Raw genomic sequence first — 288,358 nt, 5'->3', positions numbered from 1 at the left:
ATGATGTGAGCATGAGTCCAGAGGTCCTGGTTCTCCTCCTCCAGAAACTCGGGACTAACCCACAATAGATAAAATCACATGCCAATAAGGATCACTTCCTTTGTTCATCTCCTTTATGACAATCAAGGGAGGGCAGCTACTTCTTATGATCATTACTGACCTATGAATGTCACACAGTAACAGGAAACAGATTTTTCAAGAGCAAAAGAAAGGAAACAGTTAACCAAGATCACAGTAACTCAGAGTGGGGAAATTTTGCACTGGGGATATATATTTTGAACACTAGGATATTACACTTTATCCTTATATCTAAGACCATATTTCTATCACAGTTTACAAAGCAGAAAACATAAATCACTAGCAGAGATATAACTTTCTGAGGTGCACTTAGGGGTTTTTTTTCCTCCCTATACCACAGGATTTAGCTTCAGAATTTACACTTCCCTAACGTTTAGAGAATAAGTTTTAGAAAAGACAGGGGTCAAGATGTTTGGTTTTTTGGAGCTAATCTTATTATTACTTCAATGGAGCATCCAAGCAAAGAAAAAAGCAACCAGACCAGATTGCCTGTGGCTAAACACTGTAACACAAATGGACATCATAGCCCAAAGAATCTTGCTGCTAGAAACAAAGAGGCAGGAAAGAATCTTAACTTCCTCTTCTCATGCAAACCTCAGGGGAGTAACACAGGAAAATAAAATTCTCCTTGGTGATGTAGAATGCTTTATTATGATGACCCAGTCTCCAGGGCTATTTAAAATTCTGAACTCAGATTCCCTGAGTTCTGATTCCCTTCTCATCAAAATCACTATCCCAATCTTAACTGCACTTCCCCGAGGGCAGAAAACATCAACTCACCATATTTATAGCTGGTGCATAATTACTATATGCAATATTTATCCGGCTATTCATCTGTTTGCATGTCTTCTGTCTAGCTGGTGAAACTGTCAATAGACAAGTTTCTCAGCATCTTGTACAGGAGTACATCTTTCAAAGGGTATTTTACCCACTTGGTCCACTTGGCCTGTTCCTTAGGTTTCTTAAAAAGGTGATTCACCTTTACTAGCCCTTTTTTTTGAAGTTTCTCTTGCTCCTTAGTGAGGTTTAGACTCCCCATTAGATCTTTATTTCTAATTATCATCATCATTAATGTACACCATGGCCCCAAGTATCTTTTCAATTTTTCTGTTACGTCACTTACTCAGAGCCCCTCACCGCATATAATCACAGTGCAATTTCAAGATATTGGAACTGATCAATGGGACGAGTATCTTTTAAAACACACCACTAAATCGTATCTATTTTGGCACTCTAAACTGTAAGAGTGCCATCTCTATACTTCCTAGAGATTCTCATGTATGTGTATATGGAGAGGAACCAGACAAGAATTTTCTAGATTCCACCCCTCTTCCACGCTGAGCTAACTAGAACATCTAGTTCATGAGAACAACTTTAAGTAGTCCTGCATGGCAATCAGCCTCTTCTTAGCTCCTCGTTTCTACCGCTTCTTGCTATTGATAAGTAAGATCCCAACTAAGCATTACAGCAAATATTTGGCCCAAAACTGGGAAACTGGTATGACTGCTAAAGTTCACATGCTGACCTCATTACCATAGAAGAGTACCACAACTCTTATTTTCCGAAGTATTTGATCACAGAACAGTTGACATCCTTGATTGATACTGGTTCAGAACTAATCTACAGCAACAAGAGAGCCTGTAATTCCAGGGCTGTTTGGCCTTGTCCAAAGTTAAGACTTTCCATCTACCATTATTCCAGCTTTAATTCTTTCTTCTTCAATAGAAAAGACCTATGGGATTAGAGAAACAAACTTTGTTTTGACATTCAAATTTTCCTTCATCTATTGTCAATTTTCCAAGGAAGAAATTTTGACTTTCCTTTTTTTTTTTCCCCCCACTGTGCCTAACAGAATGCTGGAAAAGTGGTAGATGAATAATTCCTGATTTTTTTGTTAGTCAATCTTAAAATATTTACCACTAGAATTTATCGATCTATTTCTCTCCTTCAACATAGTCTTGAATTTATCCCTCTATCTCTATGCCCCTCTCTATATCTCTATTCTTATAGTTTATGCACCATTATTTCTTTTCCTCTTTTATTTCTTAAGAATATCAGGCTTCTTTACATTCTTCCACCTAAATTAAGCTTGAGCAACAGGGAATGGCATCTAAGCATCATGGTTACGGAAGGTAGGGAGTGGAAATGGAGTAAGAGGTACACTTATCTGAATGGAAGAAATCCTCTACTTTTGGGCCAGTGACCCCTTTGGGGCCCAGCTTTCCTTCTCTGCCCCCTCTGTTTTGGATGCTATGGCAACGACGACCCCCTGCAATGCAGAGATTGCCTCCAACTCTTGGCATCCATTTATTGAAGCTCTCAGCAACCACCTCTTCCCTGCTCCATCTACCTCTTTTATTTCCAGTAAAAAGGACAAACCCCCAGCTCTTTCTTCCTTGCTGTTTGCAACCAGTTTAGGAGCCACTGTTGTCCTACTTCTCCTGAGACGAATAAGTACTAAGAGCTGGGAGTGGGCCAGATGCCAACTAATGACCTATAGGTTCTTTTGAAAATGCCTACTTCTCTTTAGACTGGCCACAACTTCCATTACAATGTACAAAAAAGATAAGGGATTGGTAAGCTTCCACCTCTCTCCTATCATTCACATCCGGGGGGGGAAAGTCTACTGTTCTTTAAATTATGATTGTAATAAGTAAGTAAATAAATAAATAAATAAATAAATAAATAAATAAATAAATAAATAATGATTGTAAACTTGATTTGCTAAGTAGTAAGTAGACAGGTGGAAGATGGCAGTCCAGAGTACTCTTGCTATTTATAGCCCATGTCAGGGCTTTATTTATTACTACTGCCTCCTCTCAGAGCCACTTAAATAACCTATAAATTGCCAATGGTGTCCGTGGAAACAAATTGGCAAAATGGACAGTGCATTTGAAAAGAAAAAGAGAGAGAGAGAGAGAGAAAGAGAGCGAGAACACAAAGGACCTTGTCAAAAAATAAAACCAGCTTCCTTTATAAAATCACACACATGTCACTTGTCGATTCACTTATGATTTCAAAAGACAGAGATCAGGACCAATTTTCCCTCCAGTACACACATGACACTTTCTTCAAGCAAGTTGGGCAAGGCTGGCCAAGAGGAAGTAAGGCAAGATCTGCAGGCAAACCCACAAGATTGGGACCTTTTTCCTGAGTGTCCCCTCTTTCCATCTTCTGTGTCCTTCCACCACCACCACCAACTCTGTCTCACCCACTCTGGCATTCAGTGTTCACATTCTCCCCAAAGAGAAGTTTCTTGATTACCTACTTTTAAGTAAAGCTTAAATGACTGACCGTTGTTCAGGGATGTTGAAAAGGAATGCCCTAACAAGGAATGAAATTTCACTCTTTGAGCTTGAAGTTTTATTCTGGCAACCTTTGATTCTGTTAGCAACCACACTAATGCATAAAGGATTTAATGTACCTTCTCTCCTAATATTCCTGTAATTTTAGAAATCTTTAGAGGCCAATACTTTTAAAAAATCATTCAAACAGCACTATGCCATGAGTGCTTTATGTCCAAATGTATGCTAAGCCCAAAGGAGATACCAAGAAAAAAGCCTTGCTGTAAAACCAGCTGAGGAGAGGGGAGGGAAATTCATTCATTCATCCCTTATAATATGCCTTTACTGAGCTCCTCCATGTCATGCAAGGGCAAGTGGCTGGGTGATAGAAGAGTAGCAGTATATAAAAAATAAATATAAATAAGAGCTATTCTTATCATCATAGGGGAAAAAACATATATAATTATAGCAAGAATAGCTAAAATTTATCGAGCATATTTCACGTGCCGGACGCTGCTCTAAGTGCTTTTTAGTATAAACTCATTTCATACCCACAACAACCTGTGCCTCTTCTCAGATCCACTTAAACAAGCTGCAAATTTTCAGCGGTTTCTATGGGAACAAATTGGCAAAGTGGACAGTACGCTTAAAAAAAAATAAAGAGACGCAGAGAACAAAAAAGATCTTGTCAAAAATAAAACCAGTTTCATTTCTAGAATCACATACAATTCATAGTCAATGCAGTTATGTTTGCAAAGATAGAAGCCAGGACCATTTTCCCCTCCAACATGTATATATTCATCTCTTCTCTGGGGAAAGTGGACAAAGCTGGTCAAGGGGAAGCAGGGAAGAACTGCAGGGCAGACCACAAACTGAAAATTTCATCTTGGATGTCCCTTGCTGCTACATCCCCTGCACCTTCCCCCTTTTTTGTAAGCTCTCTCTCACTTGCACTCTAGCAGATTAGTTTTATTACTCCCATTCTAGAAAGGAGAAAACTGGGACGTATATAGATTAAGGAACTGGCCCAAGGTGACACAGCTGGGAAATGGCAAAGCTACAATTTGACTCAGGCTGCCTGGCACCAGAGCCCATACCTGCAACCATTCAAGGTAACTCCCTCCTTTAAAAAATCACTATCACCTCATGCCACAGGGCCATAGACACCAGAGCGACTTCTTTTGCCTGTACAGTTAAAAGGGTAGTAAAAAATATAAGTGGCTTTTAAGCTGAGTCTTTAAAGGCGGGCAGAAATTCACCATAAAGGAGAGGACACTTCACAGAGCGTCAACACCTTGTACATCATAGAGCAGCGTGACATGTTAGACAAACGCCAGGTATTCCAATGTGAGTGCATCTTCACCCATGCATGTTTGGAAGCAGGGATACTGTGACAAGCGGTAAAGCTAAGGAATTTAGCAATGGTGAATTTACAAAAAGCTTTTACTATATTATCCCTCTCGCATTTGTTTAGATTTAAATAAACCCATTAAGATTCAGCTTAAGTATAATTTCCTTGAGAAAGTCTACAGTTTCCAAGAGTCACTTAGGAGTTCTGTAGTGAAGTATTCCATGCATTCCTATATATTAGCAGCATACTGTGCTGCAATTGTCAGTTTACTAATCTCTCTCCTCTGGCTCTGTGCTGCCCTTGAAGGCAAAACATGAATTTTTATGCTGAACACCTATAGTTCCTTGAGCAATGCCTGCCACATAATGGATGCTCAATAAAACCCATAAACTCTTTCTGCTCAAGGACCTCATCCTTGCAAATATTCCATCTTTCTTCTGCATTATCATTTTCCTTTCATTGAATTATTCTTATCAACCTAGAAATGGGCCCTTGTTTCTTACTCATAAAAAAAAAAAAAAAGTTTCTGACCACTTGTCTCTGCCTAGCTACTACACTATTTTATCTCGTTTATTTTCACACAAAATGTCTTAAGAGTTTTCAGTTCTTGCCCTCTTAACTTCCTCATTTTCACCGTCTCTTTACTCATTTCAAACACACTTACAGCCCTACCACCCTCTCCATCAAAACTGTTCTTGCAACAATTACTAATAATCTTCACCTTGCTTAATTCAAAAGTCATTTCTCTGTCATCACCTTGTTTGACTAATTTCTCCTTCTTGAAACACTCTTTTCTCTTTCCTTCCATGACACCACAATCTCCAGAGCGCCCTGAGATTTGGCCCTGGTCTCCACTGCCTTATCTCTGTATAAACTCCAAAAATAAATTAATAGTTTCTTCCTTCAAAACTGTTCCTTCCATGTCCTTTTCCATCATAGTGCCCCCATCAGTTGTCTAGTCTAAAAACCAGGTTTTTAGTCTAAAAACTGCCTCGTCTAAAAACTCAGTCTAAAAACCAAGATGCCATTCTTCACACCTTCTTTTTGGAGAGAGTAAGATTTAGTCTTAACATATACATTCCATTATGAGTCTCATCAACTCTACCTCCAAATTATAACTGGAATGCATCCACTTAGCTCTATTTCCCTGGCCATCATTCACACCACCACTTTCTGTCACTCAGACTCTGGTAAATTCCTCCTATCTCCCTGTTTCCATTCTGAATTATTCAAGTCCATTTGCCAGAGAGCAATCAGAGTGATTATTTCTTTCTCATTTTTAAAAAAATAATTTTGGTCTTGAAATAAAACACAAATACAGCAAGTACATAAAATGTAAATGTTCACCTCAGTGAATTGTAAGGCAAATATCCATGGACCCACTCTCAGGTCAAGGTCTAGGCTCTTACCAGCACACAAATGTTGAATAAGCTCCTTTCAAACCCTAACCATCACCTTCCCTCCTACAAATACATGTACGGTAATAAATTACTTTTACTTACACTGATGCCACTTAATTAGGCACCTGTCAACTAGGGCAGAATTATACAGTATGCCTTCTTTTTAATTCTGGCTTCTTTCATTCAATATTATATTTGTGAGAATCATGAATATTATTGTCTATAGTTGTAATTAATTTACTTCCATTGCTGTATAGTATTCTACTGTGTGTTTATGTCATAAATTATCCACTCTGTTGTTAATAGAAATTTAAGTGTTTCCAATTTTGGATCATTGCAAACAATAATACTCTGAACATTCTTGTACATGGCTATTAGTAGACATGCACACATATTTTTTCCTGAAGACACATCTAGCAGTGGGATTATTATGATATAGTTTACGTGTATTTTCAAACCTAAGAGAATTGTTCTCCAAACTGATTATTTTAAATTGCAAGAATAGCACAATAAACACTTGTCTCTTCACCTAGATTCACTAATTATAAATATCTTACTTTGCATTCTCCCTCACAGTAATAATATACATTTATATATTATTGTTACTGTGTATGTTTACTTATCATGGGCCATTTTAATGAAGCACTTCAAATTAATTACAAACATCGTGACCCTAAATACTTAACCCTAAGTACTTCAGCATGTATCTTAGGAGAACAATGACAGGGATCCCTGGGTGGCGCAGCGGTTTGGCGCCTGCCTTTGGCCCAGGGTGCGATCCTGGAGACCCAGGATCGAATCCCACATCAGGCTCCCAGTGCATGGTGCCTGCTTCTCCCTCTGCCTATGTCTCTGCCTCTTCTCTCTCTCTCTCTCTCTCTCTCTCTCTCTGTGACTATCATAAATAAATAAAAATTAAAAAAAAACTTTAAAAAAAAAAGGAGAACAATGACATTTTCAGAAATATATTTTTTATAAAATTATCAAATTCAGGAAATGTAACAAATAAGATACAATTAACTAACACAGTGCTTCTCAAACTTTAGTGTGCATACAAATCATGTGGCTATCTTGTTAAAATGTGAATCTAATCCATTAGGTCTGGGATGGTGCCTATGATTATGCATTTTTTATTATGCATTTTTAATAAGCTCACAGATGAGGCTAATGCAGCTGATCCACAGATCATATTTTGTGAACTATGTACTTTACACATCAAATATTTCTGATGGTGTCAATAATATTCTTCAGAGCATTATTTTTTCTAATGCAGAAACAATCCAAGATCAAATGTTGCATTTAGTTGTCAAGATCACCTTCATTTTTGAAGGACACTTCACTGGGCTAAAATTTAAGGTTGCCAATTATTTTCTTTCATCACACTGAATGTACTGTTTCATTGCCTTTTTCTATTTTTTTTTAAGTAGGCTCTATGCCAAACGCGGAGTCTAATGCAGAGCCCAACGTGGAACCTGAACTCACAACCCTGAGATTGAGATCTGAGGTGAGATCAAGATTCAGATGCTCAACCAACTGCTCCCTTCAGACACTCTTGCCCCTTTTTAACTTTTAAAAGCCTTTGAGAGATCAGCTTTTAATTTCAATATACTCTTTTCCTATCTTCTACTTATTTTTAAACTGACTGTTTTGTTCTCTGTGATTTTGTCTAGGTATCGATTAGTTTTAGCTTATTTTGCTATACTTTTATTGGCTTTCTTGAATCTATGATTCATCAGTTTTAAAAAGTTCTTAGTCATTAAGACTTCAAATGTGACGGCCCCATTCTATTCTTTCTATCATAAGAATAGATTAGATTTTGCTTTGTCATCTTTCTTTTGCCTCCTCCTTTACATCTCCCATTTTTTTGTTTCTCTATGCTTTTTTATAGATGTATAATTTTCTCATCTATGTTTAACATGCTATTTAACAAAATCAGTGAGTTTGTAATTCTGTTTATGCATCTGTAGTCTGAAAACTTACATTGGTTCCTTTCAATTTATTGTATCACTTTTTAGAATGTCATGTTTTCTGCCAACATTTTGTATCTTGTCTGTCTCTTTGAAGAAAATAAGTAAAATTCTAAGTTTTAATTTACAGTATCTAGAGTCTTTGGGAGCCTGTTTTCTATTTTTGATATTTCTACTATTTCCCTCTTTTTTTTTATCTGCATACATCTGGTTCTTTGCTCTTGTGCCAGATATTGTATTTAAAAAAATATTTATGGGATTAACTGGGATTTAGAATGATGTTAATTTCCTTGACAGGGGACTTCACTTGGTTTCACCCAGGTGCCTATGAGCTGTATACAATCAGGAATTATGTTAATAAAATTATAGGACCTGAGAATTCCCAAGTCACTGAGAGGACTCAAAGTTCTGCAGTGATCCCAATAGCTAGTTTGCAAGTTGGTCCTTTCACCAAGGGTACAGTTCTTAAGGAATTTTCAGGGAAACACCTCTGCTTCAGATCTATTCTGTTAGGCCTTCTAAGGTATCAAAAGGGCGGCTCCTCTTCTGAGATGTCTCTTGTGATCAGCATATACCTCTTGGGCAAAAGTAGACTCCAAATGCTAGCATCTCTATGATGCTATTGTAATAATTCCTCACTGATTTATTAGTTCTCCAAGGCCTTCCAGGAGATTAAAATACAAAAATTGATTTATGTTTTGTCCTCAATGGTATAGTCTCAACTACATAGTCTACTAGTTCCAAAAGTTGGATTCTAGAAAATATTTTTCAAATACATTTAATGGAATTTAAAATAGAAACATCCAACAATAGATATTAAATTAAAAAGTAAGACAAAAAGAGGCAGATTTTTCAAAGTAGTTTTCAGAGAGCCAGTTGGACAACTGGCCTACAAGGAAGACAAAAATGTGTTGACAGGAATGAAACAGAAGCGTGGATTTTCTCAAGTCCAGAGAAAGGATTCATGACACTAGTCTGAGAGTTTGAGAAACATTCTCTGGAGTTGGAAAAAATGGAAGAACAATGCTGACTTCATCTAGAAGAATCCAAAGATGAGAGGCCAGCTAAAGCATCTTATAGTAGCAGAATAAAATGCTTTATCTGGGGAGTAACTACTCTCAGTGATGATCAAAGATGCATGAATGCTGAGGACCAGATATGGGATCTATGGTAAAAATATGAGCTTAGGATCATGTTTAAAATGACCTTGCATCAAAAGGGTTGCTTTCAGGGCTAATGTAATATCAATAAAGGGTCTATGTGAAGTGGACAGCCAGAAAACCCAAAGTTGAGAGGCTTAAGAAACAGCAAGTAAAAGAAGAGGTAATTCCCAAATGAAAGGAGCCAGGAGTCTCTAAAGTACCCAGAAAAGCCATAGAAGATTCACTCTATGTATCTTTCAAGCATTAGGAAGGCAAAACTGTCTTCTAAGAATATTAGCTAAATAAGAACTCTCTGTCCCACTACCCCTCTTCTTATACATGCTATAACCCTGGAAAAGTCGATAAGAGCATCTAGCAAGTAGGAGAACAGGTGAGTAAGCCAGAAGGATGAATCTGATTGCATTCTGCTCCCTGAAGATAGGAAGAGCTTTTCCATCCAATGAAGGTTAAAATCTTGCTTAATATATTGGAATGGGCATCCAGCTTTCTTTATTGAGTTTGTATTTGTGACTTACGGAAACCACAGGGCTTTCTGTTATCTATGACTCACTGGAAAATTCACAAGCCAGAGGGAGAAAAACGTTCAGGGAATTAATTTTAAGGAGTCAATGGGATAGATCCCTGGGTGGCGTAGCGGTTTAGCGCCTGCCTTTGGCCCAGGGCACGATCTTGGAGACCCTGGATCGAGTCCCACGTCAGGCTCCCGGTGCATGGAGCCTGCTTCTCCCTCTGCCTGTGTCTCTGCCTCTCTCTCTCTCTCTCTGTGACTATCATAAATAAATAAATAAATAAAAATTTTAAAAAAGGAGTCAATGGGATAAAAATAAGTTGAGTTTTTAATGAGATCCCACTTTTCTAAGGAAAAAAATGATAGCAGAGCTTTAGTAAGCTGATTGCAGAAGGGGAAAGTATAGTATAGAAAAGATGGAGAAGAGGTTGAAGTCAAGAAGGCCAGCAAAGCCCCTATTATACTAATCGTACATGAGATAGTGAGAGAATGGGAAGCCTTTCAGGATCTGGGGCACCTGGAGGTAAGGGGTATTTCTGTCACCCCCAAAACTATGGGGATATAAAAAGAGAAAAAAATGAGTCAAATCCTCTATTTCACCTCTGTAATTTATTTTAGTTTTGCCTTCAACTAACTGTTAACTTTGCTAATTCCCACTTACCTCATCTATAAAATGGGAAAAATAATACTTGAAAGACATAGTAAAAATATGGTAAACTGTGATAAAATATATAATGATATATGAACTCACCATAAGTTAAGGAATAAAATTGAGTTATCTAAAAGAATGAATTAATGCATGCCCAGCTCTGCTGTTAGAGCAGAAGAGAAGACAGACATAAGCTCTGCATCTCAAAAACACAAACCAGATGCTACATTAGAGCTAAATTTCCCCATGTAAACATTTCTTTGTGTGTGTTTTCTTTTAATAATCAAAGTCATGTTTAAATATTAAGTAGATGGTTTTACTGCCTCAAGGACCAGTCTGGAGAATCTACCTAGATTGGCACAAACCAGTTGGGGTAAATGATCCTACTTGCTATTCAGTTTAGTGTTTACCAGCAAGCATGCAGTCAGAGCCCTGTGCTAACGGCTGCTGGCAAATCTTCCCATGATGGCTGAGTTGAAATGAATACCAAGGCAGTGTCAGCTGCTGGCTTTCATTAGATTCTCTTTGAGTCAAATATTAAAACAAGGCCACCTGATAGAGTCATCCTGGATTCCTGCAGGAAGGGACTAGAGGTGCTGGAAGCCAAATGAGGTGCAGGTGGGATAGCATAATAAGTTCTGCAATTTACAAGTGTTAATATGAAAAATCAGAATGTGAATCTCATTGGAAAGGATCTATAGGCTATTTATCTACTCAAAGTGACCTTGTAATCTATCAGTCATTAAAGTGATAGCAAAGAACATGAATGCCACCCTGTGGCTACCAGCAGAAATTAGACTTAATATAACATAATTTTACATAATTAGAGGGTAATGGGAATGTGATTAAAAGAAAGCATGCAGATGCCAGGAGAAAAGAGGAATAGCCAGGATAAATAGTTATCACTACTAATACATGACTCAAGGAACCATTACCCAAAATATTAAGGAAAAACTTCCCTAGTCTCTCTAAATAATGTAAGCACAAATTCATTCATTCATTCATTCATTCATTCTTTATTTAATTCTGATTATAGATTCAGAAAGCAGTAGACAAAGACACAAATAAATAACTAGTAATAGAGAAGAGAATGGGGAAGAAAAAGCATGTCTTCTGGTATCCTTATTACTCAAGCATACTGAGATTATGTGAGGTCCCCACATATACACAAAGATGATTACTCCTTCATGTCCACATGCATCTTCCTATATACAAATGTGCACATTCCAATTCATAGACACATACACATATCCTTTTTTTTCTTCTATGAGTTTTTCCTACACTTGACTACTGCAAAGACAATTGCTGATTTCCTTCATTTTTTTCATCAGATTTTTTTTAATATTATACTTATTCATGAGAAACAAACAGAGAGAGGTAGAGACATAGACAGAGGGAGAAGCAGGCTCCCCATAGGGAGCCTGATGTGGGACTTGATTCCAGGACCCTGGTATCATGACCTGAGCCAAAGGCAGACACTCAACCACTGAGCCACCCAGGTGCCCCTATTCATCAGATTTTCACAGAGCCAGGTATTGTCCTAAGTTCTGGAGCTACAACAGTACAGGTTCCTGCCCTCACTGAGCTTATATTCTATGTGGATCAAGTGACAAAAAACAAATAAGTAAACACATGTCAGGTGGTAAATAGTTCCATGGACAAAAAGAAAACAATGTAAATAGAATAGTGAGTGCAAGAGGATAGAGGAAGGGAGAAATCTTCAAGACATTTGAAAGCCTGAAGGATGTAATAAGGGAGGAAGTCATGTATATGAGGCAAGGAAACTTTCCAGCAAAGGAGAGAGCAGTGCAAAGGCTCAAGTTTGCTTGGGGTATTTGTCGAACAATGAGGAAGTCATGTGTATAGAGCAAGTAAAGGAGGAGTGTTTGGGGATGAGGAAGGAGAGATTATAGCAATGAGAAGGCAGCTGGGCACACCAGGGCTTTTTTGGACAACTTTGAGCACTTTGGCTTTTGTACAAAATTAAAGATTTCTGACGTGCTATTACTTTTATTTTTAAAGAATCCATCTGACTTCAGTGTGGAAAGGGAACTATAAGAGTAAAAGCAAGGTAACTATTTCAATAGTCCAGCAGATGATGGTTGTGACTTGGTCCAAGATAGTAACAATGGATATGGTAATGGTAGTCAGATTTGGGACAGATAATAATTATATAGAAGCAAAATCATTTATAACTGGATTCAATACACATATGCAGAAAAGAGAAGAGTTGAAGGTTTTGGCCTAAATCATAATCATCAGAAGTAGTTTTTCACTGAACTGAAAAAGACTGAGGGGAGCATGTTTAGGTGAGGAAATTTGGGAGTTTTGCTTGGGACATGATAAGCCTGGGGCATTTTTTTTTTTTAGCTATCTAAATACAGGTGTTGGATTGAAGAGTAGGGTTACCAGATTTAGAAACACAGTATCCAGTAAGTAAAACACAGACACCCAGTTAAATCTGAATTAAAAAAAAAAAAAAACCTTTTAATACAATATGTCTCAGATATTGTATTTACTTATGCTAAAAGGTTTATTGTGTATCTGAAATTCAAATTTAACTGGGTGTCCTGCATGTTATCAGGCTATGCTGGTCAAGAAGGCATTTGAGTTTCAAGTCTGGAGTTTAGGGAAGAATTCTTGATGGGGATATAAATTTAGAAATCATCATTATAGAGATGGTATTTAAAACCTGAGACTAAATGACATTACCTAGGAATGAGCATGCTTAGAAGAGAGATGAAACTTAAGAATATCCTTTGGGCCACATTCATAAATAAATAGCACAGTGTGGTTATCAGGCTTCAAACCATCTAAGACTTCATTAGGCTTTGAACATAAGCCACAGAATTATCCACATCTGAACCTCTTAAAAGCAGACAGAGGCCAGTGACAAAGCTGCATTTCTTTCAATGTGTCTCTAATAACACTTCTTCCCATACATTATCCCTTCTATCACATCATGAGCTTCTGTAAAAGACAGTGACAAATAGGCAGACTTCTCAGTGTCAAGATATGAAGGAAAGAATCTAACACACTCCATCCTAGGTCACCATAGTAACAAAGGTTCTGAAATTATTTAATCTACTTTCAAATTCCATCTCCAAGGTGAACAAAACCAATGTAAGAGAAGAAATATTAGGTCAGTGAAGGCCAGGGGAATATTTAAGTTTTAATGCTAGTGTTTTGAACTTTAAGACAAAGAGCATGAAGGTTTGTGTAGATCTCCATTTTATTTCACTTAGAAATACTTCGGGTTTCTAAATGGAAGAACAGAGGGTCACCTGGAATTTAATGGGCAGTCAATTTGGAATAAATGAAGCAGATTAGCTGATAATATACGGCTATAGCAATGTGGAGCTTTATTCCTGTATACAGATGGCAAGGGTGCCTGGCTGTTTCACCAGTCTTACACACACTTCATATCATTCCTCCTGCAGAAGTCACTTCAGTGTCCAGCTTGATGCTTCCTCTTTTTCTTACATAAGCTTATGGGAGTTCATAGAAGAACACAGAGTTCAAAGAAGAACCTGCCTTTGCTGTTGGATACATCATGGTTTATGTTTTCGTTCTGCTCTTCATAATTGTATAATCCAAGGTTTGTTAATCAACCTCTTAAACTTTAGATTTCTCCCTCTGCAAAGTGAGGCTACTGATAATACCCGGCATACAAGAATTTTGTATGGATTAAATGAGATTAGCATGTTAATCTCTCAGCAGAGAACCTACCACATAAAGAATGCTCAATAAATGTTTGTATCATTTTTATAATCATTAATGCCATCCAGGCAGTAAACACTCCTATCTATGAGTGAAAAACAGCACAATAATACGGAAAGCATAACAAAATGGAAAGAAAATACAATAAGAAAGTATCACCCAACTATATGGAATTGCTGGCATTTGACTATTTTTCCCTACAAATAAAGCAGTCTCACACAGCTCAACCTAATAGACTCATTACATTATTTTACAAAGTGCATTTTGTCTCCAGAGGAAAGAAAGTGCTGGAACACTAAACTAGTATTTGCCATCACAAAAAGGCACTGGAGGCAATCAGTATAATTCAGAGGAGCCTCAAAGTTCTCCAAACACCTTCTCCATATTCAGAATGAAGGGACCTGAGTAAACGCCATATACCCATTTTGCAGGTGTGAAGTTTAAAGGACCACTATTAATGAATTGACCAAGAATAGTGTAAGTCGATGGCCAATATGTTCCTCATCATTTAGTTCCAACTCTTGGCACACACACACAAAAATATATTTAGAAAATAAGAAAAAAAGGAGGGGCCCTGTTGCAGAGAAAGAAAAGTTGTGGAAGAAAAGCTAAGGTACTTAAGTTCTCTGAGGACAGAAGAAGGGGTGTTGACTCACTAAACACGCACGCAGAAGTCAGTAATTGCAATCACTGGCTCAAAGAAATGGTTCACTCTAAGTTTAGAAATCAGCCAATTCATCTTAGTTCACTCACCAGATTCAAAATATGTGTTCTTAAAGCACCACTTCTGTATCACTGTCACTTTCTCTCCCTTCAAAAACTTCTTGGGGAGTAGATCTCAGCCCTGTTATATAAGAAAAAACTTACAACAACTACTTTGAGGCAGGAAGAAGAGAAAATCAATGAGTCATCATGAAACAGAAAACCAGGAAACCCAATTCAAAGAGACATTTTAAGGGTCCTTTTCTTACTCATGAGGACGGCCAAGATGCTTATGTACATGTGTGGGCCAATCATTAGATTATTTACATTCATTCAGAATCTCGAGCTTCAATCAATATATTTCTACAAAATATTTTCAGGTTTTAAAACATAGTCCCAACCATTATCATATCACCCCATGAGAGAGATAGGAAAAGTAATGTTACCCCTATGAATAGGTAAGAAAGGCAGAATTTTTTTGCTAATAAGGGCATTGAGGCTCATGTATTTACCCAAGACCCCACAAGCATTGCAAGAACCATGACCAGAATCTTGGCCTTCTGACTCTGCCGTTTCAGAAATAACATGCTTTGGATCTAGAGACTGTATCACTGGTATCTGAGTGCCAGCTCTACAACTGGTTTCTCTGCAATCATCTGAGTCTCTGTTCTGTTGGCTGTAAAATGTCAACAACTGAGTCTGTTTCATGGGGTCACAGCCTGTGCTTAATTACTGTTGGTTCTGTTTTCCCTGCTTCCCAAAGAGGGAGGATGTTGTGATAGGCAAGTAAAGTGAAGCAGTGAAGAAAAGAGTTTTATGGGTAGAAGTTTGAAACTACAAGAATGTCTTTTGAAGCTTTGGGGCCTCCTACACAGTGTTGTTACCCAAATAACTTAGAACAGTAGTTTCAATCTGAAGCTGGCATCCTTAAGGTTGTTGGTTTTCTCCATTAATCATGAATAATATGCTTTAACCTGGGGATTAAATATATTTTAAAACCTAATTAAAAATGAAGATTACAATCTACTTGCCTTATCCAAAGAAAACAAAATACAAAAGAAGTTGCCCTATAGGTTAATAAAAAAAAGAACTTGTTATCTTGATTCTTTTACCTTTCTAAAACATTTCATTTCAAACCTAAATTGAAAACTGGATTAGCTTTAATCAAGGATGGTAATTTCTTGAAAAATACAATGTGGCCATCTCTGAATTACCCTTATTTACAGAGGAAACCAAAGAAATAAAAACCCTGAAACAGCAGATTACCTCAAAGTATTTTCTTGCCATAAAGATTAGAATATGGGTGAAGTCATATGATTTTAGAAAATACAAACTATTTCTTCTTGAATATATTTACCTTTGAGGATGATAAACCCAATAAGGTATCAATTTGGTACAAATTAATTCATGAGCTAATTGTCATTCTAAGCAGGACATTAAGAGAATGGGATGTGGAAGTAATAATCCTAATAATAATAATAAGTAACAATTTTTATGTGAAAACACTGAATTCAAAGTAGACTCATTTCTCAGTCCTCCTGGGCAGCATGAAATCCCAAGGGAGAGGAAGAGAGATCACTAACACCAACATATCCCCATTACCTTTTGCATGGATATGACACTGTATTAAAATGTATAAGATGTTAACTGCTATTTTTAAAATTTTCTAAAATATATTTATTCATTTTTTTCATTCAATATTTTGAGCACCAACTATTTGCCATGCACAATGCAAAGGCTTAGGGGAGAAAATAATCTAATTCATAGCTACCATTCTCAAGCACTTGAAAATATAGTGATATATAAACTTGTTTCAAAATAAGTTTACATTCCCTGAACTACAGATAGTAGAAGAGGCATTAGGGAGTCATCAACTGAGCATTAAAAATTAATTGTAAGCACCTCAAACTATTAGGCATTAGTTGAATGGAATGTAGTATATGTTGTGATAGAATATGATGAAATAATTTAAAAAGAGTGTTCTTGAGTTTTAAGAATATAAGAAATCATTCACAATATATTAAATGGAAAATCAGGTTTAAAGTCCTGTATTGATTAGACTCCAACACTTAGTGACTTAAAATAATAATATGATATATTTCATAATCATTTGGTTGGCTAAGGGAGGCCTTCTGTTATAAACTTCTCAGCTACAGGCTCACCTATAACCTGGTTTATATGCGACATCTGGTTGACCAGCCTTTCATATAAATGATCCTACACCCTCACAAAGGCTAGACCAGGTGGCTATATCAAGTCTTTGCCTTGCATGTTTCTTGATGTTCCACTGGCTGATAAAAGTCACAGGGCTAATCCCAAAGTCAATGTGGGAGTGATATGCATATTTGGAAGGATGACTCATCAGCAGCCATATACAATCCAGCACAAATTACATCCCATTATGACCACATTTTAAAACACACATTCACACACATATTTTCATACACACAGTCTGAAGGAAATACATCAAAATATTAATTTACCTTTGGGAGGCTGGATGATAAGTTTATAAGCATTTTTTTCTTTTTTTAATGTGTAATTAAAAATATTTTTACAATTAGCACATGTAGATGCATTATTTCTATTAAAGATTCAAAATCAGTTCAAAGAAAATTTTCTGTGGATATTTCCCATTTAACAACATAGAATTGGTTCAACCATTGAAATATCTGAGTAATGCACATTTCATAGCAAAAATACCACTTAGAGACAATAGGGCCCTTCTCTCCCTCATTCCTTTAAAGGAAATTTGCAACATTCTCATGGCAATTTTTTTCACAATTTTGCTAAACATCACCCATCCATTTAGTTTTGAAGGTTTGAAAATTATATGAGTCATGTGTTATTCATAAAAAATTACAGTAATATTAGCACGCTTTCAGGCAGTGATTTAAATATACACACATACTTGTTGCCAAATCAAGTTATACTTATGAGGGTCACCTTGTTCTTCAGTAACACTCTCACCTCTAAAGTTGGTGTGCTTTCTGTCTTCTGATTGTCCTCACCCTTTTTGTGGGTCAATCATTTCCTCAAAGTCCCCCTTTGTTCCAAAGCCTTACCTAATTAGCTCAGCCCATGCTGATATCTTTTTTGCAGCTTGTTTGATCACCTGCTTTGTATTGTCATTCAGTGGCTTACCTTGTGTATGTGCAGGCCCTCCATGAGCACTGTGGTTACTCGAGTATTTGAAACCTCTCAGAAGCTCTGAGCTTTGTGTGTAGCACTTGAACATAAGCTTTGATTATCTAAGAGCCTTAAAATTTCAATTAGTTGAGCCTTTAGATTTTCAGAGGTAAGAAGCAATCCCAGTTTCCATTTTTCCCTTGTAGCAGAAGAGACAAGTATATATAGATCTCCTGCTTATGAGTGCTCATCATGTTTTCTGAGTGGTGACACCATTTTTTGGTAAGGGAAGTTCCTTATAAGTTTGAGCAGGTGTGCCCTCATTCTGGAAGTTTGTGAAGGGTATTTGGCAAGAAGGGATTTTAGAAAATGAAGAAACATCTATCCCTGCAATGGCAGCTTTTACTCATCATAAATTGAACAAACTCATTTTGAAGACCCCTTATCCCTCCCTTCTATCCTCTTCCTGAGTGTCCCTCCTATAATCTGGAGATGAGAGAGGATAGCTTTGGCAGAGAGAGGACTCACATAGTAATATTTCCTGAAGCCAGAGTGGAGGCAGGCAGCTCTGGGTACATTATGGAGATGAAAAGAAATGGAGTTGTTTCAAAAGCAGTAAATGTTTCCTTCATATAATCTCCTCTTTTTTTACACTAGTTGTTTAAATCTGAGTATTTCCTAGCTTTTTGCAGATGATAAAATGGGTGGAAAAAAAGTTTATCTAATAAAGTGCATGCTTTAAACAAGCAATTTTGTTTTGATAAAAGGTGCATCATCACTTTCTTCCACCAGCATCCAAAGTAGGATTGAGAAGCCTTTTCTTTTCTCATTCTTTCTTATTTGCCTTTTTTTCATCTCTGATACCCCTTCAGGGTTCAATATCCATGTTTGTGCCCCAACACTGCCAAAGAAACATAGTGGTGATCTCATCATCATTGTGGTGATCCTCAGTGGTTTCTCCTTCTTTACTGTGATCCTCTTTCTGTGGGACTTGAATAAAAAAAAAAAAAGGCTGCTTGCATTCAAAGCCTGGTTCTACCACTTCTTACCTGAGCAAACTTGGGCAAGTTATTTTACTTTTATGGGCTTAGGTTTGTTTTAATCTATGATCAATTCTACTTTGCATGTTACAATATTATATGAGTTAACACATGAAAGGCACTTTGAACACTGTTTATCACATTACAAGCACTCAACGAATGTCATCATTATATTTGTATTAATTTCTTAAACTACTTGAGAGTGGCATCCATGTCTAACGTCTCCCCTAAGGTATCTGACTGAGAGGAGCTTACTCCCTCCATGACTAAGGATGCTTGGACCAGCCTAAGAAATAAGAATAGATCATTGAAAGGAAATGAAGATGATTTAAGAACTTAGTGCACCAAAATTTTATAGACTCATGGAAGCTAAAAGAGAATCAGAAATGATCCAACCAAATGTTTATCGAAGTTGGAAATATCAATCAGAATAACATGGGAAGATTAAATTTGCATTCTATCATCCCTAACACACATACAGACACCCTCAACTCTCCCACCTCCCCCTATCTGGCATCTACCAAACCTCAACCCCAGATTCTGTTATGATTCATTGAAAGTCCCAAGTATATGGATTTTGAAAAAGGCAATGAGATGGTCTGAGATATCTCTACCCATTCGTTGCCCACTGGAGTCTACATACCCTACATATGTTTCAGTTTATGGAGGAGATAAACAATATCAGAAGAGGAGTAATGACTCTGCCTAAAACATGCTGCGAATTATTGTGGACCAGTGCTTCCCTAGCTCTTGTCCCTCCCTGCTAGTTCAGGGTCTCCAGCTCTTGTGAACTATGCTTGCCCTCAAATAAAATAGTCACTGGCAGTCCTTAGGAGGTATCTCGTGTATGCTCAAAATCAATTGTCTTAACAGTCACTGCATGACTACTCTGTTCCTCTTCTTCCTCTCTTCATCAGCTCTCTGAATTACTAACTCATGTTCCAGGTAACACTGGGTCCATGGCACTTGCAAGTCCTATGGCATCTTTTAGTTCCCACTGCTGCTTCTGCTGGGCATGCATGCTGCCACTCCTATCAGTATTGCTATCTTCTATTTGGCACCACTGCCTCCCACTGGGCACTGTACCCCCACCAATGCCTGGAACCTATAAGGTATCAAAAATATGTGCTGTGTAGTATGTCTTGTCACACAGAAGACCAAAGTCATGCAACTTGTATTGCAGTCTGCCCCCAGATTGCAGAATAACTCTTTCTTTCAAGTTCTTGCTTATGGCTCCTGTTTTCCACACTTGTGTCTCTTGCTCAACTAGTGTACAAAAATGAACAGATAAAAAACACACTAATGAATACAGACAATTAAGAATCAGAGGTCCTAACTACTCTGCTTTACTGCCTACAGCTAGATGGTTTGCAAGCTGACTAAAATTATATGTAAAAATGTTGCAGGTATGTAAATATTTCTTTCTGGTAAGGAATATGGGATACTCAAAGGGCCAAAGAAGGTCATAGCTTTATGTTAAGGTCTCCTATACAAAGCTCTATAATCTCTTATGAAAACAGACACTTGCTACATCTACCCCACTAGGTCTCCAAACTTGCCAAGACATGTCTGAACCTCAGTAGTGGATGCAGCTCAGGCTCCATGCTACTAGCTATAAGTAGCATAACCAGAACCATGTGTTTAGCTATGTTGAGCTGATTTAAGCACCAAAATCATGTTCTTCTCATTTTCCTAACTACAGTCTTCCTAGGTGACTGAAGACCCTATGAAATTGGGGGTGCTGGCAATACGTAACCTGAAAGAATCCAAACCATGGAATGGCAAGAAGACTATAAGCCCAGTTGGTGGAAGCCACCTTTCAAGGGGCTGATAACAAGTGCATCCCTCCCCACCTGCGTCTGCTCAGGCAGCCCCATGGGGTGGTTTAGCATGCTGCAGCTGTGCAGATTTCCATCTCTGATAAAACTTTGCCTGAGAGCTATTTGCTGATGATTGTCAACAATCAAATGAATTATAGATTATGTTGGTAAACAAAATGCTGCCTTGATGAATGATGAGTTGGCTCTATTCTGACATGACTGCTAAGTCATTCAAAGCGCTGATTAAACCCATTACTGTAAAATAATCACCATCCATTACCTTTAATGTCGTGAACTGACAACCTAGTTAAGGCAGCTGATGGTGTCAGCAAAGTGATTTGTTGTACTGCATGTCCATCGACAATAAATCACTCCGATAAATCAATGAACAGTAGCAATAAAACAATATATTTTCATATTTCTTGACATTCAATTACAGAGTGTGTATACTGACTTATTCTTAAACACAAACACCGATATGGAAGGATTCAGCATTCACCAGCAATGAACACAGGATTAATTCTATTTTAGCCTAGACTGGAGGAGGCTTGTATAATTGTATGTGTGTGTGCATGTGTGTGTGCCTTCTTCAGCTACTTACAATAGTTGCTGCTGCCAAGATAACACATTACAGAAGCATAGTGATGATACTAAAGATGTATCTGGTCCTTAACTTCGATAAGGAAAGGCAAGAACTAGAATAATGACCAATGAACAAAGAATTAAGAGGCCCAAGAACCCGTTTTAAACCAGCTGTTTGACCTTGTGCAAGTCGTTTAAATTTCCTCAGGTTTAGTTTCTTCATTTTCAAAGTAGGGATAACTCTTGCCTGTTTCACAGAGTGATTAGATCAACCAAATGATAAAGTAACATACGTGAGAATCCTTTACAAAAATGGAACACCTTCTTCAAAATTTAGTTTTCATTTTCCTTATTCTGAAGCCAATGGTTAGCTTTAAAATTCTGTCAACTTATGTGTTGAGGGCTCTTTCCAGGTCTAGAGGTCTTGTATGCAACTAAATCTTTGCTAACTCAATTTTTAATACAGTAATATTTTAGGGACTTTATTTATTCACTGACATTATCCAGCACTTAATTTTTTGCCAAGCAATGCCCTAGGTCTTAAGAGGACAACAATGAAAAAAAAGTTCACCATTTAATAACGGAAATAGAAAAGAAAGAGGAAAATAGCAGAACTTATGTAAAAAATAATTATGTAAAAGTCAATTCCCCAAAGACTGAAATCCTATTTTATTTTAACCATCATGGCAGAAATTTTGAAAATGATACTGCATACTTCTGAGTCTTCAACTCAGTTTCACAAATATTTTTCAGACAACTATTAGATACAAGGGGGTGCACAGTTGAGACATATATATGATTTAGACTTTCACAGGGCCTCCTTTCTAGTTGAGAGGAAAAATAAGTATGCCATTAACTATAATAGAAGACACAATTTGTGGAGAACAGTCAAAACAGTAACCATTAAGCTCCTTTATGATTGGAGGAGAAATTACATCTGATTGGGCATAAAGAGAAGCACTAAGGCAGGATTGGCATTTAAGATAGTTCTAGAAGAAGGAGTAAAACTTAAATAAGTAGAGCGATATAATGAGGGCTGGAGGAATGGGTCATTCAAAAAAAAGAAATTCTCAATAGAGAGATATACAAAGGCAACTGTAAAGATGTGGGAAAACACAAAGCAATATGCAAGTTGGTGAGTTCCCCTTTGTTACTCATCAGTTTAGAGAGGCTAGGCTAACAAAACTGCAGAATCCCCAGTAGCTCAAGAACACACCAAAAAATGAAAGATTTATTCTTGCTCACAACACACATCTATCAGAGATCAGTGAGGATTCAGAATCCACCATTTTGCAGCTGCATGATCTGAAATGTACAGCTTTCCTTATTGATTCAGGAGAATAAAGAAGCATGGAGAATTCACACCTGTTCCTCTGCTCTGGCACAGAAGAGACACATGTCTTTTCTGCTAACAGCCAATTAACCAGAACTAGCCATATGTCCTACTTAATTGCAAGAGCTGAGAAGTGTAGAGAAAGTTAGGTTCTTTGGTGAGCATTACTATCTGTGTCATGGCTGGACTATAAAACATGCACAAATGAAAGTAAAAAATGAGAAAAGTCAGTCACTTCTAGCCAGGAATGACAGGATAAATAATTTGCACTTACCTTAAATAGGAATTGGAGTGTCCACTGAAAGGGGTTGATCAGAGGAATGAGCTGACTGGGTTTGATTAAATCCAGCTACAATCCTGAAGGTGGTCTCCTGGAGAGAGAGAGAGAGAGAGAGAGAATTAAAGCTTAAATCTGGAGCCATAGCCATGACACCAAAGAAGAGGACATCCGCAAGGAAATTATGAAGGTAAAACCTATTAGCTTTGGCCATTAATTGAATGTAGGACCTGAGAAGTACAGAGAGAGAGAGAGAAAAGGAAAGATCCAGGGGCTTGAATAATGGTGATACCATTGTATAGGTGGTCTGGAGGAGAACTCACTTTAGAGATGCCATGTCTGGGAACTAAAGGTTACCATTATGAGAACCAGTGTTGAACTGAACACAATCACTACAGCAGAAGCCAGAGAAATGAGTCCGGTCTAGTGAGCCTTCACATCCATTCAAAAATTGTCTAAGATTTCTAACAGGCTGCTCTTTTATTTCTTTACCAACATTATGGTCACACAAATCATCACTGAAAGACACTAATGCATCTCAAACATCAGGAAACACAGTGCTTTTTTGTAAAATTAACATGTCTCACTACCCATAATTACTATTAATAATGGTAAATACAACTCTGAAGTTTTTGTTTAGAGCATAATGAAATCAGGGTGCTTCTGTTCTGCATCTTCTGGTAACTAGGTATCCGGTCTCAAGGGCATTACTTCATGACTCTGTATTTCAATTTCCTCATGGGATATGCACTGTTTGCTAAAAAGTCCTCTTCTCTGTGAGGTCTTTTCTGGTCATCCCACTTAAATTTCAATTGTCACCCTCCTACCAACATTGCATATGCTTTATTTTTTTTTTCTCTTTCCACTCTAATATACTCTATGTTTTTCTTTTCATTCTTGTTAATAGTCTCTCTCCCCCACTAGAATGCAAGTATCATGAAAATGGAAATATTTTTCTATTTTGGTCATAAGTACTCAGCACATAGAGGGATCTCTTTAAGGGTAATAAGAAGAGTATCATTACCATAAAAGGGCATGTAATAGAACTTGACGGCAAAGTGAACATAACCTGTTTTATTAGGCCTTTTGAACTCAAATAAAGCATATTTCCCTGACCCTAAATAGATTTATGCATGTTCATTTTTAATATATGCTTAATATTTCTGTATAGATGTCCCTTAAATTTACTTTGTTACTTCCTGTGTCTTTGATATTTGAGTTGTCATCTTACTGCAAGCCGTACTGTAACAAATACCATCAAGCATATAATTTTGCACCCTTCTCACATCATTGATTGTAGTCCTAAAAGAGGAATGCTTAGGTAAAAGCACAAAAACATTTTGCAATTAAAGTGTTTTTTGTCAAACTATCTGCCAGAGAGGTATTATTAATTTATATTCTCCTTAAATAGAGACAGGCTCATAATGATGAATAACACTATGGCCTCTTTGGTAGATGCTGGGTTTAAATCTTAATGACCCCTGTTTGAAGGTGCTGGGCAACTTACTGAACCCCTGTAAGTCTCAGTTTCCACATCTGAAAAATAGGTAACATAATGAAACTTATTTCATAGAGTTATTCTGAAGATTAAATGTGAAAATAAACATAGAAATGTAAAATGGGGTCTGACACATATAGAATGTATTAAATAAAATTTAACCATTGTTATTTTAGTGTATAAGATTGTCTCTTTCCCATACCCTTATCAACTCTGGGTATTTCTCTTTTATAATCTCAAAGCTGAAATATCTTTTTTTATTGTTCATCAGATTAGAATTTATCTCATCACTAGTGATGATGAACATGCTTTTAGATGGTTATTTCATTTCTCTTTTGGAGTTGGCATCTCTTACCTGCAAACTTTCTTTCTGTATTAAGAAAGTTAAACCTTTATCTGTAAAATGTATTGTAAATTCTTTTCCAAATTGTGATTTGTCATTTAGTTGGATCTGTGGGTTTAATTGCCTTACAAAATCTAACATTTTTTGTTATCAGATCTATCAATATTTTCCCTTTTGAGCTTTGTGCTGGGGCTATGCCTAGGCAGTTCTCCTTTACCAAGTGTAATTATTCACTATTTCTTCAAGTCCTCTCAAGCTTCTGTTATTTATATTTAAAATTTCAGTCCATCTGGAATTTATTTTGGTCTAAGGCATGCGGTAAGCATCTAGATTTTTTTCACATACTAATTCAATTTGCTCTGTTGTCTGCTCATAATTTCTTTTTTTTTTTTTCTAGCAAACTAAGACAGAACCAGAAGTACCAAAACTAAAGGGTTAATGAGATTAATTAATCCATATCATTTTTTTATGCAACAGTCTAATTCATAGACTCTGACCTGACTTCTCTAAACTTGTTAATAAAGTTCTTTAAGGTGATGGCCTTTGTAACAACTAGTTTCCTGCTTGTTTTCCCCTTTTTGCTTCTGTCAAAACTGGTCTTCAGGCTGAGGTTGTTATAAGAATACCACAGACACTACAACCATTACCTTTGCAATGATATCCCATGTGGGAATGTTGGTCTCTTTGGAGAAAGTTGCAAAGAGAATTCCTAAATCTGTAAGAGACCACCCTGTAGATACTTGTTCTAGGGGATTTGCTTTAAAAAGTCAATTTTACCTAAGTTTTTCCCATTATCTCAAATACTTTACTATTTCATCCTTTACAATGAACATTCTCTATGTAACTATTGGAAGTCAGAATCTGACATTTCAAACATCAAATTGATTTTAATGATTTTTTTTTTCTTCCCGCCTACGGAGTCATTTTTCCCAGAGTCCTCCAAATTTATTAGTATTGGCAATTTATCTCAAATAAAACAAGTAGGCTTACTTATGACCTATTTCAGGTTCTGTGGTTTTTTGGGCATAAGATTTTCTTCCTTTGACTAGGATCTTAGGGGAACAAGATTGCAATACAGAATTACTGAGAGTTATTATCGATCTAATGGCCTCCCATCCATTCCCCCATCCCAGGCTCCTTTAAGTCAGACTCGAAAGTCTTCTACTGGCTCATAGAAACAAATGTTCATGACTAGCTGGCCTTGGAGACTAAGGTCAGGGCCCTCTTAACCCTCTCTCTCTAGAGATTCTGCTCTTGTTTGGCCTCATCTCCTTGATTTCAAACTCTGGATTCTCTATTTTGACTTTGACACCAGATTCCAGCCCTTATTAAATTTGGTCCTTTTATTTTCGTGTGTTCTTCTACATTTGTTCTCATCATTTTCAGTTTAGCTTTGTTTATCTACAGCCCCTGCTGTCTTTTAGAAAGAATCAGACATTTCCGAGTTATATGAGTTACTGTTTGGTGTGGGTTTTAAAAGCATGATGCCTTTTTGGTGAGTAACATATCTGCTTACACCAGAGCTGTGACAAGGTTTATGAATCACATTTTACTTAACATAGCCACCTGTCTTTTCATCATTCTTATTCCCTCCTCTTTACTTTAATTGGTTATGTTCCCCTCTCCTGAAACATCTAACTTTTTCCCTATTTCTAACCTACCTCATAGGCCCTATTCAAATCCAGAAACCTCTTCAAACTGTTATTTTCTTTTTCTTTTCTTCCTCTTAGGACTTCATATTGCCTTTAAAATATGTATTCAAAGAGGGAGAGGCAAGCTGGGGGAAGAGTAGGGTCTCCAAATCACCTGTCTCCACCAAATTACCTAGAAAACCTTCAAATTATCCTGAAAATCTATGAATTCGGCCTGAGATTTAAAGAGAGACCAGCTGGAATGCTACAGTGAGAAGAGTTCGCGCTTCTATCAAGGTAGGAAGACGGGAAAAAAGAAATAAAGAAACAAAGGCCTCCAAGGGGGAGGGACCCCGCGAGGAGCCGGGCTGAGGCCGGGGCGAGTGTCCCCAGGACAGGAGAGCCCCGTCCCGGAGACGCAGGAGCTGCACCGACCTTCCCGGGGGAAAGGGGCTCGCAGGGAGTGGAGCAGGACCCAGGAGGGCGGGGATGCCCTCGGGCTCCCGGGGACAGTAACAGACACCTGCGCCCCGGGAGAGTGCGCCGAGCTCCCTAAGGGCTGCAGCGCGCACGGCGGGACCGGGAGCAGCTTGGGGGGGGGGGGTGCTCGGGGGCGGCTCCGCGGAGGGGGCTGCGGGGCGGGAGCGCGAATCCAACAGCGCAGGCCCCGGAGCACAGGGCGCCGGGACACGGCCCAGGATCCGGCCTCCCCCGGGACAGGCAGAGGCCGGGAGGGCCCAGGACCGCAAGGACGCTCCTGCCCCAGCTGAGCAGATCAGCGGCCCCGCCCCGGAGCCTCCAGGCCCTGCGGACAGAGAGCTGCGGAGGTACTGCGGGGCTGAATCCAGGGCTCCAGAGCTGGCCGCTGCCCCTGATGCTGTTGCTCCAGGGGCCTCACGGGGTAAACAACCCCCACTGAGCCCTGCACCAGGCAGGGGGCAGAGCAGCTCCCCCAACTGCTGACACCTGAAAATCAGCACAACAGGCCCCTTCCCCAGAAGACCAGCTAGACGGACAAGTCCCAGGGGAAGCCAAGGGACTTAAAGTACACAGAATCAGAAGATACTCCCCCGTGGTTCTTATTGTTTTGTTTTGTTTTGTTTTGCTTTTTGATTTGTTTCCTTCCCCCACCCCCATTTTTTTCGTTTTTTCTTTTTCTTTATCTTCTTTTTTTCGTTTTTTCTTCCTTTTTTTTCCTCTTTCTCTTTCTTTCCTTCTTTCTCTCCTCTCTTTTTCTCCTTTTCCCAATACAACTTGCTTTTGGCCACTCTGCACTGAGCAAAATGACTAGAAGGAAAACCTCACCTCAAAAGAAAGAATCAGAAACAGTCCTCTCTCCCACAGAGTTACAAAATCTGGATTACAATTCAATGTCAGAAAGCCAGTATAGAAGCACTATTATACAGCTACTGGTGGCTCTAGAAAAAAGCATAAAGGACTCAAGAGACTTCATGACTGCAGAATTTAGAGCTAATCAGGCAGAAATTAAAAATCAATTGAATGAGATGCAATCCAAACTAGAAGTCCTAACGACGAGGGTTACCGAGATGGAAGAACGAGTGAGTGACATAGAAGACAAGTTGATAGCAAAGAGGGAAGCTGAGGAAAAAAGAGACAAACAAAAGACCATGAAGATAGATTAAGGGAAATAAACGACAGCCTGAGGAAGAAAAACTTACATTTTATTGGTGTTCCCGAGGGCGCCGAAAGGGACAGAGGGCCAGAATATGTATTTGAACAAATACTAGCTGAAAACTTTCCTAATCTGGGAAGGGAAACAGGCATTCAGATCCAGGAAATAGAGAGATCCCCCCCTAAAATCAATAAAACCCGTTCAACACCTCGACATTTAATAGTGAAGCTTGCAAATTCCAAAGATAAAGAGAAGATCCTTAAAGCAGCAAGAGACAAGAAATCCCTGACTTTTATGGGGAGGAGTATTAGGGTAACAGCGGACCTCTCCACAGAGACCTGGCAGGCCAGAAAGGGCTGGCAGGATATATTCAGGGTCCTAAATGAGAAGAACATGCAACCAAGAATACTTTATCCAGCAAGGCTCTCATTCAAAATGGAAGGAGAGATAAAGAGCTTCCAAGACAGGCAGCAACTGAAAGAATATGTGACTTCCAAACCAGCTCTGCAAGAAATTTTAAGGGGGACTCTTAAAATTCCCCTTTAAGAAGTTCAGTGGAAGTTCTTTATAGATCTTGGAAACTAGCCCTTTATCTGATATGTCATTTGCAAATATCTTCTCCCATTCTGTAGGTTGTCTTTGAGTTTTGTTGACTGTATCCTTTGCTGTGCAAAAGCTTCTTATCTTGATGAAGTCCCAATAGTTCATTTTTGCTTTTGTTTCTTTTGCCTTCGTGGATGTATCTTGCAAGAAGTTACTATGGCCGAGTTCAAAAAAGATCTATAAAGAACTTCTTAAACTCAACACCAAAGAAACAAACAATCCAATCATGAAATGGGCAAAAGACATGAACAGAAATCTCACAGAGGAAGACATAGACATGGCCAACATGCATATGAGAAAATGCTCTGCATCACTTGCCATCAGGGAAATACAAATCAAAACTACAATGAGATACCACCTCACACCAGTGAGAATGGGGGAAATTAACAAGGCAGGAAACAACAAATGTTGGAGAGGATGCGGAGAAAAGGGAACCCTCTTACACTGTTGGTGGGAATGTGAACTGGTGCAGCCACTCTGGAAAACTGTGTGGAGGTTCCTCAAACAGTTAAAAATATACCTGCCCTACGACCCAGCTATTGCACTGTTGGGGATTTACCCCAAAGATACAAATGCAATGAAACGCCGGGACACCTGCACCCCGATGTTTCTAGCAGCAATGGCCACGATAGCCAAACTGTGGAAGGAGCCTCGGTGTCCAACGAAAGATGAATGGATAAAGAAGATGTGGTTTATGTATACAATGGAATATTACTCAGCTATTAGAAATGACAAATACCCACCATTTGCTTCAACGTGGATGGAACTGGAGGGTATTATGCTGAGTGAAGTAAGTCAGTCGGAGAAGGACAAACATTATATGTTCTCATTCATTTGGGGAATATAAATAATAGTGAAAGGGAAAATAAGGGAAGGGAGAAGAAATGTGTGGGAAATATCAGAAAGGGAGACAGAACGTAAAGACTGCTAACTCTGGGAAACGAACTAGGGGTGGTAGAAGGGGAGGAGGGCGGGGGGTGGGAGTGAATGGGTGACGGGCACTGGGTGTTATTCTGTATGTTAGTAAATTGAACACCAATAAAAAAATAAAAAAAAATAATAAAAAAAAAAAAAGAAGTTCAGTGGAACAATCCACAAAAACAAGGACTGAATAGATATCATGGTGACACTAAACTCATATCTATCAATGGTAACTCTGACGTGAACGGGCTTAATGACCCCATCAAAAGGCACAGGGTTTCAGATCGGATAAAAAAAGCAGGACCCATCTATTTGCTGTCTATAAGAGACTCATTTTAGACAGAAGGACACCTACAGCCTGAAAATAAAAGGTTGGAGAAACATTTACCATTCGAATGGTCCTCAAAAGAAAGCAGGGGTAGCCATCCTTATATCAGATAAACTAAAATTTACCCCGAAGACTGTAGTGAGAGATGAAGAGGGACACTATATCATACTTAAAGGATCTATTCAACAAGAGGACTTAACAATCCTCAATATATATGCCCCAAATGTGGGAGTGGCAAATATATCAATCAATTAATAAAGTGAAGAAATACTTAGATAATAATACACTTATACTTGGTGACTTCAATCTAGCTCTTTCTACCCTCGATAGGTCTTCTAAGCACAACATCTCCAAAGAAACGAGAGTTTAAATGATACACTGGACCAGATGGATTTCACAGATATCTACAGAACTTTACATCCAAACTCAACTGAATACACATTCTTCTCAAGTGCACATGGAACTTTCTCCAGAATAGACCACATACTGGGTCACAAATTGGGTCTGAACCGATACCAAAAGATTGGGATCGTCCCCTGCATATTCTCATACGATGATGACTTGAAATTAGAACTAAATCACAACAAGAAATTTGGAAGGACCTCAAACACGTGGAGGTTAAGGAACATCCTGCTAAAAGATAAAAGGGTCAACCAGGAAATTAAGGAAGAATTAAAAAGATTCATGGAAACTAATGAGAATGAAGATACAACCGTTCAAAATCTTTGGGATGCAGCAAAAGCAGTCCTAAGGGGGAAATACATCGCAATACAAGCATCCATTCAAAAACTGGAAAGAACTCAAATACAAAAGCTAACCTTACACATAAAGGAGCTAGAGAAAAAACAGCAAATAGATCCTACACCCAAGAGAAGAAGGGAGTTAATAAAGATTCGAGCAGAACTCAACGAAATCGAGACCAGAAGAACTGTGGAACAGATCAACAGAACCAAGAGTTGGTTCTTTGAAAGAATTAATAAGATAGATAAACCATTAGCCAGCCTTATTAAAAAGAAGAGAGAGAAGTCTCAAATTAATAAAATCATGAATGAGAAAGGAGAGATCACTACCAACACCAAGGAAATACAAACGATTTTAAAAACATATTATGAACAGCTATACGCCAATAAATTAGGCAATCTAGAAGAAATGGACACATTCCTGGAAAGCCACAAACTACCAAAACTGGAACAGGAAGAAATAGAAAACCGAACAGGCCAATAACCAGGGAGGAAATTGAAGTAGTCATCAAAAACCTCCCAAGACACAAAAGTCCAGGGCCAGATGGCTTCCCAGGGGAATTCTATCAAACGTTTAAAGAAGAAACCATACCTATTCTCCTAAAGCTGTTTGGAAAGATAGAAAGAGATGGAGTACTTCCAAATTCGTTCTATGAGGCCAGCATCACCTTAATTCCAAAACCAGACAAAGACCCCACCAAAAAGGAGAATTACAGACCAATATCCCTGATGAACATGGATGCAAAAATTCTCAACAAGATACTGGCCAATAGGATCCAACAGTACATTAAGAAAATTATTCACCATGACCAAGTAGGATTTATCCCCGGGACACAAGGCTGGTTCAACACTCGCAAAAACAATCAATGTGATTCATCATATCAGCAAGAGAAAAACCAAGAACCATATGATCCTCTCATTAGATGCAGAGCAAGCATTTGACAAATACAGCATCCATTTCTGATCAAAACTCTTCAGAGTGTAGGGATAGAGGGAACATTCCTCAACATCTTAAAAGCCATCTATGAAAAGCCCACAGCAAATATCATTCTCAATGGGGAAGCACTGGAAGCCTTTCCCCTAAGATCAGGAACAAGACAGGGATGTCCACTCTCACCACTGCTATTCAACATAGTACTGGAAGTCCTAGCCTCAGCAATCAGACAACAAAAAGACATTAAAGGCATTCAAATTGGCAAAGAAGAAGTCAAACTCTCCCTCTTCGCCGATGACATGATACTCTACATAGAAAACCCAAAAGTCTCCACCCCAAGATTGCTAGAACTCATACAGCAATTCGGTAGCGTGGCAGGATACAAAATCAATGCCCAGAAATCAGTGGCATTTCTATACACTAACAATGAGACTGAAGAAAGAGAAATTAAGGAGTCAATCCCATTTACAATTGGACCCAAAAGCATAAGATACCTAGGAATAAACCTAACCAAAGATGTAAAGGATCTATACCCTAAAAACTATAGAACACTTCTGAAAGAAATTAAGGAAGACACAAAGAGATGGAAAAATATTCCATGCTCATGGATTGGCAGAATTAATATTGTGAAAATGTCAATGTTACCCAGGGCAATATACACGTTTAATGCAATCCCTATCAAAATACCATGGACTTTCTTCAGAGAGTTAGAACAAATTATTTTAAGATTTGTGTGGAATCAGAAAAGACCCCGAATAGCCAGGGGAATTTTAAAAAAGAACACCATAGCTGGGGACATCACAATGCCAGATTTCAGGTTGTACTACAAAGCTGTGGTCATCAAGACAATGTGGTCCTGGCACAAAAACAGACACATAGATCAATGGAACAGAATAGAGAACCCAGAAGTGGATCCTGAACTTTATGGTCAACTAATATTCGATAAAGGAGGAAAGACTATCCATTGGAAGAAAGACAGTCTCTTCAATAAATGGTGCTGGGAAAATTGGACATCCACATGCAGAAGAATGAAACTAGACCACTCTCTTGCACCAGCCACAAAGATAAACTCAAAATGGATGAAAGATCTAAATGTGAGACAAGATTCCATCAAAATCCTAGAGGAGAACACAGGCAACACCCTTTTTGAACTCGGCCACAGTAACTTCTTACAAGATATTTCCATGAAGGCAAAAGAAACAAAAGCAAAAATGAACTATTGGGACTTCATCAAGATAAGAAGCTTTTGCACAGCAAAGGATACAGTCAACAAAACTAAAAGACAACCTACAGAATGGGAGAAGATATTTGCAAATGACGTAACAGATAAAGGGCTAGTTTCCAAGATCTATAAAGGACTTATTAAACTCAACACCAAAGAAACAAACAATCCAATCATGAAATGGGCAAAAGACATGAACAGAAATCTCACAGAGGAAGACATAGACATGGCCAACACGCACATGAGAAAATGCTCTGCATCACTTGCCATCAGGGAAATACAAATCAAAACCACAATGAGGGGCAGCCTGGGTGGGTCAGCGGTTTAGCCCTGCCATCAGCCCAGGGCGTGATCCTGGAGACCCGGGATCGAGTCCCTCGTCAGGCTCCCTGCATGGAGCCTGCTTCTCCCTCTGACTGTGTCTCTGCCTCTCTCTCTCTGTGTGTGTCTCTCATGAATAAGTAAATAAAATCTTAAAAAAAAACAACAACAACAAAAAAAAAAACACCACAATGAGATACCACCTCACACCAGTGAGAATGGGGAAAATTAACAAGGCAGGAAACAACAAATGTTGAATAGGATGCGGAGAAAAGGAACCCTCTTACACTGTTGGTGGGAATGTGAACTGGTGCAGCCACTCTGGAAAACTGTGTGGAGGTTCCTCAAACAGTTAAAAATAGACCTGCCCTACGACCCAGCAATTGCACTGTTGGGGATTTACCCCAAAGATACAGATGCAATGAAACACCGGGACACCTGCACCCCGATGTTTATAGCAGCAATGGCCATGATAGCCAAACTGTGGAAGGAGCCTCGGTGTCCAACGAAAGATGAATGGATAAAGAAGATATGGTCTATGTATACAATGGAATATTACTCAGCTATTAGAAATGACAAATACCCACCATTTGCTTCAACGTGGATGGAACTGGAGGGTATTGTGCTGAGTGAAGGAAGTCAGTTGGAGAAGGACAAACATTATATGTTCTCATTCATTTGGGGAATATAAATAAAAGTGAAAGGGAATATAAGGGAAGGGAGAAGAAATGTGTGGGAAATATCAGAAAGGGAGACATAACGTAAAGACTCCTAACTCTGGGAAACGAACTAGGGGTGATAGAAGGGGAGGAGGGCGGGGGGTGGGAGTGATTGGGTGACAGGCACTGGGTTTATTCTGTATGTTGGTAAATTGAACACCAATAAAAAATAAAATAAAATAAAATAAAATAAAATAAAATAAAATAAAATAAAATAAAATAAAATAAAAAAATAAAATAAGTATTCAACACCTTGTATGTATATATTTTCTTGTCCAATTCCCATGATATTTGGGTCTCGCTTCTTCATCTGGGTTGTGGTCTCCTTAAGGACCGAGACTAGAACGTTGTATAATTCCCACAATGGCTAGCTTAGCATCAAGCACACTGTAAGAGCTCAATAGATGTCAGTTGGTATATGAGCAACTCCCTTCCCACTGCACTGTAGCCTAAGGGAAATATGGGGTTGCCTATTCTAATTAGAATTAGCTCAAGGAGGTCAAATGTCCAATGTATTCTTTTTGTTTATAATGTTGACATTCACAAAACTCATGCTTTTTGTCACCTTCCTCCAGCCTTCCTCACAACTTTACAGATGGCTGTGGTTGCTAAATATCCATTTATTTTACTAGAACTACTTACTGGAAAGAGTCACTAGTTACATTTTAATATAAGGCTTTAAATCAAAAAAAGAAAGAAAGAAAGAAAGAAAGAAAGAAAGAAAGAAAGAAAGAAAGAAAGAAAGAAAGAAAGAAAGGGAAATATTTTCTTATCCTTGATATGTTGATGAGAAAATGGAGATACAGCAATTTCAAGTGGCTTCTTCAAGTGCATGCATTTAGTAACTAGCACAGGTGAGATCCAAACCATTCATCTGGCCTACAGCCAGTAGTCTCCAGAATGAAACCAGTGCTTATTCCACTAAGCCTCATTGCCCCTCAATTACTTTAAGGCCAAATTCCAATTAAAATCCAGTTCACTTGAAAATATATATCAACAATAAATAGTAGCAATGTCTCAAATCTTATCATTTGAGACATTATTAATGTCTCAAATCTTAACCATTTCCTCTATGTTGCTTTCATAAAAAAATAGAATTCTAGACTTCAAGGCTATGATTTGTCCACCTATTTTAACCTCCAAACCAGCTATTCCCTTAATTGAGCCAATCTTTGTAACACTTCCATTTTTCTGTCAGAGGTATTGCAGTTCCTTTTTACTGAATTGAATATGAGGATTGTGACTGAAATTAGTTAGGGAGATATAGTGGCAAGTGCACTACGGCTACTTGCAAAATGCAATTAAGTCCTGGGATGGTGGCCAAGAGCCCTGGCAGGCAGAGACTTGAAACCAGGGAAAGGATTATATTGCAGCCGTATTAGTACCATCTAAATGCTGTTTCAACTTTCTCCTTTCAGCCATACTGGTTGTGCTGGCAGGGACTTGATGCTTCCAACACAAGAGCAAGAGCCAAGCGAATTTATCATCAGATTGAATTTGTTTGTGTTTGAATTAGTCTCAGATCTGGCCATGAAAAATTATTGCCTTTACACCTCTGCTGTTGTTCCAGATGTTCCAGGGCTTGTAGGGTGTTATGCTGCTGATTCAGCCCTGGCCCTAACACTGGGAAATGATGGCCAACCAACCTTTGGAAGTCCATCCCCAAGTCAACTGTTAATAGGTTTGTATGTGTTCCAGACATTGGGACTTTAGAAAAAAATACGTAGACATTACACTGAGAGAGAAATGAGCGGCATTTAAATTCCTTTTCATGGTAAGGGGAATTGGGATACCAGACTATAAAATGTGGTTTAAAAAAATGTGGTGGTTATTTGTAGGAGGAAATCCCTTTTTTCCAAATATGTTCTCTATTTTTGCCTGCAATTCTGTATTAGTTACAGTAGAAAGTATCATTTACTTCAGACTCTTTTTAAAAGCAAATTCTCTTGAAATGGGGGGTTACGTTGGCACTAACACATCAGTGTGGATGTCAGCTTGGATAAGGTAAATATGCAAAGGAGAGGTTATGCAGGCTGAGGCAGATCTAATGCTGAAAGAGTAGCTTCAATTTTTTTCCCCAGAGCGTAAAGTGTTAACACGTAACATGTTGAAACTTAAATACATCTTGTTAAGCCAACATTCCTCAAGAATTGGTGTTTTAACCAGTTCACTAAATGTGAATATAAAGATATATATATACACACAAGATATAAACTGCAATTAACCAGATAACTCACAAAATACCTTATAGTTGGATTAACTATTTAAAAATTCTCTCACTAAAGATATTTACTTCCTTCAGGTTACTCTGCAAATGCCCACTATTCACTTTCTTTACTTTAACAGAAATTTGCATTTCTATTTGCAAGATGCTAGAGTTACATCTATATCTTTGCTCTGAGTGCTAGATCTAGCAGCCTTAAGAAATCCAGCATTTAGTTATATGAGATAAATAAGTTTTGGATATCTACTACACAGTATAATGCCCAGAGCTAACAATACTGTATTATATACTTAAAATTTGCTAAGAAGGTATTATTATTATTTGCTAAGAAGATATTATGTTACGTGTTCTACTACTACTACTACTACTACTACTAGGAAAAGAAGGAAACTTTGGGAGGTGATAAATATATTTGCAGCTTTGGTAGGGATGATGGTTTCGTGAGTGTATACTTATCCCAAAACTCATGAAATTATACTCATTAAATGTGTACAACTCAATAGGTAAGTAATTTCCTATTATAATAACACAAACGCCAACATAAAAAAAAATTCCCACAGAAATTTCTCAGTAATTCCCCACTTGGGATAAAATAAGGTAATCAAACCACTTTTTATATGTCAACCATACATCAGTAAGATTTAAAAAAAAAAAAAATTCAATGTTCTGCAGTCCGTCTGTGCTGTGGAATCTTGCCTGTACTGCAGAACTGGGAGCGGAAGAGCAAAACGAAGTTTAGAGCCCAGCTCTCAACGGTATTGTTCATGTGAAAATACAGATGCCACGTATTGTTCATGTGAAAATACAGATGCCATAGTACATCCAGGATAACAATCTGATTTGTAGCAACTGTGTTTCCACTTTAACCATTTGACTTCTAAGTCATGTGATCAATACACATTGCCAATCCTTCTCCATCTCTCACCTTTCCTGTCCCAAGCACCTGTACCATGGGCCACCACCACAGATTATGACATTAAAGAGGAAAAAGGGACAAAGAGAAGATCATGGAAGTGGTGCCTCTTTAAAGGTGAAAAAAATCCCATGCTCCATTGACTCCCCTACTCAGAACTATTGGTCTTTCTGCAGCCTTTTCTCTTCTTTCCTAGAGGACATCCCTTTTCCCTGCATTGTCTTCAGAAATGTTCCCCCAGGGGCACCTGGGTGGCTCAGTCAGTTAAATTTCTGCCTTCAACTCAGGTCATGATCTCAGGGTCCTGGGATGCAGCATTGCATTGCCCTGGGCTCCCTGCTGAGTAGGGAGCTTCCCCCTCTGCCCCATCCCTCCACCCCACTGTACCCCACCCATGCTCTCTGTCTCACTTTAATAAGTAAATAAATCTTAAAAAAATAAAAGAAACATTTCTCCATTTCAATGAATCATATGGAATGGAGCAATGGAATGATATTCAACCAAATACAAACTTAGTTTCAGTCCTTTAACCCATTTGCAGTGAAAACCCAGATAATCAAGTCAGGTACCTGGATGCCATCTCTATACCACCTAGAAAAGAGGTGTGCTCATTTCAGCTGAAGGAACTCTAGGCCTATCCTGCCCTGCTATCTGACCATGTCTCCACTCATAACACTTCAATGGGATTGAAGAGATTCACAAAGAGGATATTTGATTACCACACTTATCCTTAGTAAGAAATTGCTGAGAAATTTCTGTGTAATTTTCTAGGCTGATGTTTTGTGTTAGTACAATGGGAAATTATTTACCTATTAAATTTTTTTAAATGCTGCAGGTGCCTGAAATCTCACCATCAGACATTTTTCCTTTGGATTAAACATTACTCTCTGCCTTTCCTTAAAATAAAAATACCAATAGTATGGGTCCAAAAAAATCAGTCCTTATCCCCCTCTCGCCAGCTCCTGAGAGCCAAAGGTCCTGCATACCACCACCACTGTGGTAAACTGAATAATGCCCCCCAAAAATGTCCATGACCTAATTATCTGATCTGTCAAAAGGGACTTTTGATTAAATGGAAGATCTTGACACGTGGAAATTATCTTGAATTAACCAGAGAGGCCCAATAAAATCACAAGAGTCCTTATAAGAGAGAGTTTTAAGAGTCAGAGATAAAGACTGGAAGATGCTACAATCCTGATTTTGAAGATGGAAGAAGGGCCTATAAGCCAATGAATGCAGACAGCATGCAAAAACTGGAAAAGACAAGAAAACAGATTCCCTCCCGGAGACTCGAGAAGCAACGCAGCTCTGCTGAAACCATGATTTTAGGACTTCTGACCTCCAGAGTTGTAGGATTATAAAATTGTGTTGTGTTAAGCCACTAAATTTGTGGTAATTAGTTGCAGCAGGCATAGGAGACTAATACAGCTGCAGAGTTTATACTCCTTTATGTGGGTCAGCGTTGTTTATGTTGGTTGCGCTTTGTCATTATTTTTAATCAGCATAACTTCATTCAAATTATTCACTTTAATACATTATCCCATAACTAGAAGGTGATACTTCTAAAGCTGGAGATTATGACAAGCAGGTTAAAACTTTGGCTCTAGAGCCATACATATAGGGGTTTGAATCCCTTCTTTGAAATATTATAGATCTGTGACCTCGAACAAGATACTCTATCAGATTCCAGCTTCTCATCTACAATAATGTTATACTAATTTCATAAGGTCAATGAGAGATTAAATAAAATAATTTGTATGTGAGAACTTAACAGAAGTTACCATATAGTAGGCACTCAACAAACAGTAGCTATTTTTGATGTTAAAAGGAATGATTCAATCAACTGAAGAGATAAAGAGGAAGTACAACCCAAGTTAAGCTTGAAAATTTAGGTAAATTTGGGAGAGCCTTTCAGAAGTGAAGGTATCACGTTGGGAATTATGGGCTTTGGGATAGGGACTTGAGTTTGCCACTTATTGGGTCATTTTAGGCAAGTTATTTTACTTCTCTGACCCCCAATTTCTTCAGCTATAATTTGTAAAATAATACCTACCTCTTAGGATCCTTTAAAGAATTAAATAGGAATATATATATATATATATATATATATATATATATATATATATATAGCCTTGGGAAAAGCTCAGCACAGAATGCAATCAATGAGGCTAGGAAGGTAACAGAGGCCAAGATACAGGGCAGGTTTTTGAAACAAACTGGTAAACAGTCTGTGGAGCCAAGAGACTGAAGGAGAATAGGTGACAAAACCAGAGGGTAGATTGTGACCAGATTATAAGGAGTCCCAGGTTCCTAGCTAGGATTTCTGGGCCCAAAGCATTGAAAATTATTTTTGTAATAAAAGCTATCAAATATAAGCCACAGAAGGTTTTATGTAACACTATAAATTTCTGTCAGTTTGCCCATAATGCAAATGATAGATAGAGGACTTTATAGAGAGGCACTCAGGTAACTCTATAGGTCAATGTTTTCGAAGTTTCTTAGCATGCATTACATGTATTCTCTTAGCATGTATTACACGCATTACAATACATTCCATTGTAAAAAGTTAAATATTGCAGAATCTCAACGTGTAAATCACAAAATGCTTAAATATAAATTTATACCATATTTCAAAGTTAAACATATTCATTAAGTCGATATGTGTTGGCTACCTATCATTTATTTTTTTAAAATATTTTTATTTATTTATTCATGAGAGACACAGAGAGAGAGAGAGAGAGAGGCAGAGACACAGGCAGAGGGAGAAGCAGGCTCCACGCAGGAAACCCATCCTGGGACTCGATCCCAGGTCTCCAGGATCACACCCTGGGCTGAAGGTGGCGCTAAACCGCTGAGCCACCTGGGCTGCCCAGCTACCTATCATTTAAACAGAGATAAAATAATGAGCAAAGGACTGAGTCCCTGTGTTTATGGAGCCTGGTCTCATAGAAGAGACATACACAAAATTTATATATATATATATACACACACACACTTTATATCATATAATATATAATCACATGATATGTATGCATATTTTATACATCCTATGAAAGGGAAGCATAAAAGGTTGTGATAACATATTCCAGGAAGACTTGATACAATCTGTTATAAACTTGCATCCCCTAAAATTTATATATTGCAAATCTAACACCCAATGTGATGATATTTGGAGGTGGGGCCGATAGGAGGTAATTAGCTTTAGATGAGGTCATGCGGGGGTGGCCCTCATGATGGAGTTAGAACTGGAATAAGAAGAAATACCAGAGAGCTTGCTCTCTTGCTCTCTCTCTTTCTTCTATGTGTGGACGCAATGAAAAGATGGTCATCTGCAAAGCTAGGTAGAGAGGTCTCATTAGAAACTGACCATGGTGACATCCTGATCTTGGACTTTTTTGGAAATTCCACAACTGTAAGAAAATGTCTTTTTTAAGCCACTCGTTTATGGCGTTTTGTCATGACAGTCAAATAGATCTATACAGCCTAGGGAGTCTGTATCCTTGACATCTATTCCTCTCTCTACTCTGAAGGAAGGGCAGGACTCACTCTGCCTATAGGCTGTGAAATGGGCCCCTGAGCATGGTAAGCCAATTCAAGGCAAACTTTCCTCCAACCTGGAACAACTGCCTCCTTCTCTGACCTGGCATATTACCTCCTCAACATCAGTTGAACTCACATGCCCTTGGCAATCATAATTCTCACACTTAGCAGTCTCCTTATGTTATATTAATGTTATATTATGTTATATTAATGTTATATATATTGTTAAATGGTGAGCATGATATAATCTCCTTTATCATAGGAGAACCATTTCTTCTACTCTCTACATAGTACATACTGTGGACAATGTAAATTTTGACTTAACAAGATTAAGTATATGAAAAGCTTCCTTGAGCTGGAAAATGGGAGAGTAGTTGTGGCATGAAATAACAAAGATTGCCTAGAGGAATCAAGGAAGGCTAGGAAAGGATAGCAACAATAGCAGTAGCAACAATAACAAAAAGAAGGAAAAGAAGAGACCACTCAACAGTTAGGAAAAAAAAGACCCCACTTTGAGTTAAACTGGATACCGGCTTCAACAGTCAACTGAGTCAGAGTGGTCCTTAGATAAAGGTTATCAGTTGATGAGTTGATGCAGTGTCTCTAAACCAAAAGAGGAGTAAGTGTTTCAGGCAAAAAAAAGCAAGTTAGTGCTACTGACTCCAGGTACATGATCTGCTACTTTGGCCAAGCGCAAAGCCTGTGAATGGTCTATCCCTAAAGCCTCCTCATAGTTTCTCACCCTCTTCTCCAAGCCATTCTCCACAAAGCAGCCAAAATGACATTTATAAACATAAGTTGAATCACCCCCTGCTTAAAATCAATTCGTGCTTCCTTTGGGTTTAGAATAAAACTCAAGCTCTTCGCTGTGGCTTACAAGGCACTGGACGAGCTAAATCCTGCCCACGTCTCCCACCCCACATGCTTGCCATCCTCCCTCACAATGCTTCTGTCATGCCAGCCTTGTTTCCATTATTAAACATGCCATCTCATCCTCACCTTTGGCCCCTGTGAAGGCTGAATGCTGAGCTAGCAATGTTCCTCTTTCACATCTTCAGTTGCCTTTCTCTTTCTCATATGTCTGGTTTCAAGCATGAATGTCATCTCCAAGAGAGGTCTTTCAATATGTATGCTATCATATAATGCTTTATTTTCCTCTTTAGCAACATGTAAACCAACATTGCAACATGTACATTTTCCCATGAGGGTCAGGGTCTGCTCTTTTGTTCATCATTGTATTAACAAGACCCAAGCCATTGTCCTGCATATAGCAGGACCTTAAGCATTTGTTGGATGGATGGATGGATGGATGGATGGATGGATGGATGGATGGATTGTAGATATCAGGCTGGTATCCTTAGGGAGAAAGACATGTAATCCAGACAACAATTTTAATTTTTTAAAATTAAAGTTTAAACCCTTCTGGAAATTAAAATCTGCCTTTATTTGGCCAAGTGCAGAGTTCCCAAAAGCTTCTTTTCCATGTTTTCCCTTCTCCCTGGAATCCTATAGTACTAGAAGTATGTAAATTATCTTATCTTTTTTTTTCAAGTCTTATTAATCTGTATGATTTTGCTCAGTGCTTTATATGTAGCCTCTAGACTTCTACCCAACATCCAGTAGGTCCTTAATAAATATGTTGAATAAATAAGAGTAGAAATCCTTGAGGATGAGAATCACTCCAAACACCACTTAGTCATTTTTAAAAATTAAGCAACATGTCAAGGAATGAATTGACACTAATGGATTTAGACACCAAAACTTAGAAAAAATAAACACATTAAAAATGTCTATGAAAAATAGGATGCATATTTTTGTCTCCTTATATATAGAGAGAGAGACACTGAACACAATTTGACATTTTCTTGATGTTTTAGGGTTACTAATATGAACATCAATTATTGTTTGCTTCTGCCTCTGAGAATGTAGTTTGGTCTGACATTTGCAGGAAGAGAAGGAATCATATAAGCAAATGCAGTCCCTCACAGCTCCCTTCAGCCATCTATGCCAAATGGCCTGAAGCATGCAAGACAAAAATTCTAAGATAACCAAACAAACATCTTCCATGGGAACGAGAAATGGATCCAAATGTGATCTCTTTCAACACAGTAACAGGCATCTCATTCCCACTGTAGGATGGCTCTCTCTTTCACCATACATACACTTAAGAAAATAAGTTGCCAATTCTATCTTTGGGGCTTCCCACTTTAAATTTTGGAGTTATTCTGAGAAAGTGTGATTAAAAGGGTACTGTATTTAGAGTCAGAGCTGAGGCTGAATCCCAGCTCTGCCACTTCTAACCATGCAAGGGAGGTGTGGGGATCAGATTATACAAGGTATATGTCATACTTCACACAGTATCTGACACACAAATAAATATTTGATTCATAGGGTTTTCTTATCCCCCTCCAGTGTGCCATCTGCTCCCAATGACTTAACTGCCTTGTGATGCTCACTCTCCATCCACTTGCCTGAGGAAGGTACTGAGATTCCTTCCCCCTACCTTCTGCCATCCATCAAGCACAGTCCTATGAAAAGAAATTAATTAGTTTATCCAAAGGTACTGAGTTCTGAAAATTAATTACATGTTTTTCTTTACAGAGGCATTTGCATTTGGAAAGGGAACAATGAGTTGATCCATAGCAGTGGCTCTTAAATAACAGAATACCAGGTATCAGAGTCAAAGTGGATTTAGAGTCTGTCTAGGGTATATTGGTTTTCCTATTGCTCTTCAAATCTCACCACCTGGGTAATCTATCTCTGCTTTCATGCAGGGCAAAGTCTTGCACCAAATGTTTTAATGCGTGTATTTAAAATCTGTGTGCTGATATGCTTGATATTTCAGATTTATATAAAACTTTCTTCTTCAAATGTAGTGTGGTACAGCATAGCCAATACATTCCCTACCTGGAAAATAATGTAACTTCCGTGTCTTTATATAGCTGCATCTCATTCTGACTTATTGAAGGATTTTGACTTTTCATAGAGAGGGTTTTAACGAAGCCTCTTTAAGCCTTTTTTAGATTTGAAATGATAAAAGCATTGGCAGGACTTGTAAGAGATAGCACAGGGTCGCTGTACAGATGTCTTTAACAGCGGAAACTTGCCCCTATCCAAAGAGAGCACTTCGCTATTTATCAAGATTTAGGGGAGAAACTGAAGTGCAAGCATGATGCAATTTTGAAAGATCCCATCAAAAGCAGACATTTCCACACCCCCTGGAAATGGGGATTATTTTATCTCAAAGTCTGCAGGTGGAGTGTTTTCCATTTCTGTGGCCATTAGGGCATGATTCCAGAGTGGAGGCTGACTTGAAGATCCTAAAATTCTCTTTATAACTAAAGAAAAAAAAACCTCTCAGATAAGCTAGTAACAGCTAAGATGATTCATTTATGTGGTGATTTCATATAATATATAATTAGTAACCAATGTGTTAATTACAATCTCAAGAAATAAATACATATTCCAGAATGAAAAGGCAGGTGGGTTAATTTGTTTGGCTGCCTGTTACTACTGCTTGTAAGTTTATATGCATAGTCACTGAAACTAAATAATTCTGCTGTCTCTATACTATATACAAGCCCAACTATCATCAATATTTTCCTAAGCACTGAAGCAAAAATCAAGGAATATACTGTTTCTTTAGAATAGTGATGTGCCTGGCATCTTCTGAAATGGATCCAAATGATCCTCAGCTTCTTGTATTCATGTGCTTGTGTAGTTCCTCTCTCTTTGTGTGTGGGCTGGATGTAGTGACCTGCTTCTACCAAACAGAATATGGAAAAAGTGATGGGATTTTACTGCTGAATGAGATTATAAAGACTATGACCCTCTCTCTCTTTCAATCCCCCTTCCTCTCTCTCTCTCTTTCTCTATCTCCTCTCCCCTTTCCTCTTCTCTTCTTCCCTCCTGTTTTCTAAGATAAGGCCAGGCACCATACCATGTTGTGAGCTCCCCTATTGACAAATACATGTGATGAGGAAGGAGTACTCAGCTTCTGAATAACAACTAGTGAGGAATTTAGACTTTAGTCCAACAGCCCATGAGGAACTGAATCCTATCGAAAACCATATGTTGAAAGCAGGTCCTCTGCTTGCTAAGCTCTCAAATGAGACCATGCACCAGCCAACACTTTGACTGCAGTCTTGATAGAGACCTTGAGACAAACGACTCAGCTAAGCCACACCAGATTCCTGATCCACAGAAACAGAGATAAAATGTTTTCCTAAGCCACTAGGTTTTGGGTGAACATGCTACAATAGATAACTAAATCAAGAACATTTAAATATATAATATATATTTTTATATATATTTATATTAAATATATAATATATATTTATATATATTATAAATATAATATATATTTATACATTTTAAATATATAATATATATAACACATACCCACATACCATTTAAATATATAATATTATATACTAATAATAGAAAGGTAGATATATAAAGTGTGGTATATTCATATAAGGTTGAAGACTATTTGATTATATGGAAATAATATCTATATAGTTATAGAAATTACCTCCAAATAAGACTAAACCAATTTCCCCAGAAAACTAAGAGGTAGAGAAACCAGAGCATAAGGCCAACATCTAGAAATCATGGAACACTTTATCAAAAGGCACAGGAAAATTCCAATTTTAGTTTTAAGGAATTCTGTTCTTTATTAGTCAGTGCCCAAGGAGGTAAACAGAAACCTGTCTACATAGCCATGGAGAAAGAGATTTAATGCAAGATATTAGTTAGAAAAGTACTAGAAGTTCTCAGGAAGCAAAAAAGGGAGGGTAACACTGACTACACAGATCAAGAAGCTGCTAATGCCTTTGTAGGAACCCAAGGGACTACACTTGTTGCTGATGCCAATGAAGGTACTAAACAAGAACCGTGACCCTACTGCTACTTCTGTGGCTTCTACTGCCCTCTTGCCTTCTAATACTCCATGAAGGTCTCCTATTGACAGAACCTCCCTTGAGATCAATGGAAAAGAGGGTCTGGGAAATGTACCACCAGTAGAAAGGTGAGTTTGTGGCTAAGTCAACTGTACCTGCCACACATATTGAAACAGTTTAAATATTTCCCTTTGAATGACAGCATTTATTTTTCAAGACTAAACTTATCAGGAAAGGATACATGGTACAAAATTCCTTGAGTGTTTTACATTAATTTTGTAAATTGATCCCCAGATTACTACTGTATTCACATGATGACAAGATAACTGGGTGAATACATCCATTTCATCATATATGAAACTAAGGCATTCCCGATTTAATGTGTCACCCAAACCTGTTATAGAAGTGGGTTTTTGACTGAACAATTTAGCTACTCTAGTCAAAACAGTTTATTCAGAATTACCTTATATACAATACTTGCAAGCCAAAGTTTATATCCTTATTGCCCAAGTTTATATCCTTATTGCACAGAGAAACAAAAGAGAAAATATCCAACTTACACATGAGGGCCTTAAGATCCAGACTTTTTTCTTGTTTATTTACAGAATTATTTAGGATGCCGAATATGCAGTCCTGATATGTCCAGCCATACCAAACAGCATTCAATGCCTTGAATATTTTTCACAACATTTTCCGAGGCGATTATTTACTTTCCCCTTAAATTGGTCAAATTTTTCAGGCATGCATAGGAGGGAAGTCAGGTTAACAATTAATTTTCACCTGATTAGTACTCTAGGTTTCTGACCTACCTGAAGCTTCTTCTGTGTGCTCTCACAAAATGCCTTTGCCTTGCTGTTTAGTGAACAGACTATTTGAAAGCAATGCCTACATTTTCACTTTAACAAATATTTATCGAGGTCAATAGTTCGAAGAAATGCCAAGCACTTTGGTAGTTACTACCCCACATGTCTTTTGAGTTCCAACATCATGAGCCTCATACTCTGGCCTAAAGCTAGTGCTTCATGAGTAGTTATCAAATAACTGGTCAGTTCAAGGAAAAGCACAATTCAAGAGAACTAAGAGTTTTCAAATTAAAGCACAGTCTGCCACCTATTACTGTAACATTTGTTTCCCATCTGCCTTTAGAAATCCCTGGTAACTTGTCAATGGCACCGTTACTGCAGAGAAGATAAAAACCTAGGTATGTTCCTTTAATGCTTGGATTTGTGCAGGTAATTGGATTTCTTCTTTCTTGAGGGGACACAATTAGAAAGACATGTCTCTGGTCCTTTCCCTTGAAGAGTCTAGAGGGCACTCAACCACAATTTACACACTTCTTGTAGGAGCCTTCGCTGAGCTAAGCTAAGTGGCAGCATTAGAACTGCTTCTAAAGGCTACTGTTGGGGAAAGAAGAGCAGGTGTTGATATTTGCATCTGAAAAATCTATACCCAACACCAGTGTACTCCATGAGACCCTGGAGTAAGTCAGGCCCTTGTGTATTGCTCTTACCCTTGATTCTTATTTGCTCATCTGAATGAACAATTCAAACTGCCAATGTCAACTGAATAGGCCCTGAAAGGACAACACACCCAAATCAATAACGCAATTGGCACAGACTCCAGTGAGAGATGGTGGATGGCAGGGTACGCACAAGTGTTTACCTCTGTTCCCTTTTACAATGTACTGAGATGATAGAAAAACAATTTTTTTAAAGTATAATCTCATAATTACAAGGAGGGAAGGCAATAGCTACAACATTATAGAAGTTGGAAGGCAGATGCTCAAGGGTAAACCCCAAATGCTGAATCCTAAATTAAGTAGAGAACGCAAGTGAGCAGCAATTTGATTTATACTGCAGAACCCTACAAAAATCTTAGCAAGGGCATCCTGTCACCTCTGAGGGTGGATGTAAAGATGTGGCTCCAAACGAGACAAACAGATCAAAGTCTGCTTACACAGGACTTAAATCCCAAGGTCATCTCTCAGATTCAGTGAACATGTATACTCCATCAGAAGATTAGAGACTTATTCCCTGGAGAAGAAAACAGAGGGTCTCTACTCTAGAGGACAGAAAGCAGTGGTAAAAATAGGAATGTGATACGAAGAAAAGTGAGAAAATGCGAAAGTCTACATTTATAATCTTGAAATACCTACCACTACCACCACTTGAAGTTCTCTTTCCTTACCAAGTCCTCAGAATGCTATTAGTCTTAGAAATCTGGCCAGCCCTAGAGAAAATGTCTAAGCTACAAAACTGATGATTCCCCATTATGACACCATCCAAGGAAGTCCACAAGTAACCAGTCCTGCCAACAGAGCTTCCATTATCTTAAATATGAGCAGAGGGCCAAAAATAGGCAGAAAGCTAATAAAAAACAACTTGAAAAGCAGAAGTCAAAACAGAGAAAACTTGGGGGAAAAAACAAAAAAAATATACATATGTAAATATATCATTAATATCTTCATAGAATTGACAATATGCAAAAGTAACATTCGGATGAAACAAGCAAAACCTGGAAATTAAAACTGATAGTGTGCAAATAAAAATTCAATTGAGAGGATAGAAGAGAAGAAACAGTGAGAAAAAAATGCCCCAAAAGATGTCCAAAATGACAAGATGGAAAAAAATGGGATTTGTTTTAAGAAGGAGGCAAGGCAATGAGAGACTTAAATCCTCATCTTCCAAAGGCAAGTACTAAAACTGAAAAATCAAGAAATAGTAGTATACACATGTTATATAAAGTTATGAAGGGAGGCAAATAAAACAACTGGAAGCAATTCTTTGGGAGGTGAAAATGGGAGTGATAGGGGCAGAAGATTGCTGTTTTTGGTAAGAAGCCTTATAAACTCTCACAATATTTTCATGCATAAACCTCAATAAGCACTTTTTTTTCCTGTCTTTCACAGCCTTTGCATCTGATTTTTTAAAAATCTTAGCTTTGCCACTTAGAAGCCTTGGGCTTATCACTGAACTTCTTTAATGTCTCTTTAGCTGTATAATATCGGACAGAACATCTATGTCACGAAATTGTTGTGAATGTCAAATAGGACCGTGTATGTGAAGAGTTAAACAGCCTCGTAAATACAAATGACATGTTAGTTACTATTATATCTAAGTTAGCTAGAAGTCAATTTTTCATTTGCTCATTCCATCCTTGTGATAGCAGAAAAGGAAAAAACTTGGGAAAAAAGCTCTATTTCTAGGGTTGCTTCTAGCCTTTGAGATGAACATTGACCAACCAGAAGCTTCTATAAACTAACCCTTGGTACCTATTGTCATGCCTGCTCATTACCTCTTCTACATCAGAGACAGAAGTCTGAAATAGAGAGTTTATGGAGGTGATAAAGGCAGTAATGTGGAGATCTTTATTCCACAATAAATAAAACAGTTATTTTCATGTTATTGTTTAATTACTTCTGTTAACCTAATAAATTTTCCAACCACCAAGAAATAAAATAGTAATATTTGTAAGCAGAATGGCACTCCAAAGGTGTCCATGCCTTGATCCCTGGACTCTGTGTTGTACTACACAGAAAGAGGAACTTTGCAAATGTAATCAAGGTTATTAACAGTAAAATAGGGAGGTTTTTCTCAATTATCTAGGTGGCCAAATCTAATCACATGAGCCCTCACAAGGAGAGAGCAGTCTCTGCCTGGAGGCAAAGAGAGAAGTAGTGAGAAGTAGGAAAAAGGCTCAACCTGCCATGTGTGGGGCCATTCGGAAAGCATGGGCTTCTGGAAGCAAATACCGGTCCTTGACTCACAACCAGCAAGGAAAAAGAAATCTCTGTTCTACAAGTGCAAGGAACTGAATTCAGCCAAAAATCTGAATGAACTTGGAAACAGTTTCCTCCCCTGATCCACCAGTTAGGGATATAGCCTTGCTCATACCTTGAGTTTGGACTTGGTGGATCTCAGCAGAGGATCCAGTAACACCCTGACTTCTCACCAAATAAGTACTAATTTGGTGGTAAATTCTTATGGTAGCATGGATAACTAATGCTATATTAAGACATTTTAAAGTTTCATCTGATTCAGAATGGGTAATATGATCCACTAGATCCAGTATTTTTTTGGGGGGTGCCATCTTCCTTTTTTTTTTAAATAAATTTATTTTTTATTGGTGTTCAATTTACCAACATACAGAATAACACCCAGTGCTCATCCCGTCAAGGGCCCCCCTCAGTGCCCATCACCCATTCACCCCCACCCCCCGCCCTCCTCCCCTTCCACCACCCCTAGTTCATTTCCCAGAGTTAGGAGTCTTTATGTTCTGTCTCCCTTTCTGATATTTCCCACACATTTCTTCTCCCTTCCCTTATATTCCCTTTCACTTTTATTTATATTCCCCAAATGAATGAGAACATATAATGTTTGTCCTTCTCCAATTGACTTACTTCACTCAGCACAATACCCTCCAGTTCCATCCACGTTGAAGCAAATGGTGGGTATTTGTCGTTTCTAATGGCTGAGTAATATTCATTGTATACATAAACCACATCTTCTTTATCCATTCATCTTTCGATGGACACCGAGGTTCCTTCCAACAGTTTGGCTATTGTGGACATTGCTGCTAGAAACATCAGGGTGCAGGTGTCCCGGTGTTTCACTGCATCTGTATCTTTGGGGTAAATCCCCAACAGTGCAATTGCTGGGTCGTAGGGCAGGTCTATTGTTAACTCTTTGAGGAACCTCCACACAGTTTTCCAGAGTGGCTGCACCAGTTCACATTCCCACCAACAGTGTAAGAGGGTTCCCTTTTCTCTGCATCCTCTCCAACATTTGTTGTTTCCTGCCTTGCTAATTTGCCCCATTCTCACTGGTGTGAGGTGGTATCTCATTGTGGTTTGGATTTGTATTTCCCTGATGGCAAATGATGCAGAGCATTTTCTCGTGTGCGTGTTGGCCATGTCTGTGTCTTCCTCTGTGGGATTTCTGTTCATGTCTTTTGCCCATTTCATGATTGGATTGTTTGTTTCTTTGGTGTTGAGTTTAATAAGTTCTTTATAGATCTTGGAAACTAGCCCTTTATCTGATACGTCATTTGCAAATATCTTCTCCCATTCTGTAGGTTGTCTTTTAGTTTTGTTGACTGTATCCTTTGCTGTGCAAAAGCTTCTTATCTTGATGAAGTCCCAATAGTTCATTTTTGCTTTTGTTTCTTTTGCCTTCGTAGATGTATCTTGCAAGAAGTTACTGTGGCTGAGTTCAAAAAGGGTGTTGCCTGTGTTCTCCTCTAGGATTTTGATGGAATCTTGTCTCACATTTAGATCTTTCATCCATTTTGAGTTTATCTTGTGTATGGTGAAAGAGAGTGGTCTAGTTTCATTCTTCTGCATGTGGATGTCCAATTTTCCCAGCACCATTTATTGAAGAGACTGTCTTTCTTCCAATGGATAGTCTTTCCTCCTTTATCAAATATTAGTTGACCATAAAGTTGAGGGTCCACTTCTGGGTTCTCTATTCTGTTCCATTGATCTATGTGTCTGTTTTTGTGCCAGGACCACACTGTCTTGATGACCACAGCTTTGTAGTACAACCTGAAATCTGGCATTGTGATGCCCCCAGCTATGGTGTTCTTTTTTAAAATTCCCCTGGCTATTCGGGGTCTTTTCTGATTCCACACAAATCTTAAAATAATTTGTTCTAACTCTCTGAAGAAAGTCCATGGTATTTTGATAGGGATTGCATTAAACGTGTAAATTGCCCTGGGTAACATTGACATTTTCACAATATTCTGCCAATCCATGAACATGGAATATTTTTCCATCTCTTTGTGTCTTCCTTAATTTCTTTCAGAAGTGTTCTATAGTTTTTAGGGTATAGGTCCTTTACCTCTTTGGCTAGGTTTATACCTAGGTATCTTATGCTTTTGGGTGCAATTGTAAATGGGATTGACTCCTTAATTTCTCTTTCTTCAGTCTCATTGTTAGTGTATAGAAATGCCACTGATTTCTGGGCATTGATTTTGAATCCTGCCATGCTACCAAATTGTTGTGTGAGTTCTAGCAATCTTGGGGTGGAGACTTTTGGGTTTTCTATGTAGAGTATCATGTCATCGGCAAAGAGGGAGAGTTTGACTTCTTCTTTGCCAATTTGAATGCCTTTAATGTCTTTGTTGTCTGATTGCTGAGGCTAGGACTTCCAGTACTATGTTGAATAGCAGTGGTGAGAGTGGACATCCCTGTCTTGTTCCTGATCTTAGGGTAAAGGCTCCCAGTGCTTCCCCATTGAGAATGATATTTGCTGTGGGCTTTTCATAGATGGCTTTTAAGATGTCGAGGAATGTTCCCTCTATCCCTACACTCTGAAGAGTTTTGATCAGAAATGGATGCTGTATTTTGTCAAATGCTTTCTCTGCATCTAATGAGAGGATCATATGGTTCTTGGTTTTTCTCTTGCTGATATGATGAATCACACTGATTGTTTTACGAGTATTGAACCAGCCTTGTGTCCCGGGGATAAATCCTACTTGGTCATAGTGAATAATTTTCTTAATGTATTGTTGGATCCTATTGGCTAGTATCTTGTTGAGAATTTTTGCATCCACGTTCATCAGGGATATTGGTCTGTAATTCTCCTTTTTGGTGGGATCTTTGTCTGGTTTTGGAATTAAGGTGATGCTGGCCTCATAGAACGAATTTGGAAGTATTCCAGCTCTTTCTATCTTTCCAAACAGCTTTAGTAGAATAGGTATGGTTTCTTCTTTAAACGTTTGATAGAATTCCCCTGGGAAGCCATCTGGCCCTGGACTCTTGTGTCTTGGGAGGTTTTTGATGACTGCTTCAATTTCCTCCCTGGTTATTGGCCTGTTCAGGTTTTCTATTTCTTCCTGTTCCAGTTTTGGTAGTTTGTGGCTTTCCAGGAATGTGTCCATTTCTTCTAGATTGCCTAATTTATTGGCGTATAGCTGTTCATAATATGTTTTTAAAATCGTTTGTATTTCCTTGGTGTTGGTAGTGATCTCTCCTTTCTCATTCATGATTTTATTAATTTGAGTCTCCTCTCTCTTCTTTTTAATAGGGTTGGCTAATGGTTTATCTATCTTATTAATTCTTTCAAAGAACCAACTCCTGGTTCTGTTGATCTGTTCCACAGTTCTTCTGGTCTCAATTTCGTTGAGTTCTGCTCGAATCTTTATTAACTCTCTTCTTCTGCTGGGTGAAGGATCTAGTTGCTGTTTTTTCTCTAGCTCCTTTATGTGTAAGGTTAGCTTTTGTATTTGAGTTCTTTCCAGTTTTTGAATGGATGCTTGTATTGCGATGTATTTCCCCCCTAGGACTGCTTTTGCTGCATCCCAAAGATTTTGAACGGTTGTATCTTCATTCTCATTAGTTTCCATGAATCTTTTTAATTCTTCCTTAATTTCCTTTCATCTTTTAGCAGGATGGTCCTTAACCTCCACGTGTTTGAGGTCCTTCCAAACTTCTTGTTGTGATTTAGTTCTAATTTCAAAGCATTATGGTCTGAGAATATGCAGGGGACGATCCCAATCTTTTGGTATCGGTTCAGACCCGATTTGTGACCCAGTATGTGGTCTATTCTGGAGAAAGTTCCATGTGCACTTGAGAAGAATGTGTATTCAGTTGAGTTTGGATGTAAAGTTCTGTAGATAACTGTGAAATCCACCTGGTCCAGTGTATCATTTAAAGCTCTCGTTTCTTTGGAGATGTTGTGCTTAGAAGACCTATCGAGGGTAGAAAGAGCTAGATTGGAGTCACCAAGTGTAAGGGTATTATTATCTAAGTATTTCTTCACTTTGGTTATTAATTGATTGATATATTTGGCAGCTCCCACATTCGGGTCATATATATTGAGGATTGTTAAGTCCTCTTGTTGGATAGATCCTTTAAGTATGATATAGTGTCCCTCTTATTCTCTCACTACAGTCTTTGGGGTAAATTTTAGTTTATCTGATATAAGGATGGCTACCCCTGCTTTCTTTTGAGGACCATTCGAATGGTAAATGGTTCTCCAACCTTTTATTTTCAGGCTGTAGGTGTCCTTCTGTCTAAAATGAGTCTCTTGTAGACAGCAAATAGATGGGTCCTGCTTTTTTATCCGATCTGAAACCCTGTGCCTTTTGATGGGGTCATTAAGCCCGTTCACGTCAGAGTTACCATTGATAGATATGAGTTTAGTGTCACCATGATATCTATTCAGTCCTTGTTTTTGTGGATTGTTCCACTGAACTTCTTCTTAAAGGGGAATTTTAAGAGTCCCCCTTAAAATTTCTTGCAGAGCTGGTTTGGAGGTCACATATTCTTTCAGTTGCTGCCTGTCTTGGAATCTCTTTATCTCTCTTTCCATTTTGAATGAGAGCCTTGCTGGATAAAGTATTCTTGGTTGCATGTTCTTCTCATTTAGGACCCTGAATATATCCTGCCAGCCCTTTCTGGCCTGCCATGTCTCTGTGGAGAGGTCCGCTGTTACCCTAATACTCCTCCCCATAAAAGTCAGGGATTTCTTGTCTCTTGCTGCTTTAAGGATCTTCTCTTTATCTTTGGAATTTGCAAGCTTCACTATTAAATGTCGTGTTGAACGGTTTTTATTGATTTTAGTGGGGGGATCTCTCTATTTCCTGGATCTGAATGCCTGTTTCCCTTCCCAGATTAGGAAAGTTTTCAGCTAGTATTTGTTCAAATACGTATTCTGGCCCTCTGGCCCTTTCGGCGCCCTCGGGAACACCAATTAAACGTAAGTTTTTCTTCCTCAGTCTGTCGTTTATTTCCCTTAGTCTATCTTCATGGTGTTTTGTTTGTCTCTTTTTTCCTCAGTTTCCCTCTTTGCTATCAACTTGTCTTCTATGTCACTCACTTGTTCTTCCATCTCGGTAACCCTCGTCGTTAGGACTTCTAGTTTGGATTGCATCTCATTCAATTGATTTTTAATTTCTGCCTGATTAGCTCTAAATTCTGCAGTCATTAAGTCTCTTGAGTCCTTTATGCTTTTTTCTAGAGCCACCAGTACCTGTATAATAGTGCTTCTGAATAGGCTTTCTGACATTGAATTGTAATCCAGATTTTGTAACTCTGTGGGAGAGAGGACTGTTTCTGATTCTTTCTTTCGAGGTGAGGTTTTCCTTCTAGTCATTTTGCTCAGTGCAGAGTGGCCAAAAGCAAGTTGTATTGGGAAAAGGAGAAAAAGAGAGGAGAGAAAGAAGGACAGAAAAGAGAAAGAGAAAAAGGAAGAAAAAAAGAGAAGAAAAAGAGAAAAAAAAAGAAAGAAAGGAAAAAAAAGGTGGGGGAAGGAAACAAATCAAAAAGAAAAAAAAAAAAACCACGGGGGAGTATCCTCTGATTCTGTGTACTTTAAGTCCCTTGGCTTCCCCTGGCACTTGTCCCTCTAGCTGGTCTTCTGGGGGAGGGGCCTGTTGTCCTGATTTTCAGGTGTTAGCACTTGGGGGAGCTGCTCTGCCCCCTGCCTGGTGCAGGGCTCAGTGGGGGTTGTTTACCCCGTGAGGCCCCAGGAGGAACAGCCCCAGTGGCGGGGCCAGCTCTGGAGCCCGCAGTAACTCCGCAGCTCTCCGTCTGCAGGGCCTGGAGGCTCCGGGGCGGGGCCGCTGATCTGCTCAGCTGGGGCAGGAGCGTCCTTGCTGTCCTGGGCCCTCCCGGCCTCTGCCTGTCCCGGGGGAGGCGGGATCCTGGGCTGTGTCCCGGCGCCCTGTGCTCGGGGCCTGCGCTGTTGGATTCGCTCCCGCCCCGCAGCCCCCTCCGCGGAGCCGCCGCCCGAGCCCCCCGAGCTGCTCCTGGTACCGCGCAGCCCCCTCCGCACAGAGCCTCTTCCTCTGACCGAGCCCCCCTGAGCTGCTCCCGCCCCGCAGCCCCCTCCGCGGAGCCTCTTCCTCGCCCGAGCCCCTCCGAGCTGCTCCGGGTCCCGCCGTGCGCGCTGCAGCCCTTAGGGAGCTCGGCGCACTCTCCCGGGGCGCAGGTGTCTGTTACTGTCCCCGGGAGCCCGAGGGCATCCCCGCCCTCCTGGGTCCTGCTCCACCTGCCTGCGAGCCCCTTTCCGCCCGGGAAGGTCGGTGCAGCTCCTGCTCCTCCGGGACGGGGCTCTCCTGTCCTGGGGACACTCGCCCCGGCCTCAGCCCTGCTCCTCGCGGGGCCCCTCCCCCTCGGATGCCTTTTGTTTCTTTATTTCTTTTTCCCCGTCTTCCTACCTTGATAGAAGCACGAACTCTTCTCACTGTAGCATTCCAACTGTTCTCTCTTTAAATCTCAGGCCGAATTCATAGGTTTTCAGGATTATTTGAAGGTTATCTAGGTAATTTGGTGGGGACAGGTGATTTGGAGACCCTACTCCTCTGCCAGCTTGCCCCTCCTCCGATCCAGCATATTTTCTCGAGATTTGACAACATAAAAACATTGTATTGTAACACATTGTACTTAAAAAGGGTACCTTTATGATATAAATATTAAGTACTATCATCTTTAAGACATCATGAGGCTGGACAGAATCTACATGTTTCTACATTTAAAATGGGTTTCAATGGCTGGATAATAACCCAGAAACCCATGTATTTCACAGTATCAACCACTTTGCAAAGGTGATTTGGTCGTTCATTAGCTTTACAAAGAGCTAAAGACACTAATGTACACCATAGAGTATAACTTGGCATTGGTTTTCTGTCATTAGACTACTTTTTAGCCTGTATTGAAAGGTAGTAAAATACACTATAAGAGACCACCTAATTCATTTCTAAAAGAAAAGGTTTAAGTACAAAATGAATATTAACATAAGGTGTTGAAATTTGTGAATTAAGATCTTATTATGATATACTATATCACATTATAAGGTTCCCCCCTTAAAAAGCAAGTTACCACACAAACAGCATAAAATATCAGCCCTTCACTGTTCTTGATAATTTGGGAGATAATATTGAATGTTCACAGGGGCATAACTTTCTGGAAAATGAAGTACAAATGCTCCATGGGCTGGTTTCAAGGATATGAAAAAATTCCCTAAGATCCAGTATTGAATACTCTTACTCAAGGACAGTCAAATGTTTAAAAAAAACTCACAGAAAGAGAAGTATGAAAGAATGTAACATGTACATAAACAGGTGAATAGTCAGTTGCAGCAGAAGCAAAGGGCTGGAGAGAAGATAAAGGGGTGGAGGTAATGAGGCATCAGGGAGACAAAGAAGGATCAGACTGTAGGCCATGGTTTGGCTTGTGGACCAAATCCTGCCAACCATTTGTTTTGTACAGCTCATAAACTAAGAATAGCTTTTACATTTTTAGCTTGTTAAAAAAAAATCAAAAGAAGGATATTGTTTCATTTATCTTTCTTATGAAGGATACTATTATATGTAAATTCTATGAAATTAAACTATCAGTGTCCATAAATAAGCTTTTCTTGGTATCCAGCAATGCCCAATTGTTTGTTTGTGTATCATCTGTGGCTGCTTTTGCACTATAATGGCAAAGGTGAGTAGTTGTGACAATGACTATAGTGCCCACAAAGCCTAAAATATTTACTTACTTTCTATAGAAAAAAGAATGCTTCTATAGTTGAACATTTTTCCTATGAACAATTAAAGAAATAAAAGTCAAATAAAATCAGAATTGTAACTCTGATAGCAGTGTAGAGTATGAATTAGATGAAGAAGCAGCTACATCCAGATCAATCACGTAGAAATTATTGCGAGAACCCAAATTACTAATGAAAAGAGATGCACTTGAGGAAGAGGGTAGGGGCAGTGAAGAGAAGGAAAGGCATATTTTGTGAGATGTTTCATATAGAATTGACAAATCTGGCTGGGAGAGTGGAGGCAAAAGAGGTAAATAAAAGATTGATATTTTAGTTTTACTGGCTAAAATGACATTACTTGGAGATGAAAAGGGGAGCAAAATTGAGGATGGGAAAGAAAAAATAAGAGCAACTCTGGTATACTTGTGGAACAGTTACATAATCCTTGCCTCTAAACATTTATAGTATACTCGTGTCATTTTTTGCATATGACATTGTGTAATGTTTTGTATAAAACTAATCTTACTGTATTGTGATCACCCAACGACACTACTTAATGCCCTGACACAATGTGTTGTACATTAGAGGTATATCATACATAATCTTGAATGGATGGCTTGATTGTAAACTCTTTAAGGGCAAGAATAGGTCTTAAATTACTCCAGAGTCCCTCAGCAGCCAAGACATTGCAGAGAACACCAGGAGACATGAATAAGTGGTTTGTGACAGACATCAACTGAACAAACCCTCCAACCTACAGGACGAAAATGCATTGGAATTGGCCATCAGACTGCCCCTCCTGCCCTTGCTGTAATTAGTCAGGGTTCTGTAACACCATTTTAGAAATAGATGTGGTCTGGTCAAGAACTCTTCTCTCAGTAGCTGCACACTATAGAAACAGAAAGCCTATTTTTTTTTTCTTTTTTTTTTTTTTTTTTTTAGCATTTCTATCCTCAGGGGACACAGAAAGACAATGGCTGCTATTTTAAAAGACAGATTATTGGGAAAGTTGATGGTTCAGATGAATGGGAGAACACTTTGGCAGTGAAAAGAATACACATGGGAGCATTAGGAGAGCCAGCAGGAGATGCTATCCCCAGAGGCCATATAAACCTATCTGCCAATGACATTCTTCAGAACCACAGTCCAAACTGCAATTGTTTGGCAAATAGACTCTCACATCATTAGATGAAAAGGATAGGTAGTGACAGGTAAAATTGGATGAAGGCTACCCTCTTATGTACAGTGTATGCCTGAGGGTCATCTTTGTGTAGATTACCATTTGAGATTAAATCACTCAAAGTAGTTGCCAGAATAAGAATGAAAGAAAATACAGGAATGCTTGAAATGTATTCAAGGTGAATACAATACGGGGCTGCTGCTGAATCAACAGGAGTGATACAGAAGTAAACAAATGGCAAAGGCACAAAAGTACCCACAGCCACAAAGAGTAATGTCTGTAGTGGGACTTTATATAGGAGAGAGGGCCGTAATGCAAAATGACTTTGGTCTTAACATGAACCTCCTTAACTTAGAAATTTTCTCCTTATCTCTTCAGCTCACAGCCCTTCTACCTCTTACAAATTAGGGTACATTTTCAATACATGGCATTCAATTGCTACTACCGTAGACCTAAAAGGAATTAAAAAAATACACTCCCTCCTTTCCCCACTTCATATGTATGGATACTCAGCCAACAACAACTTTTCCACCAGCCTTCCATACCACTAGGAATCCTAAATTATATTCATTCTTTAGGCCTGAAAGCATTATGTATCTACTAGTTCTCTTAAAGAACAGATTTACCCTAGAAGTGTAGCATTAATACATTTTTAGGGCTGCCTCAGCATAAGGTGGCATCTCATGAAGCCAGCTGAGTAAGCCCAAAGAAAAAATGTATAGGCTCAATAAGAGAATACTCTGAGAGACAGAAAGAGAATGGACATTGGAAATATGAGAACTTCTTTAGTTGACCAAAGCCCACTGTACCCAGAACACTGCTATCTATGTGTTGTCCAGGAGAGTTCCTGTCAGCATCTACTATCTGGTGATATGGCAAGAAGCAACTCTTCACATCAGTTTGGGTTGTGACAGCCTCAGATTTCATTTTTGTTCTTGGCAATCATCATGCAGAATTCACCCATTAAAAAATAAGCTGAATTGTCTTATATATTTCAAGAGTTAACTTTCAGCTGAAGACTTCAAAATTCTCAGCCAAATTCTCACATCTTTCTTTAGAAAGCCATTGCATATGAAGCTCTTTTTAACCGATGATTTATTTCAATGATTGTGGATCATTAGAAAATAGTTTGTGGGATGGATCATCCTTGGAAATTACCCATTGAAAAAGACAAAGTTCAGAGAGACTTCCCATGGGGGACTTAGCCATCAACGAAGCAGAACATCATGACTGATCATACACTGTGGCCAAAGACAGAATAAGTGTTGAGGAATCAAAAGAGAAAAGAACCCATCTCTGCCTGAAAGAGTAAGAAGGAAGGAGAAAACATAGGGCACCTGCATGGCTTGCTCGGTTGAGTGTCTGACTCTTGATCTCCACTCGGGTCTTGATTTCGCGGTTTTGAGTTTGAGCTCTGTGTTGGGCTCTGCACAGGGCATGGAGCTTACCTAAAAATGGAGAAAAGAGAAAACACACAGGCTTTTGAGTTGGGCAGATCTACATTTGCATATTGCTTCTATTGTTTTCTGTACGTTCTTAGGCAAATGTTTTAACCTCTCTGAGGCCTAGTGTCCTCATTTGTAAAAATGAGCGTGATATATTATCTCACAGAGTATTTATAACAAATGTGCCTGGAACATTGTGGGTGCCACATGATGGTTCCATCTAAATTTTGATTTCCCAACTCACACTGGGCAGATAGCAATTTAGTAGAGGCTGCTTGAAATAATGGATAAAGCAGGAAGGAGTCAGAGGATTTGACTCCCAGATATAACTTTGCCACTACAAGAATAATACTTGCTATTTTTGTACTAATTTTTAGCTTATAAACGTTAACATATATTCCCAATGTCAGTAACATCATATCGCTGTAACTTCAGTTGCATCATCTGAAAAATCAAATGGAGCTGGTCAGATATACTCTATAAGAGTTCTTCCATCTCTCCAAGTCTAATTACTAAGCTGCATAAAGTAAACTAACACTTGAAAAGGGAATACAATGAATACAGGTAGATCCTGGTGAATTTGGGACCCTGAAAAAGTTTCATACACCTTCAGACCCTGTATCTTCTCGTGAATCATGGGTAGGATGCAAATAGACAAAGGAATGATAACAGGATGTCTCTAAGTGATGGTGAAACCCTGAGCAAAGGCAAGGAATCAGAATTAAGGAAGATGTACAAGATCAAGGGAGGAAAATAACCTAAATGGGGCAAACAAGAGTGCTGGAATATTATAAGAAGAAAGGCCAGGAAGGAGATGGCCAGAGTTCAGATACATTGCAAAGCCAAACAAAAATGAAATTACCTATGGCAAGAAACAGTTACTATTAAAGTTTTTGTGCGATTTAGCCTCTCTCCTGTTGTAATATGGGTTTTCCACCATAGTAAACAACCAACATAGCAAAGGACTAACATCTCTATAAAATTTCCTATCTTTTATCTTCCCAAGTAGATTCCTCCAGGGCTCAAACAACAAATCCTACTTGTCTCATAGAAGGTAGAGAATAGACACTCAACAATACACATGGATTGGCCAAGTGGTTGAACCAAATATAGTGCTTATAACACTGTGGATTCATATGGTTTGATACCAAAATGGAATTGTAGTCAAAGAACATGGACCACGCAACCAAAATTTAAAAAAAAATAATAATTCAGGTACAATTCTTATTTTTCCCTAACACTTACTACCACGAAAATAACTTGAGTGAACTTCAATGCTTCCTAAAATCTCTCTCCTTCTCCATGGCATGAATTGCATGCATTGTACCTGCTATCAGATCTCTTCTCAACACCACCTGAAGGTACCCCTCAAAATCTAATTATCACCTTCTGTTCCTCCTCACTCCACTCCCAATTCCTTATCCTCTAAGTCTTAGAGTAAATCTGGGGAAGAAAGAGAAATACTGAATATGCTTGACTAGAATTTTTTAAAATTATCTATTTATTATAGAGAAAGAAAGAGCACAGGGAGGGGGGAAGAGGACCAGAGGGAAAAGAAGAAAGAATCTTAAGCAGATTCCCTGCTGAGCACTGAGTCAGATGTGCAGCTTGATCTCATGACCCTGAGATCATGACCTGAACGATAATCAAGAGTTGGATGCTTAACTGACTCAGCCACGTAGGCACTCCTAAACTTAACTAGAATTCTTGATAGTCAGCAGGAGGAGGAGATGCAAAGGTAGCTCTTTACATATTCCTCATTTTCACATACATTCCCAATATCTACTTTATGTTTTATCAAATGTGATCGAGTGGGATCCCTGGGTGGCGCAGTGGTTTGGTGCCTGCCTCTGGCTCAGGGCGTGATCCTGGAGACCCGGGATTGAATCCCACGTCGGGCTCCCGGTGCATGGAGCCTGCTTCTCCCTCTGCCTGTGTCTCTGCCTCTCTCTCTCTCTCTGTGTGTGTGACTATCATAAATAAATAAAGAAAAAAAATATTAAAAAATATATATATATAAAAAACAAATGTGATCGAGTGTGTTGAATATGATGTCTCATCTAGATTAATACCAGAGATGGGCTTCAAAGAGCCTAAATGCACAATGAGAGAGGAGAGGCAGCAACCACATTTTGTGCCGTGACGTCTCCTGGGTGGGCAGGGTCAGCACACTTACTATGTCTAGACTGGCCCCGAGAGGCACTTGGTGGCTTAGTCGGTTAAAGCATCTGACTCTTCAGCCCAGGTCTTGATCTCAGGGTTATGAGTTCATACCCTGATTTGGGCTCCCTGCTGGGCACGGAGCCTACTAAAAAACGTTAGATACTAGACTGGCCCTAAGCCAGAAAAAAAAAAAAAAAATGGCTGAGAGCAAGGATTTGAACAGAAGAAAGGCATTTGGGCAGCCCAGACTATCAATATAAAGCACAAACTCCAAAGTTTCTTAGTGAAATTCTGAGTTTCTGGTTTGGCTCATCTCAAGGGAACTGTCTTCACTGAACTCATAAAGTTAACTTCCCCCAGTTGCAAGCCGCTACTCCTGAAATCCCTTTATCAAGGGTCAAAATACCACTTCCCTCTTTTGTTCCTGCTGAAAATGAGAGTAACTATAATACCAAGGAGCTAAAGGAACCTACCTGTGGTGTCTTAGGGCAAAATTCCTGCAACTCAGAATAGCCCTGGGGAAACCAAGAACAAAGCTTCTCTCTTCAGGGGATGCAAGTATATTCATTCTAGTATCTAGTATCGCTTTCCCTTTCTCCCCACTTGGCTCACAAGTCCCTTCTTATTAATTGAGGGCAGGCTGAATCGAATTTACATATTCCCACATTAACAAATCCTCATCCAGTTTTCATGAGGATCCTATGCCCGCCTACAAACCTCTTCCAAAGTATATAATGAAAAATCTAATTCTTGGGAGCTATGTTTCTGCAAGTCAGAAAGATGCCCTACATATTTTTTTAACTGATCAGTCTAAAAACAGCTTCAGCCAATTTAAACCACTTTTTATAAAATAGCATTTGCATCAGGTTTGACAGCCTGCCTGCCATTTTTCCACCCCATTATGATATAAAACAGCTGAGCTACCAACTCTGGGAAAAACTAACTTTCTATAGGAAACTACAACTAGACGGTAGTGGTCATTGGCCTAGAAGCTAGCCTTAGCCCATGTTACAGAGCTCAGCCTGGGAAATTTAGGAGAAATCAAATCAATCTGAAAAAGGCAAAGAAAGAACTAATTTTCCTGTGTTACATGAGTCAGGAAAGACATGCAGGCTCTCTATGCTCTGTGGTGCCTCAGGTAATTGCACCAACACTCCTTAGGGCCTTGTTATGGGCTCTGTGGGGACAGGGTCTCCTTCACCAAGTAACACTGCAACCGGTGGCCCAACAAGTAGTTGCCCTGTGGAATGTGCTCCCCCGCCCTGGGAAGCAGTGGCTGCTAGAAAACACAGTTAAAAAGTTCCCTGTAATTAAAGAATTGCCTGCCTCGATCTATACTTTGCTTTGCTCAGCTATGTAAACCACACAACTACACATCCCAACTCTGAAAGTCACATCGGTCTGTCTAATTCAGACAACTACACCAAGGCACGTGAAATATACTCTCTGCCTCTCCCCAAGTGAGTTTATAAAATGCTTCATTCAAAAACTGGAACTTGGGGATCCCTGGGTGGCTCAGCGGTTTAGCGCCTGCCTTCCGCCCAGGGCATGATCCTGGAGTCCCGGGATCGAATCCCACGTCGGGCTCCCTGCATGGAGCCTCCTTCTCCTTCTGTCTGTGTCTCTGCCTCTCTCTGTGTCTCTCATGAATAAATAAAATATTTTTTAAAAAAAAATGGAACTAAAATTTGAGGGCAGAAATCCATAATTCTAACTGTTCTGGGATTAAGGGTGTCATGTACTTGGGCACATCCCTCCCTAGCAGGAACAAGGGGACTTTATTTACATTCAGGCAACTATTCAAAGGAAGTAAGACCATGGTAAGGAACAGTCCTAAACTTTTGGAAAAGGTTAAAGGCTCTGAGAGCTGCTCCAGACCCTCCTCATTCACCTCAAGTTCTGCACTTTAGCTGCTCTTTCTCTCCTGGGTGCTTTTAACTGGTGAGATATCTCCCTCACCTTCTCCCTCACCTCTTGAGAACCCTCTGTTGCTCTGACTTCAGTTTTACCCCTGATCCCTACTAAACAGGCTGGGATTCGGATTAGTCTCCCACATCGTAGTCACTATTTAGGGTTTATAATCTCTTCTCACTACTGTCAACACATTCCAACTCTACTTCACTTCATGACCAATATGTAAAACAGCATTCATTCATTCATTCATTTATTCATTCGTTCAACAATGCTTATCAAGCCCTCTCTGTGCTAAGCACTGTTCTAGAGCTTGGAAACCAGCCCTGAACAAAACAAAATGCTCTTGCTTCATGAAGCTGATGTTCCAACAAGTAGGAGTTAGACACTGATTTAGAATCTTTTAAAAAGTCACTTAAAATATTCTCCTTCATCTCCTGCGCTAGCCAGCAACCATCTCTATTATTTCTGTTCCCCCAGATATAAAAAGAAAATTTGTATTTTACACAAGTACAGTACTCCATATTTTTAGGTTATTTTCAATTATTGCAGTTCTTTAAACAATTTTGTGAGGTACAGTTTTTAATTTTTTTATTTTGACATAATTATATATTTTACAGAAAAGTTGCAAAAATAGCTCCAACAATTCATAGAGATCCTTTACCCTTTCTCCCAATGTTAACATTTTACCAAGGTACACTTGTCAAAACTAAGAAATTATTTTTTGTGCAATACTCTCAACTATAAACTCTATTCAGATTTCACAAAACTTTCTATTACAGAATACTTTTTTTTGTTCCAATATCCACCCCCAACATCCCATAAAGCATTTACTCTCCTTAAACTTTTCCAGTCTATGGTTGTTTCTCAGTTTTTCTTTATTCTTCATGACTGTGATACATTTGAAGAATACTGGCCAGGTATTTATAGAGTACCCCCTTCTCCCCCTCCCAATTTGGTCTATTTTCTCATGCTTAGATTGGGGTTATGGGTTTGGGGATGGGGGATACCACAGAAATAAGGTGCCCTTTTCACTGCATCATATGAGGTAAATGATATCAATATAACTTGTTACTGCTGATGTTAACCTTGATCTAGGGGTTAAGGTCAGATATGCCAGGTTTCTCCAATGCAAAGTGGTATTTTTCCCTTTCCATATTCTTTGGTAAAGTGAGTCTGAGTCCAGCCAACATTCAAGCAAAGGGGAATTATCCTCCTGGAAGGAGGAATGGAAAAATAATATGTATAGGTGTTAGAACCACCACAGCATTTAATAAGTATCTGAAAGAGATACTTTGAGGCTATGCAAATATTGTTTCTCCTTAAAGTTTTGCTCACTGTTTTTAACATTCACCCGTGGATCTTAACTGCAGCAATTACCTAATGGTGATCTTATTTCCCTAATTTCTTCTACATGTATTTTCAGAATACTTCTCTTTACTCCTTTTTCCTCATTTACTTATCTGATCTTTTATTTATATAACTATGGACTCATAGGTATTTATTTCATTTATGTTCCTGGATCATCTTGTAATCCCCATTCTACAAATACAGAAGTTGAGATGTAGAGTATTTTCATGACTCACCAAAGATCATACAATCACTCAGTGCCAAACAGTATCTACAATTTAAGTTTACTCACTCTCAGCTCTACCCTGCCTCTGATTTCACCTGGTACACAGCTTGCTACATACCATGAGTTTATGAATGAATGAAAGAAATCATAAACTTATAAATTCATCTAATGATTATAGTTGACTCTCAGTAATTGTATTCTAAGAGCACAGAGAAGTAAGGGATGTAATGTGAATACACCAACCTCCACAGAGGAATTTCACTCAACAGTAAAAAGGTTTCATCCCATTCACAAGGTGATTTTGTAGCTTTGGTACTTGTCCAAATGTTCAGAATATATCACAGTTTCCTCTGGCCTGATCTGGTTTCAAGAAAGAATGAAAATATAATCCCTATAAAGGGAACCCAGCTGCTGGTTTTCCTGATAATCCACCATGATCCCACTGTGTTGACTTAACAATCCTCCCAGGAATCTATGAACTGCTCAAAGGCAGAAATCATATCAAATTTGCATAGCATGCACTCAATTAATGTTGATGAATGTGTATCTTGCTCTTTGTGGTTCCTCTCACGGGAAAATCACGTGACCTTGATGAGCTGCCATAGGTTTAGGTTATGACTTATAGTTTTATTTTTTTAGTTGTTTTTAAATGACAACTTTAATAAATAAAGTACGTTATTAGCAAATCATGTCCTAGCAACAGTAGGGTCAGTAGAACCATCTGGCACCTTGCCCAATTTCTGGCACGCAGTAAATGCTAAATAAATATTTGAATGATTACATGAAGAAATGAATCACTGGGCTAGAGTAGTTGGGAAAGGCTGTGCAGGAGGTGGAGCTTGAAGAGGACCAAGAAAGATTCTGATGGCAGGTAGGAAGGCTCATTGGAACATTATTGAACACTGTTCCTTTTATGTTTTGAGTCATGTCAGCTGGTCCTAAGACTTTTTATGAGAGCCCTTGATAACCATAAGAGTGGTTATTCCTCCTTCTATCCCTATATTCATCTTCCAAGTCCTTACAGATCCTGTCCTGATATGTACAATTGGTCTATGACCCTAAAAGGTGGCAGAAAATCATTCAACCATCTGCTGTGAGATTACATAACAGTAATTCCAATTTCCCAGCCTAGGTAATAACCATCCTAAAAAGATACTCTTCCTAAAATCAACCAGTTCAGAATTCTGGGGCTGGATATTTGTAATGCTTCACCTCTAATGACTAATTTCTGGTTTTTTAGGAATCTGTACATAAATAACAGAAACTGAACACAAACTAGCTTACACTAAAAGGAGCTTATTGCCCTGTTTAACTGAATAGGCTCACAGAAACAAGAGTACAGCTAAAGGAATAAGAGCAGCTCTGGGACATGGAGAACTAAAATAAGAAGTTAACATTGGAATAATCATCTCCTTGTACATCAATCTCTCAATTCTGATTGTCTCTGATTTCACTCTTCCCTGCTATAGGCAATGGTTCCCCCTAAGGCAGGAGAGTTGGACCTCAGCTCATACTTTTTCTAGTCCAGGAACTTAGAGGCAGGGTTCCGCTCTCCAGTTCAACCAGGCACTATGGATACTATAAGGCAATATACAGAGATTGCTGATCTTGGTCACATGTTCGTTCTAATGGCCAGCAAGGCTAGGTGCTAGGATGGGAAGTTCTACTGGGATCACAGACTATAGTGGTAGGAACGGTTTCCTCAGAAAAGATAGCATCAGTACAGCCAACCCCCCCACCCCGAAAGACCCAGGAGTCTATGCTAACCTGGACAGAGCAGGCAGGAACAGACTTATATAGCTCATGTCCACAACCTTAACACCTGAGGTGTTTAACCTTATGGAACTCCCAGTGTCCTCCTTATCTGATCCTGCAGCTCTCACCCCAAATTCCTTACTGATGAAATAGAGAAGAAAAAGTAATGAAAGTGTACTTTAAAATTATCTTTTAGGGGCTAGCAAATAAAGAAGAGAAGCTGTGAGGAGCAATGGCCTTTTCTTACTAAGACCAACTTCCTGCCCGTATTCTACTTGGATGAACAAAATAGGGCAAACTAACAGCAGATACATAATCTGCATCTTTGAATTGGGGGATAAGAACTAGAGATTGACACTTCTGAATAATCTTCATGGACCACATGGTCCCCACTGTGTGTAAGGCAAGCAATAGAGTTAATCCTAGTTAAAAAGTGGCCATGACCTACTTCTCTAACCTCTGAGGCTGTATTTCAGAAAGTCAGCAGGAGACTATGTTGGGCATAATGTGTGGTCAATGCATTTGGTTAAGTCTACAGTGGAACTGGAGAAATAAGACACCACAGCTTTAAAGGCCACTAAACACATGTGGTGTGTACCTATACATGGGGAATTAGGAAGCAGGGGCAAAAGAGGCACAATAGTGAGTAGACCACCCTGGTGAATGCGCAAAGTTTATCTTTAGGAAAAACAGAGAACCTACTAAAGAAATATGTTCTCTGTGTGTACACAATGAGATACATTAGAGAAGTACTTTGAAGGTGAAGTGTCAAAATTGGGGAGGAAGGGAGGGATTATGCTGGCATCTCAGACGTTGATCTGGTACAGAGGCAGCCCAGCTAGCAGAGTGACCCCTCTAGGTAAATAATGTCAAAGGTCATGTTGCCAGCAGGGGGTTAATACAGCACCAGGAGCAGGAGGCAAAACTCCAAGTCAAAGAGGTACAAATGATTGGTCTATCAACATAGGACCTTAGCTGAGAAAAAAGAAAAATTCAGAGAACTGTAAGCTGCACTGCAGAGTCCAGGGTAACCAGCATGATGTTCAGACAAAGGCTCAATATCCAGCAAAAAGTAGAGCAATAAACAGGGAAGCTAAGGTAGAAGTTCAGTGATTCCCAATGAGCCAACTTGTTGGCAATTTGGAGTTTCATGGGAGATACTGACAGCTCCTTATTATATAAGTAAACCCTATAAAGTAGGTTTGGAAGTCACAAAGTGCAGCCCTCTTCTCTAGTACTCTTTAGAGTTTATGAAGTCACTTGTTCACCTCCTTCCCAACCTCAGGCATAACTCTGAAGATAGAGAATCTGTCTTGATCATCTCATTTATGGCATCAGCAAGTGGCCTAGGGATAGAGGGCAGTGAGTAGGCAGGCAGGTGATCATAAGTGTGGAGGCAAGATGATGAATGGGGCTCATCAGCTACTGCAACATTCTGACACTGGAGGCAGAAGGCATCAGTGATGCCAGCTAAGAGGGCATGAAGAAGTGTGGACACATAGAAGAATCAAGGCTGAGGTGATCTAGGGGTAGAGTGCCTTCCTTCCTCCCTAAATTTAACCTGTGCTTTTCCATACCCATTGAAGAGTTCCCCACTGAAGAGAGTATCTCCATTCCATTCCTCAGTGGTGCTGAAAGGAATGGGTTTTCTTCACCTGATCTGTTCTGCAGGCACCTTCAGGTGGTGCTTGCTTTGTGGGCAGAGAGTGGCTGGCACACATGTCCTTCTGTCTGCCCTGTGCTCAGCCAAAGTCCTCGGGACCCAGTCTATGCTTATGCTCAGAGACTGCTCGCACCTATTGCAGCTCTCTCTAAATGCTTTGGCTTAAAGGGGAACTTGAACAACGGAATTTTCTTTCAGTAATAACGCAAATTCAGGGCATGTGCCCAAAGATCTTGGGAAGCAGAGAACCCACGTAAAGAGATACAAAGGCACTTGTGTTCATTCTATCAGTCTCCCAAACAATTACTAACTCTCTAGGAGATCAAAGCACCTCCCTTGACCTCTACTGGCCTGAAGTTTTATATGTTAAATGGGAACACTGGCTTTAGTAGCTTCTAACTCGGTATCCTCCAAGTACACTACCAGCAGTCTATTCCAGAAAACATAGAACATAAAGACTCAGAGACCAAACTGAATCATACAATGATAAACAATGAGAAAGAGATGAGAGTAATTTAATACACCTAGGACAGGGTACAAACAGGTGGAAGCTCCACACTTCCTCAATCCTGAGTTACACAATGATCAAATGCCCTATCTTTCCTCATCTTCCTTTTGCTTTCCCCTTTCCCTTCTCCCCTTTCTCCACCACCCCGCTTTCTGGTCAACACTAAGTTTATGGGAACTAGAGTGGAGGGTGAACAAGGAAGATATACAGACAGAGCTGCTTCTATTGTAAAGACACAGGGGCAACTACTCCTGACTGTAACAGTAAACAGCCAATAACATTCTAACCAGGAAAACTGTATGCCTTGGAAAAAGGACACACAAGCTGGCACAGATGTATGTAACCAGTTCAGACATGATATAGCTATCAATCCAGAGGTCATGTGACCTGTGATTTGGGATATTTAACATTTACCTAGCCTTCCATTATCTTCTATCAATAAATTACCCTCTTGTTTGTTCCATCCTTTTGACGTATGTTCAACACACAGATGTTTCATTTATTCTAGCTAGGTCTACTGTGTCTGACAGGTTACTGACAAATAATCCATGAGTTTCCTCTATGACTCACAAGCTACTTGCTTACTTAGTATCTATAATTAGTCTTGCCTCTATCTTATGTATTCTTCTGTGTACCAGAATTAAAACTTCTTATACAAAAGATAAAAAATTAAACATGATAGCCTTTGAGATCTCTTCCTGCTAAAATACTGTGGCACTGGATGATTGAGGAAGTAGAAGCACAGCACACATGAAAGCAAAGCATGGAAGCCAGTGAAAGAGAATGCTTTCTCTTCTGTTCTCCTATCCCCACATACCATGATACCCACCACCAAAATATTCATCTGAATGTTGAGATATTTTTGTGACTCAATGAACATCTGACAATCAACACTTAGATAAGTTATGGGTATTTACCTCCCTTGAGCTTAAAAGCAGCTCTGCAGGTGGAAAGAATCCCTAAGTTATAAAGCTGGCTGGTGGGTACCTACACAACCTCAGCTATTTCCTTGTCCCACACCACATCTGGGAAAAAATTCTCACATGAGCTCAATTGTCATTGAGGATTGGGCAGCAGCAATAACTTCTGAGGAAGCAACATCAATGGACGCAGCCATTTCTGCAACAGGGTGTGACCATGCAGCTTATTCAAACACAGCCTCGTCTGTTTGCCTTGGACAGCTGCAACTCTGACCACTGCAAATATAACCCACTAAGACAGATCTGAGAGTCAGGCTGAAAAGCAGAGAGTGGAAGAGTAAAAGAAGAAGATGTGTTCCAAAAACATAAGCACACCTTAACTATGCAAACATTTTTAACCCCTCGACCTGCCCTTTTAGGATGGGCTACTAGAAAAAGCGAATGCACCCCTCCATCTACCTTTCAGGAACAAATAAGTGGACACACATTGTTAGCCAAGGGAATGGAAGAAGACAGGGAGAGACTTTTACTATATAATTTGAATATGCCAGGATTTCTTGCCAAAGCCAACTGAAAGGAACTGGGTGGTTGTCTGACAGCTGGGTCAAATTGAGGCTTTGTGAACAATGCCTAGGATCTGTGCAACCAGAAATACAGTCAGCAATGCTGCTATAGCAGGCATTTTGATTGGGCATCTCCTGCAGGCAATGTCAAAGTGCCAGCACATCATCAGAGATGTGTTGTCTCCTGCTGGTTTCCCATTTTGTTTGTGACTCCCACAGCACTCGGTCCAGCTTCTTCTCTCTCCTTCCACACAGACAAGTTCCTGTCTCACTTCAGCAGGGGCATCCTAAAGAACTCAGCAGGGAAGGCCAGGGTATTAGCATAAAATTTGTCTTGACCAATAACGCTTCTCAAGTGACAGACACAGACAAATTAAAAACTACCCCATAGGGATACATCCTCAATTCAAGTCACACAGGATTTCTACAGATAAACACCATCCAAAATGAGCTCAAATCCCAATTACGGAATAAATGAGTTGACAGTCTATCATAAATGAGTCAGCAAAATCAGATCCTCCTCAAAACTTCAATTGGAATATCAAATACATACCCAAAGTGAGTATTTTCAAATCATTGAAATAAAAATATTCAAAAACATGTAAAGAGAATAATACAGATTTGAAAAGAACCAAATAAAATGTAAAATACAGTGATAGAAATTGAAATTGCTCAAGCAAAAGGAATTTTATGGTTTTTCTATGTTTATCTAAGTTCAATGTCTCATTACATGATTATCTGCCTTATCTTCCATCTTCCATCTTCCTCTATGATCTTCACAGTTGTAAACTTTTTTTTACTATCCTCGATCAGAGAAACGAACTGATCTTTTGAGGAGCTCAGTAAATAAAGCACAATTGATTTTTCCAATACAGAATTAATACCTGGACTAAGCTAAGAGTTCTTAGTTTGCTTTATTTTACATGTGTTTTTCTAAAGATTCTGACTTTATCTTGAATACCTGCTTTTAAACACAAGTCTCAGACATCACAGATAAAGGACTATGGCTTCTCTGGCACTTCTCTACTGGCTATGTTCTTGTATTGAATGGTCAGCTCAGCCACCATGGCCTTCTGATCAGTTTGGCCTCATTCTAAAACCTCACCAGGCTGGGCTCTAGAGAAAGGATATGATGTCCAGTAGTTGCCAGGGGCAGTGCTTACCTAAAACATTACTAAAACCCCACATTTAACTGAAAACTTTTTCTAATGTTAAGATAGAGGAAGAAGACAATAAAGATAAACTTTAGGATAGCCATTTGTGAAGCAATAAAATATGAATTTCACACAATTTGATGCTCATAGTATACTCTCTGGTGGGCTATAATCTCTTCAGATGAATGGGAAAACAAAAACAAAAACAAAAACAAAAAAAACATAGCTCTGGAACTGGAAAGAAGAAATAACCACCTCTTCAGGGATCCTAGAGTACTGGCTGCTTTAAAATGTAATAAGCCTTCTTTGTTTTTTTGAAGATTTATTTATTTGAGAGAGAGAGAGAGTGGGAGGAGGAAGAAAAGGAAAGAGACAAGCAGAATCTGTGCTGAGTGCAGAGCCCGATGCGAGGCTAAACCCCAGGACCCTGAGATCATGACTTGAGCCAAAATCAAAAGTCATTGCTTAACCAACTGGGTCACCCAGGCACCTCATATAGTAAGCTTTTTAATCAATAGGAATTATCAAGATCATTGCTTAACTCTAGATACCACATAATATCTCATGTGGAGCCACAGAGGAGTGCATTACGTAGAAGAGCGATTGAAGGTACAAAAGATTCCAAGTCACAGGACTGAGGGAAGACACCAAACAATCTGGTCTGGTCTCCATGATCTCATGGTCACAGAGCATATAGACAGGACTAATTATCTTACTCTCCTCCTGTCCTGGTAGATGACAATATGTCTCCAGGAAAGCCTATCAAGAAAGACCGTTCCACAATTTGATTTCCACCAATATAACAGATTGGAAATCCTACAATATGCTGGTTACAAAAATGTCAAAATGTTAGACAAAATATCATTTAAGGGCCTTTATAATTTAATGAATAAACCTAGAATAAAGTAAATGAAGCTCAGAAAAAAATGGGAATGTGAGTCTGGGAAGATTAGTCAGCACTGTAGCTGTAGCATACCCATGACACATCTAGAGATCCGTTTGGGTTGGAGCATCTGCAGATGAGGGGAAGGTAAATGAAGTTTGTGCATGTGCAGAACAGGGCACTGGACCTTAGATCACTCCACACAAAGCAAGCGCTCAGGAAGGGGTATATGTAGTGAATCAGAAGAAAACCCACCCAGTAGAGGCTAAAAAACAAGGATGTGCCATGTCCTTTGCTGTGAATCCTGAGATCCACATGAGTTTGAGTTTGAATTTGTACTTTTTTTTTCAGCTAAAGAAACCACAACCTGGAAACTTTAAAGTAAACCTGGTTCTGTAGTAGCATGCCTAGATGCCTTAAGACTCAAAGGCACATCTCTCAGGAGGAAAACACTTCAGCATGGGATCCTTACATTTTTACAAATAATGAAAGCCAGTATAAGTACAAATAAAGAAAATCGGAGGCACAGACTTTACATTTAAAAAATAAAAGCAGACACAAAAATAATAAATATCAGGAGATTATCAAAAATCAACTAAATATTTTGATAAAGATTCAGATACATCTCTTAGAATTGAAAGATATGATGATCACTGAAATAAAAATGCAACTGTAGGGCTAAACACTAGAATAGACATCTTTGTAAAGAAGCTGACTGGAAGGCAGATATAATGAAACTGAACAGAATGAAACAGAGATTGAAAATAGAAAAGAGAGGTTAAGAACATGTGCAGTAGACGAACACTTATCTAAGTGCTGTGGCAGAAGGAAGTAAGAAAGAACATGAGGAATGGATAATATTCAAAGAAATAATGTCTGAGTCTCCCAGAATCTATGATAGACATGAACTCTCAGATTTGGGAAGTCATTAAACCCCAAAAAGAGTAAAAAAATCCATTTTTAGTTACAATGCAATCAAATTACAGCAAAGATAAAGAGAGGGTGTCAAGTGCAACCACAGAGAAAAGTCAGGCTAGGTACAAGGAACAACATTTAGATTGACATCTAACTTTTTGATGGGAACAGTCAGAAAGTTGAGGAAGAGTATCTTCAAATACTTTTAAACTGTGTGAGAACTGTCAATCTACATTTGTATCCTATTAAAAAGTATCTTTTAAGACAGAAATAAAATAAAAATATATTGACATAAAACAAAACAAAACAAAAAATGAGTATGCCACCTACAGACCTACACTTAACAAAAATTGCTATTCAAAATCAAAGAGAAATTATCCTAAGGATGAATAGTGGCTAAAGTAAAATACTGAGCATGTGGATTTAAGTAAACAGTTATTGTACAAAATAAGCAAAATAATAATAAACATTACTTTTAAAATAGTAAGATAATTAGTGAGTGTAAAAACAAATAAGAGTATTAAAAAGCAAAGCAGCAATGTGATGTAAGTTTGGAGTGTGTGTTTGCCATTCAAGCATTCATCCATTTAACAATATTTGGTGAGCACCTATTGAAGCAGTTGCTATTTGATCCAGGGAACACAAAGAGTAAAAAATGCTTATACCTGTGAAATTTGCATGTTAGTATAGAAAAAGCAGGCCATAAATAAATGAATAAAATCAGATGATTATAAATTCTATAGAGAAAAATACAGGAAAGAGTGAGTGAGTATACAAGCTGAGGAGCTTTCTTACCCCTTCATATCTATCATACAGTCCATGTATTATTTCTACAAATTTATCTTATAATGCATGGAAAATTATTCTAAGGCTTTTATATTTTTGAAGGAGAGGAAAGCTCAATTACATTTAGGTTTACGTATATTAAATATGGATTGTTACAAAGAAGTACACTCTTTGAAATGTTAAAATTTCAAAAATGAAAAATAGAAGTAGATCAAATAGGCGTATGAGGAGGGATGGATAATGGCGGCTAATGGAGTAGTTGGGGGGCAGGGCTCAATCAATTCAAAAGGAACCAAGAAAGGAGTTCCACTCTCTTTAGCAAAGAGAGTGGAACAAATAGAATGTTGAAAATGAGATAGTAAAAATAAATCAAAATAACTTCAGATATTATAATAAATGAGAATGGACTGAGATCTGTGGGTAAATGGCATCAACTGTCAGACTTGATTACAAAAAAATCAAGCAATATATGCCTTTTAGATGAAACAAGACTCACACATAAAGACAGAGAAATACTGAGGATAAAAAGAAGAAATAAATACACTAGGCAAATATTAGCCAGAGATATCTGGTACATCTAAATCATACCAGTCAAAATAGGCCTTAGCACAAATATATTTATAATCATATATCTCTCTATTTCTCTATGTCTGAAACTGGAATTAAAGAAGATCATACCATAATGGAAAAAAAAGTTTAAGTTTCCTGGAGAATGTAATAATTCTAGATTTTTATTGCTCTAAAATAAACCAAAACATGTAAAACTAAAACTGAAAGGACTGTGAGGAAAAACTGACAAATCTATCAATCTGTGTCAGGTATTAAATAGTCTCTGAGTGATTTACTGATCAAGCAGGCCAAAAATCAGTACCCATAAAAAAAGATTTAAATACCACTATGAACAAGCTTCAATAGTAAATAATATGAAAAATGTTGCACTAACACTTTATTTTCAAGGTTACATGGAATACTTATGTTAACAGAGATGTTATAGAGCTTATATTCTCCTAGAAGAAGACATTACCTAAGTAAATAAAGTCAATAGTATATTAGATAATGATAAATAATAAGGAGGAAAACAATAAAACTGGAAATAAAGCAAGGAAATTAGAGCAGATAGAGTATCCATTTCAGACAGATAGGCCAGAGCAAACCTCCCTGAGAAAGAACACTTGAGTAAAGACCAGAAGGAAGTGATGGAGGGAGTAGTGTGGTTCTTGGAGGGAAAGCATTCTAGGCAGATGAAACAGAAAATTAAGAAAGTCTGAGGTCAATTTATGCCTATATTGTTCCAATAAGGTAGACCATTTGTCTGTAGTCCCAGCAGAATACCCTTGAGGGAGAGAATGGTGGGAGTAGTAGGAGATGAGCCAAATCTAAGAAATTTTGCCTTTTACTGTGAATGAGAAAGGATAATATTGCAAGAGGATTTTATCTGATTTGCATTTTAATAATATTACTCTGTTATATTATGAATAGATGGAACAGGCAAACAGATACAAGAGGACAAGTCAGGAGGCCACTGCAATAACTCAGTGAGATCACAGTGGTTTGGAATTCAGTGGTAGTAGCCAAAATGGTAAGAAATAAATGGCCATATTCTGGTTTTTATTTTGAGGTAGAACCAAGGGCATGTGTAACAAGTTGGATGCAGGGTATTAGAGTCAAGCAAGCCTCCAAAGTTTTTCAGTCTGAACAACTGGAAGGATGAAATCAAAAGTGGAGAGCTGTGGGAGGCATAGAAGCTCAGTTTCAGATGTATCAACCTCTGGATGTCAGTTAGACATTTAGAAGAGAGATCATATAAGCACCTGGGTATATGAGTCCGGAGTTCAGAGGAGAGGTACAGGCAAAAGGTGTACATTTGACAGCCATCAGGATATAAATGGTTTTTAAAGCTGTAAGACTAGATGAGATCACCAAGGGAATGAGTAGATAGAAAAGGGAAGAGTCCAAGGATTGAGTTTGGGAGGTGGGGGGGTCAACCCACAATGAGAGTCAGAAAGCTAAGGAGGAACCAGCATTGCTGACAGAAGAGTGATCACACATGCAGAAGAAAATCAGAATGGAAAAAAAAAAAAAGAAAAGAAAAGAAAAGAAAATCAGAATGGCCAAATGCATCAAATGCAGTTTACACATTAGGCAAAATAAGGACTGGACATAGATGCAAAAAATCTTAAACAGAGTAATAGCAAATAATTTTCAAGGGTGTTTAAAAATGAAATCTTGTAACAATCAAATTGCATTTAACACAGGGATGCAAAACTAATATGACTTTAGAAAATCTATTACAGTATTTACGTATTTACTATATTAACATTAAGAGAGGAAAATCAAACAATTATATTAAAAATGCAGAAAACCATTTAATAAAAATTCAACATCCGTTGCTAAATAAAGTTTCCAGGAAAATGGCAAAAAACCTTAGTGTCCTTTAGCCTCATTAAGGGTGTCCACCAAAGACCTACAAAATATCCACTGGATATTTAAACAGTGGAACTATCTTTTAAAAATCAGAAAGAAGGTAGGGATGCTCACTGTTAAACATATTATTTCTATTTAAAGATTTTATTAACATTATATGGTCTCATTCATTTGGGGAATATAAAAAATAGTGAAAAGGAATAAAGGGGAAAGGAGAAAAAATGAGTGGGAAATATCAGAAAGGGAGACAGAACATGAAAGACTCCTAATTCTGGGAAATGAACTAGGGGTGGTGGAAGGGGAGGTGGGTGGAGAGGTGGGGGGGTGACTGGGTGACAGGCACTGAGGTAGGCACTTAACGGGATGAGCACTGGGTGTTATTTTATATGTTGGCAAATTGAACACCAATAAAAAATAAATTTATAAAAAAAAGATTTTATTTATTTATTCATGAGAAACACAGAGAGAGAGGCAGAGATATAGGCAGAGGGAGAAGCAGGCTCCCCGCAGAGAACTCCATGTCGGACTTGATCCCGGAACGGGGATCATGCCCGGAGCCAAGGGTAGACACTCAACCACCGAGCCACCCAGGCATCCCTAAACATATTCTATTAAGCATTATATTGAAGGTCTTAATGATTTTAGTAAGAATAAAAAGTAAGATATGGAAGGACTGGCTGGAAGACACAAAATCTCATTATTCAAGAATTGTATAATTACCTACAATGAAAATCAGAAAAGAATCTATAGTCAAAATGTTAGCTTTTATAAGGGTTTTGAAATATAATTAAAGAGTGGTATAAAATTAACTGAATTTTTCTATACCAAAAGCAGTTGAAAATGTAGTTCTTAAAAGACATTCTGAATATTAACAGTAATGTAAGCATATGTATTTTACCTAAGAATACAACTAACAAATGCATTGAATAATTAAATAAATGAGTAATTAAATAAATAATGAGGTTAGTGATACACAATTATTTTGGATTGGAACACTAAATATCACGAACACATGCAAATTATACCTAAGGAGACCTATAGTTTGCAGTTTCATCAAAATCCCAAGAAATTTTTAAAAGAAATTCAACACGCTAATTCTAAAATGTCTATGTTAGACCAAAAGCCAAGAAGAGCCAATACTCAAAGAAGGGAAGTCCTGAAATATCAGAGAAAAAGATTTATCATAAAGCTATAATAAATAAAATAATGAGAATTAGTGTGAAGATAGGCAAATATAATAGAACAGAAAAGAGAACTCAGAAAACAGTCTTACATAGATAGATCTAATTTGCCATATTGATGGATGTAGCATTACAAGTAGGGAAATGAAGAACTGTTTAATAAATGATGCTAGAAAAAAATGGTTAGCCATACAGAAAAATTGAAATTCTATCTCTAAGGTCACAAAACACACAAATCAATTCATAATGGATTGAAGACTTACATGTAAGAGGGAAAACATCAAAATTTATTTCTATGACTTCAAGGTAGTGAAGCAAGGGCTGACCATAAAAAGAAAATATTTTACTAGACCTAACTAACTTTAATAACTGCATTAAGAACTTTTATTCATCAAAAGATTCCAGGAAGAAAATGAAAATAGAAGCCATAACCTGTGAAAAAAATCAGAACAAAAGTTTTTAAAAATAGCTTCAAAAAATCAATAAGGAAAAGGCATACAACCACAAATAAAAATCTTCACAAGATATTAACAAGCATTTCTCAGAAGAAAAGCCAATGACTAATAAATAGGTCAGAAAATATTCATCCTAAATAGTAATCAGAGAACTGCAAAATTAAGGAAATATGATTCACAATCACTAATATAACAAAAATTCAAAAATCTGACCATACCAATTATGACAAAAATGTGGAGCAATGAAGATTATACGGCAATAATGGAAATTCAGATTTTTTTCACACTTCTCTTGCACCTTTCTAGGTGTTACTATGATGGATAACCAGCTATTACCTATTAAAATTAGCTATCAGTCTTGTTGTTTAATAACAGCACAATGACTTCAGTACAACCAATTCAAAGTACAAATGATATCTTGTAAAGTTGATGAACACAACCCTATGACTCAGAAGTCCCACTTCGAAGAATATCCTAATTATACCCTAAAGTAATGCTGTCCAATAGAAATTAAATGCTAGCTACATATGTAAATTTTTCCTATAGCCATGTTATAGTTTTTTTTAACAAGGTGAACCTATTCTTTTTTTTTTAAGATTTTTTTTTTATTTATCTGAGAGAGACAGTGCAGAGTGCAAGACAGCCCTAGAGCACAAGTGAGGGCGAGGTGGGCAAAAGGGAGCAAAAGGACAGAGAGAAGCAGGCTCCTGTCTGAGCAGGGAGCCTGATGAGGAGCTCAATCCCAGGACTGGGAGATCATGAGAGGAGCCAAAGGCAGAGGCTTAATTAACCAACTGAGCCTCCCAGGTGTCCCAAGGTGAAATTATTCTTAATAAGATATTCAATATATTTTATTTAAAACAACATATCCAAAATCTTGGTTCAACCTGAAATCAATATAAAAAATGTTAACTTGATATTTTACATTATTTGTATTAAATCTTTAAAATCTGGCGTGTATTTTATACTTACATTTTAATCCATTTTTATACTTGTACTTTTACTACTTATATTTTATACTTATATACATATCAATTCAGACAGGCCACATTTCAAGTTCTCAGTAGCCAGAAGTGACTAGTGGCTACCGTACTAGACCGTATAATTAGGGAATCATAGCAAATACATATGGCAAGGTTTACTTTCATGGCAACTCTGTTCCTAACAGAAAAAAATCTGGAAACAACTCAAATATCCACTGATAAGTGAAAGATTAACTTAGTTGTACACTGTTCTGCACTTTAAATTTTTTTAAGATTTTATTTATTTATTTATTCATGAGAGACACACACACAGAGGCAGAGACAGAGAGAAGCAGGCTCCCTGCAAGGAGCCCGATGTGGGAGTCGATACCGGATCCTAGGATCAAGGCCTGAGTCAAGGCAGACACTCAACCAATGTGTTGAGTGGCATCCCTCTGCACTTTAATTTAATGGAAAACTACGAAATAATAATAATAATAATAATAATAATAATAATAATAATAAACAACCTAGCAGCTCCACACAACAAGAATGAATTTTAAAAACAAATGCTGAATGAGGGACTCTGGAATGGCTCACTGAGTTAAGTATTCCACTCTTGATTTTAGCTCAGGTCATGATCTCAGGGTCATGGGATCAGCCCTTCCTGAGGCTCCGTGCTCATCCGGGAATCTGCTTGAGATTCTCTTTCTCTCCCTCTGCCCCTTCCCTGGCTCCCTAGCTCTTTTTAAAATAAATAAGTAAATCTTTTTTTAAAAAATGCTTAATGAGAAAAGCAAATTTGATAGTAATTGAGAGAATATGCTATCATTTTCATAAAGCCCAAAATGAAGCAAAACTAAACAATACATTAAGAATGCATACATAATAAAAAAAAAGAATGCATACATAAGAATGCATACATACATATTCCTACTTTCATAACAGTAGGAAGGAAAGACAATAAAAATGAAGACAGAGATTACCTCTGAGGGAAGGCAAGGAATCAGAATCAGGAAAATTCATAGAAGTTTCAAGGGTTTAGGTAACTTTTTATTCCTCATGGTATTTTCCCTGGTGATTTTTTTAGTATTCTGATTCATACTTCATAGATGTTACATTTTTATTTTGTATATATTAAACTCTTCATAATAAAACGAGGAAAAAAATAAATTGTTCTGGAAAACACCAGATCACTTTGCCTGTGGCCATTTCTCTCTTCCCTCAACATTTATTTCAACCTTTTTTCTAAGTAGTGGTGAAAATAAAAAATGGCCAGACAATGCATATGAGTTGCAATATAAAAATGTATAATATAAAATGCAATTTTAAGTTGTAATTTTAAAACGTATTATGTCAAGCCCTGGACTAAATGCTTTATATCCAATATCTCATTCAATCATCCCCCCCAAAAAAACTGAGCTGGCACTTCTGTGGTCCCCATTTCACATATATGGAAATAAGCTTAGAGAGGTGAAGTGATTCACAGGTAAAATTAATTGCCCAAAGTCACAGGGCCAAGTGTCCAAGGTAGGATTTGAACTCAAATCTGACAAATATCAGAGCCCGAGTTCCTAACAACTGATGTATGGCATAGCTGCAACTGCTGGAGCAGGGGTTAAGAGGTCATTTACCTAGACCATAGATCATAAGTAAACAACTGCCATTGATTAAATAAATTATTTACACCACTTATTAAGAACTTTATGCTTAAATGCTAGGTATGCATGAAGTCTCTAACTTCCACCATACTGCTGGGTAGGTATCCTGTTTCAGATGAGGAACCTGAGGCTCAGGAAGTTACACTAGTAGTGGAAAGTCATTCACTTAGTTAAGGGTAGTGCTGGAATGCAGACCTCAGCTATGGGTGCTTCCTAAATCTTAATAAACGCTGAAGGCACGAGGATTGGTGGTCAATACCTCTGTCAGTTGAATTTGCAGCTGAGCAGACACTGTGTGAGAAAGTTAGGACATCTTTCCAGCTGTGATCTTTCCTTTACTTTAAAATGTAAAGGATGAGATTTATTAACATGGAACAGGACTATATGCGTAAGCTATAGCCTTGGACAGGTCATACCTGAGATAGGACAGAATGAGGTCCTGTTACCTTATTGAGGTCAGGTGAGTTGGGAAGAAAACCCACATGAGCAGCGAGCTAGCCAGGAAGGAAGGTGAGTAATGATTCTAAATATGCTGTCCAGCTAATGAGCATGAAGGTAGAGGCAACGCATTGGGTGGCTTAGGCAGTTTTACTTTTTTAAAAAGTACACTTTGAAGCCTGATGCTATATATAGTGAATAATTCATGCTCTCTGGGATCACAGAAAGGCTTTGAGATGCACTAGGAAAAAAGAAGTGGGGAAAGCTGTCCAGAGGGGTTTGTAGATTTGGGAAGAGAGGGATATGTATACTACATACTAATGCAACTCAAACCAGGTATCCAGATCAGCAAAGCTTGCTGCAGATCACGATAAGGAATTAGATTGGTTTTCTATGGAAGTTCAGCCAGCTTTGCAAATGGTTTTTTAAAAAATTCATCATGCAGCAGACATTCTGTGAGGTCCCAAAGCTGAAACAGCCTGCCTTCTTTCTTCTCTTCCATTATCCTTACAGGCTTCTGCCTCCTTTCTCTCCAAGTCAGATTTACCCACTGGTGTCCGCTGCCCATCCCTGAAGTCAGTAGCTCTCAGATGCCTGAACCAAACCAGATAAACCTGTGATCCAACAACTGCAGGGGGGAACCTAGAGTTGAGGGAACCCCATTGGATGACCCAAAATCAGGACTTCTGTTAGTTCTTTAACTCAGATATATTTCCACAAACCTCCAAACACTAAAGAAGGAGAACAATAGAATAGAATTTATACTATGAAATGCTCCCACCTGCCATCTCATTTCCATAGAAAGTCTCTGGTTTCTCTTATTTGGATCTGGGGGAACCCACAAGGAATGACAGCCATAGGAGTCCCAGACAACCTAATAATACATGAGGCTGAATGTCCCTTCAATGGCCACAACAGACATAATCTGAGCAAAATCAGAGAACCCACACCAGCAAAACTATATGAAGGGTCAGGTGCAAGGGGTAACTATGAGAACACAGGGCAGGCAGCCATGCTGAGCACATCAAGGGAGTTCTGGAAGCAATAGTCAAAGAGACAACAGAGACTGAACCATGGCTTTCTTTCTCAAAGGTGATTCATGCTCTAAGATTGTTACAGAGGGGTGATACCTCCAGGTAATGAACTCTTACCAGACTGACAACTTCACCTGCTTCTGGAGACCTGGCTGCTACTTTGGTGAAAGCTACTCCCTAGGGGAGTTACTGAGGCTGTTCCAGCCCAGCAATCCTTAAGAGACTTACTAGCCTTAATAGTAATGGCTCCCAGCAGCTTTTCCTCCAGCATCTCATCTTCTTGACTGGTTTAGCCATCTCTTGGGTCCCTTAAAGTTTAAAAATGAATGATTTTGATGATTATAATGATGATCATAATGGTGATAATGGCTAACATACTATGTCCCAGAGATCATAATCTTAAAAACCATTTTTTTATTGCTCACACTAACCCCATGATGAAGGTATTATTGTTGTTGTTATTATTATTAATATTATATTATAACCCTATTAACAAGTCAGGAAAATGAAGTACAACTCAGATAAATTACACACATATGTTTAAAGTGCCAAAGCTCATATTTGAACCCTGGTCTGATTTCAAACTCTATGCACTTAACCCCTATAACAATGTCTCTCAAATTTGAATGAGGCGCAGACTCCTTTAAGACAAAAAAATATCCTGTGTACCTCTGGTACTGACTTGTTTGCTTTTATCACAATTTTATTAAAATGTGAATATAAAACTAGATATAACTCCCTTCTAAAATCATGAAATCAAAACCAACCATATATATTAAAAACATTTAATAACTAATGTGATGAAGGGTGTTGTTCCGCTGAAACTAGACCATCAATGTGGGTTTTAATAGGAGAAAGAGGAACCTCAGGTCAGGTTTTGCATTTAATAATTTTTTATCACGTGTATTCTGGCTTCAGTAATTCAGATAATGCCTGTTAGCATGAGTATGTTATTAATTATTTCAAGGCCTTGCTCGCTGGTTCACAATAAATAGACTTCACATGTTTCCAAAATGCTGCCAACAAAGTGTCAATTTTAATTAAGTGTCATTTGATAACTCTGTAATGCTGTCTTATTTGCTTGAAAAGGTGGTTATGATTGTAACATTATTGAAATTTTCATTAAATAAACCCTGATTGCCAGAAGCAGGTCTCGTTTCATGTGTCTAGCTATGCTCACAGTGAATGAGCAGTGACAGTTTGGCTTATTCAAAGATGGATTCTGTAGTGGGTATCTGTGCAGTCTGAGATTGCCCGCGCCAGAGCTTATGGTTTTAAGTGTGATATGCATATAGCCCTTGGGCCCTCTGATGGTTCAGCTCTCCCATCACATTTCTTCCTGTGAAATCCTTATTAGTGCATCACTCTCTGATGTCATTTGACCTTCCTCTGGTAAAAAAAAAAAAAAAAAAATTATAAAAACAAATGCAAACGTCCACATAGAAATTATGTGGTGATTCTTGGAATGTTATGATCTTAAAATGATTCAGAATGTCTGTTAATTTATCAGAATATCACTGAGATGCAACACAAACTTTAAAAAATTCTCTTATGAGACATCTGTCCATGGGTTCTAGCTTGAAAAACATGGATGATGGCTCCTAATTTCCCAACATCCAGTGCATAGAGAGTGGTTGAGCTCCTTGAAGGATTCTCCACTACTGAAAATCCTAAGTACTAAAGTCATCTCTCGAATACACCCAGAAACTCCATCCTCAGCACTTCGGACCCTCAACACATCCCCAATTTCTGTTTAAGTCACATCAACATTCATGCTCTTGTTCCCAGTGCCCAGGTCTCCCCATGAAAGATCTATCAGTAAGGAAAACAACAGACCTGAGCCCTACATTAGCTTGTTAGATCTGACCTTGTAGTGAGACAAGCCTCATCACCCTCTGAATAGATAAAGAAATTGTAGCATAATGAATTGACTTGCCGGACCTCACTGAAAGAAATTATAGATCCAGAATGCAAACCCATGATTCCTGGGCTACTGGTTCATGCTGTTCTCATTAAAACACACTACCTTATCCAAGCAACACACAAACCCACTTTGTAGCAGCAGGAGATTCCCACATTATTATAACTATAGAAAAAAGAGAATGCACAAGAACAAAGGAAGAATCAAGAGGCACTTTGCATTTCTATTAAAATATAATGCTGGAACATCTTACAAATAGTAACAACAACATTACTGCTGATGATGCAGAATTTTAGATTAACTTCTCTATTGCCATTTGCTCTATTTGCCATTGGTTTAAAATGCAAACATAAAAGGTATTTTTTTTAATCAAAGGACCCTAAATTCCATTTACTAACAAATACTTATATAATTTGGTACCAATAAAGACAAACTTTAAATATTTTCATTTTATTTTAATGGGAAAACTTCTATTTAGAAATTGTTAATATCTTTTGAAGCCAGCTTCCTTGGTTTGGGAGAAACCAGGAGGGCAGACCTTTCCATTACACAAAGAAAATGTAAATACTAACGCCAAGAATTGTTCTCAGAGAAAACTGATCTTCCCACAAATGTGAATGCAGATCACGTAGGCCCAAGTTTGCATATTTTTGGTTGGGTAACTTGGTTGCATTTATCGTAAGCCAGACTGGGACCTGAAATATTCAGATAATTGTTCTAAAGTAGAATTGATAATTAATGCTCCTTAAATGGCTTGATTTAAAGTTGAGTATCTCAGACTTGGGGAAATATATTGCTGACTATTTAAACTGCCTTTCCTAAAGTTCCCTGAAACGAATGTGTATTTATTTGTATTAGAGAGGGAAATAAAACCCTCTACAGGCTCAGGGATGTGTGCCAGGGGTCCCAGAAGTAGCCAATGGTTGTAACGGTGCATACTAAATTTGGAGCTGTCCTTCCACTGTTCCACCAACAATCTTTAGATGAGCCTGGTCTTAGCTGTGCTTTTGAATACCTAATGGAAGAGACAGTGCCCATCCTTAATGAAGAGCTCTAGAAATCTGCAGAAATGAACTATGAGGTAACATTATAAGGTAACATGATAATGTGGCATTTGGGAGCACAATGGTTTCGGGCTGACGTGGTGGACAAAGTAACAAGTGACTTTGCAGAACATGTAAGCATTCATTGGGGTCCCACCTGGTAGAGAAACTTGGGAGAAATATCGACTCCTAAAATTTAGAACAAGAAACATGACTAGTTTGCACTCATTTCAGGAGCAAAATAAATGGGACTTTCCAGCTACATTTATTATTTATATATGCCAGACGCAATGCTGGAATTGGAGATCCAGGTAAACAAAGCATAGTCTCTGTCTTCAAAGCTCTTAAAATCTAGTAGGTAGTCATTTGTACATGTCTATTGGGAGGGTGAAGGGATGGTAGGCAGATTAAGAGGGCTGTCTTTTACCAGTAGGAGGTAAAAATATAAATATTAATTTCCAGGTGTGTATTCTATCTGTGTAAGAGGAAGGAATTTGGTGCCTCCATTGTTCCACCTGTGTAGCAGCCACTGGCTAACCTAGAGCAATGGGCAATGACATAGCAGAAACCATGCCTTTGTCACAGCCTCTATGAGACATGGGTAACTTCATGCCAACTGTGGTTTATCCCACTCTTTATTAAGTAAATGAAGAAATCTAACAAAAGCAAACAAGTTAACATTTGTTAAGACATTAGGAAAATGCAAATGAAAACATGAATCTCTGTGAGCTGAATGTCAAAAAGGAGCAAAGACAGTATTATATAATACTTTCATCTACTAGTAAGGAAGAGGATGATTATATTCTGGGTTTCAGCCTCTGTGATCTTTCCCATCAACATGGCCAAGTGGCTTGAACTTCTTCTTTGGGTCACCTGGGCCAATGGCAGCAGCCAGAATTTCTACAGCAGACACTGAGGAAGAATCACCCCCCATTATGTCTCATGAAGAAAGATGATGGCTCACTCAGAGAAACTGGAAAACATGATTTTTGATCGAAGAGGCAAAAATAAAGCAAGCATCAGATTTAGGAAAAGCCATTTCTCTTCCCACCTCTCTCTCATCATTATTCAAGTTATTGACAAGTTACTGATAGGTTTTAAATGGCTTACCACTTTTAAGAGTCCGAATTGACTTTTCTTGAGGGGTAACAGGGGAGGTGGAGCCTGAGACCTTAATCAGTGCATTTTCTCCTATGTTTGGATGTAAACTCTGTGCATGAGGGAAATTGGGTGATCACTGGGGCTAAGAACGCTTTGTTCCCTTTACAGAAGTTCACTACACATGCAATAGAATTTTCTCAGCGTCCATGAGGCTAGTAATAAAACAAGCATAACTAGGACTCCTTCGCCTATGGTTACCAATGATATCTATGTGATTTTAAAAAATGGGTTATTTTCTATTCTTCAGATTTCATTACACTCTTGACCACTTTGCTCTCTTCATGTCCTCCTCTCCCCTTTGCACTCACTCATTTCTAATTCCCCCTTAACTTCTCTGACTCTTCCTTCTCAGCTTTTCACAAACCTCTTCCTTCAGCCCATTATAGAGTGATGCTCCCTCTTTCTCTCAAATTGCTCTTCCCCTGCACTAATGAGCCCAGATTGTTTTGTTTGTATTTTAACTTGAACTGATGCAAAAGCCTCCTTCTGGGTCCTCTCACTTCTAGTCTTGATTCTTTCCCAACAGCTTTTACATAACTGCCAGAGAATTTTTACAAAATAAATCTCATTGATCCTTTCCTTGCTTAAAAGTACTCCAGAGTTCCATATTATCCATAGGACAGACCCCTTGGCCAGGCATAAAAGGATTTTATGATCTGGCTCCTGTCTCCTCCCTCCAACCTTTCCTCCCACTATACCTTACAACATGTAACTTATGATCTAATTATACAGAATTACTTGCAGCCCCAAAATGTTGTATGCCATCTCTATGGAATACCTCACCCTACTTTCCCAGGCCAGCCCACTCAGGTAGCCTTCTGGACTATGCCTGAGGTACCACCCAATTTGGGTGAGACACCATTCCTTTCTCATCTTCCTTTGTGCCTACTACTTGCCCTCATTACAACATCCTCTTGCAGTGGTTTAAACAGGATTCACACAGGAAAGCAGATCCACTCCAGTACCATGGGGAAAAAAGGGTTTATTATATGAATTAGGCTACACAAATAGGCAAGGAGCTTGGAAAGAGATGATCTGGAAGGGGAACGTGAACAGTTACAACGATAGTCACTAGTCAAACAGTCAAAGTATGAGAGGATCAATAGGAGCCTAAAGAAAAATCCAAGTCACCAAAGTGGGACCACAAAGGGAGAACTCGTGGAGAAGCCTCTGGAAACTGTCCCCCTCTGAGGAAGAAGTTGCTTCTGCAAAGCTGCAGACTTGATGGGTCCCCAGCCAAGCACCTGGTAGTGGGCCAACAGCCACTGTTTGAAGACGAGGTGGCTGTGGAGGAATGGAGAGAACAAACTGGAACCTACCAGATACCTCTATATCTGTCCATTGCCACAGTTGACAACAAAATCTTCTAAAAGCAAAAGAGTCTGCTGCATTTCTGTTAACCAAATTGCATGCAAGCTTTTTGTATTTTGTTTTGGGGTTTATTTGTTTGTTTGAAAGAGCAGCCAGGCAAAGTTACCTGGGGAAATTAACTGTAGTTCTCAGATTTGGCCAAGTTAACCTAACACAGTCCAGCACCCCTTAACTTTTTCTACTCCAAACTATGGTATTAGAAGAAACGGAGTGTGTCTCATTCATTTTCAATTATTGAGCAGCAAGCCCAGGGCCTAAAACATAGGAGAGACTCAGTACAGTGGGTAGTGAATAAAGTGCATTCATATAGCTGATATGACATTGGAGTTTTCAATCATCCTCAGAGCAGACAGTGGGAATGGTATGATGCATTCTTAGGACCAAAATCTTTCCTGTGACAAGACTAAATTCCAGTTGACTAAATAAGTGCAGAAGGATTCCACTGTGAAAAATAAATTTGAATATCTACATCAACACATTTATTTAAAATGCAAAATAAATAGAGAAATGTTTTTCTAAAATCAATTTTTTTTCGTTTAACGTGATCAACATTTTCAGCTTTACTGTGTTTTATTTTGGTTTTAGGGATGTCATTCATGTTTTGTTGTTGTTTTCTATTTGTTGTTATTGATTTTAGGATGCTGACAGTAAGGTATAGGAAAGTCCTATATTATGTTTATTAATTTGACAGGTTCATCTTGAGGGTAACTGTTTTTATCATGAAGTCAAAACTGTTTGAAAGTATATTGGTTTTTTAAGTCTGCTTCAAGTATACCAAAATTCATACCCATTTCTCTCTACTTCAAAGAAGGAAAAACACATCTCCATCAAGAAAAAGAGAAAGGCAAATTTCAAGTCACGTAAAATACCACACTTTTACTTTAGCCTTACTGTATCCTGAAATCCCAAATTTTAAACCACCCTTCTGATAAAAGCCAATGAACATGTAGGGGAGATGGAGCCATGTGGAAGAAAAGAGCTACTTCAGATTATACTGGGTCAGTATGATTGCAGTAGGATAATTCTCTATTTGTTGCCTCTTGGCACATCCATTCTGTGTGCAGTAACACTGTCAGAGTAACTTCTTTATCTCATACTCTATTTCTGGTCTTCTGAAGTGTTTGGAGGGGAAAAAAAGTTTTGAAATAAAGTCCAGGTTTTTATTTGACTTTTACAATCAAAATTCGAGACATATGACTCCAAAAATAATGAATTCCTCCCTGCTGTCAGCTGCTGTTGGTAGTTTTCTATTCTCTCGCTCTCAAAATGGAGGATGTGGTGTGATGCCAGAGGTCATGCAATAGAGCCAAATAAAAATGGCATGTGGTCTTTGCCTGTGGCCCTTATTAAAAATATTTTAGAAAATTTGATAGTAAAGCCACGAAAACATGGATATTGTAAACCAATATAAAATTTACATGGATTTAAAACATAAAATAAGAGGCTCTAAAGAAATGTTGACTTTATCAGGGATATCTCTAGAAACCCTCCTCCCCTGCACTAAGGATAGTTAGATATTGAGGAGCCTGGTCTCAGAACAAGTATTATTTTTGGCATTAGTAATAAAAAACACTCAGGTTTTAGACAAAGGAAATTTTCTGTCAATCCCAGAAAGATTTTGGATGGGAAGCTACTTTCTAAACTGATACTGTCAAGTTAATCCAAGAAACATTTTTATGTTTCTTTATTACCAGGCATAACACAAGACAACATGTCATTTGATCAATGATACTGTCACAAATCAACACTCATTTGTCAGTCCAAAGAGAACAAATGACAAGAAGGTCAGGGATTGAAAGGAGGAGGGGTCTAGGTTACAAATCCATGGTCACACTGGAAGATATTCCTGGATTTTGTTGGCTTAAAGCCACCTGGACTCTCCTCCCTCTCTTCCTCCTTTTCTTACTTCCTTTCTCCCTCCCCATTCCTCAGCCCTCTTCTTTAGAGCCCCAGACCAGCAATATATGTTATTTTCCAGATTTATGTAATGTCTTCAGTTACATTACCTGTTAAGAGAAACTCCATCATCTCTGGTTACAGTCCAGTTTATAAATTTTAAGCAAAAATATTCAAAGGCCTTCAAGAATAAGTTCTTTAATTGTTGTAAGTTAGAACAGCCCAAATTCACTAACTTCAGCAGTAAGCAAGAGGTTTCCACATAACAATGTCACTCTGACATGGTAAATCAGAGCTGCGTTGGCTTAGTAGGAGTAAGTGAAGATTGACAGACATAGTTCACATTCAGCCTGGAGATAACCATTGCTATGGTAGAGGAAATTCACCTCTGTATGGCTGTTCCCTGTTTTGACGATGTTCATGTCTGAGTAATGCAGATCTTATTTCCATGTTAATTATACACCTCAATCCCATATTGGTAGGGTGATCATAAACTATGAATGCCCAGGATAGTCCTGGCATAAATATAACAGAGTTTCCTTTTACTCTCAAATTTGTCCTAGTTTACATGATGAATTAAATGTCTTAAAAAAAAAACTCACTGTAAAAACTGGCATTAAAACGAAGCTATTTCCAGCTGTATCAGAGCCACAGAAATAAAAATGTAGCATTAGTGCAGATAATTTGGCCACAAGGAAGTTGACATGATTAAGCAAGACCATATGGCAGAAACAAGTGAGGGACCATGGCCTTCCAGGGTCACCAAAGCAACAGAGGGAGGAGCCCCTCTTGCCTGGAAGGACAGTTGAGCACAGTCCAGCAGAGATCACACTGTCAGCTGGCCAGTCAACCAGCCTCAGCCTGACGCTTCTGGTTCCATCCTGGGCTATCTACCCCCTTTCCAGAGCAGTGCTGCTCCTAAGCAGAGGATCACTGGCTTTGGAGCTACTGCACTTGCACTTCAGGTCTGGACTTAACCATTATCAGCTGTATGACCTCGGGCAGATTCACTTAGCTTCTCTAAGTCTTAGTTTTTCCATCCATAAAATGACAATAATCAGAGCTGCCTTACTGGGTTGGTATAAGGATCAGAAATTATATAAATATTTAGCCTGGGATCTAGTGAAAAGTTAGCACAAAATAAGCAGAAACTTCTTATAGCCTATATCTGAATTCTGAACAATTTAGTAGATGACACTCTATGTCTTATAAATGGGTGTCTATTTTTATATGCCCTACTCTTATCAATCCTATGAGTCAGCAAATCCCTTGAGGACAGTCTCCACTTTATACCTCAGTTTTCCCCATAGCACTCAGCATTCCATGGTGCAAGGCACAAAGCAGACCCTCAAGACATTCCTGATCAAGTAATCAGTTGCCTCCCAAGCCCAGTAAACACTGATGACCAGGTCCTGCCTGCTGGCTCTTTCCATTGCCCTAGAAAGCATCAAAATATCACACCACTGGGGTTGCCCGAGGTATCTGCAGGGAAGGGGATATCGCTGTGAGGCTAAGGCATGCGGCCCTACGTGGAGTCAAAATAAATTATTTTTTGAAGGCAGTGAAATTTCACTGCTTCTCTTTTCTTTAACCATGTTCATAAATAATGGAATGTCAGTATTATTTTTCTTCATTCCAAAGAATGAAAATAGAAAATAGGCCTTGGGTATCCAGCTTTCAATGCTGTATTGCTGGCAACTGGCACTCATGCTTTCCTAAACAGCAGCCCTACCCTAAAATGCTGTTATGTTTCAGGGGTGTGTATAAACTGCATATACCTAAATACAGATATTTAAAATATTTTGTTTAATTAGGGTTTGACTGAGATGTATAAGTGGGTGCAAGAACCAGGTAACTCAGAAAATTGCCTAATCTGCAGCTATGCAGACTCATCTTAAAATCATTGTTTCCTCAAGCACTAAAACATACATAATTTGAAACTGAGTATTAACGCTATCTTTTAATTCTTGATTACATTCCTGTGAAGTGAAGAACAATTAATATTGCTGAAATGTCCATACTACCGAAATAATCCATGTATTCAATGTAATCCCTATCAACTTATCAATAGCATTTTCCAATACTAGAATAATGCTAAAATTTGTATGAAACCAAAAAGACACTGAATAGCCAAAGTGATCCTGAGAAAAAGAAAGCTGAAGGTGTCAACATTCCAGATTTTAAGACATAATCCAAAGCCGTAGGAATTAAAACAGGATGGCACTGGCACACAGAACAATAAAACAGAGATCCCATAAATAAACACACACTTATATGATCAATTATCTATGACAAAGGAAGCAAAAATACACAGTGGGAAAAAGAGAGTCTCTTTGATACTTTGTAATGGGAAAATTGGACAGCCACAGGTAAAAAAAATGAAACTGGACCACTTTCTAACACCATACACAAAAATAAACTCAAAATGGATCAAAGACCTAAATGTGAAACCTGAAGCCATTAAAATCCTAGAAGACAGCAAAGGCAGTAACTTCTCTAACATGAGCCACAGCAACATTTTCTAGATATGCCTTCTCAGGCAAGGAAAACAAAAGCAAAAATAAACTATTGGGTCTACATCAAAATAAAAAGGTTTTGCAATAGCAAAGGAAACCATCAACAAAACAAAAAGGCAACCTGTTGAATGTGAGGAGACATTTGCAAATGATATATCCACTAGGGGGTTAAAATCCAAAAAATGTATACAGTTTAACATCAAAGAAATAAACCACCTGTTTTAAAAATGGGCAGAGTACCTCAACAGACATTTTTCCAAGCACATGCAATTGGCCAACACATGAAAAGATACTCACCCCCACTAATCATTAGGGAAATGCAAATCAAAATCACAATGTGATATTCAGAATGGCTAAAATCAAAAACAAGAGATAAAAACCACAAATGTTGATGAGGTTGTAGAGAGAAAGAAACCTCATACACTGTTAGTGGAAATGTAAATTGAAGCAACCAATGTGGAAAACACCAAGGAAAAATGTTCCTCAAAAAATTTTAAAATAGGGCAACCCTGGTGGCTCAGCAGTTTAACCTCTGCCTTCAGCCCAGGGCCTGATCCTGGGGACCCGGGATCGAGTCCCGTGTCGGGCTCCCTACAGGGAGCCTGCTTCTCCCTCGGCCCGTGTCTCTGCCTCTCTCTCTCTCTCTCTCTGTGTCTCTCATGCATAAATAAATAAAATCTTTAAAAAAATTTTTTCATAGAAATATCATATGATCCAATATTTCCATTATTGGGTATTTACCCAAAGAAATGAAAGCATTAATTTGAAAATATATATGTTGGCTTATGTTTATTTTAGCACTATTTACAATAACCAACTTGTGTAAGCAACTTAAGTGTCCACTGAGAGACGACTGGATAAAGAAGATGTAGTATATCACACAATGGAATATTAGGTCCTTTAAAAAAGGATGAGATTGTGCAATGTGCAACAATTTGGATGGACCTAGAGGATATTACACTAAAGTCAGACTGAATAAAGCAAATACCATATAACCTCATTCATACGTGGAATCTAAAAAACAAATTAATAAAAACAAAAGCAGAATTAAAACTATAAATCAGAGAACTGGTGGTTTCCAGAGGAAGGGGGCTATGCGGATGGGAAAAATGAGTGAAGGAGAATAGGAGATATAGGCTTCCGGTTATGGAATCCATAAATCATGGGGAAGAGATGTACACCATAGGGAATATAGTCAGGGGTATCACATTAACATTGTGAGGTGACAGATGGCTACGCTTGTGGTGAGGATAGCATTACAGATAAATGTGTCAAATTACTATGTTGTACACCTAAACCTAATGTAATGTATGTCAACTATATTCAAATTTTAAAAATTTTTTGAAGAATGTTATATTCACATTACTGTAATTAAATGTTTTACCTCCTCAAGTGAAGGGGCAGTGTCTTTGGTATACACCAACTCCTAGGGCTTATGTTGGTAGATAACAGGTGTATATTTATATTCTTACTGGTTTTACTACCAGCATTCCTGAGAACATTCATTTACCTTAACTTTCTCACAAAACTTCCTGTGATCCTACCAGGGACTCCATACCGCCACCATCACCCTGTGTCCTGAGCCTCTGTCTGGTATGAACACAGGAAGCCTGGGCTCTAGATTCACATGCCCTTTTTCCTAAGCATGCTCCCTTTCAGTGTCTGCCTTTACTGTAAAACCTAGAAATGTTAGCCGTCAAAACAATGACACAAAGATCATTTGCAGTAACTAAAATGGGATTTGGATTTTCTCCATTTAAAAAAAAAAAAAAGATTTTATTTATTTATTCATGGGAGACACAGAGAGAGAGAGAGGCAGAGAGAGAAGCAGGCCCCGTGCAGGGAGCCCGACATGGGAGTCGATCCCAGGCCTCCAGGATCACACCCTGGGCTGAAGGCAGGTGCTGAACCGCTGAGCCACCTGGGCTGCCCGGATTTTCTCCATTTTGTTTTTAAAAGAGATGAAGCTTTTTTATTTGTCTCTATGAGAAACTAAATAATATAGGATTTTAAAATCTACTGTGTTCACTCAAAAGCAGCACCAACTTGCCCATCAAGTTACAAAAATGCCTCTCCATCTATCATAGTAACATTTTTGTTGATATAAATTTGACTGTACACTTCATTTGTTATCCGAAGCAGTCAAGGATAAGTCAGGGAGGGTACATCATCTCTCTGCCCACACTCAGCCTTGAACTCCCCAAGTCCTGACTGCGAGAACGAGTCTAAAAGGGGAAACCAGGGTCAGTGAAGCCTCCTGTTGCCAATGGCATAATTGTGGTGACTGGCTCAGGCAGGGTTTAAGGAGGAGGCATGCATGTTTAAACAATCTTGTGACCAAAGCTGTCCACAAGCCACTTCACCACATAAACAAACTGGAAATTTGTCATTAAAAAGATTTGCTCTTCTAGTGATACGCAGTTTACTTTTCTCCCCTTTCACCACAATAGCTATGAAGAGAACATCACACATTCCCCCCCACTCATGTCCAGTGCTTGCACATGTGTATCTCCTTCTGTCCTCACAAGAGCTCCATAAGTTGCATGTTCACATTCACATTTTAGAGAAGAAATTGACTTCCAAATGACTGAAAATCTCCCGAGATCCCACAGTAGTGACAAAGCTGTGACCAGAGCCCAGGCCTCCCAACCGCAGTCTACTGCTCCTTTCTTTGCTGGCCTTAATTATAGGAAATACAGACAGTTGGTTGCATGGAATCCTAAAGGATGCTCTTTTGCATCACCTCCCCTTTCTCTGAGTGCTCTGTCAAGTGTCTCTTCTCAGTTTCTGCCAGTTTCCAAGAAGCTTATCCTCACCAGGTCAAACACTCCTCACTGGCACTCACTCAGAGTCCCCAGTACAGGGCTACCAGGTGCAGTTGTGCAAGTTGTGCACTGCTCAATCCAAGAGGGTTCATTAATATTGTGGCCTAAATGTCCTGTCTCCATATGCAAAATGGGTGCGATGGCCCAGCAGGTCATGTATGACTGGTTGCAGAACAGGTATCCTAGGCCCATATGTAATGCTGTACTTTGCTTAAATAATCCCATACAATTCTCACTACAAATTATATTACAGAACAGTAAAATATCAAAAACACAAAGCCTAATGTATAAAAAATAAGTATAACAGAAACTATAATTAACATTGTAATATTGACAAAGTGGACTCAAGGATGTTGCTAAGCAAGATTTAGTATTCAAAGATTACCATGTTTTAGTGAAAATTCACCAGCTATACATTCATGTTCTTTTCCTATCACATAGAATTTGTATTCCTGCCATGAATCTCATGGCATACTTCACTAAGGCCTGTAATATTATAGCAAGACTACACTGGAGTCACATCAACAACTGAAATCACAGCACAATGATGTATAAAAGGAGAAAAGTAATTTGTTTTTTAAAAAACAAACAACTACCAAATATGATTTCTGAAGAGGGAATATCTTTGGTCATTTTATAACATCATAGTTTTAAAAAGGCCAGCCAACACTATTTTCTCTCTTGGGATAACAGCATGCTTAAAACTTGAACAAACTACTAAAAGCTGAAAATTGAATCTGCAATGTTATCATTGCCAGTATCCCTATTAGTTGACCTAATCTGTACTTTGGAAAACAATAAGGAAAAAAAATTACCTAGCATAGGCAATAATGTCCTCTCTAAATGTTTAGGTGCCTGCGGTAAATGTTGGCAAAAGTGGCTGCAATTATTTCCACTCCTGTGTGCACACCACTTTGTGTTCCTGTCATTAAGAGGACAAGTCTGTTTCTCCAGCCCTTGAAGCTGATCTGGCCCTGTGAATTGGCATGACCAACAGATTGCAATAGAGGTTATGGTGTGCCAGTTCTGAACTTCTTGAACTGTCACCACGTGAATACCAGCAAGCTATCCTTCTGGGGAACGAGTGATTATGTGCACCAGAGCTAAGAGACCCCACCTGAAGCCATCTTGGGCCATTGCGGCCCCACTTGTCCCTATAGCTAACTACAGATATATGAATGAACTGGGGCAAACCCAGAACTACTCAACAGGACCCAGACCAAAGGGTTCATTCCCAGAACCATGAATAGAATAAATGGTTGTTTTAAGACATGATGATTTGGGGTTGGTAATTAAGCATCAAAATCTAACTGCATACATAAAAGAGGAAACAATATCATCTTATGTTTATATCTAGTTCTCTTTTAGCAGAAGATTCTCTAGTACAAATATTTCTACCTCACCTCACTTTATAATTTTGCTTATAGGACTTCATTATTTATGTGGCTACTTTCTCCATCATTAGGACATCTTTCTAACATATTCTCCCACTGACCCCAGAGACTCTATCTTCACATGAATGCTTCGAAAAGAAAATTGGCTTGGCAATTAGCTCTTCCAATTTATCTGTCATTTCAAATTTCTAACCTGTGACAAAACCTTCCTCAGCAAAGAATTGTACATCATTGTGGGAGACCATAGTGTAAATCTGCTTGAAGAAACTGTACTTAGTCCTCCAGTCTAATGGTGCAAAGGCAGGCTACTAACTCATCTTTGAGATTTGAGGTCTTTGAGATTTGAGAAACTTTAACTTATTAAATCAGGAAGCTAAAAGGGACCTTGAGTTCCTAAGAAATTCCTAAAAGAATTTCTGAGTCCACCCCTGAGACAAGTTATAATCATAATTATCATCACCTGATTTTTACATAATTCTTAATCTCTAGAAAATCTACAGGGAAATCTGAACAACCCAAAGGCAGTGTCAAATACAAAGTCCTCTGATAAAGGGAAGAACCGGCAAATGACCTCAAAAGACAGCTCTTCATGAAACAGAATACATGAAAGAAAAAATGAGGGAAGCTAGTGACGTGATTAAAAGGATGACAAAGGTCAAGTAGGAGATTTACTGTAGTAGGAAAAGATCTGTATTCCACACCATTTTCAGGACTGAACACCCAGTAATAAGTCATTTAATTCAGGTTTATCACCACTAATCTCCTGGTAAGCTGTTAAAGTCTCATTTTCCACATCTAACTCCATTTTGTATTAGAGGAGGACTTTCCCTTCTGTCTCCAATACCACTGCCAAACATTGCTGCCACAACTGTTATGCTCACTCCTCTGATTAAGATATAAGTAGCCATCTCTCTTCACTTTAGAAGAGTACAAACCAGAGAGTTGCTTCTGAGACCATGCCATATATATTCACACCCTAAAACATTTCCTTTCTGCCCAGATATTCATAGAGCTCAAAGAACTCATGATGGTGCTAAACAACCCAGAACAGCACTTTAGGCTTCAGCCACTGAGGTAAAGCAGCCCATGCTAGAGATTTTTCTAAAGTGAAGATCTGGATAAACTGCAGCACATGCAAAGCTATGCCGAATAAGGAAGGCTGTAAGAACTGGGGATTATCCTGACAAGAAGACGATTCAAGAGGTACAAAATAGCCAAGGATGTGCTAGGACCATCTCTTACCAGCTCATAAAAGCAGGTGAATAGGGCAGCCCGGGGGGCTCAGTGGTTTAGCGCTACCTTCAGCCCAGGGTATAATCCTGAAAGACCCGGGATTGAGTCCCACGTCGGGCTCCCTGCAGGGAGCCTGCTTCCTTCTGCTTGTCTCTCTCTCTCTCTCTCTCTCTCTCTGCCGCTCATGAATAAATAACTAAATCTTTAAAAAAAAAAGAGCAGGTGAATAGATGTTCAGGTATTTTACAGGTATTTACTGACTGCTATCACTCTGGTAGCTTGATATAATCTATAGTAAGAGAATTTATACCACAGAATTAACAAATACAACAAATAAGGATTTTTTATTTCTAGAAAGTTGATTGTGAAACATTTGCCAGCTTATCACTGAAAATAGCCGTCTTCAACTATTTTAAGGCTTATATTTCAAAAGAGATTATATTTGGTCATAAGCAATGCTTCTCAACGCTTTCTAACACAGTATCCACAAAGGCAAGTGAGAATAAAACAGACTCCCTTGGAGCTCCAATGACATGGTCCAAAGTGGCAGAGAATCTAAGCAAGTACTAAATTCATTAGATAATAAGGATAGATAATAATGATAGAACTAAAATATTGGGCAAAAATAATTACATTTTATCTAGCCCATGAGTAGGCTTAAACATTTAAAATCCCTGCATTTTTCAGGAGGGCATTAGGGATATTGATAAAATTAAACTTTTTAAGTAAAACTATAGGCATAAGGTAAAAATTTGGAAGTATTAAAACTTGTAAGGAGAATATGTAATATCCAAATATATATGGAACAGAATATAATAAGACAATGAAATAAAACAACAGTAATAAAGAAAGCAAACACACAAATTTCAACAAAAGACGAGAGAAAATGGAAGATATAAAATTAGAACAAAAGAAAAAGTTACATGGTAGGAAAAAATCCATATAGGTTGATCACTAAAATAAATATTAAATTATTAAGGTTATCTCTTGAGATTTTAAGAATGGATTAAAACACAAAATCCAGTTGATAAGTAGTTATAACAGATATGCCTAAAACATAATGACATAAAGGTTGAAAGCACAAAGGTAGAAAAAATATACTAAAAAATATTTGTCAAGTGAGAAACTGGTATATTTATATTAATATCAGATAAAACTGGCCTTAACAGAAAATATTATGAATATAGTAAGATGCTATAAAGTGATAGAAGTTTCAACTCAACAGGTATACCACTCAGGACGCCCGGGTGGCTCAGCAGTTGAGCGCCTGCCTTTGGCCCAGGGTGTGATCCTAGGGTCCCGGGATCGAGTCCCACATTGGGCTCCCTGCATGAAGCCTGCTTCTCTCTTTGTCTATGTCTCTGCCTTTCTCTCTCTCTCTCTGTCTCTCATCAATAAAGAAATAGAATCTTAAAAAAAAAAAAAAAAGAAAGAAAGAGAAAGAAAGAAGAAAGAAAGAAAGAAAAGAAAGAAAGAAAGAAAGAAAGAAAGAAAGAAAGAAAGAAAAAGAAAGAAAGAAAGAAAAATGGGTATACCACTCTTAACTTACAAGCCCCAAACAGCATTTAAATACATGAAGAGGGAGCCTGGGTGGCTCAGTGATTGAGGGTCTGCATTTGGCTCAGGGCGTGATCCTGGGGTCCCTGGATGGAGTCCCGCATGGGGTTTCCTGCCTGGACCCTGCTGCTTCTTCCTCTGCCTGTGTCTCTGCCTCTCTTTCTCTCTGTGTCTCTCGTGAATAAATAAAATCTTAAAAAAAAAATGCATGAAGAAAAATTGATAGGATACAGGGACAAGTTTTGCCATCCCATGAAATATCAACTGAAATTCCTCAACTAGATAAATTAAAACTTAAAATGTTAGTAAATATATAGAATATTTTGGACTTATGGGACAAATACAGAACTTGTCAATAAGTAAATAGAGAATATTGCTTCTTCTCACGTTCACACTGAATATTTACAAAAATCACCTATTCTAAGTCATAAAACAAGTACCAACACATTTGAGGGAAAAAACCAACATAGACCACATTCTCTATTATACAATTACATTAGAGGTCAATAACAAAGAGATAAAATTAAATCTTTCTAGTAGTTCATAAATTTTAAAAGAATGCATCTCATTTACTTATGTGCCAAAGTAGAAATCAAATTGAAAATTGAAAAATATTTAGAACTAAGCTATAAGGAAAAATTTACCTAATAGTATTTGTAGAATAGAGCTAAGACAAGGATTACAGAGAAATTTACAGCCCAAGTGTATATATTAGAAGAAGACTGGAAAACTAATGAACTGACATCAAATAGGAGGTAAAAAAAAAAAAAAAAAAACAGAGCAAACCAAAAATGGAGGGAAATAAGAACAAAAATTGTAGAAAGAAAATAAGGACATCAGCAAAAGCAGGCACTAAACCACTGAGCCACCCAGGGATCCCCGCAAAAGTAAGTCTTTTGAAAGGATTAATAAAATAGAGAAAATTCTGGCTGTGTTGGTCAATATAAAAAAATGGACAGAAATACACAGTACAAGATATTTTTTTAAAGATTTTTAATAGGTATGATATTTTTTTAAAATACTTTTAAAGAGGGACACCTGGGTGGCTCAGTGGTTGAGCATCTGCCTTTGGCTCAGGGCATGATCCCAGATTCCCAGGATCAAGTCCCACATTGGGCTCCCCTCAGGGAGCCTGATTCTCTCTCTGCTTATGTCTCTGTCTCTGTCTCTGTCTCTCTCTCTCTCTCTCTCTCTGTGTCTCTCATGAATAAATAAATAAATAAAATCTTTAAAAAATAAAATAAAATAATTTTAAGGAGAATACTAAAATATTGATAACATTAATACCAAAATCAGACAAAGACACTACCAGAAGAGAAAACTACAGTCCAATATCTATGATGAACACAGATGCAAAATCCTCAACAAAATGTTAGCAAACCACATTCAACAATACATTAAAAGGATCATTTACTATGATCAAATGAGATTTATTACAGGGATTCAAGGATGGTTCAATATTCACACATCAATGGGATGCACCACATTAACAAAATGAAGGATAAAATAATATAATCATCTCAATAGGCCCAGAGAAAGTATTTGACAAATTTTAACACCCATTCATGATAAAAATTCTCAACAAAGTGGGTTTAGAGGGAACATAACTCAGCATCATAAAAGTCACATATGAAAAACCCATACTTACCATCATTCTCAATGGTGAAAAGCTGAGAGCTTTTCTTTTATCAGGAAAAAGACAAGGATGTCCATTCTCACCACTTTAATTCAAGATAGAACCAGAAATCTTAGTCACAGAAATCAGACCAAAGAAAGAGAAAAGAGAGAGAAAGAAAGAGAGAGAGAGAGGAGGGGGAGAAAGCATCCAAATTGGTAAGGTAAAACTGGTCACTATCTGAAGATGACATGATAATATATATAGAAAAATCCTAAAAGCTCAAAAACTATTAAAACTAATAAATGAATTCGATAAATTTGGAGGACAAAATTAATATACAGAAATATGTTGTGTTTCTATACACTACTAATGAAGTAACAGAAAAAGAAGGTAAGAAAACAATTCTATTCACAGTTGCACCAAAAAGAATAAAGAGGTGAAAGATCAGTACACTGGAAAGTATAAAACACTAATGAAAGAAACTGAAGATGACACAAATGAAATATATACTATGATCATAGATTAGAAGAATTAATGTTGCTAAAATATCCACACTACCCAAAGCAATCTATGGATTCAGTGCAGTCCCTATCAAATTATCAGTAACATTTTTCACAGAACTAGAAGGAATAGTCTTAAAAGTATAGGAAACACGGCAAAAGACCCCAAATAGTCAAAACAATCTTGAGAAAAAAGAACATAGCTGGACGTATCACAATTCCAGGTTTCAAGCTATACTACAAAGCTATAATAATCAAAACAGTATGATCCTGGCTCGCAATAAACACATAAAACAATGGAACAGAATAGAGATCCCAGAAATAAACTCACACTTCTATGGTCAATTCATCTATGATAAAAGAGGATATGTTATGGAGGAAAAGTATATTCAATAAATGGTATTGGGAAAATTGGACACCTACATGTAAAAGAATGAAGCTGGACTACTTTCTAACACCGTACACAAAAATAAACTCAAAACATATTAAAGACCTAAATATGAGACCCCAAACCATAAAACTCCTGGATGAAACCATAGGCAGTAATCTATCTGTTTGACATCAGCCTTAGCAACATTTTTCTAGGTAACTCTTCTCAGATAAGGGAAACAAAGGCAAAAATACAATATTGGGACTATGTCAAAATAAAAAACTTTTGTGCAGCAAAGAAAGCCATAAAAAATGAAAAGGCAACTGTACTGAATGGGAGAATGCATTTGTAAGTGATATATTCAATTAAGAGGATAATATCCAAAATATATTTTTTAAAAACATAAAACCCAACACCAAAGAAACAATCCAATTAAAAAAATGGGTGAGGAATTGACTAGATCTTTTCCCAAAGAAGACATACATACACAATAAATACATGAAAATATGCTCAGCATTACTAATAATCATTCAAATCAAAACCACCATGAGATATCACCTTATACCTATCAGAATGGCTGGTATCAAAAAGACAAAAGCTAACAAGTGTTGTCAAGGATAGCAGCTACAACTATGGTAAGCGTAGTATGACATACAGAGTTGTTGAATCATGTCATACACCTGAAACTAATGTAACACTGTGTGTCAATTGCACTTCAATAAAAAGGGACAGATATAAAATTGTCTTAAAAATATTTCAAAGAAAATACTAAAAGCAGAGGGAAAGAGAGAGAGAAAGAAGAACATGGAGGGAGGAAGGAAGAAATTAAAGAAGAAATAGACTCATATATACATATTACATATATAATACACCTATTATATATATGATTGTTTAGATGTGACTGATATTCCATATAGAAATGTAGCAAAGTAATTAGGTATAAAATAAATATTCCAAAGTCAATTGCATTTTCACAATGTGATAACCAACATTAAGTGTTATTTTAAATATTGGTATTATTTACAATAGCAAAAGACATGTAAATGTTACCTAGAAATAACTAAGATATTAAGACCTTTATAGAGAAAGTATAAAACTTTATTGAAAGACACCAATGAAGGCCCCAGAAAAATGGTAATAAACCACAATTAGGGATAGGAAGACTTAATATCTTCAAGGTGACAATTTTTCTCAAAATTAATCTATACAGTCAACATAATTCCAAAGAAAACTCTATCAGAGTTTTTTCAAGAAATTCAATAAGCTGATTCTAAAACTCATATGGAATAAGCAAGGTCCAAAATAGGCAAGATACTACTATAAGAAATAAGAGAAAGGTATTTTCTTACAATATATATCAAAACATATCAAAACTTACATTTCAAGTAATTAAGTATAGCACAGGTGGTAGATAAAAAGGCCAATGGACTATAAAAGAGCTTAAACGCAAAATAGTTACTGAGATATAAGAAAAATAGTTTTTACAGATAAGAGGGGAAAGGGGCCTATTCAATAAATGCTTCTGGGATAATTGTTTACTCATGTGAATAAAAACCCTGTGTCATTGGATAACACTTAAACTCAGTTCCTGATTCATATACTACACACGATTATCACTATCAAACACATTTAAGACTTAAATGTGCAGGGCAAAACTATAAAATTTTTAGAAAAAACAAAACAATATTTTTCTGACCATGGGATAGAGAGAGATCATATAAAAATGAAGACATAAATTGTAGCAAATTTGTACAGTGGAATATTATAGGTAATGAAAAATACTTAACTACAGCTACATATAACACAGTAAATGGGTGGTTCTTTTTTAATAGTTGTATTATTTTTTAAGATTTTATTTATTTATTTATTCATGAGAGACACAGAGAGTGGGCAGGAGTGTGCAGAGACACAGGCAGAGGGAGGAACAGGCTCCATGCAGGGAGCCTGACCTGGGACTCCATCCTGGGTCTCCAGGATCACTCTCTGGACTGAAGGCGGCGTTCAACCGCTGAGCCACGGGGGCTACCCTAAATGAGTGGTTCTTAAAAAAGTAGTTAGAACAAAACAGAGGATCACAGGTGAAGGGAGGGAAAAATAAAACGAGACAAAATCAGAAAGGGAGACAAACCATAAGAGACTCTTAACCATAGGAAACAAACTGAGGGTTGCCAGAGGGGAAGGAGAAGATGGGGTAACTGGGTGATGGACATTAAGGAGGGCATGTGATGTAATGAACACTGGGTATTATATAAGACTGATGAGTCACTGACCTCTACCTCTGAAACTAATAATAAGTTATATGTTAATTAATTGAATTTAAACTTAAAAATATGAAAAGAAAAAATGTCAAATTAGTTTAAAACGGCAAGTGACAAAACACTACTTAAAGGCTGATATGATTTGTATAAAATTAGAAAACAAGCAAAATCACATAATACATTGTTTACGGATGCATACTTTGGTGATAAAATTTTTAAAAATATTAAATACAAAATTCACATTAGTGGTCACTTCCAGGCATAGAAACATCAGAGAAAATTGAAAGGAGCAAGTAAATAGATGCAGTGGCATGGTTCTATTCTATTATTTTGCTTAATAAGTTATATTTATTTATAGTTATATTTCTAGGAGTTGTGAATATAACATAGTTTTAAAATCAAAATCGCAATTTTAAAAAGATTTGTGGTCGTTATAGAAGGTCTAATTTAATTACAATTGGAGTTCTACAAATCTAAGTGGAGATTTGTCAGGCAGGGGTATGGGTGGGAGTTTCAAATGGTAATGAGTTTTTGGGTTTTTTTTGTCACTGGAGTTAGTCAAGCATAGGTAGGTAAATCCCTTTAAATTACTGTGAATATTTTAGAGTAAACTTAAGCATTAGTTGGGTGATTGCATTTAAGCCCTTCCATACCTGAAAGACTATTATTCTGTGGATCGATATTGTTGAGTATAATAATTTAACTATTCGTGTTAGGCAAAATAGATCCATAGAAAGTCCACATAAATACTACCCTGATCTTCCAGTACTGGAATTAAAATGAAGCAGTTGCTCCCAGAAAAAGCTAGGGGACAATTTTACCCTAAAAGTCACTTGCTCCTGTTTTTTCCCTTAAAGATAATTTAATCCTTTCATTGTAAGTCATTATTCTTCAATGAGGTAGGGGAGAGGGAGGGAGGAGAAGGAAAAATATATACATGTTTAGTATTTTCACCTAACTCAATCTTATGCAACTAATTACTTAAAGATAGTGTTGAAACTAATAATAAATTGTACACAGGATCTTAGAGAATATTCTGCCTTTAAGTCATCATAGAGGGAACACCTGGGTGGCTCAGCGGTTGAGTACCTGCCTTTGGCTCAGGGCATGTTTCTGGAGACCCGGGATCGAGTCCCACATCAGGCTCCCTGCATGGAGCCTGCTTCTCCCTCTGCCTATGTCTCTGCCTTTGTCTCTCATGAATAAAATCTTTAAAAAATATAAATAAATAAATAATCATCATCATAGATTCTGGAGTTGGAAGTAGAAGGCCACTTTACTGAAAACGTCACCAAACATTTCCAGATCCTGTACCGTCCAGCCAACTGAGAATGCCAAAGTGCCGGGACTCTCACCTACAGGGGCCATTTAAAATGTACTTAAAAGCACAGGTTAGATAAATTCATTTGTGCCAATGTCCCAAAGGCAGAGGCAATCTTCTGAGCCTGAAAATGAGAGAAGACTGAAAGGATCCACAACAGAGGGTGCACTGCTAATGTCCCCTAAATTCAACTGAAAAGACAGCCCGTTCCTCAAATCACTCAGAGAAGTCAATTGTCTCTGTGGATGCCCCTTCAGAGGTGCCTGCTACCTGGGGATATCTGCCCAGGGCTCACTAGCCCACCCACCTGTCTTCTAAGCAACACCATTTTTAGTTATTAGTTAGGGCAAGAAAGAGGACTTGTGACTACGACCCAGACGTTTCAGTTTTATGGGAGGGAGAAAGATGTGGATGCCAAGACTGGAAATGGGTCCCCACCCCTCACTAAGTGACATTCTTACTGGTATTTCGCATCATATGTGAGTCATGTCTTTTCTGGAGAAAGTCAATCATGTCGCTTTCTTGAAAAGAGAATAGTGATCAGCAGGGACACGTCTACAGTATAATTAATGTAAATAGTTCCAGACACACATCAAAGTTCTATTTGCTGGCTTCCTTGGGTCAGGGTGGAAGAAATCCAATAGAGAAGGATAAGGGCGTAGCTTATCTTGCCCCGGAAGTCACTACTGGCACACAAGAATTTTGCTATTTGTCTGAAAGTGGCCACACACACACACACACACACACACATATCCCCTGGTGGGTCATGTGACCCCGGTAGATCTCTTCTCATAAGGGCGCTGTGTGGAGCTTCTGAAATCTGGGGAGATTTTTCTCTGCAGATGCAGGAAGAAAGCAGGTGGATGGATGAATAAGTATGGCCTTGCTCCTGGTCTTCTCGCTGGCATTCCTGAGCTTAGGCTCAGGATGTCATCATCGGATCTGTCACTGCTCTCACAGGGTTTTCCTCTGCCAAGAGAGCAAGGTGACAGAAATTCCCTCTGACCTCCCCAGGAATGCCGTTGAACTGTGAGTATCAGAGGCAGCGGGAACAATGGTGGGGCTGGCATTTGTGAGTTGTGTGCTATTACTATTTTCACATTTAGACTGATAAGCCTTTGGTTAGGGCAGAAATAGTTAAGTAAAACAAACTCCCCAGCCTAACACCCTGCTTGCAGCTCTCCCAAGATCTTAGTGAGAGTTTGTCTCAGCAGCCGCCAGGAAAGGGCAGTGGGGAAAGCAAAGAGAAAAAGAAGGTATTTGAGTCTTTTCAACACATTTGCTCTTGGCTTCCATACGGTCTTTGGTGAAACCAGAAAAGTAAAACTAAGAAAAACTGGAAACTTTGAAGACCTGGAACTGGAGGCAGAAAGACAGTTGTGATTTAAGAGGCATATACAGCACGTCTCCTAAGGACAATGAATTTCAAGAAGGCACGAATCACTGTTGCTTTGGAGGCATCAGGAAATAATACCCGAACTGAGGTTCTGTTTCCTGGGGAAATGGGGCTGGAGGAGAGAGGACAAAGTGTGGAAAATGGAAGAAAGAAAGGGAGAGACAGAGTGAGCAGGAAAATATATAGCATACTCTTTCATATAGCTGGGAAATACAATTCACAATGTTAGAATTTCACTGGTTATTTTAATAGGAAGTTTATAGACTGAGCGTTGGACAAGATTTTAGACATCATTTCACTCTATTTCTTCATTTTGCAAATGAGGAATCTGGGGTCTGGAGAGTCAAGAGATTTGCCCAAACTCTTACAGAGTCAAGGAACAGCCACAACTAGAAATCAAGCCTTTTGACTCATAGCCTACGTTCTTTCCCCCAAACCCTAATTCTGATTGTCCAATTACTACTTCCCCCTAAGAACTAGCAAGTTGTTAGGCTCAGAAGTTGCAGATATAGTCACTGTATTTATTACAAGGATTTTATATAGAAGCCACTATTCTGGAGGTCTGTTTCACTCTTGGTCTCATAAAGCCAAGGACGACTCTTATTTGACTACAGAGTATGGTCATCTTTTTAGTTCACAATTACCAGAGCTACACTCAAACATGGTTACACACTGGTTAGTTGTGCTTGATCCTTTTCCCCTGGACATCTCAAGTCCTGTCTATCCAGAGGTGGCTGCAGTGGCAGGGAAAATAACCAGTCAGCTCTGCATTTTGTCTACACTGTTTCCAATGAGACAACTATTCCTGATTACGGGGAAGAATGTGCCTATGCACAGTCTGGTCTATTAAGTCACTACAAAAACAGGAGAAGGTCAATGCACCTGAAATCTTGTAAGAAGTCACTTGCTCCTAAGCAACTTTGAATAATTGCTTAACCCCTCTGAACCTCAGGTTCCTCACTTCTAAAGGGCTTTAATACAGCTTTTTTGGTTGGGTTGTTGTTCATACTAAAAGATAGAGCTCCCTCACAAACATAACCATTTCCACCTCTCTACTTCTTCTGATGTTTTCCGATGAGCCAAGCAGTGCCAACTAACTGCTGGAGCAGACAACCCCTAACAAGATTTAATTTTAGAGTGATATTCATCCATCCCAAACCCCCTTCTGCACTAGGCCATCTATTTTCTGACATGTCTTTATGAGATGAGATTTTTTTTCTAGTCTCTGAGAAAACATGAAGAAAGAAAGAAAAGGAGGGAAGTAGGGGGGGAAGGAAAAGAAGAAAATCCATTCTCAAACCCCAAACCTCGGGGAGTAGGTGTGTATAGTGTGGGAGGGGAGTATGATTTTTTAAAAATAATTCATCCTAATATCAATGACTAAAACATGTCTCTGCTCAACAGCACTTTGCAACCTAGAAGGAGATTACAGGAGAAAGTGTGCTTGTCACGCTTGACAGAGGGTAGCTCTGGGTGAACCCTTAGCTTAAGTGTATATACACAGAGGACAAAGGTGCATAAAACTAAGAAGAGGAGGGACACCTGGGTGACTTGGTCAGTTAAGCTTCTGCCTTTGGCTCGGTCATGGTTACGGGGTCCTGGGTCAAGCCCCGCATTGGGCTCCCTGCTTGGTGGGGATCCTGCCTCTCCTTCTCCCTCTGCCACTCCCCTGCTTAAGCTCTCTCACTCTCTCTCTCAAATAAATGGATAAAATCTTTTTAAAAAGAAGGAGGAGACACGCAGGGATGGCGGGGGAGGGCAAGGAGCCCGCGCTGGCGCCCGGCCTCGGGAACGGCGGGGGGAGCAGGGGCCGGGCCGCCCGGGGCCCCCCTCAGCTGGCTGCGTTCACAGACTTGCTGGGTTTTCAGTAGGTCCCTTGGACAGAGCCCAGGATCAGGCTTGGCCTCCAGTCTGCCCGCCCCTGCTGGCTGGGCGCGGGGGTGGGGGGCCGGCGGGGCCCGGGGGTCAGGGTACCCGCCCTCCATACACTCCCTTCCTCCCCGCCCCCGCCCCTGTCCTGGGGCCCCCCAGCCGCTTCCAAGACTGGGGGAGGGCGGACAGCGAGAACTGGGGGGGGGGGGGGGCTCCAGCTCTGCAGCAGAGCGGGACCTAAGGGGCCCATCAGAGGCACTGGGGCTCCCCACCCCACCTGTTCTCTCCAGCCCCGCCTCCTCCTGCTTGCGGGGTGCGGGGTGCGGCGGGGGCAGCACGCTTCTCTCTTGGCAAAGGGACCCAGGACGCTCACGGGGGGACCCCAGCAGGCAGGGTGGGGGGCAGCTGCGCCAGTCTACCTCACGGGCCCCCCTCTGCCGGCCACGCCAGGGATCGTGGGAGGGGAGGCCGCTCCGTGGTCGCCCGGGGGTCCGGGGAGAGCAGGGTGGGGACGAGGGACTGGCCCCTGCGCCGGGAAGGAACCAGCGCCGGCTCCGATCCCCGGGACGCGTCCAAGAGGTGCTTTAAGTGGTTTGCGCGGACCGGGCGGTGGGGACCGGGGGCCTCGCTCGGCCCCTTCGCGCCATCCTTCCCCGAGTGACAGGTGCCGCCTCGTCAGCAGCGATGGGACGTGAGCAAGCATGGGGACCCCAGCCCTCCCTGTGCCCCTCCCCAGACGGGCTGCGCCACCAGCCCGGTCCCACGCAGCCCCCAGTGTGCTCACCCACGTGTGCGCGCGGCCGTGCCCGTTGCCGTGTCGTGGAACTGTGCCCGTCACCCCGTCCAGACAAGAGAACGGCCGTCGAGGCCGCGGTTATGCAACTTCCCATGTGTGTCATGACAATGTCACTGCTTTTTAAACTTGATTAACTATTTTAGTAAAATGCCCCCAGAGTCCACAAAACTGTTGGGTTTGCAGAGGTTTTAATTTTTTGGCCTTAGAACCTGCGGAAATTAGGAGGTACTGACCCCAGTGCAGCAGCCTTGGCCCGGGATTGCGTTTGCCTTAGCGGATATGTTTATACAGATGAATATAAAAAGTTCTTTTTCTTTGGCTTATTGCTCTTTCCCCACCCCACCCCCCTTCTCCCTTCTCACCTTCCCCCAAAGAAAGCTACTTCTTCATTTGGTGGTACAATTATTTTTTTTAACTAAAATAAGATAAAATTCTATATTCTTAAAAAAGAAGAAGAAGAAGAAGAAGAAGAAGAAGAAGAAGAAGAAGAAGAAGGAAGAAGAAGAAGAAGAAGAAGAAGAAGAAGAAGAAGAAGAAGAAGAAGAAGAAGAAGAAGAAGAAGAAGAAGAAGGAGAAGAAAGAATTTGCCTGTCACTGGCATTCCCTCCCCGCTCACCAACCCTCCTGGGAATGAATACAGTTGCTTGGGAGTTTTGAGGACTAAAGTTCTCCCAGATATTTAGTCTTTTTTTTTTTTAAAGATTTTGTTTATTTATTCATCAGAGAGACAGGCAGAGAAAGAAGCAGGCTCCATGCAGGAAGCCCAATTTGGGACTCGATCCCAGGTCTCCAGGATCATGCCCTGGGCCGAAGGCAGATGCTCAACCACTGAGCCACCCAGACGTCCTCAGATATTTAGTCTCGAGAAAATTCTTTTCTCTACATACTCACTAACAGAGTGTGAATTGGGCCACTCTAGAGTTTAGCTTTGCAATCTTCTGGGCATATAGAGGAAAAGAAGATAAACATTGCTTTCGTTGTTAGATGTAAAAAAAAAATTATTTGAGGATATTTTTGAGGTTTGTTCATCATGGAAGAGCAGATAAAATGCCAAGTGAACTAGAATTCAGATGTTGAGTTAAAATGAAAGCACAATTACTTTTATTTATTTTTGTTTTTTAAAGGGATTGGATTGGGTTTATCTGCAACACTGGCAGAGGAGAGATGAAATGGCTAAGTATTTCTAACTCACCTTGCAGCCTTCTGCATTTGGGTATTGGCTTTAATGATGATCATATCAGGTGGAGGTGGGTGGAATAGCAGGGCTTCATTGAGTATAACTGCTTAATCCATCAACACAGCACAGCATCATCGTTTGTCAGATTCACCCAGGGGAAAACAATTGCTACATCTTACCATGTATAATTTATCCTATCAATCCATCTACCTTGCAGCACTTTCATTTTATATATATACACCAGCTATCGCTAGAGATTTCTAATTCCCCAGCCACGTGAACATATTAACACCAAAGCAACAGGAAGGTACCACCAACAGGCAAGTAGATTCCATTTACTTGAAGGGTCAATACCATTTGCCTGAAGCTTTACACATAATACCTTATTAAAAGTTCACAACAGAACTGCAAGTTTGGTGTCAATGTTCTATTTTTCAAATGAGGCAAATCAAAGAGCCCAAATATTCAATAACCTGGATACTGTCAGCCCTGTGGCTCCTGGATGGCAGAGCTGGGATCCAAACTTGAGCCTGTGTTCCTACTTCTTCTCTATGCTGTATATAATGAAAGCCTCTGACTCCCTCCATTTGTTGCTCTTCAAACAAACAAAAATGTCCCTTAGAATTTGCCCAGAGGTCAGCATTTTCAGTTAAGATCCACTAATAAATACTTTAAGCTTTATGGGCCATAAGTTTCTACTGCAACTACTCAACAGTCACAGTTGTAGGAAAACTGCCACAGACAAAACGTAAGTGAATAAGCATGGCTGTGTGCAAACAAAACTTAATTTTTGCCCCTGAAATTTGAATTTTGTATAACGGTTGCATATCACAAAATAGTCTTGATTTTTTTTTTTTTAATGTAAAAGGTGAAAAGTAGTCTTAGCTCATGAGCCATAGAAAAACAGAGGGCAGGCCCACCTTGACCCACAGGCTATAGATTACCCATTTCTCATTTAGACTATAGCTAAAACCAGCTAAATCTTATTGACTTAAGTAGGGTTGAGGGTTGAGGCAGCCTGAAACATGGCACCATAGAGAAAGTACTAAACTAGGTGAGCTGGGTCAGGAATGGAGGGAATTCCAAGGTAATGTTCACAAGCAGGCCTTTTACTGTTTTTGACAAGTCAGAGATGGTATAGTATAGTCTTCAGAATCCAAGAGACTGAGTTTCAGACCCAGGCTATGACATTGTTTCTTGCTGTACCACAGGGGCTTTTGGGTGTTTAATGGAAATTGTAGTATAAGCCTTTCTCAAAGAGTTGCCACGAGGACTATATGGGACAATGAATACCTAACACCCAGGGCAATGCCTCTCAGGTAGTGGTAATGGCTGTTGTTGCTGTTGTCATCTGTAAAACACTAGGAAAAAAAATACCACAGAGGGCATTCATGATGACCAAGTGAATCAATAGGTATGAGAATGCTTTCAACAAGTAATATAGAGATCTTTGTAACTCTGAAATAGTTTATAATGTCCCACTTACATAAGAATAATTTCTGCCTCCCTCCAGTGGCTGGAGCACTTACTCTCTGTGCACTTATTTTCTGAGTAAGAAAATGTGTTCTTTTAGGCTTTCAGTATTTGCCAAGAACTCAGGGAAGTTTCATTCTGACCACAGTCAAAGGAATTTTGATTTCTGACTTACCCTAGAAACTCCATTTCAATTGGAGGCAGTCAGTGGATCTAGAAAGGACACTTTGATCTTGCTTTATTCTTCCTGGAGTTACAATTTCTAAGGAGAATGCGAACACCCATTCAAAATCTGAAATTTTAGCTCTAAGTGACAGTACAGGTGCAGCTATCTTTTTCTTCAGCAGGGTCAGATGACCATAATATGAAGAGGAGAAAAGCATCTACTGGTGGTCTCCATTGACACAGAGAGATCTGTACTGAGATTTTACCATAGGCTGCCTGTATTCACACCTCTCTTCAATGTCAAGTTCCTGTATCTCCTTGTGATCTCAAATGACCAGCCTTACTTTTAATTACCTAATTATATATACTTTTTGTTCTATTTTATCCCTCTGGCTTATATTTCTTGTTTTGCTGCTTTGGTTTAGATCACTCACCTTATTTCCAGAATCCTAGATTATTGTTTAGCTAGGAGCTACTCTAGTTTTTCCTTAGTTCGGAGGGATGTTATCAGCACTGTATGCCAAAAGAGATGACTTTTGTTGTGCCAATAAAGTTCTGTGATCTTCAAAAGGGAAATAGGGCTTCTGATGTTTGTAAACAAATTTAATTGTGTAATTTTTTTTCTCTGAAAGCATATTCTGGGATTAATATTCTGTAGAATACGTTTTCAGAAAGGCTAATCCACAGTCTGGTCTATTCAACCCCAGCCACCAGAATGAATCCCTTGTCGAGTCTGAACTGCAGCCTGAAACTCCTGACTCCCATTCCAGTGTTCAGTATCAGCTGGAGACAAACCTTTGGCTGGGGTTTTCAGTGCTTTGTGCCTGGGAAGCTGCTGTTTAAGTATGTAGTATGTTCTCATGAAGAAGAAAGTTTTAAAGATTATAGCCACATGGAAACTCGAAACTAGTTATTACTTATACTGAAGTAAAGAAAGGAAAGATAAAACTAGTAAAACCACTCCTGACTCTGATTTGTTGAGTATTGATGGCTCACTTTCTTGACTACCCACATCCAATCAGTTTTACAAACTCTCTTCATATTACTACCAGTAATTCTTTTTTTTTTAAAGTATTTTATTTCTTTTGAGAGACAGAGAGCATGCAACAGGGGAGGGGCAGAGGGAGGGAGAGAATCTCAAGCAGATTCCCTGCTAAGCACAGAGCCCAAAGCAGGACAGCAGGGCTTGATCTCAAGACCCTAAGATCATGACCTGAGCCAAAACCAAGATTCAGATGCTCAACCAACTGAGCCACCCAGGCACCCCATTACGTATTCTTTCTTTACTGCAATCATCTGTTTGGACCCTGAACAACTAAAGCCAGGATTGTATAATTATGTCCTACTCTATCCCTTTCAACAAATTTCTCTCTCCTCTCCAAACCAGCCTGCACACTGTGGTTGAATTTTTCTCTATAAAATACCATTGCCACCATGTTATGATTTCCCCCACTCAAATCACCCGATGGCTCATTTTTCTAACTGCTTCTCGCTGCTCGCCAACAGGAGCTCTCAACTCTGCAAAGCTCAGACTCACTCTTAAGCTCTGTTTGTGCATTTCTGCTTCCCTGTGTCTTCATGTTATGCCTTCTGTCTATACTATGCTCAGTTTCTTCCTTCTTGCTTCTTGAAATCCAACCTACTTATTATCATCATCTTGCTCCAAGGTTGCCTCCTTGATGAAGTCTTCTCTGACTACTTCATCTGTATTTAATCTAAATGCTAGTACAGTTCATCTCACACTTCATCTTCCTTTGTCCTTATTTTTTCATGTGTGTCCTATTTCCTCCACTGCAATGAAAATTTCTTTTTTATTCTTTATTGTTCCCGGTTCAATGCAATGTATGTTCTTGGCCCTCAATTACATGTAGAACAAATGATACAATAAATCAGGGGGAATTACATCTGTTTATTTGCTCCGCTCCTCAGTACTAAGGAAAAGATTCTTATAAAAGATGATTATTGCTCTCCCTGTGGTGAACTACTATAGGATTTGATAGTTTTCTTATTTTCCTTGTCTTTTTTATGTGTTTGTTTTAAGAAAATGCCTGTATGTCATTCTAGAATCCATTAATTTATTCAGAAAGATACAAAGATCAGAAACAAAGTCTCCTAAGTTAAAAGTTGAACATTCTGTATTCTAAGTACATCACTCAATTCTCCTGACATAAGTAATAATACTTGCCTCTCTGTATCTAACAAGAATATTGAAAAGATAAATGACATTGCCTAAACAAAATCACTTTAAGCCAGGCATCAATGTTCAAAGAAATATAATTTTTGCCAATTAAGGTCAGATTCTAAACCCTGAATGTGAGGTTTCCTGTGTTCCCCAGATGTACTTTGATTACTGTAGTTCTATCTGGATATCAAAACCAAACATCCCACTGTGCAGATTGCCCCTGGTGCCCATATCCGGAGGTTCCTACTGTCTTGTTTAGATATTTCTTTTAAAGAAACAAACAGCACAGTTTTCATGCTAATGCATAGATAATCCCTTCTCTTGAAACAAAATCTTGTACTTGTTTTAGTGAGAAATGGTATGTGTATGTCCAACATTTGGAATTTAATTGGGCTGGGGGTAAGGGAGATTTATATTCCCCATGGAGGAATCCAAAAAATGACTAAAGGGAGAGCTATACAGTGTGGTACCTTTAAAGGGAAAAAGTAGAAATTATATCACAAGGAAAGAATCCTTTCAAATACAAGATGAACTCTACCCTGAGAATTGGCTGAGAGCTGTAATTTACAGAGTCATTATCAGCAATTGAAGAGTAGAGGTTTGAGACAGCAAAATTCCACTAGCTTGGTGATGATAAAGTCCCTTGTTTACCCTAAAGGTGAATGGTGGCCTTCCTCACCCAAGTCCTCTACCAAAGAAGCCTAAGCTTCAGAAGTAAGACATGTTGACATTAAATGGGAAATTCATTTAACTTTTGATTTTCTTTCCCCAAAGCCACTAATTGGGTTATCTAGTCACTGTGGTTGATTGAACTATTTATTTTTAAGCTGTTAGATTTCAACTCTCCAATTTAGCTTTATTTAGACTAGATTCTAGCTTATATATCCCACAAGGTCAGCTAGGAAAGAGAGTAATTATTTTTAATTGCTTAGAATCGGATTATAATGAGATCTGGATGTTTGTTCTTAATCTGACCTCCCCCTGAAGTATCTCAGACCATGTTTTGTGTCTCTGACCTGAACAAGCCATTACCTTGTTCTTTCATATGGAATATGCCAACTGATCTGAAAAATTTCAAGTGAAGCCCCCTTACCCCCCAAAAAGAAAAAGAATAAAGTAACCAACCCTTGCCATAGCCTTGAACTCAATGATATTTTTAGTCTTCGGAGAAGCTTGAGTCCATTCTTTTATCCCTTCTCCCCAGACCTTTTCAGCAAGAGCTAACACTGAACTATCACAGAATCCTATGTCAGAAATAGTGGAAAATAAACAGTATGAGCCAATTTTTCTATCTTCCTAATGCCAAGCTTGATGAAAACCTCTAAAAAATAGGAGCCCAAAATGCTCATCTAAGTTTAAGTGACATGAAGAGATCGATTAATAGAAGGTATCAAAAAGAAAAGTCATCGGGAGATTGGTAGAAGCTTGAAGAAAAATGATGCTAAAGTTTCATTCAATTCTAAAAGGCTTTGATTTGACAAACATCTATAGGCACCAAACTTCCCAAAGCCAGCAAGCTGTTTCTAGGTCTCAGAGTCCAGCAGGTGTGTAATTTCTAAAGTCCTGTGATTTCAGTTGTGGGGTTTTGGGGGGCACAGGTTGAACAGGGTTCCTTTAGGCTCAGTAGACAGTTTTGTTTTGAAATGAACCACAGGAAACTTCACACAGATAATTCTCTCTCTTGTTTTCAGTTTGGCAATGAGTTTTAAACAAAGATTTGTGGGAAATCCCATCTCCAACAATGACTATAACTCAATAAATAAGGGCTGACAGAAGGTATGGAACATGTCATCCATGGTCCTCCCAAAACAAGAAGGGAATAAAAAAGAAAGCCTCATCATATGGAAGAGCCACAGCCTGGAGCATTAGACTTTTCAGGAGTGGCCTCAGTTTTTAAATACTCCGCCTCTTCTGATAAAGTCTGCTGAATTTTGGTTCAGATGATGGATCACATCCCTGGAAGACAGGCTTGCCTTTATGCATGTGTTCTCACCATCTCCCAGTACCAGCTTCTGAATAGGTTACCATACTTGCAGCCTTCTGCCCTCTCAGCTCTTTGCTCTGAGCTCGTGCTCTCATTTCATTCCCCTGTGGGCTCTAATACCCAGATCCAGGACAAAAGTCCTAAGTTTGACATTAAGATCTTCCATATTTTGGCCTCAGATTAACTCTCCTATCCTCTTTTATTTTTCATCTCCTTAACTCTTTGCTTCATCCATTACTTTGTATTCCCAGATTCGTCTTTTAATCCTTTACCCAAATACTACTATCTTCTCCAACATCAAGTATATTATTTCACTATTATTCAGATTTTGAGACCAAAGCAAAGATGCTTATTTTTCATGAAGCTTTCTTTCTCTGGCAAATATTTGATTATATTTGTGCAAGGCACTATACTGGGCTCTCAGGAAAAAGAAATCAACAGAAGAGGCATGGTGCCTATTCTCGTGGAATTGTTCAAAGCAAATAACATCAAAGAAATAATGACAATACTATTTTTCCTCCCTTTCACCAAAATCAAAATCCCCTCTGGGAGCCCAGAATAATCATTGGCAAACTCGATCATTCGACAATTAATTGTTTAACTTGCAACCTGAAATCATAGATTGTGCGAACTGGAAGATATCAATGCCCAGTAAAAGCCAATGAGACGGTGCTTGCCTGTTTGATGCCAGAGGCAAGTTGGTGAAAAGATAGGCATCTGTCTGTCCCATCTAGATTTGCCCTTTTGACCACCTAGGGTTGATTTCAGGAGTTATGCAGGGCCACTTCCACAACAGTCTAATCTCTAAAAGGTCAGAAAATCCTTGCTTTGTTTTACAAGGAGAACATGGACCTCAAATAAAAGAGAATGACAAAAGAACACCAGCAAATTTATGGTAAGGTTTAACTGACAGATGTCCATTTTAAATGTGACTGGAAGTTTTCAAATTGTGCAAATACAAGGGATCATGTCCTTTGAATTGAGATAGAAGAGAATAATACAGAAGGTGGAAAATGGCACCAAAAGGGAAAACTTAATCTGCACTGTTTTCTTTGCCAACTTTATAATTTTCCCCAAAGCGACTGTGCTCATGAATACTATTATGTGGTCACCAGGAGAGAGTAGGTTAAAGGAGTATATGAATCAGCAGACTGTGTATTCCAGCCTTCCCCCAGAGAAGCTGAGTGTCTGAAATCTGGTAATAATCACATAGACTTAGTCTCAACAAAGCCCAGATGTCTCTTCTGAAAAATGACACAACCTAAAAATTTCAACTTTGGCAAAAGGGGAACACTGAGAAGGAATCCTTCAGTGCTCTTGAACTTGTAAGCAATTTTCTTTTTGTGTAAATTTAAAACCATTTTGCAAACCTATGTTAGCTTTAGAAACAGAAAACAAACTGAATGAAAAAGAATGATCATGACATCATCAGATAATGCCTGAGCAAGTATTAAGAGTCAGTCCACACCCTTGCCACTGCCACATACACACCAAAGCTAATTTGTGGTCAAGGCAGGAATGGAAGAAACCTTCATTTAATTGGTGTTTGTCTTGTGACCAAGTTGTGCAGAATTTCTGTAAGTAAATATATTGGGAGTGGGGGAGAGACAGTGGAAAATGCAACAAGAAACACCTTTTTTAAATTTAGAAAACAAACTGAAAAGGCAACGAAAGCAAGTATGAGAATATGGTGACAGCAAAGAGGTCACCTAAAATTCTACATACAGTAGCAAAATTGCTTATCAGGACCCTGATTGTGAAAATCTGTTGACCTCCTTCAATAAGAACATACAGTTTTGGAATGGCATCTGATTCCTCCAAACAAATAATAGAGACAACGGAAAAAAGAACAAACAGTTATGATAGCCAGATAGGAAAATTACAAAGTAGCCCTGGAAGCAGAGGTCTCCAGTAAGATTCCAGGGGAAGAGCAAAAACAGCAAAGGAGGAAGGAAGGAAGGAAGGAAGGAAGGAAGGAAGGAAGGAAGGAAGGAAGGAAGGAAGGAAGGGAAACAAATGGCTGAGTCAGTATCTAAATGTCCCTCTTGGGATCCCTCGGTGGTGCAGCGGTTTAGCGCCTGCCTTTGGCCCAGGGTGCGATCCTGGGGACCCGGGATCGAATCCCACGTCGGGCTCCCGGTGCATGGAGCCTGCTTCTCCCTCTGCCTGTGTCTCTGCCTCTCTCTCTCTCTCTCTTTCTGACTATCATAAATAAATAAAAAATTTTTAAAAATGTATATCTAAAAAAAAAAAAATCTCCCTCTTGGGTTGGTCAAATTCCCTGGATAAGACTTTCCCGAGCTCTTACCCAAAAGGTGAAGCCCTATAGCAGCATTCCGGTAGCTAAGGAAAAGGACTAGGATCTCAGCATTTAGCTATCATAAGTATTCTCTGGGGTCCTCCTGTCCAGAAGCTATCAATTCTACTTTCTCTAAAGAATTAACCTTTGTCGTTTTGCTCAGGTGAACAGAAGCACTTACCTGACTGCTCCAAGCAGGAAGGCTGACTCATCTTTCTACCAATCTTCCTTATTTTAGACACCTGACCCTATTTCCTCCCCACTCCCACTTCTAGGGACACGAATGCCTCCAATTCCTGAGTGTTTTAGGGATTGTACAGGGTAAATCACATCGGTTTAGGAGTTCATTGTCTAGAATCTGCCGAGTCAGTACTTCTCAAACTTTAATGTATAAGCAAATCAGAAGAATATATTGGGAAAATTCAGATTCTGGGGCAATGAGGCTGGACTGGCCCTGAAAGTCTACCTTTCTAACCAGCATCTAGGAGGCTTTGTGGCTTTATGCCTTTAAAAAGAAAAAGCTTACCATCTTCTCAGTGGGACTTGAAGAAGAAACAAATAGTTATTTAGTTATTTGTTTACTATGCCATCTCTCCCCAGGAATCCTCACTCCTTTTTCAACCCACTCAATCTGTCTCTCTTCCCATAGGAACCACTGAAAATTTTCTTGTCACAGGTACCAATGAACTTCTCTTTATTTTCAGTGTGTTTTATACTGTGGTTATACCATTTTTTCAAATAAAATATAAAAATTTGAATATAAGAGGAATGCCACAAAAATCAGGTGCCAGATGCAATGGTCTCTCTCCCATCCACATGTTATATGCCTCTCAGGAATACTCCATACAGTTGACCCTTCTCTTGCTTGAAACAGTTTTCTCTTGTAAATTCTAGCATCTGTGACACCACACTAACATTCCTCCCATATCTCATGCCAGACCTAGGTGTGTGCTCAGTTCTTTACTGCTACCCCATCTTTAAGTGTTGGAGCTCCCAGGCCTCATCTGGACATCTTCTCTGGTGCATCTGTACTCTCTGCACGGATCTCGTCCAGTCCGTGGCTTTAAATATCACCTCATGTAAAATCAAAATGTATATGCTGTGCCTGACCTCTTCATGAAGTACCAGACAAATGATACCCAGCTAAAATCTTGACATCACCATTTGCATCACTTACTGGCATCTCAAAACCAAACATGTACAAAATAGTACAATTAATCGCCCTCTGCTAAATCTCTCATAATCCCCTCTCCCAAACTCCATCGTCTATAGAAATGCACGTATCACCAATTCCCCCACCATGCCCAAATCCAATCTGATACTAAGTTCTGGAGATCTGACCCCTAAAACATAGCACATATGTCTCCACTTCTTATCTTCCCTACTACCCCTCTACTTCAAACTACCACGGACTCTCGCCTGAACTACTGCAGGAGTCCCTACTTCTTCCATCCCCTGGTTCCATTCCATTCAAAGTTACAATCCAGTCCTCACATAGCAACTAGATAAAGTTTTAAAGAGTATGACACATAATTACTTAGAATTGCACTTAGAATAAAATGTATTCAACCTGTGTTTCAGATTACCTTCCATGACAGGCACTGTTCTAGGTGCTAGAGATCCAATATTGAGTGAAACAGACAAAATCCCTTCCTTGTTGGAGCTTCCATACTTCGCCATGCCTACAAGGTACTTGATGATTGACCTCCACCTGTCTTTCCACAGGCATAGTGCATATCATGTACAACACGCACATCACCACTAATCTTAGCTACCCACGGCCCCTCTCTGCTCTTCCTATATACCAAGCTCTTTCTCACCTTAAGTCTTTTTTCACTTGTATTTTGTTGTCTACAATGTCTTCCGCCACCCCTTAATTTTTCTTCCCCCCCTTCATTATATTCATCTTTCCAGGGTCTACCAAAATGCTACCTCCTTAGAGAAGTCTTCCTTGACCACTCTGCTATAATAGCAATTCTTTAGCATAGTATCCTTTTCTTAAAAAAAAAAAAAAAGTTCAATACATACATGAATGAATAGGGACACGTGGGTGGCTCAGTGGATTAAGTGACTGAATCTTGATTTCAGCTTGGGTTATGATCTCAGGATCCTGGGATCAAGCCCCATGTCAGACTCCACGTTCAGCAGGAAATCTGCTTAAGATTCTATCTCTCCTTCTCCCTCTGACCCTCTCCCTGCAAGGTCGCTCGGTCTCTCTCCAAAATAAATAAATAAATCTTTTTTAAAAGATATACATGAATGAATAAATGGAAATTCCTTAGAGCAAATAAAAACTAGGAGGAAACACACAATGCAACAAACATCTAGCAAGCCTTACATATATCACCATGCTGTTTACTTCTCATAATATGTCACCCAACAGTGTTGTACGGTAGCTATTATTGTTCCCATTTTGGAAATAAAGAAAATGTAATTGAAGAACTAACCCAAAGTTATTTAGCTTCTCAGTGTCATAACTAAAATTAATATTCCTAATATTATAAATCTAATTTAAAGATGCCCAGTCTTTGTACTAACCTTGAAGAAAGACAAAGAGGACCCCCTGTGCTCTGAACTTCTAAGGCAAAATAATCTAAACTCTTTATCTGAGTTTAAAAATGCACAATTCTGGAGTTATCCGTAATGTAAAACTTACATATTATCTTGTCTCTCAAATACGATAAGCCCTCCGAGGGCCAGCATTCCACCCCTCTCCTATAGCCATCCAGGGTTGGGTACTCAATGACTACTCAAGAGAGAGGACATACCCGACAGAAGCTGAATGAGCAAGGTCATAAATAAATAGAAGGAGGATTGAAAAGTAAATGTCAATGGCCATTTCCAGCGACAAATTGCAAAATAACTAGAAGTTGTCTAATAATGGTCAAGAGCCGTTTGAGCGATTTGTGTGTGCCTGTGGGAGAGGTGATTGGCAGGGCTAACTCCACTCTCTGTTGCCCTTTACACATTTTCTATGAAGACAGTCCCTCAGAAATAATTAACTGTCAGCAGGTTAAGTAGATGATCTCCTGTAGCTGTAGAGGCTTAACAAAAGTGAATGCTATGTGAAAATGGAGTGCCCAACAAAAGCTTCGAGAGCTCTGTAGATACTCCCTAAATTGTCCTCATATAATAATGATGAACCTTGCTGATGATGTTACAAAAGCTCCACAGAGTTCAAAAAAAAAAAAAAATTCCCAAGTGATCTCATATGACCTCACAGCCTCTTTTCTAAGATTTCTTCTAGATTTGAGGATTATACTTCTGTTGTCTCATCTGGGATGTGTTTTGAAGTCTAGGGCAAGTTGCTCTAACTAGTCCACATCTTATGTAATATGATTTGAGAAGCACCAAGCTGGCTCAGTTTACCCAAAATATCTCCCTCACTACTTGTTGCATGCTACAATTAATCAATTAATCCTGAGAGCCTTCATGATTTTCTTATTTTCTAAGATTCTGGAGTTGAAATATAAAATCCCCTTGGAAGAGAAGTATCTTGAGTTTTCGAAGGCCAGCCCTCTGCTCTAGCATTTTTCAATGTATATTACACATAACCCTACTTTTTTAAAGATACTCAAGGAAAAGCAAATTTTAAAAAGTCTTCCATGATCAAATAGGTGTGTGAAAACTGCATGCTATCTCCTCATCCTAAAGATTCACATTGTACATAACATATTAAAGGCTCTCAGAAGCATTCCAATTTTACATGACCCTTAAGTGTTCCATAGAATACATTTTAGGAAACTGATTTAATAAGATGTAGCTAACCAAGATTACACTTAGGCAAATAGGCCTCCATATATACCCAGAGGAGCTAGAGAGTTGAGAAAGGTAGTAAATACAACCCAATATATGTGGTAGAGACCAAAAAACTATTTACTCTCTTTTTAAAATTCTATGTCTATCAGGGCACTTGGGTGGCTCAGTCCGTTAGCCATCTGCTTTCATCTCAGGTCGTGATCCCAGAGCCCTGGGATGGAGTTGCTAGTCAGGCTCCCTGCTCAGCAGGAGTCGGCTTCCCCCTCTCCCTCTGCCCATCCCCTCTGCTTGTGCTCTTTCTCATACACTCTCTCTCAAATAATAATATCTTTAAAGAAATAAAATAAAATTCTATATCTGTCAAGTCTTCACCTGTGCAAATCTACTTTGCTTTTCAAATCAGAGAATTTTTATGCTAGCTGAACTTTAGAGAGGATATACTTCCTCTCTCTCTCCTTGTTTTAGGAATGAAAAATGAGGCCAAGCAAGATGAAATGACTTGCCTAAGTCCATGTGGGTAATTAAAGGTATTATCTAGCCTCTATTTCCAAAGCCAAAAACTTTAAATCTACAATATACAAGTTTCTATGTCTGGTTTCCTGATGAAACATACCTCTCTACTCCCATAAAGGACAGACAACCTTCCACTACCACCTCTACATCCCCTAATATAACATTAGAATTCTATTGCTATTTTCCTTCTACCTTCACCTGCTTTTGAAAAACACCTTTATTTAGATAAAACACGAGCACACAAGTCTTTCAAAGCATACACTTCAGCAGTTTTTAGTATACTCACCGATATGTGCAACCATCATCATAGTCAATTCCAAAACATTTTTTTCACCTCACAGACAATCCTTTATCCTTCATCTATTACTCTCCTACCTAGCCTCTTCCACCCAGACCTGAGCAACCACCTATTTTCTGACTCTAAATTTCTGTATTATGGACTTTCATATGGATGGAATTATACGAGGTCTTTATGACTAGCTTCTTTCACTTAGCATAATATTTTCATGGTTCATTCAAGTTCTAACAGGTATCAATACTCTATTCTTCTTATGGCTAAAAAATCTTCCTTTGTATAGATATACTGCATTTTGTCTAATCATTTGTCTGTTGATGAACATTTGGATTATTTACCTCTTGGTTATTAATAAATAATGCTACTTTAAATATTTGTGTATAAGTTTTTGTGTGGACATGTGTTTTCATTTCTCTTGGTATATAGCTAGAAGTGGAATAGTTGAGTCGTATGGTAACTTGATGTTTAATATATTGGGGAACCACCTGTTTTCCAAGGAGGCTGACTCATTCTACATTCCTCTTGAATAGTGTATGAAGTGCCTATTTCTCCACATCCTCATCAACTCTTACTGTTATCTGACATCTCTTATTCTAGTCATCCTAGTAAGTAGGAAGTGATAGCCCATTGTGGTTTTGATTTGTATTTCTCTTATAAGGAGAGATGTTGCACATATTTCTATATGCCTTTTGTATCTCTTTGCTACTGAATATCTATACAGATTCTTTGCCCATTTTTTTATTGGGTTGTCTTTTCCTTATTGAGTTGTGAGAGCTCCTTGTACATTCCAGAAACAAGTCCCCAATCAGATATATAATTTGCACATTTGGCCCATTTTGTGAATTGTCTTTTCACTTTCTTAACAGTGTCCTTCGAAGTACAAAGGTTTTTTTTTATTTTTATAAAATCCAATATATATTTTTAAAAATTTATTATCTGTGCTCTTTTGGCATCATATCCATATCCAAAAATCGCTTGCCAAACTCAGGATCATAAGGATTTATTCCTATGTTTTCTTCTGAGAGTTTTACAGTATTAGCTCTTACATGCACACCTTTGATCCATTTGGAATTAATTTTTGTATATGCTATTAGGTAAGTGTCCAATTTCATTTTTTTGCAAGTAGACATCCAGTTGTCCCAGCACCATTTGTTGAAAAGACTACTCTTTCCTTATTGAATGGTCTTAGCACCTTTGTTGAAAATTAGTTGACCATAGAGGTATGTATTTATTTATACTCAGTTCTGTTCCATTGATCGGTATGTTTATCCTCGTGTAAGTACCACACTATCATGTTTAGTCATGCTCAGTTTTGCTTTCTAATAAGTTTTCATATCAGGAAGTATGAGTCTTCCAATGTTATTTTGCCCAATTGCTTGGTATGCATTTCCATATGAATTTTAAAATCAGCATGTAAATTTCTACAAAGCAATCAGCTGAGATTCTGATAAGGGATTACACTATATCTATCTGTAGCTTAGTTTGAGAATATTGCCATCTTAATGATGTGAAGTCTTCGGATTTATAAGCTTGATGATTTTCCATTTATTTGATCTTCTATGATTTCTTTCAATGACGTTTTATAGTTTTAAAGCTATACATTTTACACTTTTATTAAATTTACTGTTTTTTCTTTTTGATACTTTAATGAATGAAATTGTTTTAATTTTTTCAGTTTGTTCATTACAAGTATATAAAAATACAACTGAATTTAAAAAAATACAACTGAATTTTATATATTAATCTTGTAACCTGTAACCTTACTTAATATGTGTTAGTTCTAAGAGGTTTTTAGTTGATTCTATAGGATTTTCCATATACAAGAATATGTCATCTGTGAATGGAAATATTTTTCATTTCTTCCTTTCTACTCTGTCTCTATTCCTTTTTATTGCCTACTTGCCCCACCTAGAATCTTCAGTACAATTTTAAGTAGAGGTAACAAGAGTACACATCCTTGTCTTGTTTCTGATCTTAGGGAAAACCATCTAGTTTTTTACCATTAAGCATAATAATGTTAGCTGTAGATTTTTCATAGATGCCCTCTATCGTGTTGAGGAGGTTCCCTTCTATTCCTAGTTGGTTGTGAAAAATTTTTTTTATCAAAAATGGATGTTGGATTTCATCAAAAACTTTTTTATGTATCAGTTGAAATGTATAATCTTTCTTATCCTATCAATATGAGGTATGACATTATAAAATTGGGATGTTAAACCAAATGTGTATTTTTGGGAAAACCCTACTTAATTATCATATATAATTCTTTTTACATGGATTTGATTTGATAGTATGTTGTTGAGGATTTTTATATCCACATTCCTTTGACATATTGATCTGTAGATCTCTTCTTGTGATATCTGTCTAGTATTGATATGAAGGTAATACATGACTCATAGAATGAGTTGGGAAATGTTCTCTTCAAATTTTTTTTAGTAGATTTTGTCAATAATTGGTATTAATCCTTAAGTATTTGGTAGAACTCAATAGTGAAGCCATCTGGGTATGGAATATTCTTTGGGGTTCTTTTTTTTTTTTTAATTACTAACTCAAAACTCCTTACTTGATATAGATCTGTTTGGATTTTCTATTTCCTATTAAGTCAGTTTCAGGAGTTCCATCTTTCTAACAAATTTCCCAATTATTCAGTTACCTAATTTGTTGATGTTCATACACTTATCCATAGCATTCCTTATTGTTTCCATAAAATCAATGCCCCTTTAGTAACATCCCTTCCTTCATTTCTGAGTCTAGTAATATGAATCTCCTCTCTTTTCTTCTTGGTTATTCTAACTGAATATGAATCTCTTTCTTCTTCATTATTCTAACTGAATATTGCCCTTTTTTTTAATCTTCAAAGAATCAACTTTAGGTTTCATTTTTTTTTCCTATTCTCCCTTTCATAAATTTCTGCTGTACTTTTTATTATTTTCTTGCTTCTCAATTTAGGTTTAGATTGCTCTTCTTTTTCCAGTGCCTTAAGACGGAAGGTTATTGATTGAATGTCTTTTTTAATATACGCATTTACAGCTATAAATTTCCCCATAAGCATTGCCCTAGGATGCATCTCACAAGTTTCATTCATTCCTCTCAAAGTATTTTCTGTTTCCCTTTTTACTTGGGAATAGTAATACAGTTTTCAATTTCGGCATATTTGTGAGTTCTCAATTTTTTTTCCTGCTACTGATTTCACCTTTCTTTCCACTGTGGTTGGACAACATACTTTATTTCTAACTGATCAAATGTATTGAGGATTTTTTTTTTTTTATGGCCTAGCATCTTACCTACTCTGAAGAATGTCCTATGTGCACTGGAGAAGAATCTGTGCCTATTGTGGTTGAGTGTTCTGGACATGTCTTTTAGATCTAATTTTTAATAGGGTGTTCAAGTGTCCCATACAGTTGTTGATCTATCTACTTGTTCTATCCATGATTGAAAGTAGGGTGTTGAAGTCTTCAGCTATTTTCATTGAATCTTCTATTTATCCCTTAATTTCTGTCAGTTTCACTTCATGTATTTGGATGCCATCTTATTAAGTGTATATATGTTTATAATTGTATATCTTCCTGATGATTAACACTATTATCCTTGTAAAATATCCCTCTTTATGCGTACGAAAATTTTTTGTCTGTTTTAAAGTCACTTACCTGGTATTAGTGTAGCCACTCCAGCTTTCCTGAGGCTGCTCTTTACGAGATATATCTTTTCCAATCCTTTTATTTTCAATCTATTTTTGTCTTTGAATATAATGTTTGTCCTTTAGAAGATATAGTGAGATCATGTTTTTTAAATCCAATTTGACAATTTCTGTCTTATAATTAGGTTGTTTACTTTATTCACATTAATATTATTGATATAGTTGGATTTACATCTGTTATTTGAGTTTTTGTTTTCTATATGTCTTTTTTGTTCCTCTATTCATCCTTCACAATTTTCTTTCACATTAAGTGGACCTTTTCTAAGATAGCATATTAATTTCTTTAATAATTTATTTCACTGTTTTTTAAACTTTATTTATTTATTCATGAGAGACACAAAGAGGCAGATACATAGGTAGAGGGAGAAGCAAGCTCTCTGCGGGGAACCCGATGCAGGACACAATCCTGGGACTCTGGGATCACACCCTGAGCTGAAGGCAGAAGCTCAAGCCCTTAGCCACCCAGGTGTCCCATTCTTCACTGTTTTTGAGATATTTTTAAAGCAATTACTCTAAAGTTTACCATATATCCCTTATCAGAATCAGCTTTGGGTTTATGCTAAATTCCAGTGTGAAAGCAAGAAAGAGAGAAAATGTTACACCTATATAGCTCTATCTCCTATCAGTTAAAAGAAAAAAAATATGCATTTGTACAATCTTTTATAATTACATAATTGCCTTTACTAGTGCTTTGTTTGTTTGTGTGGGTTTGAATTACCATCTGGGGCCACTTGCTTCAGCCTGAATAAATTGCTTTAGTATTTTGTAAGGCAGGTCTGCTAGCAACAAATTTTCTGTTTTTATTTATCTTGGAAAATCTTTATTTTGCTTTCATTTTTGCAAGATAGCTTTTATAGATGTAGTACTCTTGGTTGAGAGGTTTTCTTCCTCTGAGCACTTTAAATGTGTTATACTACCAACCCAGGCCCTCCATTGTTTCTGATGAGGGGTGAGCTTCTAGTTTTATTGAGGTTCTGTTGCAAGTAATGTCATTTTTCTTTTGTTTTCAAGATTTTTCTCATTTTCTTTGACTTTAAACATTTTTACTGTAAAGTGTTTACAGGTCTCCTTGTGTATATCTTACTGGAGTTTACTGAGCTTACTAACTGTATAGGATATTGTTTTTCAATAAATTTGGGAAATTCTCACCTATTATTTCTTTAAATGTTTTTTCTTCTCCTTTCTCTCTTTTTCTGGTACTCTCATTACACACATATTGGTGCCCCTTCTTTTGGCTCATATTTCTCTAAGGTTCTCTTCATTTTTCTTCATTCTTCTTTCTTTCTGTTCTTTGGCTTGAATACTCTCTATTGATCTAATTTTTCTAATTTGTCTGCAGATTTAAATCTACTGTGGAGGTCCTCTAATTTTTAAAAAAATTTCAATTGTACTGTTGAACTCTAATTCATGTATTTTTAAATAATTTCTCTTTATTAATGTTCTCAATTTAATGCAATATTGTCATTGTACTTTATTGCTTTAATCATGCTTTCTTTTACTTTTTTGAACATATTTACAATAGTCTTTTATAAATGACTTTGAAATCTTTTTCTGTTAAATTTGGCATCTTGTTACTCTCAGAATCAATTTCTGTTACTTGCCTTATATTCCAGTATAAGGATCATACTTTCCCGTTTCTTTGCATGCCTCATGATTTGTGGGAAGCTAATATTTTAGTAAACATATTTATAGTATTCTGGGTACTGATTCTCCCACCATGACTTGCTATTTGTTTATTTATTTAGTGACTGACTGGGTTATTTTAATCAAAGACCCTAGTGTTCTCAGGGAGGCATAGCTTTGCATATACCCACAGTCACCCTGGGGGGAAAGTGGTACTGGTAGGGTTCTCGTTCACTTTTCCCTGACCACATCAAGATGTTAACCTATACTACTTGCAGGCAGACAGTGTTATCATTTTCAACAATCCCCTGGAGACCTAGGTTTCTTTACAGACTAATCAAATTGTGGCTCCCTCAGAGAAATCACTTCTGAGGTCAGTGTTTGATATTTGTTCTGACCTCAAGAGGGCTTCTTCCAGCTGTCTTATTTTCCTAGTTCTTTCCTGCAAACTAGCCAGTCTACATTAGATACTTATTAGATCCATGAATCTCCCAATTGCCTTTCACCACACCTCTACTGTTTTTAAAAATGCTCTTAGGCTTAAACCTCATGCTCTGCTGCAAATATAGTCCATTCCTTTGGGAAGAAAATACCAGATATCTGTTTTGCAGTCTGCTTTCCCCCTACCTCCCTAGGCAAAATCTCAGCCATGGCTCTGGAACCAGGAGTGGATTCGATGGCAACTTCTCTTTGAGATCCTTATTCTAGGAGTTAAGCACTTGGTGGAAGATAAGGTAGCAGCCTAAGATCCTCTCAGCTTGATTCTTCTACCATAGAACCACCATCTCATGAGCCCAGGCGAGAGCTTTTGGGGCCCCAGGATTCTCATCAGGCTACACCCAAGACAGAGCCCTCTGATTCACAAGTGTGGTTTGGCAAGAAGAAAAAAGCCCCACATCTTAACTGCATTTGCCTGGACAAAAACTCAGCAGCAGACATCTGGAGGCAGAATAAGATATACTGAAGTCCTGCTCCTCTGGGGAAGAGGGCCCTACAGCTGAAAAGAGAAGAAATCCCATGTTTTTGGCTTTAAGAGTCTGGAGTAAAGTCTCTACCTTTCTGAGATGGGACAGAGAGAAGAGGAGAGAGAAGCAGTTGTTTTGGTTTAAATGCTCCAGACTCTTGCCTTTTTCATAGATTTTCTTAAATAGATATTTCCTTCTTTGCCCTTTGCTATTAAGAGTATTTCCAAAGTTTTTGAATAGTTGTTATTGTTGTTTTTCTTTGTTTTAATAATTTGCACCAGTTTCACTACAGAGTAGATCAGCATAGCTCCCCACTCTGTCATGCTCAAAGTCAAATTTCACCACTATGTTCTTAACCAAGCAAAACAGAGGGGGAGTGGGCTGTTGATGGAACAAAGAAAGCAGTCGGGTATTCAGGATTATCATCTCTGAGGTTCTTTGTGTGACCTTGAACAAAGGGAACAGTTGGGCAAGCCGGGGGAAATAAATGTTATTACAATGAAGTTTTTCATCCCATTTTTTACTTTAATGTTTTTCATGTTCATTATTAGTTTTAAATAATTCAGTACGCATGTCCTAAATATTGGTTTGGTGAATGGTAATGGCTCTATTACCTGCAAAGTAAGGCCACTAACAACTGATCTTCCTACCAGGCCTCACTATTTCTTAAAAACTGTGATATGAAAAAAAATAAAATAAAATAAAAATAAAAATAAAAAAATAAAAAAATAAAAACTGTGATATGGTGTACAAAACAGGTAGAAATAGAATTACAACTGAAAGGATGCTTTCCAGGTCTGCTTCAGTTTGTTAGATCACAGGAAAAGAACCGATTTATTTTCTCCTGAGCAGAATAGAGACAAAATGACCTTCTCCCTGTGTATTTACAGTCCTGACCATTTGACTTAAGTAATTTCAGCAAGAAAGAGTGTGCAATGGTCCCAGATGGAAAACAAGCCAAAAGAATATCAAAATCCTGAGTTCAGCATCTTCACAGAAAAATCCCTGAGACCGTAAACCACGCAGTACATCATTCACATCCTGCTACTCCAGCAACACACCTTTATTGAACACTTTCTGTGAACACAGCCATTTGCTGGGATAGAAAAGCCAAAGATACAGCCCTGACACATGAACTCTTAACATAGCTAAAGAGAATAGACACACACACATACATATTCACAAAAAAAAAAAAAAAACAGAAGAAGGTGTTTATCATGTGATAACATAAGGATAGAATAAGCAGAACAAAATTTGAGTACTATATAAGCTCTTTGAAGGGAGAAATCCCTATATTTGGGATTACACATAGGGCACTTCCTTGAAAAAAGTGAGAACTATGCTGGATTTTTTAAAAAGCTTTAAGTATATGGTGCATTAAAGGAGAATGCATGGTGGGTAGAAAGAACACCTGGAGAGCTAGGCACGCAGCAGCATATCAAAGAAAGAGTTTCTTCTCCTGAAGGAAATCGTATTTGCTTCTAAATCAATTTTGTATCTAGAAATGTGCCAGGAGTATACTCAGGTGAGTGTGTATGTGGAGGGGTGGGAATTGGAGCATTTCCATTCTAGATCTTCAAATTCAAGAAATATTATCCAACAGGAAGAAAATGAAGTTCTCTTTTAACAATCTGTGGAAGTTTGGGTAAAAAGGACTAAGGTGTAGTTCATAGAAAATTATTGGGTTGCAATAAAAGGCTTCAAAAATGTCCATAACTGAATGTAGAACAGATTAGACCCTGCTTTAGTTTGTAGTTGAGAAATACAAATTACTTAAGTCACTTGAAGCCTTTTTCAAACAGAATTAGTTTTTTATTCATTTATTTGTTTCAAGTGCCTGGAGTGGTGAACAGCTGAGATAATATTATGCCTGAAAGATTTTTGCATCTAAAGCCACATGTTCCTAAAATAAATAATTCCTTCAGAGAAACTTATTTAAACATTAGGTTAATTTGTTCTTTTACACAGTAAGCAAATAGGCTCCAGTTAGATCTAGACAACTTTTTCTAGAATTAACCTGAATTTACCATTTTGTCTGTTGATCCTCAACTTAAAAAAAAAAAAAGAGATGAAATGAATGAATGAGTGATTAGAGAAAAATATAAATTTAAAGATGTTTCATATATCCTGCCTCCTCATTTACTGTATTTTTCTAACTCTGCTTTCAAGACGAGCAGTCAAAATTAGCTACTGATCCGTAACCCATCTAATTTTGTCTTTATTTTACTCTAAGTTGTCTCCCTTCCAATAATCATTATGGGGTAAGTGACACTCCAGGGAAAATCAATTTCTTCTGAGTAAATAGAAAAGCCCAGTCTTTGTTTATTTTGCTATTTGAGCCCAGCAACAGCCACCCTCCTATTTTCAGCAAAGTTGAGTAACTTGTCTGCTGCAGCCTCCAGGGAAGATTTGTCAACCTTTAGGAACCAGCCTCCACCCCTTGAGTAGGGAATAATTAGAACCACTTAGATATCAGAACTGCATTTCCCAGCAATTGGAATTGGCTACATGTTATTTACCTCAAGATTGTTTAAAGACCTTTAAGCCCCTAAAGGGATAGTCTCTTTCTTATTTTCTCTCCACTAAGAAAGATGTGAAGCTACAAAGCATTCACATTTGCAAAACCCTCAAAAACAAGGATTCCCATGCCTTATTTCTGTCTGATTTAGGTCTGTCAAGCATTATGCATGACTTAGACCTCTGGAGATGTTGTTGAATAAATGAAACGAATGAATTGCACTAAACTCAATTGATGAGTTGAACTGAATTGGATTTGATCAGGTTGGAATGAACTGAATTGAGCTTCTCGGGACTGACTGGCCAAGTAGCTATCATGAAAACAGAAGGAAAGTCAAGGTGTCCTAATCACCAGCAAATCAAAGCCAGAACTCGGAATGATCCAGAGTCCTCCTGGCTTTTGAGAAGATTGAAGTTAAATGACTTTGCAAAGACAATAGCAAAGTGGGAGAGAGCTGAGGCTCTAGACATAATAACAACATAAATAAATAATTGGGTTTACACGTACGGAGTACCTACTATGTGTTCCAAGTATTTCATTATATCATCTCATTTATTCCTCAGAGTAACCAAGAAGGCTGGGCCTGCTATATGCTCACTTGCAGATAAAGCAACTAGGCATAAAGCAATTAGGTAATTTGCCCAAGTAGCATACCCAGGATTGGACCCAAGAAGCAAGACCCCAAGACTCCTTTTTTTTTAAGACCCCAAGACTCCTAATCATTTTAAGCCATCATGGGGAGTAGAGGAAGGGAGTTTATAATATAGTTTAAATAAGAATTTTAAGAAAGGAGAGTACCTTTTTAAGAAAAATGGAGAAAGATAAGATCTAATCTCATTAGATTTCCTCTAATGAGAACTTAAAGTTATAAACCTGTTCCAACCTCCTTTTTTTAAAACACTTGAAAACATCCAAATTACACAACTCTTGGGTTACCTGAAGTTAGACGTTGGTAGATCTGCCAGACATATTGTACAGAGCCTTGTAGATATTTCAAGGTTCTAATTTCCGGGAATGCCATAAAGCAAAGCCTTCTTAAAAATAGTACACAATTTTGTATTTATATTTATCTATCCCTTACATTCCAAAGCATAGCCCCATAATGTTGAAAATGTTTGATGAATACCTTAGGATTCAGGGACCCTAGTCAATGCTGGACACCATGCTATGCCCTCACCTCCAGATGGATCACGAATCCTGACATGGCATTATTTCCCTGCCCTGCCTACCAAAGTCCTGCTCACCTCTGAATTTTGTGTTCCCATCAGTGAAGAGTAACCAAACATCTCCACTGAGCCCTGCACATAGAGGTATTCTAATCATCCTATTGAAATCAGAACAACCCAAGCGGTTCTAATTATTCACTACTCTAGTTCTGACCATCTGAGCTTGTTAGATTCTGAACAAACAGAATTCATTACATATGGTTTTGTAGGCTACTTAGCAGTCTCTGCTCACTGGGAGTCAGACAGGAATCAAGCCATCGGGGATGGCTATAGATGCAGAGAGGCAAATGAGGACTCAGAATCCTCAAATGTGAATGATGGATTTGATATGAGGTGTAAGGCAGAGGCCAGTTGCACAATAACACCCAAGTGTAGGATTTGCAACTAAGTGGACGGTAGTGTCATTTACTGGGTTATGTGAGGAGCAGACTGGCAGAAGATGGGTAGGGTAAAGATAAAGGTAAAGTTTGGGACATGAATTTGAGCTGAGTTTGAAACACATGAGTCAAAGTAAGAAGGAAATAGATGAATTTTCTAGAAGATTCAGGTGCTTTACCTACATAAGGACATGAAATTAGGACTGTCATGTCACATTCTTCATGAATTTGGATTCATTTTCTAATGATTCTATTTTCTAATAATTTTTAGTTTTGTTTATCTGCTTATTTATAAGCACCTCACCCAACTCTAAATTGCCAATACTAGAAGAAATTATTACTGGAATTGATGTTTTCTGGTCTGTAGTTTCTATACCCTTTTTCCATCTTCCTGGAAAAAAAATGGATCATTACTTGTTACTCTCCAGTCTTCTGATATCACCTTGTTCATAATTCTTCAAAGATCAAAGAGTTTCCTCTTCATTTACCCAAGTCTTTCGAGAGCCTTGAGACGCTACTCTTTTCTGTCTGGAAGTAGAAACTCAACTGAAGCAACTCGCTCTTCCCTTTCCCTCCTCTCATATACTAAACTTCACTTCCGATACAACAAAAGACTATTCAACACTTTCCAGGACTATTCTCCCTTATAAAGAAGGTAGCAGTCAAATAGGAGTCTGTTACTTCTGTGTTCTCCTGTTATCTGTGTTACAGTAGCAGCAGGTTGATCATAGCTCTTGTCCTGAATGCAGATGGAAAGTCTTCTTGGTAGAACATACTGTAGGATTTAGGTTCCTGCCATTCTTTCATCTTTACTTGTGATTTTGGGTTCCTTTCTTCTGTGCATAGTATAGCTTTTAGTGCAATGTTTTTCAAGATGTTAGCCATCGTTTCATTTATTCATATGTGTGTTTAATATCCTCTTTAAATACTTTTAATTTTATTATTATTACTTTAATAAAATGTTTCCATTCATTCATTTAACAAGTATCTTTTGGGATACTTTTGGGTGGCTCAGCGGTTGAGCATCTGCCTTTGGTTCAAGGCGTGATCTCGGGGTCGGGATCAAGTCCCGCATCCAGCTCCCCACAGGGAGCCTGCTTCTGCCTCTGCCTATGTCTCTGCCTCTCATGAATAAATTAATACTTTTTAAAAACATAAACAAATATCTTTTAAGCATGCAATGAAGTAGTTACTGTGAAGCACAAAAAGACTAACCAGACACAGATCTGAGTTTAGGAAGTTAACAAGTCAGCATCTGAGTAAGCCATGTACAAATCACAGGTGCCACAAGAGATAAAAGTCCTGTGGGAATTCAAAGAAAGAAGATACTACAGGCAGCATTTGTGGATGACATGATGGATCAGAGAAGGAAGGTGTAGACGGCAGCAGACCTGCACCTTGAATAATTTAGATAAGGGAAGATGAAGTGTGTGTGTGTGTGTGTGTGTGTGTGTGTGTGTGTGTGTAGTGGTCTTTGTTGAGGGAGAAGCAAAGTGTTTCAGAAATAAGAGAGAACATTATTGAAAATCAGTTTTTAATTAATACAGGTAACTTAAATGTGTATACTTGTTCCATTCCATTTCTTATTTTCTTTTTTCCCCAAGGTGCATATTTCTTGCAATGTCCTATCTATGTTCTTTTAAATACTCTGATATTTCCATGATCTTTTTCACCCAAGATCATTACTTTCCACCTTTCCCCACCTTTCTTTCCTTAAAGTTTACCCAGATCATCCTATATTGCTCACCGTTTCTCCCCCAGCTTGACAGAGGTAGACTTTCTCTCTCTCTGGTGAATACAGAAAGCAGAGATAAAGGATGGATACCACCCTGTGGGGCAGGCTTGCAGGCCTTCCCTATAACCCTCAAGTTCCACTTCCTGTGCCGTATTTCATAGGACAAGAAAAATCAAAGAGTAGTAAAATGATCCTAGGGGCTGGAGGCAGGAGGCCTGGGTTCTGGTTCTAGTCCCAAGGGCACTTTATTATAGAACCTAGGAGAAATTGTATAACCTAGGAAAATCATCTAACATTTCTGAGCCTCAGTTTACTTCTCTATAAAGTAACAGAACTAAACGCAGTGATTGCCAAAGTCATGTTCATCTCCACTAAACAGAAAGAAAACAGGATGGAGCCCTGGAATGAATTGTTATTGAGGTTGTTCGATCATGTAATATTTAAATCAGCTTCATGTCTGTTCACTGTCCTCCTCAGACTGCTGCTTCTAGAAACCCTTTACAGCTTTGTCATCTGTGATTCTAGGAATCTCACACACATAGTGAAAATCCTACCTCTTTTTTTATAGCCACTTTCTTTTGGCTTGTCATGATTAAGTGGTGGCAGGAATAAGCTGAAGGACCAGGGTCCTCTTATAGACCATTTGCTCTCTAGACCTTGCCCCAGAAGGAGAGGCAAAGAGGTTAACAAGTTACCAGTCATCTGCCGTTTCCTAGTCTGTTAGCAACAGTTCATCCACACCACTATAGCTAGTGGAAAGACAGATTGAGGGCCACTTCAAACGTCTGTGTGTGATTGTTCCTGGCTTTCTTTTTTTAAGCCTAATATTCAAACCCAACAGTCTGGCAAATTAGAGGCAGTAGATGACTTTAAATTCCTCAAGTAACTGAATATCATTTTCTAAAGAAAGAAGGAAGCAAAGCTTGGTGACCACCAGTTCACCCGTTCATTCAACGGAACCTACCAATTGCCTACTGTGTGTCAGACGATGCTCTGTATGCTAGAGATACAGCAGATAACAAGACTGAAAAAAGAGATAAAAAGCTCTTAGGGAGCTTATATTTCATAGTAGATGACTGATAATGAACACGAAAAATAAGTTAGATGTAAATTATGCTAGATGGTGGTGCGTTCTAAGAAAAATAAAACAGGGAAAGGAAGTAGGAAAGGTCAGAAGTGGTAAATACACTGGCCAGAAAGCCCTTCAGGAAGGAACCAATTGAGTCAAGACCTAAAGAGGGTGAAGGATTGAAATACATGAACATCTTAGGGAAGAGGACTGAAGGAGTAGAGCCAGTGGGGGCAAGGACCCTGAGGCAGGGACACACCTGCATGTACAAGGGATGGCAAAAAAAGTCAGAGTGACTGGAAAAGATAATAGCGTAAAATAAGGTCAGAGAGTCACAGCAAAGTTTGCAATGAAGGACATGTTGACCCTTTTAAGGACACTGGCTCTTATTCAGGGTGGGATGGCAAGCCATGGGAGATATGCGATCCAATTCCAGCTCTCACAGAATTACTTTTGTGAGAAGAGACTGAATAGTCAGAGAAAGACAATTATCAGGGTTTCACTCATATGTGGAATAGAAGAAATAGTGAAAGGGACCGTAAGGGAAGGAGGGGAAAGAGAGGGGAAAAAATTGGAGACGAAGACAAATCACGAGAGACTCCTGACGCTGGAAAACAAATGAAGGGTTGCCAGAGAGGAGGTCGGGGAGGAGCGGGCAACTAACTGGGTGATGGGCATTAAGGAGGACACATGATGTGACACATTGGGTGTTATACTATATGTTGGCAAATTGAATTTAAATTTAAAAAAATTTAACCTGTTCTAAAAAAAAAAAATAAAGGAGACTGAAGGATGTCAAGACAGAAGCAGGAAGACTAGTTAGGAGGCTATTACAATAATCCATATGAGAGGGAATGATGGCTCCTCTGAAGGTGGGAATGGTAGAGATAATGAGAAAGGGTCAGATTCTGGGCTTATTTTGAGGCAGAGACAGTAAGATCACTGACAAACTGAATATGAGGTGTAAGGAAAAACAGTGTCAAAGATGGTTACAGGGTCATGAACCTGCACAACTAGAAAAATGAAGTTGCTTCTCCAGATGCGGAAGAATGCAGGAGAAACAGCCTTGGGGGGGGGGGGGCGGGAGAGGTGAAGACTATGAGACAGACCTAGCCAAACAGATCTTTATCCACTGAAAAATAATTCCACAGTCTAAAGATTTGATTTGGGTATTATGTTCTTATTTTCTGATGCTGTCCAGGCTAAACTTCTCTGTCCCTTGCCCTTAGAATGTTAACACTAAAATCTTATGCTTAAAAAACAAAACTGAAGAGCTCTGGATGATTACATTATACTTCAAGATTAGCTTTTAAAAATGCCTCCAAATAGCTAAATAAGTTCCTTCTAGCTACTAATATAAACCATGTACCCTCCTTTCTAGTGATGATGCAGGGAAGACTCTCTCTTCCCTGAAGTTAACTACTAGGTCTGTTCCTTTTATCATCAAAGCTCTGTATCCTTCCTCTTTGCTTTGTCCTTCCCCTTGGCAAAGTACCAGTGCCTCTACAGATCCCCTCTCCTTTTCCACCCTCTCCCCCAAACAGCAATAGGGCATGACTGCTTAGAGGGCATGACTCCTTTCAGTTTTACAGACATGATACGGAAGATAGAGTCTCTCTATATATTACTACATTACCCAAGTAGATAAGTCACTAAAATTTGTCATGCTCTGGGCTTTTTTCTAACCACAAATCAAAATGTGAAAAAAGGAAGAAGGCAGAGAAAAAGAGAGGGAGGGAGAGATTGATGGAAATGAGGAAAAAGAAGTACAGTTCTTAGAGAATAGGTTGATAATGGGAGAGGCAGATAGACTCTAACATATCTACTACATCCTTCACTTTATAAAAGTAGAAGTTGAGATCCAGAGAGGTGACGGGACCTTCCCAAAGATCTAGGACCAGAATTTGGCAAAGCTAAGAACGGAGCCTCAAATTTTGGATCTTAGTCTTTAGCAGAAATGAGTCCTCTTCACCAGGAGGGACTTTAAAGGAGACATAAAGGATTGTAGATTCAACATAACAGGCAATGGGAAGCCATTGCGGGTCCTAGCACAGGAGCAGGAAGTCCTGTTTTCAGTGTTTCTTTGAATTAAGTGTCCAAACAAATTAGAAAAGAGACAAACTGGTGAGAAGGAAACAGAGCAGAGGCTCTTCAGTCACGAGGTGAATAAGACTCTTGACCAGAACAAAACTAGAAATGGAGAAGAAAGGGTGAATCCAACAGAATTTTCCAAGGAAGAAGCAATCAGACTTCTGAGTAACGGGGTTGAAAGCAAGAGACAAGTCAAAGACGACTCCAACCGTCATAACCATGGAAGCTGGCTCACTGTTTCAAAAGCTTATAGTAACCCTGTGGATCCATTCCTAGAGGAAGCCAGGGCCACCCCCCATCCCTGCAGTTGGAGGGTGACAGTCCTGTCAGCATAATCAGTAAGGCACCTGCTCATTCCTGTGTAAGCCAAGAACATGCCCACATGGGTCTGTCAGTCTATTCTCAACTCTTTCTTTCCATCTTGAAGGTACAAAGGAAAATGCTCAGAGCATGCTTTAGGCAAAGCATATTTTATCCCAAAGCTGAGAAAGAAAGAGTTCACCTCTCATACCATCAATGCCAGGATTTTTAAAGCACCAGGAAGTGGATAAAAGAAAATAAGCTACAGCATGGGCTCTGATTCCTTAGTTAGGAGCATTTACAGAGGCATGAATGTTGCCTAAGCAGGCACTGGAGAGGGGAAATCAGAAAGAGATCTGATTGAAGGGCTTTGGATGAAAATTTTCTCAAATAAATGAATAACTGGAAAGGAATCATGTTCAAGAGAAAGGGTATTCATTTTCATCCAGAAGACACAGATCATGAAAGGATAAGACAGAGAAGAGATGCCACTTTATGGATCTTTTTCTTAAGAAAAAAAAGATCTTTGTTACTAAAGATGCAAGACTTGAAAATTTTGATGTGGTGGTCCTCTGTCTTCGTATGATGAACTTCCACGTTGGAGGAGTTTGGGTTGCTATCCATGCACCTCTGTCCCTGAGCTGCTCTTTTCACAGCACTGAGGCATTCAGAATAACTTAGAGGGAAAGACAAAGTTACCTAGGGGATTATCATTGATACCCAGAACCTCAGCCAGGTACACAAAAGCCCTCACAGAGTATCTGGAATAATATGTACCCCCAAAATAACAGCCCCCTTCCTGTGCTGCTCTCAATGACAGCGATGTTCAGCACTAAGGACTTTTAGAGACCTCAGAACAATCCAGATTTCTGTTCCTGAGAATTCTTCTACTTCTTAACACTAGTTAACATTTACAGAGCACTGTGACAGGCATTATCCCATCTGGTTCTCACAATGTCCAAGTGTCTTAGTTTGGACATTTGGGTTGCTAGAACAATACCAAAACCAGAGACTGGGTGAATTATTAACAACATTCATCTCTCAGTTCTGAAGGCTGAGAAGTCCAAGATCAATGTGCCAGCAGATTCAGAGTCTGAGGAGAGCCTGCTTGTTGGTCCACAGATAAGATGACAGCACAATCTCACTGTAACCTCCCATGGTGGAAGTGGCAAAAGAACTTTCTGGGATCTCCTCTTTAAGGGCACAAATCCCATCCATGAGAGCACCCCTCTCATGGTCTAATCACTTCCCAAAGGTCTCACCACCAAATATCATCACCATGGGTGTTAGAATTTCAACAAGAAAATTTGGAAGGGACACAAACATTTGAACCACAGCAGTAAGATAGAAGTTATCATTCTGAACTAATAAAAAACTGGAGGTCAGAGAGGTTAAACGATTTGCTCACTTTATAAATGATGAAAATAGAATCCAAACCCAAGGTTGTTGTGAAGACCAAAGGTAGGTTATGTAAACTGCTGAGCACCATGTCTGACTTACGGACATATAGTCCCTAGACCCCGACACACAAGAACTTCACCAGAATAACTTGTCAAACACTTCAGCAATTCTTCCTTCAAAGGATGACCGTGAAAAGTAGAATGATTCGGTTCATTATCACTCCTGTCTGGAAGCCTCACAAGGACTTCCCATTCTTGCTTATGTAGTAAGCCAAGAAGAAAAACCCCAATTCACCAATGTCCTCCTGATACATTGCAATGCATTTTGCTTTCATATTCTAATACCCGGTTAATTTGTACCGATATGCCATTGGTTTGGAATTTAAAATGTAGAAGCAGAGTAGAAAAAATCCAAGATTTGTCCAGCACCTGCTATATAGGTCAGCAACTGTCCTAAGTGCTTTTAAAATAACTCCTGTAAGAGAGCTGGAAATACAGTCTCTTGGTATAGAAGTGAATAAGGCTCAGGGATGCTGTATAATTTGCCCATGGTGTAACCGGGTGTGTTACTGAGCCAGGGTTTGACCCCAGAATGTGTGTGTGGCTCCAAGTCCATCCTGTTTCAATAATAGCACAGTACCTCTTGATTCCACAGACTGCTAGAATGCTATTGTTACTTAAACCAACAAATTCTAGCTCTTTCAAGACATAGTATTACATCCCTGCATCTATAGAATTCAAAGTGCCGGATTCTCCCCTGAGTTATGTTAAAGAGTCAGTTAACCACAAAAGGCCATTGTGTCCAAACACAGAAACCAGAATTCATCAGTATTCATCCTCAGGGACCCACAATACATTTCCCCCAAATTTTGATTCATAATGAATTCCACTACCATCCCGATTTAGAAAATGAAATTCTGTACCTAGTATAAGGAATTCTATTTCCTTCTTCTCCAAAGAGCTGCCATTTCTGGGCCTCTCCATGTGCCTGCCACTGTACTGTGCCATCATCACTCTCTCATTTAATCCTCACAGCGACCCTATGATGGAGAGACTCTCGTTAGTCTCAGTCTGCAGATGGGGAAACCAAGGGTCACAGAGTGTGCAACACGACGGTTCACACAGCTCTAAGTAAGAAATGAGACACAAACCTCGAGTGTGGGCTCTTCGCTCCATTCGTATACTTCTGTCCACTTGTTTTAGGTTGAAAATCACCTCTTATAATCCTAACAGCTCCAAAAAGAGTGCCCAACGATAATGTATGGCACCCAGAATTTCAGTGACAGTCTATTATAAATGTTTGATTAATATTAGCACAAGAATCCCATAAGATAATTCAATGCTAACAGATTTTTTTTACAAACAAAACAGATCAAAACATTTGCCATTGCAACAAAAAGGAACTAAACTGTGCAGGTATGCATAATTTGAGTTAGTGGATTTGAAAGGGAAATTAAGGAAATATTTCAAGTTTCCAACATGGAACTTTGTAGAGAAGAGAAGGTGATTGAGAGGACCAAAAAATAAAAACAAAAATAAGCAAAAACAAAAATTTTTAAAGGTGGTTTTTTGTTTTGTTTTTTTGGTTTTTTGGTTTTTTGGTTTGTTTGTGTGTTTTTTTTGTTTTTTTTTTTGTTTTTTTTTTTTGGTCTGGCCAAACAATGTAGTATTTGCTTATGGAACATCTTCTAATATATGTAGCTTAAATTTCTTCAAACTTCAACATAATAGAAATAAATCATACTGTGGTAAAAAGCAAATTCTAAAGTCTTGGACTTCTTGCCCCAGTCTCTCACTCCCCAATCATTACAGCTGGCATTTTGCACACCTACTCAACAGCTAGGCCTCAACAGTTCTAAATCTGTAAGTGTTAAAGTCATCTAGATCTCCACACCCGTATATCACCCTAGTTCCTAGTCCAGTGTTCAGAAGTTATTTGCTAAGTTCCACTTTATCATTCCCTAAAATAATGCTCTAACTATCCCTTGCACTGGGTTTTCTAGCTCTTTGCTATAATGGGTGAGCATTGCTGTGAGGCAAAATAGAGTCCAAAGCAGTGAATAAAAATGTGAGGATGAGACCAGGTGAAAGTTGGGATGAAATAATTTACTCTCAAGAATAGCCAAGCAAAGGGAACCTAGGTGGCTCAGTGGTTGACCATCTGCCTTTGGCTCAGGTCATGATTCCGGGATTCTGGGATCGAGTCCCCCATCAGGCTCCTGCTTCTCCGCCTGCCTGTGTCTCTGCCTCTGTGTGTGTGTCTCTCATGAATAAATAAATAAAACCTTCTTAAAAAAAAAAAAGAATAGCTAAGCAAAATAAACAGTGAAGGTAGAGATGGGTGCCTATAAGAAATTTGAAACACAGAAAGACAGCTGGGAGTGAAGAAGTTAAAGTACTTTTCCTTGGTTCCATACTCAATCTAATTCATTGTTACACATGTATCAGGTTTAGTATCACTGAACCTTTTCTCTTCCTCAGCTGCACTGGCCTATTCTTCCAATAAGGACATCCCAGTTATGGAGAATAAAATACTACTCTTTAGATCTCTGATCAGCCTTCAGCATAGGTAAACAGAAGCAACTCTCATTTATATGAATCAGATTGGATTCCAGAGAAGGTAAAATGACCACTCACATATAAACAAATTTTTCTTTGCTTCCACTTTGTCACTAGTAGACTATTATACAGATACTCAGAGCCAGAGCAAGTCCTACCAGATTGAAGGTGTTAGGTGGCATGTCCCATTCAGCGAAGTTCCCTCATTGGCATATCAGACATGCAAAGGGGTGTGTGTGTGTGTGTGTGTGTGTGTGTGTGTGTGTGAGTGTGGGGGGGGGGAGGGAGAGGGAGAGAGGAAGTTGCTTTGATCTGCCAAAATCATCCCAGAAGCCTGGAAGGGTATTAAACACAGAAGCTACATACTCCCATACTTGCACTCTGTAAGTAGTAAAATTACTTTCACGTACAATTAAAGTCAATTTCTCCCATCAACCAATTTTCTTGGCCCGATTCTGGGCTGGCAGCCTCCAAACTCTGACCAAGCTGATGACAGCAATCCTAGCTAGTACTAGGTGCTCACAAAGTGCCCAGGCCATGCTTTACGTGGTGGCCTGGGAAAACGGGAAACAAACCTTCCCACTCTCCAGCTTTACTTTCTCATGTGTTTTTCTTCTTCTTGGAACTAGCCAGACTGAAAATGCTTCCACCCTTATCAATTTTGGGCAGAAGTAGTACAGGGCAGGGAGACTGTTCTCTTGTCTGTTTTGGCTTCTAATTGAAGCAAAGCAACGAGACCACAATCATTATCACTCAACGAGACCACAATCTTGCACTAAGAGCATTACTCTAACACATATGGTAGCAGAACATGGATGCATAAAAACCTATTGCTCATGTAACTGGAGGTCATGAAAAAATTCTGGCTTACTTTTTCAGCTATCACTTATCAAGTACTTAAGTGTGTGTCACGTACTGAGCCAAGAACTTTACACGCATTTACATTATTTCATTTAATCCTCCTAACAACCTCAATAGAAGCACTATTTTACCCTCATTTTGCAGACAAACTCAAGTTCAGAGGATACACAGCATGTAAGTAGCATAGCCGAGACCGAGACCCTGGACCTGTCTCACTCTAAAGGCATGGCCTTGATCTCATCATGTTGCTTCTGGGCAACACACTTGTCAGAACCTTCAAACCCATCATCTTGTCCTGCTTCAGTCTCATCTTTCTGTCTCTCTCTCCACAAAGCAGTGAAGGGAGCTTCGAAACTCAATTTTGATCATCTTACTCCCACACTTGAAACTTCCCAGGGCTCCCTAAAGCCTCCAGTACGGCTTAACAAGGGCCTCCTGACTGGACAGTGCTCATACACAGCCTCTATTCCTGCCAACTCCTCACTCTTCTCTGCCCATGAGGAGTCTGCTACCACTCCTGGCAAATGCCACGTTTCCTCTTATTTGCAGGTATTGGTATAAGATGATTCCTCTGCCAACAAGTCTTGTCCCTCCCTCCTCTGCCTTGATTACCATTTTTATTGTAACACAAATGCAACCTATAGGATTTGACACAGATTTACTGCCTCTCAGAAGAGTCTTTCTTTCTTTCTTTCTTTCTTTCTTTCTTTCTTTCTTTCTTTCTTTCTTTCTTTCTTTTCTTTATGAGACAGAGAGAGAGAGAAGCAGAGACATAGGCAGAGGGAGCAGCAGGCTCCCTACAGGGAGCCTGATGTGGTACAGGATTCCAGGACCCCAGGATCATGACCAAAGCCAAAGGCAGATACTCAACCACTGAGCCACCCAGGCGTCCTGCCTCTCAGAAGAGTCTTTTTTTTTTTTTTTTTAAGATCTTATTTATTTATTCATGAGAGACACAGGGAGAGAGAGGGGCAGAGACACAGGCAGAGGGAGAAGCAGGCTCCATGCAGGGAGCCCGACGTGGGACTCGATCCTGGGTCTCCAGGATCCGGCCCTTGGCTGAAGGCAGCACTAAACTGAGCCACCCGGGCTGCCCAGGAGAGTCTTGAAGGCCCCACAGTTCCATGAACTGACCTTTCTTCTAGGGTCCTAGAGCCACTCCCGTACCCGTCTCATTGCACTTATCACACCAAATTAGTTTTCTCTTCATCCCCAGACAAAGGGTTCCTGAGGGCCGCAACTATACCATATTCAATTATTTTAGCCCTCAAACTGGGCATAAGCCAGGGCTTCTATTAATCAGCTCAGTGAGTGAAAAAAAAACTTAAGAGTTAAAAGCAGATTCTTACTAATGGGACAACATGAGCAGCAGATCCTAAGAGCATGGTTTCTTTACCCTTTTAGTGATATAATACAGCACAATTTAAGGGGATTTTGCCTCTAGTGGCATGTGGCTCCCTAGCTTCAAATCCTAGCCATTAATAATGATTGTCTGAAGTAAACCATCTTTAGGAGAAGCTTCACCTTGCCATTTCTCTCATTGTCTTAGTAACAGCACTATGTTCGTTTTCACCCTAGTATTGAACCCAAGCTACCATCACCACTTCACCAGATTGCATACTCCACACAAATCGGGACCATTGCCAGCCCTGCTCTTCCCTCTTTCCACTAACCTAGAATAGTGTCTGGCACATAGAAAGTGCTCAGTAAGTATATGTGGAGTGAATGATTACCGCACCTCTTTGACCTTGTGTGAGATCATAATAACTATCACAGGTGACTGTCATATGGCACATGTACAGAGTGCTAGGTTCAAAGTTGGTGTTGAAAGCATATCTAGAGGTATCAGGGAGGTGCATAAAGCTGCAATGATCTCTCTCTGCTCTTAACCCTCCACATGTGCTGGTTAGACCCTGTGAAAGGTCATGCTGTGGCCAAGTCTTTTTATCTACCCTTCTTCATATAAGTCAGGTGTTTAGGTGTTTTTTCCCTTCATCAGTTTGGGGTGTGAGGAAACTAACTGCTTTCCTAGCACGTGCTGTCCGCTAAGAATCAGGCTAACATTGGGTCATTCTCTAAAGGCAGAAAAGAGGTCAAATCAACTTTTCAACCAAATTCTAGTCCTTTGTGTTTTAGCATCAGGTAATAATACTTTTTCTGTACATCTTTTTAACTTGCAAAAGATCCTCATTCCATCACATTGTTTTTAAGACAAAGACTTGTTTGATCATTGTAACAGTATTCAGTTGAGCCTAGTAAGTTTTTAATGCTCCTCCTCTGCCAAAATCTCTGCTTTTATTAGGATTGAGGATGCCCCAGGCTCCCTAAGGCCAAGTGAGAGAGAAACCATCCCAAATTCTTACTTCTTCAATAGTATAAAGTATTGTGATTGTTACTATTACCTTAATTCACTTTCCAAGATATTTTCACATGCATAGTTCCTTTTTAGTACCACAGTAACCCTCTGAGGCTTCTTACTTTATTCTTTTTTGTTTGTTTGTTTGTTTGTTTTTTATACTTGTGGCAACTGAGACTCCGAAACAGTAACTCACTTACCTGAGATCACACAGCTGTTAAGTACTGGAGCCAAAGTTTGAACTTGGGACTCCAAGCTAACGTGCAAACCTTCTCGTTGATTTTTTTTTCCTCTGAAGCACTTCCCCAAAGACAACTGTGATTCATAAACAAAGGAAAATATAACACGGTGCTTCTGACATGTTATGTCAAAGCGATGCATTAAGAGAATACTGTCTTGGTCTAGAATGGATGTTTGAGTCCACAGGGGCTCCCCAGGATACAGAATTGATTATCCCCAGTCATCACGTTTAGCATTTAGATAGCACTCAGCCCTGTGATGTGAGACTCAGCAAAGCTTCCCTAAGTGCAGGTGGCTGTACTGGCAGTGTGGTGATGCTAGGGTTCCAGAGTTATTATGGGCACAGTGGTCTCTGTGTCACCTTCTGGTAACCAAGGAGGGAAGTAAAAAGATGGCTTTGCTGGAAAGCAAGCCTGCAGTGAGAGAGGCATGAGAGTATAACCATCCTGCCGATTGGAATAACAGCGTGCTTTGCTGATGGGACCTGGAATCTGGTAAAAAATGAGCACTTACCTAAGTCTGCCATCTCTCTAAGCCTTTTTTTTTTCCCCATCTCTCTAAGCCTTCATCTAAATGGGGGTAAAGACTTACCCCCTTCTTCTAAATGGGGGTAAAGACTTACTTGAGACAGCTCCCAGATGACTTGAGAATGATGGGAGATGATGAGTGTGAAACATTTAAGGCACTTTACATGTCATCAATGGAAATGCAGTTTGCTACCAACGTGTCCAGCCCTGTGTACCTGAGCTTCTAGGCTTCCCTCAGTGTGTCCTGGAATCCTTTTCTGCACAGTTTTATTTCAGAAACCACCTCCTACAGAATATCATTGTCAAAATAGGAAAACCAGCCACCACATCTCTAACAGAACTATTCCATTCAATTAGAACTACGTGGCAGGGAAGCCCGGGTGGCTCAGCGGTTTAGCGCCGCCTTCAGCCCAGGGCCTGATCCTGGAGACCCGGCATCGAGTCCCACGTGGGGTGGAGCCTGCTCTGCCTGTATCTCTGTCTCTCTCTCTCTCTCTGTGTGTGTCTCATGAATAAATAAATAAAATCTAAAAAAAACTAGGTGGGGGACGAGGAGGAGAAACAAACTTGTGTTCTCACAGGTCGTATTTAGTCATCCTGGAGTTAAAGGGGAGAAGAAAAAAATACATATTTATATATATACACACACAATATATATAGGCAAAAGGAAAACAAACAAAAAGACTTGAATGGTTTTCGATTTAAATCTGGTCTCCTGACCTGCTGAGCTAACATCAGTTCTCTCCCTGTCTGTGCAAATCCACAGCTCCCTGGAACATAAGGTAGGGATATTGCTGGATGAACTATTTTCATAAATAATCATTCTTTCCAGTTTGGCACTGAGGAGACAAGAACTCACAGGGGCTCAGAATGTACTTTTCTTAGGGCTCAGCCTCTCACCCCCTGATGCCTACCAGACTTGCGCAGAGCCACGTAAGGCCATCTGCACAGAGATCTCCAACCCATATTTTGCCGGCGGAATAAACAATGTGTTAAAAAGGCTTAGCCTTGTCAGGCAGAACTGGCTCTGGGAGCTGCCAGCATCACACGTCTGGAGGTGTTGGCATCCCCTCAAGGTCACCGGTAGTTAAGGCTGGCGGTGAAGGGCACCCTTTCTGAACTGTATCCTCTCACCTCGCCTCTCAGGTCACAGCTCCCACAGCGCTGTCCTGCAGCCCCTCCTTCCTGCTGCTCAAACAGGATCTACCAACTAGCCTGTTTTCTTTCCCTCTAACACTCCTGGAGGCTTTTCTCTTCTCCTCTGACTGCTTTTCTCCCAACTGGGCATTTGGATTTTGTCTCAGGAATAAAAATTTCCAGGGCTAGATCCCTAATGGCCCATTTTGCATTAATGAAACTTTCAAACACACAGCACTACTGTCTCATCAAAATACCTTGGCGCAACTTGAAAAATTAAGTAAAAAGTAAAAACAACAGTAATACAAGCTTATAGAGGCAAGAAGGATTTACCATCCCCTTTATGTAGTTGAGTATTAGGAAGTTTCTCTCACTGAAATAAAAATCCAATGCCAGTCAGTATTTGGTTCTAATGATTGTTGGGGATCTCTTATGCAGTGTTCTGCCTAACATATTCACCAAGTGATCTTCTATTTCTGCTTGAGGATTCCAAAGGCAAGGGCTCCTCCACCAACAGTGCATCTTTATATATTTAGCATTTTGTCATGAAAATGTTTGACTGTTCAAAAATGTGCACAAACTAACATAAGAACCCCAATGTCCCTAAGACTCAGCATCAACAATTATCAATAAATGGCCAATCCTGTTTTATCTAGGTCTACCACCTTCCTCCGCAACCTCCTCCACCATCTTATTTTAAAAACAACCCCAGACATAATTATCTTATATCCATAAATATTTTTGTACATATTTTACAAGAAAAAAGTTACATTTCCCTTATGCAATTTCACCTTCTTCTTAAAATGCACTTACTTTATCCTGAAGCACTTTGGGGAGTACCTGCTTGCGGTTTTATGGATGAAAATGTAATGATTAGAATGGGAATTTTCTCTTTAATGAACCTGAAGTCTTCAATTAAAGGAAGCGTGCACACACATAACCAAGGCATTGATCTCATTTTTCTACAAGTGACACAAGGAAGTGAAAAGAATGTTTACAAGATTCTCGTTGCTACCCTATCACTTGACAGCTAGATTACCCAAGTAAACGATATTCCCTCACTTTCCTCTTCCATAAACTGGGGGTAATTTTACCTGCCCCCACTTGTTTTACAGAGCTGTTATGAGAATCCGTTGGGATGATCCACATATAACCATTCTGTAAAGACAATGTACTGTTCAGGTGTAAGTAATAATTAGTAAGGGGAAAAAAAGCCAAAACTAAACTAAACAAGACACATTGCAGAATCCGAGCTCAGCAGGAGTGGATAGAGAATATGGAGATTTTCCCTGCCAATGCTCCCGTTATGGTTCCTGGAGCCTTCTGCGAAAGCTCATAATGCACACTTGCTGAGGAGCCATGGAAAGCACCAGCTGCAGAGCTGTACCAGGAGAGGCCTCATCAGATATGATCTCAATCAATAAACCTGCCTCCTCCTCCACTGTGTGGGATGTTCAGACACAAAAGCCACCAGAAAAAGTGTATTTTTCACCTTCTTTTGAGGCCTGAACAGAGGAACAGATCATTGCTCTTTCCCCTCAGAGAGAAGAGAAATTGTCTAATAATAATACTTTCCCTGGCTGGCCAGAGAAATAAAGTGACCAGCTGAGCTGCAAGTAGATGATTATTCTTTCAGCAAAAACTATGATCGGTCTGAATTCAAAGACCAAAGGCATTTTAAAGGCAAAAACACCTGGGGAGAAGAATGGACAGTGGATTAAAACAAAAATTCCCCTCACCTGTTTTCCTCACAGGGCCAGCCAAAAAAGAACAAGAGGCAGAACAGGCACTGGGAAGGAATAAAATAATGGCTGGTTATACAAAGGCCCTTTGTCAGAGAGGCGTTCCGGGGCTGCCTTTCTCTCACACATTCAGAACATGGGCTCCCACGTGTCCTAAAGACATGAGAACAAGATGGAGACAACTAACTAATCAGGACAAGACAGGTCCCCAGGGGTTGGTTCTGCCTCTGGTTAAGTTCCATGGCCAAAGGCTATATGTGAAACAAGACTCAGGACTCCAATTTTTTTTTTTTTTAATTTAAAGAAATCACTGTGTATTCACAAGGGCAGGCTAGACTGCTGTTAAAGGCAACCTAGCCACATGGCAGTTCCTTAACATGACAAAAACCTATTTCTCCTACCTGCATCATCCCTGGCTGGGTGACTCTTCGACTTAAGTCCATTGCCAGTACTCTGAACAGCCCCACCAGCATGCTGGGGGCTGTAAATGTTGCTCCTGGCCGGGCAGCTGTCTCCTGGCAACCACCCCACACATGGGAGGGTAGCAGAGGAGCTTTTGTCTCTGAGGAACCCTAGTCTGATTGGAAACGGTACAGAACTGGGCAGCCCGGGTGGCCCAGCAGTTTGGTGCCACCTTCAGCCTGGGGCGTGATCCTGGAGACCCAGGATCGAGTCCCACGTCGGGCTCCCTGCGTGGAGCCTGCTTCTCCCTCCGCCTGTGTCTCTGCCTCTCTCTCTCTCTCTCTGTGTCTGTCATGAATAAATAAATAAAATCTTAAAAAAAAAAAAAAAGAAATGGTACAGAACTGCTAAAACTGAGCTGGCTGATAGGCATTTATGATCACCTGCTTTATGCAAAGATCTATATCATCTGCTATAAGACAAAAAAGAAGACCCCTGATCCTAAAGAGGCTGAAAATCTAGAGGGTGGCAAACATGCAGTCAACTAACAACTAACTGGATGCTGAACTTCCATTCTATTTTCCTTCAACTGTGCCAGCTAATTTATTCTCATAGGATCCTGATGAATGTCATAAACTCACCTAAAAATAAATAACTTACAATTTAAGCGTCACAGCTACAGTAGGGAATTTAATGAGCAGAAGCATATGAAGGCATATTAAGTGGTTACGAGTTGGCATTAGGGCCAGAGCACCTGTTTTCAGATATTGGGGCTGCCACTTCCCAAAAGTTATTTGTTCTGTTCCTCAGTTTTTTGACCTATGAAATAAGGATGGAAATTGTTCCTACTTCACAGGTTACTAAAAGGATTAAATCAGTTGTAAAGGTGAAGCACACATAAACATGAGAATTCTTGACTTACTCTGCAAACCATCGACATGCAAACCCTGCTCCCAAATGCACTCTTCTTAGTCTGTTCTTACACCTGTCATGACCCACCTGTCAGGTAATCTGAGGTGATCTGTCACCTGTTTGGCCCATGTGGTCATCCTAACATCCTTTTCTTTTCATCTTTTTTTTTACTCCTTAACTCTGGTCCCACCTAAACATATCTCCTAGAACTGGAAAAATTTTATTTATTTTTTTTACTGAAGAATACCTTATCCTTTTCCTAATTTGAATTTTCATTTTCATTTTCTTAATGTGGCACAGTTGCCTCTCATCTCCCCGACATGAGAGAAATGAAGGAGAAAGCAATGCATTTCTGAGGAATCAGAGGGGCTTCTTGGAAAAACTGATATTGAGCTGTACAGGACTGTGACAGGTGCAGGAAACTTTCCATGGCAGGTGGTTTTCCCTTTATTTGACCAGATCTCACTGTCTGGTCTATGTATCTAAACCTAGATTTGTCTCATTTTCCCTTCCTTGCCAACTTTTATAACTATCCCATTGTTCCCTTCCTGGAACATGCTGGCTTATAAATGTTTACAGAATGAATGCATGCATGACTTTTCAATGTCCCATCTCCAGTTAGGTATCTAACATTTTGACTCTCTTAACTCTCCATATATGCCCCTCATCATCATTCTCCCCAACACAGTTATCTTCTTCAGGCCACAACTTGCCATTCTATTCCTACTCAGTCTCAGTGTTCTCAAATGCCACACATGCCACTAATTGCACAGGTCTCTTTATTGCCCCTCTATATACACCTCACTTTGTTTTGCTCCCATTTCTGAAAACCTCCATGCTCAGCTTTTATGTAATGGGTTCTTGGCAGGAGAATTATGAACAGGACATTATCAACATTTAATGATCCCCCCACCCCCAGCCATCTCCCTGCTTTACAACCAGATCGGAAAATACCAAAGTCCTAAGATGGGGTTCAGTGGTCAGAATGGAGCAGAGCAAGGATTGAGAAAGACAAAAGGCATATGAGACTTGGAAAGCAAATACGTTCACATTCTGATACATATTGATGTATCCAGGTAAGGAATGTGTACTCAAAAATATATCTCAATATGCATTGCTAGGGCAGGGAGAAGAAAGAGCTCCATCTTTGGAGTCAAAAGTACCTTGCTTGAAACTCAACTCTGCTGCTAAATAATTGTGTGAACTTGAACACGTCACCTAGCCGCTTCCCAACCTCATTTTCCTCCCCTATAAAATTGGGGTTAGTTGTTCTTCCTTTGCAGGGTTATCAAGTGGACAACAAAGCAGGCATATAGACTCCCGTACAGTCCTTGCCACACAGTAGATTCCCAACAAAAAAAGATAGTAATTATTATTAAGAATTTTGTGATTAACCACTGTTGATCAGTTTTCATTTGAAAACTCAATAGGGATCCCTGGGTGGCGCAGCGGTTTGGCGCCTGCCTTTGGCCCAGGGCGTAATCCTGGAGACTCGGGATCGAATCCCACATCGGGCTCCCGGTGCATGGAGCCTGCTTCTCTCTCTGCCTGTGTCTCTGCCTCTCTCTCTCTCTGTAACTATCATAAATAAATAAAAAGTAAAAAAAAAAATTTAAAAAAAAAAAAAAAGAAAACTCAATAGTTTCTCTTGTACCATCCCGGATGGATTGATTATTCTCCAATAAATACTCACTAAACACCTATTATTTTTAAAATACAAGATGAATGAATACAGAGCCTGCCCTCCAGGGGTTAATTATAATGGGGTAAGCAGCCAGGTTAGCAAATGATCACAGGAGTAAGACAAGGGCTGTGCTATGGGTATGTATATGGCAGTATGTGTACTCCAGAAGAAAAAAGGCCTAGAGGAGCCTAAGAAGGTCAGAGGTCAGAGATATACACTCTGATGAAGTGATACTGGAGAGGATTTTTAAAGTCAAGAAATCTCTTGAGAACTAGGAAAGGAGCAGAGGGAACAATATTTGAGAGAAAAAAAAAAAAAACAGAGATAAGAATAGCATGACACATTCAGGAAACAGCAAGCAGCTTGAGGTGATCAGAACTGGGGCCTGGGGGATGAAGGAGAGCCAGATCGAAAAGGACGCATTCACAACTGTCATTCTGAGGAGTCTGAACTTTATTTTACGGGTAATAAGGAGTCATTGAATGGCAATGACAGAGTAGGATTTGCATTTAGAAATTTTTCTTTGGCTCATTTTTCTTTCTACAGTTAGAAAATTGGATTAGAGTGATGCTTTCCTTTTTTTTTTTTTTTTTTCCCACATCATGGCATAACAGAATGTTATGGCACACACAGAATAACACAGGAATGGCTCATTGTGGTCGGTGGCAAGAGTGCTTTAGCTGAGAACCTGCCCTGGACCCCACACACTGCCCAGAGAGTCAAAAGAGTCTCCATTCTACACGCACATATCAGCCTCGTACCCACCAGTGTGAGGTGGCACATGAGTTGGGAAGCTCCAGATTCAAGGAGAGGTAAGATGATGAAGCAAGAAATGTCTCAGAGAATTAACTATATTGAGGTTATTGGTCTGGGTGAGTCCTAATGAGCAAAATGTGAGTAACAGCCAGTGAAAAGTTTTGGTGTCAAGAATGTTGCTCAATGCCAATGGGCCTGAGGTTTGGTAGAGTTTAATACAATGTCTCTTTACACAGCACAAAAGCTCCTAAAGAGCAGGATGGGATAAACCATTTCTTTCTTCTTTCTTGATAATTTCAATCTGTATGTCTGAAAAAAACCCCTGAGTGGCAGGATCAGCCTCAAGCCAAATTGTAAAATTGGTGACATTTATCCTCAGAATCTTGTCTTCCCTCATCTCTATCCTTCCCTATGCACCCACATCCTTATCCTTGAGCCAACTTCAGGAGCACTCTCTTTCCCTCCCCGTATCAAATCTGCCTCTCCAGACATCTGTGATGCAGTCATTCATTCCTGTGTAAATGTGTCCTTGCACATCTTCTCCCTGGAGTATGTGCACTTCAGATAGCATTTCTTTGTTAAACATGAAGACTTGTTTCCCTTTCAAGCTATTTTAGGCTCTAGGGCTCAGAAAGGAGAAGTGGACAGGTGGAGAGCCTTATCTTTACAAACTCCTGAAATCACACTAGGAAGGCATCTCTATAAACACCTGCGTGGTATTTAGTAGTGACTAAATAATGCTTCATTTAGTCTTCCTAATGACCTGGTCAGAAGGCAGAGCAAATGATCATATGCCCATTTTACAGAGGAGAAAAATGAGATCTGGAGGGGTTATGTGGTTTGCTAAAAGCTTCACAGTTCTCTTTAGCACTAAGGTCTAGCCTGCTAAATGCTGGTAGGGAGGAGTATCCTCAGCTTGCCATGTAACTCTTCTGAGTTAGTGTTCTCCAACTCCCACCTTCACTTGGAAGATCCAGCCAGCCCCATATGGTGAATCAAGGTCAGTCCATCCAGACACACCTCCTCCAGGGTTTTGTTTGTCTGCCTGGTGGCCTTGAGTCTGGCAGCTCCCAGCTGGCTGCTAGGGGAGCACAGCTCGCAAGGACAGTAGTGCTTTGTCCTGCAAGACTGCATGTATCAGTGTTGAGACTAAGATGGGACACGTGGGGGCTGGGAACCAACAGGCAATGAGGAGAGTCAGCTTGCAGAGCCACGGGTCTCTAAGAAAGCAGAAACTTCCATTGTTTTTCTTATTTAAATCTTTTCCATTGATTTTTTTTTCTCAGCCTCCTGACTTTTAACGTTTAATGGCCACCTTTTGTTTTTTAAGCACAAAAGGGAAAGTGTCTGGTCTTCTAATGCATGAAGTAAGTTAAAATGAGGTTTCTTGGGACCACAACCCTTCCACCGAAATTAGGAAATAGGGCAGCCAGTCTCAGGAATAAGTCAGTGCTGGGGTGCAGCAAGTGGTAGAGGAAGCTAAGGAGGGGTTTGCCAACAAATCATGAAGAAGACATATAAATACTAATAGCACTTCCCCAGCACAAAAAGGTGAAGAGGAGAAAACTGCACCTGCTCTTTCAGTATTGGCTGTTCTTGTTTTCTGTTTGGTTTGGTTTGATTTGGTTTGGACATTTTGATTTGTTCTGTTGGGGTGTTTTTGCTTTCTTTTCAAGGCTATTCTTGGTATTCAGATAAACCAGGTTGCACTGGTAAAAATACACTCAATCTTTATGCTTTGTGTTACTCTTTAATTCTTTGAGAAGCACAAATTGTGACTGGTCCCAAACCCCAATCTCCTGCCCTAACCTCATCTAGGATTGATGGTCTCCCCACCCCCCCGCCCAAATATCTTTGTATCTGTGAATTTTCCTACTCAAAGCGGGTATTTCTATCTGTTATCTGAATTTACTAAATTTTAACTCTGCAATCTCCACTGCCAAACCCTTCTCACCCTCCACATGCCCCAAGTAGTTTTTGGAGAGCTGGTCTCTACTACAGATGTATTCTTTCTTCTCTTCATCTCCTGCACCATGACCTGAGAAGCTTCAGGTACCTGGGAGTCAAGCAGAGCTGGACCAGCTGGACTGCCTGGTGACTGCTCCCTCTCTTTATACTTTACTTCTTTGAGGACGACAGTCAGAGGGAGACAGGAGCAAAAAGACCAAACTGAAGTTGTTCCAGTCTTCCTCATATGCAAGGAATTCACCAATCCCAGACCACGCCATGTGCCCTTTGGAACACAGTATCTTTCTGCAAACCTTTTTCCCCTTACTAACTTTGCAAATTGACTTGCTTCTGTCAAGGTTAAAGCTTAACTAGAAGGCAAAGACTGAACAGAAACATTTCTCTTTCTTAAACGTTTCCCCTTTTTCTATGTAAAAGAAAAGCCTTGATGGATGTAAAAGAGAATGGAAGCAGAATGGCTCTCAGGGCAACTTTCTATGGTGACTTGTTTTGAACTCTGACCAACAAAGGAACCTCCAAGCTTCTGTCCCTTTCATCCTTCACAAAGAATTCTGACCCAGGCAGCCTCTCCCTAGCACCACCCATATCTACTGAGTGCAATTCTCTGTCTGCACTGGAAGGAAATATCAATGGCTGACCAGAAAGTCCAAGTGTGCCTGTTAATTTTATTGGCCTGCTGGGACATGGGAGAAATCCAAATTGCCAGCCTCAGGGACTGAGGGGACCCCTCTTTTCTTTGAGGGGTCATCGGGCATTACATCTACTCTAATGTTCCTCCATTTGAGGGTTTGCTTTCTTCATGTGAGGATTTATTCTTTTCTGTTGTCAAAAGAAAATTCAGAGAGCTTTACTCAACATCACTATTTTATTGACCAAAGTGCTCACAAACAGGGATACTTCATACCTGAAACTGGTATGACTCTTAGAGGTATGACATCACAGGGTGGCCTACAACATGAAAATGAAGACATAATTAAGCCTTTACAACCATTGGTTATTGCAATGGAGATTTCCATACTGGCAGGGCATTGGTTAAAAGTGATCACCTTATATCATTTTAAGAAGATAATTTAAGTGTCCTTTATGATTACCAAAAGCACTTATAAGAAATAACCTACTTTAACTTTCGCTTACATTCACAAAATACGCTAGATTAAGTTTCACTTATGTGGTTTACCCAGTTTTATCTATTGGAGAGATCTTCAAATCTGGTCTGCATTTTATTTTAATATTATTCTCCTCTCTGGTGTGATCACCGATACTCTCATGCCCCCCCCCCCCAGCTTTTGCAAACTGCAATTGCCATAATAATGCTAAGTTCTTTCAATATATCTTTAAGGGATAAGAAAAGCATAGCTTGCCCTACTTAAAATAACCCATGGCATTTGGACTTGGGGGGAAACCAGTGGGTACTCCGTTCACTCTAAAAGAAAAAGACAGCTCTTGGTGTTCCCTGCTCATCTAACTTGGAACGGACCTGTCTTAATTCCAAATTGCATCCTCCGTAGTGGTGAGTGTGGGCTTTCTTGAACACCTTGAGAGGGAAATCCTGGCCATTATGTAGATTATTATTCCACTAATAGATACACTGAGTTAGAAACTCCTGCTATCCCCATTTCACCATCATTTAACAAGACAGGAGCAGAGCCTCTCTCAACTGACAAGCCAGCCGTTAGGAGCAGGCCAACAGTACTGTGGGGATGCCATCTCAGAATGTGCCCTCTGTCCTGAGATTGTTAGGTACTACTTGGCCCCTGCCCCAAGATCAGTGCTGACATCCATTCTTGTCACAAGGGGCTCTACAAAGCAGTTTCTGATTTTGCAACTTTGCAAATGGTGGGCAGAAGTGGACCTATATGGTCTTACCTAAAGCAGGTGTTATCTTTGTCTCTAAATCCTGTCATTTAACCCTGTTGTTAGAATTACAAGTCCTACATTTTATGTGAGCTTGAGTCGATGTATGATCTTGTAATTTCTATAGAGAAAAGGACCTGACAATTAGAGGAGCCATGCCAACATTTCAGTATCAATCCTTCCATATAATTCCTCAGTGGCCCTTATTTCCTCTTTTACCTTGAACATTTCTTCTCAATGGGATGATAATACTCCTGAGGAGGCAAAAATGTGTTCTTGGCAGGGTGAAGGGAGGCAATTTTTACTCCTTTTATGTATAAAGAACGGATACACATATAGTACATGAACAGATATATAGTATATCTATGGTATTAAAATTTCATGAGAATGAGAAGAGCAAGAGAGGAAGATTAGGAGGAAAAATGCTGTCTGAAAAGGCTCCTTAGGGAAGCAATGAGGAAAACCAAAGTAGATCAACAATGACCTAGAACAAAAGCTTTACAATATGATCCCTACATGCCTTTCTGTCCTTTCTCTGTCTGACCAATGATTTAGAAGGCAGAGAGCCTAATAATCATGAGGATTTTTGTGGAAATATTTATATGCTGGAATTAACATGACAAATCTATAATATTCTGTTACATCAGATAAACTTGATATAAGATTTTGAGCTATACTACTTGATGCATCATCTTAGATTTCCATGTCCATGAAGCTGACTCATTCAACAATTAACCTCCTATTTGCTTGATAACTCTGAAGGCCCTCATTTTACTTCTACAGTCATTTCCAGGGCACATCTTCATTTCATTTATTATCCAGATTATCCAGAATTGGCCCATCACAGTTGGCATTTAATCCCACTTCTCTGTTATATGACAAACAGCGTCTTATCTTACCAGCTCTCACCACATTTCTTGATTCTGACTTCCTGGATGAACTCCAACCACATGACCCTTTAACTTTCCTCCACGATATCACCTACCTCTTAGCCTTCCTCCCTTTTCTATCCAGATCTGGTTGGACTTTTACTTTATTCTCTCATCAGAATTCTTGGTTCTTTGCACCCCATCCTATCCCCACATCTCCCCAGGAAAGAACCAAAAGAAAGAGAGTCCATGAAAGAGGATGGCTCTAGCTAACTGCCACAACTCAAACTCTTCACCTCTGTGTCCAAGAGACTATGCACTAAGAGTAGAAATGCACACACATGGGCAAATGGCCAACAAAACAACAACAAAAATACAGTCCTGGACTACATGTGCCCCTCTCTAACTACACATCATGCTTAGCTGTCCTTGGTTAGCTGTTTTATCCATTCTCTTAATCCAGAAGCCAATCCTTATTACTCACTCTCCTCACATGCCTTTTTTAAATTCCACTCAACCATTGAAGTCAGTGGCCTTGCCCCCTGTATAATTTAGTATATAGAAAATTAAGTGTATCTGCCTTATCTTTCCCCTCAATAACTCGTTCTCTTACCTGAGAGTTAACTACAATATCTCCTTTCTCTATTTTATTTTTTCTAGTCTTGCTTCACAACGGTCCTTCAGTCATGTTCAAGATCAGCCCTTCTTCTAACATCTTTCACCCCCATCCACTCCCACTTTGAAGGAATCTCACTATACCACACATACCCCAACGTGATCCTTCCCTGACTAAACACGTTTGTGTCTCTCACAAAGAGGGAAGGGGAGCTCTCCTTTGACTTTCCCTCTTCCTCTAGCTATCCTCCAACATCTCTTCCCAATTCATCCAAAATTTTTGAAAGATTTTAGGCTTGTTGTCTTTGCTTCCTTAACATTGCCACATCTTACAAAACAAAACAAAAACAACAACAACAACAAAAAAAAATCATTGCCACATCTTTTTTCAATTCAGTACAATCTGAATGTTTTCTCTAACAGTTCACAGAAATCGTTCCTTGGAAGGTCATGAATGACCTCCCAATAATCAAATCCAAAGTGTACTTGAGAGTTCTTATCTTACCACATCTCACTGATGTGCTTGCCACTTTTTGCTATCTTCCAGGAAGGGAAACTGGAGCAGGGTGATGAGAGAAACACTACTTTCTACACTTGGGATGTTAATTTTTATTTTCAGAAGGGGAATCCTTAAGCACTATCACAAGAAACGTCTTACATGGCTACCTTAAGCTGCAAGAATAGCTAAGCAGTAGAGTGTTTTAGTTTGTTGTAGCCTCTGAAATGGAAGAAATCAAGGAAGAAAAAAGTTGTGATTTTCTGGATTTTGATTAGCTAGTACTCAATGTCTGCCACAGAGTATAATTGCACTTTCTCTTTCATTTCAATTAACTTCAACACACAGAAAGGCAAAGTATCCAGAGCATGGATGCTAGAGCTGGGAGTCCCTACAATTGAGTTCTGGAGCTATCACTTTCTAGCTATGTGACTTTAGTCAAGTCACTCGAACCTTCTGTATTTTGGCTTTCTAATTTAAAAATTTGGGATAGGTAACAAATCCCTAATGGGTTTGTTGTGAAGATTACATGAGTTTATTTATGTAAAAGACTTAGAACAAAGCCTTTCACAGAGAAGTAGCTATTACCATTTTTATTATTAGTGCTTATAAATACACATCTCTACAACTTCTTTCGCTCCCCTAGCTTTGGATTTGGACAGCTAACTGCCCACTAGACACTGCCTTAGCTTCAATCAGGCTGCCATAAAATGTACTACAAACTGGCAGAGTAAAACAGAAAAAAAATTATTCTCTCACAGGTCTGGAGGTTACAAGTCTGAAATTTGGGTATCTACGGTATATATTCCTCCAAGGGCTCTCAGGAAGCTCTTTCCTAGCTTCTAGTGATGACAATCACTTTTTGGCAATCCTTGGCATATAGATACATCACTCCAATCTTTGCTTCTGTCTTCAGGCAGCTGTCTTCTGAGTGTCTCTATGTCTTCACATGTCATTCTCTCCCCTTTGTCTCTACTTTCCTTTCTTATAAGGACATCAGTCATATTTGATGGAGGCCTCTCATCTTAACTTGATTACATCTGAAAAAAAATCCTATTTTCAAAATATTAAAACTTCTATCTTGTTGGGGGGACACAATTCAACCCACAATAGACAGCTCTCACAGAGGTACCTTCTAAACAATATAGGATATCCATGATTCTTCTCCATCTCACACTCCATGTATTTAAATGGTACATCAAGTCCTGCTGGTGTGTGTGTGTAGGAGGAGGACGAGGAGGAGGAGGACGACGACGAGAAGGAGGAGATACCTATGTGTGTACACACACACACTCACACATTATTCCCTCTTCTTAATCCCTTTTCTTCTACTGTATTCTATTTTGGGCCCTCCTCCAGCATTCAAATGCAAAAATATAATCTACATAAACCGGCACATAGGTCTTCCAAAGTCTGGCACCTGTTTTTGCTGAAGACGGTGTACTACTTCCCACCTCCCTGAAATGTTTCCCTTTGCTTAAAATCTCTCTCTTTCCTTTGCTCCCTTTCAACTGGTTACATTGTACTCACCCTTTAGGACTCCACTTGAGCATCACTTCCTCCAGAAAACCATTTCTATCTCTCCTGACCCTATCACTGCAAGACTGGATCAAGTGTCCAATCTTTGCTTTTTCCTTAATATTCTATACTTCTTTCTATCACTGCATTCATCACATGTCTTTATAATTATTTTCATTCATGTACTACATTTTGCTACCCTGGAAAAAGATCAAAATTCAAACTTCAAAGTATAATTTCTATTGAATGCATATTGTTTTTGCACAATTATAAAATTGAAAAATAATTAAGTTGAACCATCCTAAGTCAGGGACCATCTCTAATGTTATAGGAAGGTCAAGAATAAAAGGATGACAAAAAATATATTATGCAAACACTAATCAAAAGAAATCTGGAGTGGCTATATTAATACCAGACTTGGTAGCAAAGAAAACTACCAGAAATAAAAGGAGACATTACATAATGACAAAGGGTCAAGACTTAATTTTAAATGTATATACACCTAACAGTATTGCTTCAAAAATACATGAAGCAAAAGCTGACACAACTGAAATTAGAAATGGACAAATCTAACTATATAAGTATTCAAAAGAACAAGTAGATAGAACATCAATAAGGATATAGAAGAAGGAACAATATCATCAGCCAACTGGATCTAATTTGACATTTCCAACTCATTTTATGAAGCTAGCATTACTCTGATATGAAAAGTAAATAAAGTACAATATAAGAAAACTATAGACCAAAATCCCTCAAACACTTCTGAAAAATCTTTGACAACATACTAGCAAATCAAATCCAGCAATATATAGTAACAATTATACACAATGACCAAGTGGGGTTTATCCCAAGACTGCAAGACTGCTTTAGTATTTGAAGATCAAACAATGCAATCCACAGGCTCTAATTAAAAGACTAAAGAAGAAAAACAAGATTATTTTAATTAATACATAAACAAGCATTTGAAAATAATCTAATACCCATTCATAGTAGAACACTCAGCAAAGGTTTCAGACATGACATTAAGCACTACCCTTAAAAAAAAATCAATTGGACTTCATCAAAATTAAGAACTTTTACTCTGTGTAAGATACTGTCCAGAGAATGAAAGATTTGAGAGAAAATATTTGCAAACTATCTATCTTAGAAACAGCAGGAATTCACAATATCTTTTTAATATCTCAGAGCTCCACAGAAAGAAAACAACAAAAAAAGTTGGATAAAAATTTGAACATTTCACCAAAGAAGGTATACCAATGACAAATAAGCACATGAAGAGATGTTCAACAACAGTAGCCATTAAGGAAATAATTAAACCTCAGTATGATAAAACTTTATACTTCCTGGAACAGCTAAAAACAAAATAAAACTAATACTACCAAGTGCTTACAAGGTTGCAGAGTACTTGGAACTCTCATATTCCGCGAGTGAGAAGACAAAATGCTAACGCTGCTCTGGAAAACGGTTTGGGGGTTTCTCATACGGTTAAATTTACATTTGCCATGTAATCCAGCAATTTAATTCCTAGGTATTTATCGCAGAAAAATGAAAATGCATATTTATACAAAACTCCACACATTAGTGTTTATAGTAGCTCTATTCATTATCCAAAAATGGAAATAATTCAAATGCCCTTCAATAGGTGAATGAGTAAACTGCCAATATAATCCTATAATGAAATACTACTCAGCAATAAAAAAGGAATAGCTGACCTGCACAACAAATAAAGGAATATCAAATGAACTATTTTGACCAAAAAAAAAAAGCCACTCTCAAAAGGTCCTATACTGTAGGATGCCATTTATATGACATTTTAGAAAGGCAAAAACGTAACAGCAGAACACAGATCAGTAGTTGCCTGGGCTTGGAAGTCAGGGTGCAGGAAATCATACATGACTTCAAAGGAGCAGCAGAGGGAATTTTTGGTGATGAAACAGTTCTGTATCCTAATTATAGTGGTAATCCCAATAAATTTGCAAATCATATGCCTGATAAAGGACTTGTATCCAAAACATTTAAGAATTCTCAAAACTTAATAAAAACAAATGATCCAAAAACCTTTCATTAGATCCTCAAAGGAATCTGGATTCTTCCTGTAAAAAATTAGCCACCATTGGTTTATGTGCTCTGCTTGGAAAATTCAGAGGTTGACCAAATACCAAACTTAGAACAGGGAACTTAAAATCCTGCTCATGCTCTCCCTGTATTAAGAGCCTGCCATACAACACAACTCCAAAGTTGCCATAGTCTTCTGAGATAACCCTCCAAAGATGACAGTGTTTCATTAAACACAGGAACCATTAGGAGTGGTTACCCCTAGGTGGAACCATTAGGGGTGGTTTACATAGAGCTATACATAGAATTACACACACACACACACACACACACACACACACTCATTTGTACTATGTATTAATTTTTTAAAAAACAAACTTATTTTGTTACACTGCAGGGAGAATTAAAAGTAAGAATATCATGTGGCTAACTGCCTTGAGCAATGAATGGCTGTACCTATTGAGTCCTCAATAAATGTTAGTTCACTGTCCCTTCTCCTTGCTTTTCTTAGCCAAGGAATCATGTCTTTTGCACAGTTCAGAACCAGAAAAGTCTGGTGGAGGCTGTGTGGGTATGCATCCCACCAGCAAGTTTTGGTCTTCAATTAGTGCAAAGATCCCGTTTAACAGGAACATTTATTTCTTAGATCAATAGGTGTTTTCAAAATCGAAAATGTCAAATTGTGGAGACACAAATTTCAATCTTAGAGTAACATGAAATATACCCGTGTTCCAGAAATGGGCAACAGAGTCTTTTTTGTTAAATACAAAGTATCAATACTATTATAACATTGTTGCAAAGCTCTTGCTTTGCTACAGTCATTCTAGAAATTATCATTTATAGATTTCAGTATTTATTAAAGAAGGAAAAAGTCCTTGTGTTTCTGTTGACCATTACTATTTATTTCTACCAATTAAGTATTATAGACAAATTACATTTTGCTTCTTTTACAGCATGTGAACTCTTTATCCAGGATCAGCTCCAGGCTAGCAGTTGGTATTTAGAGGAGCATAAACTGTACTTAGTATTACTTTATATTCTTCTGACACAAAGAAGAGATTTTCTTGATTTCTAGTAAAATCTCTGATCCACATTTAAAAGAAACAATGCTAAATTATGCTTTCTTCTCGCCCCCACAGAGGAAATTAAATTTTTCACAAAACCTCTCCCTCTGTCAAAATTCATGTTGCTCTTCAGGATTAGGTTTAGTTATTATCAGCTTATCACCTTAAAGACTAAATAAATCATTCTTCAAAATTCTATAATAAATAATATGTATTATCTTAGGAGTGATTGGAGACAGGTTATCTTCTGAGCAGTGTCTTATTTGCTTTTCTCTGAATCTATTTTAAATAGTTTCTATTTGTCTCTAACAGAGTTCATGTGAACATTCGACATTTGCTCTGCACACAGTGAGTAAAAGATAATTATTCAACACATATGCTTTCTGATTAAATGTGTGAAACTTCTAAATAGAAAATGGAAATTGGTTTAAAGTGCATTACAAAAGACTTAAATTTATCTTTGGTTCATGGAGCAGTGATCAGCTTCTCTTGCAGTGTTCCTGTGATTTCATTCTCAGTGATTGTCACAGTCAGAGCATACAGATTTCAGAAGGAAGTTTATCCCAAGTTAATCCTTCTATATCTGAGCAGAAGTAGCCCCAAACTGACCTTTATGTGACAGTCACCTTTCATTATTGCATTTTGAGCTAAATGTTGTCAATAAAAATCACAGTTAAGTCAGGCTGACATTAACCAAAGGGACCAAAAGAACAGCTTCAGAGGCAAAAATCTATTTGCCATGTTATCAGATACTGAGACCCTAGTGAGTCATTAAAGTAGAATTCTGTTTATTCACTCTGACAGAGTAAAGGCAGCTGTGAATTGTATCCAGAGCAAAAATCCAGAATCTAAAGTAACAAAAACCCAATGTAGAATTAATTTAGTAAGACCAGGCATCAGAGAATTTTGTGGTAAAATCTCTTTTCACTTTTTTGAGGTTTGCGTTCTCTATTGACTCCTAGCACAGTTTCCCCACTTTGGATTTACTTACCACTTTTACTGCTTTTTAGATCAATATCTAAGCCCCAGACCTGTTTTGCTCTCATTTATCCCACTTTAAAACTCATACCCTCATTAAAACCTCACCAGCCCTGCCCACAAAACCCTGATACCAAAACCAGACAAAGATACTACAAAAAAGGAAGGAAGGAAGGAAGGAAGGAAGGAAGGAAGGAAGGAAGGAAAGAAAGAAAGAAAGAAAGAAAGAAAGAAAGAAAGAAAGAAAGAAAGAAAGAAAGAAAGAAAGAAAGAAAGAAAGAAAGAAAGAAAAAGAAAGAAAGCTATAGGCCAGTGTCTTCGATGAACATAAATGCAAAAATTCTCAATGAAATATTTACAGACTGAATTCAATAGTCATTCAACAATCTTTCAATGATCAACTGAATCATTCATCATAATCAAGTGGGATTTGCCCTGAGGATGAAAAGGTGGTTCAATACTTGCAAATTGATGTAACATATCATATTAACAAGAAGCAGCATAAAACTATCTGATCTATTGAGATGTATTGCATGCAGAAAAATATTTGACAACATGTAACATCCATTCATGATAAAAATTCTCAACAAAGCCAGTTTAGAGGAAATATCCTTCAATATAATAAAGGCCATATACAAAAAACCCACACCTGACATTATACTCAATGGTGAAAAACTAAAAGCTTTTCTTCGAAGATAGGAATAAGACAAGGATAACCATTCTCACCACTTTTATTCAACATAGTACTGGAAGTACTAGCTGCAGCAATCAGACAAGAAAAAGAAATAAAAAATATCCAAATTGGTAAGGAAGAAGTAAAACTGTCACTATTTGCTGATGACATGATATTATATATAGAAAACATTAAAGGCACCACCAAAAGACTATTAGAATAAATGAATTCAGTAAAGTGGCAGGATACACAGTTAATATATAGAAATCTGTTGTACTTTTGTACACTAATAACAAAGTAACAGAAAGAGAAGTTAAAAACAATCCCATTTACAATTGCAACAAAAAGAATCAAATATATAAGAATGAGTTTAACTGAGGTGGTGAAAGCCGCGTGCTCTAAAAATTGTAAGACATTGATGAGAAAAGTTGGAGGTAACGCAAATGGAAAAATATACCATTCTCATAAATTGAAAGAATATTGTTAATATGTCCACACTTCCCAAAGCAGTCTATTGATTAAATACAATCTCTATCAAAATATCAACAGCATTTTTCACCAAACTAGAAATAATCCCCAAATTTTAATGGAACTGCAAAAGATAAACCCCAAATTTTAATGGAACTGTAATGGAACTACAGCAATTGTAACAAGGAAGAACAATCTTATACTTCAAGATAGACTACAAAGCTGTAGTAATCACAACAGTATGGTACTGTGGTACTGGCACAGAAGACACATAGATCAACAGAACAGGATAGAAAGCCCAAAAATAAACTCATGTGTATGTGGTCAAGTCATCTTTGACAAAGGAGCCAAGAATACACATTGGGGAAAAGATGGTTTTTCAATAAATGGTGCTAGGAAATCTGGACAATTGCATGCAAAAAAAAAAGAAAGAAAGAAAGAAATTGGACCATTTCCTTATATCATACACAAAAATAGACTCAAAATGAATTAAAGACTTAAACGTGAGACCTGAAGCCATAAAACTCTTAAAGGAAAACATAAGCAGTAATCTTTCAGATATTAGCCTTAGCAATCTATTTATGAATATGTCTCCTCAGAGGAAACAAAAGCAGAATAAACTACTGTGACTATACCAAAATAAAAAGCTTCACACAGCAAAGGAAACCATCAACAAAATGAAAAAGGAACCTACCAGAAATGGGAAAAGATATTTACAAATGACATATCCAGTAAGGGGTTAACATAAAAAATGTATAAAGAACTCCTAGAACTCAACACCCTCTCAAATAATCCTATTTAAAGATGGACAAGTAAACCTGAATAGTTTTTCCAAAGAAGACATACAGATGGCCAGCAGACACACGAAAAGATGCTCAGTGTCACTAAACATCAGAGAAATGCAAAGCAAAACCACAATGAGATATCATTTTACACTTCTGAGAATGGCTAGAATTAAAATGACAAGAAAGAACGAGTGTTGGCAAGAATGTAGAGAAAAGGAGCTCTCATGTACTGTTAATGGGAATATAAATTTGTGCAGCCAGTGAGGAAAACAGTATGGAGGTTCCTCAAAAGAACAGAAATATGTACAATCCAGTAATTCCACTACTAGGTATTTACTCAAAGAAAAGGCACTAATTTGAAAATATATATGCACCCTTACATTCACTGCAGCGTTATTGCCAAATTTTGGAAGCAGCCCAAGTGTCCATCAATAGATGAATGAATAAAGAAGATGTCATAAAAAAAAAAAAAGAAGATGTCATATAAATATACAAAGGACTATTACTTAGCCATAAAAAAGGAATGAGATCTTGCCAGGGGACAATGTGAATGGACCTAGAGGCCATTATGCTAAGTGAGAGAAGTCAGAGAAAGATAAATACTATATGATTTTACTTATGTGTAGATTCTAGGAATAATAACAATGAAACAAACACAGAATCCTAAATATAGAGAACTGATAGTTGCCAGAGGAGAGGGGGGTTGGGAGGATGGGCAAAATAGGTTAAGGTAAGGTATGACAAACTTCCAGTCATAAAACAAATAAGTCACAGAGATGAAATACAGTATACAGTCAATAATATCGTAATAACATTGTCTGGTGACGGGTGGGGGCTACGCTTGTCGGGGTGACCATTGAGTAATAGAATTATTGAATTGGTATGCTATACACCTGAAATATAACTTTGTATGTCAATAGAGAGCGAGTAAGCATGGTCTTTGGGGACCAGACTTGAATTCAACAATCTGGTTTGCCACCTACTAGCTGTATGCTTGATCAAGTTACTAAACCACTCTTAACTCAGGCCCTCACCTGTGAGTACATGCAAGTATAATTGCTTTTTAAGGTGGTTCTGAGGATACTAGATAATGCAAATGAAATCTTTAGCATAGGATCTCACACAGCAAACACTAAGTATGACCACTATCATCACTACACAAACCGTACTGTAATTATTGCATTACATATATATATCTCTGTCGATAGAATTAAAATTGATAGAGCATGAAATGCATCTTTCTTACCACCGTTTTTTTCATAAACCTAATGTGTGTCATGTAGATGATCAATAAATAATTTGTAAATAAGTAACCATACATAGGTCTGTGTCTATCTCTCCCTCTTTCTTCCCTATCTCCCCTCCTATCTATCTATGCATAGGTATGCATGGAAATTTTAAAGTAATTGTTTCTCCTGGGATGCCTGGTGGCTCAGTGATTGAGCGTCTTCAGCTCAGGTTGTGATCCTGGGGTCCTGAGATCGAGTCCCCCAGTGGGCTCCCCACAGGGAACCTGCTTTTCCCTCTGTATCTCTGCCTCTGTCTCTCTCAGGAATAAATTTTTAAAAATCTTTAAATAAACAAACAAATTAATGTTTCTCCTTTATCCTGTAAATTTATACATAATTGACCTTCTTTTCATTTCAAGCAACTGTACCTTTTTCACAATCATTTCCCATTCCTTATTTTCCTATCTGGAACATAAACTCATTCAGCCAAACACTTTGTCTTTTTTACCATAATGTCGTCAGGGCTTGAAACAGTGTCAGAACACAATAAGCCTGAACACAATAAATATTTGTCAAAAGAACAAATAGATATTTTCTGAATTTCAAGATCTGCCTTTAGTCCCTTACATTGGATTCCCCTCTCGGGCTTGTCTCAATCCTGTTCAGTGGTCTCATATGATAAACATTACTCTTATTCACTGCATTACACATTTTCTGAGGTAGAGTCCACCTGATCCAGTCCCAGTACCAAAAACTTAAGTTCCATTGACTAAAGAAGGAAGTCTCCAAAAGAATGTGCACACATCCTATTTGTGTTGCTTTCCAATGGATCATGATGATGTGTCCATTTAGATTATAAAGAACTCCTAGATTATAAGGAACTGTTTAAAGTATGCCTCAACCTTATGATGAGAGGAGGGGGGTTGGGAATAAAAGCAGCTTTCTAAAAACCTTTCCCATCATGCCCACAGGTAGTTGCCAACTCCCTAACTATTCATCAGAGCAACTTGCTGCTGCTGCTGGTTTGTAGCCTCCCTCTAAAGCAAGTGTTCTCAATCTTCACCATGCATGAAATAACCTGGGGGGGGGGCTTTTAAAATAAGAATGCCTGACTGTGCCTCCCCCTGTCACCACAGGGTAAAGTTTAGGAATTTACAGTATGTTAAAACTCCCCTAGGTGATTTTTTTTTTAAGATTTTATCTATTTATTCATGAGAGACACAGAGAGAGAGGCAGAGACACAGGCAAAGGGAGAAGCAGGCTCCATGCAGGGACCCGACGTGGGACTCGATCCTAGGTCTCCAGGATCATGCCCTGGGCGGAAGGCGGTGCTAAACCACTGAGCCACCCAGGCTGCCCGTAGGTGATTCTAATATGCCTCCAAGGTTGAGAACCACCCATTTCTAAAGATTTCAAGCCCATTCAGACTACTTTTTCAGGTACCAGAAATCCCAAACTCAAAGTCTTGAGGCACAAGACACAAGACTAGACAAGGAAGGCGTTTAACCAACCAGTAGCTTATGTCATGTCTAAGGCATCAGCCATCACTTAACTGTAGCCAGTTGTAATTATGTGGGAAAGTAGGCCAGTATTACTAGATCGTCTTAATCTTCAAGAGAAGCCATAAATCTGTAATTTTAGATGAACTTTCATAATTTAAAATGCTGGCAACCAAGTCAAATTTCCTTAAAATATTGTGTGGGGTAAACAAAACATGTCTTGAGCTAGATTCCATTCATGGGCCAATAATTTGCAGTTTTTACTTTATACCAACTGTTCTACAATATCCTGAAAAATCCTTTATATATTCTTCACCAAAAGTCTATTAAATAAATTCCTAGAAAGCTAGATTCCTTCTCATCACTCATGTATGCTCTAGATATTATTTTGAACAAATCTGATTGATATAGCTGGAATAACTCCAAAGGACAAATATTATGTTATTCAGAGTATGAGATGCTCATATGCCTTAACCTTAAAGCTATTGGCAGTGTAAACATCATTCCTCAATCCACGATATGTATTAATACCTGAAATATGCAAAGTACCAACTAGGCTCTTTGGAATAGAGACAAATGGCATAGTTCCTATTCTATAGAACCACTCCGTATACTTAGGGAGGTAGGATATAGACTTAGATTTTAGTAAAAATACAACAGAGCAGTTTATTTATGATGAGGGCATGGCTAGATCTGAGCTCACCGCTGGAAATAGAATATTTCACTGGAAAGGAAACGGAGATAGGTAGTGGAGTGCCTCAGATGGATGACTAGTTAGGATTCCTAGAGGTATTGTCAAGCACTTTGTGTGTTTTTAATTTTTGTTTTTTTTCCTTTTGTCTTGCTTTTCAGTAGCAGAGTATCATGGCAAGTAGTGTTTAGGAGGAGTATTTTGATCATGGTAGATGAAACAGATTGGACAGTAGAGAAAAGAGGAGGACAACCTGTTCTAGGTCACAGCCAAGGTTGCAGACATGAGGGTTCGTAGAAGGGAGGATGGTCTGGCCTGGGTGGTGGCAGAGGGGTGGGAAGGAAAGGGTAAGCTCAAGTGATTTTGACCTTGACTAGAGAAAAAGGAGGGCTAGCAATTATTCAGTAACCCCTTAGGATGGGCTTTATTCCACATTGAGTGCTTAACGTAAAATTATCTCTTTTGCTTTAAGACAGAATATGACTGAAACGGGAGACCACTTGAAGATTCTACTATATAACCACCCTGTAAAATTTATCTTATAGGGCCTTAGAGATCACCTGGTCCAACCCCCTCACTTTACAGAAGGGATTTGACTTTTCTCAGTCATTTACATATCTATAACAGAGCGAGAATACAGCCCAGATTTCTCATTTTTTACCCTAATGATCTTTTTTCTTCATCATGTTGCTTCCTCATCCTGAGCTTTCATATAAATAGGCTATAAATCAGGTATCAGATTCAGGTAAGAGGATTCAAGTGAACAGGTGATAAAATGAAAGTGAACAGGTGATAAAATGTGGTATAGAAAGTAATTCCATAACCACTCAATGCAAACAAGGGAGGAGGGAGCCAGAAAAAAAAAAGGTCTTCACAACCTTGGTGTAGAGGTTGTGCAGAGGAGATAAAGTCAGCAGTGATATACAGTTAGTAGTAGCACCTACATCCTTTTTATCAGCCCAGCACAGATGTTGAGATAAGGGGACATAAATGGGGAAAAAAAAAAAAAAAAAAAGGAGAGCAGATTCAAAATAGCTATTAGAAAGCCCTGTTCAGTGGAAGATGATAAAAGTGAAGAATCACCACTCTGGGGAGGTTGCTGAGGGGAAATCAAACAGACTCAGGGGACAGGGAGGTGTCACTGGAGCTGGATTTGGAGTGGTGCCTGCCTCATGAGCTTCTATCTTGTAAACAAACTTTTTCTCCTAAAGAAAACATTGTACATCATGATTTGACACAATGGTATGTGGCAGGGTCTACATCAGAAAGATTATCTGGAGGTTTAACTGAATAGATGGTCTATGGAAACTGAAGACAACTGCATCTCCCCTCCTGTAGCCAGCCATTCTGGTGTTACGTAGACAATTATTGTGGCTGGGCCCTGAGCAGAAAATGTTTCTTGGCTATCACAAACTGTGCCAAAAGGGAGAACCAAATTATCCACGCTGTCCTAAATTGCCCATCATCAGCCTATGTAATAAGAGCTAACAAAGGACAGAAAGGAGGAATAAGAATATTGTTCATGCCTCTCCATGCCTTGCCCTATTTAAGTTCCTAGTACTTTTTCTCTCACAAATAAATTATACACAGGATGACTTGGGGAAAATCCGTCTATCAAGATGGATTCAGTAGGGTCCAGCTGGAAAGTAACTTTCTTCTTCACTACCCCTGCCAACGCAAAACCACTCTCTGACTCATTTTTCCTCACCACAGATGAAATTTGGGGTGGGCAATCATAGATGTTCCTCATAAATGAAATGAAAGTCCAATCCTATGGACTGCTTCCCCGACTGAGGAAGGAAGAGTTTCCTTTTTCCTCTTTATTCTCCTTCCTGTCCAGGTGCCACTTTTCCTAGTTTCACCTGGGTTGGGCCTAGGAGGGAGGGAAGCTGGAGGGAAAGGAACTGGATCCTACTCTGATACCACAGTGGCCATCTGGCTTTGGGACCCTCTGGGTGAGGCAGATATTCAAATGCCAATTCTTATTCTCACTGGAACTCACATGGATGAGACCTCCCTCACGCTGGAGGTCTCCATCTTCTGAAGAACAATTCCTCCTCCCACTGGCTTCCAGCAGCCTACACCTGGGGCTCTCTTTTGGGATCAGTTCACTATTCAGGCAAGCCCATCTTCCTCAGGGTGAGCAGTCCAGCTCTCTTCGGCTGGCCCTAGGTCTGGCTCATGGGAAACTCATACTGTTGTTTATAAAACTACATCTCTCTCCAAAAGCAGCTGGATACCTACTTTTAGAGGTCAGACCTGAATCATGTTCCAGTCTAACTCCCCAAATTGCAGGAAATGCATGTCAACACCCTTAATTGGTTCTATTACTTCCTACATTTGGCTTAAGATGGACAAGCACACCCTCTACACCATGGGAGAAGGACACAAAGAACAGTGACACTTCTATCCCAAGAAAACCTCATGGGAGACTTTGCAACCCTCAGTGAATCCTTGGCATTCGCTTATAAAGCCTGAAGGTGGGTGAAGGGCTAATGCCAGCTGAACCCACTTCTCTGTATTTACAGAACACCTCACATCTAGGCAGTTAGTAAGACTGATGCCAAAATGTGAAGAAGTTCTAGAAAAACAAAGTAATTTGAAGTCAAATGAAATGAAAACCACCCCTTCCTACCTTCTCAACTCTTCCGTCTTGCTATTCCCTGCCCCCCTGTCCTCAAGACCCATGTGTAACAAAATGAGAAATGCAACCAATTAGAGGCACACATAATTTGGACAGTGGTATAGTTGTCTGCTGGATCATGGTAAACAGCCAAATCAAGTTACTTAAAATCTATTTTTTCCAGATGATTTGCTCATTTAGTTCAATCTACCTCTTTGGATAGTTTTCTCAAACACATTCCCAGAAAGTTAATTAGGGTAAGAGTTTGATCTAAAGAGTGTGAAGCTCAAAAACTCTTGGCATTTTGAGGTCAGGAAGATGATCAATTTCTTTTTGTATATCCTTTGCCAAGCTGTTCTCACTTTAATTTTTAAACTTGTGTGAAATTCAAAGAACACAGAGCCCCGTGTCATTTACACTTGGGCCATCATAAAAAGGCAGCTTTCTCAAAAAGAATATTGGCTGTTTTCCAGGCTGCCAGAAAGCTTTTTATAGGATCTTTTAAACCATTCTCCTTTAAGCCAAAAAGGGAAATTAAATTTGGCCAAGGGTGAATGGACTGCCCGAGATATGAATTGCTTCTAACAGAGACAGAGTTCAAGGGAATCCTAAAGCTTCCCAATTTCAAGGAAGAAAAAAAGTAAATCCCACCTACTCCATTTATCACGGAAGTGACATTAAATAACCTGCAATATAGTGAAGAAAATTTTCTTTTCAGAGCCGTTTTGATGAATTGTGCATTTTTTACAGAAATCATTCAGACACTTTATGCCCCCTTACAGAGGAAAGGTGCCATCTGACAAGAACAATATGATGATACTTTCGAATTGCTCCCTCCGTTTAAAAACAAATAAATGATGCTTTGGATATGGCCTGGTGAGAATTTCAATCTTGAAAAATCGTGAAATATTTCAAGTATGAAGTGTAGAGAATAATATAATCAACACTCAATAAGATACTCAGCTTTGCTGAATCAAAACATTTGGTCTTAATCGTTCAGATCTTTTTTTAAAAATATAAAATATTTTAGATATGGCTGCACCCCACTCCTTTTCCTCGTTACAGAGGTAATACTGTGCCTATTTTGGTGTTGATTGTTCTCAGAATTTTCCTTTTGATAAAGATGTGTGTATCTCTAAGCATGTTTTAAAATACATGTTTTATTATTATTCAGAAATGGTGAGGCCAACAGATCAGGAGAGGAGTAATATTGAAAAGATACTGTTACACTCACAGAGCCCACACTTCTGTGGGGAAGCACCAGGAGGCAGAAGGGAAAACATATCAGGAGTTTCTATTATGGCTTCCATGGATGAAACAGGGTAAGCAGGTTTAGGATCTTCTGGTTTAAATAATTTTCAAGGACTCTGGGGTGTAAGACTGCCCTGGGGTAATTGGTGCTGGAGGAGAGAGGGGAAGGGCTCATAAAAGGAGGTAGTTGGCCCTAAAGACTCTGGACTGGTTGATTTGCATATGAAAGGCACACTCCTAGGCCAGCTGTTTGCCATCTCTAGGGATTAGCTCCAGAGTCAGCAAAACCCCAAGTTGTCAAAACATGAAAAATATAGAAAAAAAAGATAGGATTCATATGCAACAATATATTGTATTAATTTACATGCTAACCTTTATTAAAAAATCACATACTGTACATATTGTATATATATGTGTGTGCGTGTGTGTGTGTGTATATACACACCTTTTTTCTCTTTGGGGATTTATCCAGATAGTTTCATGCACTAGTCAGTTCATTTTTTTTTTTTTTTTACTGCTTTGGAATTTGGCACTGTGTCAATATACAATACTTTATTAATATTTATTCATTCTTTTGTTTATGGACATTCGTTTCCAGTTTTTCACTGTCATAAATTATGTTGCGGTAATTAATCTTTTACCTATCTCCAGGTACACATATGGCAGAGAGACATGGAATAGCTCACTTCAAAGGCATTCCTGTCTAACACATATTGCCCTGTGGCTATTCAAAGTACTTGTAGCAAATTACCCTTCCATCATGAGTGTAGAAAATGCCCTGTTTTTCTACTGCCTCACCAGCAGCGTTACTGTGAAGTTTTCCTTTTAATGCTTGCCAACATGATGATGTGTAATGGTATCTCATTATTGTTTAAATTTGCATTTTCCCGATTACTAATGAAGTTGAGCATCTTTTCATATGTTTATTGTTGTTTGCATTTCCTCTTATACAAATTGCCGTTCATATCTTTTGACAATGTTTCTACTGTGTTGTATTTGCATTATTTTGAAAGTTCTTCATATTCTGATACAAACGCTGTGTTAGTTTTATGTGTTACAGATATCTTTCCCTAGTCTATAGCTTATCTTCTCTATCTTTAGCAGAAAGGTTAAATTTCATTAATATAACCAAATATCTCAACTTTTCAATTTTGGTGCGCAGTTTTTGTGTCCTTCTTATTTTTTAGGTACTTTTTTGATTGTTTTGTGTCCTTTTTTAAAAGTATTCTGAACAGGGGGCACCTGGGTGGCTCAGTCAGTTAAGCATCTGACTTTTGATCAGGACTCAGGTCTTGATCTCAGGATTGTGAGTTAGAGTCCCACACTGGGCTCCATACTAGATATGGAGCCTACTAAAAAAAAAAAAAAAAAAAAAAAAAGATACTCATAATAAATAAGTAAAGAGCATTCTGAATAGAATGTTATATTTCATTTAAAAGTTCTAAACTTTTGACTTTTCCCATTTAGATCTTTAGTAAGCCTGGAATTGAGATTTTAATATGATAATAAGCAAAAGTGTTATCTTTTTCTACAAGGATAATCAACAGTTCCAGCACCCCTTGTTGATTAATCCACATTTTCCTTCACTAATTTTTAGTGCTATGTTGTCATTTGCCATTTCCTTTTGTTTATGATTTATAAATGTGCTCTTTATTCTCTTCCACTGGCCTATTTCTTAATCCCTGTCAATATCACAGCATTTTAATTAATCACTTTAGCTTTCTAAAAATTACATTGCCTGGCATGCCCACTCCCCTAACCTTGTTTTACATCTTCAAAATTGTTCTAGCTGTTCTTTGAAATTTGCTCTTCCTTATAAGTAATAGTCAGCTAGTCAATTTCCATACGTACATACCAAAACAAAAAAATTATTGCGTCTCAGATGTGTCATATTTATTTAGTTCATATATTAACGTGGATTAAAACCAATACTTCACAATATTGAGACTTCCCATTTATAAATGTGGCATTTCTGTTTGATCAGGGTTTGGTTGTTTTTTTTTTTTTTTCATGGTTTGTTTTTTTAAAATGTGTTTCAGCTAAGTATTTCCATTATTCTCCATATGACCCTAAGTCTTTTTAAAATTCTTTCTATTATATAAATGCTATGGTCATAATAATTTATATACTTTGAAATAAGAATGCAAATTATTTTTGTGCACTAATTATACTGCCAGCTACCTTATTAGATTTTTTATTAGTTCTACTGCTGATGTCTCAGATTGAAGAAGAGTTCTTTTTTTGTGTATATAGACAATAATGTTACCTATAGATAATGACAGCTTTTCATCAATAATACTGATATCTTTTTTTTCTTCCCTTATTGTCTAGGCTAGTACATCTAGCACAATAATGAATGGAAGAAGTATTGGCAAGCATCCTTGCCTCATTCCTAATTTTAAATAGAATATATCTAACATTTCACCATTGAGTGTGGCATATATTGTAGTGTTTGATAGATTTTTACCCCTTACAGATTAGGAATATTCCTCCCGTCCCTTATTTGTCAAAAGGTTTTATCATGAGTAAACTTTTATAAAATATATTTTCTATGCCTCTTTTCATTTCCCAATGTGGAAATCTTAATAGAGTTTTATAATATTTAGCAACCTTTGAATTCCAGGACATAAACTGGCAGCAATATATTATTTAGCTTCTATTGAGTACATATTGTCACTATATTATCTCAGATTTTTTCCCTTTACATTAGTAAGTGAAATTGGCCTAATCTTTCTGCTCTTTTATTGTCCCTGTCTGGTGTTATTTCTGATATTATACTAGCCACAGAAAATGGGTTGGAGAGAATTCCTTCTTTGCTAGTTTCTGGAATAGTTTGTATAATATTGAGATTTTCTATTATTCTAAAAAGACATAATTTACTTCTAAAATCATATGATTCTGACTTTATTTTTGTGTGGATAGACTTTAAACTACCAACCCAATTTATTAACAGTTTTAGATTTATTCAGTTTTTCTCAATCTTCATTAATCAACTTTGGTAACTATATATCTCTAGGAAAATTATCCATACTGTCAGATTCTTCAAATTTAATGTTTTAAAATTGTTCCTAGGGCTCTCTAATTTAAAGCCTGCTTATTGAAGGAAACCATCAACAAAATTAAAAGGCAACCTACTGAATGGGAGAAGATATTTGCAAATGATATATGCAAAGAGGAGTTAATATCCAAAATATATTTAAAAACCTATACAACACCAAAAATCAAATAATCAAATTAAAAAATGGACATAAGACACAAATAGACTTTTATCCAAAGACATGAAAAGATGCTCAACATCACTAAAGCATCGGAGAAATGCAAACCAAAACCACAATGAAGTATCACCTCACACCTGTCAAAATGGCTAGAATCAAAAACACAAGCAGTAACAGTACTTTTGAGGATATGGAGAAAAAGGAACCCTTGCACACTGTTGCTGAAAATATAAACTGATACAGCTACTGTAGAAAATATGTGGGAAAAATGGATGCATATGTGTATAAATATGTGTGTGTGCACGAATTTCCCCACACACACACACACACATTTATTACACACATGCACAGACACTATGGAGTATTACTCAAACATTAAAAAAATGATAGGACTTTTGCTATTTGTGATAACATGGATGGACTTAGAGAATATTATACTAAATGAAATTAAGTCAGAGAAAAATAAATGCCATATAATTTCACTTATATGTAGAATATAAAAAACAAATGAACAAAAAAAAGTAAAAACAGATCAAAATGGTCGTCAGAAGGGAGGGGAAAGGGGAAAGGAAAAATGAGTGAAGGAGAGTAGGAGATACAGGTTTCCAGTTATGAAATATGTAAGTCTTTGGGATGAAAGGTACAGCATAAAGACTATAGTCAGTTGTATTGTAATAGTGTTTTATGGTGACAGGTGGGAGCTACATTTATGGTTTGTGCAGCAAAACATATAGAGTTGTTGAATCCCTATCTTGTACACCTGAAACAAATGCAACATTGTATCAACTAATGTCTTAAGCACCATTTTTCATGACTTTTTTTTTGTTTTTTTCTTGATGAAAGTGAACAGATATTTATTCTATTGATCTTTCTTAAAAATTAACTTATTTTATTGCTCTTCTTTATTATAATCATTAATTCCTACTCTTATATTTATTATTTTTTTCTGTATTCTCTTTGGTTTTTTTTTTTCTCTCGAGGCACAGTTAAATTTTGAAATATGTTTTAAAGTTAATCTGTTAGGGGCACCTGGGTGGCTCAGTGGTTGAGCATCTGCCTTTGGCTTAGGTGGTGATCCCAGGATCATGGGATCAAGTCCCACTTCAGGCTCCCTGCATAGAGCCTGCTTCTCCCTCTGCCTATGTCTCTGCCTCTCTGTCTCTCATGAATAAATAAATAAAATTCTTTTTAAAAATAGAATGAAGTTAGTCTGTTAGATTCTTGTTTCTTTAAATTTCTAAAATGAAAATTCATCAAAAATAATGCCTTTACTAATATTCCTGATTTTAAAAAAATCTGAACACAATTTTATTAGTTAATTAGAGCTATATCAGTAAAATCATAATGAATCAATTATGAGAAAGTTGTTGGTCAAAATAAACACATAAGTAGAGCTTGCAATTTTAAGTGATAAATGGTTTCCTCCAATAGTCAGATAAATGCACTTTTCCATTAACAGTCATTTTTAAAATTGTAAGTCAAAATTCTTGAAACTATTTTAATAAACCTTTCAGTATTCTTTTTTTTTAAGTTTTTTTTTTTTTTAAGATTTTATTTATTCATGAGAGACACACACAGAGAGAGAGGCAGAGACACAGACAGAGGGAGAAGCAGGCTCCACGCAGGGAGCCCGACGTGGGACCTGATCCCGAGACTCTAGGATCACACCCCAGGCTGCAGGCGGTGCTAAACCACTGAGTCACCACGGCTGCCCACCTTTCAGTATTCTAAGAAAGCTCCTTACCCACGTTAGCAACAAACTTATGAAGAAACTTAACCTTATAATAAGTGAAACTAGAATAGAATAAACAAACTCCATCTATACATCAAGTTGTAATGTCCAGCTGAGTGTTCATCTTCTCAAAACATCTCTATCAACAGTCCCTTATTTCCCCAATTTTCATATTAAGTTTGTACCTTAAGTTCCAGCCAAAAGTTGAATAAATATTGACTTACTAGTTTTCTGTTTCACTGTTCTGTTGTTCCTTCACTAGTTTCCTGTGTTGGAAAGGTAGCTTGTGACTTTTCCATCTTATTTGTTTCCTTTTTGGGTATAAAAATTTAAAGCTATTAATTTCTCTGCATGTAGTGGTTTAGCTGCATCCCATAAGTTTCATGTTGTATTTTCATTACAGTTCAATTCCAAACAATTACTAATTATTATGTAATTTCTTCTTTGACCTGCGTTGACTTAAAAGAGTTGGGGGGGGGGGGTTGTTTTGGTTTGATTCAGTTTTGACTTTCTAGATGTTTGTACACATGTGGTGGGGAAGGCGGCTGTTAATTATTTTCCCTTATAACTGGTTTTTAATTTAATTTAAATTTCTAATTTAAATGCACCATGTCAAACAAAGTTATTTGTTCTATCCCAATTTGCTTTGTGACCTAGTTCTCGGTCAGTATTTTTTCCAGTGTTCTCTATTGAATAGGTAAGTTTCCCAAACATTTTGAAAATCTACTTATATTCAATAAGGCACACTAATTTCTCTGTTCACTATTCTTTGTTTTTTTGTGTATATGCCTTCCTACTAGGTTAAATTTTCTTGTTTCTCTAAAGGAATTCCTTTGCTAAAATTTCATTAGTGACTAATCAAATTTGTCTAAAAGGGTCTTTATTTTATCCTCACATTTGTATGCTTAAAATTCTAAACTGGCAGTTATATTCTCTAATAATTTTGAAGATATTTTTACGAAGTTTTCTAATTATTTTCCCTTGCAGATAAAATATCTTTAAAGTTTCTCCTTTGGTTCCACAGTTTCAATTCACAGGTATCTAGCAGTAGATTTATTTTTGTTTCCCTTCCTACGAATTGAGATTTCTAAATCTGAGGATTTATGTCTTTCATAAATTATAGAAAATTCCAGACATTATTTCATTAAGAATTGGCTATCTTCCATTTTCTGCATCTTTTTTTTTTTTTTTTTTTGCTAGACTGCATGAGATAGCACACAGAAATAAATCTTTGCATTTCATCTTCTCTATCTCATCTCACCCAACACCTTAGCATCAAAACACAAAGCACTTGGCTACCCAGTCAGAAATTGACCTCCTCCCTAAATACTTTGCCTTCAGCTTACCCTCAGGGTTCCAACTGGTATTCAGTTGTTTAACTTTGAGCCCCTCGGGATTTTCTCATACTTCCTTGTAAGTTCAACTGTCCAATTAAAACACTTGTTATGACTTATAGAAGACTTCTGGGTAATTTTTAGTGGAAATATCTTCAGGTTATCTAGTTTATAACATTTCAAGAAACGGAAGTCAAGACTTTTAATCTTCAAAATAAGATTTAATTATGTTAATAAGTTTGAAACATTTAGTACAGGGATAGGTGTTGAAATTTTAGAAAATGTGTCTGTTACTAGGGCTGAATTAAAAAGCACTATGTAGTTGACTTATTATTTGCTTTTTTCTAGTTTGTTTTCATTATTCTCTGTCTTGTAATAAATAGGAACAAAAGGAACTTGTCTGTGTTAACTAAGATTAAATAAGTACCTTGACCTTGATTCTTTTCAGATAGGAGTTCTAGAAGTTGACACTCTTCCAGACACATTGCCCCCATCCTAATTGAGATCCCTTTTTATCTAAATGGTTTCCTATAGACTATGTCTTTAGTATGACCTGATGGTTTTAAGACCCAGGCTCAAAATCATCCAATTCTTCCAATTTTTTTTAATATATATATGTACTTTGGAGTCTTTCTCACTTTGATACTTGCATAATATTTATAGTTATTACATCAACTGTATCCCAACCATTTCTGGTGATTCCAAAGTTTCTGACCTTACCTTTCCACATATATAAGCTCCTCCAGAGCTTAAGATTTTCTCCCATGCTTCCTCCCCATAGAGCTGGTGCACATGACAGCCAAAGGCAAACAGTTAAAATAAACAACTGTTTGCCTGAATAACTTTATCTGTAACAGGAGTTTCACTAACATCAGTAACAGGAAATTGAAGCAATGAAGGTTTGCACAACTGCCCAAATCCTCAGTGTTTCACTATTGTAGAGATTCCAGAAGGATCACTTATAATTCTACCCTCAAGATTAGAACTCTTAGACTGATTAATAGCCATTTAAGAAAAAAATTTTCAGTACGTGTCATATACCAGGCAATGTACTAGGGCATTTGGTATACAGTAGCAAAAATTCCTGCCCTCACAGAGTTTGTATTCTAGTTATAGGCTAGAGATAAATACACAAATACATAAAAAAAATAATATACAACATGTCAGAGTGCTGTGAAGACAAAATCTGAGCAGGAAAGGGGGCCAGGGCCTAAGACGGGGAGACTGTCATTTTAAATAGGATGGTAAGAAAAAGTATCACTAAGCAAGTGATATTTGAGCAAACAGCAGGCTAAGGAGGAAGCCATGAGGCTTCCATGAAGATATCTGAGAGAAGAGCGCTCAAGGCAGAGAGAATTGCAAATGGTAGAAACACAGGCAGGAAGGAACCTGGCAAGTCCAAGAACAAGCGAGAGAGTACTGCAATGAGAACAGGATAAGGGGAAAACTATCAAAATGGAGGGTAAAGGGTCCATGGAAAGGGTGAGTAGGAAGATCCCAGAGGGTCCCACACATCACTGTATATACTGTGGGGTTTTCCTGAGATGAGGAACCATTGGAAGAAACTCGGGGGCAGGATTAGACAAATATCTTAAGTAGAAGTAAACCGCAAAAACTGAAGGTGGCTGAGGTTAAGGGTAGAGGGTTGTTTTGTTTTGTTTTTGATGAAATAAATTATGGCATGTTTGTACAGTGATGGGCAGGATACAGTAGAAAAGCAAAAATAGCCGAATAAAATGTACGCAAGAAGGGGGAAAATTGCTATAGTGGTGACTCCTACTAGAAGAGAGAAGAGGTCTGATATGGATTGGAGGGGCTGTTCTTAGCCAGGTCCAAAGTCCCAGTCATGCATGGTAATGGGAGGGAAGGCAAGGGTGTACAAGCACAGGTGCAGATGATTTAATGGCTGCAAGTCACGGGAGGGCATGAACACCATTCTCTTGTACTGGGTTCATTTTCTCTTTGAAATAGGAAGCAAGGTCAACTAAGAATGATAATAAGAGAAGAGGTTTGGGGGGTTGGTGTATAGAAAGAGATGGACCTCGCAGAAGGCTACAGGGGGCAACATGGAGCACTGATGAGAGGGTTCATATTCCAGCTCTGCCATTGATCAGCCAAGTGACCCTGGGCAAATCTGTTAACCTCACTAAACCTGTTTCTTCTTATGCAAAATGAGGGTCACTGCTTTGTGGCGAGGATGAAGAGAGATCATGTAAAAGCAATTGCAACAACTACTAAAATGACTACACTTAGTGTATATTGGCTGTTGACTGATATTATACATTAGGCTCCCAATCAGTGAAAGAACAGGCTGTGATATTTTATGTTCACTCTTTTTTCAGGAGGTTTGTCCTCACCAAGCTTCGAGTCATCCCAAAAGGAGCATTTTCTGGATTTGGGGACCTGGAGAAAATGTATGTACCTGACAATGTGAGTGTGTGTGAGTGCCTCAACCGGGCTGTGGGCAGCAGCCTCACATCACATCCAGTGTGGTGTTCTGTGCTCAGAAGCCAAAAAACCTTCTGCACCCATCCCATTTTTCTTTCCTAATAACGGGCAATCTTTCAGAGTGCAGCTGTTGAAATGAACATAAGATCAATCTAAGCAATCCTCACTTTTTCTTCTCTAAAGTGTTGCTCTGAAGTACCTGTGAGTGTAACTTTTATAAACCAAAGCCAATTTTCTCTGCTGATACTCATTCTTTTTCAGGGATATTATTATTTCTGATTAATTTTTAATTGACAGCAGGGCCTAACATTTGTGTTTGAGATTCTCTAGACTCCTCTCTTCCAAGCCATGCTGACAAGTGGTAACTGATTTATCAACATTTAAAAGCATTAGGAAAGTTCAGAGCACTGAAGGAGATTTCCTTTGAAGAGAAGACTTCTTTGCTAATGCAAACATTCACTCCTTACTGAACTAGTTTAATGTAGGGGTCTCCCCAAGTAGGCTTTTTGCAAAATGAGGCACAGTAGGAAAAAGCAGAATAAAATCTGCCATGTTTAAAGTAACCCACTCTTCCTTTGAAGGCTCTTGATCCCATCTCCCAGGCCTCAAGGGCCAGGAAAATCTTTTCTTCACCACAGTGGCAGCCAGAACTTAAACACCAATAAATATAGCAACAGATAGATGGATTACACAGAAGGGAACAATTTTTTTTTTCATTGTAAGAAGAAAGCAACCCCCCAGGTCACATGCATTTCTCTTTCTTAAAGCCACTCAATTTTTTCTCTCAGTTCGTTCACCCTCATTTAAAAATACTTGTTGAAGTCTGAGGAAGCAAGAAAGAAATCCATTAATGAAGGAAACATAAAGCAGAAAGAGTGGCAATCTGTTCCAGCAATTACATCACCTGCTTGGAAGACGATGTTCAGAATCCTACTTCAGAGAGCTAACTTTAATATAAACTTACTGTGTGACCTTGAATAAATCAGTGTATTTCTCGGGGCCTTGGTTTCCCATCTGTGGGTTAAGGAAGGAGTTTTAAAAGAAGGAGATGACTTCTGTGATCTCTAATTCCTAAGTGTAAGGATCCTCAGTTAGATAAGAGCCCAGTTTAAAACCTGTCATCTTCCAGGTTTACCTTTTTGAGGACAGTTGGTGCTCACAGGAATTGGGAGATGGGGCACTCTTTGGAGCAGGGCTCACCAAAGGAAACAAAGATCCAATAGGGTTGGAGAGCTTTCTGCTCAAGATGTATTCCTGGATGGGTTAGCCATTGCCCTGTCTGGAAGTGACATGAACAAAATGTCACTTATCAGATATGCCTTGTCCCATGCAGCCCTATAAGTGCATAGATATTGTTCTAAAGACAGAAAGACCAGATACTACAAATAACCAACCTTAAGCAAATTCAATCCAGCAGGTGTAATTGACTCCTTATTGGGTGTTCAGCATCAGACGGGACCTTCCAGTAGTGACATAAATCGTTAAACTGAGCTGATACAACAATAATCCCAGAGACAGGGCAGCTGGTTCAAAAACACCTTAACTTCCTCAAACACAGCTTGTCCATTTCTAGCTCACATCTTTATTAATCAGCCCATACTGACACAGTGAGGTGCCTGAAATAAAATTAAAGCGATCTCTTTTTTTCCCCCAACACTTTTTATGTCCTAAGGCTTCAAAAACATTCTGTAATAGAAGGCCAGGCACCGAACTGAACTCTAAATAGACTGTACCCTTCAGTCTCTATGCTTCCCTTCATCCATTGTCTCACCTTCTGTTCTTGGTCAGTGATGAGTTCTCATCCCCTGTATTTCTGTTCTTCATCTGGTTTTTAGTCAGTTTCCTGAACTTAGTAAGTATTGGCTTCCTCTTCAATATCTCCCTCTCCATGAATCATAAAATCCCTTTCATTCATTCTGCATGTGTGGCAGTTTTACCTCTCCTCTTTCTTGCCACTCCTACTCTTGTGAACTGCCCCCTTGTCCTTTCCTTTCCCTCACTCCTCAGCCAGCCCTCTTGCTATTGGACCATAAATTCTCTAACACCATGTAGTTATTCTATGAAAGATCCCAACACAATGATGGAACTGCCAGATCTCGTGACTTCTACTTTATGTTCTTCATACTTATATGCAGCTCTTGATGTCATTGACTATTCCTGCCATTCTTCCTAATAGTTATTCCCCTTTTAACTTCAGTGACACCACACCCTTCTGTCCACTCTGCTAGACTCCCAGACTACTCCATAGACAGTTCTTTCCAACTTTCTTGTTCATCAGCTGCCTCTCAAATATTCAGATATTCCAGGGCTCCATTTTGGCCATTTTCCTTTTTATATTTTTCTCTTTTTATATTTTTCCTTTTTATATTATTTATCAAAAGATGTCTTACTATGAGGGCTCCTGGACCTTCACTGCACTCCCATCTCTCTTTTGAGGCCATAATTCTTGTTTTGAAATAAACTCCTAAACATCTCTACCTAATCAAACTACTAGTGCCTCAAGTTTAATATATCCAGACTAGCTCATTGTCTTTAAGCTTAAATTTCTCATCTTTCCATATTGCCCAACATTACCACCTGCCTAGATTCCCAAACAGGAAAGTTCAAAATATCCCTTCACTTTCTATCTGTTATACCCAAATCCTTTTCCAGTCCTATTGACTCTTTCTTAAAAACATCCCTGGAATCCAGCCCTTCTCTCGCTCCTGCTGCGATCACATGCTCTTAGGTCTGAAGTCTCATCAACACCTAGATAGCCTGTTACATGAGGCTGTCACACCTACCCCAGCTCCAGTCTCCCTAGCTCCCTGCTGCCAGACCCACACTGCCCAAACTCTCTTGCAGAAGAAACTGAAGGGAGTCTCACTGCCATAGGATTTAGTCTTAAGTGCCTGGCACAAAACACAAAGCCTTTTATATTTCCACTATGTGTACTGCATTCCCCACAGTCTCATCAGACAGAAAATTTGCCATTTCTCAAGCATTATCATTACCAGGCATCATACTTATTTAAAGTGTGATGACTGGTTCTTTGGACAATGCTTGGTACATAGCAGGATCAAACAATAGTTACAGGTGAATTAATTAATTCATTATTAAATATACTTTCACACTCATCTCATGTAGATGCTGGCCCTCTGCCTAAAACTTCACTTGAAATTGGAAAAGAAATCCTGCTAGTCCTCCAGGGTCCAGATTAAATGTTTATGCCTCTGTAAAGCCTTTGCAAGACTTTCCCAGTGCTTCCAAACCATGATCTTGTGTCCATACTATCAATAGGACATTTATCAGATTATATTTAGAATTTACAATTTTTCCAGATCCCTTGACTGTTCTTTAAAGGTGAGGTCAGAATATAACTTTTTATTAAAGTACAACACCAAGTCCAACTGCTTTTATCTCCTTGCTATACCTCTAATCTGTCCACTTACCTCCTTCTCCAGATACAGTAGTATTTCCCTAGATAATTGCAATGGTTATCTACTTGTGCTGCCCTATCTACCAGCAAGCTCTGCACTCACTCCTATGCATTCTCTACATGGCAACCAGTGTGACATTTTCTAAATTCCTATCTAATCATGTTACCTTCCACATATGTTCTGCTACATACACACACATGCCATGCTTTACCACTGCTCTTAACACACACCAAAAAAAAAAGGAAAGAAAGAAAGAAAGAAAGAAAGAAAGAAAGAAAGAGAAAGAAAGAAAGAAAGAAAGAAAGAAAGAAAGAAAGAAAGAAAGAAAGAAAGAAAGAAAGAAAGAAAAAGAAATGAGATCCTCTCATAGTCCGTCCTTTGCTGGATTAGCCTTTTATCAGTTCACAAAATGTACTGTGTTATCTGCCTACTGTGAGCCTTAGTTGGTTCATGCTGTTCCTCCTGACTAGAAAATCTTTTCCACTCTGGCTTTTAATTTAGTTGACTCCTACCCATCCTTCAGATTCCCATGCCACTGTCATTAGCCTAGAAAACCCCTTCCTGACCTCTCCAACTACTGCAAGACCCCCTACTACATACACTTTGCTATCACTAGTCTCTGCGCTTTCATTTTAGCAATATTATACTTATTTATGTGATCACTTAATTTCAAACTCCCCTATTGTACTGTCCAAGGACATGTTTGCTTTTACTCAGTATTGGATCCTTGGTGCCTTGCACAATAAGTAACTGGTAGATGTATGAATAAAAACGCATCAACAAATATGATTAATTGGGAAGACAAGACATTCAGAAACAAAAATACTAAATAATATAAATGATAGTGATAATGTAGGAGTTGATAAGCATAAGAACACTGGCTGAGAATCTACTATGATCTAGGCACTTACATAGTTATAGTTTAAAATGTAATACAGGACAAAAATGCACAAAATAATATGTTCAAAGTAAGTAATACAAACATCGTATTTGTTAGGACACTTTCTATTTTGAGAGACCAAAGAAAAATAAACCTCAGATAGCTTAAGGAAAAGCAGAAAATTTAATGGCTCATTTAATATGATGGTCAGAGAAGAGGAATGGCTTTAGAAACAGCTCTACTCAGGTCCCATGCCCTTAGGACTTAGCCTCTCCATCTCACTCAGGTCTCCCTTAAACTATGTTAGCTTCAGCCTTTCAACCTAGCCTGGTGGCAAGACACCTGCAGCAGTTCTGCTTGTGCATCTCCTGAGTTCCTTGAAAGACTCGATCTTTTTTTTTTTTTTTTTTTTTTGCTCAAGCTCATAAAAGTCTTAAGATTTAGAATGACTCGTTCAGATCACACAACCATTCCTGGACCAACCACTACAACTAAGGGAAGGCCATTGCTCAAAGTGGTTGTGGCCTGGCTAATGGGTTCCATTCTTAGAGTTGAAAATACCCACCCCAACCACATGGACTTGGGAGTGGGAGAGGGAGAACCACTAACAAACCCTGAGGCCACTGCTGGAAAAAGAGTAGAGACCAGATGCTAGTGGGTGGGCAAACAACTAATGTTGAAAAAGAAAGTTAGTCCTGTTCTCAACCCCAAGAGACAAGTCTCTGTGGCCTGGCTGATTGAGGATTTGTTTGATTCTTCCTTCTTCGTCCTTTCAGAATGATTTAAAGAATCCTGTTACTTTGCCCAACCCATGCCTGTGATTTCTCTTTCATCAACCCAGCACCTCTGCTTCTATAAGGAGTCCAAAGAGAAAGAAGTCTTTCTTAGAAATGAAATGATCGCTGCTCACACCATAGCTTTAGTCAGCATCGCTATCTCAAACCTCCCTACTCTTCACTGCTTTGGGAATGTCTGGGGGAAAAGCAACCATTAAACTCTCTGCAATGTGAAGTGGCTTTGCAAAAGTGCACTGTAAACTGTTTACATTGTCTTTAATTACTTCAGAGCCATATGTCAGCTTGGTATAAAGTGTGAAGATTACACTGAATGGGGTGGGGGGAGTAGGTGACAAGGTGGTGATTTATGGTAACCAGAAAAATTATGTATGGAAATGAGTGCAATTTAAAAACACATCTACGTGCTATTATAACACTGGAGGGGGAAGAAAAGCCAGTTTATAACAAAATATCTTTGAAAATAGGAGCATGATGAATATGTAAATGAGACCAATCAACATCAGCTGAGATATGGTATATGCAGATGAGACGGCAATGAGCCAAAATGTGAAATAGCTCCCAAGCCATAAATATGAACCATATAAAATTCATTTGAAATATTCATGATAACATAAGGACAAAAAATATAATCAAGTGATTTATTTACATATAAAAATGAGAACACTAGTCTAACACTTCAGCCTCCACCCCCAGATCACTGGGGAAAGAAAAGTTAACTTAACAGAGGGACTTCTAGAAGAAGAAATTTATTAAATGAGAACTGGTGCAAATATGCTAAAAAAACAAAAAACAAAAAAACAAAGTTGAGGATCCTTCAATTTCTCATTTCTTTGGGCTCGCTTAAACACACATAATAGGAAACAAAATCAGGCACCCAAAACTATACTGCTAGAAATCTGGGCTCCAATCTGCTTTGCCTCCCTGGGCACCTCCTTGTTAGATAAAGTATGTTGGTTCCTACCCTAGATGTCTGTGTTTCTGAGTTAATAGGCAAAGGAGACTTGAGTCCCACCTACTGGAGTAAAGCAAAGGGGGTGTAGGCTGATGATGCACTAGGCTAACAGGTTAACAACTGGAGGCCAGTGTTGGAAGAGTTAGACCCCTGAATGGGAACAAGGGTATGAACCCTGGGCATGAAAAGAATAAATGAGGTTCAGTGGTTCTCATCTCAGATTGCATTTTAGAATCCCCTGATGGGCTCTTAAAATAATCTACAGGCCTATCATTTCCAGGGATTTTTCATTTGTCTAGGGTGGGGCCAAGAACTGATCATTTTTTTAATGCTCCCTTGATGATTCTAAGGTATATTCACTCCTGAGGTGGAGACGCCTGGTGGCTCAGCGGTTGAGGGTCTGCCTTGGCTCAGGGCGTGATCCCAGAGTTCTGGGATTGAGTCCCACATAGTGCTCCCTTGCAGGGAGTCTGCTTCTCCCTCTATGTCTCTGCCTTCTCTCCGTGTCTCTCATGAATAAATAAATAAATAAATAAATAAATAAATAAATAAAATCTTTAAAAAAAGAAGGTCCTGAGGTGGATGATATTTAAGTCTTAATCCAGTTTGTAGAAGGAATATAAACCTATGTAGTGTGTCTACACATTGTGGCTGAAGAACAAACAAAAGGTGGGTGGAAGGAGATGAGGTCAAAGCAGCAGCTGGAGGTGAGACCGTAGAGTACCTTAGAGGTATGGGGACAAGTTTGAGTGTCATAGTTGATCATGGGAATTAAATGGGTTATTGTCAACAACCAATTCAATGATTTAATTTGCATTTTTTTTAAGTATCATTCACACACAGACTTTTGTCAATATTTTGTTAAGGATTTTCGTCTCTATTTGTAGATAATAGTAGGTATTGATCGGCTATGGAGCAACTGAGATTCTCATACACATCTGGTGAGAATGCAAAATGGTACAATCTTTTTAGAAAAGAGTTTGACAGTTTCTTATAATATATTTCCCCAAGAGAAATGAAAACATATGTCTACCCCAAAGACTTGTTGAAGAATGTTCCTAACAGATTTATTCATATAGCTCAAAACGGAGAACCCCAGACTCATCACCAGGTCAGGAGGTAAACAAATTGTGTTCTCCCCACATGGCAAACTACTACTCCAAAATACAACTGCTAATACAACAACACGGATAAATCTCAAAAGCAATATACCAAGTAAAACAGAAAGCCAGATGCAAAAGAATATACACCATATGATTCTATTTATATGAAATCCCCAAAAAAGAAAATCTACTGTGGTGCCAGAAATCAGATCAGTAGCTGCATGGGGCCAACAGTGATAGTAGAGATTGTTTGGGTAGGGGAACACGGAACTTTCTAGGCTGTTAAAGATGTTCTATATCTTGATTGTGTTGGTTGTTACAAAATATATCCACTTCTAAAAACTGGAACAGTTAACGAGTGCATATTATTATTTGTCAAACTACACTACAATAAAGTTGCTTTTTATTTTTTTAAAGATTTTAATTTATTTATTCATGAGAGACACAGAGACACAGGCAGAGGGAAAAGCAGGCTCCCTGCAAGGAGCCCAATGTGGGACCTGATCCGGGAACTCCAGGATCACACCCTGAGCCAAAGGCAGATGCTCAACCACTGAGCCACCCAGGTGTCCCTAAAGTTGCTTTTAAAGAAACAATTATTTAGTACCTATTTGGGTCTAGTTTTAGATATTACATCTCCATTCATCTGCACTTTATAAGCAGGAATACTAACATTCAGCAAGGTTAAGCAACTAAACAGCATCAGAGGGTCCTTTCATGGTAAAGTTAGCATTTGAACCCAAGGTAGTCTGGTCCTTTCTGCTACCCAAGGCTTCTTTTTTGTTGGTATCTACCATTTTCCAGAATCATTCTACTAAAATATAAGAGTGACCAAGGGAAATATTATGGCTGTGAAAGCCTTCTTTGATGCCATTTATAAGTAGAAGAGAGAATTTCTATACCTAAGTGCTTGGAACTTCCATATACCAGAACACAGAGTCATTTTCTAATGGGACAATCATAGAAGGGAATAAGCCTCTTCTTGCAGCATTTTTTTTTTTTTTTTTTTTTTTTTTTTTTGCCTTCAATTTCCAGTGTGCCAACCCATTTCTGGGTAAAGCTCTTGATGAGACTGGCTTAGGTCCAAGGGTTTACAAACTGAGCTCCCTGTTAAATTGCAAATTAACTTAGTCAGCAGTTGGGAACTGTAAGATTAGGCCAATTAAGTTGTCATAATTGACCCAGGTCACACATGAGTTAGTGTCTAGAAGGTTAAAGTCCTTGTCTCATTTCCTGTTCTCCATAAATATTCTAAAAATAAGTATTTTTGTTGTATTTATTGCTTCAACCAAGAATACAAGAAGCTGGGGTTTTGTCACATTTTGGGTTGATGTGGTTTTAGTAATCCTATTAAGTCCCCTTATTTCAACTGTTTCTAGGTGAGTCCTTAAAATAAACTCTGCAATATCTAATGGCTGTCCAGCTCAGAAAGAGAATAATTTATTATCTTCATATTTATATGCTTAGGTTTTTGCCTATTTTGGTTTTGCTTTGATTTCTTTATAGGTTGGGGGGAGAGGAAGTGGAATAGGGGAAACAGAGTTACTGAGATGTACTGATTTTATGGATTCCCCCAACACAGTATTCATTTTTAACTCTCCACATCTCAGTCCCTTATACTTTATTCATGAAGATAGTGTAGTTTCTATGCTGGAAGAGAATACTGGAAAAATATAGATGAAAATATAGGAGGGAATACTGGAAAAAAAATTTTGTCTTAGTCTGCTTGAGCTGATATAATAAAATACAACTAGATGGCTTAAATAAGATTTGTATCTCACAGTTATGGAGGATAGAAGTCCAAGATCAGAGTATCAATATGGGCAGTTTGGGTGAGAATCCAGTTTTTGGCTTATAGATAACTGCCTTCTCACTTTATCCCCACATGGCCACAAGAGAGCGCTGGTCTCTTCATCCCATTCTATGGGCACTAACACCATCCTAAGATCTCTACTCCCACGACTTCATGCAATTACTTCCCCAAATTCCCACTTCCAAATACCACCACACTGGGGATTAGGGCTTCAACATATAAATTTGGGTTGGAGATAGAGAAAAAGATACAGACATTTAGTCTGCAGGATTGTGAATTACCATATAGTAATAAAGATGTGTATTATAGACACTCGCTTGCTTGGGAAAGCATGGATATGCTGTCATTTATATATTCCATCTCTAAGATCCTCCACCCACTGGACACTTCAAGGCATTCATGGTCCTGGTGACCTCCACTTGGCATCTCTCATTCAGCAGCTAAGATTCCCATTCCAGGTAGCAAGACTTGACAGAGGTTACTAAAACAAGGCTTTTCCGGCTTGCTGTCAAATGCAATTTTCTTCTATTTTCTAATCAAGAGCCAAGCAATATCATCTTCTCTATCTTTCAAGACTTCTGCTTTAGCCATATTTGCCCTTCTGACCTATCTTGACAAGGCAAGTTGTGGGAGGGACTTTAAAATGTGTTATGTTTGTCAGTGCTCACAGATATACCAGAAAATGAACGGGGCTTTTTTTTTTCCCTCTCTGCCAGTAACTCAATGTTTGTGTCTACTAGAGAAGATACAATTAAGACAGCATAATACTCAAGTTAAAAATAGCCTCCTGGCTCTGCCCTGGAGATTCCTGCTAGGTTTTTTTTTTTTTTTAATAGAATGGTATTAAAATAAAAAGATGCAATCTAAATGCAAGCTCCAATCAATGCACAAACTACTTATTTTTATTTCCTCATTTAGCCCATGCCCATCACAACCACATCCATCTGGACCGTTTATGACTTAATAAGATGCTTTAAACAGTAAAAGACTCAAATAGAATATGGACCCACTTGTCTGCCCATCCCCCGACAAATAAACTACCTGAATCTTACACTTCATAAACCTCTCCTGTGGTGCTTGGCTCCACCCTGGCCAGCCTACATGGAAATCAAATGATCAGAGATGTGTTTTTATAGTTCAGACCATTCCAGAAGTTAAACAGGCCGAGAGGAAAAGCATAAGAGGGATAAATGACAAAGGGGCCTAAATGAATAAAGTAAAAGTTAACCACGCCAGTGGGCCTGAGAGTCTGGGCATGGAGATAGCAGTTGTTGATGCCAAGTGTTTTATAAACATGCAATTTGCACTTGGATGTGAGCGTGCTTTGAAAAGTTAAAAGTGCATACAAATGCAAGGTATGAATAATAAAGAGAGACCATTTGCTCTGCTTCCCATCCATGGTACTCAGCTCAACTACACAATGACTACTGATTTTGCCTTTCTCTCTTCTCCTATTCTTTCAAAGCACCAAGCACAGGGCTGGGCACAATAGAAGGATAACAGCAGGTGAAGTTTGTGAATTTGCCATCTCTACCCCTTGGATTCTTTCCCAGTCTTTCAGAACATTTTCCCCAAATAGGGTCTCAGTATTTTAATCCTTTTTATTATTCTTTCCCAGTAAAAATAAGGGTATCCAAAGAAAGTACTACCACTAAAATTCAAGGAGTTAATAAATTGGATCTTCCAAGACAATTTGCCTATTTAAAAAGACATGAAGTAGCTAATACCTATTTCGGAGGATTAAACTGCTAATGGTGCAATTTTAGTCAATGTGGCACATGTGCTTTGGGAGATTTGCTTTAATTCACGAAAAAATCATATCCAGATTGGCTTACTTGTTTAGACTGCAAGGCCCATGTGTACATGAACTGAAATTTGAAGGAAGGATAAGTTTCCTGTAATTAGACTGACATTAATGTTTTCAAGACTCCATCTGCTGAGGATGGGCTCCCTCACTCACTCACTGACCAGAAGGAGAACTCAAGCTGTTTTTTTTTTTCCTTTAGTGAATGTTAAAAATTGAGGTGCCAGTCTTTATGTATCTGTTTCAAGTGTGCCCTTTTATTATACCTTTCTCTATATTGTCTTCCCTACTTCTCATACATACGTGTAACTTCTCAGTCCAACCAAGCAAGACCCTGAAGATAGGACTCCTCATTTGATAAAGCAGACATTTGCTTTTGGGGGCAACAGGATGGTGGCTTACTGTAGCACCAAGTTCCATAAGAAAAAAATCCTGAGTAGAGAATAAGTTCCATACTAACTTCAAGGAAATGAAGCCAAATCAGAGATCAGCAGTTGGGCCTTTTTAAAGGGAAGAGATTTATAGACTTTAGTCAAGTACTCAAGACAAGTGCAGGCTGATGGATGACACTAGCTAATCTATCAAGTGATTTATCAGGGTTCACAGAGTAAATGATTGTGAATTCCATCACTCCCTGAACACTTGTGAGGATGAGGCTTGTAGAGTTAATGAGCTTCCTCAAGCCGGCGACACCTTCTGACTAGTATATGTGCTGTTGTGTTTATTCTATTTGAGGGAAACTCAGACCAAGCAAACCTAGAGAAGTATAATCCATCCATCAGTCAATAATTCCTCAAATTCTTCTTGAGCCACAATACACATGTTAATTAGATTAGAGAGTGATTTGATGAAGCTTATGGGCCAGTCACTATTAGATGTTCTGAGCAATCAAGACAAAGATACACAGTACCTGCTTTCAAGGAGTTCCCACAGTGATCAACAGCAACAATCACTGTCACTTGTTCAATTATTATTTTGTCATAAACTGAGATAGGCCATTTTACATGCATTCACTTATTTAATTATCATCCCAGTTTTACAGTGAGGAGATTGAAGCCAAGAAGGGTATGTAATTTGCCCAACATCACATATAAGTGATAGAGCTGGGATTTGAACCCAAGCATTCTGACTCCAATGCTTACCCAGTAATTTATTATTCTATAGTATCTATGAGTACAAGAAGGGTACTCCAGATCACATATGATACAGGAGAATGATACTCTTTCTCTCTAATGGAAAAGAGTAGACCTACACAAATTCACAGAGCTCTCATTTATTCTAATTGTGGCAGTAGTAGTTTGAATATTTTTACATTTGTTACCTATTTTATAATTTCAAAATGCCTCATATACATATATCTCACTTAATCTCCCATGCCACTCTTCAGTGGCAATGGAGGCAAGTATTTGTGTGCATCCCACAGGGGAAAAAATGAAGTTCAGAGAAGTCTGGCAATTGGTCTAAGTTCAACAGCTAGCAGGTCATGCAGGTGAGATCTTCCCATGCCACATTCTGTGCACTTTTTCCATATAATGTTTTCCTGGTTGTAATGCTGCCTCTCCTTTATTAAAGAGAAATTACATCTTAAGAGTCTTATGGTCCCTTCAGTCCAGGATATTAAACGAGTCCAGCTCAGAAGAAAAAAGTAACCGTTGTATTTCTGTCAAGTACATACCTTCATATGCAGGTGTTTCTGCTCAGTGTTCTCCTACTTCCCACTCAGTACTGAGCGCTTGGCAATAAAGAAAAATGCCCTAGAAGTGGACAGATATCTGATCCAAATAGTGAAAATCCAAGTGCAAAACTTGTCTTTTCAAGCCAAAGAATCAATGTTCCAATCAGGTATGTTATTAAAAATTGTCCAAAGTTATATCATTTAAACATTATTTTTAAAGGAAAAAAAATAAGTCAGCTCCATTTATAGACTCGTTTTCTTCCTATTTTTGCCTACTTTTCTCTGCTCTCCTTGGAATCAACATCCTAGTAACACGTAGACTCAACAAGAACTTCTTAGCTAAGATATAGGATTTCATCTCTGCAAGAGAGGATGTTTCTTTTAATTAAATGCAATGAGCATTTTATGAGTCCCTGCTAAGTATCTCCTACACCATAGCATCTGAGATCTTAATGTGCACGAATTACTTGAAGATCAAATATGGAGAGTCTGACTAAGGCGGTCTGGGTAGAACCTGAGATTCTATAGTGCTAACCAGCTCCTGGAGAAGGCCAACACTGCTGATCCATGTTCCATATGGAATAAAAAGATCTAAAAAATACTAGTCCTGTGTAAGGCACTGTATGATGGAGGATCTGAGAGAAATGGATCCTGCGCAGTACCTGTTCTAGAGTAGTTATCAATAAAGCACAAATGGCACAATTAGAGAAAAGTATGGAACAAGATACAAAAAACACATGCTCCATTGCTATAATCAAATAATAGATAATGGGACAAAGTTATCTTACTCTGTCACTGTCAGATCAAATTTAACAGCTAAAATAATACTCATTTTTTAGTATAACTAGTCACTCATTGAAGTATTGTCTCAGTTTCTGAAAGTCCCTTTGTTGGTGCTCTATAAACACAGCTAGACACTGAAAAACACAACTCTCACACAACTATTTCATGAGCAAACCCATTATATGATTCACATGGGAAAACTTGCATCTCAGGCAAAAAAGTAGGGGGCTAAATATGAATACTTATGTCCTGGCGATATTAAATGGGCAAAGATCAGAGAGAAAGTGCAGGTCAAGATAACACCTAAGGCTTCATACAGAAGAAACACAGCTAGAGTTCTGAGTAAGGTTCAGGGAAGTGAGATGGAAGAAAGCAGTGAGAACATTGGAAGGAAACAAAGAAGTCTTCTTTCCTCCTTTCCCTCTCCAGCCAAGACCCAGAAATATTCGTGGCACAACCAGTGGGGCTCATAGGAAACCTAGAGTAGAATGAAAGCTATGCTGGTCTGTGTTAGTTCCAACGGAGGAATTCTGCAGAGCTAATCACTGGACTGAGATTGCCATTTAATGCCCTTCCTCTACAAGCCATTCATCAAGTTTATAGCAGCAACAAGAGTTCATTACCATGTTCCTGTTTTGCACATTCTTGAACAAGGTTATGCCTCTAATTTTAAGTGTGGTGTATAAAAGAAATGAGGGAAGGTGGGAGGGTGAGAGACTTCCTGGAGGGAACAGTAATAAACAGAATAGGTGCTCCTCACCAACTGGAAATGAGAATCTCCCCCCACCTGCTTATGACTTTGTATAATCAGAAAGAACAACACATCACAAACTCTCAGCTTCATTCCTATTAGAAGTTCCTAAGCTCCTTTTATCAAACTATCTATCCATTCTTCTTTCAGTCAGTCTTCCATATTAGGACCTGAAAGAAAAATCAGATTTCGTTCTAACCCTCAAGAACTTTGTGATGTGGGCACCTGGATGGCTAAAAGGTTAAGCGTATGCCTTCAGCTCAGTTCATGTTGTCAGGGTCCTGGGATCAAGCCCCTCATGGCACTCCCTGCTCAGCTGAGAGTCTGCTTTCTCCCTCTTCCTCTACCCTCCCAGTTGCTCATGCTCTCTTGCATTCTCAAATAAATAGGTAAGATCTTTTTTAAAAAGTACTTTTAAGGAGTTTGTAATGTAATTATAGACATAAGAGGAATTCATAAAACAGGACATAAACCAGAAGTAGCCTCTAAATGTTGCTGTCCAGACCTTGGGTGCTGAAAGCAGTTCAAATTGATGGGAGTTAGACCAGTGTAGAACAGAAAAACCAGGGAACCTTTTATGGCGACAGTAGGATTTCCATAATCAAAGGGGAGAGGGGGAAATGTTCTGAGTGGCAGATATGAATGAATTAGATTCAAAGTCATACTGGGGATCTGACGTCTCTCTAAAGAGGTCTGCAGGCTTCTGCAGGCTTCCACAGTCTTTGCCCTTTGATCACATTATGTACAATGGGCTCCCACTGAGCTCTGAAAGTTCCAAATGGAGAAGAAAAGAAGCTCCATGCACTTCACCTGAATTCACTAGGATATTAACTTCTTTTATGTCCCATCCATGATCCTATACATAAGATGCTAGGTGCTTGTCCATCAATGTCCTGATAGTGTAATGGTCTGTGTACAATAGACAGACACAAATTACATTTAAAACTGCTTAGTGTCACTGATTTGGAGGAGCCACTGGTTTTTTTTTTTTTAAAGGAGCCACTGTTAAAGAGGTCAGCTCTCCACAGAGTACATGTCCCTTAGGCTGGGTTTATGTAGAATCAAAGGAAATGGGAGATTTATACATATCGTCTTTTCTCACCCCAATTACAGTGTCAGATTAGGGCACATATAAAATCACTTCAGGGCCTTCACTGTCCAATTTCTCCAATTTTGTAGATTACATTCATGGTGTAAATAATAAATATATACTACTACTACCACAACCCAGTCAGAATTCATGATATGAATTCTCATTCACATAATCATATATCATGAGCGCAGATAGAAATGACAAACCACAAGTGGGATAATCTGGTACAACCACATGTCCTAGCTCCAAGTAATTCTCCCTCCAGAGAACAAAGTAAAAGTTCTTTAGTGCTCTCCTGAACTTGTGCAAGAATGAAGTCAGAAAGGAGAATATTCTATTCTGCTCCTACCCAAAGAACAATAGTGTTTTCCCGATTCCTCTGAGAAAAATCAAGCAAATGCTTACTTTCTTGAGTCTAGTTTTCTCTATTATAGGGAGATGAGAAAGTTTGGTATGGCTTTTTAAATGCTCTAAGATCTGATCTATTCTGCCTTTTCTTCATAAAATGTTGTCCATGTCAAGATAATAAATAGGCTATAGCTGGTCAATGAGCCCATGGGTGACACAACACAATAGCCAGTCTCTGCTTCTTGGTAATCTTATACTTAATGCAAATGGCAGGATTTCTCTAAACTAAATATGCCCCTTCCTCATTATCTCTGTGTTTTTCATCCTAATCTGTTTCAGCTTCTCAGAGTCCAGGGATAACCAAACTTACAGATCCATTTGGTTCTTTCCAGCTTAATATGCCACATTTACAGCCATTAAAAAAAGAAAATTGTCATTCCAATGTTGACTACTATATTATTAAAAGCAAAACTAGGTCTTTTGAAAGGCTTCAAAAGATATAGTAACAAACACATTGGTGGGTTTTGTGGCCATGTTGATGGCAATGAATTTTTCAGGTCTTTATAAAAAGCATTGATAAATTTTAACTCCCTCTTTGTCAAATTGCCCCTGCCCTTTTTGAGACTTACCACACTGTTCTGATAACCCTATTTTAGGATTATCTAAACTACTTGAACACTTTGCTTGTTCTATCATTTCTTCTTTGGTACTCAAAATCTCCTCGTGTCCCTATTGATATCTAATCTGGCCTGATTCTCACTCTCAGGAGATGATCATCTTTAATTCAAAAGTTAAATGTCCTAGAATCAGGCCACTGGGCAAAGCTTGGGAAGGAAACGTTTCAAAAGTACCAGCTCTAGAGTCTACAATATAAAATATGCTTGCCTTGCCAACATCTTGGAAATATTTCCAAAATCAATTGCTATGACATGGTGGGAAAGTGATTAATGTACTTTAAGCCACTATCATTGCATTATTTCTCCAGCATGTTTTCTTCCTCTTCACTTCTTAAATGTCTCATGATTAGACCCTCCTTTTAGGTTGAGGAAGTCTATCCCTTCCCTTCAAGCAAGGATGTCAAAGGTTAATCTCAAGGAAAAATGCATTCCCCAGTCTAGGACTCCTCAGACTAGATTCCCTTTCAATTCTAGATTATTTTATTACAATCGTTTCTACCATCTTGGGTGTTCCTTTGAGTAATTGAAAAATTTTAAAAATAAAAAAAAAATCCTCTAGGGCCGTTAATCCAAGATAATATGAGGACTAAAATATTTTTTCATGAAGCTCGGAAATCTTTTAAAAGACATGCACATTTCTAGAAAGAAGACAGATCTCTTCTGCCCATCCTAATTACAATTTCCATTTTCCAGTGTAACAAGATTTCTCCATGGCAGGAGGAACTCCCTGACATGTCACCCTCAGAAGGTGGACTAAGCAAAAAGGCAGGCTGTCTCTTCAGAAACAGCAAAGGCGTGCTCACTGTAGCATGTAAACATTTTATACTGAGTGAATTTCATTTCTATCCGCACTCATCACAAATTAGCATCACCAAAATGCTCAAATACATATCCACGGTATGACTTTCAAATGCATTGTATGAAAAAATCAGAGCTAAGCATGAGGCACAGATCCATTTCATTTAATTAGAGTTTCAGAGAAGCCTAAATAAAAAGGTCTGTATCTCCTTAAATGTTCTGTTTCTGCACGAGTATAGCCGTCTTGCATAGCCAGTGGTTTGAATTGAAAATGATTTCAAATGCAAAGCCTTTAAACCCTGAGTGTTTGACTCAGGTAATATTATCACAGACAGACAATGAAAGAAACCATCACCCATTCTTATTCTGAATTTTATACCAGTATCCACTTTTCCTTTATAGTAAATCAAGGAAAGAGACTATTCCCTCCATTTCAGTGGCAGAGCCCTAACTTAATGCCATGTTAGGAAATCTTCACTGTTCTCAGCACATCCCCTGAGTGTGCTCACTCCTTATTTTGAATTGCTCCTTTTTACTTTCAAATCCCTTTTAGCGTTTCTCTCCAGCCCAACCACCAGCTTTGATACTACTCACCTCCAAAGATCCTCTGTGACAGCCAGACTAGGCTCCTCAGGTCCCCATATCCATGTTATCCCCCTTTCTTACCTTCCCATTTCTACTGTTGCCCAGCCTTCAGTGTTACCACTGCTCTCTCCCTATTTATGTAACCATTTAGTGTGTACTCCTACCTTCAGCACGTATTTAATGAGCACTCGCAGTGCACCGGACACTGGAAAGACAACATTGACCAAAGAGAAGTAGGAGCTTGCCTTTGAGGAGTTTAGATTCTTGGAACAGGAGATAGACAATGAGCAATAAACTTCTTAAAAATCATGTAACTCGGTGATGGAGATAAAGGAGTGCACTTGCTGAGATGAGCACCAGGTGATGAATAGAATTATTGAATCACTATGTTACAGACTGAAACTAATAACACACTGTACCTTAACTGGAATTTAAATAAAAAAGTTTTTAAAAATCAAGGTTTTTTTAATAGAGTAAGATAAATTCTGAGGGATAGCAGGGGAGAAAAATTATAACAAGATAAGGGGGATAAGGAGTGCTTCAGAATTCTAAGACTTACTGCACTGGTCTGAGGTGTAACATTCTATAAGATACTCAACTTTCATGTTGGTTTTACCATACTATGACATCTCAGTGACCACCACAGTAGTGGGCTTATTCCTAAAATAAACCTAACTGCAACTGAATAGGAAAAACAGAGTTGGCAACAACTGCTTTTCAAGTAGCTTCTCAAACCACAGCATATATTGTTTCAAAGGCTCTGTGTACTTACATACTGTCTCCCTTCTTTTGGCAACCTATAGAATCACCCAAGTGGTGCAACCAGGAATGCAGTCTGTGATGAAAATGGTTTAGTTTTCTGTTTTTAATAATTAGGATAGAAACCTTTTCTGACTATAAAAGCAATGCAGGCTTGCTGTTGGAAAAAAAAACATTAAACAGTGGAGAAAGTTAAAAAGAACAATAAGTTTATGTAATTCAACAATGATATACCCAATGTTAACATTTTGGTGGACGGCCTTCTACAATTTTTTCCTCTGATGACACACTTTTTTTCATTAAAATGAGATTAAAAAATTAAAATGAGATTATACTATACATGTTCTTTTGTAACCTACTTTTTTTTACATAGCTGTATGATGAAAAATGTTTCAGAGGATATACATGGCTGTTAAAGTATTAAAGATAAGGGCAAGACCAGAATTCAGAAAGACTAGAACTCATCCATGACTGCAATATGTAAAAACGATCAGTTTGGGTGAAAAGTAGGAACTTGCAAAGAATATTTCACTTCTAGTTTGAACATAAAACTTTACAGAATACAGAAGGAAAAACAAAAAACAACAAGAAAACACTGAACAGGCTCTTAAACAAGGAAAATACAATTTTGTTAATGATTTTGGAAGGAAGATGAGAGAGTAGAGAATCATTTTCCTTTTTGAACTTGCCTCCATGAAGGCTGAGTATGGAAAGCGTTCTAGACAGAGTCCTTTTTGAAAGGGGATCTGTGATATGCTGTCTTTATTAATGGATGTTAACTATCATTAGAGGAAAGTTGATATAAAAGATGTCAGGGCCTGGCAACACACAAAATGGCAGATCTTGGGCTCCTTCAAAAACTGCCCAGAAAATAACATGTAAAAGGTCCCCTAGAAGTGCCTGTACCTGCAGCCTGGTTTCTCAGAGATAATCTGATAACTGTAGCAGTATATACAACTGTACTTGCTACAAAAGGAATAACCTAGAAAATTTGTCATTCTAGGTCTATCTATGTGTTGAAACTTTGCTTTCATTTACAACATATACACCATACACACACACACACACACACACACACACAGGATTAAATGAAAATAGATTTGTAAGCTATGAAAAATATTCAGCATCCAGCACATACACACATATATGCACATATAATAAAACCTTTCCTATTAGTGCTTGAAAAGTCACCATACAATTTCTTTAGTCTCTCTTTTTCCTCTCTACTGTTCTGGAATTTGGATGTTCTATTCAGGTTATTTTATTATTACTTTACCATTTTTTTTTTTTATTTATGATAGTCACAGAGAGAGAGAGAGAGAGAGGCAGAGACACAGGCAGAGGGAGAAGCAGGCTCCATGCACCGGGAGCCCGACATGGGATTCGATCCTGGATCTCCAGGATCACGCCCTGGGCCAAAGGCAGGCGCCAAACCGCTGCGCCACCCAGGGATCCCTACTTTACCATTTTTAAGACATTTATCAAACTCCCAAATTAATAACATTGTTTTGCTCCACCTGACCACAAGAACCTCCAAATGCTTTAATTCTGGTCTCCTCCTTGCAATTTTCCATGTCATTTTTGTCTAGCACTTTAAAAAAAATACTTCTCATTTTTAATTTAATTTTTTAATTTTTTTTTAGCATTACTAACATTTTGCCAAGGATTTTGTTCTTAAATTCTGGTTCTTCTGGGTTTCATTTTCTTATTGATGAAAATTGTTCAATTGTTCTTCACATTTAAGACTTATAAGCTTTCTTCATTCTCTATGTGTCTGAAAAAGTTTTCTCTGCCCCCTCCTGAATTCTTTATAGTCTAGGTGAATTTATAAACCTGGGTTGACCAGAATTTCTACTCAGCAAAGAACTCTATTATCTTCTACTATGTATTATTGCTTCTGTGAAGTTTGTGTCAGCCTACTTTCTGCTAGTCTGTCTTTCCTCTCTGATAATTTCTAAGATATTCTTTGTCTATAGTTTTACTGTTGAGTAAGGATTTTTTTTAAATTTTTTATGCTTGTGGCTTAGTGGTTTCCTCAAAATAAGGTGGTCTTTTATCAACTCTGGAAAAGCTTTCATTGTTATCTTTACCCTCTTCATCATTCTTCTGAATCTACCATTAGATTTATGTTGGAACTTCTTATACAATTCTGCATGTCTCTTCACTTAGCATTGCTGTTTCCATCTTTTTGTCTGGGAGCTACATTATGAGTGATTACCTCATCTATTTTCCAATTCATTCCCTTTGTTTTTCAATAATCTAGTCCATTACTTGATCCATTTATTGAGTTTTTAATGATCTTGATTGCATGCTCTTGTATCAGTATTTTTCAGTAGTTCTTTTTATTTAATTTTTTTTTTAGATTTTATTTATTCATGAGACAGACACACACAGAGGCAGAGACATAGGCAGAGGGAGAAGTAGGCTCCCTGTGGGGAGCCCCATGCAGGACTTGATCCCAGGATCACTCCCTGAACAGAAGGCAGACACTCAACCACTGAGCCACCCAGGCATTGCACAGTAGTTTTTTTTAAAACATTGTCCTTTTCCACACTCTCCTGTTATATCTTAAGACTTCCAGACATTTATCTTTAGACATTTCAAGTATGCTTATTAAATCACTTAGTCTTATTTTAATCCTTAGTCATTGAGGTATAAATATTCTCTCTAGTATGTTCTTTGTATGATTTATAGCATTTACCCTCAGCCCATCTTAGAAGGGATGAGGTGTGTTCAGTTGGAGCCCTATGCTCTAGATATAGAAACACCCAAACACATAGTTTCTCATTTGTTGCCATCAAGCATTTTCATTTTCTCCAGTTTTGTTATGATCTTTCTATTAATTTCTTGGCTTGAGTTCACTGAACCCAGTGGATGATATGAATTCTCATTCACATAATCATATATCATTGGCCTGGCATTAAATACTTGCAGGTGACCATTTCTACCTAGAGCCTAGGCCACTTCTTTGATGATTTCCTCAGTCACGAAGTGCAATCTTAGAGTCCCCATTTCTCTATGTGCACTTTTCCTAACTCTTGACTTTATGCAGGTAATTAAGCTCTAGTGCCTCTCAAAAACAAATGTGCAATTTGGGCTCATCTTCCCAAGTGGGTTTTGAAGCTTCAAGACCCAGTTATTAAGCTAATTAGAATTTTTCCTTGGTTCTTTGGTTCCTCTGTACATTGACCATTTTGACCAGGTTGGGAGGTGGAGTCACAATCATTGTTTCTTAATTAGCTATTTTGTAAGTGTTTATCCAACATCCCTATGTATTTGAAGGTAAGGAAGCCCTCCTCTCTGATCTCCTTAATAGCTGGAACTCCCAACATTACTCTTCCATTCTTTGTAATAATCTATTACCCTCTCCTGGCTCTCCTTTGAAAACAGGAAGAGGTTAGAGGGAGGTAACAACATCTTAATGGAAGATTTAGCTTAGATTACCTTCTGCCTTGACAAACTGGGGCTTATCCCACATAAACAATATCTAAACATGAAAGAATGCATTCAACACCAAAAACTGAACAAGCTAAATCCTGTCGTTTACATGTGAGGATAGCTGAGAATTTAAAACAGAAACAGGTATCTTAAAATTATGGGATGAGAAGGTGGGGTTGGGATAATGGATCTAATAGTAGTAATTAAGTCCAATCACAAACTAGATGATTCATACCACCATAGCAAGTCCAAAGCCAGGTAGTATTATGACTGCTTTAGTTTTATACTTTGCCTTTAAAAAATTTGGTAACTTTTCAAAGCACTTTTCTACCTACTGTTCACTTATCTATTCAACACATGTTACTAAGTTGATCCTCACAGCATCCTAGAAAAGTAATAAATAGGTATTAACATCTTCACATGAATCATGAGACTACTCAGCCCCCATTTAAGTTAGTGGCCAAAGGGGCAACAGCTATTTTACAGAAAACTTAAACATAGTTCTGACTCCTGATCCTTTTCCCTGTTTAGAAACTAGCATTAAACTGGCTTTACTAGTTTACAGAAAGGTACTATTTGAGAGAAGGTGATTCAAAGATTGGGCAGAGGACTATCTGGTTGCTCCCCTTCTAAGTTTGGCTTTCATGTTGGTTCCATCCTTCTTCATCCTTCCCCATTCTCTAGCAGTACAAAGCCCATTCCAGCTTTCCCTTCCACTAGCTCCTAAGCGGGTTGCATTTATGAGGCCTTTGTTTTGGGGGGACAAACATTAGCAAGAATCGTATTTTAGACTCCCAGACCATAAGAGAATATAGAGTTTAAGTGTTTAACCAGCTTTTGAGAAGCTTAGATATCAAAGTAAAATAATGTTGAACTGATGGCAGGTAGCAAGAATGCTTAGCAAGAGAGTCTACAAGCATTTTTGAGTATATCTTTGGGGGACATTCAAAGTTTCAACATGTTTAAGTATAGGGTAGAGACTAAATATACAAATAATGAAAAGAAAGGATGAGTAGAGATGAAAAAATAGAGAGCAAGAACAGTAAATTCTTCTTTGGTGATAATAAGTTTCACACCCCTGAAGAAGAAGGAAATAATTTTCTTGAGCAGCAAAACATCAGCCACTGTTTCTCTCATGACAATTTTGAGATATAGTTCTGGTAGGAAATATGAATAGTAATTAACCTTGTTGAAAGTCTATTTAATATAAATGGGTAAGTAGGTTTTTAATGTCCACAGCAGAGATTCTTAAATACATGGTAACATGTTTACCTTTGCAATCTAGCATATATAATCTCTATCTACCTGTCTGCACTGACTGTAGGTGGTAGGATGAGATTGAGAATGGGAGGAAAATAAGTGTTGCTCAACTTTTAAAATTAAAGCTACATGCCTGAACTTGCTGGTGATGTTCACCTGAAACAGGATGCATCAAGTTCCACATTTTGTGAACTAAGAAATATCTAAAGCCCTATTTGCTCTAAGATCTCTCCTACTTGCCTACCAGGGTGCTTGAAATGCTCATCTTACTCATGGTTTAAAAATTGCAGTCCTTTATTAAAATGCAAAGCTGAGCAGCCCAGTTGGCTCAGCGGTTTAGCCTTCGGCCCAGGGCACGATCCTGGAGACCCGGGATCGAGTCCCACGTCAGGCTCCCTGCAAGGAGCCTGCTTCTCCCTCTGCCTGTGTCTCTGCCCACCCCCACCCTCCCCCGTGTCTCTCATGAATAAATAAAAATCTTTTAAATATATATATACATATATATATATATATATATACACATACATATATATAGCAAAGCTGATGCTCAGAAATACAAACCACCAGCACCCATGTAATCTAGAGCAGCTACAGAACAGTCACTCTCTTGTGGTCTTAGATTCCAAAAGAAGTTGAAATAAATGATTTCTAAGATGCTTTCGTCCTTTCACTGACAAATTCTGTAGTTCTCTAATTTTCTAATATTATTAACACATTTTGATAGAGGACTAGAATTCAGGGTAGATGCACAGCCTGAAATCCCATTTGGGGTAAGTAGGGTAAAGGAGTGGTTAAAGTCAACATAGGCATCACTACGAAGTTCTCTGTGATCCAAAATGATTTCCTGGTGGTATTGGTAAGGAGTTACACCCCATGGCTCAGCATCTTGGACGGGCATGATGTTAATGTATATAAAGTTCTCCTTCTCCTTGGTCGCTTCTGTCACTGGTAACAACCCTTTGAAAATGAAAGGCAGTGTGAAGTCAAATTAAGCCTTTGAGAAAGCCATGCCAACAGAACCAAGTTGCGTATAAGAACCTCCTTAGGATATTGTTACTTTTTTCTGCCCTCTCCCCCCTCCTACAATCCTGTGATTTGTCTTTCCAGCAACATATCAGAATACAGTTTATCTTTAATATAGCCACCCCATATTCTAAAAGAGCAATGCTTTGTATAAAATATAAAGCCTATAAAGACCAGTATGGATACTTGAAGACACTAAAAACATGTCAAGTGTCACACTGAATAGCTACCTGTATAAGTAAAAGTAGTACCCCATCTGCAGCTTTAGGTGAAGGGCACTGGAGGGGGGTCATCCCCACAAAATAGAATTTTAAGTTAATACAGCTTCTCACATTCATCACTCCTGCCTAAATTCTACCTCCCAGCATCATGTTATATGTTAAATTTCACTATTTCTCTGGAGGATAGAAATACTAGATGTATAGTGATAGCTTCCGGTCAATTTGTTAGATTGGTTATGAGTTTTATCTCTAATGGTAAGGAGAAAAAGCCTAATGGAAAGGAGGAAAAGGAGTACAGAATGAGGCACGGAGTGGGGTTATCCTCAAAGAAAAATAATAGTAATAACAGCAGTGATAGTCCTTCTAATCACTTCAAAAACATGGTTATATGTTCAATGCTTTACTGTTTAACACATCCTTTCACCAATATCACTTAATTTTGATTTTGATAATATGAAGTAGATGCGAGAATTGTTTACTTACTTCATACATAAGATTTGTAAAGAGTCTGTCCCATGTCATATCACTGTAACAAAGCGGGAACCTAAAACCAAGGCTGTTGATCCTACAGACATGGTTTTGTTCTGAAGATGTCTCAAGGGAGACCTGGGTGGCTCAATCAGTGAAGCATCCAACTCTTGGTTTTAGCTAAGGTCATGATCTCAGGGTCATGAGATTGAGCCCCACGTCAGGCTCCTGGCTCAGTGGAGAACCTGCCTGAGATTCTCTCTCTCACCTTCTTCCCCCCACTCCCACCCCCCCCAAATAAATGAATAAATCTTTTTTTTTTTTAATAAAGATGTTTCAAGGGCACAGAGACTTTGGAGGAGATATACTTGGGAATGCTAACCACAGGTTTAGCATGTTAGCTCTCCTTAAATACTCAGGATCTTGCTAGCATCAGGTGATGCTCTAATACTCTGGTAACACAGGGCCTCAACTCACCAGCTCTCAGGAGCCCATTCTCATCCTCTCCCATCTTAGAATTGGCTTCCACGTACTCAGTTCTCAAGCAAAGAATGACTGGGAAGGGGGAAGGGAGAGGGAAAGGGAGCATCAGGCAGAAACTTAGTCCAAGCTTTCCTGGACATTAAATATTTGAGTGCTCTGGACCCTGGGTCTTGTCTCCTCAACACAAATGCTTCCAGAGAGTGTGACTTTATGTTTGCTTTCCACAATGCTACCTTATGTTTGAGCTGCATCTACAATTTGGCCACCAGAACAATGACCTCATTTCATCTTTTCCTTGACTGGGTAAGGTCCTGGAGCCTTCTATGAAATCACGGTAGGTCACAAATGTGATTTAAGGGGCTCCAGAAATTCCCAAAGGCTCCAAAAGTACTTCAGCTATGTGCTCTGTTTTGCCTGAAATTACCTGAGCTGTGTGTTCCATTGTGTCCCAGAATACTTCAGCTATGCGTTCCATCATCCCCAATCAGTGCGATGCCCTCCTCCTCAATCAAGATTGTCATCAGTTTTCAGAAACAGACACTTTGAGGTGAATGACTTGTCTTTAAAGCAGAGACTATTACAGGGAAGGGTAGCGGGCAGGAAGTCACTGAAACAGGCTCAGATGATTCAGGGCTTAAGGCCAACTACCTTCCTATGATGCCCGGACCCAAGCTCTGCTCTCATGAGCCACTAGGCAAACTTGGCTGTGGGCTGTCCCATTCACTCTCAAATACCCTCCCTTCCCTGAGCTGAAAGAGCTCCCCTGCATTTGCCTCTTCATTAACACCCGACTTTCTCCTATTATTTATCCTCCCTTTCAAGTTGGTGATTTTCAGTCCTGTTAAGTTTTGGGAACTAGAAGAAAGAAAAAAGTGAGCATCTCTCTGCCTCTGTTCCCTTGCTCTTGTTGGCAGATTATAAACTCTTGCTACTATACGATATCTCCTTAGGTTCCAGAAGCAGCAGGCAATAAAGGACTCACTCTCAACTCTAGGGAAAGATTTTCCAATAATTTTCTCATTTCCTCATTGTCCCTGCACCTCCCCGCTCCCTTTAAATACTGCAGAGCATATTCCGTCACTGACCTTGTCTGATCGTATTGATTGTCAGCAATTGCAGTCTAATTGGAAAGCAAGTTGCTATGGTAATTCTTGTGTCTTATGTCTTACATTTAAAGATACAATGATCCTAAAAAGGGGGAAATTGCTTGTGGTTGGTGACAGAGGAAAATATACAAATTGTGCAACTAATATATTCAAATGAATTCTGAAATCTAAAACAGGACTTGATGTAATAAATTGGTCCTAGAATTTTTACCAAAAGCACATTTGGTCAGAATGTATTTCTTTTCCTCCGAATACTTACATTTTTAGGGGAAAAGGGAAAAAAAGTATCACGGACAGGCAGGAAGGAGGGGACTATTCATAGCTAAAAATTAGGTTTGAGATCATTAACACAAAGATGCTGCATTGTGAGATGGGAGTTGGCAGTCCTAGCTTCCACTTCTCTAACTTGGTATATGGCTTTAGGCAAATCACCAAACCTTTCAGTACTTATTCTTCCTTCCTCATGAGATGACAGCTTTTCCTTCTTTCACACCAGTTTAGACAATCAACAATCACTTGTTCAACAGGAAGCTCTGGAATCAGTTGCACTGAAGACAATGTTACAATTTCATATTAGATTAGAAGCTCCTCAAAGGCAGAAATTGTATTCTCTTCAGTGTGTCTGAAGAAGAGGTCTACAGAGGAATCTGAGATTTGGTGCCAAAAATACTAAAGCACTGTTAACGTCTGTTCCCTCCAGCTCAAAAGAATTGAAATCCCTCTGTGTATGATGGGATAGGTTCAGTACTATTGAGAATGTGACAGTGGCCATAGATCCAGCCCTTGGGAGCCTACAGACAGACGCACAGCCAGTGTAACTACAAGTTCAACAATATAAAATACTCTGATAAAGACACAAGGAATGTGCTGGGGAAGCTCAGAGGAAAGCAAATGTCTTAATTCCAAGGATTAGAGAAGGCTTCCTTGGAGAAAACTATAAAGGTTGCCTTTAAAATTGGTGAGTTTCCTTCCTGCTCTGCTAGTTAGGTGTGAGGGTAAAGTTTACTTTAATCAATGTAAGGCAAAGGATTTCAAATCCTGTGGATGTCATCTGTCCAATCAGCACACATTTGTGGAGCGCCTGCCGGGTGCAGAGGTTACAAGCTATGAATTTAACAAAGTCCTTGACCTCCAGGGATTTATAGTCACTAAACTCTAGAACAAAATAATAATAAACATCTCTTTAATACTTACTAAGCTTTAGATACTTAACATGTAATTATTTAGTAGTCAGTCCTCACAAAGTTTTGTCGGTAAATACTATTGTCCTCACTTCAGGTATGAAGAAACTGAGGCTCAGATTTTTTTTAAGATTTTATTTATTCACAAAAGACATGCAGAGAGAGGCAGAGACGAAGACAGAGGGAGGAGTAGACTCTCCACAGGGAGCCTGATGTGGGACTTAATCCTAGGACCCCAGGATCATGACCTGAGCCAAAGGCAGACACTCAACCCCTGAGCCACCCAGGTGCCCCAGAGGCTCAGAGAATTTAAATAACTTTGCCAGCTTCACACAGCCTAGATGAATCTATGAGTACTTGTATGGGTCTACAATACTAGCTCTGTTGCCTAGTTCCTAACATACATATCTCTTTTCCTAGTTAGCCTTGACTCAGTGTCTACAGCCTCAGCAAAAAAAAATGCTTAAGTAGATGAACGAAAATGCACTCTTATCATAAAGAACATCTTCACCTAGACCAGCTCAGTTATTAATTACCTGTGTAAATAGAGCTTCTTGTTCCTTTGTTACTCCGGGAAAAAAAGAAAGGATGCATGTGTAGGACATGAAAATCTAAAAGATAACCACTCAAGGGCCTGCCTTCCGTCCTTTGCTGATACTGTAAAATTCTCCTTTTAGGCATACTACAAAACAAAAAACATTCTCTAAAAGACGTCTTCCTAACAAGATCTTGTTACCAGACGTTATATTAGTAAAGGACAAATGTGCATTTCACAAATTACAGACATGCATGGGAGTACAAAAATTCCCCCAGAAGTTGCTAAAGAGAGAGGGGAAATATGCATTCTTTTCTTCTGCCCCACAGCCAACATCCTAGACCTCAACAGGAATAATCCCATCATTATTTGTTTTGCTGCTAAGTTTTTGTTTAAACAAAGGTTTCCAAGGCATAGAAAAGGCCTGAATATATACTGAACTAGGTTGATGATTCTCAAAATCTTGGGTGCCCTTAACCGGCTAAATCAGACTCAGATCAAAAGACAGTCCATTCTCCTCCTCAACTTTCTAAAATGATGGCATTTTTCTCCAGGCAGTGGCAAAGTCTCCAAAGTCTTATAAAATAGGAATCTCTTTTTCAAGACTTACTTCCTTTTTCCTGACTATACAGCCCTTTGCTGTAAAAATAGGGATACTTTCAGTACCAACATGTGGCAAAGGTAGCCCTAGAGTAGTGCTTTCAACTGCCATTTGATGTAAGATGGAGAAATCTGCTCAGAAATTGAATAAAATCAATGAAATATGTAGTCAGTAAAAATGGGACCCTAAATTTCAGAATTCAAAGAAATTCTGAAAATGTAGCAAAGGGCAGGATGGTATCAGTTTTCCATGCAGGATGCTTTTAAGGGTGCTACATTCGTGCATTCCAAAGGCGAAAATAAGAATCAATCCAACTCAAATTCAGAAGTGGCCAAATGTGAATTCCTTCTTGTTCCTTCACTGTATCCCATAAAGGAGGCACTTTTATGCCAAGAATAAGAGTTAATGAGGTGGAAAATGGTGAGGCATAAAAGGGAGAGTAATTATGAATTACAGAGTGAAAACAGAGACTGGAAAGAAGATGAGAGCCATTTGGGGAAGGGCAAATTATGTTATAGGTATGGGAAGGGTAGCAAAAAAAAAGGGTATAATAGATCCCAGAGATAATTATCAAGGAAGCTTTTGGGGTGCTGTACAGTGGCAGAAGTGTACAGGAGAGCCTGTAATAATTGTCTCACACATGCGTGCACACACACACACACACACCAACATATTAGTGTTTCTTTTGGTAAAAGATTCAGGATACATGAAAAGGAGAAATTCAACACTGGCTTACAGGGGATGAACAGAGCTGTCTTTAAGCTGACAATAAAACAAGGACCATCTTCAGGAGAATAACAGCTCAGACTAGAGGTACCTTCTCCCCTTGTCCCAAGATCAGAGAGAATGGCCCTTGCTGGCTACCCCACAGAGCTTAAGGTGCCTTAAGAAGGAAGCTCCATGGAGCCCTTCACCCCAGCTTGTTAGAAACAGAAGCCAGCTGTCATGCAGGACTGCTGACGATGTGGCTGGCTGCCTTTTAATAACAGAATCACAGAAATAATTAAAATCACTGAATTCTAGGGTAGAAGGGACCCACGAGATCATCTGGATCAACAGTGTTGTTTTATAGATGAGGAACAAAGGCCCAGAGAAGGTAACTGATTTGACTCAAGCAGAGTGGTTAATTAGCAGCAGAGTCAAGACTAGAACCTAGGTCTCATGACTCCAGTGAAGTAATAAAAAATAATGGTAAGCAGCATAACCTTTGCATAACACTGTGTTTTTTTCCTCCTGCATGACATACATTATTCATATGATCTTCAATAGCCCGACCAACTACAAAGAATTGAGTATGAAATATACTTAGGTACAGAGGGCCTTATCAACATCTTACTACAGGAGATGGGTCTCAGAGTTCCAATGATTTGACAAAGCGATGAAGGACTTCCTCTTTCCCATTCAAGAGACCTTGCTTCATGCAGCTCCACATTGTTGGAGTTTAGAGAGCTAGAGGTTCAAATTTCTTAATCTGAACACCCCTCCCAGGGTCTGTGTGCTAATGGATTTAGTAGTCCCCATTGTTAAAAAGTTGTTCTTTCTGTCATGCTGGTATTTCTTCTTTCATGACATAATTGAAAAAGAAAAAAAAAAACCAAGGGATTATAATTCAAAAAGGAGCAGCCATCTGGTGCGCTCACAGTAACAGGCCATCCAAACTCCATCACAGGTAGTAAATACTGTATCACTGGGCTTAATAAAGGTCTCTGGTAAATGAGATCAAATAGAGACTTAATATTGAGGGGAATTTTTGAGGTGTTTGTCTTCTCCAGTATGGCCAAGCAATACTCCTACATGACTTCTAATTAAACAGCCAACAAAAATCTAAACACTTAGCGTATATACCCAGTTTTTCACCAGATGGTAGATGGAAAACCAATACATGCCCTGATATGAGGAGCACTTGTTGGGCAAATACTAGATACCATGTAGGGTGCTAGAGTCTTTGGTATTAGAATGGATAGAGGACAACAAATTCCAAAATGTCAGGGGCTTTAAGAATAAGTTTCTTTCTTTGTCACCTAGTAATCCAGAGTAGTGTTCCTCAGCCCTTTATTTAGGATGCCAGGGCAGGGACGCCTGGGTGCCTCGGCGGTTGAGTGCCTGCTTTTGGCTCAAGGAATCATCCCAGGGTCCTGGGATCGAGTCCCACACCAGGCTCCCTGCAAGGAGCCTGCTTCTCCCTCTGCCTATGTCTCTGCCTCTCATGAATAAATAAATAAAATCTTTTTTAAAAAGGATGCTGGGGCAACAGTGGCTTCACCATTTTTAATCATGGCTTCCAAAGTTGGCCTGGGCATCTCCAGATAAGTTGGATGGCAGGAGACCGAACATGGAGGAACACACATGAGGAGCTATGGGCCAGGCCTACAGTTGTATAAAACACTTCTGCTCACATTCCATGGGAGGAAACTTCTCCACAAAAGGCTATGACTAGCAGCAAAATTAGCCAGAAAATGTAATCTAGCTATACACTCAAAAATAAGAGAGAAAAAAATAGATTTTGATAGATAGCTAAAAAGCTCTTTCATGCCATGTACTATACCCATAGTTTTCATTAAAACCCAAAATGTAGTTATAATGATGCCCACTAGACTAAGTCTCATAGGAGTTAGTTGACTTGTCTAAGCTCACACAACTGGCAATGATAAAGGTAGAATTTTAATCCAGGTCTGTCTTCCAGGTCCACACTGCCATTCACATGTGTATGTAAACTACGACAAATACAATTCAGCAAAGCCTTAATAAAACAAGGTCATTAGTGAGATTACCCATGTAGAGCATTTCACACTATGCCTGCTACACAACAGTATGTAATAAAGGTTAATTACCATCACTATCATTATTATGGTTGCAGCCTTGAGTTACACAGCTCAAACTTCCATGTGCCCCAATTCTACAGATAATTTATCATGGCTTATCTGTCAGAAGCACGACCTACCTTCCTACCTCCCCCCTTTCTTTTGCCTCTGCTGAATCTGGCAAACTACACTGAAGCCAAGCGACCCAATCAACACCCCTTTCCTTTCTTCTCTACACACAGTCTCCACTCCCTTATACCTTCCCAACCCCTTGTCTTCCATCACTTAGAACTCAATAAATTCCTGTTTAAACAATTCCCAATAGGTATACAGAATAAAAAAGAAGTTATCTATCTTTTTTTTTAACTTCTAGCTCTAATATCATTCTCCCTCCAGAAAATCTCTTCCCCTTTCCTCTCTCTTTCTCCCCCCTTCTCTCTCTTTTTTTTAATCACTCTCTTAATTCCATTTGCTTTCACAAAGAAGTATCCTCATGGCTCCCATGCCTAAGTACTAGCTACCCTCCTGTATTCAGGCAGAGATGAACTCCTAAGGCATCACTTTTTACTCCACCTTTGTCTCCATTAGCCAATCCATTTTTATTTTCTTGTATATTATATACATAACCTTGGATTTACCCCAAAATTTTAAGTAAATCAGTGGGCCACTTAATTGTTTGCAAAAAGAGGACTCATGACCCACATCAAACCACTCCTGAGTCATCACATGACTGTTAATAACTAGTGGTCTAGCTGAAATTGCAAAGGGCCATAATTACAATAATGATGGTGGAGAGTGAAAACATTTGCAAGAAACACAGAAAAAAAGAAATTGAGAGGATGTAGGATCTATTAAATATTGAAGAGGAGTTAGAGGTGACCCCAACATTTAAAGCATGGGTTTGGTCTAGTGAACCAGTAGGGATGACAAAGCTACTGGCTAGAGTTACTAATTGGGAAAGGGAAGAGAGTTGGGGGAAGAAAAGGAGAAGCCTGCTCTAGACTAGTTGTCCATGCAGTGTTCACAGAACATATAGTAGAATATGGATTTGGTAGTTGTATACATGGACTCTGGTCTAAGAGAGAAATATGTCCCAATACCATGTGAAACATCAATGGAGAGGATCTAACAGGGAAAGCTTGAGAAATACAAGGACAGAGTCTCAAAAACGCTGACATTCAGAGGGCATGAGAGAGAAAATATGGTATATGAGGAAAAGGAATAAAATGTATTGATTCCCTCCTCTCCACTCTGTTCTGCATTGCTCTCTGTTGGGCATCCTTCTCACACTTTCCTCCACTTCTATTCTGTTGACTTTGCACTCGCAATGTCTCATGCATGTTGCTTCCCTCCAATTAAATTGCTTATTCTTGGGAGACAGTTCTTGCTTTTTATATACTCTACACTTGCATAGAGAATATACTAAAAAAGCACTTATCATATGAGTCATTGCTTTGAGACTATCTATGAAAGGTGAATTTGCACATTGATATATTGCCTTACCAGAACTCTAGTACAACGCAGCATGGAGGGATGGAGGAGTATTCAGTTGTTTTATAGGCAAATCACTCCCAAAAGGATTTCTACTCCAACAGGATTTTCTTAAGTGGAAATAATTTTCCAACTCACTGTAAATATGGCCTATCTGATTTCTGCCACCCTTTTGAGGCCCCATGATCATATCCAAGGTTAACTTTACTTACTGGCTCTGTAGTAATTGGAGAAATTGTTTAACCTCTATATGCCTCTTTTTCCTCTTCTGTAAAGGGACTAGGAGTGATACTTACCTCATAGGGTTGTTATGATCATTAAGCAATTTAATAGATTTGAAGCACAGAAAAATTGGCAAACAAGTACATAACAAACTATTTAGCTACTTAATAAACTATTTTGTACATAATAAACAAAGTAAGCTATTATGATTGTGATTTTAGTCCTTTTCCTCATCTGCTGTGGGAAGTGAGGGAAATACATTACTTCAAAATATAATTACTCAACATTCTAAATCAAAACAAAACTAATAATGGACACAATCATTTGCCGTTGATGTATTTGAGAGTGAGCTGTATTTAATTGTCTCAGATCGAGTCATGGAGAGTTCTTTAATCTGTCTCATCTGGAGGACATAGTTAGAGCATCTTTAGAAAGACTCACTTAGCCCAGGGGAAGGAAGCAGATGTGACATATCTGGAAAGGAAGGCATCTACCTGCTGTCACTGAGGAAGGGAGAGGAGCCCTTTGGCAATGTCCTTACCACACACTGACAATAAGTTGCATTCTATATTGACCCTGTCCCAAAGGGAACAATATCCTTTTTAGGTTATGCCTTCAGTGACAGAGACATCCTTATTGGGGCACCTTCATGCACTGCCCACTCTTTTTTGAAGGCCAAAAACAGACCAGATGGTAGGTCTCTGTGGAATAAACTCAGAATCGAGATTAGGGTAATGCTATATATCACCTGGTTTAAGAATCTAATCTGTAGATGGGGTTGAGAGAACTGTTCCTAGGACCTTTGCTAGCTAGCATCATTTTCCCCAGCACACTGGTTGGCTAGCTCAATATCTCCCAGTTGCAGAGGAATTCAGTCCTAAACTCCACAAGAAGACAGGCTGTCTGGCAGGTATGGTGACACCTGGAATTTACCATGTGACGAACATTGTGCTTTCACACATACAATCTTATTTTTGTCCCTTCGACAACCCTCTAAGGCAGTCATTACTCCACTTTACATACAAGGAAACTGAAGCTCAGTGAGACTCTGTAACTTGCCCACAGTTACACAACTAGTAAGAAATGGAGGCAGGATTCAGACTCAGGTCTCTATTTTAGCCTCTGGATCTGACCTGAAGGAAATTCTAAATGAGAGGATTAAGTATGTATTTGGAGATCATTATGAAATTTTCTGCAATGCATTTTCACTGGAATTTTCACCTTCCCTGTCCTATAATTTTTAAAATTATAATTCACATTTCCAGAAGAATTTGGGGAGTAAATATAGGATAGAAATATAGAAAACCACATAATATGTATGTATGTGTGTACAGACATCTATGTGTGTATATACACACACATATATACATGTATGCACATATATATTATATATTTATACATATCCATATGTATATATGTATTGTGTAGATTATGTATAATCATATTAAACATTTAATGAGTAATACATATGTAATTATAGTATATGTACTATATGTAAAAGTATATTATTCATATACCTGCAGCTATATTCAAATGCAACATACCAACCATCTTTTTTATTTTTTCTAGTTACTCAGACTTAGCCCATTAAATAAAGATAGTACCCAGTTAAAAGAAAGCCTAGAATGCTAGACTTACTTAGAGATGATTGCCAAAACCTAGGACAAATTTTCATCTTTTAGATCCCAGCACTCAGCCTAGTGCCTGAAACACAAAAGTTGCTTAATCAAAATCTGTTGAACATTTGTTGAATTCATTCTGAACTCTTTTAAATATTCACTCCAATGTTCTGCTAAACAAGAAGCTTCCTTCCTGTGCTAATACACAATTTGATTTGTAAATACTCTGTTTACTGCAAGTTTTCAAGAACACAGCTTTCTTGTGCAAGAGCCAAGGTAGAAAATCTTTTATAATCTTTCAAAGATAATTCATTCATTCAGCAAACATTTGGCTGGTAGCAGGAATACTAAGATAAAAGACAATGTCGCTGTCCTCTTTGTCTAGTGAAGGAGACAAACCAGAATGCAAATTCAATACAGTAGGCGAGGGCTACAGCAGAGTATGTGTGGGGATCCCAGGCCACAGGGACTCAGAGAAGGAAGACAGTCAACTAAATTTAGTCTGAGGTTATTAAAAACAAAAGAAATTTGATTTAACGAATATTAAAAATACTTTAATGCAATTGAATCCCCTAATGTGCCCAGTTAGGAAGGGGTATTTTGGATGTATTAGAGGAAAATGCTCTGTGGAAAGTCAGGGGAGGAGGGAAAAGAAAAGGCAGACCCAGTTGGAGAATATCTCCTATGTTGGGGGGAGGAAAAGAAAACAACAAAGAAGTCTCTGTGGGTATTTAATTTCTTATTACATCCCTATTCATAGATGTCACTGAGACTTCTGATGATGGGTTTTTCTAAAGATTCTATTTGTTTATTTATTCATTCATTCATTAATTCATGAAAGAGAGAGAGAGGCAGAGACAAAGGCAGAAGGAGAAGCAGGCTCCCTGCGGGGAGCCCAGTGCAGGACTCCATGGATCCCAGGATCACTACCTGAGCCAAAGGCAGACACTCAACCACTGAGCCACTCAGGTGCCCCTGGTTACAGTTTTTTAGTTATTCCTTATCCTGTAAACCCATAGCAATTCTACTGTGAATCAAACAGTCCCAGCATTCGACAAGTAAATATCAGGCAAAACGGTTGACAAATTAATACCTCTCTGTGATAGTCTGAAGTTTTAAGCTAGACTTGACTGAATTCTACATGCACATTCATTCCCTAAAGTTCCTACTGAACACCCCACCCCCTTCCATCAAGTGAACCTGTATATAAATACCACTCTACTGACCAGAAGAATGCAAATCTAGAGTAGAAATTGTGTCTTGGAAACTCACTCCAGAAACAATGCCCTGAAAACCCCTAGAATCTCGTGCAAGCACATCTCCCCTTTCTTCAAGTAAACATGGAATTGCATGCCCAGAAGAGACCTTAAAAGTCAACTTCTCTAACTCCCAATCATAGAATCATACCAGTCATCTCTGCTGTTTCCTCCTCCATGGGTGTTTTGTCAATTCAAAGACTTCATCTGGGAGCCACAGGGAGCTGGGAAATGCTTTGACCCAGAGAAGTAGAGTTTGAGGCATTCAGAAGCTACTAGAAGGGCAGACCAAATACATATATATGCCCCTTCTATGCTGTGTATTACATGTGAAACTCCCTGGAACAAATGCCTAACTCACAGACAAGCTAGCCTCGGCTGAAATTTGGGCATGCTGCCTACAGAAAAGGGATGGAAAAAGACTGAAGACAAGCGTCGTCCCCTTTGCAGATGCCATTCCTGGAGCTGAAGACTACTTTTCCTCCATTTATACACTAAATATTTATTAAGTACCTATTATATGCCAACTTACCACTAGATGCTAAAGATACGAAGATTGATGAATAAGATACCATCAGAAATTCAAAGTCAAGTTGGGGAATTAGACAATGACCACACAGCCCTGCCAAAAAAAAAAAAAAAAAAAAGAGCAAAGACAAAACAATGTAATTCTTTTAACTAAGCAAATCAAAGAAGTCTTGTGAGAATTAAAAGTTAGGAAAACTTCAACAAGAGAGAAAGGGGAGACTTTCCACTGGGGATACAGGGTTTTTAAAATCAAGTGCCTCACTCTCCTTGGCTTAATCGAATTCCTCCATCATGCTTCTCACATGTAACCATGTGTGTGATGTAGAGAAAAGTCTGGTGGGGTGTTACTACCACACTTCTAAAGAGCCTTGTACTCAAAACCAGTACCATCCCCATCACCTGAGATATTAGAAATGCAGAACCTCCAGCCTCACTCAAGATCTTCCCATGGAGAAGCATTTGAACAAGATTCCCAGGTGATTTCATCTGTGCATGAACTATTGAGAAGCACTATCCTAGAAAAGTAGTAAGGCCTCATCTCTAGAAATAAGCTTTCCAGAGAGTCAAGATCTCTTCACCTAAGAAAGGCTGCATTCAATGTCTACAGTGAACAGTTCCCAAACTTTCTGTTTTTAATATCTCTTTACACTCTTAACAGTTATTAAAGACACCAAAGAGATTTTGTTTATGTGGGTTATAGCAACCAACATTTATCATACTAAAAGTTAAAAAGTGGGAAACATTTTGTCAGTCCATTTTTAAAAGAATAAATCCCTACATGTTAACACAAATAATTGTGCAAAATAACCATCTTTTCCAAAAAAAATAGTGTGTACAGTACCATGGACTTACTTACCTTTTTGCAAAAATGTTCAATATCTGGCTTACTAGAAGACAGATGGAATCTCATATCTGCTTCCGCATTATAGCTGTTGCCATATTACATAATAATAATCGAATAATCCTTGTACTCCACTGTATCCTCATAGAGGAGAGTGAAAAAATATTTTAGAATTATTACAAAAATACTTTTGGCCACAAGACCACACTTTGAGACAGCTAATCTATCACATCCCTAGAGCTCTCCTCTCCTCACAAACCCTTTACCTGTTGCCTACAAAAATGCCATCAACCGCTGGAATTGTGCCAATTGCAATGATTTGTCACAATTGCAAAGAAAATTCTTAACTGAAGCTATTGAGACAAAGAATGGTTTCTTAATTATATAAGGTTTTTGGATGTAAAAATTCCACATCCTCCCTTCAAAGACCAATTTAATGATCCTCACAATTGTGTATTATCTTAGTCAACTCAGGTAACCTTTGTTAAACCTCACTGGAGATAGGACTGACTGCACTAATTAAAAATAGTACACTAAAAATTAAGAGAAGCTATGCATAATAAAAAATACTATCAATTATCAGTATTAAACAAACATTCTTATATACTTTCCATAGTAGCTCTTGCTACACATTTAACATCTGAAATGTTGTGACTTTTTGTTTAAATTTTTTTATTTATGAAAAACTAAACCTAACTAGTGCCCCCTCTGTTTTACTCCTGATTCCAGGTTATATCTCTGGTTTATCTTGCTACTATTTTGCCTCATTATCTCTCATTATCTTGTGTTCCAAGAACCTTATTTGTCTAATTTATTGTCTCAATAACCAAGGGAAAATTGGCCCTTCTTGTTCCTGAAGCAAACTTTAAGATAAAATCCATTGATCTAAAAGGGACCTTAATGATCATCTAACCCAGCAGTTCTCAATCTTTCCCGCATATGAGAATCACCATTGCTTGGAGAATTAAAGGGAGAAAAAATAATAATACCAGAGTCCCACTCCAGACTAAAATCCAACTCATTGGTGTGGACCCAGGCTTTGGAGATTTTTTTAAGGTCCACCAGAAGATTCTAACATACAGTCAGGGTTGAGAAACTATGCCTCAGTCCAACTATTCACTTTGCAGATGAGGGGCAGCAATGGACAAGAGGGGAAGGATGCTTATTCAAAATCACCAGGATAGAACTAGGATTTGAACACCACCCTCTAGCCAAACAATATGATCGAGATTCTTCTTTTAATTCTCTTAATTCAGAGTTCTCAAAACACAAACAAAAAGGAGTTTCTTCTCCTTCCCTTGCATAAAAGTCACCTTTCAAATAACTTTTGTTCTATACACAATAAATGTACCCATTTTAAAAAATATTTTATTTGAGAAAGAGCACTGTAGGGGGAGGGACAGAGGGAGGAGGACAAGCAGATTCTCCCACTGAACACAGAACTTGACAAGGAGCTCAATCCCAGGACCCCAAGTTCATGACCTGAGCAGAAGTCAGATATTTAACTGACTGAGCCCCCCAGGTGCCCCTGAATGCACTCATTTTAAGTTTAACAAGTTAGACAAGCATGTATACTCATGTTACTATTTCCCCAGTCTTGATACAGAACATTTTCATCACCCCAGAAAGTTTCCCCTTACCTCTCTCTGTCAGCAACATCCATCCCAGGCCCCAGGTGACAATTACTCTGATTTCTGTCACCATAAATTAGTTTTTCCTGTTTTAGTACCTCATATAGGTGGAATTATACAGTATGCATTCTTTTACTTGACATAATTTTTTAAAAATTCAACCATGTTGTATCCACAGTTTATTCCATTTTATTGATGAGTATTTCATCATATGGATATTCTATAGTTTATCCATTGGGTTGTCCTCAGCTTTGGATTATTACAAATAAAGCTGCAATGAACATTTGTCTACAAGACTTTGGGAAGGCATACATTTTTATTTATCTTGAGTAAATACACAGGAGTGGAAACACTGGGCTCAAGGTGGCCTGGGAGGCAGGATGTGTAAAAGAAAGTGTTCCAGCCCTGCAATCAGTCAGAGGTGGCTCTTTTTTAACATGGAGATCAAAATGCAGGCATGTCAAAAGGATTAGAGACAGTGTATATGGAGTAGTTGGTAAATATAGATATGTAATAAATGATAATAGAAATAACTAGAGATGGCACTAGGTCGGACTGAAACAAGATCTCTGAACTTCTCGGTGATGTGCTTTTCCACTACTGTTCACTTTCCCTCAAACCTTATCCAGCCAAAGGCCCCTCCTCCCCCTACACAACCCCATACCCTGTCCTATAAGTTGATACTATAAAATATGAACTACCTTCTGAAATAATTTAGAAGTGTTCTTTGGTTTGTTCATTCTAATAATTTGTAGTTCTGCTTGATAAAATGAAAGAAGGGAGGGAGGGGAGGAGGGAATCCAGATAGGAAACTCTAGCACATGAATTCAGGAAAGGAGAAATACCTACCTTTTAGGTAATATTAGGCTGAGATAAGTACTGAACCAAACCTACTGGTTGCAGCAAGTGAACCTAGAAATCATTTTTGGAAGATATGGCCCCATTTGGATTTAAGCCCTGTCTATCATGTAGTTCTTCTTCCGTGACTTACCCTTCCCCTATACAACCTTTTCATTCAATTCCTTTAAGTGTTCAAATTAACATCTTCTTTTTCTAGGTCTAACACCCCTTTCTCTTCCCCATTTCTGTAGCTCCCAGTATTCTTTCCACTTATAGGACAGAGGAGAAAAATAAATGGCCAACGTGTTCTATCTCACATACACACACACCCCACCCTTACCTATGGTTCAACTATAAAAATTGTGAATATATGAGTTTACGAGGTAAATCATGAAAAAATGCTATCATAGAATAAGAAGACTCTTTTCTCTCACTCCTAGGGGCCTGTGAGAAGTGACCCACTACCACTGAGTTGACAAGCTCCAGATGTCACCAGCTCCCCCTCACTGAGATGGCTGCTGCTCATAATCACATCTCCCCTTTAAAACTTCCTCCATGCTCTGCCCTCCAGGCTTGTCCCTGATCAAGAGACTTTCTAGAGCTCTTCAGCTAAATCCCAGGCCAGCCGACTGTGCTTCTGCCTCAGCCAATTAGAATGCATGCTGCCTATGAGATTTCCTGAGACACTCTCAGCTGCCACATTAAAACTGCATGAGCCTTCCTCTGGAGGCCTAATAATAGCACGTTTCATCTGTGAGCCACTTTATAAACATTAAGTGATTAAGCCACCCTCTATCTTCTCAAGCTCTGGGCTTTGGCATAGTGGACTTCACTCTCCACTGTCCTCAAATTACTCCAGCAAGAAAAAAAAAAAAAACAAAAAAAACTGAGACCTGAAAGATCTTTTCTGGGTATTTTAGGTCAAGACATTAAGACCAAGGGCCCTGCAGTAACAACCCCTACTTAGGTAATGGTACGGAGGGAGAAGGTATTTAAAGTCATGCTCCTTTTAAAAAAAACTGAATTGAGGTTCTCATCTCCCATAGCTAGATTAGCAGAGAGAAGAAATTGACTCCATGATGTAGAGCAACATCATTGAGCTAGATAGAGCCCATGGCACAAATCCACCCTGCCACCTATTTTTATAGATAAAGTTTTATTGGACAATCATACTCATACACTTAGTTGTTATCTACAGCTATTTTTGCATTGCATTATCAATTGAGCAGTTGTGACAGAAATCAAATGACCCACAAAGCCAAAAGATATTACCATCTAGCCCTGCAGAAAGTTTGCTGACCTCTGCAGGATCTAAGGAACTTAAAGTTTATCTTCATCCTGTATATTCTGTAAATATCTTTAATCAATTCTCTTTCCCTTTCTGGGCCTCAGTTGCTACATCTGTAGACTGAATAACCTATAAACTAACTGAGCCATCACCTTAGGCTTATTCTCTTGTTCTATAAGTATTAGCATCTCATATGTTAGCTTTGTCTCATTATTATAGCTGACTCCCTTGAGGGAAGGAATAGAGTTGTGTGTGTCTCAGGAATCATTGTAGGCAGGGGGCTCTATGATGAGCCCTAAATCCATCTGTGGAGTATAGCTGAACTGACTTAAATTACAGTTTGTTGTTTGTTTGTTTGCAGAGAGATCTCACAGAATGAAGTCTTGGAAGTGATAGAGGCAAACGTGTTCTCCAACCTGTCCAAATTACATGAAATGTAAGCAAGATCCTGTGGGGTTTGCTCATGATTGTTGGCAATAGCCTTAAATTTTGTGTACATCCCTGGAAGGCTCTCTGCTCTAGTCTCTAATCTCTAGAAATTGTCAAAATTTGCCCAAAAGGCATGGTTGTGTCTCTCTGCCTGGCCATCCTGGTACCAGCCCATAACCTAGTCTTTTCCTGCTCCCTCCGCCCCAGATTTTTTTCAATGGTAGACCCAAGGACCTTGTTCTGCAACTGAAGATACCTCCATCTCATCCTCTCATTTAAAATTATTCCAGAGTTAAAGTCCAAAACAAACATGATATAGTTAAAGATAGGCAATCCTCACTTGAATATTGCCTATACCATATATCACCGTAAAATCTTGGCCAACATACAAAATCATTCCAAGACTTAGTTTTCTTATCTGTAAAATGAGAATAATAATAATAGGATCACTGTGATGAATAAAGGAGGTATATATAAATTAGACCTAACCATCAACTAGCATAGAGTCAGTATGTCATAACGATCCTTGGTTCCTTATTACAACCCAATTTGCTTTCTCTTTTTGGCATTCACATTTTACACACCTGTCAGTATTCATACAGGTACATTTCTGTTTCACACCAGCCTATAATTACAATAAATTAATTCACAGAATCATAAAATGTCAAGGCAGAAGAGACTGGGGACTATCTGGTCCCAATTTTTCCACAGTATATTCTGTTTATCATTAAACACTCAGGAAATTATTGTTTTATTTTTAAAAAAGGTAAACAACTCTAGGGTCAAATAAGATTAGGAAACACTGGGCAAATAAAATTAGATTCACTTACTATAGGAAAACTCAGAATCTATAACATGCAAATGCATACTTAGAATCTCCAAGGAGGATATTTTATTGAGGATTTCTCAACCACTATTATTGAAAAGGTTTCTTCTTCTGGGGCATATATTAATATCTCACAAAATTCCCACAGAACATAGTTAGGAAAGCCACCAAACCACTTTCTTAATGTTACAGATGAGGATGAAAGACACAGAGAAGCTGCAAGACTAATCTAAAGTTACCCAGCCAAACCCACAGCAGGATAAGGACTTGAAAATAAATCCTAACATTATTTTTTTAAAAATATCTTAGCATTTGCCAAGCATATATATACATATACACATTCACATAATTCATATATTTGTTTAGAAATGGCACTTGGTCTGTCCATACTAGCAGACTACCCTTTCCTTTTCCTTCCTTCTCCCATTCTGCCTCCTACCTGCATTATTGCTCAATACCATTAAGCCTCTGTAAACGATGCTTTCCCCGGCTCTCCCCCATTGCCTTCCTGTTCCTTCCTTCCTTTCTTCTGTTTGGTCTCTCCTTATCTTAGTTGGGAAAAGAGTTTTGACCAGGGTCTCAGAACCCACAGGGAATGTCAAAGAAATGAACCAAAGGACAGCCAGCCCTCTGGACAGAATCAAGCAAGCATCCTTCTCTGTGGTTCACTGTGCAGTGGAGCTAATGGAATGGCTCTTTCATCTCTTCCCCGCATAGAGAGGTGCTCACCCCCATGTAGCACTGACTGTACTTAAAATAATTAATTACCTGGCACTTGGATCTGGGTAGCTACAGGTTACTGCAACATAAAAGCTAATGAAACAGGGAGGAAGTAATTAACACAGAGCATCTCTGCAAATATACATTGATCCAGCAAGATGAGGAAAGGGCAGCCTCTCTCTGTTGGAATCCAAATGTGAACATGCTCACCTCCAGACTATTGATCAGGACACAGAAAAAGCCAACAAGGGCAGAAGTCACCACATTTCAGGAACTGTGAGAGCAACCTGTCTATAGCTGGAAGGAAATCACCAGCACATTCCCAGCTACTGTGCTGGTTAAAATCAGAGATGTCCACTGCTTTTCATGTGACCTTTGTTTTCCTTTGCCTCTTTACTTTTTTTTTTTTTCCCCTAAGTCTCATCCCTGCCCTCTTAGCCTCCTCAGACACTTACTGGTTTCAAGATGCAGTGTACTGAGTGAAAAGGACCCAGTCAACCAGTGCTTTGTTTGGCTATGATTAACAGGTCGCAAGAGGACATTAGTTATGGGAGAAAAATGGGTTAATACTTAGTGTGTACAGTTTGGTGTAGTAAAAACACTGCATGCAGTCTCAACTTTTTGTTAAAATGATGGATGGATAGATGGATAAGTAGGTGAATGACTGATATACTCTTTGTATAATGTGAAAAATACTACAGCATTTCTTAATGTTAGTTCATGTGCATGTTCTTCTGTTTTGCAGTAGAATTGAAAAGGCCAACAACCTGCTATACATCGACCCTGATGCCTTCCAGAGCCTTCCCAACCTACGATATTTGTAAGAACTTTTATAGATATTCTGGTGCCCCCTCTATAAACAAATTGTGTATTCCTGTTTTAGTAAAATGTCCACTTGCTACTCCGGGGAACAACAGTTTTTTATAAAAGATGTGGGATAACACTTGCTGGTGGATTTTTTTTAAAAGATTTTATTTATTTATTCATGAGAGATAGAGAGAGGCAGAGGGAAAAGCAGGCTCCATGCAGGGAGCCCAATGTGGGACTTGATTCCAGGACTCCAGGATCATGCCCTGGGCCAAAGGCAGGTGCTAAACCGCTAAGCCACCCGGGAATCCCCGGCGGATTTTATTTTAGTTTAATAAGTGAGTTCCACTAATATAATTGCATTTTTATTTTCATTTACAAAAACAGACATCATAAGCCATGCCATTTGCATTAATGGAATTGTCACATGGACCTCTTGCAGAACTCAGTCATAATTTAGTGTTAATAAGATGCAGCCAGAATTTGTGCTAGCATTTAGCTGTGACCTCGACCTCAAAGACATCATCTCTTTGGTTCTGCACATATGCATTTTTTCTTTGATACATTACAGTGATTTATTTTGTGAGTTTTAGTTAATAATAGACATGGTATTGTATCAGCAGAGAGATTCCTAGTGTTTGAGCTCCATCCTTTGAGCCTGCCCCATCAGCAAAAACCCTGCTTCTTCCATTCAAATGGCTTTCAAAATAGCTGAGTGCCTGACAGAGCCCAGAGTACTAGGATAGGACCCCATAAAATGCCACATAAGAAGTTGGGCTAGAAGTAGGGCAGCCCGGTGGCTCAGCGGTTTAGCACTGCCTTTGGCCCAGAGCGTGATCCTGGAGACCCGGGATCAAGTCCCACACCGGGCTCCCTGCATGGAGCCTGCTTCTCCCTCCCCCCCACTGTGTGTGTGTGTGTGTGTGTGTGTGTGTGTGATGAATAAATAAATAAATAAATCTTAAAAAAAAAAAGAAGTTGGGCTAGAAGTCACACTAAGCCCCTTCACTAGCTACTTTTCATAGGCTAGAACTTAATCTCTCAAAGTTTATTTCCCTGTCACAAGAATGGAAATAATAGTAATGATAGATATATATCTGTTACCTATAATATAATAATGTATCAACCCCACCCCTGCCAAAAAAAAAAAAAAAAGGTTTAAAGCAACAGCTATTTATTGCCTCTCACCTGAGTTGATCTGTGGAATGGATCTGCGGCCTGGACTCTTCGCCAGGCCTCAGCTAAGCTCACTTAAGTAACTACAGTTTGGTGGCAGATCAACTGGTGGCTGGCTGCTGCAGATGGTCTCAGTTGAGGTGACAGGTCTCCACAAAGTGATGCTCATTTCAGTAGGCTGACAAAGACTTGTTCTAATGGCAGTCTTGGGGTCCCAACAGAGAGCTAAAGCTTTTAAGCCTCTTGAGATCTACACCCTGAACTAGTACACTGTCTCTTCTGGAGCATTTTTTTTTTAATTTTTATTTATTTATGATAGTCACAGAGAGAGAGAGAGAGAGAGAGAGGCAGAGACATAGGCAGAGGGAGAAGCAGGCTCCATGCACCGGGAGCCTGACGTGGGATTCGATCCTGGGTCTCCAGGATCGCGCCCTGGGCCAAAGGCAGGCGCCAAACCGCTGCGCCACCCAGGGATCCCTCTTCTGGAGCATTTTATTAGCCAAAGGAACTCATGGGGCCAGCCTTGATTCAAGAGGTAAAGAAATAGACTTTACTTTTTTTTTTTTTTATGGAAAAAGCTGCAAAGTCACAAAATAAGGTATGTCAATGCAAGGAAGGATAGAGAATAGAGGACATCTTTATAACCACTTTAAAGTATGTAAAAAGTTTTACACTATGCCTGTCACATGGTGAATGCTCATATTATTAGTAGCTGCTAGTGATACTTTGACTAATCCTCAATTTTTATCCATAAGAACTGGAGTTAGTAGGTACAATGAGCAACACTTGGCCATTGTATACAATACAGTCACTCAGTTCTGAGTGACTAAGGGAATAAAAGATATAACAGAACAGAGTCTATGACATGGAACTTCCTCTCCCTGACAGGAGCCCTGGAAAGGGTCTGAAAAATAATCAAGGTTGTCAATTCCTGAGTTACTGTCAGAGGCAGGGCTAGTTTCACTGCCCTTGCAGTCACATAGGGCTTGAGGCTCAAAAGCACCCCATACCCAGAGGGCCCCCCACTGCATTTAATTCCCTGCTGTTACTGTCTTGAAATGCTTAAACATGTTTTTAACAAAGAGCCCTGCATTTCATTTTGCACTATGCCCCACAAGTGTAGGCAGTCATGCTCAGAAGTCAGGGTTATGACCTCTTCTAGTTTCAGACTTGGGAGGCTTGGCTCCCCAAATGGACTTTGCTATACTGTCTGCAGAGGCAAACCTGGATTAGACACATAACAGTGGAAGAAATATGGCATAACAAAAAAGGCATCGGTCTTAGAATTTTTTTAAAAAGCCTATAACTTCATCTTCAACCCACTATTTACTCTTAGATCAATTGCTGGATCTCTGAGATACACTTGTATAGGACCCTCAAGTGAGATATATGAAGATATTACACGAAGTATGAAGTGTTCAAAAACGTTAATAAATGTACTGAGCATTTTATAGGATAATTATTTCTGGCCAACCAGAGTTTACCAGTCGACTCTCAGGAAAAGTCCAGTAAGGGCTGAATAAGAGTTATGGTGGTCACTAAGACCTTCAGCTTTTACTTACACTGTTTGTCATGAGTTTAAGAAGACAAGTTTGGGAAATGCCCTTACATTTCATGGAGCAGTACAGAAAAAAAAATTATATATGATGGCAGAAGGTACTGATTTCCAGGTGGGATACTGATATTTATTAGGTAGATAGCAAAGTTTTCTAAGCCTCCGTTTCCTTATCTGTAAATAGGGTAAGATTATGTCTGTAAAAAACATTTTGAAAATTGTTTTTCAGTATACAAACTATAAATAACTATACAAACAAGAATGCCTGGGTGGCTCAGTCAGTTAAGTGTCTGACTCTTGATTTTGGCTCAAGTTGTGATCTCAGGGTTGTGAGATCAAGCCCTGCATTGGGCTCCATACTGGACATAGAACTTGCCTAAGATTTTCTTACCCCCTCTGCCCCTCCCCCTTCCTGCTCCTGTGCTAAGAAAGAAAGAAAGAAAGAAAGAAAGAAAGAAAGAAAGAAAAGAAAGAAGAAGAAGAAATAATAATTATACAAAGAAAATTATTAGTGCCTACTACCCAGTTGGCGGCTTCTTTCAATCCTTTTTGCTTTCTTTCCCAACTGTCATCTTCCCTTCTTTCTCTCCCTTTACACTTAAAAATAGTCTGAGTGGAATATGGGAGCCACAGAATCTTCAATAACAGAATAAAATCACGTTAGGGCATGCAGGTTGACGGCCACTCATACGTGAAGTGAAAAGTACTCCTACAGAGAATAGAGCCAAGAAGAAAACCATCCCTTCAATACATATTCCATTGCCCTTGATAATAACAGCATGAATAGTAGTCAGAACGCTGGGCTGGGAGTAGGTGAATAAGGTATGAGGAATCATTGCCAAGTTTTAAATCAAGAGATCCATAATTAGACCCATCATTGGGCCACACTTTGTGGTCAACACCATTCACTCTTATTAATGAGGACCCTCAGCCTTCCCTCTAGGGGATTAGATCTGGGGAGGAACTGGGAAGATGTGGGCATAGAAGGCATAGCCCTAGGGGGGAGGAATGGAAACTTTGACCAAATAGAGGGGCCAGGCTATGACTTTGACGCTGGAAGAAGCTAAAATCTATGCCATCAGTCATCAATCCAGCCTCTGCTTTGTGTCCTTTGCTCACTCTGAAGGGTTGAATAGTCAGTCCCCAGTCCCGCCTGGCTCCCCTACCAGTCTAGACAAAGCTGTAGGTGACCCATTCCAGCCACATCCTTTCATTAGAGGAGGTTACTGTTCTCAGCGCATTTGAGAAAAGAATTTGTATGCAGTTTGGAGGAACTGTGTCATTGTCAAAGTATCCTCCTTTATTACTCTGAAAAAAATATTTATATAATTCTACAGTGTGTAAAATTCTTTCACATCCACTGCCTTGCTGATCTCCCCCAGGAAGTTAAGAGGAAGAGTTGTCCATCTTAAGTCTTTTGACTTATTGCCAAGAGTGGGCTTTTCAAGAGTGGGCTTTTCTTCCTTCAGATGTGGCATATGGTGACCCTGGGAACCATATCAACTCTGCACTCCAGAGGCACTTCTACCAGCAATACTTCTATTCAGGGCTCAGACTGTGGCCCTTTGAAAAAGTTTCCATACTGATAAGGGATCTAAATTAGTTGGACCTCTAATCTGAAAGAGTCTATAATGGAAACAAAGCCCAGTAAACCTTCCTTTTCCTTCCATGCTTATTTGTGTCTGAGCAGCAGTCATAAATGGCCTTACAATCCAGCAGCCAGGTAGAGGTGGATGGCAACGATTTCAGATACTCTTTGGGATGATGAACTACTTGCTTCAAGGCAAAGGAGAAACACAAAATGGATGAAGGAATCCAGAGGGAACCAGGAGGATTGAATAGTTGTTTATTTTCCTGAAGCCAGGATAAATGTTTATTATCATAGCCACCAAAGCAGGAAATTACAAGGGGTTAGGGGTAAGTTTCCATTTGACTTGAGCATCCTAATTGCCACACACACACACACACACACACACACACACACACAGAAATGTTGTTCTGAAATTTTCAGCATTGATTCCATTTCATGCTCATCATTTGATGGCACAGAATTCAAGACAACTAGAAATCAACATTCTTCATCACTGCCTTCATACCTCACTGAGGAACCTAAAGTGGTTAGAAAAAAACTCATGAATAAAGAAATGTACTTTGACTAGAAGAATATACATCAAAGGATTCATCTGGGTGCATTTTTTAAGTCAATATTGTATTTGCAGGCTATATTTCTTTCTTTGCTGCTCTGCCTTCCTGGAGCTGACCTTTTGTGTATGAAAGATTATCTATTGATCTGTAAATAAGGTTTACACAATATTCTCTTGCCTTTGCATCCTGTCAATGTAATTCTCAGGCAGCTGGATGTTGCTCTTTACTTCTCAATAAGCCCTAATTCCATTTTAGCAAACCCTTCACACAGCTGGGTAGGGCCCCTCCCCAACTGACAACCATCTTCTACTCACAGGCAGGCTTGTTAGACCCTCCTTAGGATCCCTGTTAACAGCAGCCACACCATCTGCTTTCTCCAGCCAGGAATAATTCCAGGAGAGTCTTCATTAGAACTCACCTAAGCAACTCAGGCTGTTTCTTCCCCATCCCTCCCTTAAATCCCCCACTTTCTGTTCTGTATTCCTCCCTCATTTTATTTAGTAGGAGTAATGAAAATAGCTTCTCTGATTATAAAAGTTGAACCATATGTTGGACATCTCAAAGAACAGATACTAGGGACTCAGGCAGCAGCACAGAGTAGTATAGAAGTACATGGGCTCCAGAGCCACCTGTCTAGGCTTAGGTCTTGGCTCCTGCCCTTCCTAGTTGTGTGACCTTAAGGAATGGTTTTATTTCTCAATCTCAGTCTTCCTTTCTATAAGCCAGGAATAACATTAACCTGCATCTTTGTATTATATTAAAGAAGTCATTAAGAACAAAGACTGATGTTTAGAAAATTCTTAATAAATGTTAGCAATTCTTATTAAATTCTTGACCCTGTTATTTACTAGCTAAGAGAGTCCACGTAAGTGACTTCATCTATCTTTGTTCCACAGTTCTCCCCTAGGCTTAAATTTAAAAAAAAAAAAAAGAAAGAAAGAAAGAAAATAAAGTAATATCTACCTTTTGAGATCATTGGCAAGGATTCATTTGAGATGCTGATGACAATAGTGATGATGGTGGGATATTCCGCCCCCATCAATATTCCTAACGTTTTTGAAAGCTTTTTTAACTTTTTCTTTCGGAAAGGATCCACTGACCAGTATTCAAATGTGGGAATACATAATTCTTGCTTCTCAAAGGAAAAAAGCATCCTTCTTACTGAACTTCTGATGTATCTAGAAAGGTCTTCCAAACAAGCAAAACTGCATTATCTTTCAGGGTTCTACTGGAGAGCTCCTAACTCTGCCTTTTAATGTTTATTTTCAATACTCGTTGTCCGCAATATCCCTTGCCGTCTCCATAAAAATTAATTCCAGGGATCCCTGGGTGGCGCAGTGGTTTAGCGCCTGCCTTTGGCCCAGGGCGTGATCCTGGACACCTGGGATCGAATCCCACGTCAGGCTCCCAGTGCATGGAGCCTGCTTCTTCCTCTGCCTGTGTCTCTGCCTCTCTCTCTCTCTCTCTCTCTGTGTGACTATCATATATAATTAAAAAAAAAAATTAATTCCAGTTCTTCACACCACCAGCTGGTCAACTAATGCTTCCCATTTTTATGTTGATTTACAATTTAACACCTTTTGTTATACTTTCTTGCATTTGAACCTCAGAGCAATCCATGAAGTAGGCCGAGTAGTAAAAGTCCATGCATTTTGTAGCAGTAAGCTGGCCTTGCCTATAGACCCTGATTACAGGGCTCTCCTGACAGGAATGTGCAATACCTCTATACCTCTATGAATTGGAGTATTATGGGTGTACAGCCAAGTTTGGCTCTCTTTTCTGATGGGAAAAGGACCATCTGAGGGTTCAGTTTTAGAAGTATGGCAGCCACATACATAGTGGAAAGGATTGGTTCCCCTTTTCTCCTCCATCACTTTGGATATGAATTGGCCAATAAATAAAAACTCATTCATTCAATCATTCAACAATCATTTACTGAAGTCCTACTATATTCTAGGCTTTGTAGCAGTTACTGGGTATACAAAGGATGGCAAGATAGATGAAGCCTCTGCCCTTATGGAACTTATATTCTAGTTGAAGAAACAATGCTGGATAATGTTAGGTGTTGTTAGTGGTATAAAGAAAGATAATGCAGGCCAAGTAGAGAGTAATAGTTTATAAACGGGGTGGTTGAAAAAGGATGGAGGGCATGGCCTTGTGAGAAATATAGGAGACATCTATGGACAGCTCTCAAGCTGCTCAGTCTTTGGTGGAGAAAGGTTAGCTAGCATCCATTAATCGCTGGGAGCAACACATCTGTAGAGCTGTGTGGTACTGGTCATAAATGAGAGGACTGACCCAATACTTTGGGCTGCAGTAATCAGAGCACTTAGCTGCAACTTAAGGGATAAATAAAATTTGGAAAGACAGAAAAGAGGGACTTCCTGTGGCAGGGAGGGGTGGGAAGAGATGAGCAAATGCATATAAGGTGAAAAGACCATGAAGTAGGCAGAGGAGGGGGAGAAACTAAGTCCCAACTCAAAAGAAGCTACACACTGAGGAGTAGAACTGCATTAGGATAGACTGGGTTTGGTAAGATTCGAAAAAAGAAATTAAAAGAGGGGAGTTCAGGCCTACTACTAAAGAGTAAGCTCTAAGATTTTGAGCAGCAGAGCAACAAGATGACAATTATTTGGTCTGTAGATTGGCCAGTAGGTACAGACTATACACTCAAGGGAGACCTACTAAGGGGCAGCTGCTATAATTCCAGGGTACAGTAATGGTGGCACCTGGAGGACTGGGGAGACGTGTTCAACAGGGGACACAGTTCTAAAAAGAATCATTGCTATGTGATTTACTTCTAGGTCAGACATGGACCCAAGTGAGGACAGTGATTTTTGCCCCTCAACCCTAATAACCCCCAAAGTCTTCCTTCCCCCATGCCTCACCTAAGTACATCCCACATAGAACCATCCTGCATATGGGGCCAGAAGTCCTTTTACACAGGGGCTGGTGATTATTGGAAAGGAATTATTAGCTATCTCCCTGGCTGTCAATGTTGTAAGGATCTAAGGATGTCGTCGTGACTACAAAAATGGGCACAATGGAAATTATACAGTTGCTTTTATCAGTTAGGTGTCTAGCTGAGGCAACTTTGCTGCCATTGTCAATGCTAGGAAAATAGGGTCAGATTTTTCTTCTGAAATGATGTTCAGGGTGAGGTTGCTGCCCGAGCATGGCAGCTCAAGGAGGGCAAGAACCTTCTCTTAACTGATCATCAAGAAGGTGAGGTTTTCATACTGCTCACCTCTTCTCCTCATTCCTCTAACCTGTTGACTGTGTTTTCTCCTACAAGCAGCTTGTCTTTTCCATCAGCAAGACTATTACTTGATCCATCAGTGTACATCAACATGTTTGGGTCATGATGTTCTTCTTTCTAGAGGAATTTCCATTTTTGTAAGAGAGGCCTAGAGAAGGCAGTGTGAAACCCAAGAATTGATAATGATAGACTCCAGGTTTGGAGGTTTCTAGAGGGAGAGATAAGTCCCATGGGATCCACTCCAAAGCACTTAGGTAACCATACTCAATCCACTTGCAGAGTCTCTGAATTATATTTTCATAGTCTATACCTTCTTGTGAGGTAAGCATGTCCTTACCTCATTAATTTTTAAATAAAGCCTGAATGTCATCACCTGAAGTCAGATGTGAAGACAAGTCTAGAGAGAGTTCACAGAGAAACAAGTCCCAAATGAGCTGCGTGAAGCTCCGTCCCTATTCTTCCTCAATGGTTCCCATTTCCCCCTGATAATGAGGACTGATCCTTTTAGGATCAGTTTCTTCATCCACAAAATGAAAATAATATGCTTCAAGAGGTTAAAAAGAAAAGAGGAAAATGGACTCTACGTCCTCTAAGTCTCTTCTCTCAAGTGCTTAGTGTCTAAACTATATATTCACAAATCTGGGGCTTCCAGTGTCACTGCCGATCCGTAGTTCAGCATATTCAGATTCAGCATGAAGAACCTTGTATGGAAGGAGAAATTCTCTCTACCAGAAAGGAAAATACAGCATCCTGCCAAACACTGTATTTCCCAGATCAGGCTCCTCTTCCACACAGAATTCATGTAGACCTTTTAAATGCTGAGATCCTTTTGGTACGTTAAGAACTTAAACCAGCTATAGATTTACTCTTAAGTTAGTAACAGCAGAAACTCAACTCTTGGAACTAAAGGATGGCCATAGGATGCATCCCATAGGATGAAACCACTTCAGTCCCTCACGCATGAGCGCAGCCAGCCTCAGCAAAGGCCAGGAGACACCAGAAGTGGGGGTCAGCAGACAGCACCTGGCAGTCTCTGGAGCTGGCTTGGGAGGGCCAGATCCCTGGCAAGGGCTCCCTCAGGCACATGCAGGAGAGACAACTCCAATGGCAAACCTGAAGGGCATCAGGCAAGGCCCCACCTCCATAAAGAATGAACTGCTGCCTTATCTTCCACCACTGCAGTCTCAATGTTGGGAGGTTTAAAGAGTGTTTTTATCTTTTGCAGACTCTTCTAGATTTGCAATTATCCCTAAGGGAGGCCACACATTAAGAGATTAGAGCTAACACAGGAATCTCCCTAAGGATTGGGAGCAGCCCCTGGAAGCCGGGAAATGCAGAGGACACTGGGCAGGACAGGCAGGACAAGAACAGGAGGGAGGACGACACAAGAGAAGTCTAGTTATGAGATTCTGTGCTACCCTCAAGGTGGGGACCAGGTTGTCCTCATAGCTAAATCCCCAGATCAGGGCACAAAAAATGCACTCAACTCTGCATTTTTTTCTTTTAGAGGATGCTTGCTGTGCAGATCTCATGCACCTGGTTTTTATCTCCCTCTAATCCTTGTTGAGGGACCCATTTTTTCCTTACTGCTCTCATTTACCTCATCTTTCTCTTTCACAATGTGTGTTCATAGGTTGTCAGCTAAGAACAAAAGCATGCAAACACAGGCATGTTCTAGCAGAATGGCCCTGCTCCCAAACTCAGACTGCCTGCTGACATGTCTGCTCCCAGACATGTCCCTCTGGTAAGATGTCCTCCCCAGGCATGAGTACAGAAGCAATGCAGCCCAGAGGACTCACCAGCCAGCAAGCAGATCAAGTGGCTCAGGGCTGGGAGCAATGAAGTGATGTGAGAGGTCACCATCTGATTCTGGTGTCAGAAAATCCAGAGTAAGGGCTGTGTTTAATTAATCTCTGGGCACCCACAGGGCACACAGGGTTTGCACATAGTAGGCCCTTAATGAAAATGCAGGTCTGAGTTTTAAACTGTCTGTATGGATAATGGAAGGGAAGCAGCTGCTGTTTTCAGAGGAATGTATTAGGACATTCCAGAGTGTGAACCCTGAAGTGACAAATGCTCTAAGGAAGAATATTTTCATCTCCAGTAGACATTACAAAAATGTTCTACTGTGGTTTAATCATGCGTTTACCCATTGCAAACACCCTGCAAAAAATGTTGCATTCAAGTAGTGGGGAGCTCCTCCTTTACCAGTCTGGGTTTTAAAGATAGCGGTGCAAGGAAGAGAGCAGGATATTTGGTGGACTGCAGGGAAGAAATCAGGTGAGCCTCCTAATAAAGATCACCCATCAAGTTCTCTCTGGACAAGGAACAAACCACAGGAGCCAAGTGAACACAGATTCACTTGCCAAGACACCAAGAAGAGCCACAGACCCATGTTCCAGCCTGGGTCCTGCCAGTGAGAACCTGTAAGCAAGCAACCAGACCCTTCTGAGCCTTAAACACAAGGAAGAGCAAAACAATGTTCCTCTCTGTCTAAAAGCTGTTGAGAAGAAGGAAAAGAAAGGGAGAAGATGAAACAGGGTATAGGATTTCTTTTAAAGCTTAAAGCAGCAACAAGAGCAAGACTTGCTTACTTGAAGAGGCCCTTATGGATGGTATGGGGGTGGGTAACAGGAATCCTAACTTAAAAAGCGCTTGCACTTGGTATTAAATAATACAGTCTTACAAAAGCCCTGTGAGATATTTTGATAGTTCCATTTTACGGGTCGTAAATTTGAGGTTCACAGATGATGACTGAATTGCCAAAACTCACAAAATGGGATTACAAAATGATAGGGGGACACAAGAAATAGGGATAGTGATACTTATTGAACACCTATTCATCTCATCTTCCCACCTCTCAAAAATAGTATGCATGGATTTTTCCCAATTTACAAATGAGGATTTCAAAACTCAGAGATTAGGTACTTGATAGAACAGAAGCCAGGAATGTCTGACTCCAGCCCAGTTCATCCCACTTTCTGGCACACCACGGCGGGGAAGGTGTAGAGCATGGATGAAGCCAACAGAACATACTCAGTGTTCTGAGCACAACACTGACACCTTATTAATGTTTGCCATTTGGAACTTGTGATCATCTACTCAGGCTAAGTTGAAGTGTACCTAAGAAATAGCTTCCTAAATAATTAATGTTAGAAATGAGTTGCAAGGAAGGGTGCAAACTGTTTAAAATATTAACTCTTTTGCGACTCCCCTATGCATTTTAATAGTAACTGCTTGCCACAAATCGGTAGTTTGAATAAAATTATTCTTACATTGGCATCTAAGAAGGTCCCAAAAGCTTTTCATTTGGCAATGCTTTGTTGGCAGTGAATCTAACCTAGAGAGATCTTTAGATTTTAAAAGTCCTCATGTAGCCAATGTGCTATAGTGGAAAGAACATCACAGTAAAGGCAAAGGAGCCAGAGTGCCATGTTCACCTGCCATTTCTTCTGCTTTCTAGCAGACAAGTCGAGGAAACAACTTTTGAAAGTTTCAGTTATCTATAGAATGTAGCTAATAAGACTACCTTTTTTTTCTAGAGTGTGGGCAGGACTAAAGGACTTCAATACAGGAAGGCCTTTACAACGTTGCCTAACACTTATTAAGGTAGTTGCTAAGTTTTAACCACGATTCTTTCTGGTTTGAATCTAGAAATACGAGTGTTTTTGGTCTTTTGGGGGTTTCTCGGAGGAGGATTGTTTTTGTTTGTTTGTTTGTTTGTTTGTTTTTTAAGTGATGACTTTTTCTTGTAATTTTTTTTTAAAGATTTTGTTTATTTATTCATGAGACACAGAGAGAGAGAGAGAGAGACAGACCGAGAGACAGAGACACGGGCAGAGGGAGAAGCAGGCTCCATGCAGGGAGCCTGATGTGGGACTCGATCTCGGGTTTCCAGGACCAGGCCATGGGCTGAAGGCGGCGCTAAACTGCTGAGCCACCAGGGCTGCCCTTGTTTCTTTTTTATACTGTGAGCGCTGCCTCCCTTATCTCTAAGACAAGAATCATAATTATGCTCATCTCAGAAACTCACTGTCAAGTCAAACGAGATAACATGCATTAGCTTTGTCAATCATATATGCTACATAAGTATAAGGCAAAGATCTTTTCCAGTCCGTCCTCTGAGAGAAGTCTGGGTCAGAACTGTGACTGCATAACCCGCCCTTAGGACTTCTGTTACTTCCCAAATAGCAGTCCTCTGGTCTATTGCTACTTTAGCCAGCCTCTCACTTGGCCCAAGTCAGAAACTGGTCACTATGTCCTCCAAGTAGGAGGAGACTGCTAAGAAACCTGCAACATGGTCTTCAAGTCATTTTCTCAACCTACGTGAAGCAGCAGGCAACGTCCACAGTTCCTCATAGAGAGGGCTGGGAAGGGTATATTCACAATCATCCCCAGAAACCCTTCTCATAAGATCTCTACAGCATTTTCCTGTTCAATTTTCATGAGAAGCTAAGAACCAAGCAACCAGAATGTAGCATCTCTCATCCCTTGGTATCTCAGGCAAAACCAGCTTGGATATCCTCTTACACTGAAATATGCCCTTACCACGGATACAAAGCTCTAAATTAAAACTACAAATAACATCAACAGTGAGAGCTAGCTGCACATTAGCCTGTCATAAACTTTAATTTTTTACATGCAGGCCTGTTTTGTCTAATATTTATCTTCAGTTTAGTTCCCTTGATTCAGTTTGCCACTAGACCACATGATTTCTTTCTATCCAGATATGGTTATGTGTAAAGGTCAATTGTTGAGCTGAGAGCAAGAATCTTATTCTGGGGCTAACATATTCTAAACAATTGCAGAAGAGTTATTCAGTCTCTTACCCTACCTCGCAAGGTGATAATCTAAAGAGGGCACCCTCAGAGCTCTAAAGATGGAAGCAGAAAGTGAGCCAAACTTCACTAGACACAATGATCCCTCGTTGGGTTCAGCTAACTTGCTAGAGTGGCTTATCAAACTCAGAGAAACATTTTTCTTACTAGATTACCAGCTTATTAGAAAGAAATAGAACTCAGGAGATGCATAGGGCAAGGGTAAGGAAAAGATTCAAAGCTTATATGCCCACCACTCTCCCCAAATCTCCACATGTTCACCAACCCAGAAGTTCTGCACAAGGAGGGGGGACAAGCATGAAATATTTATTATAAATTACAGTCACACCACTCATGAAGAAACCCTTCCGGGCATTTAGTTGGACACCTCTACAGAGGTAAAGAACCAAGTGTTTAGTGATACAGTCCATTCATTCCTCTGTGGGTAACTTTCATAATGAATGACTATCAGTCATTATGCTAAGCCTGATAATGTTAACAGCACAAACTTTTAGAGTCAGAAAGATGTGAATTCAACCTTTCGCTCTGCCTTCCTTATGTGCGGCTTTGTGAAACTTACTGGAGCTCTATCAGCTGAGCCTCCTCCGTTCTGATATGAGGATGGTAATGATACCTGTCTCCTAAGGTAGAAAAGAGGAATAAATAAAACAATCGATGTTAAGTGCTTAGTGTGGTGCCTGGTGCATAGGAAATGTTCAATAAATGTTGACCATTATGATTATTAATCCTATACCTATGTAGAGCAACACAACACAAATCTATTACCATTTCCACCTGACAGCCCTTCAGAATTACAGGCTTCTCTTCCCAAGCAAAATATCCTATACATTGGACAATATGGTCTTGATTCTTCACCCCATCGGGGAGAAAATAAAAAGCAAGGACACATCCTTATTGCCTTAATGTGTACATTACTAAATATACACAAAAAATACTTTAGATCATGAAACAAAGATGAATAAATGACATGCTTTTATATTTACATCTTGTCTCATTGCATAACATTTTATATGGCACAAAAAGCCTATCTGCTCTAATTATAATAAAAATATTTGAGAGAAAGCAATGTCATAGGATGTGCTTCGTTATTTTTTAATCTTTAGTTTAACACTGGAAAAACAGCGTCAGTGGCTGTTAAATCTGATAACAAATATCATGAAAAAAAGTAGATCGCATGGAAGACAAGTCTATAGCTACACTCCCTGAGTCATCATACTCAGTGGTTCAACCCTACACTTTTACACTAATGTGTTTATGAAATTCAGCTAGTAAATTTTCTTTCCTACTGTCAATCAGATGTTCCTACGAACTACCTGGAAGATATTGCAGTTTTATACTTTCAGTGAGTGTGCTCAAAATCCAATGAAAAAACTCAAACAGGTTAGAAAGTTGTATTTCCATTTTTTTAAATGTGTAATATGAGAGTTTTCATGAATGATGACAGGCATTATTTTCAATAATAAATTAACTATTTCTATTCTTTTCTTCTAAATGGTCTCTACATATCATAGATTTCTTTCAAATGCATTGTTTTCCTCCTCATTATTAATACATCACCTTTCCCTTAGAGAGACAAATCAAATGTCTCTAATTTAAAAAATTATCTGCTCTGTATCATTATTTCTGAAGTCATTTGTTATCACAGAAAATAGCAACCAATTTGGATCACTTGTATTTTGGTTAAAAATGTCTAAGCCTTCAATTTTGTCAACTCTTCTCGGTAATTTTCCTTGAGATGACCAACAAACCTCTAGATAATAATATAATCAGGACCCAGAAACTAAACTGAACCAGAAAGGCAAGAAGATTGACTCAGGCACATTTACCATAAGTAGCCAAAGGAATTTAGAGAAAGGGGGCAAGAAGAATCTGGGAAATTAGCTGTGGCTTTCTGGTGTTGCAAAAGAGCACAAGGAGCCTTGGGCAGCAGATAACAGATGAGCCTGCTCTGGTGTCATGGACATCCCATAGGGACAACATTGTCCCACAGGGACAACACTGATCTGGCTGGATGTGCAAATGGCATTTCAGTACCCAAGAGAACTAGAAAAAAGCAAGACATGGTCCAGGTCCTAGGGGAACTTGGAAATCATGCAGGGTCTCCATTCAACTGGAATACAAGGCTGGAGCAAGACCAAGAATGGTCCCTGAACACAGTGCTAAACTTTCCTGTAGGTATATCTTATCATTTCCCTGGGTACAAGAGGAAGGATCAGAGTCCTAGAGACTCCAACTAATGCTCTTAAGGCCACACATCTTAAAAAGTGTTATAGGCAAGACTGGAATCCAGATCCTCTAGCATTGGAGATGCTAGTTTCAAAACCTTTGCTCTATGCCCTAAGAATAGGACCAGAGCCTGATTATTAAGGTCAAAACAGAATATACAGCCACATTAACAGGGCTGAGCTCTTTAAAATCATGCAGTTGGGCTCATTAAATTCCCCCCTTATTGCTAAGGAGTCTATTTTCCATTGAGGTGAGCTTACGCTGAATATGAGTTAAATGGACCCGGTTTCAAAGGTATGAGATGAGAGAGGCGGGAAACTAGGCTTTCTCTGTCTCATGTAATTCCTTACACAAAGTCATTGTACAGAGAAACTGAGGCTCTAAAAAATCAAGTGAGTTATTCAGTATCATCCAGCTGGTAAGAGGAAAGGCATGCAAGCCCAGGATATGTAATCTTAAGTACAAATCCCTTTTCATTGTACCACAACTTCTTACACACTGCCATCTAACTCCAAGATGGTGGGATTCTACATCTTAACCAATCTTTATTTAGTGATTCAGAGTACACATTAGCTAGCATCTCATATAGTGCTGACGTATGTAAAGATACAAATTCCCAATTGGTAAGGGTCTGCATTTAGTAGAAATGTCAGCATCAGTGAGCTCAAGGTACGAAGTCTTTTCACATATTAAGCACAGACTACTCTCCTTGTCCATCATTGGATAACTATCTTCCCTCAGAGTGGTCAGGAGAAAGAAGTTCATTTCATCTAGGAGATTAAAGAATGCAATTAAAAATATAAAAGGGGGGATCCCTGGGTGGCGCAGTGGTTTAGCGCCAGCCTTTGGCCCAGGGTGTGATCCTGGAGACCCAAGATCGAATCCCACATCAGCCCCTGGTGCATGGAGCCTGCTTCTCCCTCTGCCTATGTCTCTGCCTCTCTCTCTCTCTCTCTGTGACTATCATAAATAAATAAATAAAAATTTTAAAAAGCTTTAAAAAAATATAAAAGGGGGTGTAAGACTCAAATTAGGTGCAAACAAATTCTCTATCTTGGAAAACCAATTAGAAGGTAGAAAAAAGAGTTCAAGTTCAAACACTCAGCCTTAACTTCTAGAAAATGTGCTTTGGCAAAAATTAAAGACCCTCAACCTGAACACAAAATTGACAGTATACCCTTCCTAAATTCAATTTGCCTAAACCATCTCAATGGGCCCTCCAGTCCCTGACATGAACTCTGTTTCAGCCTCAGTTCACAAATTAAAAGAGCTGATTCGCACAGCCTTAGAATTGCTATCATTCCCTGCCATAGTGGATTTGAGGTGGAATAAAGAACTGCATTCTTGGTTAGCATGTGTGATGGAGAGGGTTTTTCCTTCCTGACTTTTCTCAGTTCAGTGAGTTATGCATAGGGTTTGTTCTGACCACTACTATTAAGCTCCATTTTTATGGGATAGTGAAAACATTGGCCACCTCTGCTCAGAGAGTCCTCAAGTCTTACTTCCCCTTTCAGCACCTTAAATTGACTTCCAGTCACTTACCCATCAAGTCCACATTCCCCTACGTAGTTGGAAAGGTCCTTGAGACACTGCCTCCTCCTTCACCTTCAGTTTCATCTTCCTCTGTCCCCCCATACTCCTCCTGTGGTCAAGCTACTTGCATTCACTTCTCTTGTTCAGGCCAATAAAGGTCTATACTCACTCAGAAATCTAGTTTTCTTTCCTTCCAACAAGAAGTCTTCCCTGACTGTTCAATCCACATTGTTCTCTCCTCCTCTGAACTTTTAAGATGCACAATAAATAACATACAGTTTAGCACTAGACCAGTCTGAGTATTTCATCTGTACTAGCCTGAACTCAATTCACCTGCAAGCTCTCTGAAGCCAGGGGATGGTCTTCGGTGTCCTCTCTTTGATGGGACAGAGGTTGTATGGAAGGAAGGCATATGGTCCAAAAGAATGCAAGTAAGAAAATATACAGTGTTAGAGTAAACAACTTACCAGCACTCTTAAAGATTAATAGAAGCATTAATGATGTTTACAACAATGAATCTGAGAGCTGTGAGGTCACTTGTTCATAAAAGGCAACTACAGTGCTTGTTTGGCAGCATGTCTACTAAAAAGCAAGTGTATTATTTTGTTACATGACAGCACATAGTGGGAATTGTTCCCAGCAATAGAAGGGACCTCACTAAGTTTAACCTGACAGAAACAGTGCCCATTTTCATTACTGTAACCTAAAGATTAGCAACAGTTTGGCATAAAAGGTGTTAACACCTGCTCAGAATGTGAAACTTGCTGTTGAGAGGGGATAACTGTAAGCTTCTCTTTAGAAGATCCTTTTGCAGAACTTAAATTTGCTGACATTTTACCCTCAGGCCCTACCTGTTTTCCAAGATAAACCACAGTTGAGTGAATCAAAATAATTTTGCAGCAGTCATTTGACCAAAGCAAACCCATTGAGACACAGAGCTCCTAGGTAATTACCCACTTCCAGCCTCCATCAGACATGAATTTATTGATCAAAGGGGAAAAATGAATTGAAAACTAAGTGTTCATCTGAACTCCATTTCCTGAGTTATTCTGGGGTTATGGAGAGTCTTAGCTATGGAGTTATCACCAACAATCCATCTCACTAGATGGTCACTAGATCTTCTTAAGTGTCTTAAACCTAGCACTACTGGAATCATTTTAGCCATTTTGCTGTGTATTTTCTATAAAAACCAAGGATTTCAATGTGCAACTATAGACATTTATAGATATCCCTTAAGTATTGTGGCTTCAGAAGCTCATGCTATTGATATTAAATAATGTACCATTCTCACTGACAATCAAATTCTTCCCTCATTCAATATTGTAAAAGTCATACTCATTCATTAAGAGAGTGAGCCAGGTTGCTGTCCATATAATGTCAAATCCATTAGGTGTCATGAACACGGGTAGTGAATGATTTCTTTTATGTGCTTATCTCTTGACAGCACATAGCATATTACGTGGCCTGATAAACATCAAGCATATTATATGTGCCAACCACTGTGCCAACATTGAGTCTTCAGGAAAAATATGATTTTTGCATTCATGCCATTTATAATCTAGTTGAAGAAACTGATAATAAACACAAAATGTATATTTTAGAATTTTGATGGGTGCTATAAAGAAAAAATGCTAAAGACAACATGAATATACTGGGAAGAAATCAGGGGCCTTAATTTCAATTGGCAGTCAGGGAGCTCTTCACTAAAAAAATGACATTTGCAACTGACCCCTGAAGTATCAGTTGAGGGGGACCAAGTAAGGAGTGGGTGGTGAGCCTTCCATATAGAGCCTGGGAACAGGGTCTTCCTGGAAACAGGGAAGAATTTAGAATATCTGAGGAACTGAATGAAAGCCACTGGTGCTAAAGTGTATTGGGAGGATGGAATGAAATAAGTAAGGTCCAAGAATAGGTACTAAGAAATATAAATTCTATAATGGAAATGAACTAAAGAAAAGCAGAAGACTAAAGCAATCTTATTTACATTTAAAAAAAAAAAGAATGCTCTGGATGCTGTATGAAGGATGGGTTAGAAAAGGACTAGGGCACCTGGGTGACTCAGTGGTTGAATGTCTGTCTTTGACTCAGGTCATGATCCCGGGTTCCTGGGATTGAGTCCCATATTGGGGCCCCTGCTGGGAGCCTGCTTCTCCCTCTGCCTATGCCTCTGCCTCTCATGAATAAATAAAATCTTTAAAGGAAAGAAAAAGAAAAGGACAAGACTATGCGTATGGAAGCAGGAGCCTATTACAGAGATCTAAAGGAAAGAGAGTGGTGGTTTGTCCTAGAATGGTATTGGTAATGATGGAAGAAACTGTATGAAATCAAGAAATCTTTTGGAAATGAAATTAAAGAGGAGTTTGAGATGCATTGATATTTGGGAATGATGGTGAAGAAAATCAAGTTTAACTGTCACATTTGTAATAAACAATTGACAGATAGTAGGGCTATTGATGAGGAAGAATTGAGGAGTAGTTTGGCAGAAGGGGTGAGGGAACATACTTAGTTTGTTATGTCAAATGAGACATTTAGAAGAATATATAAAGTAAACTTTAATTGGAGATAAACTATAGCTGTCAGAAGTCAAGTATGAACCTATGAATTGTCACCATACTGATAGAACTTAAATCCATGGGAAATAAGATTTTTTTTTAATTTTTTTTTTTTTATTTACTTATGATAGGCACACAGTGAGAGAAAGAGGCAGAGACACAGGCAGAGGGAGAAGCAGGCTCCATGCACCGGGAGCCCGACGTGGGATTCGATCCTGAATCTTCAGGATCGCGCCCTGGGCCAAAGGCAGGCGCCAAACCGCTGCGCCACCCAGGGATCCCGAAATAAGATTTTCTAACAAGATTATAAAGAAAAAAGACAAACGGCTCAGAGTAAAGATCAAAGAGGAGGAGTCAAAAAGTAAAATAAAAAGGAGTAAGAGGAAGAACAAGGGAGAGTGAGAAATGCTAGAAACTAACAGAAAGGGAGATTGGCAAAGAGTATTGAATTCTCCTGAAAGATGTTTAAAGAATGAGAATTTAAATCACTCATTAGATTTATCAGTTATGGATTGATGCATTTGGCACACGACAAAGTCGTTTTGGTGGAGAGATGTGGCATGAAAAAACTTGGAGGAGGTTGAAGAGAAATGGGATACAAGAAAATTAAAGACAATAGATGCAGAGAACTCTTTCTAGATACTTTACAGTAAAGGAAGGAAGAGAAACAGGGCAAGCTGGGCGGCAACTGGAGACAGATTTGGAGTAAAGGGTAATAGCAACCATCAGGGAATCTATGTAAATGTGAGATTCAGTGCAAGCTGGTATTTGTCTAAGCCTAAGTGCTCTAAAACATGCCTGAGGAAGGACTTATATATGAGTACTTTGTTTTTATGCCCAAACCCAAGGAAAGAGATTGGATGACTAAGGACAAGAAAACAAAGTGGGAAAGCCAATTCAGGAATTTATTATTGGTTCATCATCACCAGGAAATTGGGGTTCAGTCATGCTAGAGTCTCTCTTAAGTATCATTTAGAATATATTCAGAATTCTTCACCCAAAGAATGGAAGAGGGGAGTTCACCAGTGGTCAAAAGTTGCCCTATGGGGTGTTATTAACTCCCTTGCACTTCCTGATTCATACATGCCTCTGAATGGTAGAACAGATTCCTTTAAGTGTTGCACTCAGAGGTGGCAGAGAAGCCCAGGGCAGAAAAATGAGACAATCAGTATAGCTGCAACCAGTATCTGCCAAGTTAAGTCTGTAGGTAGCTAGTTGCTATGGTAACGGCTAAAGTAAAAGATGGACCAAGAAGATGTGAAGCAGGGCACAAAGGTGTCTGAGAGAATGCCTACCCTGATATTCATGCACTCCACATCCTTTCCAGTCTGGAGAGATAAAATGTGTTGTGTCTAGTTCATGACAGAGTTGGCACATAGGTTCTACTGATTCCTGGCCTCCAGACTTCCCTGCCTCTGTTTAAGATTAATTACTCCAGATAGCAGTGATATCGGACAAGTAAATTAACTGAATAAGGATTTTTATACATTCTTGGTGACAGATTCAAGAAATGTTTTAGAAACATCAACCAATTAACTCATTATTTTATGAGCACATACTACATTCTAAATCTGCACATAGTATAGACTGTCAGAGAATATTAAATATGGTCCTTGCTTTGTTATCTCATTAGGGCAATAGTACAAAGACACATGAGATCTAAAAATAGCAGAAGAATGGGTATGATTAAATAACAAATGTGGAATAAGGTTGTGTCAGGCTAGTATATACTTATCTATGGCAAGGTTTCTGTGTAGCTGGAGTAGAATCCCAAAGATTATGGAAAGCAACTTTGTTTTGGTAGAAACATCAAACACCCAGTATTAGCAGACACTATATCTGGGTAGACAAACTAGAGGGGACTTTTACTTTCTTCTGTAAATGTTTCCATGTTTTCCATAATTCCCACAATAAACATGTATTGCTTTTATATTCAAAGAGTATTTTTAACATAACCAAAGGACGTGGAACAACTAGAACTCTCATACATTGCTGATGGCAATGCATAATGGTGCAGCCACTTTGGAAAACAGTTTGGCAGTTTCTAGTAAAGTTAAACATATACTTACCATACAACCTAGAAATCCTACTCATAGGTATTTATCCAAGAAAAAGAAAAACCTCTCTCTCCCCCTCTCTTACATGCACATGTTCATGCATGTGTGCACACACACCACCAACCACCACAGATGTTTAAAGCAGCTTTTTAAAACTATCACAAAAACTGGAAACTGGAAACCTACATGTCCTTCAACTGGTGAATGGATAATGCATTGGAATACTACTCAGCAATAAAAGAGAAAAGCAATTAAACTACTGATACACACAATATAATGGAAGAATCTCAAACACATTATACTTTGTGAAAGAAGCCAGGTTCAGGAAGTTGCATAATATATAATTCCATTGATATAATATTTTGGAAAAGGTAAAATTAAAAGAACAGGAACTGATCAAAACAGAAGAAGACCATATCAAGGGTTGTTGGGTAATCAAAAGAATTGACCAAGATGGAATCTATGTGGATCATTGAGAACCAAAGGGGAACAAAACATCTGAGAGTCATTAGAGAAGCCATGAGCAGGATTCATGGACTCTGAATATGGAGGCAAAGATACCACAGTCTACTCTAGAATCATAAACCCAAAACGATACATGATTTTGCACAATGATGACTGTACCAGTGAAGATTCTTTAGATTGCAAGTGGCCAAGACCAACTCTGGCTTAGGTAAGCCACATAGAAAAAAAGAATGGTGATGAGGGCAGCCTGGGTGGCTCAGCAGGGGTGGCCCGGGTGGCTCAGTGGTTTAGCGCCACCTTCGGCCCAGGGCCTGATCCTGGGGACCCAGGATTGAGTCCCATGTCCGGCTCCCTGCATGGAGCCTGCTTCTTCTTCTGTCTCTGCCTCTCTTTCTCTGTGTCTCTCGTGGATAAATAAATATTTTTTTAAAAAGGCAACCTTAAAAAAAAAATGGTGATGAGGAGATATTAGAAGTATTCTGAGTAGCTCACAAGACAAAAGGAAATGCTGAGGATCAGAGTGTCAACAACTCTCATGTGCCTTGAAAACCCTCACCACTGCTGTAGCAGCCAGTTCCACCCAAATTTCAAGCAGCTTAATGGAGGTACAACTGGATAGCACCTAGCCTGGCCTTGTAGACCTCTCATTTCCTATCCTGGGTCTCCTCACCCACTGGGCATGCAAGCCACAAGTAGGGAATTAACGCCATGGGAGCACATTTGACCAGTAGGAAATAGACGTCCATAAAGAAATGCTTCCCCTTCTCCCCATTCAGGACAACAGTTCTGAAATCCATTTTGAAAGTCTCTTAAATTGGGATCCCTAGGTCACTCAGTGGTTTGGCACCTGCTTTCAGCTTGGGGCGTGATCCCAGAGTCCCGGGATCGAGTCCCACATCAGGCTCCCTGCATGGGGCCTGCTTCTCCCTCTGCCTGTGTCTCTGCCTCTCTCTCATGAATAAACAAACAAAAAAAAATATTTTTTTAAAAAAAAAAAGGTCTCCTAAATCAAGTCTTTGGCATTAAGGACCAGTAACCAGTAGCAGTGGCCAATTCAACAACTTATCTGTACTGATTATCTTTCTACCCTGTTTCATTACTGATGTCACAAACTCTCTAAACTTATTATCAAAAATACAAGCCAGGCTTCATCTCAGGTTCTGCTTCCTGGGGAACCCAGGGCAAAAGAAGCAGGCTTTGGGAAGGATCCAATATAGATTTCAGCTATAGAAATTTATAAAGTATCTCTTAAGGGTGATCGCATCAGTGGATTCAGTTCTAACCCAGAGATAATCTGATTGACCTGGATTAGCTTATATGTATAAACTGGGGTTCAAAAGCATGGAACTTCATGCTCTGATCTCAACAGAATCAGTTGCATTGGGGAAGGGGCAATTCTCCAAAGAGTATGAGAAGGTGGGAAACAAGGGATGATTTAGGAACATTTTATTATCTAATTGCAAGTTGCTTTTCGGTCATGTTAACATATCTTAACATTTACATATAGATATAGACATATAGAGAGTGCATTGTACCTAAAGTTTAAGTTTCTTTTCTCTAAGGCATCAGTACCTTGCTAGACCTTGGTTACAAGCTTAAAATAGAAAATGTAAGCGTGAGTCAGGTGTATTATGGGATTTTCTGGAAGGTTTTTCTAATAGCTCAAAATTGTTACTTTGAATTTGGAAAGCTTATACCATAGCAATTGTTAAGATCACCAGGTTCATCTTTCCCTCATTCTCATTTTGTCTCCCTCTCTAGGTTAATATCCAACACAGGTATTAAGCACTTGCCAGCTGTTCACAAGATTCAATCTCTTCAAAAGGTTCTACTGTAAGTTTTTCCTTGAGTGTTGACTTACTCAGTACATCTCTTGCTCAATGGCCTATAATATCCATTGTTTAGTCTAGATCCTCCAAATATGTCTCTTTGAATGAGCAGAGGTAGGAGGGCAAACAGGAAGCATGTTTTACCTGAAGGCCAGCTAAGGTCAGTTTGGAAACAGTCAGCAGTCTCCTCAATAAGACCATCATCAACAGAGCCAGCTTGAAGCAAATCAAGGTCTCTCCTTTCTTCACTAAGTGCTTTACATAACTTCCCCCTACAATTACCTCCTTTCAATCCAGTCTTACCCCTCACCTCTTCTCTCCTGAATGCTCCTACTACCCTAGACATAAAGAAACCAGCTGACAAATTCACACTGTTAGCAAGATTAGCAAGATAATCTATTTGCCTTTTTTTCGAGACATCTGTATTTTCAAAGAGGAGGGGAAAAGGCAATGTGTAGTGCCAAGTTTACTTCCAATAGTGAAATTCTAAGAATCTGAACAGACCCAAGAGGAAATAGTAGGGAATGGGGTATAATGAGCTAAGGAAATGGGGGAAGAAAAGGGAGAGAGCGACAGAGAGAAAAAGAAGCTCTCAACATTTCTCAAGTTGTTCCAGTCAGTTTACTACTTCTACCTACAGTGTACTTGTTAAGTCTGACCCAGCAGGGAAGCTTGATGGGAGGATGAGGGAACAACCAAATAAATGAGACTTTCTCCATTCCCTCCATTCCGGACGAGAAAAATCCATGATACAACTTTTTGTGACTCTTGGGGAACAGGAGTAAATCGGCAGTGAGAAGGGGATTGAGATGGGAGGAAGCTGAAGCCCCAAATATGGTGAATGAAGTCCAGTGTGGAGGTGAAAGGTCAACTTTAGCAGCTTTGTCATATTTAGCAGGCAAGGATTAATAAGGTTCTCTATCAGAACCTTAACATGGTGAAATTAGATAAAATGTTCAGAGACAAGAGAATGTAAGAAATTGTCTGCAATTTCATTTTTAGGAACTGATATACTGAAGATAAATTATATGTCATTTGTTTTCCTAACTTTGAATTCATCATCTTTCAGAACAATAACTGTTCAAACGCTGCCTCAGCTAAAGACCACACCGTGCCAAGGAAACTAAATGTGGGAAGGTCACATGTGTGGAGCTGGCATAAATACCTAATATGTCTGTACTTTCTTCTAGAGACATTCAAGATAATATAAACATCCACACGGTTGAAAGAAATTCTTTCATGGGGCTGAGTTTTGAAAGTATGATTTTGTAAGTAAAGAAAAAACTCCAGTGGAGTAACATTTGGTTTCTCATTTAATCATCTTTCTCATAACAGGATGCTCCTTTTGTGTTTGGGTAACTTTGGCATTTCACCATTTAAATTTCTCTCCGCTTCAGTATTTTTTCTCTCATTTCCCATCTTTACATTTCAGAATCACAACATGGAGTCATGTTAATAATTTATGATTCTGTGGTGCGATTCAAGTATTTAAAATTGCTCTTTGAATGATGGTCTCCTGTGATGCAACATCTGTTCTGAAGGACAGAATAACTCACGCATCAATAAAGCTAGTTATTGCCTGGCAAGGCTTTTGTTGCCCAAAGAAAAAGACCAAGAAGGAGGCTGAATTCAGAAGATATTCCCCTCATATCCATGCCTAACAGCTCCTACTCAGCCCCTTGCTGGGTGTGAGATGACTTCTCCTTTTCTTGGAACAATCACGTTTTTTAATAAGCTTGAGTTTTGGGAATGTTTTTAAATGCACTCTGTGCTATTAATGGACTATTTTGTAATCCTGTGTGCTGGTGGCCTGCGTGGCAGTTGACACATATCCCAAGATGGCCAGGAAATAGAGGGCTTGGGGGTACCCAGGTGTCTGTGGGGTCCATGGAAGTTAGATAAACAGGATAGCTTTTGGGAAACTGGTAACTGCCAGTGCATCTGTAAGGATAGCATTTTATTCTTCCACTTAACAAACTCCTGCACTCTTTAAATATGTACCAATGTGTGTGTTTATAACATGTCATTATGTACAAAAGGTAAGTTCCAGCCAAAGAAGAATTTCCCTTTCCAAAGCAGTCACACCATTTAGAGACTACCCAGCAGTACGAAAAAGAAGTCGGGGGGAGAAACAGTAGAGATGAGGACATGTTGAAGATTAAAGCTAAGCACAGTATTTGATGTAAATTAATTAGAAAGAACAATAGGAAAGGTTTCAAAGAGACCAGCAGAGGAATTGCAAGTATGAAGGAAAAAATTTAAACATCAAAGGCATGTATTCAGAGTACACAGTATTAGCACAAAAATTTTAACTGAGTAATACCTAACCCTTCCACTTAATACACATAATATTCAGAATTTATGTGCATATGTATTGGAAAGAGTCAATGGGGCATGGGAAATGTGAGAGAAAGGGAAAGCAAAAGAAATGAGTTAAAATATAAACAGAATGAAAAGTGCGCACAATAAAAGCAATTATCCTAAGAGTGAAGAAGGAATAATTTACTCTGACTGGCCTGTGATGTGAGTGTTGAAGGAAGAGTTAAAGGAGGGAAAGGTAGCCAAGAATGGAGGTCTAAGATGGGGCTTTCATAGGTCAGTAGGATGTAGTCAGGAAAAGGGCAAGCAAGGGAAACAATCAAGGCCCCGAACATTAAAAGAAAGGAGGAGGAGTGATAGAAGGAGTCTGGGGGAAATAGGGAGTACCTGAGTAACATCAGCCTGGCGGGGTTAGAGCACAAATATCGTGAACGGATTGCCAGGCTACGTGACGGAAGAGACTAGTGATAAATGTCATCGGTTATACCTGGATATCTGTGCTTCTTTAAATCTTGCTCTAAACAGCTTTTAAAATAGTGATTCAAAGTTACTCAATGTTATCATGTGGCAAATGTATTAACAAAATATTTTTTTAAGATTTTATTTATTTATTCATGAAAGACAGAGAAAGAGAGAGAGAGAGGTAGAGACACAGGCAGAGGGATAAGCAGGCCCCATGCAGGGAGCCTGATGTGGGAATTGATCCCAGGTCTCCAGGATCACACCCTGGGCCAAAGGCAGACACTAAACTGCTGAGCCACCCAGGGATTCCCCAACAAAATATTTTATAAAAATATATCATCAAGTGGGAGTGGGCTAATATTCTCAGTTTTCTATTTTGACATTCTTTTTGTCCAGAACATAAGACAAAAGGCAAGGATCCTGACCTAAAAAGGTCTTACCTCTCCCCAAGTGTAGGCAAAGAACCTGAGGAAATAAGAACTTAAGACAGAGTCTCACAAAGCCAGATCGACAAAAGAAATATGTAGATTATGGCTTCCCTTCCCTGACTCCTGCTCAGAATGTGGCTCTCCAGAATTCAGAACATACTCTCCCAGAGACGAGAGCTTTCCTAAGAGCAGGACTTCTCAGACACATCTCTAAAGGATAAATTCACTTTTGTGAGAACAAAATCTATTTTTCTTGACCTCAGACAGCCTTTAATCCATAGAAAATAGAAATGGAAAATCCATACTTAACACAGTTTAAGACTTCAGTTGGTCTTAGTTTGAGTGCAACATCTGGATACAGGGGCACTTTCTCCCACTAGGGACATCCAAGAACGCTCAGAAAAAGAAGCATGGCTAGATGGCACGGAGGACTGATGAAGTTTTCCATGCACTGACATTTTTCAAAATCATGAATCCCCGTTTTAAAAATACACTTAGCATATATATACAGACATTTACATGTATATACATGCACACATACAATTTTTTAAATAGCCCAATAACAATGGATTATCAGATACTTGAATAGTAACTCAAAAGAAAATGAGCAATAAAAAAGTACACCATGTTGAGGTCTCTGAGCCCTTTCCTACCCCTGCCCTTCAACTACAGAGTCTAAATGGGGAAAACATCTAGCTATGGCCAAAAGAGTTTCCTCAATTCAGAAAAAAAAAATTAATTTCCATGTGTATCAGTTCCCACTACATCCCAACCATAGGAGAGGCTCACTCCATGAGCATTTCCTCCTTTCCTCAATTGGCTTCCATCTTTCTTGCCTGCCCCAGTGAGCTTTAAGAGGGTGGTTCCCCCAGTACCCTCACTTTTTAGGCTGAGGGCAGATACTGCTTCAAAGCCTCCTGAGCCTCCTCTGAGGCCACAAACACTTAAAGATTAAAGAAAACCATGATCCTTTAGCTGATGCTTTGCCCAGGTTGCCCTTATCATCATGGTGGTTGTCATCATCATGATTGTCATCGTCATCATCAGGTTTTAAAACCAGCGCTACGTCTCTTAAGAGGCTAAGAGTATACTTAATAAATGTCAGCTTCTCTTTGTCAGTGGTTTGAATGCCACAGTTTAATATCAACCCCAGGGCCAGAGTTCTGGACATCATTTTTTTGTGTAATGATCCATTGTTGACTTCAAAAACTTCTATGCCCTCACCATATGATGGTATCTATTGATTGAGAAAAATCCATAGAGACAAAGACTACTCCAAAAACAGTAATTCTTTTAAATTCACCTGTATAATATTTAATCATAGTAACCTCTATTTGTAGGCAATATATGCACAGAGAAAACTACCTCCTCTACAGAAACACGGGTGGAGCCCACATGGATTTACATACCCATTGTGTTAGATGAAGGGTCAGCTAAATCAAGCCTATGAACTAATACTGTTTTTTACAAATGAACATTTTGATGACAGGGAACACTAACGATGAACCTAAATTAAGCAACATGGCATCCTACCCCCCAAAAAAAGAAAAAAAATTCATTCTTTTCAGTAAGCCTCTATTACCAAAAAAAAGAGAAAAATTGTACTCTATTATTGTTTTTTAAGTTTGGTCAAAACATTTGTCAACATTGTTTTATAAGTACCTTATAAAATACCCATGTAGTTTTCTCCATTTTGCCTCTTGGCCCACAAAACCTAAGATGTCCTACCTGGCCCTTTACAGGAAAAGCTTGCTGATCCCTGTGTTTGATTGAAAATCCCAGGGATCTACATCCCACAGGTTAGGAGCAGCTGTTGCAGCAACTTACTACCAGGCAAAGGCTGACAAAGCTGTCCACAGGCTAGACAGCGGGGTTCCAAGCAGGTAGTTGCAAAGCAGGTGCAATGCAGGGGTGCGTGGCCACTTCCTGGCCATCAGAACCCACCAACTGGTTGCTAATGTTTTAAAAAGATTTACCTTGCCCCTGTCTGGATTGCTTTATGTAAACAGGTTCTCAGGAAGAAGAAAAAAAACATACGGTTGGCATCCTGTGATTGTGTTTCTAGCTACCCATTGCAAGCTGGGAAATAGAGTCCTGAATGTGCAGGAGACTCTCTGGGTCAGCTTTTCAAACACTGTTATTTGTAAACCCACTGAGCCTGACAGGGAAAAGAACCTGACAGCAAATCAAGAGCAGGTGGTCAAAGGCTCTTCAGGCTAAGCTCTCCCGACCTTGGATTTCATTTTTGTTTTCAGATCCACCCAGGAGCACAGCAGTGCAGAGCTGTCGGCCCAAGGTGTCCTTGGGCTCCCCTACCCAGGCAAACCTGTTCACTGTCCTTTGCACAATCAGGCTGACTGTTCCACATCCAGCCCCCATCAGCCACAGAGCCCCCTCCTATTCCCACTCACACTACTGCGCCCTGCCACAGCCCAGAGTCTTTGTAATTGATTTCTCTTCCTTTCTGGCTTAACCCAGAGCCACCTCCACAAACCTCCAATAACCAGGTCCCTGCGGGTCACAGGAGATGTTCAGGTTGTCTGACAGCTTAATTAGATCACTTTTTGATGACAGTCAGGCCTGCTGCTACGGGTAAGCATGGGTGAGAGGCTTAAGGCCTTACAGAAAGGGGATACAGAATGTCCTTTGTCTTATAAACACTTGTCCAATAATTGTATGATTTCAGTCTTTCAGGATGGGAAAGATCTTTGTCTTAACCCACCCCCACCCCCCATGGCACCATCTCTGCACACTAATGATGTGTGCGAAGACCTTACAGGAGCCAGGTGCTAGGTCTAAGCAGGTCTTTTCTAAATTAATTTTTTTTTCTTCTCTGAATAGGTAACACATGCATGTAACGCAAACTTCAAACATCACATGAGGTTATACAGTGATAAATCAGTCTCCCTCCCACTCCTGTCCCTGAGCCTTACGGGTGGCATTTTATTTATGCCAATAACCTGCAATGTCTGACCTTGCCCCAGTGCTTCCAATTATGAAACCCCTGTATTGTTTGCATCTGACATTATTGGTTTTTTAATGGGCCTTTTATTTCAGATGGCTGAATAAGAATGGCATTCAAGAAATACACAACTGCGCATTCAACGGAACCCAACTAGATGAGCTGTAAGTAGCCCTGTCTCTTCTTCCAGGCCATTTAGAGGGAAATGGCTCTTACAACAGTAACATCTATGTGGCTTTGTGTTTCCCTTCTTCTCTCTTCAACTCCATCCCCAGGAATCTAAGTGATAACAATAATTTGGAAGAATTGCCTAATGATGTTTTCCACGGAGCCTCTGGACCAGTCATTCTGTAAGTAGCTTCCCCTGTTTCCATGTGCTGGAGATTAACATGTACAAGCTAGAAGTCAACTTTCTCCAATTCAGAGAAGCTTCCCATATAGGGCTGACAATTAAGGTCAATTTTTATTTGTGTCATCTACAAAGACTTAGAGGGACAATTTTGGGCTCATCTACACTGACTTACAATAATATAACAGCAATAATAACAGCAACTAATGTTTGATGAGCACTTATCAAGCCCCAGACAGTGTTTTAAAAGCTTAAGATGCACTTTCAAATGTAATCCTTATAAAACCTCTGTGGTAGGAGCTATTGTTCCCATTTTAGAGAAGGAAAAACTGACTTTCATGGGAGGGGTTAACTAACTCACCCAAAGTCATGCGAATTTTGAAGCCTACACTTAACACTAGATTAGTCTGACTCAGAGCACAAGCTCTTAGCCACTATACATTTCTTCCCTGGAAGGGAAAGCATAGTTCTCCTTCCTCATCTTCAATGTCCAGGAGTTTCTTCCTCTGAAAGATATACACACACAACTATTTTTGGATCCCTTTTGCCTCAATCCAGATCTTTTGGGCTCCATGCGGTGCCCCACAGCACCACCTCTTCTCCTGGTGCTGCTTCCTCATCTCTATCTCTCCCTCTAAGAGATAGAGACTCTCTTTTCATGGGCCCCTGCCCTTCCACTAGGGTCATTCCTGCTGCCACCTCTTCCCTGTGTGGCAACAGCCAACAGTGAATTCTTCTTCCCTTGAACTCTGCAGCCTTTCTAAATTAATTTTTTTTCTTCTCTGAATAGGTAACACATGCATGTAACGCAAACTTCAAACATCACATGAGGTTTTAGATTGGTGGCAGGGACCCCAATCTCCGACTCTTTTAAAATGTGTTTTCCTGGGCTCTCAACAAGATGTACTCCCCATCTACTGATGAATGTACTGCAGGAAGGAAGGAACCAAAAAGTAAGACGTCAGATGCAAAAAGAAATAGTGAGCAATGAAATAAACATATGAAAAAAAATCTGAAGTTTTACTAAATGATCTTTCTATGGCCTGCCCAACGTCAGTTTAGGCATTTGAGAGCCACTAGCCTGCACGTCCTATTTGGTAGTCAACATAGGCTCCCACATGTGGTTACTTCTCTCCTCTCCCATCTGTCAACATCACTTTCTCCTTTTCACCCAAAAGTTTGTATTCTCCTTCAGGCTGAAACCTAATGTATCTCTAGAACAAGACCGTGTCCAGTAGATGAGAAACTCCACAAATGGTTATTATTGATGATAGAGTATGTATTTGACCCATATGTAGGATTTTGCCTCTTTGAAAAGTTCAGTGGTTATTTTAGCATACCTTCCTTGAGATGGCCAATACATGCAAGAGAAGGAAATGTCAGCGTGATCAAAGTAGAGAGGCCAGAGCAGACTATCTTGGTTTTAAACCATTCCTTTGCCTCTCTAAGCCTTGGTCTCCTCACAGGAAGTTTATATTCTCCTAAGAGGGTCAGACAATAATTAAATATAAACCTTAAAATAGTAAGTCATGATGTGTGTTATGAAGTACCAAGTAGTTCTCAGGCATAATAGAATGTATAATGCTTAATATTTCCTCATCTTCAAGTATTGGGGGAAAAAACAGAGACAGTGCTGTTGATGTATGTCTTTGACCACCACAATAGCAGTTTATCAATTTCCTTTACCTGAAAGTCCTAAGGATTTTGAATGTTCCTATGATGGGATGTGTTTTCATATATTACCTGTGCCAGATGTACTATTAAATCATAGCACCTTAATCACCCTGATACAAAGAACATTTGAATTAGACTGCATCTGATGAGTCTAGCTCCTTATCCAGGAAACCAGAGCTAGAAATTTAAAATGACCTGCTGAACATCAGACTGGAACTGTAAGTGGCAAAGTCCGGACCAGAAACTAGGTCTTCTGCCTTATGTTCCATGTATTCCCACCACATCATGTTGTCTAAAGCACATAAATATGTCTAATCAAATGTCAAGAACTTATACAATTGGCTGTGAACTCAAACAGAAAGGGAAAATAATTGTGAGCACCAGACTCCCAGAACACCAGTAAATAAGTACACAGAGCACAGAAGAAGATCTCCTACAGGTGCATAAGCAGGCCCCAGGCTGCGGCACTGCACCATGTGTCTCATCTGAGTGTCTAATGGAGAACTTGGACATGAATCCCCCAGCCAGTCCTGCCACAAATGCCAGCAGGAAGACGGATGTCACCTTCACAAGCAGTCCTCAAGTAACAGGTGCATTTTTCAAACCTTTTACCACAGCAACATATCTGGCCAGAATGAAGTGAATAACATTTACAGAAAAACTAAAGGAATCATGAAGCACTTGCCATGACTTAAAAGGGTAGAGAGTGATAATACTTGCCCACGTCTTTTCAGCCCAATGCATGAGGATACATGTATGTGCATGATCTTAGCCAAAAGCTTAGCCTATAACTTTTAAAATATGTGCTAGCCTTCTTCCCCTCCCTTTAGGGGCAAGAGGATGGATCACCTTAACAACAAACCTCCCTTTCTGGGGCTTTCAGGTTAGTATGCAGATGTCTTTACAAGTCTCTGCTTGCTGAACGTGGATTCTATGGTCTATTCCATTTCTTACTTCTACAACTTGAGGTGCCAACCCCAGCCAAATACTGACCTGAGAGCTGCTGGTTTTGGTGTGTGCAGAGAACTAGCCCACCCCAGATGCTACAGGTTAATGAGTAGGAGGAGTACAAATTGGGCAAACCACTTAGTGCACAGTAGCTAGCTGCTCAGGCAAGGGCTTTGATGGTGCCTTGAGTCAGGGTTCCATTCCCCCAAATAAGACTGTGATATGGATGTTTGCATGCAGGAGGCTTACTGGGGAGTGCTAGTGGAGTATGTGGGAAGTACTTGCTGTGAATACCATCAGACTAAGAGGGAAGTCAAACTGCAATGGATTTGAAACAGAAGCCTCAAAAGAAAAAAAAAAGTAACAGAAGCCTCAGCTAATTCCATGGGAGCTGTGAAATTACGATGGCCCTTCAAAGTTTTACCAAATTAAGTAAAGGCAAGAGGCCAGTCTTCTTCATCAATAATCATGAGCTGCAAGCTCCTCCCTGGGGAGGAGGCAAATCTTGGATACATCAGGTGAAGACAATTCCAGAGTAGAGCTCAGCCATAAGCAGCTCAGCTGTGAGTGGTTCTAAATTTGATCATGCATCATAATCACTAGGCATGCTTATAAAACCCTGGAATGCAGATCCCCACCCCCAGAGTTTGATTCACCAGGTCAAGAGTGAGCCTGAGAACCTGCATCTCTAATAACTTGCCAGGTAAAGCTGATGTTACTGCTCCAGAAGCCAGTGCTGGGAATCGGGAAGCTTCACCCTGTCTCCAGGATATCTCCTCACAAGCTGACTATGGTGAACCTGCTTTCCCAACAGATTCAGTCCTTTGTCCCCAGGAGATGCATGCAAAGGATTCCAAGAGAGTTAAAGGAAGGGAACCCAAACCAATAACTCCTTTACTTAAGGCAAAAATTTTTAGTTGAGTGAAAAACAGGGAATCACTGAACACCTGAGGGTACAAGAGTGAGATGTTCCACTACAAAGAGAAATAGATGTGGACAAAGCCAGGGGCATGTGCACGCGTGCACACACACATACACACACTCCACTAAGTTTCAGAGGAGAAGCCTAGCATATCCATTTCCCCCTCAGGAGTCGGCCTTGAACATCAGTGGCCATCTTAAGTTTTCACCTTATATTCTGAATTCACTCAAGTTTTGTGGCGTGTGTGTGTGTGTGTGTGTGTGTGTGTGTGTGTGTGTGTGTTTTAAGCAATCAAGCAATTGCTGTTTCCTTGGGTAACTGTTTCCTGTGGGGAAAATTTAATGCATTGCCTTTGCAGGCTGGAGCCAGTACAATCATATTCTGATGGTTTATCAAATTGATTTGGCTATAGCTCAGATTCATTTGATAGTTCAGATTCAAACACGGAGTTATTTGTATAAGAATGATTCTCTTCCATTACCAGTGTACCCACAGTCCTATAGATAGTAAATTGCCTTTTTATTCCGCCTGGGATCATGAAAGAGAGGTCTTCTAGCCATCTGTCAGTGTACTATACACCAGAAATGTGCTCTCACTTATGGAAATGATTGACCTGTAATAACATCTTTGCTGGAAAAATAGAAATTGTTCAAATCAAATTTGTGGCACTGGCTATAACATACTTTATTAAATGGGGCACAGAGTGCAATTTAACTCCTGCCTCTCCTGACTCTGTGCCTTATTACTGACAGCTGTCTCCTTTTTGCTTTGTGTCTCAAAACCAGGAACCCTAACAATGTTGAAACAATTTAGGATTACCAAATCTCTTTAGTGCCAGCCATCATCCCGGTATGTCTCCTGTTAGTATTTTCAGGACTTAAATTCTCAAAACCAGTTACTGCCAAATATAGCATGTGCTGAAATGTTAACCAAAGTGACATCTTTAAAAAAAGAAAGTTATTAGACCAGCCTGAAAGAGAAGGATTAAAAACACCAGCTCACAACTAGCCCTCCCCACTTGTCCAGCCCACCAGCCCCAGAACCACATCAATAATAAACCTTCTCAGCTATCCACTGAGCATATTGGGTCGTACATGTCCTACATTTAGTAGATGTCGATTGAGCACCTACTATGTATCTGGTACTATGCTAGGTGTAAGGGATGGAGAGATTTAAAAGTAAACAGTGCCTGCCCTCAAGTATCATTCTGGTCGAGGGACAAATGTTACTGCCCAGAACAACATGCTCTGCAGAAATTTTCCTGGGGCGGCTATAATAACAGAGTAGATGCCCAATAAATCTTTGTCATGTGATGCAGTGACTTTAACAGATGAAGTGACAGTATGTGGGGAAAAGAGTGCTTATGCCTGACTTCCTGCAATAGTCACTTCATTCCCTTCCTACTTGCAATCCTTTCTCCTTCCAATGCACTTAACAAGGATTTATAGGCACCTACTATGTGCCAGGCTCAAGGTTCTCAAGACTTACTTTGTTACCTCCACACTTCAATCCCTCCTTCCCATGTATTTGCATCCTAAGTAGAAAAAGTGCTTTTATGAAGAAATTGAAATCAAACATTAGGTTTCCAGTCCATGCAGAAAGATCATAGCCAGTGAAAAAAGGTAGAGACAGAGAATTTTAGGGGAACAGACAGCAAAAGTGGGAATATTTGTAAAGGCTCAAACCACACTCAACACTATCCACTTATCTTTGTCCCTGCTGATAGAAATTTCTCTGGCTTTTTCTTAATCCATTGAGGTACCAAAGAAACATTTTTCTGACAGTCCCAAACTTGGAAGTGTTGACAGGTCCCAGGTTTACTCACTCCAGCAAGTATCCAGCAAGCTCTAAGTAAACCCTTCTAATAAAGACTTTTGCTTACCTGTCACCCAGGAACCACTTTGCTGAAGACTGGCTTTACTGAACTGTGAGTGACTCTACATTTCTCTCCCACCAACCACTCCCTCCTTTCAACATCCACCAACAGAAGATCTGGATCCCAGGACTCTGACAAGATGCCTTAGCCTCACAGCTGCGAAGCCACCTAGTTCTAGCTAATGACAACAGCTCATGTATTTTGTAGCTGTAGAAGGAGGAATCTGCACTACAAGCTAGCTCCGCAACAATAGCAGGAGGAAAGGCACCAAAGCTTCCCAGGCAGCCTTCCCAATCTAACCCCCAGGCATTCAGGTCAATCCACCCAACATATTACTCCGCTGCTTCTATCATACGTGTCCATCTCCTTGTAAACTTAGCACAAGGTTGCTCCCTCCCTTGGTGCCTTTGATACTCTCAGTCACATGTAATAGCCTGCTGCAGAAGCACTGTTTTGCTGAACAACCTTGAAAACCAGAGTTCCTCTCTCAGTCTGCTTTGCATGCTTCTCCCTTTAGCATGGCTCTCCAGTAAGACTTGCTCTAGCCTCTCATTCCTACTAGGATTCTAGTAATGAGGCATCTCTGCTCCACAGGCCACTATCTACAAAATAGATTTCCTGAGCCCAGCTCTGTGCTAGATACAATGTGTAATACCAAAAGTATCTTAAAGAATCCCAGCTCTCAGAGCATCTGAAATCTGAGCAGACAAAATAAACATACATGAAGAGTCAAGCAATACAAAACAATGGAAGAGATAGCACAAGGTGGGAGATTCTATGAAACAGCCAGAAGTCAGGGGACATCACAGTTGGCCAGAGTGACCTAGCTTTTCCTTTCTCATCCTTGTTTAGTGTCACCCCCCAGAGTCTCTCCAAACAAAGCAACAATTTTCTGGGTGCTTACTACCTGAAAGGCACTGCTGAGAATGCAAGGAGCCCTCTTCCATCAAAGAGAAAATAAAATGCAAATACCAAGAGCTAGTATGTAAAACAAAGTAAGTGGTGAGAAAGGCATAAAATATACAGAATATATTATGCAATTGCACACTTAATGGCAGTCAAGGAAAAAATGATGGATAGAATCACAGAGACTTCAGTGGGAGTCTGGGATCTCTATTATGGCATAAAAACTGTCCTAAAACTTAGTGGCTCAAAACAACCATTCCATTTTGTTCATAATCTTGTTTCAGAAATGTGGGTGGCTTGTCACTGATCCATATGATGTCAGCTCAGGTGACTGGAGATCTATGTCCAAGTGGTCCCCTTCACTCACATGCCCTGTGTATTTGTGCTCATTTCTGTCTCTCTCCCTCCCTTCCTACACACACACACACACACACACACACACACACACACACATGCACACGCACACATAGATCGTCTCATCCCCTGGGACCCCTACACACAGCTCAGACTTTTCCCAGCATGGCTGTCTCAGGGCATTCAGAGTTCTTTCATGGCAGCTTAGGGTTCTGTGAGACCAATATAGAAGCTGTCAGAGCTCTTAAAGTCAAGGTCCAGAGCTGGTAAAGCAACACTTTCATCATACTCTATTATAGTCCAAAGACATCACAGTGCAGCCTGAATTCAAGGGAAGGCAAGTAGACCCTGGATGGGAAGAGTGTAAAGAATTCGCAGTCATCTTTAATCTACCACAGTCTCTGAGATAAGAAGAGAGCACAGCATGGGATATAAAAATTTGTTTATTTTTAGAAATCTTAATTTAATGTGAATTTTTTATATTCTGAACTCAAGGGGGGAATGTAACTAGAAAAAATAGTCCTCTGTTTTATATTGCTTGCTTTTAAAAATATGAAAAATGTTCATGGCAGGTAATGATTGCCCTGGCTTAAATTGTTCCTGAAGGACTTTTTTTATGCCTTCATCTCATTCCTCAGATGGAGCCTTGAACTGTTTTAGACAAAATGAGTAGTCTGCTTCCTTTCACATGTGAGGGGGTTGGGGGGAGAAAAGCCAGTTGAAACAAGAAATTGCACACAGAGACCAGAGTGAGTGTCAGTAGCAGAAACGGTCAGTGTAGCAATTGTGTGAACACAGAAATTAGAAGAGATTTTCTAGGGCAGAAAAGAATGTTGAGAAGCTCTGGAACAATGGGAAGTGTAAGTGGAGAACAGGCCACGACAGCTGGATCATTGAGCAGTGGAGAATGAAGACTTAGCACAGGGACAAAGGCTCTTGGATCAGACTCTTATTTCCAGGAACCCCAGCTCTGAAAATTGTAATGCTTAGGAAATAACTAGAAAAGACACCTTGGAACACCAGACCTTTTACCCCATGGTGATAGCAATGAATGTTGTGAGAACTTAAGTTCCAGACATATGTGGAAAATAAAGACAAGATATTCTGCTGAGGGTTTGCATACGAAGTATGAGAGGGGCCAGACATGCCTTTCAAGTTTTTACATTAACAACTGGAAAAGTGCCAAGTGGAGCAGGTTTAGGGGGACAATCAGGTGTCTGATTTTTAATATCCAAAGTTTGGCCTTCCCATTAGACATCTAAATAGAGATTTTAAGGAGGCAGCTGAATTTAAGAGCCTGCAGTTTGGGAGAGAAGGATAGTCTAGGGATAAATATAAGTGATCCATCAACAGAAAATGGTGTTTAAGCTGTAAGACTAGATGAACAAACCTACAGATTAAGTGAAAACAGAGGAAAGAAGTCTAGGCCCTGAGCTCACAGATACTCCAACAGTTGGTGGTCAGGGAGGAAACCTGTGAAGAAGCAGCATCCAAAGCGTTAGGAGACAAATATTACTAGATATAATACAAGTCACCAGGAAAATTTTAAACTGCTCAATTTGTATGTACCTAGAATTTTTCATATATATGAATATGTATAACAAAACTGACAAAACTAAAAGTAGTAGTATACAAGTCCAAAAACATAGTTGGAGATTTTAATGCACTTCTCTCAGTAGTGATAGAATAAGCAAGCAAAAAATAAGTAAGCAGGGCAGCCCGGGTGGCTCAGCAGTTTAGCGCCGCCTTCAGCCCAGGGTGTGATCCTGGAGACCCAGGATCGAGTCCAGAGTCGGGATCCCTGCATGGAGCTTGCTTCTCCCTCTGCCTATGTCTCTGCCTCTCTCTCTGTGTCTCTCATGAATAAATAAATAAAATGCTTAAAAAGAAAAATCAGTAAGCACACAGAAGTATTTGAATGACAGATGCCAAGTTTACCAAATTTGTTGGAACTAACAAGGAAAGGATTAAGTGAAATATATATAGGTATTACATAAAGGTAACCATCACCTCCACTACCTCTCAAATGTAAATTTGTGCAAATATCAAGCAGAGGATAAGCAGTCCAGGGATTAGCATTGGTAGGTAACCAACCGAGTCCTAAATCTAGGACTTGAGGACCAATTGAGTAGAAGCTGGATCCTCAGCAGATCTAGTGACAGTTGGAGTCATTAGATAAACTGTGGAGGACAGATGAGAAATACCTTAACTTTTACTCCTCCTCTTACCCTCCAGTCTCCCACCAGTTTCATTTGCTGAACCCAACTGAAAGCTGACTGACAAGGTGGTATCTAGGAAAAGGAAACTGTGGAGGCCACCCCTCCTGCAGTGCAGAGCATAGAGAAGGGCACAGATTGGATGTTAGAGAAACCGGACAAATGATCCACACAGCACATCCAGTGCAATCATTGAAGAGTTTTAAGCAGGAAGCCACAATTTGATTGGGTTATAATTTTGTAAAAATGCCAATCTGCAGTGTAAAAATTACATTGGAGAGAGAAGGAGAGAGAGAGATGGCTGTGATGGTTATTTTTATTTGTCAACTTGACTGGGCTGTGGGATGCCCAGACAGCAAGGTACCCAAACATTTCTGGGTCTACCTATGAGACTGTTCCCAGAAGAGATTAGCATTTGAATCAGTAGACTAAGTAAAGGAAGATCTCATTCCCCAATGTGGGTGGGCATCATTCAATCAGTTGAGGGCCCAAAAACAAAAAGGCAGAGAAAATACACATTTACTTGCTTTCATCTGAAGCTGGAAAATCTATCTTCTCTGGCCATCAGATATTGGAGTTCCTGGTTCTTGAGGCTTTCCACACTGGGACTTAGACCAGTGGCCTCCCTGTTCATAGGCCTTTGGACTTGGACTCAATTATACCACAGCTTTCTGAATTCTCCAGCTTACAGATGGCATGTCACAGAATTTCTCAGTCCCCATAATCCCATGAGGCAATTCTCATAATAAATCTATCTCTTTATATCCTATTGGTTCTATTTCCCTGGAGAACCCTGAGGAATGCCATGGTCACAAGAATAGTTATGAGAATACTGACTTTGTCTAGGTGACTTAAACTAAAGCGGTGGAAGTGTAATTTGATTTGAAACAGATGTAAAGTCAGGCCTAAGAAGACAAAAAACCCAATGTCCAACTGAGGCAGAGGGAGGAATGAAGGACTTCTTCCAATTTCCATCTTGAACAACAGGGGGAAATGGAGGAGTCATTTGCTGACATGGGCAAAACAAAAGGAGGAACATACCTACATAGAAGGTAGTAAATTCAGTTTTAATACCTGACAGTCATCAAAATAGTGGGGTCTGATGGACAACTGATTATCTGGGCCTGGGGTGCAGAAGTAGGATCTGAGCTGGGATATATATTCAGAAACCATCAGCCTATCTCTGGTATCTGAAACCAAGGACGTGGGTAAGATCACCTGAGAAAGTTATATACAGTCAGAAGTGACTTAAGGTTGGAGAAACTCCAATATTTAAAGGAAAGATAGAGGAGAAAGGATAACAAAATACAGGTCAAAGAAGATGTCAGAAAAAATTAAATAGAATGTGATGCCATGAAAAAGTCTCAAGGAAGAATGAATGTTTTACATGTAAACATAACTGAGAAATCGAGAAGCTTAGAATGAAGATAGGACCTTGGTGAGTATTTCTCTAGGGGTTGGGAAGAAATCAGATTGGATTATGAGAAAATAGCTGTCAGTAGCAGGTACTGGTGTAATTATCTTATGTTTAATTGGGAAATGGAGGTGACAAATAGAGAAGCAGTTAGGGGTGAGTTTCACTTGATCTTAGCCAAAAGGCCGAGAAGCGATAGGGGTGGGTTTCATTGGACAACAGGAAGTATTAAGGATTTTTGAGAAAGCAAATGAATGATGCAATGACAACAAGGTTTGGAGAATGTAATTTTCACCAGACTGTGAGAACATATGGCACAGCAAAAATATTTTCATACACCCAAGTTTCATTGCTCTAAGTACCCAATGCTTTGACTTATAGGAAATGCAGACATTAAAAGATTCTCCTTTGCCATGTATATCCAAGTGTCCTGAGATGAGCCCAACCTGGTCATCACTTGCTACCACCACCCCATCAGAAGCACTCCTTCACTAACCTGCTGGCCCCAACAGGTCTAAGCTGGTACCATTTAAAGCTCCTTCCTCCCACTGGCTAGTCTTGGTTGTTTTGGGAGTTACAGCTGCCAATCATGCTGCCAGAAAGTACCCAATGTCACTGGTGCAGTTGCCAGAAAGAATAGGACTTCAGAGCCCTCCAGGGATATGGACCTGATTAAATTGTCCATTTTGGGGGGGCCCTTCATGTAGATCCCCTCTGCTTTGCTCAGGCAGAGACTCCTACAAAGCAAGAATAACTATGTACGAGAGACAGAGAAGTTTACTGAGAATTGCTGCCAGTCATTAAGTGCTGTCCATTGGCCAGGAAGTTTCTTGTGTACTTTTAAATCATTTAGTTGTCCCAACAGCCCTCTGGGGTAGCTACGATTATTACCATTCCTATTTTATGGCTGAGGAAATAGACACGGAGAAATGACAGTACTTTACCAAGGTCACAAATCTAATAGGTAGGGGAGCAGGGTACATACACGGGCTAGTCTGGCTGTCATTACCACCACTCTCTATCACCACTTTGACTTTGTACCGAGGGTGCCTCTACTGCCTACCAGATTCTTCTTCCCCTTATGGTGCTTTTCCTTCTTACTTTTCTAAAATTTGGCCACAGGTTCTACACCAGCTCATCACAAATATTTTTATAGCTGACTTTATGGTGGGGAGGAAATGGCTTTAATCTCTTGAGCCTATGTAAATTAGTGGATACCTATTTCAAGACAGACTATAGAAGGAGAGATGGCTAAAGTTAAGCCCCAGGTCAGGCAGGATGAGAGTATATCCAGGTATCTTGAGAGGCCTGTTATCTACATCCTCCTATGCAAACACAAAGGCCAGGCCTCCAGGAAACCAAATGTCCTCGTAGCTACATATTGATCTGGCTGAGGTATGTTGGATCAACTGGTATCTCCCTCCTCACCCATGTAAGAATATCACTACTGTGTCTGCCATTTTGCCTGCTAATCAAGCAGAAAATTTTAGGTCCATAATAATCAAGTTATATTTACATTTTATACTTCTAGAGACATTTCAAGAACCAGGATCCATTCCCTGCCTAGCTATGGCTTAGAAAATCTCAAGAAGTTCCGGGCCAGGTCAACATACAACTTGAAAAAGCTTCCCAGTCTGGAGAAGTTTGTCGCCCTCATGGAGGCCAGCCTCACCTACCCTAGCCATTGCTGTGCCTTTGCAAACTGGAGACGGCAAATGTGAGTCTTCCTATGTCCATCCCTTGAGCCCCACTTTGGCATTTTGGTGCGCAACTTCTATTTATCTGTGGCATGAAGTGAATCCACTTACAGAGACCTCCCTGATAAAAGCCTGTAGGCATATTCTAAATCGAAACTTCAGTATTGTGAAGGGTTTCCAATTTTCCTGAAATGGGCTCACAGCAGAGGGCTACCCACAATGGTAGATAATCTTCCAAATATTAAATGAGGCAACATGAAAAACACCAAGTATAGTGCCTGACTCATAGCTGATACTTAATGAGTATTTTTCCCTTTTTTCTTATGGATTTATTTTTCAAGTCCCACACTCTGCCACCTATACATGTTCCAGGGACCATACAAGTCAACTTTGGAGGAGAGAAGCATAAATGCCCTACCAGACACTGATGTGCACATACACAATACATCCCAACCCCTCCAAGACTCCTTAATCCATCTTTGGATCTTAGCACCTCACAGGGAGGACTCAGATTGGGACATCTGTTCACTTTGGCTTTCAAGGCTGGTCAAATTTGAAGAAGCCCAGAAAAGAGGGTAATCCAGACAGAGACAAAACCCAGGAGGCAACTGGTAAAAAAGATGATGTAATCAGAGAGGATCTGGAGAGAAAGTGGAGAGGGACTCTTTTGGAGATTGCATATAAATGTTTCAGACATTTAAAGGATCCAAGGCATGTAGAATGCACCGGGTAGGAGGAGTTCTCAAAGCCTGCACCCTCCCCTGAGCTCACTAACACAGTCCATACCACGCACTCACACTCAGATGATGCCTTGCCACACTCTTGTATAGCACCACAGCACTAATAGAGCTTCCCTGTGTCATTTCACTGTATGTTACAGTCTCCTCTATTGAATGACCTTCACACACATTCACCCGCCCATGTAGACTTAGCCCCTGCTCAAAAGCAAGATAAAAACAAAACAAAGAACAGTATATACCTAAAATGTTTTCAAAGTAACTAGAAGCCCACACTCACACCCATTCCAAAGATTTGCAGACAAGGGGCTACTTTTCAGAAATACCATGTATCAGTGAGAATCCAGAATCGGACACTTCTCACACATTAGCTCAAGGGCCCAGGAATTTCTTCCTGATGATTACAAGGTGGAAGGGCTTAGGCTGGGGAGCAAGGTTTGCCTCTTTTATATTCCAGACAAGTTATTCCAGCCAGGGCAAGAAAGATACCAATTTACCAAAGAAAACCCTGGAACTCAATGCCCTTCAGGACCAATCTCCGAGGTTGTCAAGATCATTGTAAGAACTGCATGTTATATGCTGCCTGGCCCAGTGCTAACACACTACAGGAATATGTTACCTACCTGCATTGCTCAGATTCCTCTGGTCTTGCCACCCCCTGGTAACATAGAGGCAGCATCAGAGTTCCTCCTAACCAGAAATTTCCAGGTGTGTCTAACATTGTCCCATGACTTAAAGCCTTCCTTGATTGCCCCCAAACCACCTGGCTCTCATCCTTGCTAGGTCCCTATTGTAATTTACCATCAGGGCCTGTCTGGTACAGCAAAGGAGAGGTCTACCCCTTTCCTAGGAAGAGATGCCAAAACAGAGTAACAAAAATTGCAGTGAGCATTGAGTTTTTATATTTAACAAACTCACAAACACAAAATAGTTATGATATTCGTGAGATAACTACAAGATTTTTTTAACGATGTCACTTCATTATATACCCTAGTAGATGTGGTTTAGTAATGAGATTCAGGTTTAAAGTTGTATGATGCAATTGTTCTTCCAATCCTCATTTGGCAACAATGCCCAAGATGTAAATGTTAGGTCCTTGTGACTGTGAGGTTTTGGTCAACAGCCCTCCTGGACTTTCACCAAATGACCTTATTAACACACCTTATTTGTCCTTGAACCATATAGCTCTTTGTGAGAGTTCTACCCTCAACTTGTAATGTTATTTTGCTCATTTTGTGATGCTAGTTTTATTTAGGCCTTTCCTTCACAACTAGATTTTAAATTGGTGCACTGTGGCATATACATCTAAGTACCCACTCAGGGTCTGGACCCCAACATAAACTCAGTAAGTAACCACTGTCATCTTCTTGGTATTACTCATATTCACTGAATTCTCACTGCCTGGCTCCATGATATTTCCCAACTTTATCTCATATAATTCTCACAAAGGCAATAGTATTTTTATTCCCTTCTCACAGAAGCAAAAAGAGAGGCTCAGAGACAGTAATAACTTGACCAACACCAACCAAACTTAGATCCAAACCTTCTGCTTCATTTTCAAAGCCCAGCCTCTGGGCCATTCTACTACACACATCCTAAGAATCTGTTCATTGGTTTATCTGGGTTCAAGAATTCCCAACTCTTTATGATGCTTATTATTTGCTAAAGTATTGCAGAAGCAAGACTACTGTCCCTCACTTCTATTTTTGTTTCTATCCTTTTCTAAGAGACACACATTGTTTACCTCTTCTATATTCATGTGGTTGGGTCATTTCTGTTTCAGGAAAGGGAAGCATCAATATTTAAAATATGTTAGCAGCAAAAAAAAAAAAAAATATGTTAGCAGCATTATCAACATTAAGAATCTTCACAGAAGCCAACTAAGCCCCAGGAAGTGAAGCGGTCTCTAGATGATTAAGTCAGATCTAGTTTACTGAACGGAATTGTCATCTGTAGGCACCAGATTACTTACTTTCTATTCTTTCAATTGGGCTGCTACTAATCCAATGACAGGGTTCAGGAGTCACAAGTTAGATGAAGGACCACAGTGATTGTCCTGTCCTCTCTGGGCCCATCTCTTTTCTGGTAAGATCTCGGACAAAAACCAAAAGATTTTTCTGGCTTTTTCAATTACATATACACTATTGTTTTGCTCCTTTAATGCAACCTGTGAGTGATATGAGAAGCCCAACCAGTCCCTAAAATGAAAGATGACACATTATCCAGGATTAAATCCTTTCCTGTCTTTGGCATCACCAGGATTAAAAAAGAGAAAGAGAGACCCTTTGGCCAAGAGACAATGACTTCCTGGCAATTCAATTCACTTCCCAGAAGGGAATAAAGAAAGGAAAGCATACTCCCTAATAGCCTTTTCTCATAGAGGTTGATGGGGAAAAGTTTAGTCCGTATATGTCATAACACTTAACCAGGACCCCTCCTTCAGTATCAAATGCAAACTTTACCTCCTCTACTCCCCCAACTACTCTCTCCTTATGGAGGGGGAATTCTTTAAAGGATTTAACACTCATTTCCCTACTTATATGAGATCATGTTAGGGTTTGAGAGAAATAAAAAGTCACTTAACATTGCTGTGGGTTTGGTTCTCAGGAAGGGAGAGTGGGAGAAAGTTTATGTGTTTATGTGAAATTTTTTCCATCCAGAAGAGACTCAGTGTAAAACATCTCTTTTCCTCTAGCCTTTGCTTCAAAACAGAACTATTACCCCCGGTCTTTACAAGCACTAACCATCCATATAGGTAGAATATTTATCATTTGGCTTTTGTTCAAATCCCTTCCAAAAATACCTCTATTCTGTTGACTAGGCCTCTTGTACATTTGAGTTTAAAGGAAAAACCAAGATAGGAAAGTGACCCCAAGAAGACCAAGCTCCCCCAGGGAATGAGTTATAATCTGAGAATGAATTAGACTCTCCCTTGCATTCCTATGTTTGCTCTCTCAGCACTCACTAAGTAATTATTTAATATGCAAAATCCAGATTTACCCTGTAGGCCAACATATACCTGAGGCCTAGTGTGGCTCCTGGCAAGTAAGCTAATAGAGAAGGGGATCCTGAGGAACCTTTTGGGCTAATCAGCAGATCTCCCACCTGTCTGAGTACCAGAGAGCTAAAGAGAGGCCCTGGCTGGGAACTGACCATAGACTCTGCTTCTCTGCTTCTCTGCTTCATGTAGATAAAAGCAGCAAGTAAGTTCTCATTTCAGTTAGAAAACAGTCCAGATCTTCCAGCAAGTGGAGTAGAGAGTAGAGGAATAGCATTATATCCTACTCAGGCATATTAACAGATAGCTGAATAGAAAAGGGAAAGGCAAAGGGTGGAGTAGATATAAGGTCTGTAAATTATTTGCACTTAACAGCAAAGCTTAGCTAGTCCCAGGCGCCTTCCTCCCACATTCAGGTTGTGGCCAGATGGTTTCCCCAGTGGGCCATCCAACTCTAGGAATATATACACATGTCATTCTGTTCATTTACAGTAAGCACCATTAACCCTTGAGCTTAGCCTCAAGGGCAGACAGACTGAGAAGAGAAAAAAAAAATTCAGGAAGAAACCCCATCATTTCTACCCTGGGCAGAAACAGTGATGTATTTGCCATTCCGGACCCAGGATGCTGATTCTGTTCCTTTTTTGTATTTTTCTAGCTCTGAGCTTCATCCGATTTGCAACAAATCTATTTTAAGACGAGAAATTGAGGATATGACTCAGGCTAGGGGTCAGAGAATCTCTTTGGCAGAAGACGAGGAATCCAGTTACGCCAAAGGATTTGACATGATGTACAGTGAATTTGACTATGACTTATGCAATGAAGTGGTTGATGTGACTTGCTCCCCTAAGCCAGATGCATTCAATCCATGTGAAGATATCATGGGGCATGATATTCTCAGAGTCTTGATATGGTTTATTAGCATCCTGGCCATCACAGGGAATATCATTGTGTTGGTGATCCTGATTACCAGCCAATACAAACTCACAGTCCCCCGGTTCCTTATGTGCAACCTGGCCTTTGCCGATCTCTGCATTGGAATCTACCTGCTGCTCATAGCATCAGTTGATATCTACACCAAAAGCCAGTACCACAACTATGCCATTGACTGGCAAACTGGAGCAGGCTGTGATGCTGCTGGCTTTTTCACAGTCTTTGCCAGTGAGCTCTCAGTCTATACTCTGACAGCCATAACACTGGAAAGATGGCACACCATCACCCATGCCATGCAGCTAGAGTGCAAAGTGCAGCTCCGCCACGCTGCTGGGGTCATGCTGCTTGGCTGGATCTTTGCTTTTGCAGTTGCACTCTTTCCCATCTTTGGCATCAGCAGCTACATGAAGGTGAGCATCTGCCTGCCCATGGATATTGACAGCCCCGTGTCACAGCTGTATGTTATGTCCCTCCTTGTGCTCAATGTCCTGGCCTTTGTGGTCATCTGTGGCTGCTATGCTCACATCTACCTCACAGTGAGAAACCCCAACATCGTGTCCTCCTCTAGTGATACCAAGATTGCCAAGCGCATGGCCATGCTCATCTTCACAGACTTCCTCTGCATGGCGCCCATCTCCTTCTTTGCCATCTCTGCCTCCCTCAAGGTGCCCCTCATCACTGTGTCCAAGTCAAAGATCCTCCTGGTCCTGTTCTATCCCATCAATTCCTGTGCCAACCCCTTCCTCTATGCCATCTTCACTAAGAACTTCCGCAGGGATTTCTTCATCTTGCTGAGCAAGTTTGGCTGCTATGAAATCCAAGCTCAGACTTATAGGACAGAAACTTTATCCACTGCCCACAACTCCCATCTGAGAAATGGCCACTGCCCTCCAGCTCCCAGGATTACCAATTATACGCTTGTCCCTCTACGCCATTTAGCCCAGAACTAAAACATTATGTGCAAATGTAGCTCAGTGTTGAATGATAATTGAAGTCTCACCTTTGAAGTATATGCTATGGCATAGCTGACAGAGTACTTCTATATTCATCATCCAATTTAACCTCCCTGGTACACCTAAAAGGCAAATTGCTCAGGAACTATTACTCTATGTGATCAATTAGGAAGCTCAAGTAGTAACAACATTCATAATTAAAATAATACTACATTACCTGTGTTTTATGCTTTATAACGTTCACAGTGCTTTTGTTCAGATCATCTCAACTGATCTCTATATAAGTCCTATTAAATAGGGAAAACAGGGATTGTTCTTGGGAGTTTTATAGACAAACAGACTCAAAGGATTAAGTGACTGATTCCAAATGGCTTGGCTTATAAGAGGCATTAGATGTTCTGGTTTCCAAAGAACTTCCAAGGGAAGCAGCACAATATTCATTCATTCATTTAACAAATATTTACCCAATACCTATGTGGTGGCTTTGTTATGTGTCAACTTGAATAGACTGAACTACATTACCCAGAATTCCCTTATGTGTTTCCCATCAAGGTGGGCCACAGGGAAGATTCCTTGGAAAAGTGATCACGGGAAGCTCTAGCCATTTTGTCACTCTTACACTTTGTTGCTGATCAGTTGACTTAGCTCACTGCTATGAAACAGCTACAGGACCTGCAAGGCTCCACCTTCCCCTGGATCCTCCCCTTCAGGTTCTCTGACTCCTGGGCCAAGTATATGTGTTTCATTCCATGATGAAGAACACTAGTTTCTGCAGAATTCTTTTATGAACAAGGGGGAGAGGCAACAAGATGGCAATGGAGCTCGGTTTGATCTCATGGTGTTCCAGCTCATGCTGTGGCTTCCAGCATGCTTGTCATCTTCCCTTTATCACTGCCTCTTCTGTGGACTCCAGCATCAAATGTAGATATGACATCCTTACAGGGATTTGCGTAACTAATCTCCAAAATTGAATTAGCCAATTCCCTGTAACAGATATTTATCACACACACACATGCATGCATGCATGCCTGCTCTGTTTCTTTAGGTGAACCCTAATTCACAAAAGATAAAGCTACTATATGCCATACATATAGGCTATAATATTAAGAACATAGCAGCTTTAAAATCAGAACTGAGATTTTATCCTAAATCTATGATAAGTCAAGACACCACCTCTCCAGGCTCCATTTCTTTCTCTGTTAACTGGAGTTGGTTGTAATTCCCACCCATTAGGCTTATTGTAAGAATTAGGTAAGAAAATGGATACTAACAGGCTTTTCTCCCTTCAGACCAGTACCTGGACTAGTGTCCAGTTCTCCTGACCCTTGATCTAGAAATCATTCCATTATACCATATTGTTCCTGATAAATAACTATACTTTCCATACCTATTTTCATGAAAGACACCATCTGGATAGCCTAGATCATAAATACTAATCATAAAAATCTTCAAGTACTGTGCCATGACCACTTCACAAAGCTTTGAGTCTCCTGAGTATCCCCTTTCCATGTTAAAGCCAATCCTTTCTCTTATTGCCCTATGGCAAACATTTCATAAGTTGGTCCCAGATACATTAACAAGGAGGTCCTTATAGGGCTAGAAGAAAAAGTAATCATCTCTGCCTATGTACCATTTTGATCTGTTGTGAGCATCAGGTGAAAAATAGAATGATTATCTTTTTAGAAGTAGTCTAGACCTATGGTATTCAGTACAGTACCCCCTGACTACACATGGCTACTGAGCACTGAAAATATGGCTAGCTCGTATTCAGACATGCTAGAAGTACAAAAGGCAACTTGATTTCAAATAGTACCAAAAAATAAAATAACTGATGTATCTTAGTAATTTTTAATACTGACTACCAATTAGAATAATAGTATTTCAGATACATAGAGATAAATGTATTTAAAACTAACTTCATCTATTTCTTTTTGCATTTTTTAAATAGGGCTACTAGAACATTTGAAATTACATACGGGGGTCATGTTTATGGCTCATGTTATACTTCTGCCAGAGGACACTAGTCTAGTACTACATGAAAAGAAAGCATTTTCCTCCCTGGTCCGCATACCAGTTTGCCACACTATTAGGCTGTCCCAGCTCCATCTGCAGTTATATTTCTTCCTTGTTTTTGTCCAAAGGGAATAGGTTTCTGAATTTGGATTCATAAGCAAGTAGAAGCTAAATTTAAACTTAGATACAATATTAATTATTTCACAACATAGCTGTGGATGACACACTGGTTTAACAGTGGTTCTGAAAGGCAAGAATATGTTTAGAGAAAAATACACAACAAGAGAAGCTCATAAGACTTTTGTTCCATCACTCTATCACTACAACACTTCCTGGTAAGAAATAAGATTTTTCTCAAAAAAGCAAACATATTTATAGGGTGCTAAATTTAGTGCTTTAAACTCTTAAGTCTTAAGGGGAAAAACCCTATATTTCCTGTATTTGAATAAAAACAGTTGGAGTCCAGTGGAGTCCAGTGTCTCAATCACTCTTTTCCCATTTAAAAAAAATGATTATATAGGTAACACCTCTAGATTGTGCTTCCTGGAGTAATGCTTCAGTCCCAGAGTACTAATTCAGATTTTAAACACACACATACACACACACACACACACACACACACCAAAAGAAATTAAAATGTTATCCCAGGTTGTTTTTATAAAACTTTTATTTCAAACCTCTAACACCACAGAGGACCTGTATCTCCCAACGATTTTTCAATTCCCATAATTCCAGAGGTGATATTCAAAATATTATTAACTGTCAGAGCTCAGGTACTGATCTCTCAGAATGAACACTGACTGCCAATAACTCATTTGGCCATCCTTGTGTAAACTGGGTGACTGGCAGCCCTGCCTAAGTTTCTCTCCCACGCTCTGACCTCAACCTGAACCTGTTCCCATGGCTCTCTCAAACTTTTACCTACCACAAATTCCTTCAGTCCCATCCTGGCTCACCCCTCATATTACCTTCCCCTCCATCTTCACTCCAGATTCTCTTTCACTGCCTAAGGTGCAGTCAGACAATGTACACTCCTCCTCAGAGGGATCAGTATAGAGGCTGAATGAGTACATCCAGAAGCTTTTAGTAAGGAGAATGAAGTGATGAACGAGGCACACAGATTAATACAATTTTTAACTTGCTATATACAGAAACAGTACTGGTGGGGGAGGGAGGGCATGGCACACAAAATTGTATTTTACTACAGAGCTCAGTGTGTGTTAAACATGGAGAACCTTTCAGACCTTTTTTTCTGGAAGGGATGCATGGAAGGAGTAATCAAACAAGAAGAAAGGCTCTTCTGTACTTGCATCACCAATACGCTGTAGATCTTATCAGAATGGACACTCTGCCTTTAGTCATCCAGCATGATATACCATTCATTAGAAAATCAGAAAAAGATTACTGAAACCAATTTTTTTACTCTAGTGTGATGGCCATAGGCTTTGGATTCACTAAGTATTTTATTAGAAAAGTTTATAAAGACAATCAAGGAATGAACTCTCAGCTTCTGGATAGTAAAGGGCATTGGAGAAAGCCACGTAAATAGAATGCTTTGTCTGTTTAATATGTGAAATTAAAGAAACTAAAAGTTAGCATAAAATAAAAGCCCAACCACGAGGTTGTGCTTGCTAGTTCCCATCTAAATGGTTTTAGCTTAGGTAGCAGAAATTCCAACTAAAAATAGCTTAAACAATAAAGCCAATTACATAAGATGCTCCAGACTTGGATGGGCAGCTCGGTGGTCTCAAGGATCCAGGATCTTTCCATGTTTTTCTCTGCCATCCTTGCAGTGTTCAATCATGATTCTCCCTTGGTAGCAAAACTGTAGCAACTGTAGTAACACCAGATGCCATATGCAGACCAAATGCAAACTGTAGCAACTCCAGATGCCATATGCATTTAGACCAAATCTAGAAATGAAGATAGGTCTTTCCCTCTCTTTGTCTCTCTTTTCAAAGAGATGAAAATTTCTTCCAAAAGACCTTTAGCAAACATCTCTTCCTACCTGTTATTCCAGATTACCATCCTGGAAGCAAAAGAGATAGCAAAATGAAATCTGCCACCTTTAGCCTCTGTAGTGCAAGTACAGCCCTGCCAGCTAAAGTGGAAGGGGAAGCTTCAGTGGAAAGAATGATGGGTAGGCAATCTCATCCCACCACCTGATTTAACCCAAACCCTTGCCTATGAGATGAAGCCAGGGAGCTAAGGTCAGGAAGCACAGAACACCTTCACATCTCCTATATTATGTTCTCATCCCTCACTCCTCTCTCCCTCTACCCATAGTCCATAGTCAAGCTCCTCCTACCCATGTTAGTCTGTCTTCTCTGGAACAAACTCTAGAAGTTGCTTAGATCTGAAGGAAGCCACTGGAATCAAACATTATCTAAGAAATATTCATTCAAGGCAAGATATGTTAAATGAAAGGGACAAAGAGAAGAAAAAAAGAAGTACAAGGACAGGAAGAGGGATGACATGAGGAGAGAGAAAGCCAAGACAAATTAAATAAAGGGGCAATGTGGAAGGGGGCCAGGCTCAGGTCGTATCTTTTTAGGGTAGAACTTTCCCATCTCAGTCTTTAAACCCTCTCAACTTGCTGCAAAGAGTTCAACTGAAAACAATGTGCTCAGACTTAGATCCCAGTAAAAAGGCCCATTGGTCATTATGTCATGTTCTGGACTTCCCAGGATTCTGCATACCATGATCTAGAGCCCCAGGACCTAGTTTAAAGGATGAGCAATAAGAAAATATTTCTGAAGGTCTTCAAGGCTCCTCATTTCAGACATCAGAAAACGTAAGGAAAACTCACTCCTTTTCATGACCCAAAGTCTTCCTAACATTCTATTCTCTCCAATAGTATTATCTGCAGCCCTGGGATCTCCTTGCATACATAAGTCTCAAAAAATGTACTAAATCCCAAAATTGTAAGAGCACTCTATTTGTACACTCTTGCTTCCTTTTCTTAACAGAGAATCCCTTGAATCTTGAAACACTCCTTATAAACAAACACAAAAGAAGAAGAATGTAAAGCAATTTTATTTTTAGTGATCCTACATAAGCTACAAAGAGCATGTTGGCTCTGCCTTTAGTGAAATTTCAGGCAATTTTCCCCTCACATGTCATTAGCCAGGGTCATTTAAACTTCCCAGATATTAATGAGTTACTTGAAGATAAAGTTTGGGTAGACAAGGTTTTAAGTTGTTTCATTCAGTTTCATTCACAGAAGCCATACCACAGGGTTCCTGTCACAAACAAACAAACAAAAAAATCTATCTCCCAAATGACTAAATGTTCCTGATTTCCAGGGAGGGGGAGAAAGGGGGAGAAGAAAACTTGAAAAATACCTTTAAGAGTACACTGCCTTAAAAAAAAAAAAAAAAAAAGAGTACACTGCCTTAGGCACCTAGATGGCTTAGTCAGTTGAGCATCTGACTCTTGATTTCAGCTCAGGTCATGATCTCAGATTCATATGGGATGGCACCTTGAGTTGGGCTCTGTGCTAAAAAAAAAAAAAAAGGAATCTGCTTCTCTCCCTCTCCCTCCACTCCTCCCCACCACCACCCACCCTGCTCTCACATGTGCTCATGCTCTCTAATAAAGAAATCTTAAAAATATATATATACTGCCTCTGTCTATAAAGTGATGGGAGTACTTTTATAAGACACATCCCTTCAGAAGTCCCAACAAAATTCTCCTCTCCATTTGTTCCAAGTAGAGTATGGGCTGCTTCCAGCCCAAGCTCCCAAATACCAAAAGGGAAGGTATTGTTTCCTCAGGAAATGGCCCAGGAAAACTTCTATCCACCTTAAGCTGATGGAGCATTGGCTGGTGTGGTAAGCCCAGGTATTCCTAGGATATCTGGAGGTCATAAGGCAGCTTTAGTCCTCTATGTATTTCTATAAACAGGTTAGGTCAAAATTCAAGAGTGAAATTACTTGTGGGAGAGAGTAATCAAAAGCTATAATGGTTAGCATTTGCAGTTATGTAAATATTTGGTATAAGGATAAATTATTTCACTTGTGGCTACTTCTGGAAATTAAAAAAAAAAACTAACTTTGAAGATGCCCACAAGTTCTATTTCCATCCATCCATCCATTAAGTAAAGACTTATTAAGTGCCTACTGTAAGTCAAGTACCATGCCAATCACTGAAAACACAGTGGTAAATAATAAAAAATTCTGCCCTTGTTAAGTTTACATTCTAGCAGAGGTAAGAGGACATACAAGCTAAATAATACATATTGAATCCTAGACAGTGACGAGTGCTAATGACAAAACACAAATCAAGGAAGCAGGGTAGGGTATAAAATGTCAGAAGGTAATTTAAAGGCCTCCCTGAAAAAGTGACTTTTGAGTAAAGACAGGAAAGAGGTAGAAAATGAGATATGCAGGTATCAAGGGAAGGGTGTTCCAGAGGGAGCAGCAAGTGCAAAAGGTTAGGGTGAGCATGCTGTGTTCCAGAAATAGAAGGTCAGTGTGCCTGCAACAGAGAAAAGAGGGTGGGAGAATGTAGTAAGGGACAAAGACAAGAAGTAGAGGGAGCCAGATTATTCTGTCTTCTTTACTTCTGAAAAGGTCAAGCCAGAGTGAGAGGAAAAAATATCTGAAAGATTGTAGTATTAACTGAGCTGATGTAAATAAATTGCCTATCCTAGTACTGAATACTAGAAAATCTTGAATTCCAGGCACTTTTCATTTCCTCTAACAATGGGCTCCACCTCATCCTCCTGGCTCCCCCAGCCCCCCTTCACCTGTTCTACCATCATCTCTCCACCCTCCCAATAGCAAAGCTGCTCTCCGGTAGAGCTGTCACTTTGAGAAGGATATGATAAATGGTTCACACCACAGTGATAATAATTTCTTAAAGTTCAGTGGGCTTCACATGTTCTAGAAGACTTTGACTTGCAATGGCTCATTGGATCCTCAAAATATTCCTGTAAAGTAGGAAGGGTTCTCTTGTTGTAAAGAAAGAAATTGCCATTCAGAGGTTAAGTGGTCTATGTGGGGTCACCCAGGTAACAGAGGCAGAGTGAAACTAGAATTCAAGTCCCAGACATCCCCTTCCCAGAGTTACATAAAAGGAAAGATATTGCAAACACCAGTCTTAGCATGAATAAAGGGCAGCAGCCTTTACCAGAAACCTCTAACAGTATGACTGGACCAGCAGCTGAGCAGCTAGTGCATTTTCATAAGCTGGTGATCATTGGTCATGGTGAAGCCTTGATGGTATAAATTTAATCAAATAAACGGGAAAAATGGAATCACAAAGCAAAGCCCAGCACTCAGGTGAGTAGGAATTTTACTAATTCCCCGTAACATCATTTTTCCTCTTGGTCCTAAGCACATGGTCACCCTGACAGGAATGCAGCTAAGCTCAGCAAAAACCAGGGAAGATAAAGTCCGTGAAGTATACTGTAACCCAAAACAGCCCTAACTCATGGGCCATATTTGAGCATGAGCCAAGGTGGTTAACACATTTCAAAACTCAATGGTATTTCCTCAAGAAAGAAATAACCTTTAATTTATGTGTATTTTTGTTTATCCATAGAAGAGTCAACTTTTTTGAAGAATAAAACCATTGCATGGCCTGGGCCCCTTTCCCTGCTAGAATCAGTCATTTCACAAATGAAGCAACATTAGGGTAGAAGTGCCCATAGATCTAGATCTGGGCAGCTACATCCCTGCCCTGATACCACAGTGGGAGGTCCTATTCTGACCCTCCGGTAGCCATGTCGCAGAGCCCTGATAAGGAGTCTCAGAGTCCATAGGCCCAGGGGACATGACCAGCCAAGCCTGCACTAAACGTGCTGATACTTGGGGCTATAAAACCTCCTGCCCAAATAATCAGGATCTGCCTTGTCCTTCCCATGGTAAACTTCACCCCCAGTGTGCATATAACAAAGCCTGAAGATTGCTGTTTGCAGGGTGTTGATGTGCTGTGACGAGAAGGATACTGAAGAACGATGGTTGACTCTCTTCTTAGTCACTACTACCTACTTGTTACGTCCTAACTAGATTTGGCCTTACTTGGGGGCTATCACAGTGGGGAGCAACTGTTGGATTGAAAAGACCTAAAAATCATCCTGGTCCTACACAGGTGGCAGGCAAGTATTATCATCTTTTCTTGGGACACATTCACACTGACCCTGTTATCTGCCCTTCAACTGACCTCCACCATGTTTATCATAAACCCTTGGCACCTGTCTCCATTTCTTTCCTCAATCCTGCACCTTCCCGGGGACTTCTGCATCCTCATGGATCCCCCACAGCTGGACTGCAGCTTCACAATGCTTTGACTTACTCATTCCCAGTGCTTTACACTTTCATGTACTTTGTCAACGTACAGCCATAATCCTTAAAATTTCCAAGACTGCCCCCATCCCTCTGAAGTCTTCCCCTTCAGAAAACTGTGCCCTGACTCCCTATTTTACAGCCTTTCTCAAACCTTTCCTTCTGGAAGATGCCTTGTCTTTCAGGTCTGTCATGTCTTGCATGTGCTATGCTCTCTGCCTTAAAGGCTGTCCCACCATTTGCCTGTCTGATGTGCCTACTCCATCTAAGAAAAAGGCAGTTCAAACATGGCTCTTTTATTCAACATAAATTGACTTAGCACCTGCTAGGGAGCAGGCATTGTGATAAGCAGCAGGATTACAAAAATATGTAGGTGAGTCATCTTTTTCTTATAGATACTGGTTCAGAAAACTGACAAGGGAACATACAATTACATCCATGCAGGAGTTTGTCACCACTAGACATGCCTTACAAGAAATGCTAAAGGGCATTCTTCAACTGGTAATAAGAAGATGCTTATTAACATTGTAAAAATCTATGACTGTATGTGTAAAACTCACTGGTAATGGCAAATACAGAGAGTCAGGTTGTCTAATAGAATGGTGATTCATAATTCACTTAACAATTAGGTTAGAAGTTAAACAAATGTATTAAACTATTTTTTTAAGATTTTATTTATTCATGAGAGACACAGATTGAGAGAGAGAGAGAGAGAGGCAGAGACACAGGCGGAGGGTGAAGGATACAATATTCCTGATAAATACAGATGTAAAAATTATCAGCAAAATTCTAGAAAACTCCATTCAATTGTATATTGAAAGGATTATACAACATGATCAAGTGAGATTCATCCCCAGGATGCAAGAATGGTTCAACATGATCAACAATGTGATACACCCTATTAATAGATTGAAAATTAAAGCTCATATTCATCTCAACAGATGCAATATATATATATATATATTTGTCAAAATTGAACGTTTATTCATGATAAAAACACATTAACAAATTGGATATAGAAGAAATGTACCTCAACATAATGAAGACTATGCAGGAGAACCCCACAGGTAACCTCATACCCATAGGTAAAAGTTGAAAGCTTTTCCTGTAAGATCAAGAAAAAGATAAGTGCACCCACTCTTACCACTTCTGTTAAGCATACTAGTGGATGCCTTAGTCACAGAAATCAGATAAGAAAAATAAAGGATTCAGAACTGGAAAAGAAGTTGGCTATTTGCATATGACATGATTTTACAGAAAATCCTAAAGACTTCACCAAAAAAGATTTAATCAATGAATTCAGTGAAGCTGCAGAATAGAAAAATCAACATACAAAAGTCAGTTGTATTTCTATATACTAACAAATTTTCCCAGAAAGAAAGAAAGAAAACAATCCCATTTACAATAGTGTCCAAAACAACTAAATACTCAGGAACAAATTTAACCAAGATGGTAAAAGATCTACTGACAACTTTAAAACACTGATGAAAAATTTAAAAAGACGCAAGTGGAATGATATTCCACAGTCATGGATTAGAAATTTTATGTTTTTAAAATGTCCCTACTACCCAAAGCCATCTATAGATTCAGTGCAGTCTTTATCAAGATTCCAATGGCATTTTTTAATAGAAATAGAAAAAATAATCCTAACATTTGTATGTAATCACCAAAAAACCTGAATAGCCAAAGCAACTGTGAAAAAGAACAAAGCTGGAGGCATCAAACTTTCTGATTTCAAAATGTAGTACAAAGCTATAGTAATCAAAACAGTGGCACTGGCAAAACAAAACTTACACATAAATCAAAGGGGGAGAATAAAGAGCTCAGAAAAAAAAAACTAATGCACATATGGTCAACTAATATTTACCAGGAAATCATGAATAACTCTGTTTAGTAGTCTCTTAAATAAATGGTACAGGAAAAATTAGATATTTGTGTATGAAAGACAGAAACTAGACCCCTATTTTATACCACTCACAAAAATTAAAACAAACAGACTTGAATATGAGACTTAAAACCATAAAACTCATAGAACAGAGAAAGACATCTTTGATATTGGTCTTGGCAATTTTTGGCTATGCCACCAAAAGCATAAGAAATAAAAGCAAAAACAAACACGTAGAACTATAGAGCTAAAGCCTTCTCCACAGAAAAAAATAATGATCAACAAAATAAAAGGGCAACCTACTGAATGAGAGAAAATATTTGCAAACCACATATCCAACAAGCGGTTAATATCCAAACGATATAAAGAACTCATACAACTCCATCAAAACAAGTAATCCAGTTAAAAATGGGCAAAAGAGCTAAATGAACATTTTTCCAAAAGAAGACATTCAAATGGCTAATAGGTACATGAAAAGGTGTTCAACATCACTTATCATCAGGGAAATGTAAATCAAAACCACAATGAAATTTTACTTCACACCTATCAGAATGCCTGTTCTCAGAGGAGGGGGGGCAGGAAGGAAGGAAAGGGAAGGGGGAAAGGAAGAAGGAAAGGGAAGGGGGAAAGGAGGAAGGAAAGGGAAGAGGGAAGGGAGGAAGGAAAGGTAAGGGGGGAGGGTGAAGAGAATGGGGAGGCAAAGGGAAGGGGGAGTAGGGGAAGGGAAGGGGGGAAATCAGGGGAGGAAGGGAAGGGGGAAAGGGAAGGGGGGAGGAAATGGAGGGGAAGAGAGGAAGGAAGGAAGGAAAGAAGTGCTGGAGAAGATGTGAAGAAAGGGAACCCCTGTGCACTGTTGATGGGACTCTAAATTGTACAGCCACTATGGAAAACAGAATTCTATCCAGCAATTAAAAATAGAATGCCATATGATCCAGCAATCCCACTTCTAGATATATATCCAAAGAAAATAAAAGAGAAATATGCACCCTGTTATTCATTGCAGCATTTATAATAGTCAAGACTTGGAAACAACTTCAGTGTGTACCGATGAACGGATAAGGAAATTTGATACAAACCCACAGAGATTATTCAGCCACAAAAAAAAAAAAAAAGGAAAGAAAGAAAGAAAGAAAGAAAGAAAGAGGCAATCCTGTCATTTGTGACAACATGGATGAACCTTAAAGGTATTTTGCTGAGTGAAATCAGACAGAAAGACAAATACTGTCTGATCTCACTTATATAAGAGACCTAGAAGAGCCAAACCCATAGAAACAGAATAGATTGGCTGGCTGACAGAGGCAGGGAGTGAGAGTTGGAAGAAAAGAGTGAAGCTGGTCAAAAAAGGTACAAACTTCTAGTTTTAAGAAAAATAAGTTTTCTGGATATAATCCAGAATCACATCCCTACTAGTATCCTGCAATACCTAAAATCTTTACCGTCAAATGTATTACGATGGAAAGAGCAAGGAACAACATGCCCAAAGACCTATTTCGAGGGTTGAACTTTTCACTACTTTCTGTGACCTTCAGAAAACCACTTAATGTCTAGGATTCTCAATTTCTGCAATTGTGAAATAGGGGCAGGGTCCTAATTCTGGAAAGGATATAGGTGTTGGAATGTGTGGGGGGGAAAATGTCAAGAACTACTCAAACACCACAAATATTAGTTTAATTGATATACAGAGATACTTGGGAAAGGGGTCTAACTCAGCATGATTTAATTAGCTGATCTCCTGTTACTCCTTATTGTTTTTCTCTTAGAGAATGGGCACACAAGGGTTTATACAGTAGAGGAAGAACAGTCACTGTGCTGAGGACAGGGGGCGGGTCCATGTGAAAAGCTTACCCAGGTAGGTAGGTGGGCAACATTAGAGCTTTGCAGACAGTGAGTTAGCCAAATTCAGACACCCTTAAGGAAAAGAAACAAACAAAGATGTGTTGCAGAACAATCCAATCCATGTCACGTGACTCAAATTTCTCTAGTGCCAGGGCTACAACTCAGAACCAAGCTCCAGTATGGGCCCTGGTGTGAATGTCAGGCACAGAAAATTAATCAGGAAGGTGTGATTATTAACAGAAATCAGTACTTGGTAAAACTCAGCTGTAACGTCAAAATGCAAACTCTATTTTCTGCCAACATTGTTCAAGTGTGAGGGCAAAGTCGACTTTCCAGAATACCATGACTGTGAGAGTTGACAATCCCAGACCTGTGAAGAGAAGGTCATATGGCAATGGGAGGGTACTAAAAAGGATGGTAGTCACAGAAACAGAAGTCAATGTAATCAACTATTAACTCTTTTAAAAACAACTGTTTCTTAATTGCTTAAAAATCAATAGCAAGACAGTCAAACTGCACAGAGTATTAAGTCATTGTGTCTTGTATAAAAGAGAAACTTCAGATGGAGAAAAAAAAATTAGTTAAGAATCATTGAAATGCAACAAAAAAATGGAAATATAACTTTAAACTTATAAAAGCTAAGACATTAAGCTATTTACATAAAACATAGAAAATTATCTTTATGATGCTAGAATCAGCTAAGACTTTGTAGTCAGGACCCTAAAGCACAAATCATTAAAAAAAAATTGGTAGGTTGGATTTGATTGAAATGAAATATTTCTGCTCAAATACTTAAGAAAATTAAAAGGCAAATCAAAGGCTGGGGGAAAATATTCTCAATACATACAACTGACAGAGGATTCATATCCAAAATACATAAAGATCTCCTAGAAAAGAAAAAGATAAACAGTCCAACAAAGAAAGGAAGTACAAACACATCTACCGTATGTCCCAGAAATTTCATTTCTAGGTATTTACACAAAAGAAATGTAAAATACATCAGAAAAAGAAATGAACATAGCAGTCCTATTTATAAAAAACAAAAAAATGTTTCCAAACCCCTATTTCCATCAAAAGGTATACATTTCAACAACAGAATATGACTCAGCCATAAATATAAATAAACTACTACTATCACACATTGAAAAACCTCAAAAACATTACGTGAGGTGAATGAAGCCAGACACAAAAGAGTAAATACAATTTTATTTATATAACGTTCAAGAACAGGCAAAACTACTGTGTGGTGGCAGAAGTCCCAAAGCGCTGGTCTCAGGGTAGAGTGTTGTTTGCAAAGGGGAACTTTCTACGGTGATGCAGATAGTTTGTTTTGTGTGGTGGTTACACAAACATAAGCAATTATCAAACCCAACCAAACAGCATACAAGATTTGCATTTTAGTTCATGTAAATTAAATTATCTCAGTTTTTTGACAGTCTACCAAAGAATTCTGATTATGTTCCTTTGGCAACCATGAGAAAATACAATAGAGGGGAAGAAACCCTCACAATAGCAACCAAACCTACAAACTACTTAAGAGCAAGGCTTTCACAAAGATTATAGAACTTATTTAGAGTAGACCTAACGCAAGATAAAATGTTCTCCGATGAGACCTTTCACTTTATAAAGATATCATTCAATCCCCTTTCCAATCAATGTATGTAAACTGAATGCAATTCCAATGAAACTCCCAAACCTGAATCACTGGTAGGGATTCGTGGAACTTTAGAACTCATTTGGCTC

At 39.1% G+C, this 288,358-nt stretch overlaps 1 protein-coding gene and 2 long non-coding RNA genes across 10 annotated transcripts; all 3 read left to right on the top strand.

The window, feature by feature from the left end:
• Window positions 1–13,493: 13,493 nt before the first annotated feature.
• On the top strand, window positions 13,494–21,226 carry LOC140600215 (uncharacterized). 2 transcript variants are annotated; one of them, XR_012003427.1, is made up of 3 exons: window positions 13,494–13,613; window positions 13,841–13,998; window positions 20,691–21,226. It is a non-coding gene; the product is annotated as an uncharacterized lncRNA (long non-coding RNA). The 2 variants fall into 2 exon arrangements; XR_012003426.1 differs by having other exon boundaries at window positions 13,841–14,597.
• A 5,249-nt stretch (window positions 21,227–26,475) lies between these two features.
• On the top strand, window positions 26,476–38,444 carry LOC140600218 (uncharacterized). Its single transcript, XR_012003434.1, has 3 exons — window positions 26,476–26,769; window positions 35,312–35,574; window positions 38,089–38,444. It is a non-coding gene; the product is annotated as an uncharacterized lncRNA (long non-coding RNA).
• A 67,758-nt stretch (window positions 38,445–106,202) lies between these two features.
• On the top strand, window positions 106,203–280,002 carry FSHR (follicle stimulating hormone receptor). 7 transcript variants are annotated; one of them, XM_072768299.1, is made up of 11 exons: window positions 106,203–106,535; window positions 164,343–164,378; window positions 182,851–182,922; window positions 224,388–224,462; window positions 226,750–226,821; window positions 250,376–250,447; window positions 251,634–251,711; window positions 256,710–256,778; window positions 256,890–256,964; window positions 268,805–268,990; window positions 273,364–280,002. In XM_072768299.1, the coding sequence occupies exons 1-11, from the start codon at window positions 106,384–106,386 to the stop codon at window positions 274,586–274,588; spliced, it is 2,112 nt and encodes a 703-aa protein (XP_072624400.1). In that variant the 5' UTR covers window positions 106,203–106,383; the 3' UTR covers window positions 274,589–280,002. The 7 variants fall into 7 exon arrangements, with proteins under 7 accessions (XP_072624400.1, XP_072624399.1, XP_072624402.1 ...); XM_072768298.1 differs by having other exon boundaries at window positions 106,204–106,535; window positions 226,747–226,821; XM_072768305.1 differs by lacking the exon at window positions 164,343–164,378 and adding an exon at window positions 153,450–153,647 and having other exon boundaries at window positions 106,399–106,535; window positions 182,851–182,938.
• The last annotated feature ends 8,356 nt before the right edge of the window (window positions 280,003–288,358 follow it).

The sequence above is a fragment of the Canis lupus genome, chromosome 11 (genome assembly GCF_048164855.1).
Source record: "Canis lupus baileyi chromosome 11, mCanLup2.hap1, whole genome shotgun sequence".
NCBI lineage: Eukaryota > Metazoa > Chordata > Mammalia > Carnivora > Canidae > Canis > Canis lupus.
This window is presented reverse-complemented; position numbering and strand designations above follow the sequence as displayed.

Coding starts and splice junctions, on each gene's coding strand:
- FSHR (XM_072768298.1), top strand. CDS start 106,384: ATGGCCTTGCTCCTGGTCTTCTCGCTGGCATTCCTGAGCTTAGGCTCA. Junction 164,379..182,850: donor CGACATTTGCTCTGCACACA/GTGAGTAAAAGA, acceptor CTCTTTTTTCAG/GAGGTTTGTCCTCACCAAGC. Junction 251,712..256,709: donor AGTTTTGAAAGTATGATTTT/GTAAGTAAAGAA, acceptor CTTTTATTTCAG/ATGGCTGAATAAGAATGGCA.